At 32.9% G+C, this 279,244-nt stretch overlaps 19 protein-coding genes, 2 long non-coding RNA genes and 2 pseudogenes across 28 annotated transcripts; 12 read left to right on the plus strand and 11 right to left on the minus strand.

The window, feature by feature from the left end:
• Positions 1-1,563: 1,563 nt before the first annotated feature.
• On the minus strand, positions 1,564-27,575 carry LOC128193014 (SID1 transmembrane family member 1-like). The gene is made up of 32 exons (XM_052866170.1): positions 27,149-27,575; positions 25,147-25,280; positions 24,602-24,772; positions 24,227-24,371; positions 23,590-23,673; positions 21,935-22,082; positions 21,719-21,812; positions 21,502-21,566; positions 21,121-21,195; positions 20,492-20,664; positions 16,584-16,657; positions 16,335-16,401; positions 15,872-16,020; positions 15,550-15,716; positions 15,192-15,328; positions 13,146-13,248; positions 12,953-13,026; positions 12,120-12,166; positions 11,904-12,009; positions 11,702-11,812; positions 11,373-11,486; positions 11,083-11,136; positions 7,250-7,302; positions 6,881-7,049; positions 6,392-6,466; positions 6,136-6,277; positions 4,983-5,083; positions 4,597-4,664; positions 4,078-4,219; positions 3,485-3,641; positions 2,128-2,197; positions 1,564-1,782 (listed from the first exon to the last, which is right to left on the minus strand). The coding sequence occupies exons 1-32, from the start codon at positions 27,335-27,337 to the stop codon at positions 1,695-1,697; spliced, it is 3,546 nt and encodes a 1,181-aa protein (XP_052722130.1). The 5' UTR covers positions 27,338-27,575; the 3' UTR covers positions 1,564-1,694.
• Positions 27,576-32,160: 4,585 nt separating this feature from the next.
• LOC128193089 (tripartite motif-containing protein 45-like) lies at positions 32,161-34,681 on the plus strand. Its single transcript, XM_052866339.1, has 2 exons — positions 32,161-33,362; positions 33,474-34,681. Exons 1-2 carry the CDS (start codon positions 32,265-32,267, stop codon positions 34,287-34,289), a joined length of 1,914 nt encoding a protein of 637 aa, XP_052722299.1. The 5' UTR covers positions 32,161-32,264; the 3' UTR covers positions 34,290-34,681.
• Positions 34,682-34,814: 133 nt separating this feature from the next.
• Positions 34,815-62,977, minus strand: LOC128193087 (nose resistant to fluoxetine protein 6-like). Its single transcript, XM_052866338.1, has 15 exons — positions 62,598-62,977; positions 57,264-57,451; positions 52,477-52,549; positions 51,822-51,918; positions 49,896-50,101; positions 48,767-48,934; positions 47,965-48,061; positions 47,642-47,746; positions 45,922-46,078; positions 45,541-45,623; positions 45,085-45,210; positions 44,473-44,593; positions 38,132-38,321; positions 36,229-36,371; positions 34,815-36,001 (listed from the first exon to the last, which is right to left on the minus strand). Exons 1-15 carry the CDS (start codon positions 62,899-62,901, stop codon positions 35,840-35,842), a joined length of 2,220 nt encoding a protein of 739 aa, XP_052722298.1. The 5' UTR covers positions 62,902-62,977; the 3' UTR covers positions 34,815-35,839.
• Positions 36,693-37,938, plus strand: LOC128193091 (uncharacterized). Its single transcript, XR_008244592.1, has 3 exons — positions 36,693-36,877; positions 37,058-37,168; positions 37,587-37,938. It is a non-coding gene; the product is annotated as an uncharacterized LOC128193091 (long non-coding RNA).
• LOC128193090 (uncharacterized) lies at positions 41,950-43,253 on the minus strand. 2 transcript variants are annotated; one of them, XR_008244590.1, is made up of 3 exons: positions 42,720-43,253; positions 42,442-42,552; positions 41,950-42,285 (listed from the first exon to the last, which is right to left on the minus strand). It is a non-coding gene; the product is annotated as an uncharacterized LOC128193090 (long non-coding RNA). The 2 variants fall into 2 exon arrangements; XR_008244591.1 differs by having other exon boundaries at positions 42,442-42,561.
• Positions 62,978-65,055: 2,078 nt separating the features above from the next.
• LOC128156048 (uncharacterized) lies at positions 65,056-70,806 on the minus strand. 3 transcript variants are annotated; one of them, XM_052818014.1, is made up of 6 exons: positions 70,673-70,806; positions 69,592-69,867; positions 69,176-69,317; positions 68,252-68,646; positions 67,719-67,860; positions 65,056-67,453 (listed from the first exon to the last, which is right to left on the minus strand). In XM_052818014.1, exons 2-6 carry the CDS (start codon positions 69,849-69,851, stop codon positions 67,415-67,417), a joined length of 978 nt encoding a protein of 325 aa, XP_052673974.1. In that variant the 5' UTR covers positions 69,852-69,867; positions 70,673-70,806; the 3' UTR covers positions 65,056-67,414. The 3 variants fall into 3 exon arrangements, with proteins under 3 accessions (XP_052673974.1, XP_052673973.1, XP_052673975.1); XM_052818013.1 differs by lacking the exon at positions 70,673-70,806 and adding an exon at positions 70,506-70,654; XM_052818015.1 differs by lacking the exon at positions 70,673-70,806 and adding an exon at positions 70,004-70,116.
• Positions 70,807-72,725: 1,919 nt separating this feature from the next.
• On the plus strand, positions 72,726-84,951 carry LOC128193250 (calcium-binding mitochondrial carrier protein SCaMC-2-like). Its single transcript, XM_052866596.1, has 10 exons — positions 72,726-72,963; positions 75,375-75,501; positions 76,349-76,436; positions 76,729-76,840; positions 78,857-79,015; positions 79,576-79,728; positions 80,077-80,187; positions 80,395-80,562; positions 81,813-81,957; positions 82,138-84,951. The coding sequence occupies exons 1-10, from the start codon at positions 72,802-72,804 to the stop codon at positions 82,305-82,307; spliced, it is 1,395 nt and encodes a 464-aa protein (XP_052722556.1). The 5' UTR covers positions 72,726-72,801; the 3' UTR covers positions 82,308-84,951.
• A 1,099-nt stretch (positions 84,952-86,050) lies between these two features.
• Positions 86,051-94,824, minus strand: LOC128157109 (uncharacterized). The gene is made up of 14 exons (XM_052819485.1): positions 94,741-94,824; positions 94,453-94,531; positions 94,108-94,322; positions 93,088-93,289; positions 92,307-92,456; positions 91,743-91,885; positions 90,802-91,027; positions 90,233-90,370; positions 89,870-90,019; positions 89,575-89,684; positions 89,287-89,485; positions 89,059-89,169; positions 88,314-88,484; positions 86,051-86,574 (listed from the first exon to the last, which is right to left on the minus strand). Exons 1-14 carry the CDS (start codon positions 94,813-94,815, stop codon positions 86,297-86,299), a joined length of 2,247 nt encoding a protein of 748 aa, XP_052675445.1. The 5' UTR covers positions 94,816-94,824; the 3' UTR covers positions 86,051-86,296.
• Positions 94,825-101,580: 6,756 nt separating this feature from the next.
• LOC128192449 (uridine-cytidine kinase 2-like) lies at positions 101,581-116,585 on the plus strand. 3 transcript variants are annotated; one of them, XM_052865122.1, is made up of 8 exons: positions 101,581-101,721; positions 109,518-109,640; positions 110,307-110,466; positions 112,391-112,487; positions 112,861-113,003; positions 113,499-113,596; positions 113,812-113,860; positions 114,284-116,585. In XM_052865122.1, the coding sequence occupies exons 1-8, from the start codon at positions 101,668-101,670 to the stop codon at positions 114,397-114,399; spliced, it is 840 nt and encodes a 279-aa protein (XP_052721082.1). In that variant the 5' UTR covers positions 101,581-101,667; the 3' UTR covers positions 114,400-116,585. The 3 variants fall into 3 exon arrangements, with proteins under 3 accessions (XP_052721082.1, XP_052721083.1, XP_052721081.1); XM_052865123.1 differs by lacking the exon at positions 101,581-101,721 and adding an exon at positions 109,348-109,366; XM_052865121.1 differs by lacking the exon at positions 101,581-101,721 and having other exon boundaries at positions 109,353-109,640.
• LOC128192451 (uncharacterized) lies at positions 101,715-103,293 on the minus strand. Its single transcript, XM_052865124.1, has 2 exons — positions 102,840-103,293; positions 101,715-102,136 (listed from the first exon to the last, which is right to left on the minus strand). Exons 1-2 carry the CDS (start codon positions 103,009-103,011, stop codon positions 101,742-101,744), a joined length of 567 nt encoding a protein of 188 aa, XP_052721084.1. The 5' UTR covers positions 103,012-103,293; the 3' UTR covers positions 101,715-101,741.
• On the minus strand, positions 104,109-106,706 carry LOC128192447 (protein PML-like). Its single transcript, XM_052865119.1, has one exon. The coding sequence runs from the start codon at positions 106,418-106,420 to the stop codon at positions 104,405-104,407; it is 2,016 nt and encodes a 671-aa protein (XP_052721079.1). The 5' UTR covers positions 106,421-106,706; the 3' UTR covers positions 104,109-104,404.
• A 4,559-nt stretch (positions 116,586-121,144) lies between the features above and the next one.
• LOC128192448 (surfeit locus protein 1-like) lies at positions 121,145-128,570 on the minus strand. Its single transcript, XM_052865120.1, has 8 exons — positions 128,423-128,570; positions 127,200-127,397; positions 124,338-124,471; positions 122,878-123,060; positions 122,518-122,638; positions 122,024-122,141; positions 121,834-121,915; positions 121,145-121,271 (listed from the first exon to the last, which is right to left on the minus strand). The coding sequence occupies exons 1-8, from the start codon at positions 128,555-128,557 to the stop codon at positions 121,154-121,156; spliced, it is 1,089 nt and encodes a 362-aa protein (XP_052721080.1). The 5' UTR covers positions 128,558-128,570; the 3' UTR covers positions 121,145-121,153.
• On the plus strand, positions 128,515-131,288 carry LOC128192452 (prefoldin subunit 6-like). Its single transcript, XM_052865125.1, has 4 exons — positions 128,515-128,653; positions 129,564-129,634; positions 130,493-130,617; positions 130,752-131,288. The coding sequence occupies exons 1-4, from the start codon at positions 128,593-128,595 to the stop codon at positions 130,870-130,872; spliced, it is 378 nt and encodes a 125-aa protein (XP_052721085.1). The 5' UTR covers positions 128,515-128,592; the 3' UTR covers positions 130,873-131,288.
• A 1,473-nt stretch (positions 131,289-132,761) lies between these two features.
• Positions 132,762-136,654, minus strand: LOC128157249 (uncharacterized). The gene is made up of 4 exons (XM_052819708.1): positions 136,532-136,654; positions 134,056-134,124; positions 132,961-133,067; positions 132,762-132,838 (listed from the first exon to the last, which is right to left on the minus strand). Exons 1-4 carry the CDS (start codon positions 136,652-136,654, stop codon positions 132,826-132,828), a joined length of 312 nt encoding a protein of 103 aa, XP_052675668.1. The 3' UTR covers positions 132,762-132,825.
• A 2,042-nt stretch (positions 136,655-138,696) lies between these two features.
• LOC128156789 (uncharacterized) lies at positions 138,697-140,672 on the minus strand (annotated as a pseudogene).
• An 11,298-nt stretch (positions 140,673-151,970) lies between these two features.
• LOC128156121 (histone-lysine N-methyltransferase EHMT1-like) lies at positions 151,971-154,994 on the plus strand. The gene is made up of 4 exons (XM_052818139.1): positions 151,971-152,237; positions 152,421-152,522; positions 153,838-154,044; positions 154,462-154,994. The coding sequence occupies exons 1-4, from the start codon at positions 152,051-152,053 to the stop codon at positions 154,623-154,625; spliced, it is 660 nt and encodes a 219-aa protein (XP_052674099.1). The 5' UTR covers positions 151,971-152,050; the 3' UTR covers positions 154,626-154,994.
• Positions 154,995-173,040: 18,046 nt separating this feature from the next.
• On the plus strand, positions 173,041-176,980 carry LOC128191583 (uncharacterized). 2 transcript variants are annotated; one of them, XM_052863716.1, is made up of 3 exons: positions 173,041-173,462; positions 173,607-174,049; positions 176,595-176,980. In XM_052863716.1, exons 1-2 carry the CDS (start codon positions 173,210-173,212, stop codon positions 174,035-174,037), a joined length of 684 nt encoding a protein of 227 aa, XP_052719676.1. In that variant the 5' UTR covers positions 173,041-173,209; the 3' UTR covers positions 174,038-174,049; positions 176,595-176,980. The 2 variants fall into 2 exon arrangements, with proteins under 2 accessions (XP_052719676.1, XP_052719675.1); XM_052863715.1 differs by having other exon boundaries at positions 173,041-174,049.
• An 8,142-nt stretch (positions 176,981-185,122) lies between these two features.
• LOC128156307 (uncharacterized) lies at positions 185,123-204,109 on the plus strand. 2 transcript variants are annotated; one of them, XM_052818391.1, is made up of 10 exons: positions 185,123-185,419; positions 185,517-185,625; positions 186,115-186,214; positions 186,420-186,535; positions 186,632-186,728; positions 187,613-187,737; positions 188,043-188,166; positions 188,644-188,750; positions 188,863-188,998; positions 204,098-204,109. In XM_052818391.1, exons 2-9 carry the CDS (start codon positions 185,550-185,552, stop codon positions 188,955-188,957), a joined length of 840 nt encoding a protein of 279 aa, XP_052674351.1. In that variant the 5' UTR covers positions 185,123-185,419; positions 185,517-185,549; the 3' UTR covers positions 188,958-188,998; positions 204,098-204,109. The 2 variants fall into 2 exon arrangements, with proteins under 2 accessions (XP_052674351.1, XP_052674350.1); XM_052818390.1 differs by lacking the exon at positions 204,098-204,109 and having other exon boundaries at positions 185,124-185,419; positions 188,863-190,276.
• LOC128156679 (uncharacterized) lies at positions 196,248-197,169 on the plus strand (annotated as a pseudogene).
• Positions 204,110-209,986: 5,877 nt separating the features above from the next.
• LOC128155928 (uncharacterized) lies at positions 209,987-211,516 on the plus strand. The gene is made up of 5 exons (XM_052817817.1): positions 209,987-210,060; positions 210,186-210,463; positions 210,627-210,728; positions 210,861-211,070; positions 211,197-211,516. Exons 2-5 carry the CDS (start codon positions 210,205-210,207, stop codon positions 211,367-211,369), a joined length of 744 nt encoding a protein of 247 aa, XP_052673777.1. The 5' UTR covers positions 209,987-210,060; positions 210,186-210,204; the 3' UTR covers positions 211,370-211,516.
• A 4,711-nt stretch (positions 211,517-216,227) lies between these two features.
• Positions 216,228-219,069, plus strand: LOC128155392 (putative ankyrin repeat protein RBE_0997). Its single transcript, XM_052817083.1, has 4 exons — positions 216,228-216,557; positions 218,005-218,106; positions 218,208-218,414; positions 218,539-219,069. Exons 1-4 carry the CDS (start codon positions 216,248-216,250, stop codon positions 218,739-218,741), a joined length of 822 nt encoding a protein of 273 aa, XP_052673043.1. The 5' UTR covers positions 216,228-216,247; the 3' UTR covers positions 218,742-219,069.
• A 27,665-nt stretch (positions 219,070-246,734) lies between these two features.
• LOC128156063 (putative ankyrin repeat protein PA3287) lies at positions 246,735-249,015 on the plus strand. Its single transcript, XM_052818053.1, has 4 exons — positions 246,735-247,156; positions 247,526-247,627; positions 247,932-248,138; positions 248,586-249,015. The coding sequence occupies exons 1-4, from the start codon at positions 246,856-246,858 to the stop codon at positions 248,795-248,797; spliced, it is 822 nt and encodes a 273-aa protein (XP_052674013.1). The 5' UTR covers positions 246,735-246,855; the 3' UTR covers positions 248,798-249,015.
• A 20,674-nt stretch (positions 249,016-269,689) lies between these two features.
• On the minus strand, positions 269,690-271,981 carry LOC128156417 (growth hormone secretagogue receptor type 1-like). The gene is made up of 2 exons (XM_052818567.1): positions 271,513-271,981; positions 269,690-271,381 (listed from the first exon to the last, which is right to left on the minus strand). The coding sequence occupies exons 1-2, from the start codon at positions 271,880-271,882 to the stop codon at positions 270,510-270,512; spliced, it is 1,242 nt and encodes a 413-aa protein (XP_052674527.1). The 5' UTR covers positions 271,883-271,981; the 3' UTR covers positions 269,690-270,509.
• Positions 271,982-279,244: the final 7,263 nt, after the last annotated feature.

Genomic DNA, 279,244 nt, shown 5'->3' on the forward strand with positions numbered 1-279,244 from the left:
AGAGTAAATACAATCATTGTGTTATACATATTCAAATACATGTAAATAAAATCCCATCAGTAGTTTAACTACTTAAACTTTTTTCAGCTGAGGAATCAAATGAGAGATGTCCACTCATTCTCCAATCAATCACACTCAGCTAACGATATTTTCCAAGTGACATTGTCATTGAATTACCCGCTAATCAAAATAACACCCTAATCAGAAACAATTAGCAAAATTGCACATTGTTTTCTTAACATATAAGAGTAAATATTTTCAACATTCACATCCTGTTCACTTAGAGTACTTGAAAAATTCTAGATATGCAAACATGTACCTGTATATAAAATTCTGCAATAATTTTTAAAAATGTTTATTTGCAAAAAGATAAGGAATCGGCAAAAAGAATAAAACTGTTTTTAGTCATAAAAATACAACCAAGTCAATAAATTATATTCTGATCTACAGAGCAAGGTTAGTCATCAGAATTCATTCAAAACTAATTAATGTCGAGATATCTGGCAATATAAATACCGTATTTCACGGAATTTAGGTCGATACGGTTTATTGGGCGAAGGAGGCCGTTTTTAGCCATAAAATAAAAAAAAGTATAAATAGGTCGACTTCGAAGAATTGGTCGAAAAATTACCGCTAGTTTTAATGAATAAATGGTTTAAACCAATAACGTTATCATATAGTAGCCTTTAATCTTATTTCACAGTTTTAAACAAAAGGGAAATAAAATGTATTTCTTGAAAACATCGTAAGAAAATGTCTGAAATTGCGTCAAAATTTTCAAACCAAATAATTCAGTACGGCCGGTTTTAATTTAAGATCGTTTTTTATTACTTCCCTGCCATGTGTACAAACTGGTGTTAACCAGGGGATAGTTACCTAGCCTGGAGGCATGACTACGGTAGCACATGCCACCCTGTGTCTCTATGTGACTTTTTACTGTGTATATACACACGAGTCAACCTCTGATCTTATTGAAGCCTGCAGGCATGAGTAGCACGTGCCGAGAGTTCAACTGTGTATAAATAAAGTCAGCGCTACCCAGACTGATTTCAGAGACACCTGGCTAAAATTTCATCGAAAGTTTTATGTTGAATATACAGAAAAAGATTTGTTCATGTATTCTATTATGAAAACAATTTTTTTTTTATTTCTACCCGACGATATTCCCCCCCGTATTTACCCTTTGTACGGTTCTCATTTTACTTTTACCGCGCGAAATCGATTTCCTGTTTATCGTAAGCACACGATCAAAATGCATGACAGCATTTAATGATTCAGTCAGTGATCTAAGTAAGAAATGTAAGAAGAAATAAATCTATTTACATTTAATTTTGTTTAAATGATAAATTACTACAGTATATTGATTAAAATCCATACGATTTTTACACAGAAATTCAAGCAGTATTACAGTAAACACTCATGATTTTATTGGAGGGTTGCATAAATTTTTGCAAAATTCCAACCAAAAAAAAAAACATAAATTGGGCGAAGCGATGAATAGGGCGAGGTCCACATGTCAGGGAAAAAAAGTATCGACCTAAATTCCGTGAAATACGGTATACATAATAGTACATTGTATTAATAAATAAACAAATTTGTTGAATTCCCAATGGAAGCTGTTGGACGGATCAAGTCATTATTCAAGAAGAAATACAAATGCAGCAGTCTGCAGTTATCAATCTCAGAATTTGGCATTAGAACTGGCCTGTTTGGTGAAGGGAGTAATCTGAGGGAGACAACTGGAGGGAGATAATCCCCTGGTTAAAGCTCGACACACATAAACTGAAATTCAAAAAATCATGCAAAACATCAAATTGCATGTACATGTGCAATGTAAAAGGCACATAAAGCCTTATATAAAAATTATCATAATTATTTTGTCAATTTATTAAAAGTGATATGATTCATTAAAATTCTCATTCATCAGTCAAAAATTAATTTTTCTATTTTGACAGACCCTTGGACCCCCTCCCTCCTCCCCCTGAAAATAAAGTCATCCCTTGTAATGGAACCCAACCCCCAATCCCCCTTAGAAATAATTGTCTGGATCCATGCAAAACAATAAGAGGGAAAAAATTCATTAAAACACCGGCATAATTTATTTGAGTATGAATACAGGTCACTCACCTCAGATCATCATAGCAGATAATGGAAGTGAGGGGTCCAGATCCAGGTACTGGGAAACATGAAAGGCACTCTGCAAATAAAAATATACATATCAATGTACTTTAATAAATTGTTAATTGTCAATGCTTTCAGCCATGTTAGCTCTTCAGATTGAAAGTTAAACAACATTTTGTACAACAGTCTGGAGAGCAGCACTCTATACTACTAGATATCTAAGAGCTGTATTCTATACTTTCAAAATACAAAAGATGGATAGCAGTGCATGTACACTGCGGCAGAGCTCCTGACTTTAAAATGCAGAGGTTCCAAGTTCGAATCTAGGTCAGCTCTATGCTACCCATGAATACCAGTAGCCTTTGCGTAATAATTAGAATTTGTGGAGCCTCAATTTTTGTTGATTTTGTGGATTCCTTCCTTCACTAATGAATTTACTTTCCCCCAAAATATGAAACACAATAATCTATTTATTCATTAATCAGTCGTCCTGAAAATTATGTCCCATTCTACTACAGTTATTGCCGAAGATCAATGAGATGCTGCGTACATTATCCTCCAATATACCACGAACGTCATCAGTAAATTATCAGATCAGAAATACTTATTTGTTTCGCACTGATCATGAAAGTACAACTTTAAACCGTAAAAAAGTTTTAAAACCATGTCAATATCACATGTTAGTTCCAGTCAAAACGATGTGTATTGCCTCAATTAAATGTTTATTTTTAAGAGATCAATGCGTCTGTTCATAGGACCTCCCTAGCACTGCGTGTTTTTTCATAAAATATATAACATGTAGTAGTAATAATCATATTAAATTGCCCTTAAAATATAAGGAATATAACTCAAAGATATCTTATAATCAAGTGAAGAGTATTAAAAATCCAAAGAAAAATTCTGTCGTCTGCATGTGATTCCTTTGATTGATACACGTGTAAACATTCCTAACACCGTTGGGGTTACATGGAACAGCCATCAAAATGACCTTAATCGTCTCTCTATACGAGAAACGATCTGTAGAAATACTGGGCTGTTAGTAGAATAGAAATAAAGTTCTTGTTTTTGTGAATGATGCAAAATAACCTCCTCGGTCTCAAAATGTTGTCTGAAATATAAAAGCCTCGGCCAACCCTTGGCTTTTATATTTCCAAACAACATTTCTCAACCTCAGAGCTTATTCTGCAACATTCACGATAAGTCATACTTTATTTCTTAAATAAATAAGAGAACAGTTTACTTTCCATGAAATTTGTCCTCTTGAACTTTAATGATTTCACACTACTTGGTATTTGCTAATTTTGCATCTTCATTTGTTGAGAAATAGCCTGAAATGTTTAGTATGCAATAACATTTTACAAACCCCTTGTGTTCATATCCCAAAGTCTGATTGTGGTATCGCGAGAAGTTGTGGCAATGATCTGTTTTTCAGTGATGGCTGGCAAGAAAATGCAAGACTCCACAGCTTCTCCATGGTCACTGTATTCATGGACTAGTTTTCTCCCACGTAAGTCCCATAACTACATGTACAATCAAAACATTTTTTTAAAATAGTACATGACACAACAGATTTATATTAATACATGTAGATATACTTTCTAGTTATAGTCAAAGATGATGAAAATCACTTTTTTTCAGAACCAATAGGGGGATTTTAAGGCAGCTAGGATATCCAGCTACTTGAAAAAGCAAAGATATTTCATCTATTTTTCTATCTCATTCTTAAATCATATAGCATCAGTTATCATATGTACCTGGATTTGATTTATATAAATAGATTTAATGTAATATAAAAAAAAAATTCCAGTATTGCATGCAAAGTCCAAGTTATGATCATCTTCTCAACCTAAGTGTCCAATTCGTTTTTCTCATCTGGAGATGAGAATAATAGACACTTGGCTAGAGAAGATGCGTTATGATATGAATGTTTAGAGACATTAGTGTGATTAAACTAACCGTTGCTTCACAGCCTTTGCCACCGAATCCATTGCTGCAAGTGACACAGAACAAGCCGTCCGGACTGACATCGCATGCCATTTGGATGTAGTGCTTTCGAGGGAAACTATGAATGACCTGCATTGTCCTTGTGTCAAATAATCTGAAATAACAGTGCATTAATTGAAAGAAAGAATTAAGATATAGATAAGATACCACTTTTTTGTGTTCTAAGCCCAATTAACTTCAAAAAACCCAAGTTTTTACTTTTGTTATATGAATTCAAAACTTCTGGTAGATGACATAAATAATACATTAGTGTTCCATGTCAATTCACTTAAAGATAGTTGGATATTATGATGATTCTTTATCTATCCACAGAGCACACTATAACACTGATATATGTAATGTTGTTTATCATTTGTGACATCCAAATGTAATTTACGGGTAAATTACTGAAGTCAATCAACTTTGGTATGTGTAACAATAAAATTTAAATTTCATGCATATTCATCAGTATTGTTGGATAATAAATGATACCTGACTTCCTTGTCTTCTCCAGTCTGTACCAGTAAATGAGAATGAGGAACAAACTTCACATCTGTCACCTAGTAATAGAAATATAATATGTAATCACTTGACTTCATTGGCTTCTAAGAATGATGAAAAGACGGTTCATTCATCAAATACTAACAGATATTACCAGGTATGTGAAATAATCATATGGTAGGTATACCCTTATAAGAAATAAAATATGCATTGGTTGACACGATTGCAGGGATTTTTTTTTTTACATTTTTAAACTTTTCATACAGATGATGAATAGCACAAGCTCCCAATATTTCAAGTGTTTGTACCTCAAAACTTACTGACACATTCTCTTTTCTGAAGGATTCATTAATCTTTAATGATGTAAGTTTTCTTACCAGGTTCCTGTGGATGCTACTCTCCATGATACACTGGGCTGTGTTGACATCCCAAAGCTTGACATGGTTGTCCCTGGAGCCACTGCACAGCCAGCTATCATCTAAAAGGTAATGGCAACCATTAAATATCTAAATCTACTTTCCAAAATAATTCAGCAATAATGATTAATCGATTGAAAATCAAAATATCAAACCTTTTATTAAATAATATACATTTACTATTATTCTTGACATGCGATCATGTGCTCGTTTTAAACAGTTCCTAGCACTTACCGTAACTCTCTTATTTATTTTTATTGACTGTAAATATCTGAGAACTCTGGTGTAGCCTGATATATACCAGTGTTGATCTGGGTTTTTTTTCTATTTATATATACATACACAATTATATTTTCAGGTTCTATGTTCATGAAAACACTAAAAATCAAGTTTCATGCTATTTCTTTAGACAGGGTTTGTATAATTTTACAGTGTATAATTAATATATATACATGTATATAGATTCCTGATTTTACACGTCAAGTACTTAATTCGGTGATTCAACAGTTTTTCATCAAATCTCAAGAATATTCATATATAAACAATAAAATACTTTCTTTGGTGATTCATGCAGAATATGAAGGTGGCAACATTGCTGAAAACTACATAACCTGTGTTATGTAATCACCAGTTTAGAATTTTCATATTTTTTAATAGCAGCTAGGCCCTATTTGATAAAAAAAAATATGCTTTAAAATTTTGGGAGAGCGATCAGTGCAGAAAAAATATACATAACCTGCTAACACAGGTTATGTAGTTTTCATCAAATAGGGCCTATTAAAAAATATGAAAATTCTAAACTAGTGATTAGAAAGCATTTTGATTATAAAGCACTTTTATAATCAACAGTAATCAGTAATACTATCAACAAATATCCCATAACACATTAATTTCATTTAAAACACCAAAATGTTCATTCATATGATAACTGGAAAATATGAAGGTTGAACTTCCTTAAAATCAAATATTTGATTAACATGAATAAACTGACAAGAAGCAGCATGAAAGGTAATAAAATTAAATTGAAATATGATGACCAACAATTTCAATTCAATAATACAATAATAAAAATACAATTGTATACATGTAAACAGTGCTGTCATTTTCTTCTTACCATGGTTGAGATCAATGGCGGTCACTACTAGATCATGGCCATTAAATTCCTGCAAGCAATTAGGATTTCCACGCTTCCACATCTTAACAGATTTATCCCTTGATGCGCTGAATATATTGTCGCAAGTTTTACCATGTTGAATCTGAATTAAAACATGTAATTGCAGTACTAATGTATTTAATGATTAAAGTACACATAATTCTTTGCAGTAATTATTTCTTTAGTGTGATCAAACAAGACCCGATTGCTACTGTACCTTAGTCAATTCCCTTTCATGTCCTGTCCATCTGTCAACTAACCTGTGATTTTCAAAGTCATACAATGCTGCAGACTAAAAGAAAAAGAAAACACATGTAGATTGTAGATGAATTCACTTATCTGAGTGATGACGTATACTGGTAGCTTACTTTTTTGTTATTTCAATCTTATTTTATAATACAGAGAGTTAGATATATGCCAATATATGCCAATATATGCCTTTTAACTGTTAGACTGTTGTATGCAAAATCCAATGCTGGTGAAAGATTTAATTGAAAAGAATGAACAATTTGTTTATCAATGAATTATCTCATGTTCATCAAAACTGTACTCTATAGAGTATCTAAGTTTATATAAACACAAAAATCTTATTTTTGTGGTACACAGAATCACCAAAATGCCTGAGATTTACCAAAATGCCCATTAGAAACATTGAATAGTAAGAAACAAATCTTAATATTATGTTATTTGCTAATATCACACATACTTTGTCTTTACTGCATGACAAACACAGTCCTGGTTCGACAGCTGATAGATGTACAACAGCATCTTCGTGCACAGGAGATTTTGCAATACGACAGGCTCTAGCGCCAGGTCTATTTTTAACACCTGCTTCATCGTTGTCATCGTCTGCTGTGTCTACCGCACCCTTCCTCCTATTCATGAAAATTATAAAAACACTTTAAATAAAAATCCCTTCTTGTTGCTCCCTTCTTGTTGTTGTCTTAATCTTTCATGTTACGAAATTCCACTATATTTGCTAAAGTAGCCAACCGAAAGAAAAAGAAGGATCCATGATAGTGGAGACAAATCGAATTATTCATACAGCCAATTTACAAATAATTAAATGAGTTACCCTTTTTTGCTCGAACGCTTCCTTCCAAACAACTTCCCAAAGGATTTTAACATCTGTACAAGGTTGTCAACATTTATCAATCGCGTGAAAACAAATAATTTACGTTTTCAATATTCTTTTCAATTTTTTTTGTTTACGTTGGCGTTGTTCAAATCAATTAACTCGGTCGAAGTTGGGATTCAGTACAGTAAGACGTACAAGTTTTATTCGTGTAAACAAGAGCATAAATAAACAGCGGAAAACGGTATACATAAATGCATGTACATAGGGGGATTGTTTCCCAGATATTGAAGCTAATGTTTGCAACTCCATAATTGATTAATAGATCGGTTTCAAAATGTGTAAAATACCTAAGATCAAAGTTCTTGCACGAGTTCCCATTATATAAAAACCATTAAAGCTTATGAATATATGTGTTCTCTGCTTTATTTCAATTAAATTAGTTTCTCTGGATGAGTATGTTGTACTGCATGCTTCATAATTATGCACATCAAAATACTTTTTTCTACTTCTATGATAATTGCTAATTTTTCTTCCATTGCCAATCTTTATTATTAAAACAAACTGAATAGAGACACTTGTATATAAATAATTTAATATAGACATCTCACAAAATCAACAATACCCTAAAACATTTTTCTCAATTTTATTTTCAGCAAAATAAAAACAATCAAGAACTTTTAATTCAATTACAAATGTGCACCAATATGATATATCATTAACATAAGAAATGAATTACAGTACATTTATACATGTACTACAAAATATCATGATACCATAATTGACAATGGTGTAACTATCTTTAAAAAAAAAAGAGCAATCAAGCATTATTGTACTCTTGAGTATTTATGTATTGACATTTTTACAAATGAATACTTAACTCTCTTTCTCAACAATCACTGTCTTTTTTAAATTTGACATTTTTACACATGCAGACCTAGAATTATAACTGGGTTAAAAAATCAAGAAGCAATGTCCTCAAAAGTACTCTACTTTCTAATAAGAAATGGTAATAATCCAACAAACATCAACAGTTAATTTTATTGATTTCAAAAAACACAAATTTTGAGTACCAGGTAGCCAATCTATACAGTGCTTTTTAAGGTCAGACGACACGTTCCTTGAGCATCTTTTTTGTATCTCCTTGTATAAAAGAGTTCCAATAAAAAATATTAATTTTATAATTAATTTTAAAATGATAAAAATTTACTTGTATATAGCTATATGTCTAGATGGCCGAGTGTTTAGTACCGTGGCTGCTCACTGCCAGAAGCGTATAGGTTCTAGAGGTCGTGAGTTCAAAGCCCTACCCCGGCCGAGATAGAGTTCCAACATAGTGAATTTCGCTGTGCTGTATATTTATTTCTTTCTAATATCAGCAATTCAAGTGTATTTTCAAGAAGATTATATAGGAAATTGCATACTCTAGTATTTTGCAGAAATGCCTGGTAAAGTACCTTAATTTTTTGCAAGAAAGCTTGTCAAAGTAGTAGTAAACCATTAACAAATTCCTGGAAAAAGTTATATAAAATTAAGGAACGTGTCGTCTGACCTTAATAAAGCAAACTAAATTATCATACACATGTAGTATTCAAACATAATTAACTAGCTTTTGCCAATAAGCACGCATATTACAATAAGAATTATTTATTTTGAGGTAAATAAACAAGATATCTGTGAGTCAATGCTCACTAGTGATACCCCCGCTCTGATGTGAATATGCAAAATAAGCAAAGTCGACATTTAACAGAAAGCTGGCATCCGATTGGTACAGAAATATATCCCACAATATGGCATGCCTAAACAAATAGTGTGTTAAAATTTCAAGCATCTGCGATAAATAGCTGCTGAGAAATCTTTGACGAAAATTTGTTTGAAAATTTTAGCTAAAATAAACAAAGTACTCATTAAACAGGAAGTTGACGTCCGATTGGTACAAAAATAAATCCCACGATATAGCATGCCTTAACAAACACTGTGTAAAAATTTCAAGCATCTGCGATTAATAGCTGCTGAGAAATCTTTGACGAAAATTTGTTTGAAAATTTTGGCTAAAAATAAACAGTCATTATTTAACAGGAAGTTGACGTCCGATTGATACAAAAATAAATCTCACAATATGGCATGCCAAAACAAAAAGTGCGTTAAAATTTCAAGAATCTGCGATTAAAAGTTGCTGAGAAATCTTTGACGGAAATTTGTTTGAAAATTTTGGCTAAAAATAAACAAAGTCGTCATTTAACAGGAAGTTGACGTCTGATTGGTACAAAAATATATCCCACAATATGGCATGCCTATACAGATATTGTGTAAAAATTTCAAGCATCTGCGAAAAATAGTTGCTGAAAAATCTTTGACGGAAATTTGTTTGAAAAATTTTGGCTAAAAATAAACAAAGTCGTCATTTAACAGGAAGTTAACGTCTGATTGGTACAAAAATATATCCCACGATATGGCATGCCTTAACAAACACTGTGTAAAAATTTCAAGCATCTGCGATAAATAGCTGCTGAGAAATCTTTGACGAAAATTTGTTTGAAAATTTTGGCTAAAAATAAACAGTCATTATTTAACAGGAAGTTGACGTCCGATTGATACAAAAATAAATCTCACAATATGGCATGCCAAAACAAAAAGTGCGTTAAAATTTCAAGAATCTGCGATTAAAAGTTGCTGAGAAATCTTTGACGGAAATTTGTTTGAAAATTTTGGCTAAAAATAAACAAAGTCGTCATTTAACAGGAAGTTGACGTCTGATTGGTACAAAAAAATATCCCACAATATGGCATGCCTATACAAATATTGTGTAAAAATTTCAAGCATCTGCGAAAAATAGTTGCTGAAAAATCTTTGACGGAAATTTGTTTGAAAAATTTTGGCTAAAAATAAACAAAGTCGTCATTTAACAGGAAGTTAACGTCTGATTGGTACAAAAATATATCCCACGATATGGCATGCCTTAACAAACACTGTGTAAAAAGTTCAAGCATCTGCGATAAATAGTTGCTGAGATAAATGCGACAGAAATTTTTGTTACGGACGGACAGACAGACACACAAGGGTAAAACAGTATACCCCCACTCCTTCGGAGCAGGGGTATAATAATACAAGTGAAACAGAAAAATCTTTGCCATTTGATAAAATGATTATATTATAAATATCACATAAGGTGTATATTCATGTAATAAACAATTCTGATTTTTGTTTGGCACACATGAGTACAAAAACATTAAATATTGCTTCAATAAATTACACCAGTTTTTCATTGGAAAATTTCAACTTTTGGGTGGCTAGCTGGACAGTCTGGTTAACACCATCAATGTTTAATTGTTACAGTTTTGCAACAGACTTGCTGGGAGGATATCTTAAATTGCAGTGTTTTTGGTTGACAAACAGAAAAGCTTGCTTTTGCAAAAATGAAATACGTGTTATATATATATAACTCAACATCATATGTTAATATCTTATGGATATAAGTAAGGTAATGATTTATTATTGTGACATATATGTGCTAAATATATATAAATTCATCAATATCAGATATAATCATCAATTGGGAGAAGGCAACAAGTAGATTTCATAAAGACAACCTTAATTTGTGTATAGACTTCTCCTATATAGCTTGTATATACATGTACACTGTAACAGTATTTTTAAGAGCGATGGGAACTGTCCCCCCCCCCTTTTAAAAAAAACAAACAAGAAAAGCCTGATATCTGATGAAACAACAGAATAATGATCCATTGATCCCATTATAAAGTAATGCAAATCACTTAACGAGGCCGAGTACAGAACGAGTAAAGAAGAAATTAGACCCGGCCTTGTTAAAACACATGGATTTGGTCCCTTCTTGTAGAAAATCTGTCGTCATCCAATGTCAGGAGTATCTAAAGCAAAAATACATGTAATATACATTAGCATATCATACATGTACAAGTAAACATGTATTGAACAAAGAATCGGATTCCAGAATTTTAAAAATGATTAAGCTAAATTTTACGCTGGCAAGCAATACAGTTTTATTGCTAGGAATTGGTTTTGCAACATATATTATGACCTTCTGATTATATACTTTAGTATAGGCATGTACCAGCTAGTGTATGTTATTTTTATAATTTCTTACCAGGAAAGAGAAGAACAAAGCAATGGATGAAAGAAAATGCCAAATGTCATGAGCATCATAGAACTCTAGCAGTACACAGTCCTTATTTCCTTCTCTGGATTTGGAAGGAGTCAGCTATAACAAAAATGTATAACAAATTAGGTTCATCTAGTTGTGAATGAACACCAACAAATAATCACAGTCGGACCTTGAACAGTGCAAAATATTTTCATGTGATAATAATGAAATTTACAAATGCACTGAAATTGATTAAATGTATATAGAATAGTTAAGGGAAAATTTCGAATAAATATATGTGAATTATAATCTAAGAAAATATATCTTCTTACCTGCCAGGAAGTCAGATTAGAGAAGAAGAAATAGAGAGCAACAGCCCACACTACAACGGCCCCCAAAATGATGAACATGACCAGAGAATGGATTTTTTCACCATACCTCAACTGTGAAGGAATATAATTATGTACATTTAGATGTATGTATTGAACATCATAACAGATAAAAGCATAATTTTGAAAGTGCCACAGAACATACCTTCATTATGATGTAGAATGTACAATAGATCATAAGGTTTCCTATAAAGATCCCCAACAGGTAAGTAGCAAAGTCTGAGGAATGGTACACAGCTCCATATACTGCACTGCAAGGCAAAAATTAAAGGATTAACAAGACTAGTGTATTTTATTTACTACATAGTAACAGTCACCAGATTATTAAATAGATAATATATATTTATGCAAGAATACTTACATTAGCCAGTTGATTAAATTTCCAACCACAAGTAGAAGCATTCTGTCCTAGAGAAAATAGAAGGTCAAACCTTTATTGTTTATATGATGTGGCATAACATATTTCTACCTGCATACAGGCATATAAAAAATATAGAATACTAGACTTTGACCCGTGCATGCACGAGTTGACATTGCATATGGTATCGGGGATGTACAAAATAGATACATCGAAATACTAAATATTGTTAACATTTGCATAACCAAACTTCAAGCCTACAATAATGCTATTAATTTCACTACACTCTGCTGAGTTGGAAAAATCTAACTGTGTCTCGGGAAAGGCCATTACCACAGTTGAAATGCCTCCCATATACCCGTAATGTAGCAGAAAATTGCAGAATCACTCCAAAACAATTTTGGAGAAAATTAATAAAGTTGCATTGAAAATATAGTAAATGCACTGTGTTAGAGTTATCTCCCGTATTTTCTTAGATGAACAGAAAAATTTTCAATGGAAATTAACATGCATTTGTTTTATCGTTTCCAAGTTTATCCATGCAAATGTGATATTGTGGAAACATAAAATAAAGAGCCTCCCGTGATTTAGTGTGAATGTAATGCGCATGCGCAAGACTGTAAAATCCAAAAAAATTCAGATGATTTTTTTTGAGGAATTTTCGTTGATTATTAATTAACAAAGCTTGATTGAGAAAAAAACAAAACAAATTGGTAATCTTCAAGTACCAATGATATTTAAAATATATAGAACAAAAGAATATAAATAAATGTACCTTTCAATTATTTGGCTCAATATTCATGCAATGATGACAACCAGTGAACCTATTTACTTACTGGATACATTGGTCTCCTACACCTACACATGTCATATCTTACAGCAACACATATTCTTCTACATATTCCTCTATCTACAAAAACAATGCAGGAAACTCAATTGCATGCTTAAGCATAATACATCTACATCTACACGTAACTCATATACAGGTAGAAACAATGAAAACTTGTGTTCTGATGACAAGTATTGTACCTATACTCCATCTTCCCATGAAGTATATGTGGACACTCAGAATTAAGTAGAAAAACATGTAGACACAGGCAAAGAAGATCCAGAAAACATTGGTCCCATAAATCTGCAATTAAAAATCATATGCAATCAGAAGAGAGAACAAAGATAATTTGAGGAAATACATATTTTTACATGGCAACATTTTGTGACATCCAGTTTGAAACAAAGCAGTCTTTGAGACTTACTTTAGTAGAAATTAAGAAGTCACAAAATGTGTCATTCATTGTGTATTATTACCATAATATACACATCAGGTACCTCTTTTCAAAACAAGCATATGGCAAGATGATCAATTTTACCAAAATTCAGTTAACGTAAAATTCCCAAAACATTTCTTAAAACATTTTCCATTTTAAAATAGGGGTAGGAGAGTTTATACTGCAAAGGCTTTAAGGAGAGGAAATCTGGAAGGGTTAGTGTATATTAAAGCTTAGTTTAAACTTTATTTCATTTTGAATTGTACATCAATATAAACAATAAATAATGCAAACAGGATTCGGAAACAAGTTGTTACAACTTATATTAATCCGTTTCCTTAAATTGACTTTCAACTATTAAAAACGATAGTTGCCCTTGCTGAATGGCAAGTATATTAGGAACAACAAATGAAAAAAAGATGGAATTGATGGAAAAAAAATGAAAAGGGAAAAATATAATAGAAAATATACAGAGAGAGATATCATAACTTGAATTAACATTAAAAGTGACCGAGTAATAAACAGTCGTACGATGCAAAAATAACAAAATCGACAATACGGTAGCAAGTGGAATTAAGTTACAAATCGTTTAGTAGCAGAAATAAAATGATGTACATGTTTGAAAATGTTTGTATTATAGGAATAGTTTCTGTCTGGGTCTCCAAATAACAGAATGTTTAAAGTGACCGGTCTTAATGGGTCAATGAATTTTTTCCTTGCATCAGTGTATAGAGGACATTCTAATAAAAAGTGTAGTGTTGTTTCAATTTGTCCACAGGCACAATTAGGATTATCTATTATATGTTTTTTGGATAAATGCGAATTAAGTATACTACAATTGAGTCTAAGTCGTGTGTGTAAGATCTGTTCTGTGCGCTTACCAAATAGAAAGTGTCTTGGGGTTTTACAACAGTTTGAGTTAAGCACACGTTTCAAATTGGATACTGAAGGATTTTCTTGGACACTTATCGGAAGATCGTTCCAAAGCTTTGTAGTGGACGGTAGAAAAGATTGTGAATAGTGGTTTGTATTAGATTTTCGTTGAGTAATGCAGTGCGATCTTCTTGTGGGATAATGATGTGTTTCACTGATTCTTAAGGGGATTAGAGAAGATAGATAATCTGGAGCACTTCTATGGACCATGGTGTGGAATTTGATTAGTTTATGTTTTTGTCTACGATTGTGTAGAGTGTCCCATCCAACCTCTCGATACAGATCATTTAAACTTACGAGTTTTGTCGCACCTGAGACTATGCGAGCTGCCTCAATATTGATTTTTTCGAGTTTATCGGCTAAATCGTTTGAGATATTGTCCCAGACAACATCTGCGTATTCAATGACTGGTCTTACAAATGAAATGTAAAGTTTTTCTAAGGATTTTCTATCTAATAAAAATTTGAGTCGTCGTAGAATGTGTAACCTAGACGATGCCTTCGCCACGACAATATTAACGTGATATGACCATTGTCCGTTGTCGGAAAAATGTAATCCTAAGTGTTTATGATGTGACACTTCACTTATCTTTTGCCCATTCAAGTACAAGTCTGGATGTAGAGTTCGGTTTCGTTTGGTACTAATTGTTATGCTTTCAGTTTTCTGAGGATTAAAGGTAACTAACCATTGATTAGACCATTTGTGGATTTTGTCAAGGTCGCTATTTAATGTCTTACTTGCGATGACCGGGTTATCGACAATAATGTATAAGGTGGTGTCATCCGCAAATAATTTGATAGAGGATCTTATGTCAAGCACTATATCGTTTATATATACAAAGCTTGAAGATAGACTTGTAGGTGACAGAGATACGCACCACTCCAATGACTGCAATGAATATAACACAGGCCATTAGAAGATAGGAGGTGTGTGCTTTGGCGCTGATGTCTGGATGCCTGGTCTGGTAGATCTTTAACATACACAAACAGGCAATGATGTACATGAAAGACGTATCTACAAAAGACAGTAAAAAAATGTTCAGTGTTCATTTATACAGTAACATGTCAAATTATCACAACACTTCCATAAAGGTGTTCAAATCACGTTTAAGAAGGGTTTAAGAATATAAAACCTTGCTATGAAAATTTACATATAATTTCATTTCGAGATCCTCATTTCCGTAAAAATTTTTCGTAATGTAACAAATTAAAGAAAACAACTAATATACAGCATACCAAACTGAAAGTTTGAGTAATTTGGGCAGACATGATAGCAGGCACTCATGATGCCCTCCATGATCAGAGCCAGCCCCATAGCGAAGAAGAGTCCAAAGTGCTGGGGGATCCCCATCTCCTTCTTCATCATCTTCTCTCGTTGTACAGCCATGTTGTATATCAGCTGTCTACAAATCATTTCAAAAAATTAAAAGACATTGGACTGCAGGATCCATTCTCCATGAACAACAACACAGAAACACAGACTAATTAGAACTGTAAAGTAATGCATATCAGCATTATCTATACAAGTATTCGTGAAAATCCTTATGACTGCTCTTACCTTCTGTAGACCAGCAACAAGAACAGAATTCCGAGAGACACATATCCAATGTTGCTGAAGATGTTGTTGAACGAGCTGACGAGACCCCAGGGGTGAGCACAGTTGAAGTTGTAGTAGCAGATGTCCAAGTTTCCAGTTACATTCAATACCTATAATGAAAATCAACTTTTACATTCAAATGTGAAGAATTTTAACTACCAGTAGTTAATAGGTCATTCATTTTTTTTTTTATTTGTATGAGTTAACAGGATCAAATCAAAGATCCCAGGATATACTTTGTCTGCAAATGGTATCATAAATCACAACATAGCATTACAAATGTACTCCTATGTTGTAAATCGATGCTTTTCATGGCATACACTGAACAAGATTTTATTGAACGTACATCTTGAACATACCTTTACCAGCTAGTACCTACTAGTACATTTTACATTACATACCGGTATATATGTAGAGCACTTACTTTCTGATAAGTGAAGACTAGCTGCAGTACTGGCAGTCCATAAAATATCGATATTGCTAACAAGTTTCTGAAATCAAGAATTTAATTAATATACACATGAAAAATATATATATTGGTAGTCATATTTTCAGTTCTAACTATTCAGTTGTAATTATTGGACGTTTTCCTGTGAAGCAACAAAAGCACACAAAAAAACTTTACCATATATTTTATATATATTAAGTTACACAAAAGATCCAGTTGACTCACCTCCAGTAAATAGTGTAATTTCTCGCTTGTTTCTTGTATTTTTTTCTTGATAAGTCATACACAAAAAGTTCTGTCTGAAAATAAAAAAAAATACATGTATGTTACCACTTTATCTACATGAATCGCTAAGCCATACCTTAATTTAATTAATCAAAAATTCATCTAGGAGATAACTAATAAGTCATGAACTAGTTTAACTATTGGTCACCTGGGCTGCGTTCAAGATCGTAGCAGCTAGCCTAGCCGCTAGGTCGTAGATATCTAGGTCTATTAAATGGACCGCTAGGTTAGCCGCTAGGTCTCAGATTTGAAGATGAAAATATTCAACTAGAGACTTATTACATCGACATAATTTGTTTATTTCCAGAGGAAACATACATGTGAAAATTCACACGTAAATTAAAGGACGAACAAAATATCACTAAATATCACTATTTGTTACAAAGAGGTAAGTAAGGTGGCCATCTTGAATTTGATGCCTAGCATAAAATATTTCGGCTACTAATATCTACATAGCAGCGAGGCTAGCTTACCGGTCAACTATGAAGCCCTACATGTACATAGCAGCCCAGCTATATTCATTACAGGGCAAGGTCACCATCTGATCATTAAAGGGCAAGGTCACAGTTTGAAATCTCATTTTTCCATTTTTAATCTTCACACATTGCTTTACTAGGATTTATCTAATGATCCAAAATGTGAATGTCAGTTGTTGAGTTTGCAAGTAAGATACAGAGCTCACAATTCTTTGGTCAATAAACAAATTCATTATAATCAAAATACTTTCATCGGTTTAGAATTTTGAAATTTTATAATATTTGGCCAAAAATATGTTTTAAAATTTTTTGAAAAGATAAAAATTATAGAGGACCTAGTGGGATTTGAACTTATGACTTGCAGATTCCTTGTTAAAACCCTCTAATCGATTGTGCTATGCTGTTAGGTAATAATTTCCAGAAAGAAAAAATTATCAAAGTATATTTGATTTTATTGTTCATTTTGATAGGAAGTATGTTGATCACAATATGGATGTGTCCCATACCAAAAATAAATCAATGAATATAAAATTGTGCAAAAAATATCAGTAATGTATGCAAAAGGAGAAATTTTTCTTCTCACCTTTTTTGTAATTATGGTCTATTCATTTATGTACTACATGCATTACCACTATATATATATTACATATATAAGGATTAGGGTATAGATAATATATCTTTGGTTTTCTATTTGATGGTCAGTCAAATTTTCTACAGTACTGGTCAATTAGCAGTATAGGTAATGTCCCATAAATAAATGTACCCATTTGTCATACATTTGTGAAATTAGGTTAGCGCTGGTAGTTTAAAGTTGCGTGTTTTGTTTGCTGTGAAATAAAAATATAAAAAGAGACGACAAAAATAAGAGACATTTAAATAGGACTATCCATTTAAAAAATCATAGAATGGAGTATTGTTTTACAAAAAAGATCCTGTCTTATCTCTCTACAGCAGTTTAATTTTCCAAAATAATTGAAAGAAAGACACAAGGAACAGAAAATCAATAGCTGTAGCTATCTTAAAGGTCCTCATTCACAAAAGATATATTATTATGCAGAACCTTTGAAGTGATTTGCACAATTGCACTACACATCAAGATATTCTGTTCGGTTCTGATTTTTATTAATACGTGTCTAATTTAGTGCGCAATATATATATGACGAAAACATGGCTAGCACACAGCGCAAAAACTTGTCACGATCGATGTCAACTGGCCAAATCAACAAAGGTTATGCAACAGAAACAAGAGGGACCAAACAATCTGTGAAGAATGCTGTAAGTCCTACCAAAAAGAGAGACATTTCAGTGAAAGCCACCAGCAATTCTGTTGAAACGCAACTGAAGCAATTATACAGAGTGGTGATGGGAAAGGAATTAGCCAGCTCTTCATTGTTGACTTGTGCTAGGGAAACTCTGAAGACAGTGCAAGATTGTGTGGTACTGATGAAGTTGACTATCCCTGAATTCACTGATACCTTTTCTTTTACAAAGATTTTGGAAAATGTCCTTCAAGAATATGAAAAAATTAAAAATGAGCTACAAGAGAAAGAAGCTTATTTAGAGACAAGTAAATCTTTCTATACTGAAAAGTTAAAGGAAGCAAAAAATGAAGTCCAGATTAAAATTCTGGACTTGGAATCTAGCAAGCAGGACAATGAGGAACTCAGGAAAAGGATGTTGACTTTCCAAACAAAGATCACAGATTATGAGAGCAGGATGAGTCAAAACCAGCGAGATCTCAGAGCCTTGCAAGAAGAGAAACAGACTGTGAGTGAGGAAATGCAAAGATGTTTGAAAAACATTCAAAAACATGACGAAGAAAAAAAAGAACAAACTGAAAAGTTAACAATTCTGGAAAATGAGAATCAAAAATTGAAGGAGGAGCTCAAATCACTGAAAATCAGGATCCATAATAAAAATCTGAATCTGCCAGAAGAAAAAGGAAGATGTCATTGTAAAGTCCAAAGCTGGATCTTAACTCATCCACCAGAAGATACTGACAATGATCATGATGGGATTTCAAGACCATTGTCAGGAATCTCTGCAGGAGCCATTACATCCATCTCTCACGCAGCTACAGACTATTCACATAGACCTGTCAGTAGTCGAAGCGTTAGATTCAGTTGTGCAAACAGTGACACTTTGACAAACAATTCTCAACTAAGACCCAAAAGCTGTGGAAGTACTGGTACATATTTCAGTTGTGCTAACAGTGAGTCCACAATACTGACTGAAAACTCAAAACCAAGTGAAAAAAACATGCTCAGGAGACTCAGTAAAGATACTGATATCAGCTTTGCAAACAGTAATCTTTCAAAGAAAAAATAAAAACTTAAAAATCATTAATGTGCTCTCTCTCTCTCTCTCTCTCTCCTAACATTTTACTGGTATATCAATTTTGTTACTTTCAAATAATGGGCAGTTCCATCAATTCACAAAATCAAATGTTTGGTTAATATTAGTTTAATTTTTTCAGGTTAAATTATGAATCTTATTTAATATGTTTAACATACATTTTAAAATTATAAATGTTCTATTTTTTGTATGTCACTTATAATTCATATATTATGAATTTTTACAATTAAATTATATTTTTCAAATTTAAAACGACAACAAAACTTAAGACAAATAAATGTTTCATATTGTTTTCTGAACTGGGGGTCATTTTCTGAATTAATGCAACATGATCATTGAACTGACTTCTTCTCCATAGACACTTACAAAATAATTAATGACATTTTTCACTAGGTAATGTGTGATCCACCTTAAACCTGTTTATGAAGTACTGGGTATTAGGATGCACAGTGACTACAACATAAGAAAATACACACACCCCTTTTTTTTTGGGGGGGGGGGGTATAATGTAATACAATTAATCCTCTGATATTATGAGAAGAAAGTGATACATCTTGCCATTCTTGTATATCTTACCTAACAGCTTTTATCCCCAAGTTACATGTATTATATATCTATGGTTTATTTGGAATGACAGCAGCCATGTTTTTCACCAATCAAAATGAGATTCGCATCATTTGCAAAAGACATAAATCACATCATACTTAAAAGGTTTTGTAAAAATCAACCCAGCAGATCTGAAGAAGACACCTCTTTCTGAAAGGTTTACCATGATATCAAATTATGGCAAAAAGCAATCAGGGTCTTAAGGGCAAACTAAGCTATATTGTCATTTCTTAGTGTCATTCCATCTAAAAACCAAGAACCAAGTTTTTGTTTCTTAATATGTCTCTTTTATTCAGGAACAATTTTGCTTCATGCATGGTATCTAAATTTGTGAAATTAACCTTTTTGAGTTTGTTAACCGTTTCATTTCTATCCACTACCTCCAACAACTGTATAAGGCTAGGTACCCACCTTTGTCCTAAACACATCCTTTTCTTGATCAGCGTCTTTGAGGAAGTCGATATCGTCGGAGTCAATAGAACTGACTGAGTTTCCATCCATTCCCCTGGAAGCACTGCTGGCTCCTGTTGATGCATTATCTCTGATCATTGTGTTCAGCAAGTCATTCTGATCATCATCATTAGCTACAGGATAAAATCATTCCAATAAACTTATGGTGCAATCTTTGTAATATTATACATGTATTTTAAAACAATAAACAAAACAATACTGACATACAGGTACTTGATACATGTACTAAATCTAGTACAAGTTAACAGAATGAAATTTTGTATGAGGTTTTCATATCAGGAGAGCAGTTTTTAATGCCAAGAATATACTTGAAATAAATTTTAAATTATTAAATAAAATTAACAAACTATTAACGTTTATTGGACTGCTGAGAAAGATGCAAAATTAAAGCTGTAACTCGATCTAGACTAAATCAGAGATGGAATATTAAAATTATTTTGCTAAGAACATGACAGTACTTGATATACAAAAAATAAACTTAACATTTTCTTTTTGAGATGTACATTTATAGGAAACTAATTCAATTTTCTAAAAACCAGTGCCTTGTTTTCTTAGTCTATTATCTGTACCTTGTCGTTGGAATGAGCCATAGGACTGTGTTCTTGGGTTAGAGTGTAATGGTCTCACAGGACTATCCATATCATCTACAATGTCGGTCAAAATTTGGAATTACATGGGCACACAATATGCAAGTGAAGTATAATTTGAATGGCATACCCAGTACTGTAGTTCTTTCATGAAAAAAAATGGAACAAAATATTAATTAAGCCTTCTTTGTAAATTATAAAATGGCAAGTAACTCTATTAGTATAAAAATTATCACAAAAAAATATAAAATAACATAGAAGCTGAGCATGCAATGTGGCATTTCTGATTATAAGAGGTTTTTCATGTAAAAATGCACTAATTTAAAAGGTGCATGTCAATGTATAATTTCAATTATATTATACCTGAGATTTGGTCCAAGTTTGCTTCTGGAGGGTCTGGGATCATCCATATTCCTCGATGTTTTGAGCTGTAATGTATAATACTAAAGTTATATCAAAATTAAAAATTTTGAAATGCCCTACTGTACACCAACTATTATGTACTGGTAGATAATGTTAAGCAAATACAGGAAACAGTCAAAGACCAGTGAATGTGAATATTTCATTACTATTGCCTTACCATCCATGGTAAATCACTCCGATCAAGAAAGCTATTAAGTAAAATGATCCAAAAACAGCTACTGCAAACACCATTCCCCAATAGTACTTGTCACCTGTAAAATCAAATGCCAAGTGACACAGGTGTGATTCAACAGTAAAACTGCAAAAACATTTCAAAGACAGAATTAGGGAAGAGGGGTTGTCACATAGTGGTAGGTAACTATTCTGTACTTACTGCTAATGGTTGTCTTAATTTCTAGGGTTACAGTCTTTGATCGTGTGATTCCTGGCAAGGAAATGGTCTCAATTTCTGAGGAACATGTTTTGTCCAAAGGTTTCAGAACAAACACAACATAGAATGCTCCATTTGGATAATCTTCCCTCTAACAATGCAATCCAAAACAAATCTTATCATATTTTCAATCAAACTAGAAAACTGACCAGTCAGGAAGGGCCCTGCTATGACAATTAATATAGAGAAGTGAAAAAAACTTTGAATTCCATCCTCTTTATATTAACAATGATGAAAAATAAATGCCCGGCATAAGATGTAAAGAACTGCAATATATGGGATCTCATGATTTTCATCCAACAATTAAAGTGTTAAACTGAGGGGTAAAAATATAAAGGTGCAGCTCATGGAATGAGAGTTTAACTTGATTACATTTAAAAAAAAATATGAAAATTATAAGTAACAACTGTATTTTTAAAATTTCAAGATAATTCCTGAATGTCCAAAAACTCTAAATAGTAACCTTGTATCTGCATAAAACAGGGATAACCTCATGTCTTATAAAAAAACTAAATTAAATGTGTATTTAAAAAATATTTAAACAGGTGTTTTATAAAATGCCAGCCTTCAGTGGTATCACCCATGGTTGACCTCAACTTCAAAACAAACATCAAAGACAAAGGTCTTCATTAATCTTCATACGACAGAGAGAGATAAGCCTCTAAATTTTCTGCAGCAGGCAAGGTAATTAATCCCAGGGGGTTAATTGTTCTGCTCTCTCATCCTTTTCTTCTAAATTTACAATAAGATTTTTTTTTTCAGAAATGAGAGAATGGGGTTATTATATCTGATTACCTGTTAAAATTAACAGCATTAAGGCAGAAAAAAATAAAATAAATAATAAAAAAATAAAATAGTGAAAAAGGATATCTTAATATATATCTTGATTTTAGAATAAAATAAAATTTTAACCAAAATAAAGTATGAATATTATATTTTAAATCCATATTTCAAAGAATGTACACAATACTACACATCATTCAAAATTGACCTTAACTTCAAAACAAAGTTCATTTGCAGACACAGGCAGTGCAGTAATTAATCTCAATGTGACAGATAAAGATAAAGCTTAGGATTTTCTTCCTGTGGAAGGTTAATTAAGCCCAAAGGCAGCCTTCCAAGTATACAATATGGTAACATTCTCAGCAGTTATCTCTCTTTGCCCATTCATTCTTAAGCAAAGTTAAGGAATCTACCCCACCACCTCAGCTCCAAACCAGACAACATAGAGAACCAAACTTAGCATCAAAATATGTATTTCTGCCTACTGAACTACCATACCAAATTTGAACTTGATTGGGCAACCATAAAAAAAGTTATTAGAAAAAAACAGAAAATTTGTGGACAGAAGAGTGACAGACGGACAGACAGATGGACGGACAGACAGTGATTACTATAGGACACCCGCAAATCCTTGCGGGGGCCCTAATAATTATAAGTATCATTTCTTCTTAACTATTTGACAATTTTAACTTCTCATGCAAATGACTTTTAAGAAACACGTTACATGTAATATAAATACTGGTAGGTAACTACCCGCGGTATTGAAATGTTTGATAATTTTGAATCTGTCTATTCAACAATTTCAACTAGTATACCTGTATCTGTATAGCAGCCTGTTTGGTCATAGTTTGGTACTTTCCTTCAAACTCCACATCAACATTCATATCATACACCGGGCACTGAAAAGTTTAAAATCATCAGTCAAACAACAGGGAACGACAATGAACATTCAGACTAGAACATTCAGACAACAGAACTGTATTGATTATTTGAGTCAATGACCAATGGCTATCATGATTGACTGAGAGATTAATTAATAGGTGACACATAAGCTATTAATTAGAATATGTACTTTTTTTATCACAGACTTTTGGATGTTCTTGCAAAATTTTCTTGCTCATGAATAATAGTTGGTTTCAACACCAATTGACAATTGCATCATTTAGGCAATATTTTCCTAATTACCATACTCAATATTTTTGGGGGATCAATATCACATGGACTTTCAACTTTCAATTATTATTTCATTCATGAAAAAGTCCACAAGTCAATATGAATAAAGAGAGGTACCGGTACATATATACAGTATATGTATTATCTACAATGCCAGAATACTGGACTTCAGTCAGGAAATAGGGAAGTTTTTTTTCTTTCTCACAGTAAAATCAGTATTCCTGTCACATGGTAAATACAAAAGAGTAAATTGGCAATTTAGTCATAGATGTACGTTACCTGTATTGTTTGTATGGACATTACAGCACACTTTTCATCCTCCGATGAGGCATGGACCAATACAGAGTCTACGCCCGCTGGGAAGGTGTACATGTAAAACTGTGGCTCAGAGGGAGTGAAAGATATCTCTCTTGGAATTCCGGTACTGATAAATCAAAACCAGAAGTAAAACTTGTACTAGATGCTCAATGTAGAAACCATCATAAAAATCATATTTTAATAAAAAACTTCTTCACATATAGATTCTAAGAATTCCAGTGCATGTTGTTCATATTTTAGTTATTAAACACAATTATTCTAGTAGTACTTTTTAGTATAACAAAAAGTTAAACATAAAATAATTTGCAACAATAATATATTAATCATATAAAATACCTGATTTGAAAATTTTCCATTTTTGCTGCTTTGAGTGTAAAATTAAGAGGTTCCTTGTTGAATGTTGACACATCTACGAAGAAGCTCTGTTCTGCTGGTATCTCTGGTCGATGACTTGCATCAAGGGGACATAAATTACGACTGATTGTCTCATATGGTGTTGAAGTATTACTACAAGTAATTTCAATGGCCTGTTAATCTTCCATAGAGATCACATTGTATTGTATTCACAAAATTTCTTAGAAAATTGATATTATTATACTTCAATTTCTTTTCTACAACATACTTTACTTATGTTTATTAACATACATAATAATAAATAATATGTGTCTTTTGGCTTTTCAGGGTAGTTAAACTCAACCTCTAAAATATTATGTTTAATTATTCTAATGGCTGGTGTTTCATTTTATGAAACAATCTCCTTGACGTCCTTTTTTAAGAATGTAAAACATCTAAAAAATCTTCTATTCACAATATCTTCACTGTTTGAATTACATTTTACATGTACGTAAGTATGTGAACAATTTTTATTGTGTATACGGTACCTATATTCAAGAAACAATGGCATTGTCCATGACAGAGTTCTTTGCTGCTGTCGTATCACCACAATCACAGGGAAGGACCTGGCATCCCGTTTCGGGTCTGCATGTAGTTCTGTTGTGATTCTGACAGCCGTAGTCTGTTAAAAACACGGAAAGTCAGAACTGCTGAGTATCAAACAAAAGTCAATCTAAGAACAATTTGTAATTTTTTCTCCATCATATTAATATCATAGACAGGTGCAGTTTTGTTCAAATACTTTCTCCTCTTTTATTCAAATATTTTCTCATCTTGGCGTATTTTTTTTAAATCATCTCCACCCAGAAAGATTATTTGTATGTTTTAGGGTATAAACCCCCCCCCCCCATACAAAACATTAGCAATATACTTTCTTTCAATTCAATAAAGAAAATACAATTGAAAATTTTAACTATAAATGATTTTTTTCAGAGATGCTTGACTTTCTGATAAAATCATTTAGAAATTGATCCAACATACAAGTGACTGACATCAATGACATATATGTCCTGGAGCAATCAAAGGATAATTTTTTTAAACCAATAGAGAAGTGCTTTTTAATCAAAACTTTAATTAAATTTTACTTCATAATTCAAATACACCCAAAACTAGAGTGGACTTTGACAATATATGATAAATATATCTCTTGACTTAAAATTATTTGTTTCCTTCCTTTTTCTAAGGGAGTAGAAAGTTAAAGTTTTGGAACATATATTGCCTTTGATATGACACACACAAAAAGAATAATCCTAATGTACAACACCATCAGCAAAGGCCCTATAAATGTTTGCAGTAATTTTCCATTCAACATGTCACAAAATACGAATTAAAGAGCAAAACTACATTCTGAGTCCCTTAGGGTCTAACAAGATGAAAAGCACAAGAAATATAATATTTCCTGGTAATTTTGTAAATGAAAAGTCTAAACTTCACAGGTGTTCAAACTTATAAAGAAAGAAAAAACACTATTACTTCTAGTGCATATTTGGGCACTGATAACATCAAATTCTACTCAATGAGCACCGAGACAGAAGAATCAAACTCCCAACAAAAAGATTCACTATACTCATCTCTCCAAGAGGTGTGTCCTCTTACTCATAGTTACAAGCTTTACTGGTGTCTCAAGCATAGTTATTTTATCTATCTAGATTTTTATTAGTTTTAAATTTAAAGGCCTTTAGCTTCGCATGAGCTCTCGCATACGTTGCACGATGTCTCACATTCATTGCATGCAATTTTAAATTAGTGGTCGCATCAAATATCCTCAAAATAGTGGACATGCACACTATTCAGACACCACCATTTGAAAACATCAAATTCTAGTCAATGAGGATTCAAACTCCCAACAAAAAGATTCACTATATATATACTCATCTCTCCGAGAGGTGTGTCCTAACTCATAGTTACAAGTTTTACTGGTGTCTCAAGCATAGTTATTTTATCTATCTAGATTTTTATTAGTTTTAAATCTAGAGGCATTTAGCTTCAAATGAGCTCTCGCATACGTTGCACAATGTCTCATGTACATTCATAGCATGCAATATAATGGTCGCATTAAGTATCCTCAAAATAGTGGACATGCACACTATTCAGACACCACCAAATGTGATTCAAATTATCGCAATGCAACGCACAAACATTAATACAAATGTCTTACAACATTTTTTGTGTACTCGCAAAAGTGTTGTACGAAATTTTAATGGACATAATTAACTGACCTAAAAAATTGAAATTATGGTATACCCTGAATCAGCTAACCCTCGACTAATATCAGCCCTTAAGCCTCTGGCTGATTATGGTATCTCAGGCAGAAACAGGGTGTACTATGGAAAAGGGGATCCAATGTATTAAATTATTCTCTATAAACATCTGGAAAAAGCTCAATAAATTATTACAAATTTCAAAAATATTCTTCTCCTGATTAAAGGCATGAAAGATCAGATACATGTTTATGTTTGTTCCTGCAAAACGTTTACAACAAAGATTTACCTTATTCTTCATTTCTCTGTACGTAAATTTATAAATGGCCTCATTTGTTGTGTTAATGATGGCAGAGTAAGTTTTGTTGAAATCAGCATTGATGACATCTGTGACAGCATCATTCGAACTCGCTGCCGGTAATATTCCAATCAAGGTAAATAAACTTAAAACAGAATACATTACAAACGCAGACCGCATTGTTTCTCCTAGATGCAGGCGCTAGAAGACGGTGTCATTGTCACATGTTGTAAAACGTTCTATGGAAAACGATTATTTCGATCTCGTGAGGTGAAAAAAGAAAAGGTAGAGAAAATATATGCCAAACCATTTAGGTGCGATTTCTTGTTACTTCATTACTTGTTAGGGGTAAATTGTTTGATGTTGCGTTTAATTTTTCGGTTTTTGTATGCTGAGCATTCAGCTAACTAATAATAAACCTTTCAAACAAACATCTGTGTAACTTCGATGTAAACAAACCAAATACTCGTCCTTTTCCGTAACCGATTTTTTTTCGTACTTACGGAAATGGCCGAGTAGACAAGGTAACCCCCCCCCCCCCCCCCCTCCTAGATTTTTCACAAAAATAAAAAATCTAATATATGCCTCGGATATATATACGAAAGACGAATAGGGCCAATTTTATAAAACAGATTTTTATCTCGTTATAACGAGAAAAGATCTCAAGTAATTATACGCGTTTATTATCTCGTTATTACGAGAAAAGATCTCGTAATAACGAGAAAAAAATCTCGTCATTACGAGTTAATTATCTCGTTATTACGAGAAAGGATCTCGTAATTACGAGAAAATATCTCGTTATTACACCTTAATTATCTCGATATTACGAGAAAAGATCTCGTAATAACGAGAGAAAATCTCGTTATTACGAGAAAAGATTTCGAAATTACGAAAAAAATCTCGTTATTACGAGATAATTTTCTCGTTATTAGGAGTTAATTATATCATGTTTACGAGAAAAGATCTCGTAATTACGAGAAAAGATCACGAGATATGTTCTCGTTATTAGGAGTTAATTATATCGTGTTTACGAGAAAAGATCTCGTAAATACGAGAAAAGATCTCGTTATTGCTAGATAATTTTCTCGTTATTGCGAGAACAGATCTCGTTAATACGAGTTAATTGTCTCGTTATTACGAGATAAGATCTCGTTATTACGAGAAAAGATCTACATATAATGGTGCGATTCTGAAAAGAATTCCAAGTCGACTGGATCACCCTTTCAGTCTATCTTTTTCATTCCAGAAACGTTGATTCAATTTTGATTAATATCTAAATAACAACGATCATTAATCAGTTATTTCTTATATCAAAATGATCAGATTTGACATTTTATCTTATATGAATAAAAGGAAAGAACTTCATGTAATTTTACTACTCAAATTATATATATATATATATTATAATCCCACTCCGAAGTTAATACCAGGTAATCCTATATTCGTAAAAACACAATTCTGTTAGTTACAGATAACTTTAATGACTCTATAGTTTCAGTCATGGATATACAGGATTTATCCAAATTGTGTTTTATATGTTCATACACAACCTACATGTATATTGAAAATAATCAATTTTGTATATTAACATTTTGGAGTCTGAAAGCAAATTACACGCATCATTCTTAATCATTAATAAATAGTGCAATGAATTTATTGATCAATCTGCTTTGCTACTTCTTCTAAAATTTCTTTAAAACTGCTTGGCCTGATTTCATATCAAATTACGCTTTTAAACGAAGATTATGCTAAGTATGTGTATATTAATAATAAACATTGCAGTAGTTCATACACTTTACATGAAAAGAATAGAATAATGAAACGCACCATTTTGAATAGACCTTTTCTCGTAATGACGATATAATTAACTCGTAATAACGAGATCTTTTCTCGTAATAACGAGATCTTTTCTTGTTATAACGAGATCTTCTCTCGTAATTACGAGATCTTTTCTCATAATAACGAGATAATTAACTCGCAATAACGAGATAATCAATTCGTTATTACGAGATTTTTTCTCGTAATAACGAAATAATTAACTTAGTTTTACTCCTTGTGACCTTTGACCTCATCCACTTGTCAACAAGTTTGATATTTATATAATGTCTTATACACGTACCAACTTTGAAGACTAAAGCCTTAAAAGGCTTTGGACACTTATTGACATAACCTATTGACCTATATCAAGCCTTATAAGGTGAGGACAAAGAGGCCATGCCTGCTGTCCGATCCTATTTTATTTTGAAATAAAATATTTTTTAAATTTAATCAACCCTTTGAACAGGAGATCTACAGGGGTAATGCTAAAACATTGGGCAACCTGTATGCAGGGTTTGATGACATCATACCATCTACACACCTACCCACAATCTAAAGGTGCGGTCAGACGAAACGATTTTCCATCAGATTTTCTCATCCGATTTGCTTTCCACTAAAATCGTATCGTGTGATCACCAAAGTGGAAAATCGAAAGCAAAGTCTGAACTCGATTGAAAATCAGAAGTGCGTCCGATTTTCAATCGAATCTTTGGCGAGAATCGTGACGTCACAAAGACTTTTTCCCGTACGACAAAAATATCTAATCGAAAAGCAAAGTCTGAACTCGATTGAAAATCAGAAGTGCGTCCGATTTTCAATCAAATCTTTGGCGAGAATCGTGACGTCACAAAGATTAGGATAACTATATATATGGCAGATAATGGGCATGTATCCGTTTTTGTTTTTAAAACTTTAGCTAGACACGTAAATAATAGCAAGTCGACATCAATATCTGACAAGACAGTATTATTATTTTTTGACAAGCAAAGTGATAAAATAATACGATTGGTCACGAAAATTAGACTCCGCGAACCAGTCTATCGCCATAAATCGCGAAGTAAAGTCATCGCGAATGAAAGTTGGTTTTCAGTATGCACCAGACCAAACGACGTTATATATACAACATCGATCTCTAAGCTAGGTTAATGACGAAGTGTACCACAGTACGTGTCTGTACATACATATATATAATATAGTTGTGTACATGTACGTAGTTCTGAGTTTTGTTCTTGTTTAGAACTATATTTTACGCCCCAATGTGTGAGGGAAAACCCTCTCATTATTTGTTTTCTTTTTTAAACGTGAATCTTTTAACATATAATATATCGTAATTTATCTTTAATGTTTTTATATTTCCGAGGGTTGTCCCAAAATAGCGTAGACAGAACATATAACTTAAAATCTGTTCTTTGCAATTTCCTTAGATTTCTATGCTTTCTTCAACGGCCCATTTGACAAACAATACTGAAAAATTCAAATCTGTACTTTATCAATTTCTTGAGAAAATGAATAATTAGTAACAACAAGTTTTGTATGGCGGCGCAACGTGCGACGTCAAAAATTTCCAGTCTTGATGTTCCTCCACATCATTTACGAAAACATCTAGGTTTTATTTCCAAAAATATCTTGAAAAAATATTTTCTTTGAACATGTACCCTGAGTGCACATTCAACATACATTTCTAGTTTTGTTTTGTTTTAAATACTTACTAATTACAAACAATATTCCTACTCCAAACGTGCCTTGTATTACTTGTTGTCTAACGTTCGTCCTACCGAAATGTGTTGTTCAGCATTTTCACATCCAATTCTATCGGTCTGGATTTCTTTTTTCTTTAACCGTCATCATACTCATCCAAATATGTTCAATGTTGTTGGACTGCTAAATCACAAAATGCATTTCTAAGCAATTTTGTTAATTTCATTTACTTCAAAAGCCGCTTAGGATTTGTTTCAAAAAATTTTCCCTTACCACTGCGCTGCCTTAAACGTTGACGTCGTCATTTTATTACAAGTCAACAATTCAATTTGTCACAGAATGCGCTATAAAATCTTTAAAAGCTTTGTTATAGCCAAAAAAAATTCTGGGTATATAATTGAATTATTAACAAATATAAATGTAAATTTTTTTTGAAGTTTTTAATTCTAAAACATAATTTAAATGCAAATTACTTACTCTTTGTGGCACAAGTTTTATCTTTCTGTGTCTTCGATAAACTGAATAACGCCACTTGTCTACGCTATTTTGGGACAACCCTTGTATTAGCTATATAGGTTATTTAATTAATTTACATTATATAAGAAAAAACGCACTCTTTAACTTCCATCAATCTCTTCGGTTCTGGAAACGGACATAGCCTTGCTTTACTTAGCACCGCGATTCCGCCAAAATTAAAAAAAAAGAACATACTACAAATACAGAATTGTTGTAAATAGTATCCACAGATAGTGAGATACACGTATTAAAAAATTGTTGGGTATTTACATTTACATGTGTATAAATGTACAAGGAATGGAATGCGAAACTTAATACATAATGCAATGTAAACCCATTCAGTAATTTGATTTTTTCTCCTACAACCATGTAAGTTTTCCTTAAACCTTTTGTTTAAACCTTTAAAATAAAATAAATTTTGATTGATTTACTATCGCTTCTAAAATCAAAAATTTCGAAATTTCTATTTGTTTCAATGTCTTTGCTCAAACAATTCTTTTGTCATTCTTTTCTTAAAAATCAGAATGCATTTGTTTAATCATATAAAATCGCACACTATATGCATTTAAACTCTAAACAATTAACAAGTTGCCATTTCAGTAATTGATTAATTGTGTATTGTATAGCTTCAAGTACAAATACCATATAAAGGAAGTAATTAGTAATTAAACTTTAAAACAGCTGTTAACTGATGCATCGTTCTAAAGTCCATATTTCGCACAGCCCCATGCACCACTTTTTTGTCATGGAACTTTCTCTTATGAAAGCAAGGCAGTCAATTTTCACTATTATAAGCAAAATATTCACACTTAAACTTTGTTTCATTATCTCTTATATACTTAAACTGGCATTTACTAAATTTGAAATGAAGGGAGATCTTTTAAACTATTGTTTCAAAGTAAATAGCTATATCAACCCTCTTTGCACCTCATGCATTTTCTACATGGGTGATTTTCAATGGTTTTTCACACCGTAATATTTCATTGTATTGTTTCACGAAACCAACTCTTTAAAACTGATTACACGTCAAGAATAAGAGTAGACATACAAAATAAATTGAATTCCTTGTTTCAAAATGGTGAGCAGAGAAACGAGCAATATTGAAATCGGTGTCGATCTTGACAAATGCGGCATTTGTCTTGGAGATTTCAAAAAGCCAAAAATACTGCCCTGTTTCCACACATTTTGTTTGGATTGTTTGAGGTCGTACGTTGGGAAGACTGGAAGACGTGAAACATTTACATGTCCACTTTGTCTGGTTGAGACAGAAATACCCCGTGGCGGCGTTGAGCATTTCCAGACAAATTTCTACATCAAAGCAGAGCAAACAAAATCCCTCTCTAAATTGGATGCAAAATGTGAAGTATGTGACACAGATGGAAAGCGCCAGGTCGAAACCCGATGTCTTGAGTGTGACCAGAATCTTTGTGAAAATTGCAGCAAGACCCATCTTAAAATGACTTCATCAAAAGAGCATCACTTGATGGCAGTAAACTTTCCAGACATCCATCTTTCGCCTGAGGTCACAACCAAAGTCTTCTGCGACAAGCACAAGTCGGAAGAACTTACACTCTATTGCAAACCGTGCGACGACCCAATATGTCTAAGGTGTAAAGTTACTTCCCACGAGAATCACTCTACAATGGATCTTTCTGATGTTGCCAAAGAAGCAAGAGAATTGCTAGGATCGAAGTTGTCAGAGGCAAAAGGCTTTTTTCCTCTTCTGCACGAGCATCTCAGCGACGTCAATCAATACGAAGAACAGTTGACTCAAACAAAGCAAGACATTTCAAAATCCATCTCTGAGAGGGCATCAGACTTGATTGCAAGAGTCGATAAAATATCTAGTTCTATGCTAAGCGACGTTGAAGTAGAATTTCGTGTGGAGGTGTCTCGAATAGACTTCCAAAGACGGGCAATTGGGAAGGCTGGTAAAGTGCTCGCTTCTCAAGTTCATGCCGCAAACCAAGTTGTCAATTTTGGATCAGATGCAGAAATCACAAGAAATAAAGAATCACTCTCTAAACGTCTTGAAAAATTGACCAAAAAATCCGAAGACAGTGACGTCCCAAAGCTATCCCTTTCTTTCTCGCCGTCTAGGGACTCTGGTACAAAGATAGAAGACTTATTTGGAAGTTTAACGATTAAAAGACCCTCTGTGGTGGATATCAAAGTAAGTTTTTATCGATAGTAACATAGACATATTTTTGTATTACTACTGAATAAAAAAAATAATTTGTCAATTAAGTCAAATAATTGTGTATCAATAACCTTTTCCCTTTAGGTGGCAGAAGTTTCTATATTTCAAGTCGATGATACGTTTAAGGTGGTGAGCTCTATATGCCCGCGGGAGGAAGGAGAAGCTTGGATAACATCAGGTTGGAAACCAGAAATTCATCTATTTAAAGTCAATGGTACAAAACTGAAAACCCAAAATGCACATCGTAATATCGACACCATTGTCTTCAGCAACGATGGATCCATGATTGTTTCCAGTAGTGATCAGCGCCAAATTTTAAAGGGCAGGAACGGTCTAGACTTTTCCGAAATAGCCTCACTTTCCGTGCACCCGCGAGGAATAGCGATGAACACAAACAACGAAATCCTGGTCTGTGCCGGACAGTCGCTAGCCTTTCAGGATTACAAAGAGGGACACAAGAACAAGGTTCTTCGCTATTCATTAGACGGGAAGCTTCTGCAAGATTTCAACGATCCATCCATTGAATTTTTGTACCCTCTCCGCATAGTTTGCAACATGACCGGCGATATAATCGTCTCCGATTGCCAACAACGAAGAATAACCATTCATCGCGAAGATGGAAGCCTCAAATTTTCTTACTCTGGGGATGACTCGGCAAATCTTCGTCGTCCGTTCGAACCTAGGGGTGTTGCCTGCGACTCCCGTGGGTATATTTACGTCACAGACAACGCGAACGATGCTGTGCATCTTCTTGACCATACTGGGAAATTCGTGAGATTACTACTGACTACCGCTCACGAAATATACGGTCCTTACTCGATTGCCATGGATTCCCAAAACAATTTGTGGATTGGATGTAGAGACGCAACTGTCAAAGTCTTCCACTGCACATACTTTTGACGTTAACTTGTAGATTTTAAACTATACTGTTGTGAATCTTTTTTAAACATATTTTATTAGATGAAAGGAGACATGTTTTTAATTTTATTTACATAATTAAATACTTTACATTTAATTAATGCTTGACAAAGTTTTCGACATGAACCATTTAAATTTACCGGGTATTTGAAAGTAATGTATGGGCTTTGGGTACTCTTTATGAAAAATATTTTAAAAAGCAGAGCCAACTACCTTAACCGATCTTTAGGTGATACGTAATACATACATTTGAGAACGGTTCTTTTTCTTCTTTAAGAGTTCAGGTGACATTTAATGGCTCGAACATTGATCTGTAAAAATTTCTGATCTCTCGGAATGAAATCATGGCCCCCATCATCTTTGCTAACAAGGGTTTCCAATCCGCACCCATCCTCAACAACCTTTGGCCTTTCCTATCCATTTTCGTAAACCAAGGGTTTTTGATCCATAACGACCAGAAACCTTTGGCTAGTAAATATGAGTCCCAATTAGAAAATGAAAGACTCCTATGTTTTGGCATATTTAATTCTGATATCATATGACAATTAAGATATACATGTACATGTACCAGCATATAACAAGATGAAACAAAAAATATCTAGGTATCACAGACATCGAAGTCATTAGACAATACTTTTTAGTTTAAGATAAATTTCAGCCTTATAGTATATAAAACGAATACTTCAATACAGAATAATTTAATGGGGAATAAATTTTGGTTTCTTGATGGTAAACATTTATTAAAATTAAATTCAAAATGAAATAATTTCCTACATGGACATTTTAGATGAATTTAATCCCTACAAAACTTTTTTGGGCCAAAACTTATGAAAAATATATATCCCATTAAACATTTCTGCTTCTACGGCACTAGTATACAAAACATCATGAATGTACACTTGGTCAAAATGCAGATCTTTGAAAGAGAGAAGGCTTTTGGCAAAATGCCGTTGGTCATAGATAGATTGCAAAATATAAAAATGTATAAAATGTAAAATACTAACTAATCGAGAAATATTCAATCAGGATTTTCCTTATTCATAATACTTATTGTAAAATGCAGATCTTAAAAAAAATGCTTCCTGCTTGAAGACAAATTGCCTTTGTTCACAGAGCTTAATATCAAACACAAGCTTTTAAATTGATGATTGTCAAATATATAGAGATATGTAAAGAAATGATGTAAATTGCAAATAACCAAGATGTGATCTGTTTTTCAATAAAAAAAAAACATGATGTGAATAATAATTAAAATGCCTACTAGTATACACAAGTTAAAAAGCACAAACAGTACAGAAGCATAAAAATTATTTCTCTTTCTTGTGTACATCTAAATTAATGATAAATCAAATAAAAGGGTTATGCTAAACGCCCAGTGTCAATAAGTGAAATGCACGGGTATCTAAAAGCACCTGCTAATTGAAGCTTTGAATCAAAGATCGATCAGTACAATTTTAACCAGTATCATATACCTGGATTTTTGTAAACGAAAAAAAAAAAAATAGCAAAACAGCAACCACTGTTCCATGCTTTCACTCGTAATGCTTCGCCTCTGATGGTCCTCTTTTCTCCTCCTCGAATGAGCCTCGGTTAAAGATAAGTTTTTCCAATGATAGCATTGGAGCCTCAAAGGCCAGAGACAGGACAAATGCAAACATGTAGGTCAACACCATTATACCCGAGAAGACGACTGCCTGGAAAGTTCAGAAAAAGGATTACCATTATTTATAGACTAGTACATAAAGATGTATCAGTGAAAGTTGCAAAAAGCTTTAAAAAAATATCTAACTTTTTCGTTCAAAAATTTTCACCATCAACCATATCTAAAATTGTTTATTTATTAAAATGCATGTGGATTTCAAATATTTAAGAATCAGTTGTCTAGTTGATTTAATAAGTAGTGTATATTCATGTTGCTTACCAGTGTGGAATCATCCATATATAATGGAGTCCTGAGGCTGCTGTAGTAGGCATAGATAAGGATTGGATGTATCAGATATGCACAATATGTCAGACGAGCCAGAGGAGTGAAGAAACTCCATGAGAGCAGGGTGTTAATAAATCCTAAATTTGAAAATAATAACAAATCTAGTCAAATTGTAGATTAATACAATGTAAACATTTAATACATTCAGTAATCATTGAATGCACATACAGTCAAACTTCATTATCTCAAACTAGATGGAACTGTTTAAAACTATTGGAAATATTGAGGGTAAAACACTTAAGGTGGAAGGCTACATCGTCACAACATGTCTGACTTCCGTTCGAAACGCCATTGTGTTCCGGATTGATAGCATTATGTCGTGGTACAAAATAGCTATACACCGTTTAATTGAACTCTTCTAACTAAGGAGATAAGATAGGAAATCACCAAAACGCTTAGAAAATATATCAATTTTCTTCCTGTTTAAAGCTTTTAACTAACATTGATTATCAGCTGTTTTGTACGGAAAACGTGGAATCTAAATAATATACAGTTTCACTGCTCTGCTGCTATATTGGCAATACATTTTTGTCATGTCATCTGCAACAGACGATCATACATATGTGACGGATTATCGATATAGGTAAGCAGATGTCAAATTTTCATTTAAACTATATATGTATGATGAATATAAAACGAAAGTACCGTAGTATGATCTCTTGAATTGATTCTAACTTTCCAAATTAAAAAAAAAACATTTGCAGTAAAAGACTTTCATTGAAACTGACATTAAACTAATGTATTTTGATTAACATAAATACAGCTAGGTAGCAATAGCAGTGGAAGCCCGGATTTGCAAGCCAAATGAGGGAAAGACAGAAGTCTGAAAAGGAGCATTTCCACACATGCATGTGTATCACTATGGACATCTAATGTATGTATTAATATGCGTATGGTTGTTGTTTATAATTGCTATTGTATATAAAAAAGTAAAAGGCAATTTATAATATAATTAACTACTAATATTTTGTTTTAAAGAGTTAAACATATATAATGCATTCATCAAAAGTATAATTTTTCAGCTTCAAACATTATCAGAAGCACTACTAATCTTATATCTACATATTTAGCATAGACTTGTTCCTTTTTTTTAATTTTTCTTCGTGATTTTTATTAATTAAAAATTTGATCCCAAGATATTTGAGACCATGTAAAATAAAGAAAGACAACTCTTAAACAGGATCTTTCATACCAAGATTTTTGCAATAATTAAGTATTTCCTTTAATTTTTCAATTTCATTCAATTTCCTTTCTTCATCCCATTGACCGACGAATATTGTTTATATTTTCAGGCTTTTGTGGGATTTTGTCCAGCAGTTTGCCTTAAAAGAATTTTTTTATATTTTAGTTTCATATTTATGTGGATTCCAATAAAAATCATACAAACTTTATTCATGATTTTTTTGTTTTTCATTTCTAAACTTAATAACATTTCACTTTCATAAGAATTTTAAAACAGAAATGTTTAAAATTTTGATAAATAAGGGGTTATCTGGAACCAGACTGATATTTTAAAAATTCTCTAGAAAATAGTGTATTGTATTTTGAGGTCTATTATTGTTGAATACTGTGCCTAGTATTGGTAACAAATGCATGCAACAAAAATCTCCTACACTTATTTGGTGTAGAGATCCACCTTAAAATACAAGTGGTTTGGACTGACAAATCACTTCGATATTTTCATTGTATTCGAGATATCAGTATTTGAGATATTCAAGTTCAACTGTTCATGTACTGGTATGTAAACTTTTATGACTTCCATTCAAATTAAAATTGAAATACATGTAATCATAACCTGCATCAGACCAACAGTCTCAAACTATGTACAGGAACTCACCCCCATTTCCAGTGGCACAAGCAAAGACCACCCAGCCCACACAGGCTCCCCATACAGTTCTGTGGGTTGTGTTGTATAGATCTTTTACACTTTGAGAAAGATGAACATATCCATTGACATCATCATACAAGCCATACACTATCAAACAGGCTAGAGTGGCAGCCACCATCCATATAAATATGTTCAGCACCTGTCATCAAACAAACATCTGATTATTTCAGAGAAATGCACAAAGAGAAGAAAGACAAGAGGCCAATTGGACTTAACGGTCACCTGAGTAGCATATATCCCATACACAAACTTGTCACAGAGTCTCATATATGCATCTAATTAATTAGGTTTCATAATGGAGTAGAAAAATTATAAATTTGTAATGACGACCACAGTTCAAAAAGAACTGTGAAACCTATAATTTTGGTGAAAAACTAAAAGATCTGGTCTACAAAATCATGAATTCAGTTTTCCTTTCAGGTGTGTGGGAGTAAAGAAGATAATTTTTTAACATTATATGCATTAACATCTATACATCCATTTTGGCCCTGCCCTAGAGTCAAAACCCATCCTTCAGGGAACATAAAAATTAAAATTTCAGTAGAGGACTTCCTGGTAAACATAATTATTGGTCAGGTTTTTTTAATACAGATGTGTGAGAATACAGAAGAAAATTTTTAAACATTATATGCATTAATACTATATTGCCATATTGCCCCCCCCCTTCATGTCCTGAACCCCTGACCAAGGGGCCATGAATTTCACAATTTAGGTAAAGGAGATTGTGGATATCTTAACCATATATTCAGTTTTTTGCCCACATGTGTGGGAGAAGAGAAGAAGATTTTTTAAGATTTAAAACAGGTTTACTATATGGCCATATTAGCCCCACCCTAGAGCCTGAAAACCTAACAAAGGGGTCATGAATTTCACAATTTTATAGAGGCCCTCATGGACATCATAACCATGTATTCAGTTTTTTGCTCACATGTGTGGGAGTAGAAAAGAAGATTTTTTAAGATTTAAAACAGTTTTACTATATGGCCATATTGGCCCCACCCTAGAGCCTGAACACCTAACAAAGGGGTCATGAATTTCACAATTTTATAGAGGCCCTCATGGACATCATAACCATGTATTCAGTTTTTTGCTCACATGTGTGGGAGTAGAAAAGAAGATTTTTTAAGATTTAAAACAGTTTTACTATATGGCCATATTGGCCCCACCCAAGAGCCTGAACACCTAACAAAGGGGTCATGAATTTCACAATTTTGATAGAAGGCCTCATGGACATCATAATCATGCATTTAGTTTTTAACAAATATATATGGGAGTAGAGAAGAAGATTTTCTAGGATTAAATACATTTTTACTATATGGCCATATTGGCCCCACCGTAGAGCCTGAACCCCTGACCAAGGGGCCATGAATTTCACAATTTAGGTTGAGGGCCTCATGGACATCATAATCATGCATTTAGTTTTTAAAAAATATATATGGTAGTAAAGAGGAAGATTTTCTAAGATTTAATACATTTTGAATATATGGCCATATTGGCCCCACCCTAGAGCCAGAACCCCTGACCCTGGGGCCATAAATTTCACAATTTTGGTAGAGGGCTTCATGGACATCATAACCATGCAACCGGTTTTTTCCTCACATGCGTGGGAGTAGAGAAGAAGATTTTTGAAAATTTGGCTTTTTTTGCATATTTGGCCCCACCCGTGGCACCCCAGGGGTGGTAGAGCCATGAAATTCACAATTTAGATTCTTCTTACCATAGAGATGCTTCACACCAAAAATGGTAACGATTGGCCTGGTAGTTTTCAAGAAGAAGTTAACAAGAGGCCCATGTGCCACAAATCGCTCACCTGAACAATAGTCCTTGTATCATTTTATTTCGAAAGCGTTTATTTTGAAGTGGATTCTGAATAAATATTGTAAAACTCATATATTTCAAGATTTTGCCATATATTAAACAATACATAAAAAGAAGAAACAATTTTATCTTTGGCATGTTTTTATTCATAGTTATTTTACACATCAAATGAGACTGAATTTTAAGCTCTAAAATACCCATTTGCAGTAAAAAAGAATCCCAATTTCACTGAAAAAATTGAAAAATATTCGTTAAATAATTAAAAGATGATATTGGCATCTGTTTTGTATTTTAATCATTAAAAGCTTCTTTATCAATTCATCAAATAAAAATATTGCAGGTGTGATGAGGACATTAGGCATGTAAGATTTTGCATTCTCAACGATCATGTGTCCTATAGACTAAACTCAAAAACATGGAAAGTCTATATATAGTTGATAAAGTCTATCAATGATTCCTAATTTTTTTCCATAACCATTTTTTATCTTTTGTTCCTTTATCTTTCCTAACTGTGTGTTTGTGAATCAAAACTTCGTAAAAACTAAGATCCACACCTTTTTGAAGTTGTTGAATTTATGATCTTTGATCCCGATCACTTGGATCCCGATATGTGAGTAATTGCTGTCGGGATCGAAATTCCAAAAAACAAAAAACTAGTCTATAAACATACACATATATTTCCAGATAATTTAACTATGATAAACTTATCATGGATATGTCTTTTTCTTTTTTTTGGAATACTTCTTTTAATAAAAAATGATTTAAACAATTTAGAATCTGCACTATCTTAGAATGATTGCATAGTAATCTCACAAACTGTAGCATTGTAATTCTTAAAAAGAAGAGTTTAAAAACATTTTCCCATTACATAAGTCTAGGTGGCAGGGGACAGTTTTTTTGATACAATTCATTGTAGCCAAGGGATGCATGTCTTCGGAACTCTGTAACTAGAATTTCCTCAGTTCCCATTCAGCACAAATACCTTTAATTCACTCTTTATAAGGCCAATTACCAATTTCTGAAGAAAATTACTAATCAAAACCTGTAAAATTCTCTACATACTGGTTTTTATGAGATTTTGACCCTTTCATATTTTGCTAATTTTTCATGATTTTTCAACTTTTTAGACCTCCCCCAGCTAATTCCCTGCAGAGGGTTGACCTTCCGTACCGCGTGCATGTTGCACTATCACATGTCAGAAACTTACTGGTGTATAGTTTACAATGTCCCATCCACCTACTTTTCGTGTTATTTGACCTCACGTCTGTAACTTTCACTGTGTAAAGTCAGCACAACAGTCATAGCCGCAGGTTTCGCATTTTACTTCTGATTCTCATGTACCTAACATAAGGGGCCTACATATTGCATATCAATTTCAACAACAGACACCCCTCTAACTAATGATAATCATTAAAAATCATTTCATGAATTTTAGCAACACTCATAAGCTTTCAAGTACAGCAACTCTCAATTTTACAAAAATATTGACGAGTACTTTATTCGAAACTGTCCCTTGCTACCCTATGTTAAACTTTGAACATATTTTGGAGCCGTACGTAGTATTAGTTCGGGGATCACGGTTTTCACAATTTAGAATCTACACTATCTTAGGGTACTTGTATAGTAATCTCACTAATTTTAGCACTGTAGTCCTTGAGAATACATTTTTAAAAACATTTTCCCCCATATATTTGTCAATGTTAAATTTGTCATTTTTTATCAACTTTGAACCCCTCTTGGGACCCCAGTATTGGTCCGGGGATCACGATTTTTACAATTTAGAATCTTCACTATATATACAAGCTTTGGTGTAAATATTGGCATATCTGGTGCAGTGGTTCTTAAGAAGAAGATTTTTTAAGACACCCACCCAATTTTCTCAGTTTCGCAATTATCTCCCTTTTAAAAAGGGTTGTTACTTTTATTTTAACAATTTAGAATCCCCATACATGCCAACTTTTGAAAATCTCCATGGGGGATTTTACGCGCGACGACATTTTCCTAGAAGGAAATTTCGCGGCATTTTGTCGTGTAATTGCTTTGTATACTTAGAAATTCATCTGTTTCTTCATATATTTATCACTATCCTAATGTGTTTTTCAAACAATCTCCTCTTTCAAATGAAAACATAAATAAAGTACATAACTTTATTTTCATATATTAAATCAATCTTTATTAAATCAATTTTAAAATCTCAACAAACAATAAATAGTATGGTATAGCAGTTCAAAAAGCACTAAATTCTGCAACGCAGTTGGCAAACAGGACCTCTGCTCTTGTGACATCTACAAAATAAAATGAGTAATTAATTAAATTAGATATCAAAAAGCATTTATGGGTCAACTTGCTATAAAAAGTGAAAGAAAGTATTTATAATTGTTTCCTAGCTTAAAATTCTTTAGAGATATTATATACTAGCTTATTAAAAAAAAATTAGTTACCTTCATCTTCCTCCAATTTTGATTTCACAAAGAAGTTGGTAGCAGCATGTGGCTTGATGGATGGCTGTTTTCGTGTTCTTTGTAACATCATTCATTCCACCATGGTCTACCCTAAAATCCCTCAAAATAAAAAAAATTGTTACTCATAAAGTTTAACATATCTATTCTTCTTGTAGATAATATATTAGCTGTCAATCTCTCCTTGTGTCATGTGTACACAATACAATGTACCCTGTCAATAAATATATTCAGTTGTACTATATATAAGCTAAACGTACCTATTGCACGGCGATATACATGGTTGTCATCCAATTACGATCCCGATAGTCATCCCGAAAATCGGGAATCTACCTCCTGATATCAGGATGAAAGTTTCGTTTTCTTTGGTAGTGTAACCCCATTCTTGTCGAAGTTTGTGTAAAAAGTGTGGCATTTTGCTATCCATCCCGATATTTCCCGATTAATTACTATCAAAACATGCTCCTCATTAGGTTTGCAAACACCCAGACACAGGTAGCGTACAGGTAATTACACCAATTCACACATCCCGATATACACACACGCGATACAGGTAAACAGCAATGGCGGTCATAATCCCGCTTTTTGATTGGTTAGCGTAGACAAGCAGCGCGGGATTTGAAATTTTTGATGGAAATCGGGACTTACAAGACCGTATTGTCGTAAAACGGGTTGGATTTTTTGAGAATCGGGATTTCGGGGTATTTTGACAATCCCGATCGGGATATCGGGATTTGTATTTTTGACGACGTGAAATCGGGAGAATCCCGCAAAAATCGGGATAGTTGGCATGTATGAATCCCCTTCCCATAAGAATGCTTTGTACCAAGTTGGTTAAATTTGGCTCAGTGGTTCTAGAGAAGTCAAAAATGTGAAAAGTTTACAGACTGACGGACAGACGGACGGACCGACGACGGACAACAGGTGATCAGAAAAGCTCACTTGAACCTTCGGTTCAGGTGAGCTAAAAATGTAAAATTGTTAACGCACGACGCACAGATGCACGACGACGGACGAAGACCAATTGCAATAGGTCACCTGAGTGACTCGGGTGACCTAAAAACTCAATCAAATTTACTAGGAAAAGAGTGATAAAATAAAGATCATATTACCAATGCCATGAACACCCATGATTTAACTACTAGTACAAGTAACTAGTACTGTTACTTTTGAAATCTGATCATGAATTATTGAAATAATTTGAATAGGTGTTTAGTGGCATTCTAAAAACTTGAAAACATGGATCAATACTCAATTCTATGGATGATATCATATATCAGGTTTCTTCCACGTGTATCCAATATCCACATTGTTCGTGTTGATTTCCGAATCGCGGAAAATAAATCAGCATAAATTTGATACAAAATTTTGTTTTTGTAATAGAGTTCACTCTTTCCTGATAAAGTAAACAGGTAAGTAAAAGTATGGTGAACTATGTTCAGTTAGTTTAGTTAGAGGTACAAATTGCAGGATCGGAAGACAAGCGCCAGTTAATATATTTGTAAGCCTCATTGTTTATTTAATAACCCATTGACAAGCTAATTAGAACGGTCACTTTCCTTGCGTAAACCGATCATATCTAATAATACATGAGCTACTGGTATATGTAACATTACATGATCTATTTATTTATGACTGTTTGCGTCTCTGAAAATAATTATCGGTAATTATTTCACATTAAGGAAATCGTGTAAATGGTTTCATTGTCCGAATTTTCATTACAAAGAGCGCCAATTTAGATACTTTTCCCCTCTTATCTCACAGGTTTAACTTGAACAATCGTGAATTACATTTTCAATATGACTTTGAAATAGTGAAAATTTGATTCGCGTAAATTTTATATACTGTTTGGAAAACACATGACTCGGAAAAAAGCCTGATATACGGTATTTTATTTTATTATACTACTTGTGGGGATTGAATTGTAATGATTCTTTAATTAGGAGTTATCCTATGAAGAATACAACTACATGCTTATTTACAAGCAAATTCCTAGACAATATTAAGTGTTACCTTGTTTATTTTCAGTTTGCAGTCAGTCTTATACAGGAAGTAACCACAAAATATCCCAACAATGTAAGGGCCTACTCTGCAGTACGGCTTTATGTAGTAATCATCAAAATAATGCAGTTGCCTGAAACAAGAAAAACACTGCAAAGCTGGATTCACAGAAATGACAGTAAGATTATTGGTAACTAGAAAATATGTCTAGAAAGGAATAATCTTTTCTTGTATCTTTTCTTACCAAATTTCATGTATAAATGAAGTTTGGTAAAAATATGTGTATCTTAAACAATTCATACTATTCAAAACTGAGCTAAATGTAAAGTGTGATACATGTATATGGAGTACAGATAGAAAAGGACGGAAGATGGAAATGATCGACAGACGCAGTCAGCAAAATATACAATACTCTACCGGTATATGAGAGAGGATAAAAATTCTACAATTGACTTTTCTCTGTACTCCTAATATCCAAAATACTGTATACAGGCAAAAATTCTCACTGTAGTCTCAAATTATCTTTCTTTTGACACAACTAAACACAGCAAGGCAAAAATAACCTTATACAATGTATACAGTATTTCAAATGGTTCGGGAGATTTTGATGGTACATGTTCTTACATTGATGAGGATGTCAGTTGCTCTAGTTGGGAGGCTGGTAGTTGATATTTGTTAGATATAATCCCTGTAGCAATCCAGCTACCTAACAGAATCACGCCTCCAATAATCCAACCAAGGAATTTAGAGCTGCAATAAAAGGCAAAAAATATTGAATAATTTATAACTTGATATTTGCTTCATTTATCATTTTTGTGCTTGTTTTCCTCAAATATTTTATATATGGCATTAATATTTATACCAGTGAATTAAATATTTTGTTCAGTTATTCCTTTGCATCCCCTTCCCATTCTCTCCCTAAACTGTTAAATTTGCATGTTCAAAAATTTGATGTCAGAACCTTTGGTACTTCTTTAATTCTTTGATTAATTAAAATAAAATGAAACAAGAAAATATTCATTTCCTAATCAAAAAACAATTGCTAACAAGCAGAAATACATGACAAATACTTTCTCTTACTAGTACAACGGAATGATGATAAATGGACTAAGTATGAAAAACTGCATATCATTGGCCAAATACCAGGTCCATGCCATGCACTCCTGAATAGAAAATAAATATTTAATCTGAAATGTTTTGATGCAAACTGACTGCCATTTCATGTACATTTATGTATGATGATAAATATACAGTTATGAATCCATTCATACAAATCACAATGGTTAATCAATGCAAAATGCAGTATAGAGCAAACAATCTTGTATTAAACCTAGCTAGCTTGTACATGACTGTTTGTAAATCATGATGTCAAGAAAGTATATGTAAGCAAATAAAATAGCTGTAAAAGAGGAAAAATTGAGCATTTTTTTCAATACTTAGAATATCAACATTAAAGCTCACCTCATTAAAAAAATTATTAATGTAGAGCATGTTGTACCACCAAGTTTTATTGCACTGTCCTTGTTCCAAGCCTTTCTGGGGCCAGAAGGGACCATCAGAGATGTAAGGGAACAGTGGCACATACACAAACATTAGGAGCATCAGAGACGGTGTCAATCTGAAAAAACAGAAACATCAGTTTTAGGACTATGTGCGGTATGGTCTAATATCTGCCCCCCATTTTTAACCAATTTTTAAATAGTGTCGTATAAAAATCAAATCTTCATAAATCATTGTACAGTGGACGCCTATCACTTTAATCTTGATTTTAACCACCATTGCTCATTGGCTATTTATCTATGACGTCAACTTTATGACCTTATTCCCGCAAAGGACTATTATATGATAAGGGCCTAAAATGGCCCCCTAAAATGAACATCATCATTTTACTATCATTCTTTGTTTTCTTAGTACAGATATGTATGTGATGTGTTTACATAATATTCATTTTGGTTCAAGTGCCCACAATTTAGAAATATGACATTGTAAAGACAACCTTTTCCTGCCATTTTTGCATTTCTAGCGTAAAACAGCTTGTTTTCAAGCAGTTTTTCCTTCTGAAAACATAGAGCGCATTCTTGAACAAATAAAATATTTTAATCAGAGATGTATCTAGCCAAGACTAATAAGTGACAAAAATTTTTTTCCTTGTTCAAGCATGTGCTCTATATTTCCCATTCGTAAATAGATAAGAAAAATGTCTATTTTTGGCCGATTTTGATTGAATTATAGAAATGGTGTCACTTTTAACGTCATTTACTACTAGTGAGTGCAAATAAATCAAATAAATAGATGAAAAATATATTTTATATCAACTCTTCTAAAAAATTAGTTAACATTTTATTGTACCCGAAACACTTAAAAAATGGCGAATTATGGGGGCAAAATTTAACTCTTATCATATATAGTTCTTGTAAACGGATGAAAATATTCTCATTTTTGCTTTATATTTTGCATTCGGAAGTATTGAGCGCAGGTCTGCTCAAGTAAGATTTTAAGATATGTTTTTTTTCAGATAATTATACACATTATACTAAAAAATGGTACTTGAGCAAGCCTGCGCTCAATGTTTCCCAGTCGAAAAATCATCGGAAAACACCCATATTTTGCCTCAAAACATCAATTTATCAAAATTAGGCAATCTTCATGATGTCATTTCTACACTATGACGTCACTGTGGTGATAACCTTTTGCACCCTTATTTTTAATATGATTCTATTTTCACCCTTATTTTTAAAGCGCTTCATAAAACTTTAATTTTGGGGGCAAAAAATGCATTAAACCACACATAGTCCTTTCATGTAGAAAAACATTCAATACTACAGTTTCTTTCATTACCAAATACAGAATATACATGTGAGACTATCATGCATGCAATTAAGAACACATATTGGTGTATATATGTATTACACAACTTATTTTATGCAAGACACTTTCAATCAAGTACTTTTAATTAAAAAGTCAACATTAATTTGTGATGACAGGCAACAAAGGAAACAAGCTCTGACTCAATGCTTTGATATAGTTACTGCATGGAGCACTGTAACACGTTTTTTCAATGACAAATTTAATCAGAAATCAAACTTTTTTTTTTCTAACAACAGTTAAAAGTTTGTTAAGCATGAAAAATTTCACAAATACTGGTACAACCACAAATGATATGAATCAATGTAACACATACCTCCAGTATCTGTGGAAATAAAACTTGGGAATAAATTGAAGCCACTTTATGTTTCCTTCCTTCCTTCTGAGTTCCTTTAGAAGTAAATAGGACACCAGAAGTCCACTGAAAAATTAATTAATACCCATGCTGTAGCATAATGTGAACAGCAAAATTAACCAGTAAAATTTCTGATTACAATAGAAACAGAACTCTGGATTGTATAATAAAAATGGGCAACTTTAATGAAAATTAAAAACTGCTTATTTATAAAACTAACAATTACCATTTAATTAATTAATTTAATACTATAATTTTCTTTATTAAACTGATTGAACCTGTACCTCAGTAGGAAGAATGAATCAACAGACACAAAGGCATTCAGGATGGCTTGATATGACCTTCTCTTTAGGTCTACTGTATAGAAATATCCAACATTTGCTGAAAAAAAAATATGATCATGAAATGATTAGCCTATAAAAATAACTTTGCATATAGACAACAACATTGTCCATCTGTATTGCAAACCCATTTGTGACCAAACAGTGTATGTCATTTGACACATATTAATTTTCAAAGTATGTCAATCATGTTTTACTACTGGTATGTAAAAAAAAAGAATAAGAACTATCTTTGTGACAAAATTACCACATAATTCTTCTTTTATGGCATAAAAAACACAGTCTACAATACTGTGGCATCATCATTGGCTTTTGAGGGTAACCCTTGCCCACTTTACATCCCAAAAAATATATATACAAGCATTTGTTTATAATATTTATTTAAGAAATAGAACTTGCTACCAAGGAACAATGTGCCAATGATGAACATATTGAAAAATAAAAACAAAATTTGATATGAAGTTTTATCACTGACAAAAGACACCTGAAAAAACAAATACCGCTATTTCAAAATAAATAACAAATTGTGTAAAAACTGTATTTTTGAAATATAGATACATGAATGTCACAAGCAATCTGTAACACTTCCCCAAAACAATGCTTCCCATTACGAAATGTGAATTTAAATTAATTGACCTAGCTGATTTATCATTTGTAAACATTGATAATAATTATTTCATAACATAATAAGCATATATATTTCCATGCTCATACTTTCTTTAAAATTATCATCACGTAGACTTACAAACAACTCCAATTATAAAGGCAAATATATGGCCCAGTATGACCCAGGAAATGCTGAGGACCCGGACCCCATTGACAGCCCCCAGGGTGCCTGCAGTCTTCTTCGTGCTCAGAATCTTCTTGCCATTGGAATACACAGAAAAGGCCAAGAAAAACTTCATAAGGCATCCTGTAAATATATAATAAAGAGAATTCTGTGAAGAAATTAATGCATCACAATGGAAGTTGTTTTCTGATTAAGCAGGTTCTCAGATTTATCAATTTCTAAACTTTCTATATATATAGTCATTAATCTTGGTATTTAAGCTCAACCTATGATCTTTATATAATTGGGATAGATAAATTAAACCACAATCAAGAGATAAATCAAACCACATTCAAGTAATAAAAACTACAATAGAATAATGGTAAAAATACTGCTGAGCAATGTGTACTGTGCTAAATTAGATTATTGAGATGCTCTGGTACTGGGCACAATGTCATATAATTCTAAGAATCAATTATTTGTACCCACCAGAATCCTTTACAAATGTCACAATAGGATATAATACTGAACAGCTTCTTACTCCATTTCAGAAACATTTTCATTTCTAACTACTCTAAGCCATCTTTTTACCTGTGCAAGAATTTGTCGCAAATATTTTTGCCACAGATTAGTATCTCCCATATACCGGTCGTTGTAATAAAAAAAAACAGGTGTGGCTAATGCTTGGTCAAGAAAATTAGTTACAGCGAACCAGTTCATCTCAGGTAAATTGCAAAATAAAGTTGTTGCAAATACTAGTAATTTGTTGGTTTACAATCAATCTGATTAAAACAGATCCTTGATCCACTCTTTGTTTTTCTATTGTCGATACATAAGGATCTGAAGAAACCCCTCTTGAGGTCACCTCCTTATGAACTTTGTTTTGACTAATGATATCATCGATTCTATTCTTCTGTTACATGTTTCAAAAGTTATTTTAGCCAATCAGAGCAAGTGTTAGAAACTATATTTTACGGTTACAAAGAAAGATGGAGTTGTATGTCTGAGCGGATTGAGGATCTGATTTAAATCAGACTGGGTTAACTATGTACAAAATTGACAAATCAAGGATTCAGAATTTAATTGAAAAGTAAAGTACATGTACCTGAAGCTGGATTCTTTTGAGCCACAGAGGTTGTTGGTGATCCTAGGAGAGGGGTTTCCTCAGAGTTGATCTTGTGTGCATAATGAAGTACTTCTACATTGGTGCTAGTTGTCTTCTGAAAGATGTCATTCTTTGCCATCCATGTTGACAAAACATCCAAAATGGTAGATATGGTGACTAACAATGCAAAGACTCCGGCAAACAACCTGTTTATATAAATACAAAATGTATTTACGACACGTAACAGGACCAGTACCGGTAAATAGAACCATTTTAACAAGAGCTTGGACTTTGGGTAGTTGTGCCAGACAGCAATGTGAAGTAGGCCAGTTTATTTCATTGCTGGCCACTCAGCCATGGTTCTTTGAAATCAACAAGATTTGTCTGGCTTTTGAGCTAAGACTATGCAATCGTTGCATATTTCGCTTGAAACCCCATCATTTTTTAGTAACTTGTTTTGATGCAAGGAATAGATAGCTAAGCCCCACTGAAAGTTCATGGTCTTGTTAAAATGGTTCTATAATGATACAGCACATACATAGTACTTCAATGAAAATAGAAATGAACACAGCTACAGGTAAATTCATTAATATTATGGAGCTGATTTTCATACACAGTGATTTGCACTACCAGTATCTGTTATGAGCAGATGATTTTATTTCAAGTTGAAACAATTTTGCTTTGGAATTTAAATAATCCTCAGTAAAGATTTTATGTTACTTCATGAATTTGATACAAAGCCGCATGATTCACTTAAGGTAGTCCTATACGCGGCACTAAATGGGCTCAATCATTAAAAGCTTAGCTTTAAATGATAAATATACATTCTAGCGATACATATACAAAAGAAAATATGTATGTTTACATGCTAGTTTGTTTGTTATCACCTCTCAGACGGGTGTACCCCCTTGCGAAAATTATTGACAATTATGAAATTTGCCAGACGTCCGTTTTTCCTAAAAATAATTACCAATTTTGGGAAAATTAGAACTGAACATACAAAATAGAGTATAAATATTTATTTAAGCCATATCTCATTAATAATTTTGCGCAAATTTTTGTAAGTGAGTACGCTTTATGGACCTGATGTATCAAAATAGAATACAAAAAATGCAATGCTAGTATCGCGTTTTGTATTTTTTTTACTATTTTATGGACTCAAACTTAAATTCATGGTGTTTATTCTATAGATTGACATCTTAGAAAAAAGATTTGGTAAAATAAATTATATGTTGACGGATTACTTTTCACGCTATAAGCTTTAAACCAAGTAGACCCTGACGAAAAAATCCGTAAAAATCGCATTTTGCTACTGTTTTCTGCCTAGATCTGTCAACAATGTTAGACATCATTTAAACATCAATTAATTGACGATTGATTAAACACGTAATAGCTTCTGTTTCTAAATTTAAACCGCTTTTAGTAAAAGAAAAAGATAAATTCGGGGGGGGGGGGGGGGGGGGGGGGGGGGGGGGGGGGGTCAAAACGAAGAAGATATAAGCATACCTGAGATCCTGGTTAATCAGAAACTTTGTTTTTCATTTTACATTAACAGAATCGAGTTTCTCAACATTAATCATTTCTATCTCTCATAGAATATATATAATACCGTTTTAATTGTTATTATTGCCATTGTTTACAACAGCGATGTAGAGCAAAATCAATACCGGGTATCAAAAACGCTTTGTAAAAGTCGAACCAATATTGTAAAATCTGTATTATGACGTAGTGCGATACTCGGACTACCTTAATAGTTGAAAATCCAAATAGTTTCATAAAAAAAAAAAAAGCAAAGAATATAAACAATATTAAATAACATTATGTTGTTCCACATTAAGTACGCTGTTATATATACTTTAACACTGCAATGCTATAAATAACATAATGTTGTTCCACATTAAGTACGCTGTCATATATATTACTTACAATGCTGCAACAGCTTTGCCATCAAACTCTAAATGGTTTTTCTGACAGGTTGCATGTGGTTTTATGGAGGTTGTGTTTATGAGCAACATGCTCATTGCTGTAAAATAGAATCAGTAAATGATTGAATTTCTTTCATCAATGTGCTTGGTTGTACTGTAATATGCTAGTAAACTAGATCTTAGATTGTACCACTGCTTAATTAATACATGTAAAGACACTTTATTTACAGTAAACATATCATATTAAGCATGCACAATTTTTTTGCAGAAAACAATTTTTTGAATGTGCCTAACCTTACACATATATGAATGGCATACAATAATGTACTTCATTTAGCACTGTCTACCAAAAGTTTTACAGTATTTAAGGCATCAATACTTAAATTTGAAATTACAAAGCCAATTCAATATCTTATTTATAGTACAGGTTTGAAGGAATGGAAAAGGGTAAATGATTTGCAATACATGTATATACATCGGTGCAGCTGAAGTTGAATAATTCTAACATTACCTGAGTCATGCATGGTTACTAAACTAGAAACAGCATACCAGTGTATACATTGTATATATATCTCAGTTCATTATTTTACATGTAATAGTTTTGTTTCATTCTATTTCACACTTTACATAATTAATAGTCCAAAACATGCTAGTACCTTGATCGATAATTTTGTTCAGAACTTTTTCAGAACAATTCTCCGACACACACATCCCAAAGGAAAATGGAAGCTGTTGAATTAGATGCAGTGCAGATAAGCATATATCAATTAAATATAAAAATCAAAATATATAATTGATATAAATAAATTTACATGAACCAATGATTGTCAAAAATATAAATACTATATTGATATACCAAAATCAATTTCTTTGTTTTAAAATCAAATCAAAATATTGCAATATAATATATAATTATGACAATGTGCTATATTGCACACATGATTAACAATGTCCAACTAAGACACAAATCTGTAACAGTAGTTTTTATGAAAACAAACATAATACAAAATCAAGAGGCCCATGGGCCATATTGCTCACCTGACCAATAATAGACATGATAAAATCAGCTTTATGGAGCCAAATACAAAGCATCAGGACAATGTATAGTAGAACATATCCTTTATTAAAAAAATTTGATTTGTTCCCCTAGATTTTCTGTTTATCATTGAGTCCCTTTTGTCACAGGGTGATTTTATAGTCATATCATGTATTGGGCAATGTAGTTCTCAAGAAGATCTAAAATAAATGGGATATAAACCTGCATTATATGTGTGAATCCTAACAATGGTCCAGGGGCCAAAGTCTCAGCAATTTTAAAGAATCAATATGTTAAAATTCCCTTCACCCAATGATGCTTTGTACCAAATTTGGTTGAAATTGGATCAGTAGTTCTGGAGAAGAAGTCAAAAATGTGAGAAGTTTACAGACAGACAGACGGGTGCCAGACAAAAAATGATCAGAAAAGATCACTTGAGCTAAAGTCTGACTAAAGCCAGCCCCTACTAATTCACTTGTAAGCAATTTAGTGAATTAGTAGGGTCTGGCTTTAGTCAGACTGCTTGAGCTCTCAGCTCAGGTGAGCAATAAATTGGCATATTAAATGCATAAATTTCTTAAGTTTGTATAATACAAGTCTACATAACATGAGAATCATGCCAGCAACATCCCTCATAGAACTATCAAAGTCAAACTGATTCAAGAAGCCAAAATTCTTATCAACCCACACAAATTACATGACATGATCTCCTTCTCTCTCTCTCTCTCTCTCTCTCTCTCTCTCTCTCTCTCTCTCTCTCTCTCTCTCTCTCTCTCTGTTTCTTTTATTTTAGCTCTATCCTCTAACATTTTTAAGACCTACCTTGCCTATTTTCCATCTAAAGATACTGTTCTAAGTTTGGATAAAATTAGTCAAAAGATTTTAGAGTTTAAATTCAAAGAGGAAGTTGAAAGTGAAAAAAGTTTACAGACAACAGACAGACAGAGGTCACTCACTCTTCAATTTAAGAAACCCTCTTAAGCCTTGGTCCTGTTAAAAGGGCATAAAAAAATAGATGCCGGACAAATTATATATAGGTAATCACAGATTACAAAGCTCACCGAGACGAGCCAATCACTCTTGTGAGACATCACCTTTATGAGACCACCTTTATCATATTATATGAAAATCATACTTTATGATCTTGGATATTCATGGATTCTGTTTTGACACTATATCATATATCATCTGTTAAAAAATTGTATGATAATCATATGTTCATTTCATACGGTATTATAAGGTCATTATGATATTTAAAATACAATATTGCATCCTATCATACCTACAATATATATATCATATAATACAATAAGATACTGTAATAAACAATGATGAGATATGATATTGTAACATATGATATGACATTGTATTGTGTTTTTAATATTACATTATGATATTAGATCACATAAAACAATATCATAACAAATAATACAATATAGTATTATATGATACAATATTATATTACATATTGCATCATAATATTGTAACATATGATATTATATTGTATAATATAGTATGATATTGTATTGTATGATACTGTATCATATTTGATATGTCATAAATGATATTTTATCATATGATACAATATAATTTGATATAACATTGTATCATTTCAAATGATACAATATCATGTGATAAAGTAAAAAATTATATAATACAATATTATAATAAATTTAAAACACATTGTATCATATGATACAATAATATATATTACAATATCATATAATACAATTTCATGTGATATGATAATATATAAATAGTGCCTTTTTGGGATGGTAACAGTTGAAATTGACACCCTGAGAAAACCATTGTCAACCGACGCGAAGCGGAGGTTGACAATGGTTATCGAGGGGTGTCAATTTCAACTGCTATCCTCCCAAGCAGGCTTTATTTAATGTATTATACCGAATGTCTTAATTTAAAGAATTTTTTACTGCTTTTATAAAGAAATGGCATGAATTTTGATGCGAACCGTACGCACATAATTTATGTGCATTTAACAATTCGTTGTGTTACCCGTTGCCAAGTGTGTTGCTAACGTTCAGGGTAATAGAACAGATTATCAACTGTGTCTAAACCAATCTAAACCAATCAGATTTCAGTATTTAACATGAAAGTAAAATAATATATCATATAAACCAATATCATATTATACAATATCATATGATACAATATTTATATAATAGTGTTTTGTTGTGCATGTTCTATGCCTAAATAAGAGGCGAGTGCACTATGTATCAAACCCTGACTATTTTTTAGGCAAAGTACATGCACAATACAACACTATTGTAATTATTATGCCGACTGTTGTATATACTGATGTGCTGTCTATAAGTAGCTGTGACATTTGAGTGTTGTCTAGTCCCCAAAAATAATTACCGGAAAAGCAAGTGTTTCTTCTTTCAAATTAATCAGTTGATTAGATTAATTATTTAATCAACAAGTTGTTGTACAATAAAAAAATCAACGAAGGTTTAATATGTTATTTTCAAGAAATGAAAGACGTTTGACCTTACAAAGAAAACTCGAAATGTTTAGAAATGTTAAGCAGACGTAATGTCATTGAATTTTTTTCTTTTACAATCTTTATCAAGTGTCATTTTAAAAAGCGTTTTTGTGATCATCATGTAGAACTTTTTTAAAAATGTTTAATCAAAAGTTTATCAGAAACTTTACTTTCGAAATTACCGTTAATAATGAGGTGTTTTGGAAAGATTAATAATTTAAATTGCTTTATGTCAATCGTATGTATCTACGTTTTATATATAAAATTTGGTCAAGTACATCATCGGCTAATGTAGCTAGCTGTAATGCATTGGGCTTCAAGATGTAATGGTTTTAACATCGTGAGTTCAGAACTCACAATCGGGGCTTGAAGGATTTTCGTTGAAACAATTGCCGTGCTCTATTTCGGCATAGTATGCTTACACTATATAAACCCTTTGTATACTATACAAAAATAGATGAGCATTGAATATATATATATAGCCACAGACTGACAGGAGGCATAATAATATAGAATATATACAACATTAAATCATAGGATACAATATTATATATTGCAATATCAAATGTAACAGTATCATGTGATAAAATAATAAATTAATAATACAATATAATATTATACAATATTGTATCACAATATACAATACTATACATAACAATATCATGATACAATATCATATCATAAAATATCAATAAAATTGATACAATACCATATCACATCATATAACTTTTTACAATATATAACATATGATATTATATTGTATCATATTAAACAATAGTGTTTCATATCATACAATACAGGAATCATGTTATATCATTTAACAACAACCACATCTATCTATCAAGCAGGTTTGAGTGGGGTAGGAGATTTCTTTAGCATCCTTGATAATGGAGATCAGGCTCTGCATCTGAAGCAACCTCTGCGGTTCACTTATAATATAGGTAAATCAACTATGCAAGCTATCATCTATAAAACATGTGACCTGTTCAAAAAAAATTAAACCTCATCCAGCATCCAAAACCCATGGCTCAGATTCAGCACTCAAGCTTGTCAGGTGCATCAGTATCATAAGACACACCATTCATGCAAGTTTGATGAAGTTTGGACCAGTAGTAACTAAGATATAATCATCAGAGGGCACCTGCTCAAAAAACTTTAACCAGCTCTAAAATCCTTAACATCATCCAGCATCCATAACCTATGGCTCAGATTCAGCAATCAAGCCTGTCAGATGCATCAGTATCAAAAGACGCACCATCCATACAAGTTTGGTGAAGATAGGACTAGTACCGGTAGTAACTAAGATATAATCATCAGAGGGCACCTGCAACAAAATCTTTAACAAGCTCTGATAACCTTAACCTCCTCCAGCATCCGAAACCTATAGCTCAGATTCAGCACTAAAGCCTGTCTGGTGCATTAGTATCATAAGACACACCATCTATGCAAGTTTGGTAAAGTACGGACCAGCAGTAACTTAGATATTGTTATCAAAGGGCACCTGCAACAAAAACTTTAACCTGCTCCAAAAACCTTAACCTCCTCCAGCATCTGAAATTTAGGACCCAGATTCAGTAACCTGCTCCAAAAACCTTAACCTCCTCCAGCATCTGAAATTTTGGATCCAGACTCAGCATCCAAGTCTTTCAAGTCCATTAGCAGGTCCAGATGCAACATCCATGCAAGTTTGGTGAAGATAGGACAAGTAATAGCTTAGATACAGGACCTGCAACAAAAACTTAAACCACGTCCAGACGCCGAAGCCGACGCCAGGGTAATAGCATAAGCTCCCCTTGACTTCGTCTCAGTGAGCTAAAAAGGTACATAAAATATTCTTCAGACTTTCATAAGTGACTAGTGAGAGTTTCTGGTTTGATTAGTACATGTAATACTATACTTACAGGCATAGGCATACCAGTTAACTGAGCCTTTATGTTCAACGAACAATATTGACTGTTAAATGTAACATTTTCAGGAATCATTCCAAAAGAACTGTCTCGTCCAACACTTTTGCATTCATCAAAAAATCCTGGACTGTGAAAATTAGCCAATAAGATTCCAGGTTGTATCTTTCCAAATGAATCAAGTACTACAAAAAATAGATAAAATTATATAACAAATAAATCATATACCAGGTACCAGTTCATGGCATGAAGTACTTATATCGCATAGCCCCCTAACTCCGTCACTTTTGGAAACTCCTCGCCGTTTGAAATCAAGTGCGATTATGACGTCCTTTTTTGCATATCAAAAATCTTCAAGCAAATGTCAACAATTTACAACGGTTGAATTTAAGAATGTGTTCAAACATAACAAAATTACACCTTGTTCATTTTATGCAACAATAATTGTGTGAAATCAGCTAATACTTTTTCACGGGTGGACTAAAATAACGATATTTCTGACATGCAGGCCCATTCGATGATTTATGGTGGTCAGTCAATTTATGAGAGGTCAAGATGAAACATTTCACATGTAGGCCTATTTTATTTTTTATTAAGGTTATTAATACATTTTTTCAGTCGCAATAGTGTTTATGGACTACACTTCATGATATAAACGTCAAATTGCTCATGCCGTAATTTTTGCCTTATACAGGGTTACTAATATATTTACGATATGTTGGTATTTAGAATATGCTACATTTATTGAAAATGTAATAAATAAACAATATAATCATTAATATATTCATTATTGATATGATATATTTGAAATATGTAAGGACAGAAATCAAACAGCATCAATACATTCTGAAAAGGTCATTGTGATTGTTGTCACAGACCCATTTTATATTCTGGCGATCATTTCACTTTGATGAAACAAGTTATGATAAAGGTCGTATTTAGAGGGCTTATTTGAATAATAATAAAAATAGTTTTGTTTATAATTTTATAAATTATAACGTTTCAGGTAAAATTTATTGATTGCAAATGATAAACAAGAGGCCCATGGGCCACATCGCTCACCTGAGGAACAATGGGTATGATCAAATCAGCTTAATGAAGTCATAATACAAACAATCTGGACAATGTACAATAATACATGTAGATCCTGTAAAAATAAAATCCATTCCCCCCCCCCCCCCCCCCCCCCCCTGGATATTCTTATGTTTATAATCATTAGTCCCTTTTCTAACAGGATGATTTTATAGTCATATCACATGTTGAGTATTGCAGTCCTCAAAAAGATCCTTTACAATTGTTTATATATGGGATATTAAGCTACATCAAACTCTGAACCTTCTTGTGAGGCCGAAGAATTGTCCTGGAGCCAAAGTCTTAACAATTAAAAAGAATCATCTGGCTGATTAGTTTCTGAGAAGAAGATTTTAAAAGATTTACTCTATATATTCCTTTGTAAAACTTTAACACCCCCCCCCCAATGTGGCCTCATCCTACCCCAAGGGATCATGTTTTCACAACTTTGAATTTACACTACCTGAGGATACTTCAACACAAGTTTCAGCTTTCCTGGCTGTTTAGTTTCTGAGAAGAAGATTTTTAAAGATTTACTCTATATATTCCTATGTACAACTTCGACCCCCCATTGTGCCTCACCCTACCCCCGGGGGTCATGAATTTCACAACTTTGAATCTACACTGCCTGAGGATGCTTCCACACAAGTTTCAGCTTTCCTGGCTGATTAGTTTCTGAGAAGAAGATTTTAAAAGATTTACTCTATATATTCCTATGTAAAACTTCGACCCCCCAATTGTGGCCCCACCCTACCCCTGGGGGTCATGATTTTCACAACTTTGAATCTACACTGCCTGAGGATGCTTCCACACAAGTTTCAGCTTTCCTGGCTGATTAGTTTCTGAGAAGAAGAATTTTAAAGATTTACTCTATATATTCCTTTGTAAAACTTCGACCCTCCATTGTGCCCCACCCTACCCCCAGGGATCATGATTTTCACAACTTTGAATCTGCACTACCTGAGGATGCTTCCACATAAGTTTCAGCTTTCCTGGCTGATTAGTTTCTGAGAAGAAGATTTTTAAAGATTTACTCTATATATTCCTATGTAAAACTTCGACCCCCCATTGTGGCCCCATCCTACATCCAGGGGTCATGAATTTCACAACTTTTAATCTACACTACCTGAGGATGCTTCCAAACAAGTTTCAGCTTTCCTGGCTGATTAGTTTCTGAGAAGAAGATTTTTAAAGATTTACTCTATATATTCCTATGTAAAACTTCAACCCCCCATTGTGCCCCGCCCTACCCCTGGGGGTCATGAGTTTCACAACTTTGAATCTACACTACCTGAGGATGCTTCCACACGAGTTTCAGCTTTCCTGGCTGATTAGTTTCTGAGGAGAAGATTTTTAAAGATTTACTATATATATTCCTATGTAAAACTTCGACCCCCCATTGTGGCCCCACCCTACCCCCGGGGGTCATGAATTTCACAACTTTGAATCTACACTACCTGAGGATGCTTCCACACAAGTTTCAGCTTTCCTGGCTTTCTGGTTCTTGAGAAGAAGATTTTTGAAAATTTCTCGAAAATTTTCATTAATTTCTAGTTATCTCCCCTTGAAAACGAGTGTGGCCCTTAATTTTCACAACTTTGAATCCCCTTTGCCTAAGGATGATTTGTACCAAGTTTGGTTGAAATTGGCCCAGTAGTTCTTGAGAAGATGTTGAAAATGTGAAAAGTTTACGGACAGACAGACAGACAGACGGACAGACGGACGACAGACAAAATGTGATCAGAATAGCTCACTTGAGCTTTCAGCTCAGGTGAGCTAAAAACCGCAAAAAACGATTTACAGAGAAACGCGGAATGTTTTCTGCTTATGGTGACAGAGTTTGAGTACTCAAGGATATTATTGATATATTTACTAGTATATGATTCCTATTATATATACATGTAGCTTTGTAAAGATCTTCAAATCTGCCATTAGTCAAGTCAACTGTTTGTGAAGGTAAACATTATCATGAATTTGCATTTTTATATCAAATTTCAAGTGATAAATGTAACATGTGATATGAATGTATTCCAGAACGTTTATAATTTTGGCTGTATAAGGGTATTCCTGCATTGAGTTCCTGCAAGACATTTCATAAAAACGGGCTTGGAGTCAGAGTAAAAAACAAGAGGCCCATGGGCCACATCGCTCACCTGAGGAACAATAGGTATGATAAAATCAGCTTAATGGAGTCACAATACAAACTATCTGGACAATGTACAATAATACATGCAGACCCTGTATAATTAAAATCCATTTTTCCCCTGGATATTCTTATGTTTATAATCATTAGTCCCTTTTCTAACAGGATGATTTTATAGTCATATCATATGTTGAGTATTGCAGTTCTCAAAAAAATCCTTAACAATAGTTTATATATGGTATATAAACCTAAATCAAACTCTGAACCTTCCTGTGAGGCCAAAGAATTGTCCTGGGGCCAAAGTCTTAACAATTATAAAGAATCACCTGGCTGATTAGTTTCTGAGAAGCAGATTTTTAAAGATTTACTCTATATATTCATTTGTTAAACTTTGATCCCCCATTGTGGCCCCACCCTACCCCTGGGGATCATGATTTTCACAACTTTGAATCTACATTACCTGAGGATGCTTCCACACAAGTTTCAGCTTTCCTGGCTGATTAGTTTCTGAGAATAAGATTTTCAAAGATTTACTCTATATATTCCTATGTTAAACTTTGACCCCCCATTGTGGCCCAAACCTACCCCCAGGGTTCATGATTTTCACAACTTTGTATCTACACTACCTGAGGATGCTTCCACACAAGTTTCAGCTTTCCTGGCTGACTAGTTTCTGAGAAGAAGATTTTTAAAGATTTACTCTATATATTCCTATGTAAAACTTTGACCCCCCATTGTGGCCCCATCCTACCCCCGGGGTCATGATTTTCACAACTTTGAATCTACACTACCTGAAGATGCTTTCACACAAGTTTCAGCTTTCCTGGCTGATTAGTTTCTGAGGAGAAGATTTTTAAAGATTTACTCTATATATTCCTATGTAAAACTTCGACCCCCCATTGTGGCCCCATCCTACCCCAGGGGGTTATGATTTTCACAACATTGAATCTACACTACCTGAGGATGATTCCACACAAGTTTCAGCTTTCCTGGTCTTATGGTTCATGAGAAGAAGATTTTTAAAGATTTACTCTGTATATTCCTATGTTAAATTTCGACCCCCCATTGTGGCCCCACCCTACCCCCGGGGGTCATGATTCTCACAACTTAGAATCTACACTACCTGAGGATGTTTTCACACAATTTTAAGCTTTCCTGGATGATTAGTTTCTGAGTAGAAGATTTTTAAAGATTTACCCTATAGTCTAGATATATTCCTATGTTAAACTTCGACCCCCCATTGTGGTCCCACCCTACCCCCAGGGGTCATGATTTTCACAACTTTGAATTTACACTACCTGAGATTGCTTCCACACAAGTTTCAGCTTTGCTGGCTGATTAGTTTCTGAGAAGAAGATTTTTAAAGATTTACTCTATATATTCATATGTTAAACTTTGACCCCCATTGTGGCCCCACCCTACCCCCGGGGGTCATGATTTTCACAACATCGAATCTACACTACCTGAGGATGATTCCACACAAGTTTCAGCTTTCCTGGCTGTTTAGTTTCTGAGAAGAAGATTTTTAAAGATTAACTCTATATATTCCTATGTAGATGTAAAACTTTGACCCCCCATTGTGGCCCCACCCTACCCCCAGGGGTCATGATTTTCACAACTTTGAATTTACACTACCTGAGGATGCTTCCACACAAGTGTCAGTTTTCTTGGTCTTATGGTTCATGAGAAGAAGATTTTTGAAAATTTCTCGAAAATTTTCATAAATTCCTAATTATCTCCCTTTGCAAAAGGGTGTGGTCCTTAATTTTCACAACTTCAAATCCCCTTAGGCTAAGGATGCTTTGTGCCAAGTTTGGTTGAAATTGGCCCAGTGTTTCTTGAGAAGATGTTGAAAATGTGAAAAGTTTACAGACAGACGGACAGACAGACGGACGACAGACAAAATGTCATCAGAATAGCTCACTTGAGCTTTCAGCTCAGGCTCCACCGTCACCAAAATTTTCAAATCCCTCAACTCATTCCTCAACGAAAATCCTCAACAGAAACATGCATAAATTTGAGGTCAAACCTCAGATTTGAGGCTGAGTATTGACTTGAGGAAAGTTGGTGATGGCGGGGCCAGGTGAGCTAAAAACCACTGATAAATACGCTCTCACCTTCCAGTCCCCATCTTTCGCCTTTCACTACAGATTGAAACAAATTTTTCAAATCAGAAAGGCAAAGCGTGAAGTTGTCTTTAGGTCCATTGTTTTCAATTTCATTCAAGAGATTTTCGAAAAAATCTCTTGTAAGTGCATTTTCGACCTGGGTGAATATCTGGGACACTTCTCTGTTCACATTCGGTATTTTCGGTGCGATGGATAATTTATGCTGCGCCTCTTTCAAAATTGAAAAATATGATGTTTCTCTTGCATACACGAAACACAAACAGAGCAAAAACACAAAAGTTTTGGAATACATATCAACGGAATGATCACTGTTGCACTGTTGCAAAATGAAATAATATTGCTCAACTCATATGTAAACAATCACATGATAAATATCGGAAGTTACTATATGCCGACTAAATGTAAACCCGGATAATGTAATTCTTTCCGGCAATTGTGGATTTAATTAACGGTATTACGTTTTGCAGTTATTCTGTATATATTTATCAATGGTTTGTTTTATACTAATGAATTTAAAGAAGGCTTAGCGTGGTATTAAAATTTGTACTTACGAATTAAAACGAAAAGATTTGGTAATATATTATCAATTCGTTGTAAAAAAAAAAAAATGATAAGAAACAGGCAAAATCCAATCCGTGAGCAATATGAGCGTGGAGATTCTGTGTCAAAACACATACTGAAATCGATACACATACGACAGTAATTAAAGAAGAATTTGATTATCTAATTCAATTCAACTTTCAGCGACTGATAGAATAAAGATTTTACCTTTTAGGTTTTTAAATTACTTGTACTTGCCATGAAAAATACATGCATTTCTTTAAACGTTCTCAAAGAGGTAAACAAGGCTCTTGTCATGTTTTTGTTTACATTGGTTCAATTAACCGGTGAAAGTTATTTTTAAGATGATTTTTTTTCATCTGCTATAATTCGTGTTAAACAGAATAAAAAAATCAGTTCCTTGCGTTTGTCCATTCATTTTAAATGGTCTGTACAATAAATCTCATAAACTTTCTTTTCAACGTTCAAAATGTTGACAAAATATCACCTGCCCCACCCTCACCAAAGTTTTCAAATCACTCAACTCAGTCATCAACTCAAATCCTTACAGGAAAAGTGCATGAATTGTGGTCAAAACTCAGAATTACCATGCTTACAATAAGGCAGTTGACTTGGTCAGTTGGAGACGGTGAAGTCCGAGCTCTGTATCAAACTCATACCGCGACGACCGACACTCAAAGATTGGTTGACTAATAGAAATGCCTTACCGAAGACATTTTATTAGTTTTGCGCGTTTTCTACACAACAACTAGTGGAACTTTACATATACATTGAATAAATTTCTTAGCTAAATGATGAGGTTTTTATTTTACTTGCACAGAGACGTCTTATTAAAAAATCTTTCTCGGCATGTTATTTTCAACTTGTTGACCTGTATTGTGGATATCAAGTTGGTTTCAGTAACAGTAAATTGTAATCTTTGAATTTTTATCATTATTTTGTAATTTTTTTTAACAAATAAAAATCATATTCATTAGAACACCTTCATTGTTTACGACTAGCTGTTAAACTTCACGACTTGAGTTAATAAACGTAACTAATAATCTGCGTATGTGAATCTTTAATTATTATCGACCAAATCTTTTATTCTCGGACAAATAAGTTCATCAACACATCTTTAAGATACATGTAGAGCCATTTTAACAAGGCCTTGGACTTTCAGTAGGACGTCACTATCTATTTCTTGCGTCAAAACAAGCTGAAGTGTCGCTGGTTTCAAGTGATATGTACACCATATTGCTAGTCCAGACAAATCTTCTTAATTTCAAAGAGCATTTGTTGAGTGGGCGGCAATGAAATAGACAGGCCCACGTCACATTGTTGTTTGACACCAACTACCCAAAGACCAAAGTCCAAGCTCCTGTTAAATTGGTTCTAATCTATATAGTTTACAATCGTTAAGTTTAGTTTACAGATGAAAACTATACTTGAACGACCCATTATTCATAGATGATAGTTTGCAAATAATAGTACATTTTACTTTTGATTTGATACGCAGAAGTGGACTTTCGAAGTTTGCCGTGTTTCATTTTCACTGCATGTTTGCAAATAAACAATTTTCAGCGAAAATAATACAATCGTACGTGGATGTTGTGCATTAATATAACTACATGTATAATTATTTTTTCTAGTAGCAATTATTTGGGTTTAAATTGGAAATTTACTAGCCTTCTTTGCGATACAGAAACTTCGCCATTGCAAATAAAATAAGACGCAAGGGAGTGAAAAACAAGATGAATTTTCATTTACACTTATAAAAGTATGATAGAATTTTCATTATTTGAAAATAAAAAAATTAATTCTCCATTAAATTAAAACCATCATGAAAGGTATACCAACACAGAAAAAATTCATCATGACCACAAAAATTGATGTAGAACAGTTGTTACTGGGGTAATGTTATTTATTTAATACACACTGAACAACACATCATTTCTTCAGTATTACAATAAATCCAGTCCTTGGTTTTCATCATGTAACATGCAGATAGATCAGATCATATCATTATGCCAGTACAGTCCTAAGTACTCAGTCTTTAAAAGACTTGTCAATCTACGTTAATTGAAGTGAAGTACATGGTGTGACTCAGTTCAAGTCAATTATAAACACAAGGTGTTACTACATTGTTAATAACTTTGTGCCACTATAAATTTAAAGGTGGAACATATGGCACTGAAAATAAAATATTTTTATTTTAAAGTTCAGTTATGAATGTGAATGCACGTGTTACTAGATAAATAACATAATGTTACTGACAATAAAAGCATGTCATAATGATATAACTAAATTAAGTACATGATGTAACTGATATTTAAACCATGTTGTCATGGTATTACTAAATTAAGTACATGATGTTACTGAAATTAAACCATGTTGTCATGGTATTACTAAATTAAGTACATGATGTTACTGAAATTTAAACCATGTCATCATAATGAGCATGGTACTACTAGATAAAGTACATGAATATTACTGACATTTTCCTGATATGAAGTCTATGATGTTACTGAATAAGTATAATACATGATGCTAAAGGTGTGATTTAATAAGCATGTTATTAAAAGACATAAAACACAGATACTGTAGACGCAATGTTAACATTGGCCCAAAATACGATCAACATCAAATCATAGAAATTTTTTTTATATCTTATTAATGCTAACTAGTAATCATATTTGCTGAAAGTGACTAAATTGGCCTGTCCACAAAATTCCTTAATAATATTATACATGTATTAGCTGACTAGATTGAAGGATTGTTGCAGAATTTGCCATTTCTGTGTGGCACTGATTTAAAATCTATTTTCAAATTTATGCATTCATGAATAAAAAATCTACCATTTAATAGCTCACAGCATAGAAATTTAATTTAGCCACCAGCAAATAGTGGGTATATGTAATCTTTTTTAAAGCCAAGTACTTCCAATATAACAGTAAACCCTTTTTACCCTGTTCAGCTGACCCTTGTAACATTATGCCATTACAATTTCTCGAGGGCTGCAGTAGCCAATCCACCTACATCATATCGTACTGTATTTGATCAGCTACTTTCTCTCAATGGTCAAGAAACATGTTTGTAAACATGAAACTGAGTGTAGTGTTTTGAAATGACATCTGTAGGATTTACCATGTTCATCAATAGTGTCAAACTTAAAATGACCACATGGTGCATGATGGTTACTTCATTAAAACATACATAATTTCATGTACAAAAATAAAAAGTAAAGTGAAAAATCCTGCTAAATGATTTTTGTTTATACCTGTATAAATTGTATAGAGGAATATGTTTTATATACAATTATATAAACAGTATAAAAATCTAGGACTATATGTTATGTAAGGTAGATTGATATGGAAGAGCAAATAATACAATGTATATCAATTACAAAAAAGAAAGTACATTAAAAAGAGATTCTAAATATAATTATGTATCTTGCATATATTCAGGTAATAATTTTAAAAGAGCTATATAAAACTGGCTTAAATCTAGATAAAAGCAAAATTGTCATTAAATTAGATTTCAGATCTCAGAAAGACATAAATATAGTCAGTGATATATACAAGCAAGTATATAAAATTCAAAAAGGAATCAAATTGCACAATACCTAATGATGATGATTAATTGGTTTTAATTAAATCAAATCCAACTGAATTAATGCAAAGTAATATCAAATAATGCAAAAACAATATGAGTAGTAGATATATGGCATTTTTAAATTGGTTAAAAATAAACATTTTAAATTGTTGAGAAATTTACTAATAATTTTCTTCAAGAAAGCTTCTTTTTGGCTCTGTGAGACACATTAAAAGCTAATTTTCAAACTAAGTATTACTTTTTAGCATTTTATACATGTATTAATTCCAGACATTTATATTGATATTCTGAATCAGACAGAGTAATTAAACTAATCAATTTGTGATTAAATGAATGACATTCCTTTTTTTAATATCTATAAAGCATAATACAGAACTGTAAAACATAGTTGAACCATGGATACGTAGTGGTTGATTTCATAGCACCCAATTCAGATCTCACAGACAAACCAAAGTAACTGTCATGACAATTACAACACACTACATGTACAGCACTAGAAAGGATACAAAATATAAGGTAGGAATAATGTTTTTGTTCTTAATGCTCGCAGAATATTCTGTTTCCAATGCTTGCGGAATGTTTGAGTAATACTGCTGACTACATCAAATACACATGAATGTTAATTGTAACTGTCTGCTGACTTGGACTTCTCACTTCACATGTGACATAGTTCCCGATGCAGCCGTAACCTGAATAACGGGGCAAAAATTAGAGATAAGATTCTTAAGACACAATGAATATTTATTTATTGTAGAAAATAATAACATTGAAGTTAATTGATAAACTTGAAGTAGGTTGTGGATGCTTCTTACAGGTACATTTTCAGAAACTGTATACATGATAACAATTAAAAGAGTGATTCATTAATCTTCAGCCTATTGTAAACTGATGACATCATTTATACCAGATTGTTTTATTCCATTCCCACTGGTGAGTGATGACAATGTTACATACCTTATCCATAACGATTTTCTCTGACAGATCAGATAGCTCAGTGGCAAATATGTTGACATGGAATGGAGCAAAGGCCTCTTCTACGATGCCCTTATTGGTTGATATTTTGGCCCTCATCATTGGTTTAACATTGCAACCAACCCTGAATTACAATTCATAAAGAATATAGCACACAAATTTAAGAGCTCAGTTTCAAAAAGAAGTTTAAAGCACACACACACCATTTACATGTGTATGTGTAATTAAGGTCACAAGCATGCTTACTCCGTAAAGCATAGTAGCTTTGAAACAATTAAATCTTGGATCAATATCATTTACATTTACCTTATTTTCCATTAGAAATTAACCATAAGTTTACAATAAATGAGTAACTAAGGTACATGGATAGAACAAAGATAAAGCAATAAAGATTTATCACTATTACTAATTTGCTAATGCATCAAGAATATAAAAGAATCAAGTGCTTTAATGGAGATCATGCTGTAGTGATTAAAAAAAACAAATAAAAATCAATTAAATTTTTGGGTCCTTACCATTGAATGTAAACGAATTTGACTGTGGTGATGTCATCCACAGTGTCTGTCACTCTATACAAGCCGTACATGACTTTGGTATCATCAAGACTCTCTTTCAGCTCGGATAGGTCACCTGACCCTTTGCCGGTACATGTAACTGGTCCTTTTGCAGTTTCGTACTCAGCTAGCATCCATCGAGTGTCATCATCATCCTTACGAACCTCTCCTAACGCACACATGACATCAGAAGTAATGTCGATTCTTCCACCGATTTTGGACACCCCTGGGGTAGCTACAGAGGACTGCTGGGGAGCCCTCTTTTGTGGGAGTTGGTTATTTGTAAACCCTCTTTCTTGCATTCCTGGAGTCTTTGTTTCTAAAACTTTTGATTTCTTCCCTGTGTTTTCTTCTAGCTAAAATTCATCACCAAAGAAGGAAATGAGTGGATTGAAATATACAGTATATATTAGCTATTTAATCATCATATAGCATTATATAAAAAATATCAAAATATAAAAAAAATTAAGCAAATTGAATTTGTTTTGAAAATTATAGTACTTATACAATGTATGTCACATTCTTGCAGTTTTGATCATGCTGACTTTTTCAATACAAACTTTACAATTGTTTATGGTGGGGTTTTTTAAGGCGGTTTATGTTAGCCAGTTTGCAAGACAAACCAAACACTGCATCCCTTTTCAGCCCTCTTGTCATTATCAAAATAGTTCCATTATCTTTTAAAGATATAAATGAAGAGACATTTTGTTTGACCTTATAACTGTTAATGTGAACACTGCTTATTTGCTATCACATGTAAATCAACATTTAAATCAAGTTAATGGATAAAATAGTAAACCCTGAAATGATTGCAAGACCTTAAAACAAAGCTTGTTTAGGTTTTCTTCAAATTTTCCATGGTGAAACAAAATTGTGAGCGCTTACCTGCTGTAAAATTTTGACTGTATCGAAATCATCCCTGGAGTTTGTTTCTATCATCAGGTGAAATGGGGTAAACTTCTCTTCTATGCTGCCATGTACCACTCCATAGCGACCCTTTTTGCCAAAAGGAATTTGGTCTCCCATCCTTAAATCAATACGTATTAGGCTTAGACTTTATTTTTCCTAAAATAATTGCTCACATATGGATGACTTGATTTGATAAACATTGTTCAAAATGAAACTGGTTGCTGATTATTAATAATAACAGAACATGTGAAGTGTGTCCATATCAAATCAGTTTAAGATATTACAATCAACTTTACATGCATAAAAAATAAGAAAATTTATTCTAATTAGCTGTCCATTGTTAGTTTTTGTTTCAGTACATGTACCGGGGTATACATGAATATATAACTTACCATCTGAAGTAAACAAACTTGATGGTGTTGGACATATCAAAAGTAGACTCATATCTGGCGAGGGCATACATGGCCTGAGTGTCGTCTAAATAACTGGCTATTTCGGCTGGGTCCTGCCCTGTTCGGAGGACGGTCAGTTTGTTGGGGTTACCATCTACATGCTGGACAATGACATACTTATCACCAGTGCTGTCATCTCGCACAGAATGGATGGCCTCCACAAATTTAGCACCGTCAACAAATTCTGTTGATGTACTCATGGTTATTTAAAAGAAACTGTAAAGGAAATAAAAGCTAAGTAAATCACACTTAACTCAAGTACCAGATCATTGTTCAAAATAAAACACAACAATTAAGTCAAATGTGTTGTTAGTTAAAGCAAGGAAGGAATGCATAGCTAATTAATACATACCCTATCAGACTTATGTCTATCTAATGTAAAACTGACTGCAGACAATAACAGCTTTAAAACACCAGATAAGTTTAATTTCCTTATCTAAAGTTGTTACAAAATGCCTAGCTTGCTCTCTAGCTATAAATAGACACACATATCTTGACTGCTGTTTTGGTCTTAGCCCAGGAAATAACCTTTTAACAGTGTGCTTTTTGTGGTCGGGGGGGGGGGGGGGGGGGGGGGGATGTAATAATTTTCAAGAAAATCTCAAGGGGGAGAGGGAGCTTTAAACTAATTAACTTGTCAAAATCTAATATTCTAATTAAATAAACACATGTTCACTTCATTGAAGACAAAATAAAATACTTGTATTATTGTCTTATCACGGATCGTGATGAGACACTATCGTAATTAACACCGATTAATTAGTATACACACGTATATTTGCTGATTCCACGTAGTTTCTTGAGAAAAGGCATTTAAATAACATTTTACTTTAAAGAAATATAATATTACTTACATCAATAAAAAAAATCCTTGAGCTCTGTACTTCAGATTAACACATGCACTAAACTATCCCAGTGGAACAGAAATATCTGTCATTCTTTTACATCCGTGTACATTACTGAGTTCACAAGTATGCGGGGAATTTAAAGAATGTCTGGACAACAAAAGTGCGTGTCATACCTGGTTAAAAAGTAGATCCTCTGTTGTCACTGCCGACAGAATCCTAGGCTCTGCAATATGCTCTTACCCACGAGATACCACACCCAACCGGTCAATCCATCATTTCCTGATTCTCGAATTGGAGTGGTCTCCCGTTTATATGGAACATCTCAAAGTTGTATATAATGCAAGCTTCTCTTGATAGTGAATGAATGACGATGAATGAACTTTATTCTCGTTACTGAATTTACAGTGTAGAGAAAATACTTTTTTTTCAAGTTCAAGTTCTTTATTCCAAGAGACAAATGTTTCATAGGTTATACATATGAATATATACAGATTAAATAGTAAGAAACAGTAACAGTAAGAAAAAACAAAGTGTACATAATCAATTTGGATAATTCACATGGAGAGTTCGTTGCTTGTTTGCATAATATAAATATTTACCTTTATTACACATTTCTTTAGTATTAGAGGTAGATAATAACTGTATAACTTTATAGACACTTGGTTTTCGGGAGTAGTATTTTTTAATATACTTATCTCTTAAACTACGAAGTGATGGACAAATAAGTTAAAAATAGAACTGATCTTCAATTACATTTAAGTTGCAAGATTCACATTTTCATCAAAAACATTTAATTGAGTTTCAACATTAAAATTCAAATCTTTCATTTTACTAGATACTTATGTACAGTATGTACATACTACAATATAATAGATGAAAGAGTAATACTTTAAATCAGGGACATATACACTATATAGTATATTCATCCCTTAATTAAATCAAACTAAATAAGTACCGTGATGATTTAGCAGTACATAGAGCTTATTTTTTCCCGAAGCATATGAATTGGGTCGCGCATAAAGTGGCGGGGTAGGGGAGCAAAACAATCAAGAGACGACTTTAAAATATTATAAATACCAAACTTAATTAGACATACTACTATTATAAATGTATACTTCTATCTCTTCAGCAAAAATATTATTGAATGCACCAACTGTCGATCGATGTGGATTACCGGAAAAATCCTACAACATTCGGGGTTTTCTATTTTTTTTTAATTTTTGATGTACATGTAAGAAATATACCAATGCACGAAAGAACTGTTTTCAGACCTTTAAACTTAAACCAAATAAATACATTGTTTTAGAATTGTCATTTACTTTTATGGGGATTAATTTAAACCAACGTATTTTTTTTTAAAGATGTTCAGATATTGTGGTAGAATCTCTTAATTTTAGTGTTTTACTGCCTAGACCAATAAATGCATGTAGTTTGTTCAATAATCTAACCATTTCAGTAACCATTTTTATAAATGATACATGTAATATACATTTCTATGCACTTTCAGTTCCAAACAATTATACAGAATATTGTTCAAACAAATTATATAAACTTTCATTCGGTTGATAAGATTAATTTAAGTCAAATAGTCATTAACAGTAATAGTGAATTTTATTTACTTTTATTAATTTGTAAAAAGAAAGATGTAGGCATATAAACAATAAAATATGCTTCTTTGAAGATTCATGTGGGTCATGAAGGTAGCGATCATATTGCAGAAAAAATTGACATAACCCGCATGAATCACCGACAAAAGCCTTTCTGAACTACTTACTTACTTATTCTTTCCGTGCCTAATGTTTTGTTTTTTTTCAAATTTTTATATGAATTTTTCATTAAAATTCAGGATTAATTGAAATATATGGCTTAACCCAGCTTATACCACAGGCACTTGCGAAAGGAATTGACAGACCCAACGTCTACTTAGAAATTACATCTTTTTTCATGACTTCGTGATTTTGTTTGCTTGTTTGTTTGTTTTTTTAATCTTAATATTGTAATACAAGGTACTTTCAATTAAGCCCAAGTAAAACGTTAAGGTACTAGTATAAGTTTAGATTGTTTATTAGTTTTTAAAGGTCTATATTTTTGCAAAACCTTGCCCCCCCCTCCCCCCCCCCACTCACATTTTCCAACTTTTTATACGATCCCTTTATTAGAAAAAATCCAAGTTTACCTCCCTTTATAATCGTAATATAACCAATGAAAAGTGCGTGTATGATTCAGTGCTCGTCTACCACGAGGAAAGAGGGGGAATGGATGAAAAAATGTTAACGAGAAGGTAGATGTTTAAATAGCCACGATGTCTGCGGAAGAAACAACTGTTATTTCACAGGAAGAGGAAGAGAAACTGAAAGAACTATTTAACAAATTGGATATTAACAAAGACGGGAGGATTGACATCAATGACCTGACTCAGGCCCTGTCCACCTTGCAAGTTCCACAAACACCGGGTCATGCAAAGGTTACCTTTTTACTGTCAATTTGTCAATGTTGTTATCTTATTGATTATTGTTAATGTGATTATATTATGATATATTCATCTACTGCTATTGTTCATGTGTTTGCTGGTCATCAACCATTTCTCTGACATGACGTGATCAGCTGGGGGAACGAACGAGCATGCAGAACAGGTTTAGTCCGATATTTAATGAATTTTAAATGCGCAGTTCTGAGTGGATATGGTCTTATATGTCATGAGTATAAATTTAACAACTAATCTCTCTCTCTCTTTCTCTCTCTCTCTCTCTCTCTCTCTCTCTCTCTCTCTCTCTCTCTCTCTCTCTCTCTCTCTCTCTCTCTCTCTCGTTTAGGTCTTGTAAGCCCTATGTTGAAATTTAAAATTCCTTGCATTTACTAAATGTGTAGCCGTGTTTTAAAGATACAAACATGATCAGTTTTGGGTTTACACAATTACACATTTATTTGCCTGTCGCAGCCCAGGCCTAAGGGATCAGGCCTACAATAATCAATAGACAATATAATAGTATTCAATATACATGTAATAAATAACAATTTCATTTGCACGCTCACATGTACACATGTATTTGATATATCAATAAAATGCAGTCCTTCAGCTTTAACATTTGTATTAGAATAATTACATTATTATATAATTAAATAATTCAAAATGATATCAGCAACTTCATAGATTCAGTTACTCGTTATAGTTAACTATAAAATAATAAAATTAGAATTACATATGATATAAATGTAAAAATATGCATATCTCAGTATATCTATTTATGAAATTGAGCTGAGCTTAATAATATAGTGATGAAAACATCTGTGGGCAATGTAGCACTGTAACACTGTGTGTGCGGTATATACGTGGCTAGCTAGAATCCCTTGTCTATGCCCTGTCCTTGGTCTGGTCACTCTCAGAACTGATTTTTTAATTCTAGTTTTTTCTATAAAACCCTCCGACCCACCATAGTGGCTTGGTCAACCTTTATATTTTAAAAATTTAGCTTGTCCCTTTTATAGATGAAAATACTTGACTCCTCAATTTCATTTAGGTCAATCTAAATCTACCAGGGTTTTTTTTTTACATTGACAATTTATTTTATTGTGTAATTATTTTTTAGAAAAACCAATCATGCTGAACGACTATATAGATATAGATGTTTTCTTGTTAACTTCGGCTTTCTTGGACATTTAATTTCAAATTAGCATTTCTCCACAATTTGTGATGTGTGTTAAGTATATTTTCTCTTTGTAGTCACTGCTGTATAGACAAAGGAAACTATTAGTTGATAAAAGCAAGGCTTTAATAATCAACTGATCAAGAGACCAATTTAATGACTAACTTTCCAACTTTAAAGTTAGTTAAGAGCATTTAAACGTTATTGAATCCATGAAACTTTTATTTCACTTTTCACTTGAACTATGCTGAAATGGATGTGTACAGTCACTACAGATTCTCTCGTTTAGTTTATATAAAGGTTTTATATTTTTTTTTGTGCGAAGGAACATCTCAAACACGTTAAAGAGTTTAAGGTTGCGGTAAAGTGAAACATTTATTGTTACTGTTAGTAAAATTGTACAATATACGAGTAGAATTCATGATGGTCACTCATTAGACGGAATATCCACTTGCCTAATACCTGTGTATTCCTTGTGTTCAAGCGAAGAGTGATTTCCTGTCAGTGTGACAGTTTCACACCTTTCTGTAAAGCAATTGGGACTAAAGTCAAATACAGTTTACTTTGACAGTCATAAAACGTTGTCTGGGTGGGGGTGGGATGGGGAAGGTTGGTACGAAAAAACATTATTCGCAACTGATACTACATATGTGTAGTAGTTTTATATTCAACATACATAAAATGATATCATTTAGTATTTTAAGGATAAAAATAAGCACGGTTAAATATGGGATCCGTGTTGACGGTACTGTTGGTAGTGGTTATCAATTCAGGGTTTACAAATGGTCAAATGAATTATAGATACTGTTCACACAAATGAAAACCCAGTTTGCTGTCACATTGACAGCTTTTCTCTCTCCTTTTTAAATACATTCAAGTTGATAAAAGAAAATTAAAAGTGGCATATAAGATTGGTCCACATATTGTATTTTTTGTTTTACTTCACCTTAGTCATGAATAAGTGCAATGGCATCAGTGACAAACCAGCTTATTATGAGTATGAACCACTACACATACAGCATCAAGAGTTTCTATTTCACATGCATTATTAAACTGCTACACCATGTCTAGATTTGATCAATAAATGGAACTAATGTTGAAAATGATTATCTTAGCTAGTACATGTACTAGCAGTTTTCTCTGGAGATTCAGTTGAGCTCTTCTTTTATTACCAGTTGTGCAAAGGTTAATATTTTGACAGTGATTCTGTACAACCTTTTTTTGTTTTCAGAAATTCTTTGACAAGCATGACAAGGACAAAGACGGTTTGATTGACTTTGCAGAATTTGTCAAGTATGTCACAGATCATGAGCGAAAACTGCGGTTGTACTTTAAGAAAATTGACACCAATGATGATGGTGAGTAATCAGTTATTGAGAAGGATAGACAACCATGAGATATTGACGACCAGTGTTATCCTCCCTGCTGTAAGACACTCAGGGATATCCTATACGGCTCAGTGATCAACAATAACTATTGAAATATTTCAATTTAAGTAGAAAAAGATTAAAATGAATTAATAAACTTTAGCTAAACAGAGATTGGAATACACTAGGGTTTTCTACAGAAATTTTGCTAACCATCATGCAAGGACTTTAAAAATATTTCAAGTAGAAAGAGATTAAAATAATGAAATCAATAATTAACTTAACAAAAATTTGAATACACTGGGGTTTTCTAAAGAAAATTTTGCTCTTTTTTAGATCAATATGTAGATGTGCATATTACCAGGATATTTTGATTCCATTATTTTTCTGTTAATTATGGCCCCTTTAACTTAAAAATTTGACCATATATTAAATATACAGTACTTATTTATAGTTTATATTCATGAACATCAGTTTCTAAGTGCAACTCCCCATGCATAAACCACAACATGGATTTTATTTTAAACTTTGTTCTAGGTATTTGGGACACAATGTGTAGATTTCATTATTTTTCTGCAAATATTGACACTTTTGTCATATTTGAAAACAAAAATGTAGATGTGCATACTTGCAGGAAGTTTTTAGGATTTATGCTTGTGTTAAAATCAAATTGTGTATTTATTGCCTATTTTGGCATTCATTATGTAGTATTGTCAAGTAATGGGGGAGTGTGGTATATGAACTTGCTCACTTTTTCTTTCATTATAGATGAGAGTCAAAGAAAGACATTTCATTTTCTTAGAGAAATTTTATTAATTTTAGTTATTAAATTTTTCAGGTTCAATTGACAAAGAAGAGATTATTGAGTCCTTCAAAAGACTCGGTGTTGCTATTGATCCAAATGAAGCAGACAAGTTATTGTCCAAGTAAGTCATCAGAGGTTAGGAAATTGTTAACATCTAGCTTTCTATCCTTCATACATACCTGTATACTATAAAGTGAAAAGTTACAAGATGCAGAATTTGTAAAAGGTATTTCTGGGAAGAATATTGAAGTGTTTGGTTATCAAAAACCATGTTAAATACCTATATAAGCTGTGAATCGTTAATTGTTATTGATTTCTTTTCAATAGTGACAATTTGTATAATTATTGCTCATTACTATACATGTGTTTTACAAGTGTCATTTGGACTGTATCAATGCATCTTTGTTGGACAGAATGGACAAAGACAACACCTTAAAAATAGAATGGTCAGAATGGAGAGACTACTTGCTCCTGTCCCCATCCCAGAATATAGACGAAATCCTCCAACACTGGCGACACGCCTCTGTAAGTCAATCTTCTGAAGAATCCTTTGCGCATTAAGTTCTTTATATGAATGATTCAAACAGAAAAAACACATTAACAATATCTTACCTCACCATAATACTGTTGGTACCAGATATACTATTGTTCATATTCATTACACCATGTTTGTAAATAATAGTCTATCATGCTTGACTTCCTAATAAAACCAGTTTTATGGTATCCTGGAATGAGTTTTTTTGGTTTAAGCAATGAAGATTAACAGATGCTGCCATTTATGCTCTGCTCTCTGCTTTCATTATTTTTTTCCTAGTTATTCTAATACATTTTTTTTACTGTGTATTTTTAAATAGAGAAACTGTGTAAGTATAAACTAGGTGAGTATTGATGGTTACCTTAAAAACATTTGCTTTGAATTTCCATTAACCTTACATTACACTCCATTACAACCCAATCTTCACATTATGATAGCTGTGTTAAGATTAATTTGTTATATACATGTATATTACCTAAATGGTACAGATCAAAGCACTCTGTTATGTGCCGTAATGAAAAGTACTTGTATTTGTGTGGTTCAGTTGGAAAATTGAAATTAATGAAAATGCTGATTTATGATAAGGATCAAGAATTATTAGTATTGAAAATAAATGACCAATTAATGAAATACAGAGAGATGTACTGCATCAGGACATGTATAAAGAAAATTGACTACCTTATAGATTTACAACCAGTGGCACTCTGGAAGTATTGTTCATTTTCTTAGATTTGATGAGTAAGATAAAGGCCTCATAAATTTAGAATCTTTCTCATTGAGTTATTGAATCAAGGTCTTTGAAGAATATTAAGAACATGACTAGTGAAATGGATGGTTCATGGAACTTGTGCTTGTTGCTGATATGCAAATGGAAGAATAATTTCACAGCATGTTTACTTTTGTCTTTTTGATAAAAAAAATTCTAATAAAGAAAAAGAGTCAGATAATAAATGTAAGAATAAATCTACTCAGGAAAGTCAAAACCCAGTAATCACCATTTACTGATATTGACAGTGAATGTGATCTTGGTTCATCTGCTGTCATGCATGAGATTTGATGATTAATCTAAGGGAATAAATTTCATGTGATTTTTTAGAGTGATTATATGATCTAGGGTAAACAATGCCAGCTGGCTCTGGCACTGACAACTACTCAAGTTCATCTTCTTTTTATGTGGAGAGGAACAGATTTTAACTATAATGAAGATAAATATTCTTTATACCAGCTGGTTGTCTGTTTCACTTCAGCATTTATTAGGTACAACTTTTTGTTTAAAAGTTTAACATTTAAATGTTGGATTACATAATGAGCAAGATTGCCACTGATTATGAGTATAGAATTACCAAAGTTTCTAAAGGATTTATTAGTACAGATTGGTTGAATCATAATCTGTTGTCTTTTACATGTTGTAGAGATTACTTCTTTATTGGAAGGGAAAACCCCATTTGTCTAGTATTTAAATCATTTAGGCGTCAAGTTTGCTCAATCAGTTGGGTTATGTTGACTATGAGTGCATGGTTTGTTTGCTTATATGTGTGTCCTATTATTTACTGTTACTAGTGAATTCAGTGATTTGCTATTAACCAGAAAACATGTAAAACCTTTGTAAATAGATTCCATAATTTCCAGAAAACGCAACTTTAAAAGAGGAGAAAATGATAGCAGATTGTAATATTGTGTAAATGAATTGTGAGGAAAGAAACAGTTATAGATGATGTCATATAAACATCCAGCAACATTTTCAATGTGAATGAATTATCTAATCTTTATTATCAAATACTATCTAGCAAAGTTTCATATATATTTAAGCTCTTTTTGTTACATTATTGAAATATTTTTCACCCCTGGCCTCATTTTTTCCTGTGGATCATTAAATTATAGAAATAAAGGAAAACAGATTTTGCATCCCAGCGTGAGGTGATAGATTGCTGTAGAGAAGTATAATGAGTGGTCATTATAATTTCTTGATAATAATGAATGGAATTTTTTCTTTTGAATTCCTCTAGATGATAGATGTTGGTGAAAATATCATCATACCTGATGACTTCACAGAAAAAGAAATGAAGATGGGAATCTGGAAGATTAACCTGATGGCTGGAGCAATGGCGGGGGCAGTGTCAAGGTCGTGTACCGCTCCACTGGATAGGATCAAGGTCATGCTGCAGGTACACCTCTATCTCATGTTATTCAGAAAATCTGTTTCATTTTTAGCAGACATGTTGAATGTTCATGACTTTAATTCATGAGATCAGATTATGGTAGAGTTTGCAAATACATGTATACAAAAAATATACATTTGGTGGCTCAATGAATTTGGGATTTCAGTGTCTTCAGATAGAAAAATAATTCAATTTGAACTGATTCTGGGTTATTTTACATTACTAGAAGAAGTATTTTACTTGGTATACCAGTAATATGATAATTGCCAACATATATTAGACTTTTGCCTAGGTATGTACTGGGGGGGGGGGGTTGTGCCTTTGTATGTACATGATTGTACTTTTACATGTAAAGCCTTAATTTGTATGTACATGTACTTTGACTTAGAAAATCCATTCTTAATTCCAATTTCTCTATGAGCTAATGCCACATATGGTTGTCCTACCAGCTACATTTACATTAGTTTGAATGATGAATGTCAAATATTAAAGTAAAACAGTATTGTAACACATTCAACATTTTTTTGTTTGATTATGTAGATGTACATGCATGATTTTCTGCATAGGTACATGGAACCAGCAAGAACAAATATGGAGTGATCAATGGTTTCAAACACATGCTGGAGGAGGGGGGAGTGAAGTCCTTGTGGAGAGGGAATGGTGTGAATGTCATTAAGATAGCCCCAGAGTCAGCCATCAAATTCATGGCTTATGAACAGGTATTAATGGAATTTTTTTTATTGCTGAACAATGAATTTTTTACATAAATTTATGCTGCAAGTTTTTGACATGCATTTGAGAAAAAGATATAACACAACAAATACAAACTTATTTGTTTTAAAACTTCATTGTTTCAAAAAAATCTACAAAAGGTACAAATAGCTATCTTGGTGAAAAAAAAAATGTATATTTAGTCTTAAAAAGCAATAATCATACAGATACATGTACTTTAAGATTGATAAAAATCTATTAAAGTAGCTTCTCAGATCTTTGTTCCAGAATGAAGTGATGTGTTACCAAAAGTAAAAAATAACATATTTATCAACAACATCACTATGCTTTTTCAGTATAAGAAAATGATTCATGGTGACACCAAAGGGGAGCTGTTAGTTTGGGAAAGACTATTGGCTGGTTCATTAGCAGGAGCTACAGCTCAAACCATTATCTATCCAATGGAGGTGAGAGAAAAGTGAATGTTCTCAACTAACGGGGAACTCGGAGGTTGTAAATGTACATGTAGATAAGAAATATTGACTTGAGCATGCATCAAGATTGTACTGTAGAAACCATCCCGATGTAGTCCTTGTCTTCTCACACTCTAAGAGAAAATATTGTACCTGTTGCATGAAAGTTTTAGTATAGTAGAATTTTAAACTATTACACAGGTGCTGAAAACCAGGCTTGCTATTAGAAAGACTGGCCAGTATAAAGGAATTCTTGACTGTGCAATGAAAATCTATAAACATGAAGGTGCATCAGTGTTTTACAGAGGATATGTACCAAACTTATTAGGAATTATTCCATATGCTGGTATTGATTTAGCTGTATATGAGGTAAGTTTATAACTTTCTGTAGATAAATGAACAAGATCAAATGACTTTGGCAAATCAAATGGATGCTTCATTTTTTCCATTACTGTGGAGAGGAGAGGAAAGATAGTCAAGTTTTGTGGAAAGTGACCAAAATCAAAGACACCTGTAGTGACCCATGCTTGGATCATGCATGTTACCTTTATTTGTGTATGTCCTAGATAGTTGTATTATTACTGAAAAGAAATTTTGGTCCTGACCTTTACCTACAAATCTGTCATCAATATTTTGTGGTTAATTGTTGTTTGGAATATTTGAAAAAGAATGCTTTTCCTTTATAAAAAGTTAAATTAAGTTTGAAATTTTTAGTCAATTATAATTGATTATGACACATTCCTTGTCTTTTTCACTTCCAATGTCTGGTTCATAATTTTGTAAAGAAAAAAAAAACATCAGACGCTCATACTTGGCATAAGGAGCTCAATTTATCAAGACAAAGGTCACAATATCATTAATCCCAACTTCTTTTTGCTTGTCCATCTCTTTCCCAGAACCAATTTCAGCCAAACTTGACACAAACATCTTTTTAGTAAAGGGCTTTCAAGTGTCTGAAGATACTGATCTTTCTTGGAAACCAGGAAGAGGCAAATTTAATTTTGGGGACGGGGGTTAAAATTTATAATGAAAATTAATTGGAGAAAATCTTCAAAGCTCTTGTGATATAATGTGATAGTGAGCGTATGTGTTAAAATTTCATGTTTAATTAAAGCATTGTTCTGGAAATAAAGTGGGACTGGTTTAAATACCTATTGTCCAAAATGGACATTGTTAGATGTAGTTGGTTTCTTAGATGTGTTTTAGAAATAGTGGTTGATATGCAAGTAATATACTTCAAGAACTTACTATTCATCAACAAGCCCATTAACATAAACTGTAGATTTCTTGTTTCACGCTATATTGTAGTACTTAATTGAAGTTAATTCCCTGATCCTGCTGTTTTGTATCAAAACACGAGAATTTAAAATTGCGAGTGCAGAACTTTTATCCTAACATCTTATAATTCTCAACTCTCATAAATATATGCGAGAGTTTCAAATCCACAAAGGGTGCTTCACACGATTTTTCGCGGATATTAATTCCTCGCGTTTAATTAGGAATCTACAGTAGGACCTTTATTGCTTTTTAACTAAACTTACTCTTGATAAATATATTGCTACATTGTAGATAATGGTTTATACAAAATATTTCTCTTAATGTTTGTAGTATTTTTGTAGACTATGAAGAAATTGTATATGAAAACATATGAAAATAAAGATCCAGGAATATTTGTGTTACTGGGCTGTGGTACCATCAGCTGTACTGCCGGACAGCTTGCCAGCTATCCCTTAGCACTTGTCAGAACCAAACTGCAGGCTCAAGGTAAGAAAGTATACTACAACACTAGACTGAAATCGGCCAACTTTGGCCATTTTTGAGTACCACCATTAGTTGACAGAAAAAAAGTTTGATAGTTGATTACTTGTTAATTAAAGAATACCAATACATATTTTTCAAGTTTGATATCACCTTGTAGTTATTGGAAGCATTTCTTTGTTACAGGTGCAAAAGCTGATTCAATGGTGGGACTTTTCCAGAAAATTATAAAACAAGATGGATTAACAGGACTGTACAGAGGCATTGTACCAAATTTTATGAAAGTAGTTCCTGCAGTTGGAATAAGTTATGTAGTGTATGAAAAGTCACGAAACGCACTTCTAAATCCATCTTAGGAATAGAAAATTTTGTTATTTATAGATTACACTTTATGACCTATACATTTACAATATAGATGTTGTGCTGTATGTACATGTATTTCAGCGGAATGTTACTGTTTTATTTATGTACCTTTGTATCGTGTACATTCTACATGTGAATACATTAACTAAGTACATGCATTCTATGATTTTTCCTTCAATGTATATTTTGAATATGTATTGTACATGTTTTGAAGATACATTATGAACGATTTTTAAAGAGAAACACCTGTAGTAACTAAAAAAAAAAATCACTAAAAAGAAGGGGATAAGGTCAGACTGTTGTTTTCCAGCATAAACCAGAAGTCTAAAGTTCTAACATGCTTTGTCTTATATACATAGATATGTTTTCTTGATTTTTTTGTCAACATGTAAAATGTGTATTTAAACTTTAACAAGTAACTATTACATAACACGGGTCCTCAATATTATATAAATAATTTTTATATGTATCAACAATTGCTCTTCAGTTGGTGTCCCCATACATGTACATGTAAATATATTGTGAAATATAATGTGGGATTTTTTTTCATTTATTTAATAAGATGACCTATAAAGCAGATTCTCAGCTTTATGTGTACATGTATCTATAAGTGTTCGGTGTTCTTCATTTTTCATTATTTTTTTTCTCACAACTCTATTCCCTTTTATTGTCTTTCAAAAAACTTTACGCTGATTCTGTGAGAAATGATTCACGTGTAGCATAATTAATCTTGCCTATTTGTTCACATTGATCAGTAAACAAGTACTATTACCTTATTTTCATGTATAAATCCATACTTGCATGCAATTTACTTTGTGTGTTATTACAATAATGATAGGACAGCTCAAAAGTGCTAAATTTGGCTGTCTCATAAGTAGCGTAATTGGCTGTCTCATAAGTAGCGTAATTATCAATTTCTTTCAAATTCTGTGAATGACAGATACTGTTAAGATTAGTACATGTTATGTAAGATGTAAAATGGTGTTTATATTTTCATCAATGTTATTTCATTGCTGTTATATTCAATAGAGTTCTCTCTTTGTTATAGGATTTATAGTCTGTCCCAACTATTGCTCTATCACTTTTTGATGATTTTTAATTAAAATACACATACCTGTGAAAGAAATACACTTTAAAATCGATAAAAATGAAAATATCCACGATATCTTTATTGATGTATTATCATTTTTCATTCATGAAAGTTCAGAGGAACGAAGACACTTAAATTTCTTATGAAGATTATAATGGGAAATAGTTACATCTTTTTACCATTCAGAACTAGCTTGGAATATCTTGCACAATACCTGTATTTAAAAGTTATCATTTGGGCTATTGCATGGCTGATTCAATGCAAAATCCCTGCAGACTTTCTCTTTTGGGTTGTTATTGAAACCTGAAGCAGTAGAGGGGGGCGTTTCAAAACAAATAATCTGGACATTTTTCATATTAGTGGATGAACATAGTTTGAACACAAAGGTATTTATGATTATCAAAATATCGAGCGAAAAGGGGTGGAAGCAATATCTCGGGACAGCTAGAGTATGATAATTCCAATAAACTTCCATGACACCTGGTTAGACATATTTCAAACATTTTTCATCTAATGTTGATAATACAGTAAATCTTTGTTACTGGATTTTTTATTTCATTTAGATGTAAGGTCTCTTTTAGATTGAATATTGAGTTCATATCTCTTATGGGAACAATGATTCAATCACATTTTCTTACTTTTATACCTTTATCCAATTTGAATAATGTAGATCATAATGCACATGAATTTAATATTCATGGGAGGAAAGTCTCTTCAGGTATGTCACATAAATGATAAAATGTTGAAATTATTTTTGCATTACATTGTGGTATTGCACATATAAAAATAAAAGTACTTTTAACAATATATGAAGACATACATGATTGTAATACATGTACTTTATCTTTGGTACATGTGTAACAACAAAACACATAATGATTTTGCTAGAAACTTATCAATTGTAACTGTATTGGTAAGTTTTAAACATAGATTATCAATTAAAATTTTAGATTAAAATTTCTTGTTAAAGAAAATTTAGCACATCCTGAAATGATGTGAATTTCACTGGTATGTGTATACATATACCGGTACATGTATATGTATACTTCAGCATAAAGTACACAATTTCAAATCTGATGACTTGATATCCTTATGGATTAATTTGAAATCCATTGGATTTTTCTTCTCTCATGCAAGGTAAATAAGAGCTACTTTGCCTTTTATTACAATTTCTTTTGTTATTTGGTTTTGAATTTGCAATGTTATGTTTTTAATTATTTTTTGTTTAAACTGGAAGTTGTTTACGCTGCATTCCATGAATAGAATTTAAATGTTATTTTATAGTCTGTCCTCTTTTTTATTTGTGCAAACTTTATTTTTTTTTTACGTGATCCCTTGGTAGACGTGTAAGTAAAAAGATACCCATCTACGAGTTCATTGAAAGCTTTTGTAATTAGTGTTGCAATGTTCTACTGAAGCAGTCAAAGAGAGCACTCATGGAGACTTCTGGAAAGCTGTTATATTTTGTTCAATGTACATGTATTACTTTTTATACTTGAAATAGTGAGCATAAAAAATAATTATGAATAAATTATAAATTAATACAACTTATGTGTTTATATTTTTACTCAGGGGACCCATTGCTGATGATTTTCATTCATTGTTGTCTGTTGAAATATTAATAAATTTTATTTCTTTATTTGGCTAAGATTCAAATTATGGTTAGACGCTTCTCTCGAATGAAGATTGTATTGACGCTATATTTTGTTCAGTGTTTCTGTCAAACAATATCTCTCATCTTGAGCGTATTTTCTCTAATCTTTGCCTTATTTGGCTCGTACTTCATCTACAGAGTGCCTTTGGGGATAAGGTGTGCAGTGACTGAACCAATATCAAATGTACCAGGTAAATATAAGATCGTAAAACTGTGCTAAAAGATACCAGAATGAGGCGCTAATGCAAATATGCTCTGTGTAGGCTTTATTACTGTAAACGTACTACATTTGACTGTGAATTCTATTTAGCACTTTTGGCGGAATACGGCTTCCGCTAAATCAAGTTCATCGCTAAATGCTATGCGTATATGTATAAGAAAATGCACATTAAGGAATACGCTAATTCAAATCCACGCCAACTTGTTCAAAAACTTATTTCCGCCAAATATCGTACACGCCAAATATAATACGTTTACAGTATATTGTGGTCAATTAATGCAGGAGCATGTATCGAAAAAATTATGAGCTTGCTCATTTCTTCTTTCACTACAATTCCCTTTTTTGTGCAAAATAGAAATAAGTTGAGGTTTATGGCACTATACATGCATGTACTGGGTAGGTATTGTATATCTTGGGGGGAAAAATACTCTCAAAAGTAAAAGCATACAAATCAACCAAATAAAAACCTTTTAGTCCCCTTGACCCTCACATTAAAGGGGAGAACATAGCTATAAATTGCTAGCTGTCTAGAAAGATACATGTATATACCGGTATGAATGAGTGAATCTACAGTAGTAGATTTAATAAAAAAAATTCTTAAAATGTATTTGTTTTCCTATTAGTCTGTGTATAAAGTGAAGATGCCTGCAATATACTAAAAAAATCTGTAAATGCTCACACAGATTATGTCCAAAAATGAGCCTTGCCATTGAGCTATAATGTGGAACAAACACAAGATCTTTGCATGGTACATGTATCATGAAAATAAAACTTATTGAAAGGAAAAAATATATTTATTTTCAAAAATTTATATAAATATACAAAAGTTATCACAGGTTATATTTAAGATTTTAAAAAAATTAAATTTACTCAAAATTGTAATCTCAGATCTAGCTCATTCACCGAGCTTCTTTATGAATTGACACTTACATTGTAAGATGAAAATTTTTTCAGTCTTCTCTTTGAGTTTTATACATATGAGTATTGAAGACAATATGTCATCACAGCCATTGACTATCTATGGAACATAAAATTTAATTTGAAATCTGGCTTTAAAATCACTTGAGTTAAGTCCATCGTGATATGGATACCACAAGATATAATTTGTGTCCCATATGTTATTATATAGATTAAAAGCCACGCCGCTGATATCATTTTGTGAGATGGGTTTTAATGGTACAGGAAACGGTGATGGTGGTCTCTGTTTTGTTGCTATGGAAACCAGTGGCACATCCCGAGTAAGAAGTTGTAGCCCTTGTCCAAAATTGTTAATGTAGTAGACACCATAATCAACTCCTGAAATTGAGATTAATATGGGCGTTCAATTTAAAAGCAAGCTCTGAACAAGAGGCCCAAGGGCCACTTCGCTCACCTGAGGAACAATAGGTATGATAAACTCAGCTTAATGGAGTCATAATACAAACTATCTGGACAATGTACAATAATACATGTAGATCCTGTATAAATTAAATCCATTTTTCACCCTGGGTATTCTTATGTTTATAATCATTAGTCCCTTTTCCAACAGAATGATTTTATAGTCATATCACATGTTGAGTATTGCAGTTCTCAAAAAGATCCCTAACAATTGTTTATATATGGGATATAAAGCTACATCAAACTCTGAACCTTCTTGTGAGGCCAAAGAATTGTCCTGGAGCCAAAGTCTTAAGAATTATAAAGAATCATCTGGCTGATTAGTTTCTGAGAAGAAGATTTTTAAAGATTTATTCTACCGTATATATTCCTATGTAAAAACTTTAACATCCCCCCAATGTGGCCCCACCCTACCCCCAGGGATCATGATTTTCACAAGTTTGAATCTACACTACCTGAGGATACATGTTTCAGTTTCCTGGCTGATTAGTTTCTGAGAAGAAGATTTTTAAAGATTTACTCTATATATTCCTATGTAAAACTTCGACCCTCCATTGTGCCCCTGCCTAACCCCAGGGGTCATGATTTTCACAACTTTGAATCTACACTACCTGAGGGTACTTCCACACAAGTTTCAGTTTCCTGGCTGATTAGTTTCTGAGAAGAAGATTTTTAAAGATTTACTCTATATATTCCTATGTAAAACTTTGACCCCCCATTGTGGCCCCACCCTACCTCTGGGGGTCATGATTTTCACAACTTAGAATCTACACTACCTGAGGATGCTCTACACAAGTTTCATCTTTCCTGGCTGATTAATTTTTGAAAAGAAGATTTTAAAAGATTTACTCTATATATTCCTATGTAAAACTTCGACCCCCCATTGTGGCCCCACCCTACCCCCAGGGATCATGATTTTCACAACTTTGAATCAACACTACCTGAGGATGCTTCCACACAAGTGTCAGCTTTCCTGGCTGATAAGTTTCTGAGAAGAAGATTTTAAAAGATTTATTCTATATATTCCTCTGTAAAACTTCGACCCCCCATTGTGGCCCCACCCTACCTCCGGGGATTCATGATTTTCACAACTTTGAATCTATATTACCTGAGAATGCTTCCATCCAAATTGCAGCTTTCTGGCTGATTAGTTTCTGAGAAGAAGATTTTTAAAGATTTATTCTACCGTATATATTCCTATGTAAAAACTTTAACATCCTCCCAATGTGGCCCCACCCTACCCCCTGGGATCATGATTTTCACAAGTTTGATCTACACTACCTGAGAATGCTTCCACACAAGTTTCAGCTTTCCTGGCATTATGGTTCTTGAGAAGAAGATTTTTGAAAATTTCTCAAAATTTTTCATTAATTTCTAATTATCTCCCCTTGGAAAAGGGTGTGGCCCTTAATTTTCATAACTTTGAATCCCCTTTGCCTAAGGATGATTTGTGCCAAGTTTGGTTGAAATTGGCCCAGTAGTTCTTGAGAAGATGTTGAAAATGTGAAAAGTTTACGGACAGAGACGGACGACAGACAAAATGGGATCAGAAAAGCTTACTTGAGCTTTCAGCTCAGGTGAGCTAAAAACCCTTGTTTTACTTAATTGACCATTCAATCCATATATAACCTATGAATTTAACCACATAGTTGACTTGCCGTGAACATATTGGCTCCCATTTAGAATAACATTTCCTGGGTCAACAAGGTGGCCAACTTTGGATAATCTCCATTCCAGTCCCTTCTTTTGAGCAGGACTAAAGTAATACATAATGGATTCTGGGAGTCGTGTTGGTGTCTTGTTCATCCATTGCAGAGTGACATCAAAACCTAACAAATACAAATAAAGGACGATAATCAATGTTACATGCTATATGATTGATGCAATTCATCTAAGACTTAAAGCTGGAATTTTTTCTATCTTGCATATAGCTTACAGGTACAACATGGCAAAGGACTATATTTGGTATGGTCAAATATCTGCCCTCAATTAAAAAAAAATTTTTGAATAGTCCTTTTGCTCCATAACATTGATTTAATAAGGAAATCTTCATGTCGTCATTTCTACATTATGATGTCACTGTGGTAATAACCTTTTATACACTTTCAATATGATTACAACTATCTTCAACCCTTTTTTTTAAAGCTCTTTATAAAATTTTAATATTTGGGGCGAGTTTTGCCCCATCTTGAATTTGTCCTGACACAGTTGTGTTTACAAAAGGATAATATAAAACATTGGGATATGCCATGTTTAAAATTCCTCTGTTGACCTTAAAGGCAAAAGAGGTGAAATAGTATGGGGCGAATATTTCCCTGTATACAGTATGCATTTAAACATGGCAAAGTAGGATTAAATTTATACACAGTTTTCAAAAGATTATTCAATTCACAGATCCTTTACCTTTTGCCCTTGACTTGTAGTTTATCCACACAGATTCAGGGGCTCCATACCAGCTGTGACTTTTGGGTTCAGCCATGACCAGCTTAAGCAAAATGTCACAGGTTCCTGGTCCTGAAAAAGATATATTGTAATACATGTATACATGTAACTATAAACAAAATTTCAATCTGCTATCCCCGAAGAAACTTCTGTAGTGAGCTCTCATCTGTTTTGTTAAGGAAAGTTCACCTGATGTTTTGGCCTGGTACATTTTGCTGACTACTGCAAACCATGGTCTGGACTCTGGGTGGGCATTCTTGGTGGAGTTTTTCTTGTTATACCCTGCTCCTCCATAGTAGTTATATTGCTTAGCCATGTCCAAAAAGTTTGTCTCATTGTATGTCACATAGAGGAACTGTCCTAAAGGGGCACCTGTTGCCCATTCCATCTAAACATAGTAGAAATGTACAGTGAAATTTTAATTTTGGCAAAATCCACCCAAAAATGACAAAAGCATGTTTATAGAAAACACTGTACCTTATTGTGAGGATCATACAGAGATTGTAGAGAACCATCTTTTCCAAATCTGATTGCCATTCCATCTTCACATTTAAAAGTTTTGGACATGTCACTTACAATTTCATATTCTACAGAAAAAATAAAAGTAAAATATAGAGAAAAAATGTTATAGTATAGTGTTGATTTCTTAATTGACAGTTAAAATCGTCTTTAAATCAGGCGTACAAACTACATATGTATGAATTCATCTTTCCCACATAAATGTAAATACAATTTAAGTGCGTTTTAAGGGGAAGTAACTGTAATAACTGACCACGGAGATTTGGTTCCCGTGGAAGCAGTTTAGACAGAGCTTGTTGTATCATCTGATACAGTGGCTCCATATCTCTCAGTTGATCTATGGCCATCCATATGAACTCCCTCTGTTCTTGCCATGCTTTTTCACAGTTTACATAATGATCACCTAGTGAACACAGGACAGTTGAAATTTCAAAAAAATGTTCATCTAACAGAGCAATGAACAGAGAGAGAGAGAGAGAGAGAGAGAGAGAGAGCTACACAAACAGACATATTTTCATACATAGAAGATTACACATTCTTATATGTAAACTATACACGACAGTACAGTACTTATTATTTTTCTGTCAATAGTACCGGTAACTTCCAGACAGCTTACCTAGCCTTGCCTTATTGAATTGTGGGTTGCTCCAATTAACATTGTCTGACACTGAAGGAAGTCCCCACGTGTGCTCGGGTAACTTCACCAGTAGTCTAGATGCACTCACAATTCTTGGGTCAGAAGCCTTGCAAAGCCCTAAAGTCAAAATATGATTTCTAAAATTTTTATAAATATAACAAGAACAAGTTCACATATATATAGCTATTATTACATGTATAGGAAGTTAAACACTGATTGTGAATTTATCTAATCATTACCAGTAAGTTATTAAAATAACATTTATAAGGGATGATAAAAAAAAGTTTGGAGATTTGTGCAAGAACACTTCCAACTTCCACAAAGCTACATGAATAAAATAAACCATAGAAATATCTAAATATAGTAACGATAACTATTACTTAACATTATCATCATTACATTCGATGTTTATTATAGATTTTATTACAGTGTAATAACTCACAATACCAAAATGTATAACCAAACCAAGTTCCCTTCAAAATTGGTTCCCTAGCTCACACAAAAGTATTACATGTACAACCATATTTATGCATGCAATGTTCATGTACCTGCCATGACACATTCAGTGATTGCCTCACTGACCGCCCTGTAGTTGGCCATTTTGTATGGATCAGAAGCTATTCCCTGTATCCAGGTGTCCCCCACTTCCTGTCTAATGACTGGCAAGCTATCCCTGATCTTGTTCACTTCAGCGAAGTACTCCTCAAATGTTGACCCTTTTATTTTGGCGTTTGGGAACTCTTTTCTGAGTATCTCATAGTTGCTCAAAATCTCCTGCAAAAAGTAACCCAATTCATTCACAGGCATTATTAAGTCATTTATTGTAGAATATTTTGTAGTTGAGAAAAAAAACCCTGGTTCTGTTTCAAGTCCGTTTCGTCATGAATTCTTAAAGTGACATATCTATAAGTATTTGATTCAATGTACCATATACATGTACATGTATATCACATAATAATTACATTTGTTAATATATTTCCTATAAAATAGCAAAAACATTCAATTCTATGTGAACTTTTTTCGTGACGTCACATTGATCATAGCATGCGTTTATCACTTGTCATCTGGATTATTGTAAACATAAAATTTCTGTAAATTGTCTGAACAGTCTGCCTTTTTCAAATGTAAATTAAAGTAATAAAGAGCAGTGTTAAAAAGTTCACCAGGATATGAACTTGGTTGGTAGGAGATCAAATCTTCTGGAAAGCCTTTTGGGCTTCACAGGATTTGATCACATGACCAACCAAGTTCATATCCCGGTGAACTTTTGAACTTGCTGTTTATTTCACTAAGTGCAATCAAACTGGAAGTGCAATGTACTTCTTGTGTAATAAGACAGTAAGATATATCATATGCAACAAGTCTCAGAATGGACTTCTGCCTTTACAAGAACTTAAGTTAGTTAATAAATTTGAAATGCATGTAACATAACAAATTGCAGATTGTGCAAAAAATGTGCCGTATGGCTGCAGATGTGAAAGAAATTTACCAATACATCAATTGGTGGACCCCCGTTATCCTGAATGAAAGCATAACAAAGAGCATGTTCAAAGCCTGGTATTACAACACAGTCTTTGGTGGAGAGTCCACCGGGTCGAGCTGGATTTGGGCCTGGTCCTAGTGGATACCCTCCTATTAGAGAAAATACATGTATAATAACATCACAAAATGTGGTCAGGTACCTGTTAATCCAAAGAAATAACTACTTTCTATCTCATGTTTCATTATACATTGATAAAGTTTTTTTTTAAAATTCAAGTACATATGGACATTTTCCCTGATTTGACCTTATTGAGAAAGTTGGGAGTTTAAAAACTATGAGTTTCTTCTTATTTATTTCAACCATGTAAGTGTTTGGGCAAAATTAAAACTGGTCAAAATCGTTTACAACTGCAATCATTAGAAAATAATATAGAGCAAAATAACCAGTATACACAATGACAAAATATCTCTTCACTAATAAAACATTTTCTTCATTGCCTGTAAGCGCATGAAAAGAAAATTGAAAATACAAGTGTTGAACATTGAAATAGGTTTAAAGTTTTAATCATACCTGGGTGCCAAGTTGCCATTACTTCCTTGCCTTCAAAGTTCCACCTGAACAACGGGGGCACAGCTGGGGGGCTAGTGCCAGGATTGACTCCAACAGAAACAGCAGCTATTCCTCTCTGTACAAGGCTTGGAATGACAGCCTGGGTCAGACCTGTTTTGAATTAGCTTTAATTATACACCATCATACGTAATATTGGCTTTATACTTATACATGATTTTCATACATTTTACTGTTTCTAATCTTTTCCATAAAGTAATATTTCATTCTTTTAAAATTGCCTTATGTAGAGTGCATGACATATATATGCATGAATACATTACGGTATCTCAATTTGACTGTATTTTAAATGATGTAAACCAAACATATTGAACACAACATATATGATAAAATGTTCAATACAGGTAAATATATACATATCAATGCACTGCTTATGAAATAAAGTAGTTTGTGCTTGTTACAGATAAAAACAGATGTTTCTCCATTTAGGGTTTGAACCCAGGTCTTGGCTTCTGAATTTGGTATTCTTATCAGTAAGTTTAACCCACTAGCCAAAGTATACCTAACACAAACAAACTAAAAGTAAATATATGTACCGGTATATGAAGATACGTTTTGAAATGTCAATGTTTGCCTTGGTTAGTACATGTATTACTTTCTATCACTTAATAAAAGATCTAATTCATTAGTAGATAAGTCTATATTTTGTAACGGTAACACCTGCATATTTCTAATAGGATTTATATTCTTAATAGTGCATGTAATAGAATTCATAAGCACTTACCAGGTACATCTCTCTGGCTAAGAGTTGGAAAGGATCTTTGGAAATTAAATTTTTTATCTAACTCAAAACTCATGTTCAAACTCATCTGGAATAGAATTTCATTCATGTTTTCTGGCTGCATGTTCATGGGGCCAGCGTGCCATGTGATGTCCCCTCTTCTAATGGCTGCTTCAAAATACTCTTTCTCAGTTTGATTTGGACACTTAGAAAAATCCAACATAAATATCAATTAATCATTAGAGAAATGACATATGGTTGATGTTGAGCAGGAAAACCATGGACATAAATTTCTTTGTGAAAAACATATAAAAATATCATCTTTTATCCATGTTTTGTAGATTTTTAATAAAATAAATATTTGTTAACATTGCTATATGTTGTATTTAAATGTGCAAAAGAGAGTGCAGCTTGACAGCGCAAAGCATTGGCAAACACTCCAAGCTCTAACGACAAACCCTAAACTGGGGGAAGAGAAAACTCAATTATAAACTATACTGCTCCCTAGCTTTGACAGACTGAATTTCTGTAAATTGCATATGGCTACCAATTTTACATTCTCTAAGAACATAAGAAAATGCATTTTAAGAAATTCATGCACTAAAGAGATAACATTCTGCTGATTCTAAAAATTGGTTTGCAACTAATTATTTTAATCTATTCTCTTGGAAAATTGTTAGGAGCAGTTAATTATCTGCTTCTGCTAACATGATGTAACAATGTCTAGACTAACCAAACGACCTTAAGCATAAAGAATATGCCAACTCCACTGTTTTTCTAATGAATCTGACAGTGATATTTAAATTTGCAATTGGCTTAATTCTCCTTCTGTATGTCCACACCATAAAATATATCAATGTTTATATAATTGAGTGTTTTTCAATTAAGTTATCAATTTGGTAAACCACACTATTTTTACATCCTTATAAAACATATGTATATGCCTATGGCTGTGTGTATTTATTCAAATTTATGCCCAGAGCTCGGCCCAATGGTCGCACAGTAATAGATTAATAAACTTACCAAAAGTGGAATGTCTGAAAGTCTGAAATGTTCTGGACAATCCAAATACAAACTGACAAGCCATGGATGTGTTGTATAAATAAAATTTTCTACATATTCCCCAGCACGTAACTGCTCAGACAAATTAACAGCTCTTGGGAAATATTCATTAAAATATCTATTCAAAATATTATTGATGAACCCAATTTCTGGAGAGATCCCATCATATCCCACATCTGAAACAGAAGTTTTCATATAACACTACCATATACTGGGAGAATGCATATTTTATTTTTCATGTTATCAGATATTTTTAATAAAAATCTTATTAACCGTCAATCTTTGTATCAATGGTAAAAACTGTACCTAAATGGTTCATAAAAATAACGTGGACGTATTTGACATTGTCTGCATCAGTGTTGAATTTCAATCCTTGTATGAATAGCTGAAAGGGTAAAATATAAAACGTTTATATTATACATGTATTATCGCATACATTCTTTAATAACATGTAATATTGAACTTTCGGCATGTTCAGAGGTATATCGTTATATAATATATATTACAATGATTGTTAATTATTTTTTGCCTTAGCGTCTCTTAGAGAAGACATACTATTTCTGTTAATATATAAGGATATAAAAGTGAATTTACGATAAGTGACAGGACAATAAAACAAACGGCAATATTTTTCTGTGTATTGCAGGATACATCCATTTTGAATATCATGTGACTTTTGATCACATGATGTAGCTCACATGATCATAAGCAAATTAGATAACTTGTACTATGAAATGTGAGATAGTAGTCAAATGTGAACAAAAGAAATTTAAATGCTTTTAAATATATATTACTGTCTAATTGTTTATTGGATTCTCAAAACTTTAAATGCAAGAGAATAATTAAAGAAATCGTCATGGTCAGTCGGCGATCAAGTACGTTAATTATGTTTTCCAATAAAGCCGGGGAGGGGGGGGGGGCGTGGAAGTCGCTAAAAATATCCAACAAGAAAAAGAAACACAAAAATGCAATATCTACATTTGCAAATATGCTTCCTGATATGAACCTATAGAATAGCGGAAACGTGTAATTCTGTGTGAACTTTTTCATGACTTCACAATGCATGACAACCATGCACACGCACAGGGGCTTGGTTGTTGGATAGTGAATTTCCTAATTATTTGTTCCCGAAGAAAAAAATGATTAAAATTGGTAATCGTATGTGTATTTCTGTGTATTGCAATAAATAAATTCACTGAAATCCCCCGTTTCAGTCATGTTAAAAAAGTGTATTCATTGTACATTAAAAAAAGTAATACACTTTTTTAACATGACTGAAACGGGGGATTTCAGTGAATTTATTTATTGCAATACACAAAAATACACATAAGATTACCAATTTTAATCTTTTTTTTCTTCGGGAACAAATAATTAGGAAATTCACTATCCAACAACCAAGCCCCTGTGTGCACACGTACGTACACGCTTTTCGCAGTTAACGGTTGCAATTGTAAACGTAAAAACACCGTTATGTTAATGATTCTGAACTATTTGCCATTCTAACGTAAATATAAGAAATAAACGGCAATTTAAAAAGTTCACTGAGATATGAACTTGGTTGGTCACGTGATCAAATTCTGAACATTGATCACAATCTCTCACCAGAGGGCGTATTACGCTGCGTGGAGCGAAGCAGGAACGATCACTCTGGGTAGAGATTGCATTGATCATAGCACGCGCTTATTGTAAACATAAAATCTCGGTACTTGAACAATTCTTAACGGCCCAGATAGCAAGCTTACGTTGGCCCAACGTTGGCTTATGGTTGTAAGGTTGGCTACATATCGCTGTTGGTAGAACGACGTTGGACCAACATTGGACCAACCTTGTATTTATCACTGTTGGTGCATTGGCATCGTTCCAATATTGGATCAACTTAGTTCATCCAACGTTGGTACATAAACATTGTACCAACGTTGGGCCAATATCAAATTGATCTCGGTGGGCGCGTATACACTGCACCGATGTCGGGCCGACAGACTAAAACGTGTGTTTTGAATTTTTATATAAATGATTATTTTACAGATAAACAAAGTATATGATTTTAAAACTGGCGTGTCTTTGAAAAAACTATTGACTATTTTAAGTCTTTTATAATTAAAAATCTTTAGATTAATTTAGATTTATATTATATTGAATACATTTAAAATAAATATATAATGGTTACTATAAATATAAATGTATTTAAATTAATTTCAGATTTAGAATTTTAGTTGTTTATTTTTTTTAAATGTACATGACTATACAGTATTATGTCTGCCCATCATGAAGCATTTTACTTGTCTACATTTTGAATGAAATGCAGTATCAATGCATGCATAGTAACTTTTCTGCACTCGTGAATGAAACATTACCGCCAATAGAACTGTGATGTCATTTTTGACAAATCCATCAGAGTAAATTGATCTTATGCTATCATCATGGCTGGCAGTGTCTGCAGGAATAAGTAATATATAGAGTACTTTTTAACGAGTGTATCTTCAGATAACAGACGAGGGGGCTTGTCCCCCGAGTCTGATATCTGAAGATGCACAAGTTAAAAAGTTACTCTATATGTTTTGTATCGTTGTTTTCAATGCACTGAGTTCCCCATGATCTATCAAAATTTCATTATGTTCCATTTTATATGACCAATGAAAAAAGAGCACGTGATTCTAGAAGTTAATGGTAATACATTTTATGAAAGTTCCATCTACCTTGCCCTTTTAAGCAATACTGCCGTGGATGATGGGTGTGATTGTATGCTCTCGCAATTCTTAGGATATAGTTGAAACCGAATTCCTTAAATAAATTTGAAAACCTGAACATTCACAATCTGTTGATATGCATCTCCGGGACGAAGATCCTAAACAGAATCACTGGTTACGGCGCTTTGTGTTAGAGGTACATAAACAGAATGGCAGTGATTACCCCCGCGTCCTCTATTCGTTGTATGCGGATTACTGCGTCATTTGCGAGAGGAAAACATTCAATTTGAATTTTCTTGATGAACATGACGACCTTATTGCCGTTTTCCGCAAAATTTTAGATGTTTGCATGAGGGAATTATTATCAAAGGGTTCAGGTAGCAAAGTGCGACAAGTTGATTCGATAATGCCGGAAGATGAGGAAAAAATCTGGACTCGTGGAGTACACCGGATTTAGATAATTGTGTATTTCATTTCGAGCCATAATTAAGTGGCTGTTTAAGCAGTAAAAAATGAAGTTTTCTTGTAATAATTTTTATAGCTGCTTAAAACATTTCACAGAAACTGGTATGTTCTTTGAACTTCATAAAGCACATGAATTTGTAAATGATAAATACAATTTTCTTATTTTTTGCTACTCTTTTTTTTTTTAAAGGAATAAAAAGTGTGATCTATCACAGATACACCACAGAAAACTGTTGTGTATCAAGAAAAAATGAATTGCTGACATCAAAGGAAAAGCTCACAAACAATGATACAATGTAAGTATGCAGATGTTCTTTTACAGGCTGTTATTAAATATGTGTGATTATTATACAACTTTGAAATGAAAATTTGAAAGCAAATTAATGGCAATTTCCTTGTACTACAGACATCCTCCTGCTAATGTTCAAACTCGGTAATATGGCTGTCTCCTATATTATTTGTGAAGATGAATAGAACCATGCAGTTTATCGGCTCAAGTTAAGGAACATCAAAGGTGACTGAATTTGATATTATGATAGGCCTTATATTCAATATTTAGGGTAGGAATTAAAGACACAATTTTTTATCATTGATGTGAGATGATCAGAATATGTTTATAGGGCAAACTGATATAATTGTCCTCAATGCAGCTTTAATAAATATGTACTTCTGTCGTTTGTTTTTATGATAAATCATCGGCATGATATAGATCAGAATCTGTGGGTCTTGCACGGATCTAAAGAAGGTCGGATATAAACAGACCCCCCCCCCCCCCCCCCATCAGTAAAAAAGCAGTAACATTGCAAAAAAATTCTGATACACATATTAAAACTTTGCACAGTAAAATAGGCCCCCTTCCCGCAAACAAATTTATTGTTGGATTGAAAACTAATAAGACACAATAATGTATTACACTTTTTTTAAATCGTTATATATTGAGGATTTTTTCTGCATTATTATTTTTAATGTAAATGCAATTCTATTTATGTAAATTTCAATTTAATATGTCAGTATCAATTTATTTTTTCCATTTTATATGATTATTTTTTTAATTTACAGCAGCATTTTGCGAAAACGGGCTTTTGAAGTTATCAACGAGGTCAGAACTAGAGAACTAAACTGGAACTGAACTAAAGATAGTGACCAAACGCATTTATTGTGATTCGTTCTTCATCTGATTGGGAAAGGGGATGAATATAGGAGTAAAGAAAACAAATCAAGAAGATTGAAGGGATGTGGAAGTATAAAGATCGGACTATTAAAAAAAATTGAAAATTTGAATATTAATTATATTTCTGTGAGAAAACAATAAAGATTAGACTTACTGTTAATCTTTGTGAGATTGTTTTATGAGGAAAAAGTTTGGGGAATATTGGTTGGATTAAATCGTTGCCCCAACATTGGACCAACATTAAAACTGTCAATCTACTGACAATGGGCCAACGTCACGCCAGCGTGTTGGTGCAATGCTGCGCCGATGAGCAAAATTACATTGGACCAATGTTATTATCCGACATTGGGCCCACATAAATGATAACATCGGGCCAACACTGGGCCAATATAAGCTTGCTATCTGGGGGTTTGCCTTTTTCAAATGTAAATATAAGTAATAAACAGCAATGTTAAAAAGTTCACCGGGATATGAACTTGTTTGGTACATGATCAAATCTTCTGAGAAGCCCACCTTCGGGCTTCACTGGATTTGATCATGATCACTCGGCCAACCAAGTTCATATCCCGTGATCTTTTTAACTTGTTTATTTCTTAGTTATAGTCACTGCAGACTTGGAAATCTCAGGTGTCACTGTACTTGACCATTTCCGTATGATTTTTCATATATTCAAGTCTGTAGAAACGTGTAAACTATTGTCGACCCCTTTCTTCCCTTGCGAGATCCGCGCTGCCGCTAGCTATAGCTAAATATAATTTACATGCTAAAACTACTACTAATTACCTAAAAGGAATTTTTAACTGAATACTGATTTTATTAACAGCGTATCGTTGCTGCTTCCAAGCAGATTCATCAGGCACAAGAACAAAAAATGGTAAGGGTGTTTTGACGGCCAAATTCTGGTTGAACATTAGAAATACCTTAGTGAATCTTTCTAAGCATTTAAAATATCCAAAATAAATTTTAAGTTTTAAGCCCATATTGTGATTATCCGAAATCCCCTTATATACTTTTATTTTTTTCTGTTTTTAAGAGGAAAATATTTTCTTTAAAATGATGTAAAATTCTACTTGAGATAAAACTGTTTCGAGGAATTAAAGTGCATACGCATATATATATATATATATATATATATATATATATATATATATATATATATATATATATATATATATATATATATATATATATATATATATATATATATATATATATTCGTATGAAGGAGTAGAGTTGTTGGATGTATTGTTAATTTGAGCGACAAATGTTTTCTTGGGTCGAAACAAGTAAAAAAGAAAAAAAAGAAAACAAGAGGCCCACATGCCTCGATGGTCACCTGAGTACCATAGCCTGATGTGAAATTGTTAACGGAAAATGCACGACCAACGACAATAGGTGACACAAGTGACTCAAGTGACCTAAAAACATACATGTTCACTATATGACCATAGTTGCCCCCCTCCCCCAATAAAAAGTCTGAACCCTCCGCCCTGTGGGCAGTGAATTTCACAATTTAAGAAGACAAGGAGGCTGGATGGTCAACAAATAAACCATAAGATCTGCTTAAATTGTTTAAATATGAATTACTTAGCTATAAAGTATTATTTGGTAAAGGAAAAAATCCATATATTTCACCTTTTGAATGAGGAACATTCTTATATTTTATATAGAGCTCTCCTTCTTAAGGAGATTAATACAGTCTAGAAATGGCCAGGGCCATCAAACTCTCTTAAAAACTAGTAAAAATGCATTTATTTATTCTCCCTAGACTGTGAAAGGACAGATAAATACCGGGTCTATGATAAAACTTTATTTATTTCTCTATATGTGACATTGGTCCCGCCCTTTGGACTAAGCCCATGATCCAGGGACCATGAATTTTTCAATTTAAGTAGAGGGCTTCATAGACGTCATTATCATGCATTTGTTTTGTTTCCCAAATATATAATTATATATATAGTATCATTAAAGTTAGTTTTCATCTAAGACTCACTTTATTTTCTCAGTAGGGCTCCTCCCTAGCCAGTAAAGCCTGAATCCTTTGACTCAGAGGTCATGAATTTTACAATGTAGGTAGATAGCTTCGTGGACATCGTAATCATGCATTCTATTTATCTTTCACTACTGTGGAAGTAAAAAAAAAGATTTTCTGAGTTCAATACATTTTCACTACACTAGTATGGCCTAATGGCCTCGCCCTAGCGTCTGAACCCCTGACCGAGAGACTTTGAATTTCGCAATTTAGGTAGAGGCTAATGGACATCATAATCTAGTATATGGGAGTAAAGCAAAATATTTTCCAAGATAAGATTCAATACATTTTCACTAAATGTCTATATTGACCCCGCCCTTGGGCCATAACCACTGACCCAATGGCCATGATTTTTTTTACAATTTTGATGCAGGGTATCATGGGCATCATTATCATTTATTTATTTTTTTAAAATATATTTGGAAGAAGAGCCGAAGTTTTTCCAAGATGTCATACATGTATATTTTCACCATATATGTCTACATTAGCTAGGGCCTAAACCCCTGACCTAAGGGCCATGAATTTTACAATTTTGGACGGTAGAGAGTGTCATGGGCATCATAATCATGCTTTTAGTTTTCACCAATTATAGAACAGGAGTAGACGGAAAATTTTTCAAGATTTTAAAATTAATACATATTTGCTTTATGGCCATAATGATATTGACCGTTCTTCAGTATCGTAATTACTGTACGGTAGACCTCAAATAAAACACATCGGGTCGTGTCAAGCACGGAGGAAATTTTTTTTTACTGCGTGAATGCAGTGCACTATTTTAACTCTCCGAATGGCGTTCTGTACTTTGATATCTATTTGCCTTTTTAAGAGTAAGTTTATTCTGGATAAAAAAGAAGGTCCTCAAGAATATCATATATATGTCCTTGTAGTTCATATCATATTTCATACAAGGAATTTTTCTTCATTAAAAAGGCTTCGGCTACATGTCTGCCTTTATTTAAAAAGAAACAGCCAACACAGAAGAACGCGGACATTATAGTTCTATCTCACGTAATATTTGCACATGTACAAACAAGTATATCAAGCTATCAATGTATTTTATTTCGATAGAGAAACTACATACACATATAGATGTGAATCGGGCGTTTCCCTTTAAATTAATGCGAAAGTGAAAGCCTCGGGCTTAAACATTAATTTAATCATAAACGATGTTAAATCTTTCTCCAGAAAGCATCTACATCCTGAAACCATGCCATGGCGAGGTAAGTTGATGTGTGTGTTTTCACTGACACAGCCTCTTTTCACAGGTTGTTTTTTCCTCTTCTGTCGCCAGCTCTGTACAAGTTGCACAGAGAGCTTCAGCAACCTGGGCCGCCATTGTTAACCATTCTGTCACGCCTCTTGTCTTGTGGGCAAGGGAGCAAAGTCGACCCAAGTTAGTCCTGTTTTTAAGAGCGCCCATGCTTCTTGGGCCTTCGCCAACGAGTCTGCATGCGGCGTCGATATTTTGGAAGCATTTCTTGACCACGTTTGTGCGCATTTTTCGGGGTTTGCAGAATCCATAGTAATTGATGAAGTGGAACAGAATCGCCGTTTTTAAGGAGAGCACCTCGCGTACATGTAGGGAACCTGGCACCAGAGTTTGAGGCGCATTGTCTTTTTTAAGCGCTTTGTGACCTAAAACAAAACGTGTTTAAAATATTGGTTAATCATGGACATGTTCTAAATTTTGAATCAAGTAGTTATGATATTAAAAACCATGACATGAAACGAAACGCCTTTGTTTATATCTGTCAATGTTACTATGATTCATTAATGTACAGTTCTGTTAAGATCCTTTACCAATAAATGATTCAACCAAATGCTTTGAAATACTGTAACGAAAATTAACAACGGTAACAATTCATTCCCATGTAACTTGTTTTAGGTCTTGGTATTTATCAAAGAATAAGTATATACATGTACTGTATAAAGCAGACTAGAATATATACATCGATCTAATATTGATTTTAGTGACTAAAAAATACAAGTATGGTATGTTTAAGATATAACAATAAATAAATTTTTGTTCATGCATGGAAAACTAATTCGCAATTCGTTGCTGACATTTCTTTAAATCCCGAATACGAATGACTTAATTTATTCTAGAAATGTATCTATTTTATTACTAAAAGAATAGTTTTATTAAAAGAAATAGTTTTTATAAAAGAATATGTCTAATATCCACTTAGCTTGTGTTATTGCAAAGAAATGCAGTCGAAGTAAAATTAAAGTTTACTAAGTGTACAATTAACATATATTTTTCAATGAATCTATAAACGTTTAGATTTATCTATACATACATATATTATCTACATATATTTGATGATTTTAAACTCACCAGTTGCCAGATAACATTGTCCTACTGAGAGGAAAAGTGCGCAGGTCATCAAATAGACATTCATGTTGCGAAGTTTGTCTGATAATGTTTGTGGCTCTCTTTTGGTTAATTTAACTGAACAGAAGAAATGTTTTATGACGGGTTTACAAAGTGTTGCACCTTGATGAAACATCACATTACCTAACTCACCTGACTAAGACCGAGAATATACGCACATCCTATTCACTATCACATCAGTATATTAAATACATGTACTTTCTCCTGCTAAATTTGTTTTTAAACATTTACAAAAGTAATGTCGGAACTGATTTGTATGCATCATATTAATGTATTAATTAATGATCATTTGAAATAAAAATCCCCCTATTTTTTATGGATTCGTCGTCATCGTCTTGCGTAACATTTCAAACGTTTTACTTCTTCCACAGAACCTCTGGGGCATTGAAATATCCTGCTCAGTATGTGAACATAACGCACTGTTTAAAAAAACTTCTTTTAAAAATTTGTTCAGTTGAAATGTAACGTAATTATATATACAAGTATATATATTTGCAAAATGAAAAAGGGTCTCAAAATTATATATTTCCTATAGAACCAATTAAAAAATGTTCAAAATGTAATTTATATATAGATTATATTGAACTTTGTTCAATACTTATTCAAATACTATAGTATTGTCCTTAGAGGTCACTAAAAAACCATACTATATATGATACAGAGTTTTGCATATAGTAATGGTGAACAGAAATACAATGTATTCAATGGAAAACTATTTTAAAGAATAACGTTAAATTATTTGTATCAGATTGAATTCATCAGTTTACGCCATGCTGATCACAAGGAATGAATAATGGTATTGAGTGTTATAAATACATAGATCACTCTTTTGAAAAAGTCCACATAGTATTACAAATGAATAACGCGTTTGTATTTCTGAGATCTTGAAAGGCGCCATGATGAGAGCCAATGTTTTCCTTAAAAATATTTGAGGATATTTTAAAGCTCATATTGCTCGGAATAAGAAAAAAGGGCTTTGTAGTGCCGGAAAAATCAATTTGTACGCATAGAATTTCGGAGACAAAACACACAAGATCTCAATTATTTTTCAAACTCTTTGAAATACGTGTTCCGCAATACCGGGTATGAAATTACACATTGTGGGAATAAAACACACAATGGAAGAAATTAACAAAACAAGACTAGTAAAAACGGAAGAATAAGAAATTAAAAACCATACAACAGGGCGATCAATTTTAAAAACATGAAATATTTTCATAGGCAATATTAATTTATTATTCTGACATAAAACTATTGATTGTTTGAAAAACAAATATTTTGATTGTTTGTACACAGTGTTTTCAGATTCATCTGTCTATATACAAATCAACTTTGTGATTTTTCAGAAAAACGTATATTGAAATTTATGAATTGAAACTAAGAATCACACACACAAAACCATCATACGTGTGCTTTGAATCCTGAGTTTTACACGATTTTTCTTGCAGTCAATTGATCGAAACTCAAGGTTTAAAGACAGTCTTTTTAAAGAAGAAAAACAGACTGCTCTAAGAAGGATACATATAGGTAATGGTGTGACTCTCATAGCTCAAGAAGATCTTTTCCCCATTGGATATCATCATAATTGGTTTCTTAAACCCGTCATCCTCCGGAGCAATGATCTGAATAAGCCCGCCTTCTGGAGAAACCTGGTGGATGTTGTTGGAGTAATGTCCAGCCACGTAAACATTTCCGCGCTGATCAACGGCCATTCCCATGGGAACTCGCAAATTTTTGTGTGAATATCGGAAAATACTTCCCCCGTCCGTAGTAATGCAGTACAGCCCTCCCCGGAAGTCGGAGTCTGTGTAGTAAACGCGATTGTGGTCAGCGGCGCAGATGTACTTGACTCGCTCACCTTCGACTTTCATGGATGTTACCAAAGTCAGGCGATTTTCGGCATCAAGTTCCCACATATCTATAGACTTCATGCAAGCGACGAGGAGTTTGCCGTCCACAAAGGTAATGCCAAAACATTGATCCACTGACTTAAAGTGGAAACGATCCATGATACTCAAGGACCTAGGTCCCACTTCCAGCAGCTGAATAGTTTTCATTACTGGTAGGGTGACAGCAATCATATAGTTACCCTTTCTGTCCGGAAGAAGGGTGGCATCAAAGGGGTTTCCATACATGGGACATACTTGAGTATCAATCCTGTGTCCGGACTCGGAATACCCTCGGACTTCTCGGCCTTTATTGTCTACCAAGACTAGGTTTTTGTTCATCGCAAAGCCGCCTGATATGAAGCTACTTTGGTATTTGAGCGCCAAGAAGTTGTGTCTTTTTTCTGACATTCGAATTGGTAACCTAGGAGACAACTGCAAGTGGTCGATTGTTCTGTCAGAGTGTAATGTCGTGTGTTTCGCATCAACTATCCCCAGATTTGGCATTTTTGAAACAAGGTCTGTCTCTTTGATCTCATATTGTGTTCTCACGATTTTTCCAGCTCTGTGTTGCATGTTTTCCTCCAATAATTGGCACTGCTGTCTAATTTTTGCCCCTTCAGTAAGGACTGCGAGTGGCGGAATGTTCTTTGTAGCAGCATCCAGTAGATCTTTATAATAGTTAATGTTCTGAAGTTTCTGTTCGAACACCTCAATATCCTGTTGAATATGATTGATCTCTCTTTCATGAAGTTCGTCAAATTCTTCTTTGAGTGCCTTTTCTAGATTGTCCACGTGCTCGATCACTTTTGTTCGAAATGTTTGGATTACCTTTTCTTCTTCAACTTTGTGGGAAGCAAGATCGGCGACAGCCTTCTTCCTTTCTGTGACTATTTTCTCGGCGTTGCTGCTCATGGTTTCCAGTTGAGACACAAGCACAGTTAGCTCTTGCTTTTTTCTCATGACCTCGATAGCTCTGTCAATCGGTAGAAACGAAGTGCATTGAGAATGGGTACCCGTCTTGCATTTACCACAGCAGGCCGTTTGATGCTCCATACAGAATTTCGTCACCTCCTCGCGTGGATGGTCAATGCAAAGAATCTTTCTTTGCATTGTAAACGGGTTATTCTCAGCTTCAGTAATTGGGATAACAAGATGTCGATTCGAAGATTGTATTGAGGCGTGATTTTCGACACATTCGTCACAAAGAGCTTCGGCGCATTCCGAGCACCATGACTTTGCCGTGGACGTTTTCTTTCGACGCTTACATGGCTTGCATGTCTTGGTCTTCAGTTGGCGCTTCATAACATGCGACAGAAGCAGGTTGTTGATCGGAAGTTTGGCCACAATTTTCTCTGGATCCGTGTCGGCAGATTCCGGGGCAGGGACGGAACATGTCGGACACTTGACCTGGGCACTCTCGTCTGACTGCTTGGACGCTTTGGCGTGGATATTCAAACATGCTTCACAGAAAGTATGGAGACACGGAAAATGTTTTGGAGTCGTCAGTTCCCTGTTACAAATTTTACAGATCACGAGATCTTCACTTACTTCATCGTCACCACCAAGTGAAGTGGTTGGGCGTGTTCGAGCAGATAACTGGGTCCCCTGACGTGTAGTGGCGGATATTCCTGCCATGTTCAAAGTTTTAGTCTTCGCAAAGTTTAACGTTGAAAAATATCCGTTATGAACTCCTAGTTTATAAATCCATCTGCTTTCGTCCTGTACTCTTGTTGAATATCCTGCCAGCTATAAGCTCACACTCCATGCAAATGTTTTATTTAAAAATTTGCATGATTAACTTCATTAATCTGTAATGAATCTACCGCATTTCTGAATACCTAAAATATCACATAGCCCTCCCATGATCAGATATCTTGCCTCCTAAGTGCCCGTGCTTTAAACCTTATCTTAAGATGTATCCCCTGTCTTATACTCTGACAATCTCAATTGTTTTTTAAACAATTTATCTCAAATGTTACAATGAAGTTTAAAAGTCGGTACATTTAAATTGTTCAATAAATTAGAATCAAACGTATAACGGACGTGATGTCGCTTTGGGATTGCGATAAACGTTGACAACAGTAACAGTCTAACATGCAAACACGAAACGAAAAAATAACGTTGAGAATGACCAAATTCTGAATTTGGTCATTTACATCATCGACCATAGCAAAGCATATTTATCATTACCATAGGCGTCGGAACCGGGAGGGGGGGGGGGGGGGGCTAGGGGGGCTTAGCCCCCCACTTTTATTTGCAAAGTTAGACCAAACCATTAGGCACATAGCATCATAGAGGGTTCAGCCCCCCCCCCCCTTTTTTCTCGCAGGAAACATAATTGTTCCTAAATTTACTTTGAAAAAATTGAAATATTGAGAAGTTAGAGTCATAGGCATACTAGCCCCCCCCCCTCCCCCCGGATTAGGAATTTCATGATTTGGGGGGGGGGGAACATTTTGGGGAAGGTAAGAAATTTTTTTTTTGGAACTATAAGAATACTCCCCCCCCCCCTCCCCCCCCCCCCCCCCCGGATTAGGATTTAGGATTTTAATGATTTTGGGAATAAGGGTTTTTGGGGTGTTCTTTTTTTTGCTTGTCAATATTTCTGAGGATTAGTCTATAGCCCCCCCCCCCCCCCCCACTTTCAATTTGCTTCCGACGCCAGTGACTACACTGGTAGCAGGGTATTCTACAATAGAATCAAAAACTTGTATGTTAGTCTTTTTAAAGATTTTGTATGCATGTACATATCTTTACATGTGTCAATCTTCTTTTAATTTCCCATTTTTTGATAGTTTAAAAACTGCCAATTCTAAATGGAAGGAGATTTAATAATATTTATTTTAGAAAACTATTTTGCATTTCATGTACATTAATACAGATAAATCGTTTATGTGGGAGTTATTATCATTGATATCTAATGATAGTATATGTACATATGATTAAATTATTTAACACATTATTAAATGTGCATGTACTTATGTCTTCTTAACATCACTTACGGTAGATTTGATGTGATAACAAGTGAGGATGTGTTGAAAAACAACAAACCTTTTGTAATTTACTGCATCAACTGAGTGATTCCAAAAACTGTAATCTTACATGTGTCTTCTTTTTTTACATGCCAATACTCACATCTGTATTTATGATTGTTTTCTATTGTTTTAATTGATTTGTACTTCTTAACCCAAATGGATGATAATAGAACCATTTTAACGAGACCTTGGACTTTCGGTTGGACGTAGCTATATATCTATTTCTTGCGTCAATACAAGTTAAAAATGACGCGGTTTCAAGCGAAATATACACCGATTGCGTAGTCTTAGCTCAAAAGCAAGACAAATCTTGTTAATTTCAAAGAGCCATGGCTGAGTGCCCAGCAATGAAATAGACAGGCCTACGTCACGTTGTTGTTTGACACAACTACCCAAATTCCAAGCTCTTGTTAGAACCATTTTAACAAGACCTTGGACTTTCAACAGGACGTGACTATCTATTTCTTGCGTCAAAACAAGTAAACAATGACACTGATTTCAAACGATTTTTACACCGACTTCGTAGTCTTAGCTCAAAAGACAGATGAATCTTGTTGATTTCAAAGAGCCATGGCTGTATGGCCAGAAATGAAATAAACAGGCCTAAGTCACAATGCTGTTTGACACAACTACCCAAAGTCCAAGCTCTTGTTAAAATGGTTCTAATATGGTTCTATAATATTTCGTCATAATTAAGGACACGCTTTTTAAAACGTGATATATACGATAAATCATAAATCTACAGTAGATATAAGCCTACTCTCCAGAATTTGAAAACGATTTTTTCCACTTAAAATAAAGAAACCATGTGTTGATAATGCAAGGTCAATCTAATCAAAATTAGACTTGTAATTCCGCTCCTCTACGATACGCTATACAAGTATAGCGTATCGTAGAGGAGCGGAATTACAAGTCTAATTTTAATTAGATTGATGCAAGGTTGAATGGCAGTTCAATTTGTACAGTACATGTACGTTTATTGTTCTTCAAAAGAATTCATTATGCTATATTTATGATCCTAGTGCTCGGGCAAAATCCTCATAATTAGTATTAAAACAAACTGCCCGACAGGTACATGTACCTTTTATCCTATTATATAATATAATTCTTCAAGTGAAGTTAAAGTTGGAAAATCTGCTCATTTATAATACTCGTTTTATAAATTATCAAAGCTTTTAATTTAGACTTGTTACAAAAAAATCCAGGTGTAATCTTATTTGTTCACCTACAGACTGCAAGTTCAGTCCTATAACGGTAAGATCATATCATGAAGTGATTCTGATAGGGTAACTATAGCTATCGCTTTCGGTAGCGATAGCTTATCAGAACAGCTGAATTATCAGGTTGGGGTTAATTCGCATATTTGTGTTTATAAGTATATAGTTTTACTGATTATGAAGAGCTTTTTGGTGGTTCCGCTATCACAGAACATAAAAGGTAAAGAATAGAAAAAAATTACATACGAATGCATGTGCCATAAGAATGCGACTAATTTTATGTACGACTTATCATTTACTTTGGAGATGGATAAAAACAACAAAACCATGTGGGTGCAAGTTTAGATCCTTTTTCATTGCGTCATGAGTCTTTTTCATTACTTCGTGTTTCTTGATTGATAATTAAGAGAGTTGGCTATGTTATTTCGCCAGAAAATATTGAAGTGTTGTAGATATTTTGCAACAAACTCAAATTTTCAGATGATGGCTGCAACAAACAGATCAGGATCTACCAACAGTTGGCAAAGAAAAAACGGATTCGAGAGGGAAAGGGTTCCTAGGCCTTTTGTTATTGGTGTTGCAGGGGGAACTGCCTCAGGAAAAGTAAAAAATCATACATGTAAACGTTGGAAACTTCTTCTTAGAAATAATTCTATCAGTCAACAAACAAAACATTGGAAACAAATAAGGACAATATTGTTAAGGTTATTGCATCCTAGTTCAAAATGGTTCTTATCTGGAGACAATTTTCAAAATATTTTATGTTGTTATTGAGCTCTCATTTAGGTGGGCCCTATAGAAAATGCTCATCTTCATATGAATATCATTAAAAATATCAAATCAAATGTTGAAGATTGAATTTGCACTGAAATAGCAAAGTATCGTTTAACCCCTTGACTCTGTTACTAACCTAACTCGGTAACTTTCATGAAACTGTGTCTGCACCATTTGTAAATGAATAAATGCAATTGTGACACCGGTTTCTACTTGCAATATTTATTTTATTTATTTTATAATATGAGAAATCAGATAGAGCCTTTTCACTGGTGCTCTAGATTATTGATATCTCCAACATCTAAGGATGCATTAAAAAATTAAGTTTAAATCAGCTTTTACCCCTACATCTGCATTCTTCAGAGCTCCATGTAATTGTACTAATGTGCTTTGTGCCGCACATTTTTTCTCTGTATGTCTTTCTCTGTCTGTCTGTCTGTCTGTTTGTCTATTTGTCTCTCTCTCTCTCTCTCAAGCTTGTTTACTTTTATTTAGTCATCAGTATGTGCCAAAATAATGCAGCAGCTTGGCCAGGATGATGTTGATCACAAACAGCGACAAGTGGTCATCATCAACCAAGACACGTTTTACCGCCCCCTCTCAGAGGAAGAGAACGCAAAGGCCCTAAAGGGGGAGTTCAACTTTGATCATCCAGGTACATACGCACATAACTATGGGACATTTGTGATATATTTATTGTGTTGTACTAGTTACTAAACCAGTACATGTATTGCCATATTTAGTTCTTTATAACTTTAATTAATACTGTGGGTCCCAATAAATGTAATCCAACTGATTTGATTACTTATCTAATATTAGAACTAAGATGTGAAAGCACTTATCAACAGGACTTAGTGTACACTTAGAAAGGTTTGATTCTTTCTGTATTGAAAACAGTAACATGTACTGCTTAAGAACTACTGCTCCTGCCCAAATGTTGGTAAATATGATTTTATGCCTATTTAATATGCATGTACTTCTGCTTTTTTTTTTTTAAATTCAGAACATATTAAGTACAAAAATTTACATACAACTTACTTATGTTAATAGAGAAATATAGGCTTAATTCCCCTGGGAAAGTCCAGACACTGACAGATTTTGTTCTGTTGATGATATATATCATATGGTGAGCTAGATAATGCCTTGTATAACTTTTAGCATTAAACTAACAAGAAAATCAGGATGCATCCTGTCTGCATAATCCTCATTATTTGGTTGATTCATTTCATTTGGTATTTACGAGGGTCAATCAAAAAATACGAAGACTTTTGTCATAGCTGTGTTACTTAACGTCATATCATTACTAAATTTGGTAGACATAATTTAGCAATAGTTTCAAACAATTTGCAAGAAAAAAAAAATTAATAAATTCCTTAATTTCTAAGAATTATTTAGAATCTAATCCTGCAAAAATGAGGTCACGGCGCACGGTCAAAATTTGTTTTCTGTCAACAATAAATCATATATAATGTTGAAAGTAATATCTCTATAGATTGGGCTTAAAATCAAAAAATATTGAAATCTCAAATTAAGTATAGTCATGGTATTTTATGTTCCAAATAATGACGAGATATATTGTTTTGTCAAACAGATATGAGTAACTAAAGACAGAAAGTCCTCTTTAAAATTGACTAAAAACATCAACGTCGCCGGACGTCACGGCGCAACGAGAAGTACAAACAAAATGGATTTAACTCAGGAAAAAGCCGATACAAGCTATGAAAATGCTCAATGGTGCAAAAAATAAGTCAACAATTATTTGCAAGTTTGTGTTTATTTGTAATGAATTTTGTGGGGGTGGTGGTAATTGTATTTTGATTATAAAACAGTCTGAAAGAGAGTAGAATATCTGTAAATATTTGGTAAAAAAAAGTAACGTCAACCAACGTTCAGGGTTATCCTTACTGTAAACTAATAGATACACGGTTAGAAAATGAATACTTTGAAGAACTAACTTATGATTCTCAAACAGATGTGTGCAAATAAGATGTTAAGTGGTTCAGTGCCATTTTAAATTATCAGGAGAAAGAAACAAGAGACTAAGCCTGTTATAAAGATGGAGTATATCTATAAACTGTGCGTGTTTAATCTTGACGTTATGTTTTGAACGTTACCGTGCGCCGTGGTGACTAAATATGTTGTTTATAAAAAGGGGTAACAAAAATACCGTTTCATCAAATGGACTAAAACTTCGCATATCAATAACATAAGTGTAGGTGCACAGATTAATCTGTTAGGTATGACTTTCATGAAAAATATATGATAGACAGCCACATTGTCTTCGTATTTTTTGATTGACCCTCGTATTTACATATATTTACATAAGTATTAAGGAGGCATGGTGGTCAGCAAATTAGCCATCAGGTTTGTCTTAAACTTTGACATATGCTATTTTTGGGCCATAAACTTACATTTATATAGTAAAGAAAATCCAAATATTTTTAGCTTTAAAATTTGATCATTTTACTATATCTTTAGCTCTTTGTCTTAGGAATACTGAAATACTATAAAAATGGCCATGACCATCACGCCCTCATGAAATTCTCATTTGATTAGCCTTGATTATTTTATATTTTCAGATGCCTTTGATTATGATTTTATGGTGAACACATTAAAAGAGTTGGTTGCTGGAAATGAAGTAAAATTACCACAATATAATTACAAGACGAATGCAAGGTGGGTGTAAAAATTAAATGAAACTTGTTCACGTCTTTGAAAATTTTTGAAAGAAAAATATGAAAAACAAACAGAGAAGAAACTAATATTTCACTGGAATTCTCATTATGTACTTTTTTGATGTATGAATAATACTATGTTCAAAGTCCAAATGAAAAAAATAATTTTTTTATTAAATGATGAAATGATGCACTGGTAAAGATACCAATGATATTGTAATGGTACATGTATATGATTTAATAAAAAATTGATGTGAGAAAATGTTAAACAGTTATTTCTTTAAATGTAAATACTGCAATAATCATTAAAAAAAGTTTATTTTATCAGAAGTTTGACATTTGTTTTAGTTTGAGCAATGATTGGTTTATTGTAGAGAGGAGAAGTGGCACACAGTCTATCCTGCTGATGTTGTTCTGTTTGAGGGCATCTTAGTGTTTTACTTCAAAGAACTCAGAGACATGTACCACATGAAGCTATTTGTTGACACAGATCCAGACACCAGATTGGCCAGGAGAGGTATACCTTTATATGATAAATTTGGGAGATGGGATAGGCATGATAATCTTTATCCTGAGTTTCTTAAAACTTAATCACGAATTTTATTTTGGTTTTGAAAATGAACTGAAATTTTTGGTATGTTATGTACATGTTCATTTATTAACACCCCAATCATGTTCACAATATGCATGTGTACATGCACATTCCTGACAAAAACATCCCAGTAAATGGATAAAACAATTTTTGGTTCATGCCTGTTCAATGAAGAATAAATAGAAATTGTATTTGTAAAGTTTGTCAGGTTTTTCATGTAGTTTTTAATAAAGATGAGAAGATTGAGGTTTCATGTACAAGTAATGTTACAGTAATCAAATTTTTATTGTATAAGCAACTAAGAAAATTTTACTTTTAAACTAACATAGTATTAATTGACATTCAAAAGGATAAGCATTTGATGATTGTGTAACGAATTAGATTTTAAAATGCATAAGCATTTTTCTGACATTTTAATAGTACTGAGGGACACAAAGGAAAGAGGCAGAGATATAGAAAACATTCTACATCAATACACCACTCTAGTCAAACCTGCCTTTGAAGAATTCTGCCTCCCTGTAAGTTGCTCTAGTTTTCCTGAATATCAGACTTACCTGTTAATATATTGGTGTAAAGTTGAAATACATGTAAATGATTTAAATGTAGATCTTAATTATATGAATATCAATTCATACATAATCTATTCTATCCTGGAGAAACATATTGCACAGTATTATTAAGCTTTTTTTCGACCACAAGTTACTTTATACCATATATTTATTTACTTTCACAGACAAAGAAATATGCTGATGTTATTATACCCAGAGGAGCTGATAATACAGGTACATATAGATCTTTTAAACACAAATTTCATAAGTCTTTTTATCAGATCTTGGTTTTAAAATAAAATTTGTTTGTCCTCCTCTGACTGGATGCTGAAACCGTGGGTTAATTTTATTTCTTTCCCAAGTTATATGAATTCAAAGAATAAGAGAGATGATATTTAGAATATTGATGATAAAAATATCAGTCTCAAACTTTTGTCAGTTTGTTGAGAAAAAGTGGATCAATCGTTTTAAGATGGCTTGAGACTTACGGTACTGTGTTATTAATTACAAGTCAACAGATATATTGATAAGGAGCTTAATATTAATTTGTTATTCTATACATTTCTGAATTGAACAGCATTTGTAAAGAAATTAAAGGAATCCAAAAATGCTGCTTGAGGCTTTCAAATATTTTATGATATGATACTCTCTTTACAGTGGCAATTGACTTGATAGTACAACACATTCAAGAACTACTTCGTCCATCAGCAAATAAAATAGGCAACAAAAGACCGCGCTACAATTCAGACTCCTTTGTTGGAAGACCACATTAATATTTGTTAATGCTTACATGTGCATATGTACATAATATGTTTCCATTATAGGTAAATTATGTTGGAATTGATAATTTACTTTTGATTCCTTTTCTTTCTAAAAAAAATTGAAAACACCTCTATCAAAAAATTACAACATTGAACTTTTGGGTCAATAGAATTTTTAGGGGGGTAGTTTTGTAGTCCAAACTTACAAAGTCAAGAAATCAGTAATTTTTGTCTCATAGTTGATTAAAAATTTTGTATAGGAAAGGCTTCATTTATAGAAAGATTTGTCAAGCCTTTTAATGTTAATTTTACAAAATTTCATCTGCAAAATACTCGTACTAACCAACCTAAAAAGTATTAAAGTGGAATAGGACTTTATAATATATGTTTCTAGCTGGGAGATATCGCACTATTGTTTTATCATTATCTTATTGCAATAAAGAAATTATGTTTATATTTTCAACAATTTTGTTAATGCTGTGAATCATAAGAAATAATGTTAACCTATTAATTACATATCTGTAATGTAAGTTTGTGTTCAAGTACCAAGTGAGTACTCTGTTCTATTTCTGGAAAGTGTTCTTTATTATTTCTTTTTATTTCTTTTTAATGAAGTTATACTTCAGCATTTTAGAGATGTTTACTTTATACCCATGCAGAAATTTTAAGATCAGCATGATCTCTTCTCATAAACACTTTGTATTTGCCTTGCTTCGCTATTTTTATGTGTACGTTTGTATTACCGGTTATACAAACGTTCCGTATACTTGACATACATCAGAAAATGAAATACCGGAACATGTACAGTGAAATGTACAGTTTATTGGCATTTTTTGTACTGTATCATCTTTTGATGATTTTGGTTGTTTTTATATTAGTCTAGTATAACTTTGTTGAGGTATACAGGGAAACAATGATTGGGGCTGAGACACATACTGTTAGTTTTACTGTTCATTAAAACATATGTAGATAAGAACATAATTACACACTTAAAATAAATTGTTCATTAAAAGAGACAGAAATGCACCCCCTATAGTTTCCCCAGTCATTTACAAGATTGTCAGTACTTTGTTCTACTCAATAACTTTTGGTAGATCTCCGTACATTATTACAGTAATACTGGTGTGTGACCAGTTCTTGCTGAGTACTATTTCTCACCAGTGCATTGTTATGTCATTTTATCAACACAAAAATTTACATGCAAAAAATGACATAACAATGCACTGGTGAGAAATGGTACTAAGCGAGAACTGTTCGCACGCCAGTATATCTCTATGGCTGCAGTCTACCACTACTCTATCCATATTGATTTTCACATCCTAAAGAAAGTAACTTTTAAATTCTGAACAATGATTTTGGGCAAAATTCTTTTTGACCATTATTTACATTTTAGAAATGAGATCTATCATAGTGTTAAATAATGCCGATAGAAAACTAGTGGCTTAAAGATGGTGCCCCTTCTGCTATGAAAGGAGCAGACTGTAAATATAAATTATAAATACAAATTGAATCCTGCCAATATTTTGGGAGGTATTGTGACAGGTTATTAAAGAATTTTAAACTTTGCAATTGTGTTAAATTATGTTTTTTAATTAAATAGATAAGATTTCAATTTTCATGTATTATCATATTAGTATTAAAGGTTAACATGATTTGATGTATGCAATAATGTTTCATGCATCTAGCATGCATGTTTTGTTCAAAAATAGCAAGATAGGATATAGTTATCACATATACCATACACAGAAACATGCATGTTGATTTCTATTATAGTTTTGTTCAATATATTTATATTTCTTCTTAAATTGTTCATGTATACATGTTTTTTTCCAATGCGTTTTGTATTTTTGACGTATAAATAGAAATCTTTCAAAACAATCTTAGAAAAATCAGCTCATTTAACACGTTGGAATATACATACTTTGTATACAAATTATTTTATTAATAGGAATGTTGAAAATGTGTGCGGAAAATTCCACAATTGTCCCAATTTAAATTGTCTTGGTCAATCTTTCAACTGTTATAAAGTAGAAATATTATTTATATAGTTTTTGTGTGTGTGTCAGTCTAAGGCGATTTTGTATAGTGTTACTGTATTCACCGATATACATGTATTATCTTTTTTTTCTGTTAAAAGTACAATAGGCTCACACTGCATGGTTCATTTTATGTGGTAATAAAAACAAGGATTTTTTCAATTGTTTTGTTTCCTTTTACCTTCCTTCTTTCTACATTCATTGAATTCAGAATGCAGGTAGTGCAGGTGTATATTCAAATAAAGTTGTTAGGATGATAGAAAAGATCAGGGAAGGTGGTTCAACACATTCTTCTCAATTAAAATATTTATGATAACAAAAAAGATACATCTGCTGCTTGTGACCCATTATGTGATGATTTTTTGTGCTTTATAAACTTTATAATACAACAATGATGTATTTTTTAGCTCGCCAATATGAAGGGGGGAGCTTATGCTACACCCCAGCATAGCTAGGCATCCAAACCTGGTTTAAGTTTTGGAGCAGGTCATGTATCTTGGTTATTAAGAGTCCTATCTTCACAAAACTTACATGGGAGGTGCAAACTGGTCCTACTTATGAACTTGATAGACTTGAATACTGAATCTGGGCCATAAATTTCTGATGCTGTCGGAGGTTCATGTTTTTATAAGCTCATAAGAGTTTTTAAAGCTTATGCCCTTTGATGACTATATCTTACTTTCTACAGTTCCTAACTTCACTAAACTTGCACAGATGGTGCTTGTTATGATACTTATGCATTTGACAGTCTTGAAGGCTGAATCCAAGCCATGGGTTTCGGATGCTGAATGAGGTTAAACTTTTTGGAGCAGGTGCTCTTTGATGGCCATTTCTATTAAGTTACTGTTCCTATCATCAACAAACTTGTATGGATAATATACAATTATTTAATGCTTGAGCAGTCAATAGACCAGAAAATTTTCCCGAGGTTCAGGGAACATCTCGGTGTGTTCTACTGACCGGCGGTCCAATAGATCGAAGTCTCTTGAACGGCGGTCCAGTAGACCGGCAGTTCAATAGATCGGTTTCAATAGTTAAGCAAAACTGTATACACAAACAAAATAGACGCAAATATTTAACTGTAATAGAACAACAAAATCCCCTTGATTAGGCAATAATACGTTTTATGATACTTTGCACTTGACAGGCGTGATTGCTTAATTTGAGCCATAGTTGGAATGCCAGATGAGGTTTTAAGGTTTTTGAAGCTGGTAAAAGATTTTGGAGCAGGTGCTCTTGGATAAACAAATTTTAGTTATTAGTTTAATTAACATTTACTAAATTTGGAAAAATGAAGCATTATGAGATACTGATGAACTGGTAGGCTTGCTGAATCTAAGCCATGTTTCAGATGCCGGAGGAGGTTTATGCATGATGGTCCTAACCAATTTACACAGTTCATGAAACTTTAATTTGAAGGTTGATATTCGATAATACATGTATTATATTATATAAATAGTGCCTGTTTGGGAGGGTAACAGTTGAAATTGACACCCTGAGAAAACCAATGTCAACCGACGCGAAGCGGAGGTTGACAATGGTTTTCGAGGGGTGTCAATTTCAACTGTTATCCTCCCAAACAGGCACTATTTATTTTGTTATACTGAATGTCTTTTTTAAAATTTTTAAGAAAATTTTACTGCTTTTATATAGGAATAACGTGAATTCTACAGCGAACCGTACGCGCATAATTTTCGCGCATGTAACATTTTTTAATGTTACCCGTTGCCAAGTGCGTTGCTAACGCTGAGGGTAATAGTAAATATTATTAACTGCGTCTTAACCAATCAGATTTCAGTATTTAACATGAAAGTATAACAAAAAATTATATCATATGACACAATATTGTATTATATGATACAATATTATATTATATAGAAGTATTTTGATAGAGATTGTATCATACGATACAGTGTGAAATTTACCAGTAATATGATAAAAGTGATTTAATAAAGGCGATGCCTCGTCTCATTGAGCTTTATAATCTTTCCTATTCAAAAACATAGGTAATCACAGATTACAAAGCTCACCGAGACGAGGCATCAACTTTATGAGGCATCACCTTTAAAACCACCTTTATCATATGATATGAAAATCATAGTTAATGATCTTGGATATTCATGGATACTGTTTTGACACAATATCGTATATCATATGTAAAAAAATTGTATGATAATCCTATGTTCATTTCATACATTATTATAAGATACAATGTTTATCAATACAATAATATAAAATATGATATTGCATCCAATGATACTTACAATATATATCATTTAATACAATATAATACTGTAATAAATATTGATGCAATATGATTTTGTAACATATAATATGACATTGTATCGTGTTATACATTATTGTATTTAATCACATAATACAATATCATAATATCTAATATAAATACAATATAGCATTATTTGATACTATATCATATCACATAATACATCACAATATTGTAACATATGATATTATATTGTATAATATAGTATAATTTTGTATTGTATGATATTGTATCATATTTGATACACAATATTGTATCATATGATACAATATAATTTGATAAAACATTGTTTCATATCATATGATACAATATCATCTGATACAGTACGATATTATATATTACAATATCATTTTATACAAAATCATATCATATGATACAATATCATATTATACAATATTGTATCATACGAAATGCTTTAATTATAATATACAATATCGTATCATATGATACAATATCATATATTGCAATATAATATGAAACAATATCATTCGATAAAATAATATATTATACAATATCATATTCTACAATATTATATAATAATATACAATACTATACATAACAATATCATAATACAATATCATATAATAATGTACAAAAAAATTGATACAATATCATATCATATCACTTTTTACAATATAATGTATGATATTACATTGTATCATATAAAACAATAGTGTATCATATCATAGAAAACTATATCATAGGAATCATGTTAAATCATTTAACAACAAACACATCTATCAAGCAGGTTTGAGTGAGGTAGGAGAATTTTTAGCATCCTTGATAATGGAGATCAGGCTCTGCATCTGAAGCTACCTCTGCAATTCATTTATATTATAGTTAAATCAATTATGCAAGCTATTATCTATAAAACATGTAACCTGTTCCAAAAAACTAAACCTCATCCAGCATCCGAAACCTATGGCTCAGATTCAGCATTCAAGCCTGTCAGATGCATCAGTATCATGAGATGCATCATCCCTGCAAGTTTGGTGATGTAAGGACCAGTAATAACTAAGATATAATCATCAGAGGGCACCTGCTCTAAAAACTTTAACCAGCTCTTAAAACCTTAACCTCATCCAGCATCCGAAACCTATGGCTCAGATTCAGCATTCATGCCTGTCAGGTGCATCAGTATCGTAAGACGCACCATCCTTGCAAGTTTGGTGAAGTTAGGACCAGAAATAACTAAGATATATTTTTTAGCATCCTTGATAATGGAGATCAGGCTCTGCATCTGAAGCTACCTCTGCCATTCATTTATATTATAGTTAGATCATATATGCAAGTTTGAAATAGTGCTATTACCTACATATATTAAACATGTGACCTGTTCCAAAAAGACTAAACCTCATCCAGCATCCGAAACCTATGGCTCAGATTCAGCATTCAAGCCTGTCAGGTGCATCAGTATCATAAGACACACCATCCATGTAAGTTTGGTAAAGTTAGGACCAGTAATAACTAAGATATGATCATCAGAGGGCACCTGCTCTAAAAACTTTAACCAGCTCTTAAAACCTTAACCTCATCCAGCATCCGAAACCTATGGCTCAGATTCAGCATTCAAGCCTGTCAGGTGCATCAGTATCATAAGACGCACCATCTATGCAAGTTTGGTGAAGTTTGGACCAGTAGTAACTTAGAAATGGCTATCAAAGGGCACCTGCAACAAAAACTTTAACCTGCTCGAAAAACCTAACTTCATCTAGCATCCGAAACCTTTGGCTCAGATTCAGCATTCAAGCCTGTCAGGTGCAAAAGTATCATAAGACACACCATCCATGCAAGTTTGGTGAAGTAAGGACCAGTAGTAAGTAAGATATAATCATCAGAGGGCACCTGCTCCAAAAACTTTAACCAGCTCTAAAAACCTTAACCTCATCCAGCATCCGAAACCTATGGCTCAGATTCAGCATTCAAGCCTGTCAGGTGCATCAGTATCATAAGACACACCATCTATGCAAGTTTGGTGAAGTTTGGACCAGTAGTAACTTAGAAATGGCTATCAAAGGGCACCTGCAACAAAAACTTTAACCTGCTCCAAACACCTTAACCTCCTCCAGCATCTGAAATTCATGGCCCAGATTCAGCATCCAAGTCTCTCAAGTCCATTAGTAGGTCCAGATGCATCATTCATGCAAGTTTGGTGAAGATAGGACAAGTAATAAGTTAGATACAGGACCTGCAACAAAAACTTTAACCAGGTCCGGACGCCGACGCCGACGCCGAGGGTATAGCATAAGCTCCCCCCGACTTCGTCTCGGTGAGCTAAAAATTGGTTGCAATTTATGCAGATTGAAACTTGTAACTTAAGATGACTTAAAGACGAATATACGCAGTCCAGCGTCAACTCAAGATTAGTATATATTGTGTATATTCAGTCTGCCTTACCCATCAATGTTACTTCATTAATTCAAAACAAATACAGATACATTTTTGGTCACATTTTATTGGCTTGATGTTTACTGGAAAAATACATTTTAGCATATCTTGCAGCTGCTCTCTGGGGGTGTATTTTTGTGAACCAAAATAGTGCTATTGATCCAAGAATCAACATACTGAAAATAAAAGGAAACCAAATTAAAAAATGTGACTTAATTCATATCTAAATTCTTAACCGACAAGTAGAAAGGAATATGTACAATATGTACCACTATATACATGTACATGTATAGTACTAGTAAATACACATACAACTATAAAACAATCTTTTTTGATAATTGCTTCTAATGCCGGTACCATACATAGAAATTTTGAAACTTGCTTCAATTTTGAACAACTTTAAAAAATTTCAGTGCTTGTAGGTGAATTAATTATCATTGGCCCAAGTCTAACAGTCACATGGACTATGTACATGTATGTGCATATTCATTGAACCTTCATTTGCCTGTGCAATGTCTCAATGAAAGTAGGACTCTCATTGCTTGGAAATTAAAAATGCGGATAACTAAACCACTTATGATCCATCAATCTTACAAGTTTCAAAATACTAAGCCTTTCTGTAATTTCTTGCACATGACCAAGCAACAAAATTCAACAAGCTATTCTAAACATTTTCATGCAAACATAGCATATGTGATTTATCTAAAAACAACTGGTTAAAGAATTCCCCACACTTACAGCATCAAAATTTCATCCCGTCTTGAGTGGGAATATGCTATTTTTGTTTGTCCACCAATAGGGCCATCTGGGAAAGAACTCACTAGAGAAAGAACCAATTAAACCAATAATAAAAATTATGTATGCATTTGCTGAAAACGGATTTCTTCTTCTTTTTTTTTTTAGAGAAAACTAAATCCTGAATATATACCTGCATCAACAAAAACACACTTTGTTCCAAGATATTTTGCAATATCGTCTACATTCAGATAGCTGAAAAACTTTTCATTAAAAGAATCTTGACTTGGTCGGAAATCAAAAGGATTTTTCTGAAGAAAAAAAAGAAGACAGATATAAGTGTCAGAGAGTAAATATTTAGAATGCATTCACAAGAGAAGCATTGATTACAAAGCTTATCTTGTCCATATTGATTATTGAATCAATGCATTTTCTCTCATGCAGAAGACAAATAAATAGATGTTACATGTATCTATGAATTATTTCTGCTTTATATATACATGTAAGAGGGTGAAGAAAAACTTTAACCTAGTAGAATGCCGACACCAGTGTCAATGCATATCTTCATTGTTGATGTGAGCTTAAAGGCTTACAAGCCTTGTCATGACATAGAACTATTGCATACAAAACCATTTTATGAAAATCGTATATCTTACATATATTGTGAAAACAATAAAAATAGCTGACCTTTTCTGTGCTTCTCAGCAGACCCAATATTTTCAGAGTCCCTGTAACCTGACCTCCCACTCTCGCCTTGGGGTCCGCCAGTTGTAAGGGCACCCACCCACGGTTGACCAGGACTGTATCCCTGTTCAGCAGCATAAAGAAAAAAAACTAATAAAATGACAATCATCTATAGCAAAACGCAATTATCTATGAAAAATTAAACATGGGACATGCTCCTATAACTTCAACCAAAAGCCAGTGATGAGGGTACATGTATACATTGGAAAAGCATGAGCAAACACCAATGGCATACCCCCCACCCCCACCCCTACGGTTAGGGGCCCTAGCTACAAATTCAATTACATGCCTTGACAATCTTACCCAGTTTCCTTCAGTTTAAATGGTGTGACAATGTAGACTCCTTTCTGCCATCTACTTCCTTTAGGTGTTAGATGGGGCTGTTGGTTAGCCCTGTACCCAATCACTACTTCACGGTCATGGTCAAACTCTCCCTCCAGCTCCACTCTGGTGAATTCCAAATCTTTTAAGTCTGCTTCATTTTTTCTGTGAACATATTAATATCATAAATGAAAACCTGTATGCATGCAAATGTATTTATTCTGAAAAAATCATACCTGATCTACTTAATGATACAACAGTACAAAGAGATTTAACCATAAAAATATTTCAAGAACAGTTTTGCAAATACTAGAAGGTGTAATACCTTGGTAAACATATGCATATCTTATATATGGTAATTCATACTTAGATATACATATACCAAATAAATGGTCTTTAGAGATTTGAATATAATTACCTAAGCAAAAAAACATGTTTTCTCTGGAAGCTAACAAAGTTGTTGCTGTGATAATGTTGTCCATTTTTTGTTTTTTGTTGTTGTTGTTGTTTTTTTTTTTTTTGGGGGGGGGGATGAGAAAACGTCAGACAACAAAAATTGGAGAAGGCTACATTATTGCAGCATATAATATAAACTCATAATAAAAACTATTAAATAAAAATAACAGTAATATGTGGAGCTTTTGCTTACCTGCCTGCACATAGCAAAAGCTTACCCAGCAAATTAATTTCCTGCTATACCAGTACAGTAAAACTCGGTTATAGAGAAGTCCTAGGGACCAATTGATTTTCTTCGTTATATCCGTAATTTGTTATATCCATATTACGAATTCGTAATAATAGCTGTAGCGAATTCACTATATAAATGTTTTCTTACACCAGACTATAATTTTTACTAATTGAGGCTTAGAATAAAAATATATGTCTTTGAAACCTATAATGATCGGATTGTGAGTCGAAAAATTTATATGAAAATAAATTTATTCAAAGTATTATGTTAAAAAGTAGTGCAAACTTTATTAAACTGAATGAAATTTGATATAAAAGTGTTAAATTTTGTTATTATTAACTTCTATGGGACTAAAATCAGTTTGCTATATTTGTAAATTCCTTATATTCGAATTAGTTATAACCGAAAATTTTTTGCAAAGGTTTGTTGAGAATTTTAACGGGAACTCAAAATACTTCACAATATCCAAGAATTTGCTATATCTGTATTCATACTAAATGAGTTTTACTGTATACAATAATCATTGTTAATACGTCAGTAAAAATAGTTTATTTTTTATTCAATGTGAGCTCATATTAAAGCTAGCTGTTTATATTGTTTATGACGTTAGATTTTAATTTAAAATACTGAAATTTGGAAGAATAATTTTCATTAAATTAGACAACATAATAGAGAGTATAATTATAAACTTTTTGGAAGAAGGATAAACCATTTCGTTTGTTATACTGTGTGTCTTAACCACAAAAGCACCTACACTTTTGACATCAAGGTAGGCAGAGGAATAGGTTTCTCCTCTTTTTGTAACCTAACTCTGTCTTGAACAGCTTGTGACTTCAGTCTTCTTTTATATTCAACACAAACAAAGGCCACTATCAAGATAGGTAGTGTCTGAAAAAAATCCAGTAAAAAAACCGACAAACATACCATACTTATGAAAATATTTTTAACGTACCGTATATACTCGCCTATAAGTATTGTTCGCCTATAAGTCGGTTGCCATTTTTCAAGTTTATTTTCAAGATTTTGCCATTGACCCTCCTATAAGTCGGTAATATTTTCTGGATAATCAGTCTACAGATTGCCGATCAAATAAGCACATTTTATCAAGCATGACTATATTCTAGTTTAAAAAATATTGGTGTTTGACCCCTCTGTTATCATTTCTAGATGCAATGCATTTTAAAAGTGTTGTGTTCAGTTAACATGGTTAAGACATTTATCCTGGATGAATAACTTTCGATTTGAACACCATTTTTTTTATATTGATACACTGATGAAAACTTGGTCTAAGCTGTAAAAATATTTAAAATACTATTGAAAATAAAATGATAGTGATTTTGATCCCCTGTTGACTGATTAAGATGGTATAGCCCCTTTTAAAAGTGGTGTGTTAGCTAGCTTGTGTTGTGACATGCCACCTACAGCCACCAATATAGCTATTATCACCTCATGTGTAATTAATTATGAATAATTATAAAACGATCTTTAAAATTTTTAAACAGACCAGCATTTATTCTTGTGTTTGATTTTTAAGTATTAAACAGAAATTGCTGTTCTGTAATCCCACTAGATCGCTTTTAGACGCCATGTTTTTTAATAGTTTTCTGTAAAGAGTTATCTTTCTTGAAGTTTGTAACTTACGATTTTGGACGCCATTATGTTTTTTAAACACTCATTACAACTTGATTATAGCTCAAAACTATTTTAAATGCTACTGGAAATAAAATGACAGTGATTTTATCATCTACTGACTGATTAGGGTTGGTAATTAGCCTCCTAAACTCAGAGTTGGCTTGTGTTGTTTTAAGTACAGTTATACCTACAGCTATTATCACCTCAGGCGTAAATAATTGCCTGTTTAAATAAAAAATACTATCAAATAAACCTTGTTCATATTTTAAGAAATACAGTTGAAACTTTCAATGTATTTATTAAGTATTTATCTTTTTAGTAGTTAAAAAATAAAAATGTCAAGTATAGGGATCGCAAGTCAAAAGTTGGAAGCAAAATGGCACCCAAAAACGAAGTTTTACTCAGTGGAAAAATTATCTGATTGTATGTCATGCCTATAAGTCGGACCCCTACTTTTTATTCAAATTTCTACTCCCAAAATACCGACTTATAAGCGAGTATATACGGTACCCTAAACCAAAATGCCATAATATAAAGATATTACTGGTATGTTACCTTTGATTTTTATGATGACAAGAAAAACAATATAATCAAATCTATCTAAATGTTGGGTCCTGTACTATTCAAACTTAAAAATTATCTAATCAATGATTATAGTCAATAAAAGGTTTCAAATACAGCACAAAAGAACACAATATCATCCTTTTTTTTATACATGTACAATATAATTATATATATAAATTGAATGAATATTAAAGAAATCCTATTCTGGGATAAAATGTACGATAACTTTTATTGTTTTCCCTTGGACTGAAATGTCACATTTTCATTGGTTTAAACATAGCACGTGATTGCCTCATATATCTCTATATTTGTTCTGTGAGAAATAATATTAGGCAATATGGCCGTCATTGGTCGACGCTTCGCTTACTCAATTCGACATTTCATAGTATTTAATACATAAACCGCATGCCGTAAGTTCTTTAAGTATTTGGAGTAGTTGCCCTTTGAAATTCTTTAAAATTAGAGTAGTTGCCCTTAGAATATTGACTTCACATTGTTTTGTCTGGAGCAGAACAAAATGGCAGCGTCGAAATTTGCTCAAATCTCTGCAGAGGAAAGGGAGAAAACATTTAAAATTGAATAGCAACAAAACATTGCAAGTAAACATGAGTGAAGCAAGGATTTTTAAAGAATATTTGAAAGGTGAGATTGAAAATTTTGAAGAGTTTAAATGAGTTAAATTGGACGAGACGTTAGGCATCTTGTATACCAGTATACATGGCTTTACGTAGATCATCGCTATTTGTGAATAAATATGTCACTTGATAGTCTTCGGGAAAACAAAACACTTATTAGGTTAGTTACTGACTCACTACGGAAATATATTGGGTTCATCAATCTCATAGACGGCTCGGCTACGCCTCGCCATCTATGAGATTGATGAACCCAATATATTTCCGTAGTGAGTCAGTAACTAACCTAATAAGTAATAATAGATAATATTTTAAGGCCAAACATACTGGTTGAAATATTTTTTCTAGGAACGGATTCTTGAACGTCTTTGTGTGCTATATATAGAAAATATCTATTTAAAGGAGGGCACGTTTATCAAAGAACACTCTGATATGTTGCAGCATATATAAATACCAAATTGTAAAATATTATCTAAAAAGCATATTTCTTATATATTTTAGTTTAACAATCTGTGTTATTTGGAAATTGTTCTCAAATTATAAAAATTATTTAATTATTAAAACAATCTAATTAAAATTAGACTTGTAATTCCGCTCCTCTACGATACGCTATACAAGCTTGTATAGCGTATCGTAGAGGAGCGGAATTACAAGTCTAAATTTAATTAGATTGTTATTAAAATATTTATGTTGAATCCTCTTATATCGAATAGAGTTTTGTATGACTTTAACTATTAACTTTTTGATCATGCTTCATTTATGTATGCATTTGAATGATTGATACTCACAGTGTAAAAGGTATTTAAAACCATAGTTCTTGACCTAACCAAAGGTTTCGTTCTTGGTGCATTTTTCAGATTAATTCCTGTTGCATAATGTCTGTAAGGTATTTTCAATCCATTATTCACTTCTTTCAGATATTTTACCAAGTATCCTTTCCTTAATCCAATAGTCCTTCCACAGTCACACTTATGAAGCAAAATGTCCTATCATAAAAGATGTCAGTTTAAATGGTAAATCAAAACTTTTTAACAAAAAGAATGAATACAGATACATGCTATTCTGAAGACCACTACTCATGAGCGTAGGAAAATCCCAAGCAAAATATATATCCGACATGCTTGACATATTTATGCATGGTGTTTAACATAACTATACAGAAGACACTGTATTGAGTGTATAGAAACATACATATATATATACTATAATTAAATGTTCATGTCTGTCCTAGCTCTTTCAATCATCCAACTTTTTCCCTCTTGTATACATGTATGTTTATTGTGTGTTTATTGAATGTTTAATGTACATTGGATGTTGTATGTATACAATCTTCATGTTGCCCCTTGAGGGCCCTTAATTGGTAAATAAATAAATTGAAATTGAAATTGTTTGCATCCATAACTTTGGCATTTATGCATCAATTTTCCTAGCTGTCATAATCTCTCCCCCTTCATGATTCTACCAAACTGTAGTACTGGTAATTAAGTTACATATACAATTATACATGAATGTACTCCAGTCATTTATGTTATTTATGTCTCTGGTGTTATTTAACCACTCAGGCTCTCCCCACTGTACAGGCACGTAGCATCAGGGGGGGGCCAGGGGGGGGCTGGCCCCCCCCCACTTTTTCTCGCAGCAACAATTTTTTTAAAATTTACATATAAAAAACTTTTTTGGAAGTATGTAAAAAATTGATATGAAAATAAGGAAATGAGAAGTGAAATTGAAGTTATATAGTAAGCCAGCTCCCCCCCCCCCCCCCCCACGGATTAGGATTTTGAAAACATAACATGTTCCTTTTTTTTTTTCTTTTTTTTTTTTTTTTTTTTTTGCTTGTCAAGATTTTTTGGATGAGTCTGGCCCCCCCCCCCCACTTTCAAAAACGATGCTACGTGCCTGCTGTATACGTTCTTTAATTACTTCATTTACTTGCATATTGCTATAGTAATCATGGTTATAATCTAAATTTTAAATACTGTGATTTTTAAAACCATTTAAAATGCCTTACATTAATAATCCTTGATATCACACGACTTGACATTTTGAGGAGCTCTTCTAAATTAGAAATAGCTTTAGTGGTCGTCGCACAAAAAGTTTTTTCAAGACCTCTGAATGGCCAAGCACTTGAGAGAAACCCAATCATAAACGCCGTTAGATAGTAGTTTGTTTATCGACAAGATGGCGGAGCTTCAGAAAAAACTACAAACAGAAGTGGAAAAGTTTCAAGCTGTTCAAAAAGGTATTGGAATGAAGCATTCAAATGATGTTTACTTATAACTAAATCAATGACTTAAAGTTTGTAATTATTTTACTTGATCTGACTGATCTACTTTTAGAACATCCGTGTAATTAGTTGTAGTTAAGTGAAAACCACGAGTGTTCGTTCGAATTTTCTCGACTATTTTTACAGACTTTATCATATTTTTGGGAGTTGATTTTAAATCAACTCTCCTATTCAGTCACGCGGACAAACCGAAAGTGAAACAGTGTTTGGACCTCAGCACAAATCATTGCTCCTGACAAGACTTGGTTCTTGAAAATAATTGATAAATTCGATGTAATGTATGCTAAAGCATTGTTTTTCAAGGAAACTTATTTACAAATACCTTAAAAATAGTCAGATTTTGAATGGGACGAACAATTTAAATATTTTTTGTAGTCGTATGTATTCCTACGCCAGAGTTCAATATAGGCTCGTTCAACTCGACGCTCGGCTGTCTCCGTAAACCCTTGTCGGAGATTTACGGTGTCAGCCGAGCATTTGCAATTGGTTGAACGAGACTAGAGTTCAATATTGCTTGGATCCATACAATTTTCGAGAAATATTTCTACTACCACTGATACATAGTTTGATTGAATTAATTTTATCTTTAAATATTATTTAACATGATTCATATGGAGGTTTCTCGACATTCTAGTCGAAAAAGTTCAAAAATTCATATTATAAAAATATGCGTAATTCAAATTAGAAACTACTTATACATGTACTTGTCATCCAAAATAACATATCATTGATTTTAAAATAAATAAACATCGACAAAATCAACTCCCGCCAGTTCTTCAGTACTTTGATTTTTCATTATGGTTATGTACTGAACTCTTATTTAATAGTCTGTTAAAGAATTACTGTTTACTTTTTTATTTTACAGATTATCAAAAACATGTGAACCTTAGGCAACAGCTTGATGCTCAGTTGAATGAAAATTCTTTGGTGAAAGAGGTAAGGTATTTACAGTGGACAATATTATGGGAAATATTGCATAAAACGCTTAATTTTTTCTCGAAATTTTATATTAATTATGTTAAATAAATGGTATATCCACATTAAAAGAGATTAAATGTGTAATAAAGATGGACGTGACCCGGACTTAAAATTGGGCCCTCTAAATCTCTAGTTAGGTTCTTCTCCAACTGAGCCATCTGGTGCTGGTATTCAAGCCAGTCTGAATATCACATTTCTCTATCTTAAAAATGATTGGGTGCTGGTCACTTTGCCCCAAAACCATTACGCCCCAGGCATGAGTGCCCCAAATTTGTTTAGATCGCTGCAATTACGTTTCACAAGTGCCCCAAGTAGGTTTCAAGAGCGCCTGGAATGTTGGTTTATTCATTAATAATTTTTTTTTTTTTAGGTAAGAGCGCCCCTAATAAAAAATCCATTATCTTAAGAAATAATGTATCAATATCTTAGGGACTTTCCAGTGCTAGTTAAATTATGCCAATGTAAGTGTTTTGTTGAATGTCGAACAATCTAATTTTGGGGCACTCGTGAAAATTATGCAAGATTTAATCTATTGACAATTTTTTAATTTGGGGTACTCATGAAAGATACGTGGAGCGCCCGTGAAAGATCTTTGGGGCGCTCAGGAAACATAATTTAAGTGCTCCATAAAAAATATGGGGCACTCATGCATTGGGTGCTTTGGCTCTAGGGCAAAACGCCAGTAACCCAAAGTGATCTTTCCCCTCAAAGATCTTAAGATTTTATTATTAAAGCTCTAATTAGAAATGAATTGATGAAAAAAACCCACTAAAAGTGTAAGTCTGATAAATCAAATTATAGAAATTGTTCATTTAGGAGCTTGATCGAGTGGAAGATGGTGCCAATGTATTTAAAATGATTGGCCCAGTCTTGGTGAAGCAGGATGTGACAGAAGCCAAACAGAACGTGCAAAAAAGAATAGATTACATTAAAGGAGAAATGTAAGTTTGTCGATAAATTCATGTTGTACCTAATAATAAATGTTGTAATCTAGTAATTTGCTTGTATGAATGCATATGAATGTATATTATGATGGTAAGATGCAGGCACTCATTTCATTTATCTATGATTCCAGAAAAAGACATGAAGGTGCAATTAAGGATTTGGAGAAGAAACAGGAGAGTCAGCGTGAGGCGCTGTCCAAACTTCAGCAGCAGTTACAACAGCAACAGGTCAAAGCTGCAGCCCGCTCCTAGTTCTATTTTAACATAGTTAATCAATTAAACCCTTAAAGACTGCCAGTCATTGGTCATTGTCATGTGATATAAACAGACTTTTGTTCCGTTTTCCATGTCTATTATACTTTGGTTACATGTATGATATGCAATGGCAGTTTCCATTTTTTCATGAACTTACTCTTTTATCATGTGGAATGAACAAAGATATATGATGTTGCTAAATGCTATGTATACTGTTCTTACGCGGGATAGAAATAAAATACAAATTGAAATTATTATACCCACATTTTTCTGAACTGTATTTAGAACATGTCAATTTAAACTTGTTAATCAACATTACCAACAGAATCTCCTATGCCTTATTTGAATTTTGATAATGAAACAATTTATGAGAACGCTTTATTTGTATGTAAATTAAACTAGCAGAAAAATTATATGTTTTTCAATGATTTCTTGATGGGCAACAACAGAATTTAAAAACTGTTGTTTTATGAACAAAAAGGGAACCTTGTACTTATATATTTCCCTTATTGGTGATAACATATTTTGCAAGAACACCAATTTTAAGATTCATGTTTATTTATTAATCACATTTTCATTTAAAAATCAGACCAAAGTTTTGAGTTAAGTTAATGACATCTTTCGTTGCCTAGGGAACAACAACAAGAGAAAACCCTTGGTTGGTGAAGGGTTTTCATTCTTTCCGCTTCCAATCATGGGGGAACAGAACCCTTGGCTAGCGAAGATGAGTTAAATGAGACCGTAAAAGAAATATACAATTTTTTTTTAGCTCACTTGAGCCATAGAGTCTTTAAAAAAACAATTGGTCACATGTTTGAAAGCATCATGAGCTAGTGTATAAAGTTCAAGTACGGGTATGCTCAGTTATTATCCCCAGGGGTAGGGTTGGGCCACAATGATAGATGGGTTAAACTTTTACATAAGTATATAAAGAAAAATCTTTTTATCAAAAACCAATTGGCTTAAAATCTGAAACTTTTGAGGAAGCATTCCCAGGTTAGAAAGATTTAAGATTGTTCAAATCAGGATTTAAAAAAAAACACCTTTTGCCTAGAAAAGTTGAAACTTTAGTGAAAGCCTCCCTAGATAGTCATGTAGATTAAGTTTGTGAAAATAATTATCTTTAGGGATCAGAGGGTGCCAAATTGGGGATAAAATTTTACATAAGAAAACATTTATTTTTATATCATTCTCAAAAACTCAAATGTTATACAATATAATAATATAAGGTATTACTTTTATGCAACAATCTTGACATATTATTGATTCTCAGACTGTGGCCCCTGGACAATTCTTTAACAAGGGGGTTCAAAGTTTAATGTTGTTTTATATATATGGACAAATGCTTAAGATCTTGAGAACTTTAGTAGCTTAATACATGTATGTGATAAGAACATGAAATCATCTTGTTAAAAAAGGGGCTCGATGTTTAACATAAGAATAATTGGAGATAAAAACTGAAAATATTTTTATGCAGGATATATAACCTTTTACCATACCGTGCAAACATTTTGTATTTGAAACCATAAAGCTGATTTTATTTTGGATATTGTTGCTCAAGTGAGTGATGTGGTCCATGGGCCTCTTGTTAATTAAGAGAGAGAGAGAGAGAGCATTAAGCATATACCGGAGTAGTTATGGTCCATATTCAACATCATTTTTTACAAATTTCTAAATTCATGATTGTAAAAAAACCCCAACTAGATTTATATACTTTTAGGCTTATTTAAATTTAAAAGAAATGTTGTGTGAGCTGATGCAATTACTAGCTAGTAAATGACAGCACAATTAATCCAACTCTTGTCAATGCTTAAATTACGATGATCGACAGGTATCCCAAACAAAGAACTTCAATCATACGTTTGAAAAAACAAAACGGAGACCCAAATTTTAAAAAACAAATTTATTATTAATATAATTTGTACAACTCCACCACAGTTATCGTCTGCTTCACCATCCGCCTCTGTCATAAGGAAAAAGAAATGAAATTTCGTTGAGCAAAATTTTTTAGAAATCAAACGACTGAAAACTGATGTGACATAAATTCACACACGATGTGAAGATCGTGCTTGTCTTGTTGTTTACCTTCTTTGCCAGGGATATTCGCATCGAGGTCTGGGAATGCTAGCGTCAAACTGCTGGAAAGCTCTACAAGTCATTCCCTGCCTCTGGCAAAAGTATCGCCATTCGTACTGTAGGAAATAGATAACAATTAAGAGGCTGGATGGTCACCAAGGTACCCATCAGATCAACACAAAAACAATACATGTATATTATTACTAAAAATTGAATGATTTCTTATGTCCTTTTTTCAAATAGTTTTACTAGTATATAGTATAAAAATAGACAGGACCATTGAAACATTTCGATGCAGTTTGTTCAGTATAATTTAAGGTACTCCACAACACCTAGACTTACACTTAAGAAAAATGCGTCACCATGGTCACAAGATGACGATTTAGATATTTTTTGTTAACCTGTATCAATTAATTTGGTTGTATATCGCCATAGCTCAGTGGTTAAGGTATCAAGCTTGTGAACCGCAGATTATGAGTTCGAATTCGACTGGAGCATTTGTTCATGTGTACAGAATTAATTTTTTTTTTATATTTTTGAAATTAAAATGTTCCATTCAAAATTGCAAATATTTTTGCTTCTTTGACATATACTTCTTATCCATCTTGCTATCTACCATAATCAAGTAATTTGCTGCTGATTTGAAAAAAAAAATTATTTCAAGGTGTAGTGATCGAGCCACCTTAAGAGATTGTGGAAGGCAGCTAAGATTTAGAGAAGTAGGCAATACTTTTTACATTTTATCAGGATAAAGTACATGTACATGTAAAAAAAAAAAATCACCATTAACCCAATAATTGTTCTGCTGAGGGACGCAGACATTTCCCCCTGATAGTAATGCGATATGAACTTTCAATTTTTTTTTACCTCGCTAAATTTCAATCATTGAATACATTAACATCTTAACCTTTTTATAATGAATTTTACGCATACATAAACACGATTGGATCATATTCACGAGTCAAATGTTCTTCATGACAGTATCAAAGAGAAACAGTTGTTTCTTTATATTGGCAAATATTGAAAACCCTGCACTATTTGACTACATTTTCTTAACGTATTGTGGACATAACTATGTTAGAATTCCATATTTTATAAACTTACCGTACAAACTTGACGTATAACGTTGGGATCGCTCTGCAAATGAAAAGCAGACGTCACAGCAACCAAAACCTGCAAAATCAAAGAGAATATTTATTAATTGCTTTCTAAATAAGAAAAAGTATAGATTTTTACGAGCAAAAGACCAATGTCCAGATGAGGCTCTTATTATGAAAAGTATCAGGTATTTAACCTTTACGGTCTTATCTATACTCAGTATATATATACATATTTTTTATTTGAATTAAACTCCTTGAACCCCTCCCCCTCCCATCATTCCCTAAACTGAATGTGAATATTAACATCGTTATTCTGTGTCGACAAATAAGTGAACATATATACTCTCATGTGGTTCCATTGCTATCCATTAGACAAACAGGGAAAACACCAATGGTGTAATAAACTTGTTTTCTTTTCTAGAACACAGACCAATGAAAGGCTGGTCGTTGTTCAAGAATCCATCATTACCAGCATTTTTACAGTTACACGGAGTTTCTGGCAATAAAACCATGTACCTCTGCGAGCAGATCTTGTCAACATGAAATAATACCTTGACATGCAATTTATTCTGCCATTATGGCTTGTTAGAAACAACCAAATATCATCATTAGGTGCATCAATACAAACCAATGATTGATGTTAAGGGGAAATACAACAACCCAGACAGAACTTAACTGTAATCCATGTATAATTAAATGTTTGAATGAAATAAAAATTCAATATCGATAAGTCATCGTCCTAACAAAGCAGATTGTTAAATGGTCATGTTTGCAAGATATCATTTTATTTAAGATTTGAAGCTAACCATCGATTCAAATAACATGGGGAAATAAAAAGGCACTAATCTAAATTTTCTGCTTTATAACATAATGAGATCATACATAATCAGAATTTCTAACATTGGTATGTTTGATTATTTTAACAAATTAAAATGTTTTTGTAATAGTTATTCCACGAGAGTTTGGACTTCTATTATTTCCCCGAAAAGTTCAAATGTCACGTTACAAAATGATATTTTTATGTATAGTAGGTCATCACTCAAAGCTTTTGTTTATTGAAACTGGTCATGTTTTATTATACTTTAATGATACCATGACCAAAATATGGAGTGCAGTTCTATACTCTATTGAGAGGGATCAATGGTCGTGGCTTTTTTTTTTAGACTGTATTGATCTCCTTTAGAGAAAGAACTCTCTATAAGGTACATGATAGAAAATACCCAGATTAAAGGGTAAAATACCTGATCTTATATATAAGTACATATAAAAAAAATTTTCTTTATCAAATTATTGTGATAATCTTTGCGAGATATATTTGTTGGTTTCTTTTAGTGTGATATTATAATGTTTGGTTAACACTCTTATTTTGACCAGCTTTTAATAATTGTGTGCGAATACAATTATAATTATTGTGGCATGAAATAAAAATGTAAGGAACTGATTTTCAGTTTTGGTAAGACATTTTTATTTTTACCACATTATATAGTAAAATATAATAATAATGTGAGGGTACTGCACGGCTTCACATGCATACAAGTTTTCCTACTAAACAAATCATATCCTTTAATTTAAGAAGATCTAATGGTTATCCGGTAATCTGTTGACCATCCAGACTCATTAAGTAATAGGCAATAAAGTCCTAAAAGTGAATAGCCGATGCTTTTTGGTTACTCATTCTTCAGTTCGTGATATGTTTCAACTTTTTCTAAGCTTTAGAAATCGATGCTACGATAGTATACTAAATCACAGGGAACGAAGTTTTTGAAAGTTACCAACGTGATTTCCCCATTTTTGCATAAAGGTAAATCATTAAGCCTGATTTTACATACCATGGCCAATATAAAATGCTAAGTACACATATATAAGATTTTCAATTTTCTCAGTTTGACCATTCTTTGTGGTTACACTACTTCACAATTGCAAGTAATACTGTAACAGAACACGATATAATAAGAAATCATATATCATTAAAATAATTTAATTTTCAACTTAACCGAACGAGACTTCATTTTACCCCGTTCACCCACTACTTCCAATTTTTGTACTGTGGTTTATTTTAAACTTTTTTGACAGCTTAAAACAATGTAATTTTCAACTTAACTGAACGAGACTTCATTTTACCCCGTTCATCCACTACTTCCAATTTTTGTACTGTGGTTTATTTTAAACTTTTTTAGCAGCTTTCATTAACTCTGTTTTGATGTAGATACATGTATTCTAACCCTTATATATACGTGTATGTTTACGAGATTTCCTCAGCAGTTAAAACATCAATTCAATAAAACGTTTAATTTAAAAGATGTGGATTGATTAATTTTAAAGAATACAACTACATTGTACAAGTGATCAAAATGCAATTGCTTTTCAAGAACGATCAAAACTAAAAAAAAATCCCTTCATTGCATTTTATATTTCAAAATCATTAATTGACATCAAATCATTATCATGGTTATGTAAATAAAAAACAAAAACAAACTTACCAGAACTAGAGCAAGAGCTTTCGACATGGCTGAATGAAAATGGTTACGGTAGCTTACGTGCGGCTCGTATTTGTACTGAATACACACACCTTCAGGCAAAGCATTTATGACATGATCAAACATTGCAGCGCGACCTTTAGACAAAAGAAATTAGTTCCTCTTTATTAATCAATTATGTATCTGTACAAAAAAATTGTCATTTTTGTTTTGCGGTATATCATCATTCGAATTAACAAAACTACTAATTGTAGTAAAGTGTGTTATAAAGGACTATATACGGTTTGAGCCTAAAATGGCCCCCTAAAATGAACATTGTCATTTTACTGTAATTCTTTATTTTATTTGTACAAATATACATTTGAAGTTTTCTCATAATTTTCATTTTGATTTTAGTGCCCACAATTTAAAATATGACATCATAAAGTTTACCTTTTCCCGCCATTATCTCATTTTTTGCATAAAATGGCTTGTTTTGAAGCAGTTTTTCTTTAAGGAAACATTGAGCGACTGCTTGAACAAACAAAATATTCTCAACAAAGACGTATCTCCCCAGTATTTATAATTGACAAAAAGTTCGTTCTTGTTCAAAGAGTCGCTCTATATTTCCCATTCGAAAAAAGATAAGAAAAATGTCAATTTTTGACTGATTTTGATTGAATTATGAAAATAGCGTCACTTCTGATGTCATATACTGCCAGTGAGTGCATAAAAATCAAATAAATAGGTGAAAAACATATTTAATGTCAACTCTTTTATTAAATAACACAACAAATTAATGTACCTGAATCACTTAAAAAATAGCGAATTATGGGGGCCAAATTTGACTAATATCACACTGCCTTACTGCATGACCACTATTCAATCATTAATTGCTGCCTCGGTTTCATTTGTCAGCGAATACATATACTTTCAACGTCGGATATTGCTTGTAAAAAAAAAAAAAATGTCATGCAGAGAAACAAGGAAAATAAAATATATATTTTATGCAAAATGTTTGTTAATGCTTAGCATTGGATAAATGTGTGTAAATATCCTGCTGTTTGATAACATTGTTTAATATTTAGCTTCTGGTATACAGAACATATTTGTGAAAAATATCGATTATAAACTGGTCAAAATCATCGCGATAATCTGGTTTGAAATCGTCGTTGCATTTTTTGTTAGGATTTATCACATTTTCGAACGAATCTTTTCATCTTTTCATTTTAAGTTTCCTTAGGTCCAGATTATGACATAATGATTAAAATTGTTAAGAAGAATGTACAAATATGTCTCTTTTAATTAAAAAAAAAATGATCACATATCAATTTGATTTATTATGATATTTCGTAAGTTTAAAATAGTTTTACTGGAATACGATTTTCACATTTTACTATTGTAGCGAAAAGGTTTCATTACATACTAGTTTTTCAATGCAAAAAAAAAGAAAAAGGTTTAAATTATTTCCCCTAATTACTAATGTAGGACGTAATAACTCAAACCAATGTTTCTGTGACGTACAACATCAAAGTTGTTTTGAAATTCAACAATAAATAAATAAAACTACTTTTTTGTAAAGTTTGAAAACGAATTTCTGTTCAAATTGTCCAAAATATACGAAATATTCAAGTAACTGATAATGAAATTGCCCAATAGAAGGCGTTTTATCGGAAACCGTCGCCTTTGAATCAAATTGGCTATGACGTCGCGCACGATACTGGTGTTACTTAACGTTACGCTTATAACGTCAAACGACGCACAAACGTAACGTCGCATTTTAAAGAAACTCAACTTCTTAATAGCCGTGAATTTTGAAACTAAAATAAATACAAATGTATTCATATCTCCTGTTTCTCCAGATTTGCACTGCAAGCAAGTTATGAATTAATGCACAAACATTGCCTGTAATATGGTAGTAAATGTACTTAAAATAAGATCACAATTTGCACGCCTGTAACTCAGGCAATATTTAAGAAATATAAGTAATAACTTTAAAAAGTGTATATCTTCATTAAATAACTCAATCATAGTTTAAGAAACCAAAAAAAAATTGGCAGATTGGAATGTGATTTCCTTTTAGAAAATTTCAAGCTGCATGGTATAAACTATAAATTTGATCAGCGAATTCAAAACATTCCACATTCGATATTGCACTTTTACCCAGACAATACAGCTAAATGCACAGATACATGTATTTGGATAATATAATTATACAATCATGAAAAATTATATTCTGGTATATTATTCTATTTACTAGGTTTTACAATCTTTGAAGTTTATGAATTCGATCATGTACAATTCATTTTTAAGACATAATAATGTCGTTTATTGCATGCAATATGTTTAAATGGACACATTCATCCAAAACAATATTGGCCCGAGCATCTATTTCTGAACAGATATAAACTACTGCACTGGCTGGCACTACGGCTCTTCTCCTGGGTATAAGTTTGTATGACAGAAGATTCTTGTTATCAATATTGTCGTAATAAAGTCCTGTGATGACCTTAATACCAGCTGGAAGAGTTGAGCCCCAAGCGTCAGTGCTTTCGCTGTTTAATGTTTGAATTGCTTCCTGAACTTTTAGCAAGAAATAGTCATGGTCTGGGTCATCCGCATATACGGCAATTACCTGTCCTTTGGATACCATTTCGGACAAGGGCACCTCTTCGTCATCTTCTTCAACATCGAATGTGTTGTTTGTCTCCTTGACCATTTCATGGTGTTGAACTTGCCCAATTCTTTGAACATTTACACATTCGTGATAAATTTGTAAACTGCATTTTTCACAAAAGCAGGACAGTTCGCGTATAATGATATGGGGAGACGAGTTATCAACGATGACTTGATGGACAGATCTGATGTTTGAAATTGGTTTGAAACTTAAATTGCCTTCTCTTGGGATGAAATCAAGAAAACGGAAAAGCCGTCTCCGGCAAACAGATTTTGTCCGCGTCAAATTCGAAACAGCAAATTCATACAGATCCCGGGCATTTTGTATATGGGCTTGTCCACGCAAAACTGCCAGATCTGCCTGTCTGTCTTTTTAACAGTCCTCCAGCAGCATCTTGAGGTCCTACACAATCATGTAATAATACAAAAATATTAAATTTTAATTGAAACAAAAATGCTCATATATAGTAAATGCAAAATAAACTTCAACGCGACATGAATGAATTAAATAACGCACGTTTTACTTCTTTATCTTGTCAAAATGAAAGTAGTGATCAACAAGTGGCTTAATTAATGTATAAAACAATTCTGTTTTCATAAGAAAATGCTAATAGAATAGCTACCATTTACAAGTTTAAAGTACTTAGTTCGATCTGATGGACACTGTATTTGTATCCTTAAGAAGAAAGTGTGCAGAAAATATACATGTAAATACCTTTAGCATGTACAGTCTCAAAATAATTTCTGGTAAAATGTTTGAAACCGAAATCCCAACTGGAGTTGCTGATATCCCCAAAGCAATGTCGACTCTTATATTGGGCTGCACATCCATCTGTGAACTCGTGCATGGTGTCAACCGGGTAGGAAATAGATGCCAAGTACTCGGATATTGTTTTACGAACTTCATGGACGAAATACTGGTCATGCTGTTGATCATCACTAATAACAAAAAAACATGGCGATGTATAATCGTAACGTGAACAGAGACTTCAGTTTTTTGAAAGTAAGCACTTTGAAGTTGTTTTAATTCTGTGCAACGGTAATTTTCAGAAAAGTCATGAACACAGATGCAGTGGTTGAGTGGAAGATTAGATGAAAGTTCTTGAAATTGGTTGTTTTGCCAAGTAGCTAGGTGTTGATGGAATGGAAACGATTTTAATAGTTGCAAAAAGTGTGAAAATAAATCACTGACTTTTGATTCCTTTTTAACCAGAACGAGTTTCTTTGTTGTTTTATTGCCCTTCGCTTTGATTTCAACTTTTTCAAATTTTTCCCACTTGACTGTTTCGTCTGTCTACGCGTCTCCAGTTTCTTCTGGTAATAAATATAGTTTGTGGATACCACATTCTGCACACTGTCGCTTCATGCATTGCAAAGTAGGATTTATACATAATGTGACATCCACCACATCGCTTATGGACTCGAATACTTGGACGTCAATTCCAATGTCATTTGCATTTGTTTTGATGATCTTTTTCCGAAAGTCCATACATGATTTGAAGGCACTCTTTATTTCAACATGATATCTACAACAGCATGTGTGTCTGTCCTTTGGACGGGCCTGTCTAACAAAATAGGGCTTGCAATTTTCAAAGGACCTTTGACAAATTTTGATATCAGGATTTTCGCTTATGAAATCCAGGTAAACTTCAGTTTGGGTCTTTTCTAAAATATACACTGCGTGGCTCGTGTATAATTTGGGTCCAATTCTTTCTCGCTTGATATCTGCTTTATTTCCAGTCGGTCGGGAGATACCTTGACGCAGCCAAAAGTCGTACGTAAGTTGTTTAGTTTCCGTTGAAATCGCGTCAGTGCGCGTTTTTCTAAACGTGTAAGTCCAACAAGATCTTTCAGTTTTCAATACAGTGGTGCGAATTGTGTTTCCCTTACTTATTCGTCTAACTGGTAAACCAAGTTTTTTAGCTAGATTTTTTCGACATCTGCTTTGGGTCACTTGTTCACCACTTATTGATGCAACAAGCACGTTCATAGACGTAACCGAGTCTTTCGATCTTTTCATTTTGCAGCTATCAATTGTTGTTTTTAAATCTTGCAGAACCGCTTTTTCCGTTGATTTTTTACTTTGTTCTTCTGGTGATAATACGACATCAGCATCAATTAAAATTTTTGTCGTTGGAGAGTTTGAATTTTTCAAATATGCTGCCAGTGTAGCTGACCGCTTCTTTGGTGATTGGGGTAACGAATCCTTCAATTTTTTTAATGCTCTGTGTTTACTTGTTCTGTTTTTAAAAACATGTCTTATCATTTCATTTGAATTTTTCGTGTTCGCAGAGAGCTCGACGTTTTTATTCCTCGCTAAATTTCTATATTTTCTTTTTCGTTCTGTTTCCATCTGTCTCGTTTCAGCTTGTTTTGCTCTGTACATGCGCTTTCTAGTTGCATCAGATGTTTGTTTATACTCAGTCTGTTTGACAGTTTTGTTTTTATGATACGATGCTAGCTTTTGTTGTCGTCGTTTTTGAAGTTTACAGACCTACACGAAGTGAGTAGGACCATATAGCGATATTTTCATTGTATCATAATCTGTTTTGTTCAGCAAATACCTCATTCATATCCCCCTCTCGGAAGGCAAAGCATTTTAGACACTGGCGATTGTTGCCCCTTCATGTACAGTTGTCATCGGCAAAATCAACAAATTCACAACTTGCCTCCAACTAGGTACTACTCTTAAGGTGCATGACTCTACACACTAATGAATTATTTGATGTCGTTTTTTTTTAAATTATTTCAGAAATAAAATACCGATATAGACTCTTTATTATTTTTTATAAGAATTTTGGTATTTTTCCTGAGAAATTGGAAAAAAACCTCTTGGTTGTCTCTTGAAAGCTGTTCCCAGACCCACTCGAACTGTGTTGCAGTACAACTTGACACTGTCCTTGTACATGCACCTTTTCTTTGGTCGACCCCGATTTCTGCTGCCCATCATCAGTTGGCCATAGATCATATGTCTGGAAATCCCGCACTGTGCACCAATCCATGCGAATCAGGTGCATTGATAAGCATAAACACCAACAAAATAATGCACATCGAATGACAATAATAGTCAAATGTATATGATCCATCCACTAACTTTGATACATACAGCGACCGATGCTTTTACCGGAACTAATTAACAACAGATGCATAACATGTACACGTACTCTTAAAGTCTAACTTTTATATTATTTTTTAATCATGAAAATAAGAATTATGACGCAAATTAACTTGCATCACCACTTTTGGCTCCTTATTTTCATGCTCGAATTATCTATTAAAAACGCACTGCATGCAGAAAATTAAAATCTTGAAATCACAAGTTTTGGCAAATATGTTTTTTTTTAAATTTTCACAATTTTACATACCCCACAAATCCATGTTTTCCACATTTTTGAAGCACACTTTAAAATCTAAAAAAAAAAGTTCAGATACCTAGTATTGTAAAAGATTTAAAATTTCTTTAACTCTTATGACCACACTAATACATTTAAGTCGACAAATAGCTTGTTACTGGTAGTTTCTGAATAGACGAAAATATATGAAAATATAAATGCAAGTCTTTTTCTTAATTAGTCCCATTAGTCAGGGACGAATTTTTAAAAGCTGATTAATTAATTGTAAAAAAAAAATTAATTCGGATGCTTTGTACATTATAATATAAGATGAACCATTAAAAAAGAGCTTATAAAGAAGATGGGGGTATAAGATAGCGCAAATGCCCATTCGGTTTAGTCGTGAAATATAATTTTGAATTGATTTTTTTTCAATTAAATTTATTCAAATATATTTATATTATAATACAAGTTTGCAAAAGTACAATATCTAACTATATTCAATTTTTAATATATTTTAGAAAAGGTAGGATAAAAAAATATTGCCTTATGGTTTGGTGGTGTCGAACCCACAACATAAAAAGCTTTGTGGTATAAGGAGACCTAATGTCTGGTGCTTTAACCACAGAGCCATTTCAGTCACAACACACTGCGCTTTTTAAATGCTACATACGACTTTGGCCACGACTTTACGGACTTGTATTATTTTTTAAAACTTTCAATTGTTGAGATAAAAAATGATATTTTTAATGTATAGTGGGTCATCTCTCCACTTTTTTATTGATTGAAATTGGTTTAATTTCCATTATACCTTATTTTGACAATGAGAAAAATATGGAGCACTGACCCACTCTATAAAAGAAAATGCATCGAAGTTCTAAAAAATGGCACAATTTGGAGGTTTTGATACATATACGCCAGTTTGAATAAACATATCTTGAGTATTGAACACATTTAATGGTTACAAATCGATGATATGTTAAATATATTGTTTTGAATTATCTTTTGAAAATTAATCAGATTAGTTGATATTTTTGTTTTTCAGCATCTTGTCCGTTCTTGTGTGGGCATTTTACACGCCTTATCCAGCCATCTTCTTTTGTTTTTTTGGGAAGGGAGAACAAATAATTGGTAATAATGTATTTTGATATTTACAATGTTTAAATCTGGCACAACACAAACAAACTGAAAAGATCTATCATTGCTGAATGAAAATTGAGCTATGGCTTTATATCAATTGCACTCGAGAAAATTATTGGGCTTATCAATATCACATTGCTTTTGATATTACTAACATGTAGATTCCAATTCGATATATTCAGCTAATATCATTATAAAATATTAATCAAAAATAAAAATAATTCAATTGAATTTATCAAGTTTCAGTAAAAGTAAAAATATCTTGAGACACTTGCAAACTACACACAGAACAACTTTTCTTTTTGAGCCCAAAAGACAATTCTTCTGTTTCCAACATGCGAATGCGTGTTCACTTGTATACCTGCGCAAAGTTTACAAAATATGGGCGTTATATCGTGTTGAGAATCGTGTTCAAACAACACTGTTTTCCAGAAGAACCATTCTAGAAATTACGACTATGAAATAGAAAATTAGAAAACCATTACTTGAAACCTACTGTACTTTAAACATGTAAATGTATGATCAAGGCACAATACAGGAAGTGAGAAAAGCTGAGTGTTGTGTCTGTCTCGGAAGATTGCCGTCGTAAATGTAGAGGTTTCAACCTATACTTAAAATAATTCTTATTCCCTAGTGCTTCTTTATATTATGTCCATATTAGACATTGCTGAATCATCATTTTTGAAAAGCAAGAAGTTAATGTTTCGATGCGGTGTCGCCGGTACGTAAAGGTCAGTAACAGCTGCCTGAAGCAGGGAGGTACATTGTATACGTGTCCAGTGTGACAGTCCTGTCGATCTCTGGGCATAAGTCTGGCTGTCTTACGTATTCTGGAAATTGATAAAAAATTCCCCTGGTCCAACTCGGGGTCATAGGTTGATCACGCACTACAACGCTGGCGTCCGTACAACGGAGACACGGAAATTTGAATATCGCCCAATTACTGCAAAAAATAATGTCTTTTAAGTGCAATATATATTTAATTAATGTTTTGTTTATTCCTCTGAAAAGAATAAAGTAATATTAACGAGATTAAAACAAATATTTCCAAAAATTAATGATATGCCAAATTTTATTACAAATTAAAAATCCGAGACCTAAAAACACTGTGAGATAAAATACATAATACTGACACTAGCCAGAGTCAAGATTGTTCGTTGGGTGCTTTGAGATGTCGTTAAATACGAACTGCATAAATCATTTATTGTTAAACAATGAACAAAACCATATCCTTAAATGTGCATCTGCATCATAGTTATGAGGTATTTTTAAACTAGTCTTTTTGGATGTAATTTTTCTTAAGGAAATGACAGTGAATTAGTCATAGCATATGTACTTGGTATCCTTCTTTTTATTTTCCCAAGTCATGGTACACCATACTAAGGTCTGTAATGACACCATTGTGGTTGCTATACGCGGTGTATTGGTGGTTGGTGTACATCTTGTATTGCTCTACGGTCTGGGAACACCCAGGGACAGGAAATTTATTTCAGTTTGTAGTTCTTTGGTTGAAGAAACATTCATTTCATCTATCAATCTACAGAAAATGCATACATGTACCTATTACATGATATATGATATATGAATTCTTTCGAAGACAATTATAGTTATTTCGTTTGTTTGAAAATCACACATTGTGGTACACAATAAATAACATTGACGATACTAGCATAGTTAAACTATTGTGGATTAATCCGTATATGAAAAAAATTATTTTAACAATAAAACGCTTTCTTTGGTGATTCATGTAGGATATGAAGGTGGCGACATTGAAAAAAAAATTCAACCCGCGTTTTTGTTCATATTTACATTTTTCTTTTAACAAAATCATAAATTGGTCGTAAAAAGAAGTAAGGAAACTTAACAAAGTCATTGTTAATGTACATGTGTGCATCAGTACGTTAGAAGATTAAAAAAACCCCCAGCCAAAATCGTCTTCTGTGGGAAATTGAGTCTGACATCATCATGATTATTTCGTGCAGTCCGTGATTTTTCTTAGGTCGCTGTAGGTTTCGACCAATCGATAAACAGGGCTTGTCCATTTCAGATCTGTCAGTTTCTTGTCAGTTTAAGCCGCTGTAGATTTCGACAAATCGATGAAAAGGGCGTGTAGATTTCAGTCTAGCTGTTTCTATAGAGCTATGAATTAACTATAAGTTTCCGTAAGAAATAGAGGGAATGATACTTGGTAGATGTAAATTTAATATAGAAATATACATGTATATACATTCTATATACAATTTATTTCATTTGAAGTTATATTGTTATTAGTAATAAACAAACAATACTTTATCATATTTGGATTCTTCCTCTCAAATAACCAAATCTAGATGTACAGATAAGATAAGAACAAGTTACCGCTCTGATATCACAACTGCTAAATAGTAATTTCATTTAGCATTTGCATGTCAGTGAATAGCACACTTTCATCCCGATTCTCCATTGTCTTTTTTTTTTTTTTATACAAAAACAAAATTAACAAGTTTGATAAATTGGTAGGTACATGTATGTTGGTTGTACTATTATAGTATTGATATAAAAGACAGTGCAAAGAGAAGATGGGTTCCGATGGAAACGAGAATTACTCCCCTTTCATCGCAAAAACAACAGTTTATAGTACAAACATCACTACACCTGTCGCTGCAGAAAAATCATGCAGCCCAAAATCGAGTCCAGAAATATCAGATTACTTTTCATTGCGTGGACCCTGAGGTCCACGCAGAAAATATATAAGCGAGGTTAAACCGGATGCTATGGGGAAAATTCAGCCTGCGCATGAGCTAGCCTGGTTCCTGTGCGTAATGGGTAGCTCAGGGAACCAGGCTAGCACACGTTTATCTGAATCGGAATCGGAATTCCGTGTCATGTGCACATATAATAAAGTTTAAAGGCGCTGTAATTGTAAAGTTGTCGGTAAACAGTACAAAAACAAAGTATTCCTTTTAAAGAAATGATTGGCATGTGATATGAACTATCAGTATTATGAAATAAGTTAATGTTATGCCGAAATTACAACATGCATCAAATAGCATAATTTTCAATGTTTTGTTGTTTTCCGAATACACAAGTGACTTAACTTTACTTTTATTGTAGGCGAGGCTAGAGAACTTCCCGATTAAATTTTTGTAAGCATTTAAGTATGATTGAATAATTATGTCACTGTATAAAAGTTTAAATCTCAAGAAAAATGCATCAAAATATGAAATTTTTAATTTACGCAAAGCTGTCACTGCATAGTAAAGTATTGCGAATCGTAATGTGTGCGCAAATAGTAGAATTCACCGAATGCCCGATACTATACATGCAAACTTCATTCATAGATAGATCATAATTATTTTAGAAGTATAACCCTTTAAATTCTGAGATAAAACGTCAGGGCTATACATACATGTAGACGTAATACAACGTACAAATTTAGTGCTTAAAAGCAGAGAGCTGGAGTCGGTGGAATATCTGATGATCTTAAGGCTTTCACGTTTTCGTTGGAAACACATGCAAACGGTCCACGTATTGTAGTCCTTTTTTAAAGGATAGCAACTTGTAAAACTTTTTAATGAACACCATCGGACAGGCAAAGGGGCAGGAGAGGGGGGATATAATGTCCTTGTTTTGGCATCAACCTTTTTTGAAACAGATTGAAGATAAGACATTAAAAATATTAGACGAGCAAAGCCAACATCAGCAGTCTTAAGAATATACACATGGTATGTAAAGACATTTAAAAAATAGGACCAAAAACTATCACACAGTTTGTACACAATGTATTGAAATTTGTTTTTGCATATGTATATATGTTGTGCGGAGCAGAAAAATCAGTTTGCACATATCCACATATCGTCTAGTTCTAAGCCAGATCGACGTAATCTTTTCGATACTTAGGAATCTTAGGAATAATAGGAATGAGAGAGAGAGAGAGAGAGAGAGAGAGAGAGAGAGAGAGAGAGAGAGAGAGAGAGAGAGAGATTAATTATATCTGACTAAGGTAGAGAAAAAATAGCTACTGGCTCTTCTTCTATCGGCTCTACTTGGGCTATCTCCAGTCAAAATTGACGGACTGCAGCATGCCTTCACATTGTGGTGATTGACTTGGTGTACGCTGAAACACAGGTGCGAGCATGTCAGTGTAACAGCTAGACAGCCCAGTATGTTGTCAACATCAAAATATAATTACTTCCTCCTTCCCTAAATCTTAGAACAAGTTATATAGTTGTATATTTACCTATATTGTGTCAATCACAATGCACAAAGCTGATCGTTTTCTGAAGACCTTTTGTTTTCAATTTTAATTTTAATTTTTACCACAATGCATTAGTAAACAACAGAAATTGTCGTGATTTATATGATATGGAAATCGGTGAGTGTGCGCTCTGACTTAGATGCATTACAACATTTTATAGATTAATATTATTTCGTTGTGCATACGTTAAGTAATTACAATGTATAAGAAAAAGGATCGTTGATCTAATATTACATGCCCAGATATTATTTGATATCTTGTTTTTGTGAATTATAAAGCTTCCTTACAAATACTAAAACGATATTCATCTTGGTTCTATGATATCACTCCATGTACATGTGCTTCCAATTTGAACATACAAAATCCATTTATAGCTTAATTATTCATCTCATTGTAGACAGAGTAATATAAATAATGATTAATCTAAATAAACGTTAGTTTTCCGTAGAAAAACACCGTTTTCTAGTCATAACAACTCTGTGTACAATACATGCAACTCATAAAACACCTTTCCGCAAGTAAACAGACATAATGTAGACAGATGACGGGACGAGACGTCCACCACAAGGTCCGGGTCTTATAGGTGTTAATTATCAATCAATATGTGTGCACACGGACAAATCGATCAGGGCGGGGTCTACAAGTTGTTCGTCTAGAAAATATCACAATACCAAACGACAAATTGATCTCTCTCTCTCTCTCTCTCTTTCCTATATGTCACAATGCTTTTTATCTTATAAAAAAAAATCAAATTAAAATTTTTGAATCCGGTATCTAAAATTAATTACATGTAATGTATACGTGTTGTATTTCAGACAACTTATTATAAGCAGTAAATACAGGTGAGATATTTGAATACTATCCAATACTAAACCATTCTCTTCATTAGACACCTAACTCTGCTCTGCCTATGTATAATCATTAAACACATGTATACAATGAAATATCCCACAAGTCAGAACAAAAGAAAAGAAAACGATTTCTACAAGTACATTCATACCATTTCATACCACGAAGTCATGATCAGTGGCATCATTAGGTCATGATAGGGTTGTATTGATTTAAGATAAAAAGAATCATTCTTTGAAGACTGATCCCTTATTACTTATATTTATGATTTCAGTAATTTGATGAAATGTATTGGAATATACATTACAAAATCGATTTGTAGTATTATCATAGACAAAGACACTGAAAATGTAAATATTCTAATATGGCTGAAATGATTTAAATCGTCAAATGACCTTTGATTAAATCAGAATCATAAAACTATATGCAATAATTATTCTGCTGGAGTCTCATTTAATTAACTAAATGGTAGAATTATTGTGTTGATAATTTACGGTTTTATTTACGAACATCAACAATGTAGTATTGTCAAAATATCAAATGTCACACGGAGTTTTGACATTAAGACAATTATTTCTGTTCAATAAATGTAATCGTTTTTGTCCTGTTCAAAAAGCTCTCCTCTATTCTTATCCAATGCTGAGGCCAGAATTCGGACAAAACCTGTTATTGCTTTAAAAAATATTCAAATAATTCGGACATGGTAAACAAAGAGATATGAAAAAGAACGGTGTTGTGTGTTATAAGAACAAGGGAGTATTATGACTTCACCGCCAAACTGAGTTTTTTTTCTTCCAAAAATTAGTTGAGACAGTTCAAATTTATTACTTTAAACAAGATAAATTATGACACTCTCTTCAAAATTTAAACAAACTAAATATGTTTAGTTCAAAATAATTAACCCAATTTAACAACGCAAAGAAACATTAAGAAGAAGTCAAGTTGAGCAATAGACTGAACCCTTAACACAAAGTACAAAAAGTCATGCGCGCTTCGCCATTCTTACCACGATATGTTAATGCGCCCCCTGTATCGCACAGCTGACGGAGATTCATGGGCTGTGGTTCTTAGACAAACGATGTAACTGTTTGAAGACGTTGGTACCTAGTCCTAACCAGGGAGAAAGACGAATAATTATATTATAAGAGAGGGGAACTATCATACTGAATATCACACAACGCTTCAAACTCACCCCCCCCCCCCTTACCATATAACTTCGATGTTATGTAGAATGTTAGCAACTTTTTTACCATTATAGCGAGGCTTTTATGAAATACGATAAAATTTCTATCAAAATTTTCAAGTTCTTTTTATTTTCTGTGCAAGTTGATTATTCAGATGTTTATTACATTGTCAATTACACTAAGATTTATTCAGTTAAAAAGTCAATGATTTCAAATAGAAACGCACATGTAGATAATGATTTAAAAAATGTGTCAAGCGGTTCATTAATTTTCTGTGATTGAGTATATTTTTGTATTGACATCGATTTTCCATCATATCGCTCAAAAAACCAACGGTGCCTCTCTCAACTCCACCGCTTAATGCTATATATATATAGTTATCTATCAAAACCACACCCAAAATAAGATACACAATGTACCGGTAAGTAATTTCCAAAACAATATTGGCAGACAATCATGCGTCGTATCACTAAGAATATTGATTGTACCTTTTTTGATTCTGAAAAAGGTGTTGCCTCAAAAGGTGCACCAAAGAACCGGGGTGATAAACAATTATCATATACGGTTATAATAGTTATATTATCCTGATAGTAGGACAATCATAATCGGACGCCAAAAAAACAAACTTAGGGGTGCTAAGCAGCCATCTTTAATCCCATCACTATATGTACAGTCCATGGACAAAAGCAATACCAGCTTAACAAAGTTGACTTTTAAGAGCTGGCTCATCCAGCCTTTGCGGGGAATTTTGCAACTTGATGGCTGTTATTTAGTAACGTAATATTTTTAGTAATGTGTATGTGGTACCGTTGTTATACTTATAAATCTGATACATCCACATCGTGTGCAGTTCATATTTCTAAATATTTTAGTTTTAGATCATGGGAGGTTCCGCTAGTCGCATTATGTTCATAACGTATGCTATCATTACTAAAAGTATTACCCAGACCTCTCCTTTAGCTTGTCATATATTGTTTTTAATTACTTATGATTAAATTTCATGTGTCAGTGAGACCTTTAGGTATGAGTTATATAACATGGTCGGAAATTCCATCGGCTTATTCATTAAAAATAAATGCAGCTCCCAATTTATGGCCATTCCGCTAAATAATTTTTTAAAAACATTAAGTTAATAGTTTTACAAAGCAAACCACAACATATGTTTGACATTCTAAAACACATCTCTATTGTAATTCCTAAACATAAATATTCAACAGAAAAACTATGCTATTAATTCCGTATCCCCACACAAATTGTAAGCCTAAATAATTTCATAAAAACATTTATTTTCCCTGCTAACGTAATGATGTTTCTTTTCAAAAGCATTAACGTAAAATTTATACATGTACATGTATTAACCAAACCACAACATATTAGTTTGAAATACTAAATGCAGTTTCTCTAATACGTAAAAAGTCGACAACATAATGAAAAACATGCTTTTAATTCATATCCCTATAACTTTTATTTGGGATCAAATTACGCTTAAAATTGAACTGGATTTTGAAGGAAAGGCGTATGTAATACAAATTTGAATGAGATGAGTTGAAAATAAAAAAAATATCATATCTAATTAATATCGTATTTCAGCAAGTTACTATGTACGGCTCTTCTTGGGGCAGAATCTTTTACCAAAATCATAGTTAGCATTTAATTTGTTTAAGATCTTATTGCCTTTTTTTTTTTTTTACAATGAATAAACAGTCAAATTACTTTATAATTAACACGCTGCATATACAAGTGTACTGTCTTGTATATTCAAACGGGCACCGAATGCGGAAAAAAAGCTAGTGTGCAATTTTCTAGATAACTCAGGTATAGCATTTGTACTTGCTCGACATATATTCACAGATAATAAAATGAAAAGTTACATCCACGCTCTCTTGTTACATGGAGAAAAAAAATATAAACGTAATTGAAAATAATAAAACAGCAACATTACTGTCAACTGCGCCACAGTAAGGGGCTGGGCAACTCATTATGCGTAACCAGTGCACCTTCTACCTGTGAACATCACCTGGCCTGTATAAATAGGGGACGATGGCCGACCCATCGTGTTAATCTATCTACTTACTCTGTCACGAACTTATCGGTGGTACTTTTTTTTCCATACCTATCGGTTACAATGGAAGTGAACACAATTTCTGACAAAGAGTTTGTGAAATGTGTTAACAATGGGGACTATAGCACTGTGAAAAAGCAACTGAAATTAGGAGCAGATCCCAATATTTACGATGAAGAAGGGAATCCGCTGCTATTTCTTCCAATTATTAATGGAGACGATGAAATGATGGACATTCTTTTGTCCTTTGGTAAGTATTGACCATTACCTATACTTGTACATGCTGATACTACTATTAGAAAAAAGCCCCATCGTATTCCTTGACGATCTGAAGAAAAAACTGGAATTGCCATTGTTGTGACCTGTTTCCAAGTTAAATTCATATATCTATGTTTTTGATATGCAGCTCGTTATTGTTACACCTACATTTCAGACAAATGCAATATAAACATCATAAGCTACGATCTACGAACACCATTGCTGATTGCTGTGGAACTGGATGATCTAGAATTTGTCAAGAGTCTAATTAAATCAGGTGAGTTATTGTTCATACTAGAAACCAAATTTACAGGGGAAACGATGGATTTTCAGACATTTCAGATATCTTAGTCAGTGTTAAATTTAAAGTTTTTGGATTTACTTCACAATCTGTAGATTTCTGAGCCGTCACTAGAGGCCTTTGCGTTCAGACTACTAGTAGTTTCCTACCACTAACCCGAGGTTCAGTGCGTCTAGAGTTTTCGGATTTTACCATTAAACCGGTTCTCCGAGTTAATGTTCTTCAATTTGAGCTCGGAGTCTGAAATTATTAGATTAACCCCCGAGCCGAAATTTACTGAATCTGTGGTATCATAGCAACTACTGATCGAGTACTAGTCTGTAGGGTTTAGTCTGTCCTCGACATTTGTGGTTTCTTAACTTTGTTTTTCAGAATTTGTTTGACAACTGATTCTGTGGTTTTCACACTATGGATCAAGTCTGTGGCTTTAAGAATATGTGGTTTCTAGACAGATTAACTCCAGAGTCTTTGTTTTACCCTAGAGTATGTAACTTTTAAGACTTACGGCAGAGACCATTGAATAAGTTTCAAAATATCTGAGTATCGAGAACAATTGTAAGATAGAAAAGACATTTTGATGCAATTGAATATCGTTTCCTAATTGAATCTAACGTCGATCCATTACCTCAGTTTAATTCAGTGTTACAAGGTCGTTTCTACAGTTTCGTTTCTAAGGTTAAATAAAACATGACAACATAAAAATTACATTTATCCATATATATGATTTTAAAAAGAAACGTCGACAGATCTGGCACGATGTGCGTGGATGTGCGAACATATTTTATTATGCAAATAAATTACGGAATTGGAATAGGCAGCAGACAATGCCTATGTTAGCCTTCTCTTTCGCTCTTCAATGTACGTTCGTAGATGTTTTAAAAAAAGTTAATTGGACCAAGTCCATGAAAACCATTTATCTTGGCATTTTAGTTAGTGAAATAATTAATGATCTTTTTCTACGTCCCTGGGTCAGTATTGTTCATGGTGTCATGACCAGACAGTGCTAATAGGTCAGCTATAGGGCATCACATGGTATCAAAATTGTATGCTTACGAAGGCCATTCAGATTATTAAAACAAATTTCAGAGTCTAGACCTCCATACTTGTACATGCAAATTTTACATTGACAATAAATCGACCACGCCGATGAAGACAAAATACCTAACTTGTATATTTTAACGAATAAAAGTTAGAATAATTATTAATATGCATTTATTTGACATGGTTAATTGTTTTAGGAAAAAACCTGCAAAATGTGAGGATTAATGAGTGTACTATTCTTATTTTACAGGAGCAAACATAGACTGTATAGATGGGTCTGGGAAGACGCCTCTTCTGTTGGCGCTAGAGGAGGGTCGGTTTGAGATCGCCGAGTACCTGATGAAACGGGGATGTAATGTCAATGCCGTGGACGGCCTCGGTCAGAGCGCCCTTCACTTCGTCGCTAACGGCACCCACAGTCACTGTATCAAAATGGTGGACAAGATAATGAAAAACGGTAAGTATAACACAGGACAGCCAAATAGTAATGAGAAGGATTTATACGACTGAAGTGCAACAAAGTAAGACAACATATAGATAACGCACCTTCATAATTGGGGGACGACATTCATAATGGGGGGACGACATTGGCGTTTTTAAAAGGGATATGTAATAGTTTTTTCTTTAAAAAAGAATTGACCAATCTCAAAATCTCTTTCACTAATTCTTTGGATAACAATATCGATTATTAAAAGGTGATGTGATATCACATGCCGACAGTATAGAAATGACAAATATCGCTTAAAAATAGATCTGTATTCTGGTCCAAAACAGATATAGAAGCACTTTTAATGTAAAATTTTTGATAAACAAGTTGAGGTTGAATCAGACAATGAAAATGTATTGCATTAAAGATGGGTAATTTTTTTCACAGGTTTTAAACTAGAGGAAAATAATGAGTGGATACCCGCAGCAAGTGTGAAATCTCGGACGATTGGACGAAAAACCAAACTGCCTAAGGTCATGCGAAGCCTCAGCATGCGTGTGAAGAATTTCCCTAGTTTCAGAAAACCTAACCCCAATACCCCAAAAACATGACTCAATGTATAAACCCAATTTCATCAAGTCAATGAAGATGATGAATTGCAGAAGCACGATCAAATCAGGCAGCGCAACCATCTTAATGCCATAAAACCACATCTAGAGCCCGATTCCTGGAGGCACATTGCAGCGCAAGGCTGCCCATGTTTGACCATTAATTTCATCACATGACAGTCGGTGCTCACTGGCAGTGGTTATGCAGTCGTACATAACTCGTAAAATCACACTGAAGTAAAGACGGAAAGAGGAAATGAATAAAAATTACATTCACCACGGACGAATTCATTTATTGTAGATTGCCTCAGAGATGGAGCAGAGTATGACTACATGTAGTAATTGGAGCGGAATAAAAAACGTCAAGCTAAATTATGTTCGCTTCTTTTTCATTCTCTTGACCACGAGATATGGGTCAGTAGAACATCTCACTGCTTGGAATAAAAATGACACATTTGAGGAAATCAATTTATTTTTCCTCGATTGAGGACATGAAATATATGGTGCTCCCCCAAATCGAATGTCTGAAATGATTAAGCGCAGAATTAAAGAAACCTAAAGAAAATCTGAATTGTTAAAATTTAAACATGATTTCAAACTTTTACTATTTAGAATAAATAACCGATTTGACTAAAAAAATTGATCCTCTATTTTGAAATAAAAGTAGACAAATGTTGATGGTAAATAATTTTTTATAATTTAGATACACATTATTCAACTCAAAAGGAAAGCCACATTAAAGACAATTGAAAAAGATCTAATTCTATATGCGAAAAACCTACACAACAGATTTGAAAACAAAAATATGCAGTAATTTTCAGCAAGTATACACAATTATATATATATAAAAAAATATTTGTGTTTTCTAATCCGCGTCAGTGGGTATTTTATTTCATATATAAAATATTTTATTATTTTATCCCCCCCCCGCAATTGTCTCTACCTTTGTAAAATATCTCAATACCAAAGACATCATTTTACTGTGTATACCTCTCTTTGAATATCCCTTCTACTACCCTTTTTAAATTAATACTAAATTATCGTGATTCTCGATAGTACTTTGAATAAAAGAAAATTAAATAACATTAATATATGGAAGATTCACTTGGATTTCTCGGAACACATCGGTCTTTTTTTGTCTAAGACCCGAGATGTTCCGGATAATGGAAGGTAAACTGTTTGAGGTTCTTGGGTCTGTGCTACTTTTGATTCCTAAAAAGTTCACGAAATAATTCACACATAGTAACAAATAAAAGTATAAAGCTAGACACAATTTAACAATGTAAACACTATTATAGGTATGTAAACTTATTTAGATTAATGTTGTTATTTTACAAGAAATTATATATTTGCACTTCACTGTAATTCTTATACAGTTCTAAAACTGTTTAGCTCTAATTTCGGCTATATATTAGATTTTAAATGCACCAAGGAAAAAATACTTAATAGATATAAATGTTACCTCATAACAATATTGTTTATTAATGGATCAACAACTACTACCATGGAATTTCCCCATTAAAATTTCCATTACTTTTATTCAGAAAAGTAAAGTTGCAATTACTTTGTCTCAGTAATTATAAATGGTTATGGTTTTATTTGAAAATAAACAGTTAATATTTTGAGAGCGAAATTCAATTGTGAATGCATATCTAAGAGTCATGCCATTGACTAATAAATTTACCCAATAAGAAAACAATTATTAAATGTTAAAAAAGATTAAAACACTAGGAAAGTAGCCTACTAGATTGGAATTTTGTCAGCAAAGACCAAAATCTTATTTAAATAATAAAAGTCATAATACGGGTAATTTTATAAAGTAATGCATAGAAAAAAATGACCGATTATAGTTTTTACTTAAATGAAGAATACCAACATTTTCGAACCAGTTGTGAAAAGATTCTAAGCCCTATAGCTATGTTAGCAAATTCAAGATGAATGTAAAAAATAGATTCTCTTCATTAACATAAAAAATTTTAACCTTATTATTTTTCCCTGTTAAATAGAGGCTTGTGTTAGTAAAACATGTTTTCATCGTTGTTGTGATTTTTCTGACTACAATGTCATCAACGATAGCCCCCTAGACCTCTTATTTGCATTTTGCCAGTGAAACAAAAGCAATTCTTGTGCTGTGGACGGCCATTTCTTACCACAGACTGTGTTTTATGGCTGTTATTACAAGTGTTTTCACTGTTTGTGGTCAATTCATATACAGCTACGACTGATAAATACTAACGCAATTACCATAAGAAAAACAGTCATATCACATCAAGTGTTATAGTTGATCTAGTGCCTTCATTGCACACAGTATCAAGTTGTTTTGAAAGAGCCTATGATGAATAAATATGTTGTTAATAAACACCCGGTTTACGAGTTCAAATGTTCAAACTCACAATACGTGAGTAATTTATTCTCATTTAATTAAACGCATAAAAATAAACAAAAGACCACAGCCAACATTGTTCAACGTTATAAATGTCCCAATAAATAAAACCATAATCACTTTGACACTTCCATAAAATGGTAAAAATGACATTTATGGAAAAATCTTATAAAAAGTTACAGTTACACAGGACAGATAGAGTTGGGATTATTATCATTATTTATATTAGAATTGGTTGAAATATTAATAAAACCAGCTGTGTCTTGATTACAGTAAATGCTGTACAGCGATAAAGGAAGCAATATTTTTGCAATTAAACAAGATGCCCTTTATTCTTAAAACTGTGTAAAAAATAGTTTTATTTAAAACATGTAAATGTTGATATATAATACATACTTGTGGATGTAGTAAATGTTTTAACAGAAAAAAAACCCCACTTCTTTTCTTTCAATTTATGTAAGGCTTTGACTTTAGTAATCTTTTTACATATTAGAAAAAAACCCAGTTTCCTGAGAATGTATGATTGATTCATATTATAAAACATGTAACTATAAATGAACATATCATCGATAATGATAAAAAAAAATAATCCTACAACTAAATATTCACGTATAGAAGAATAGAGTTGGCGAACCAATGTCTGAAAAATGAACTAAAACGCGTAAATTTGAAAGGCCTGCAGACTGACAGCCCCCCTCCCAATATATCCATGTAAAGATTCTTGTAGAGGTTGATAGCCAGGGTACACCTAGAAAATAATGCATATGCTTACAAACTGAATGCCCCCAGGTTTGCATTGTAGTTTATCGGTATGTTAAATATTTGAATTCTTCGATAGTTCTGTAATGAATCTATATCATAAAAATGCTAAACTATATCTTCCAAGCCAGGGTTTTATGTTAACATCTAAAGTATAAAACAGAGGTTAAAGAGACATGATTTGAGTTCAATTTTGTCAACATTTGAAAGTCAAATATCGAATTAGAAGCGAGTTACATAGATTAGAATTAAATTGAGAATTAAATTAATAACAGGACTTCAGTCCTGTTATTATTTACACAAGTAGTTTAAATCTGATATTGCTTTTTGTTGTTCATAAAATCATTAATGAACTCATTATATCAGTTTTTCTTGTTTGCCACAAATTATTTTGTCAAAGAAATGGTAATCATAACTTTATATTATTTGAAAATATTTACATGACTCGAGCTTTGTTAACATAACACCGACTTCTTTCCTCTGTATCTCGCTTACAAGTACTTGATATTTTTGGTGAAGCGCACAGAAATCATACCATGGCGTTTATAAAAATGCAATGAATTATTAGACTAATGAAGGATTTTTAATAACTACTGAAATAAGGTTTAGATGATCAATTGATGAAATATTGTTTTTAAATTATTCCCGTCCACTTTCTGCACTGCCGTCTGCAGGCAAATAAATTCAATAACTGACTACACGTAAAAACTTTAAGTGCTCACCCAGATGAAAAGAATAATTTGAAAATTAAATTAAATTAAAACCATGTAACGTGAAATTTCAACATTATAACAATTACAAATTTTACGTTTCCGAAAATTTTTTAAACACATTTTTTGGTCAAACATTGTTCAAAAATTAAAAAAAAAACGAAGAAAAAAACAACCATGTATTACAATTATGATATACCATATTAATATCGACAAATATCCCATACCGAGTTAATTAATATGAATGGCAGATTTTGTGATTGATATTAAACTTCAGTGTCTGCTGTGTGATGCGTACAGTGTGTATGCCTGTCTGTGTCTGAGCTTGCCATTTTTGCTTTCAGCTCCACACCTGGCTAGCAGCTTGCTGTGAAACAGGAGCGGAATTTATTTGTAAGTCTTATCCTCCAGTAAGTCTTATCTCTCCACAGATAGACCATTGTGGCCTATATATTGGATTCTGCCAGAGTTAACAGATGGAAATTGGGTACCTTGCGGTCGCAAGCAGAAGCACAAGGTCTTAGAGAAGACAAGGCCCCTACATGCGCGACATGCATGGCCCACCGGTGAGTGAATATGCCCTGGGCCTGCAATCCTAGTCCCCAGCTATGGTTCAAATAGCTTCCCTGTCTTGTGGAGGTTTTGGAAAAGTAAATGACCATGAAAGAAAATCCAGGCAGAAAATCTGTGTAGATGAGCACGAAAGCAACGAAAAGCAGTCATCTAAGGGATGGAAAACCCCAACAGAAAACCACTGGTTCTCCGATAGATTCCAGGGGGTTATTCTTAGAACCAGTAACGCTATCAATTTTACCAGAGAACAAAATGATGGAAGAAGTATTGATACCATACAAGATACTGAAGGTATGATGTGTGTATTTCTCACCCCAATAGGAGATGCCCTTCGACCGAAAACAACCCGCAGGAAAACTGCTTTTCTATAAAAGCCAACAAAAGATCATAGACAACACACCATCTCACGATGTACTACTGCTCAGGAAAGCAAGACAGAAAGACCAAAGACCACCTCCTATAAATACCCAAAAGCTAAAAGACCCTAAAGTTATGAGAACATTTCAACAAAAAGTCCAAAATAAGTTCTCCCTATTCATGATAAAGTCGAATGAAATTGATTTAGAGACAATTAATGATGTACTGTTAGAAAATGGACAACAAATACTTGGTCCTAAAAAAAAGAGAAATAAAGAAAGGATTTTAGACAACACATGGAAGAAAGTAGAACAGCGAAAAGAAAAGAAAAAAGATTCTTTCAACTAAATCTTTGAGACAAAGAGACCAGCTCCAAGCAGAATGTCGAGCTACTGACAAGGAAGAAAGGAAGAGTTCAAGAGCAGACCGAAAGGCATATACAAAAAATCTTATGAAGCAGAACAAGCCGCTTCTTTGCAGGATATGCAAACCCTCTATAAAATTTCAAAACACTAGTAGGTAAACTCCAGTGACCTTATTTACCAGTAAAAGATAAAAAAAGAAGTCAATGATTTTGTGTATCTAGGAAGCAAATCTCTACAGACGGGGACCCAGCTGATATCCTGCCTCGAAATTTTAAGGCCCAAGGAGTATGGGCTGCATTGCGAAACATTTGGGAATCAGCATAAACACCAAAATCAGGATCTTCAAAAGTAAATGTCTGGGGTCCTCTTATATGGTGCTGAATCTTTGAAAGTGGCGAAAGCTATCTCAGATAAGACTGACACTTTCCAGACCCGATGTCTTCGCAGATTATTGCGCATATTCTGGCCGAACGCCATCTCCAATGAAGATTTATACAGAAAGTGGCAGTGGATTGGACATGTTTGTCGAATACACGCAACTTCCATCCCAAGGGTTGAGGTGGACACCAACTGGAAAGAGAAAGAGAGGAAGACCAAAAAGAGACCTGGAGAAGATCAATAGAGAAAGTCATGAAGGAGAACAACTGAAATGGGGACAAGTTCAGAGATGGTTACAGGACAGACCAACATGGAGATCCCTGGTAACAGCCTTATGTGCTAGCCAGCACGAAGAGCACTAATTAAGTAAGTATTAGACTTTATAGTTGCTTGATAGTTTCGAAAGAATAACAAAATGGCCAAAATGACAGGAAACAAGAGTCTTTGGAATATTGGTTTCTGGATTGTTCTTACGAGAGATTGTACTTACTTTGAATCTGCTCTTTGTTTTTTCCTCGACATTGTTTTAAGTCTTTTAACAATCTGAAAGGAACGTTGTCTCAATACTGTGGTTTCATTAATATTCAAGGGTATCAATTTTCGTGGATAAAGTGAAAGTCACATGTTCAAGGATACGTAAATTCATGGCCAATGATCCTTTCAATACAAATTGATAGTAGAAACTGAACTTCAATGAACATTTAATTTCATGGATAAACTTAAACACGAAATCCACGAAAATTGGTATTCAACGAATATTGATGAAACCACAGTATAATTTTTCATCCTAAACAATCCGAAGCTCTAGATGAAATTCAATCAAAAACTGATAGTGTTCGTAATATTTGGCTAAGGTCAATTCTCGGATCGCAATCAGAGGTTAAGGACAATATATCAATGTTAATTACTTGAAAATTAATTGGAAATCAGTCATCCCGACAGCAAGACAAAGAAATGTGTTATATCATATAGTATAATCACCATACTGAGTGAACACTTCGAACCTTGATTATTAGCATTTGAACCATTAACGGTAAAGAGTCTTAAAATTAACATTTGTCTTACAGGAATTAAGTCCGTTTAATTTTTTTTGAAAAATCAGCTCTTGTGTTTGTCTATTTCCTGATGATCTTTTTAATTCTCTAAGAAACACAGACGATTTTAAAAATATCGCGTTGCTACATGACATCATTTTGAACTTTATCAATCGTTTTATTTCAGAAAGCATATCTTTTCATTTGATTTCTAAACAAAGCTCACCCCTTATCGTTAAAGTATGCCAATTTCGCAACTATAGTTTTCATAAAATTGCATCAGATTGACATTGATTTTATTGCGTCAGCAATATTTGTAAACAAAATGATATCAATTTTTTAAGAAGTACCTTGGATAACACCAATCGCTTTGCAGCAGTTATTGAGATAAAATCGTTTTAGCATAGAGCTAATGTATAAAGTCTGTTAAGTCTTAGAAATCTAACAAATCCGATCCCAACACTGGTAAAGAATAAGGACTGTGTTAGGCGGATTTTGCTTCTTGCTAATAATGATTCATCTCAATATTAATTAAATGTTAACGTAACGAACATTTGTTTTATACACCTTCATGTAATTTACATGCAATGTGCAGGTGTATGTAATTGAGTATGCTTGAATCATATATTTGATATTGCATTGAGTCTTGCGAGAAAAATAAATAATTTGCTAGAGCATATTGGTTAATATATAATTATTTTACTCAATATGCGAGACCACTGATGACGAATACCAATCATGAACCTTTGTTTCGCTTTGTTTATTGCAGTTTGTTTTAATCATTTATTGCACTGGATATTGCATTGACCATGGCAAAATTATATATTTACATTGCTCAAACTTTACGTACTACATAAGTTAATGGTGCGAACTATGGATCACTTCACTTCCGTGACAAAATCAAAGTGACCCAAGCAGCGAACTAGCGTTGACATACCCACTGCAATACATCATCATGGGTTAGTCCATAAAGTATCATTTATATCAAGATATAAACTTAAATGGTTTGTTATTAATTTGTATAATTTTGGCCTTTTCTTGCATTCTTCATAAAATTAAAAGTTGTTGTAATTCCCGTTTAGGCATCTTTCTGATCCATGGGAGTCCCGTTTTCAACAACGTACACTTCTTTTTGAAAGCGTGCTTGCATATCATTTGGCAAGTTATTGTTCTCACAAATCTTACAAGGAAATATCTCTACAAAGTTATTTTTAATGTAAAACGTAGCCTCCTGTTATGCAGCCCTTTCTCACTTCATCAGGATGGAGAACAGAGCACACTTTATCTTCTAAAAAGGTATCTTTTAATGATTTTATAATAATTCTTATAACAAATTTATTTATATTTTTGATGTTTTTCAAAGTAAAATGTTTCTATATTAATGGTAGCCCCGTCATTAAACAATCTTGAATTCTATTTAACAACAAATCAAGAAATCGATCGTTCTTTTTGTGAGGTCAAACATTAATATATACATATTATGAATCAGTGCATTTTGAAACTATTGCCCAACTTTAAAAACTTTTCGCCTGAATATGTTGCGGAAATACTTTCTACATCAAAGATTGAGGAAAGCCTACAACATCAGTTTGAAATGGAAATAGTAAGCTACATTATTCTACAAATAAAGAGTACAAAATGGCACTCCTGTTCACTTTCCAAGCTTTACCAGTTAACCATGATTAAAAGTGCATAATAATGCAGAGGTCTTTCTAAAATGTAGTAGCAATTTACATGTACCACTATTCTTTACTTGATCAAAATATTTATAAATAACGACCGTGCTTTTAGAGCTTGATATCTTGGATTCTTCCTGGAATGCTAGGAAATTGTGACATTAGAATCATGACATCTCTTAATTGTTTCATACTTTTAACAGTATTGATATAAATGTCGGGACGTTTATATCCTGACAATTGATTACTATAGTATCAAAACGGAATTACATCTGTATTTTCGCATACAGTTACACCAGTTCAATAGGATGTTCGAAATGTTTTGCAAATGTTCGTCCGTTCTACTGCCTTCTGACTTCAAACACTTTGGCTGAATCTTCTGAGCTAACCGTAAAGAGTATTAAAGACAAAAAAAACTCCTTTAACCCTCCGTTTGAGTAAACTAAAATACACCAAACACCACAGAATATGAGCGTTGTTTTTGGCTGCTATAATATCAGTTCAGGGGTTGTCTTTCTTCAGTTGTATTCTAAAGAAAGCTCAACACTCTTAAACTGATCTTTAGAAACCGCAAGGAAAAATTCCTACATTAACAAGTGTTATTATATTCATCGGGTCGCTCGAACCATAATTGAAATATAGAAACAATTACAAACATAAAAATAAAATCTATAAATACTTGTTATGGAGGCAGGTTCAACAGATCACCGATCAGATCGACTTTAAATTAACAAACATAATTCTATCAGTTTTACACTGGCATTCCATCTTTTATATATATATATATATATATATATATATATATATATATATATATATATATATATATATATATATATATATATACACCCCGATTTACTTTAAAAATTGATCATTTTTTGTAACTCAATACAAAGTTCTTCTTTTTAAGAGGTTTTAAAATTAACCCCTTGTGCAGATCTTGTAGGGGGTGTTTCAAAATTATTTAATTTCCATTGTAACGTTTCCGAAAACAGGCCTTAGTAACCATTTGGGAGAAAAAATACCTAAATATGTTTAAATAAATAATAACTAAGATTAGGTAAACAGTCATTAAAAAAGTGACTGTAGCACCATAAAATATGTCTAAAAGTTTATTCTAAAATTCTTTTAAAATATATTAAAAATCGACAAAAACTATTTAATAGTTTGAACAATGACGAAGGCATTTTAACCTATAATTTATTCCTTTAACATGTCAGAAGTCCTTTTTATTAGCACTTGTACATAAAAATCTAATTCTTAGCTTTATTTATTGCATGAAATTTTGCGTTGAGTCTGGCTGATAGAGGGAGTGCTTGGTCTTTATTAAAGAGACAATAAGGGCTGTATCGCATTATTTATGATATTGTATAGTTATTGTATTGCAACTAACTTTGATAAGTATTGGTTGCAATACAGCATTCAAAAATGTATAAAACAGTATTCATGTCCAAAATAAACGGTTTTATACGCTTTGTCAAAATTGTGTTCTTCATAAATCCGCTTTATAATATGAAGAGTAAAGAAGGCGTTTCTTTTGTTTTAATTCAATGCAATGGACGCAATGGAATAATTTATATTCAGGTATATGTATTGGGTAAACAGCAGCACCAAAGATCAAAGTTGGGCAACATTAATAAGGTTTTTTCTTAGTTTTTATATATATTATATATAACCACCCGCCAACCCCGGCATTTTCATCGACCTTTTGCTTTATACCCGTTTCATACTTTTTATGCAAATGTATGTTTGTTTTAATAACCTATACTATACTTGTATCTTGATGCGCGTAGATTGTATTAAAATGTATTGAATGTTTATAATAAGTATTCAAGTTTATAACATGGGATTCAAACAGTAAGTAATGTTGAAAAAAATTAAGCACACGTGCAAAAAACTTCATTTTGGTATTTCCAAAATTATCAACATACATTACCTTACCTTGCGGTTAAGAGAAATATTTTATAGAATTACAACTGTTCCGAAATTCGAACCTTCTAACTGGAGACCACTCAACTAATTATTTGAAATAAAATGTATAAGGCGTTCTTAAATTTCAAGCGCATTTATGTTTTCTTCCTAAAGTTAATCAAAAAAAATATGCCTCTTTGAAAGAAAAACGGAAATGCCAATTTTCAAGATATGTTCTGACTCTTAACGTTCACATCAAATATAATGTTGATTCAAGGAGGTCGTTTTTCACAACAATGAGGATTCCAATTTTGAAAAGTCTGCCACATTTTTCTGTGTATTCGTTTTCAAATTTATTCCATGGTCGTATGGAAGTCAGTACAAACTTTCCAGATAAAGTCTACAATGCCTTTTGTACAACGTTGCATGTAAAAAAAAATTGCATCGAAATCTGTAACTTTGTTTTATCCATTTTATCTGTAACACATTAATTTAGGGAACCGCAGTACTTCTTTAGAAAAAAGTACCTCCATAGTTTTACCCTTTGTAACAGTCAAGTCGATAATGGTGTAGCAATTCTAATGTTCAGCCATACACAATGATTTTAGACATTATGGCTTCTAAACAAATCAAATGAATGTCGTCCTATTTCACTAGATCTCCTGTTTTACCCTCTCCTTATCCATATGATTCATGACATCAGTTAACTTGGTTACAATATCATTTATACAAGTCGTCGCCTTCACTTCACTTAGAAAAAAATGGTCCTAGTATATTTATGTACAGCACTAGTCCCCATTGTTATAGAATGTGTCTATTATAAGTCTGTCTGTGATAGAGGTAAAAACAAACCTGAATCTAAATATACAGGTTTACTATTATGACCAACAGAAAATTAAATCATTGGTTTTCTTTTTAAATCGGGATTATTCTGTGTGTTTCTGATAATAATTGAATGATAAATTGTCAGCTTTCTGTGTAATCTCTCTGAATTCTTCTATTTAAGGGTAGCTTGCACTATTATAAACTACGCGTATTTCTGTAATACGCATGCTCAACTTCACGGTCGGGCATTCTTGAGATTAATTTTCATTGTGTGTCCCTTGTGTGTCCCTTAATGGTTTTACATTGTCTGTAAATATTACGTCGAATACTTAGAGTTAAAAAATGGTTCATGCCAGATATGGTGACAATAACTTTGTAAATTTATCCGATGTAAAATTTTTATGGACACAGTTACAAATAAAATGATTTAAAAGTACTCAAGTAATCATTTTATGGAAATTTACCCCTTTGCAGACTAGAATTCTTGTACGTTTTTTTCAACGCAATGCTTAATGAGAAATCCTACAAAAAGTGCACTCGACATTGTAAATAAAAGTTTATTTCAGGCAAAAATAGTATTTGATTCTCAATTACACAAATTTTATTGACGGTTTCTAGGAATAAATCAGGTTTTGGCATGTTTTACGGTATTATGGATTAAAAATGTCTTGTGCCGGGCTTGTTGTTCAAAGATGATTAACAGCTGAGAACAAAAATAGCATGATCGGTCATTACCCGTGATCAAAAAGGTTAAACATTTGATTAAAGATTGATAATCTTTTGAATTTAGACACATTGCTTTGCAAAGTACACATGTCTTTGCTCTAATCAACGCGTCGCGACGAATAAAGATTAGCAAAAATATGTATTTTTGGTAAAAAGGTGTTTATGGTGATGGATTGTACTTATACAGTTTCAGAACTGTTCAAAGAAATTAAATACCGAGGTCAGAAAAATTATAGATTAAACAATATTTTTACCTCGTATACTTATAAAACCAGCTTTTGTCGAAGAAAAGACATCCCTCAAACAAAATAAAAATATCTTTAATCTGGTGGAAAAATAAATAAAAGTGGGAAAATTCCGACAATGTGTTTTACAAAAGTAGGTTTATATTAAATTTTTCGAAACTGTAATGCAAAATATTGCATTATTCAATGCAATCCATGTTTAATTGCATGGCGTGGTGAATTCATTTCCCCTCTAAAAATGTTTCATAAAACCAAAACCTTTATTCATGCGAAATTTATTTTTAATATACATCGCATCCACTAGGAGGAGGTACGAAGACTTGTACACGGCTTGATGTCCGGTGGCTATATTAGTACTAGCTCTCTCTGTTCTATGGCAACATTTGCAAAACTAATGCAGTCTACTTAAAGATTGTCAGAATGACACATGTTCATCATACCGTTATTAACAGATTTAAATTTTTGTTTTGTTTCAATGATACTGAATATTTTGAAGAAAATCTTTGTAGAACGATAACTGCTTATCATCAAGATACATGTATTGGTAAGTTCTACGATTTACACAGATATCGCAACAAAGCAGTTATTTGGTTGTTAATAAAGTTTTGCGATATCGCTAAAAGCAGTGATAATGAATGAAGAAATAATTTCTAGATTTTTTTCCAGAAAAAAGTCCGTTGTAATGGGACCTGCACGTTTATGGTTTGACAATTCATTTTATTTTGAAAAGTGGACACAAATGACTAATGATGGGCGATATTTATTTCGCCCATCACGCAAGGCCGGTCTGTATGTAATCACCACTGCATGTCATAGATAATTAAATGGATGAATCGAATATAATATAAGGAAATGCTTACAGAAAATAACGGTTTATGAATGAAATCTAAACAAATCAAATATAATTAAAACAGCAATGTCACTCATTATGCGAGACTCTTTAAACTTTTTTTTAATTCAAGCGGCATATTACAATGTATATACAATTAATAAACATGGGAGATTTACACACGCAGTCTATGTGTGAAGAAGTCGACATTAATTGAAAAATGATGGCCCATGTACTTTATATTTTGTAGTGGGCGTTAATATCTCCAACGTCATTAACAGATTGCAGGCACAGGAAATTACACTAATTAAGCTGTAGGAAGAAAACTTTCATTTTCACCGAAGTAATAAATGTAGCTTGCAACATGAGATTTGATTAGCTAACAAGCCGAGTGTAAATTTCCGTACACCCGACATGTAAGTAAAATGTGACGTCACAATGCAACTCTTGTTAACTGTACAAGTGCACCTGCGGCCTCAGAGTGTATGGAATACAACCCGGGGTAAATCCCGTACACCCTTGATTAGACCTGGATAACTAATAATATAGAGTTATGAAGAAGAACAAAGAAAAATCGAAAAAAACCAAAAACAAATCAAAGATTGTTCAAATTTCGAATATATTCATGTACTTGTGCATATACCATTAATTTTGGTACATGTACCTGAAACCCCCCCCCCCCCCCCCCCAACAAAACAACTTGCAAAGCAAACATGTTTGTTCCATAAGGCAAAACGCCCAATTAAACGTTCACTTTCGGTCTTCAAGAGAAGAACTTCTTTGAAAATAACATATTCAAACTTGTATATGATATCATTAGCTAAATTAGTTAAGCCATACAATATACTGTTTTTGAAACTATTAATGGAACCAAATGTTATTATGTCTTGAACTTTATTCTTTATTTATATCAGTTGGTAAGTAATGACTTCTTGAGATAAACTACATTTATGTTTTCTCATGCTGCACAACCTCACCGCAGCTCCGTTTTGCTGTCTGATAAATGAACTCAACACTTGTGCATGATGAAATATGTCATTTATTAAAAATGACGAAAGTAAAGAAAAATATAAACAACATAGTAGGGGATCAGACCCAAAACTGTTCACACAAAATGTTAAATAACTTATCAATATGCTGATCCCCTTAAAATACAGAAAAACAATATTTTGTTCAAAATTATATACAATATATACAAAACCAGCAAAAAGATGGCACCTCAAAAATAAAATATGCCATATGCAAATTAATAATACATGTATGCAACTTTCGAATATTGGAGTGGAGAAACGGGGATGGTGGTGGATGTATCAAAACATTACTCGTGCTAACACTCTCATAGATGAAGACAGAATGACCCTACTCTCACTGGTCAGATACTGACCGCATCAAACCACGTGACCGTATCGCTTAATTTGATTGGCTATTAAATTAAATTTGGGGAGAATTACACCATGGAATTTTTAGCAATTACATAATAGGTCACTGGGAGGTTTTTAGACTAGGAATTTGGGCTAAAAATAGACATGGACAGTGACCACTGCAGGGAAATTACATAATATGGCCAACGACCTCAACAAGGCCTGGGAAAGAAATGCAACTTATCTAATCAAACATAAACATGAAAAATACAATAAATCAGCAAATAAAATTATAGCATTCAACACATAAATACAATTATTAACATAATTGTTGTTTTTCGTGTTCATGCACTAGTTGTGCTAGATTAGTATTACAAGAGCGAGAAGTTCATTAAACTTCACAAAGTGAATTGCGCACACCAGAATATAAATAAGCGACGCTTTTAATATATACTGAACTGTATGAATCATTAAATGAATAATAGAATGTTAATTTTTTTCATATCATTATTTGATCAAATATTAACCAATAATTAACTATCATCATTTCTATTCGAAAATGACCTTGTATTTTTAAGAAGACGTCTGCCTACAAAGGTCGTCTCATTCATCTTTGCAGCACAGACTAAATTAAAACTATGTTTTAAAGAAGGAAAAATTTGCATAAAGTTTATGATCAAAAGTAAAACACAAAAGAGGCGATATCTCTATCATGTCCCCTTTTGCTAAATGCAATGATTTATTTGTCAAGTAAGTGACCCTTCAAACCCGGTTTTCTCATATCATTCTGTAAACGTCTTGGGCATTATAATTACCGATATACTTGACAAAGTGCCGTGAATATAATAAAATGTTTATAAATGCAAAATAAATATTTTTCCATTTCTAGTTTCCTGCTGATAAAATAGAAATTAACATAACGGGTTGACAAATATCTACCTTCAAGTTGAAACAGAAGTATTGTTGCAAAGTGGACGACTACAGTGTCTATCAGAAAGATTTGTTAGCAAAAGATACATAGAGAACAATATATGTCTGATATTACAGGGCAGATATACAAATGTAATCTATTATCGCTAGTACATGTATCAACAGAGCTACAACAATGTTACATGTCCACTTGGTTCTACGATTTACATGCAAATAAATGCGCATGTATACAAAGCAGAATAAAGGTTCTAGTCTGGGTTGATTTGTGCATTAAACTCGTTAAAGAATCTTTCAAAATTTGTCTTTCATTGTCTTTCGGCCTTGATTTGAGTTAACAAGGCATGTTGTTAACCATAACAGTGTTTTGGTTTCAAGGCTGATTGATGATTCATATTTGAACGTGTATATTTCATTAAACCAATACAAGGACCATAAAGACTGATTTGCATCTATTTTCTTTTGATTCTATCATATCATACTCATGTCATATAATTTACATTTGGAAACAATTGATAAATGACCAGTCACACTGTTTAATAAATAAATGTGAATGACCTATGAAGCCATCAATAAATCTGTACGGCAGCATAGTATGATTTACATGATTTTCAAGGATTAGAAGAATTCAAATATTACGACGATTTTATTCAAACACGCACCTGCTGCTTTATTAAAAGACCCACCTGCTTTATTATTGAGATGCAAATCATGTAACATATTTACCGCAGAATTGTGCATCATTTTAAAATTCCTCACAAATTACAAAATGTTCATAGTTTACTGCATTGCAGAGTTATAATTTCACTATGAACGTTTTCTTATGTGCTTTAGACACGACAAAGATAATGTGAACATATCAGGCCAAAACAAATATAGTATAGTTAGAAAAGAAATCGCCAGTCTCTGACATCTGAAACATTTTGAAAATGTTTGAGAGAGGTATAGTATAAATATAGATGATTTAAAAAATAATGGTATTAAACCATACTGGTTTCTTTTTTATATTAATGACACTAACATAAGGATATAAATAATTCAGGTATTAATAATTCTTTGATTACAGTTAAACTTTTAATTCTTCTGATATTTTCGAAGGATAAAGAAACGCAGAGCCATATAAAATGGTTTATTAAAATCATAATATATGACATGCATCTGACACAATAAAGGGTTTTTCGACATTAATCATCAATTTTACTACTTAGTATGACAGTCTTGATCGACGCTTCTCAGGTCATGCGAAACGTGAAATTATTAATGGAATATGGTCTGCATGTCAAGGTCAATGAATTACAAAATGAATGTTTTATCATCATCCAGATGCGTAGACAATAAAAGTTCATGGAGAGAGCATACTGATATATCAGATTTGGACCAATCGCCCAAATGGCATATAAATGTGCGAAAAAAGAAAATTTTTATTTTGCTAAAAAATGTGGCAAATCCGCATTAGAATAGATGAAATGTAACAACTCTTTCTGTAACCGTACTATTACGGAGATTGAACCCTTAGTTTATCCAAAATCTTCAAACTGACAAACTAAATGGTTATAGGAAAACTTGTTAACCACAAACTGTTGTATTTGATATACATTTCAACGGATTCAATTAAAAAATTATCAAATCAAAAATTTCTATTCTTGCACTTCAAATTTATATCCCATTTTGGGTATCATATCCCAAATCGGGATATTATATCATATTTGGGGTATTTGTTCCAATTTGTTTATATGCATATTGCCTGTTTAATTGTTTTCAATGTATGATAAATATTATATTAAAAATATTAAAAGGTTATATTGCAGCTGATATTACTATTGATATAAATACTAACAATTTATAATCATTTTGTCATGTATAAAAAATATAAGTGGTTTGTTCAAGTCGTAGATCAATAAGACTTAGTCCTCATGCATCATATCATCGAAACAGTATCTTTCTTATCTAAAAAAAATCTTCAGACGTATTTGAAAGAAACATTGATGTGATTTATTAGTTTAGATTAATTAAATAGTCAAAGTGTGATAACGAGTTGAACTTTTAATCTTTGTGTTCAGGAATTTCTCTCTGAATTCCCTAACGTTTTCTGGTCAGGCGTCATTGATATTCAGAGCTGACACCTCACCTCGTGCATCGAAGTGTGGGTGAACAAACTATTATTAAACACTGTCACAAACATGTTCAAGGTCGAATGATGCTCTAAAGGATTCACGGTTGAAAAAAAATCCCAACTTGAAGTCGATTTTTCCATTAGCACATTTTAAAACAATTAATACCTGCATTTGATGATGGTCAATATACTAGTAGTCCCTTTGTGTGACTATTATGCCTTATACATAGTGTAAATACATAGAGCTTATAAATTTCAACCAAACTTGGCACAAACACCCTTATGCAAAGGAGATTCAAAATTGGGAAAACTACGAACAGTGCCATTTTTCAAGGGTAGATAATAAGGAATTATTGAAATCTCTTAATTTTTAATTTTTTTCCCTCATGAATCAACTGGACAGGAAAGCTGAAACTTGTGTGGAAGTATCCTCAGGTAGGGTAGACTCAAGTTTGTTCAAATCATAATCCACAGGGGTAGGGTGGGGCTACAGCGGGAGGGGCAACCTTTTACATAGCAATATATAGGAAAAAAAATCTTTAAAAATCTTCTTCTAAAAACCATTTGCCTAGAAAAGCTGAAACTTCAAAATCAAAATCTTAATGAGTAGGGTAAGGCCACATTAAGGGTGCAGTTTTACAAAAGAGAGAACATTTTAATTATTCACAAAATCTTAAATGTTATAATATATGGTTTAACTTATATGCAAGCATTTTAACATATTATTGTTACTTTAGATTTGCTTATACTTTCACCGCAGGATTATTCTTGGGGTTTAGAGTTTGATGAAGGTTTATATCTCTTTATATAAACAATTGTTTAGGATCTTTTTAAGAACTACAATGCTCAACATGTAATATGACTATATAATCATCCTGTTAGAAAATGGAATTGATCATAACGAAAGAATATCCAGGGGGAAGTTGATTTTTATCTATAAAGGATCTACATGTATTAAACTACATTATCCAGATATTTTGTATTATGACTCCATTTAGTTGATTTTATATTGCCTATTGTTGCTCAGGTGAGAGATGTAGCCAATGAGCCTCATGTTTTTTTCTTCTTTTTTACTTTTCATTGAATTAATTGTAGGTATTTTATAAAATAAATCATAACTTTCTTACAAAGTTAAAAAACCCTGCAAGATTTAGTGTCAAGAGAAGAAAGATTAATTAGTTCCCGTCAGTTTTTACACACATTATACATGCTAATCTGAACCTTAAATATATATATATTTATAAAAGTTACTGAAAACACGTGTGTTTGTTTTGAATTAAGTGGGCGTGTCGATATTACATATCGATTGGCTGTTTACGGGTGTTTACGGGTGAATAGGGTGAATTATTCCGTGCTACGCATGAATTGTACACATATAAAGTAGGATTCGGGGTTTTTAAGTTATTCGAAGTTCGATGCCACTTTGCAACAGACTACGAGAATCTAACTCTATGTCGTCGAGGCAGACTACAGATTTCCTAGCTGAAATTAGAGACCAGCCTATGGACGACTCTATTCTTGACGAGCCCTCCACTCTTACGGCACCTGGAATTTCAAATACAGCGCCCAGCAGACCAGAGGCCACGTCGGATATTGCTGACACATTTAACCTGTTCAAATCCTATTTGGATTCAAAACTTGAGAACCTGAAGGACCAGCTTTCCACTGGTAATGACTTTGACTCCTTAGCTAAGCAAATAAAGAAAGAAGTATCCGTTAACTTTAATCACGAAGGGAACAAAATTCAGTTCAATTTCAATTCAGAAATATTGAGTGATTTATCAAAATTACAGAAACGTTTGTCTGTTAAAGATTCGTCATCGGCCAGTATTGTTTCTTCTATTATAACAAAGTTGTCTAGGAGAAACAAACTCATTCGCATTGCTGACAAGTCTCCGGCCGGTTGGACAACAGTGCGGGAATATGAAAGTGACGACCTCGCCTCTGACTCGGACGATGAGAAGCGCATGCGACAAGCTGAAAACCGTGCACCCCGCACGCTCAGAGAGAGACGGCGCTATCGTCCTTACAAGAAACCCTCTGCAACTGTCTCTACTCCTTCTGACGATCGCAGTCCTGCTCCTACGTCCTTTCAGCGTTCCTTTCGTCCCTACACAAAGCAACGTAGACAACCCTCGCCGTACGATATCTGCTACAATTGCCGAAAATACGGACACTGGAAATCCCAGTGCACAGCGCCTTCAGTCCAGTCCAGCGCCTCCAGTGTTGGCGTTAACAAATAGATCAGTAGAGAAGTATGTTGATCAAAATCAATCGCTTTTGGATAATCAAATAAACTTGTTTTTGAAGCATATTGCTTACTTTGAAAATAGCTCTGTTTGCAGCAAAGGCGTCAAAGGCAGTCTGGCGAAAAATGTCCAGTATTGGCAGAGTATTGGAGCTAGCGAGTTCGTAATTGATATTATAAAAAATGGATACGTTGTTCCTTTTCAGAGACCTCCTCCTCCTATGAATTTCAAGAACAACAAATCTGCTCTTGACAATGTTGAATTTGTAGAACAATCTATAAAAGATCTTTTGGAAAGCGGTTGTATAGAAAAAGTTCCTTTTCAGCCTTTTGTTGTCAGTCCACTCAGTGTTGCACATAACAAAGGTTCAGGTAAAAGGAGACTAATATTAGATTTGAGTGAATTAAACAAATTTGTAGATAAGAAAAAAGTTAAGTTTGAAGACTGGAATGTTGCTTTAAATTTTTTCAACAAAGATTGTTTTTTATTCAAATTTGACTTAAAATCTGGTTACCATCACATCGATATTTGCAGAAAACAACTTACTTATTTTGCTTTTTATTGGAAGGGTCAGTATTATTGTTTCAACGTTTTAGTTTTTGGCTTGACTTCAGCTCCGTATATTTTTACAAAATGCTTAAGGCCATTGGTTAAACACTGGAGAACCCACGGCATAGATATTGTTTTATATCTAGACGATGGGCTGGGGTTCGGTAAAAATTATGAAATCACACGGAAAGCTTCAAACTTTGTTCACAATTCTCTAATGCAAGCTGGGTTATTGATAAATATAGAAAAGTCAAATTTTCAGCCAGTGCAGTCCATAGAGTGGCTTGGCTTGCTGTGGGACTCAAAGAGTTATTCTTTATTCATTCCGAACAGAAGAGTAGAAGAAGTTCAGTCGACTTTGAATTTCCTGATTAATTCTTTTCCTAATTTTACAGCTCGAGAACTAGCAAAGTTTGCCTGACAGATTATTTCATTATCGCCTGTTTATGGTTGTGTTTGCAGCTTAATGACGAGAAATATTTATTTAGCTGTAGAGAGCCGTGGTCATTGGGATTATGTAATAAATCTTGCATTTCCAGATTTGGTGAAAACAGAGTTAGAATTCTGGACAAATAACTTGGTAAAAATGAATTATAAACGTTTAATTGCAGAATCTTTGCCTTCGATTCTGTGTTAGTGTTTTCAGATGCTAGCAATGTTGCAGCAGGAGCATATACGGTTGAAGTAGACGAAAAAATCGTACACCATACATGGTCAGAATCTGAGTCATTGATGAGTTCTACGTGGAGAGAATTAAAAGCGATTGATTTAGCATTAAATTACTTTGCAGCTTCTTTATCAGGAAAAGCAGTACGATGGCACACAGATAACCAAAACTGTGTCACAATTGTTCAAAAAGGTAGCACAAAGCCTCATTTACAGAGTTTAGCTTTTAATATATTCTCGAAGTGTGTCGAATTTGCTATTTCATTAAGCATAGTTTGGATTCCTAGAGAGGACAATACGAAAGCTGATTATTTATCAAATGTTATTGATTTTGATGATTGGCAAACTACTGATGAGTTTTTTAAATTTATAGACGGCATGTGGGGTCCACATACAGTGGATCGATTCGCTAACGCTCAAAATGCTAAATTACAGAGATTTAATTCATTGTTTTGGTATCCAAATTCTGAAGCTGTCGATGCATTTTCACAGTCTTGGCATTTTGAAAATAATTGGTTAGTTCCTCCAATTAATTTAGTTAGCAGAGTGATCAAGCATATATTACACTGCAGAGCTATTGGAACTCTTATTGTGCCGAAGTGGCCTTCCGCTCCTTTTTGGACACTGCTGTTCGATGCAGATATGAAATGTAGAGAGTATGTTACTGATGTATTAGAATTTGCGCCATACCAAAACGTGTTTTGTCATGGAGTTAATAATAAAAATGGTTTATTCGGTTCAGATAATTTCAACTCTAAAGTTTTGGCAATAAGGCTTTGCGCTGAGCAGTTGTAGACGAGGCCCTTTCAAGATGTCTATCTTGATGAAGCAGGCGCGGTCTATTATGATTGTTTTACATCTGATGCTGTGAAGAAACTGTATTATTTATCATTGTGATTGCTGACATGGTCCTTTCAAGACTTGTGTCTTGATGAAGCTGACATGGTCTAGTATTTTTGTATTTAGACATGGCCTTTTCAAGATATGTATCTTGATGAAGATGGCATGGTCTAGTATGTATTCAGACATGGCCCTTTCAAGATTATTTATATTCTTGATAAAGCTGGCACGGTCTGGTTTTGTTTATGTACAGATGAACTATTTAAGATTTGTAATTGTCTTGTAAAATTATGATTACACAGTCGATCATTCTTTTTTTTTTTTTTATATATCCGATTACATCGTTATTATACTGTAGATGTTACGGAAAACTAAATACACAGTTAAAAACGGACTAGTACTGTTCAATTTATTCAGCGATTTGAATGAAAAATGGGATGTAGAGACCTGACGATTATAATTGAAGCTATCTTATTTGATTGGTTTTATCTTCAAGTTTTTCAGATATCTTTAATCAAGGAAAATGGACTACTTCCTGGGCGTGCGCGGAACCTTCTTTAGAGCCATTGGCTAGCAGACTTCCGGAAACTTGTTTAAAATCAAAAGCTGAGAATACACGCACAAAGTACAGCGGAGCATTCAATAGATTCTGTAAGTGGTGTTCACGTTATAACATCTCTTCACTACCAGCCTCAGACTATAACGTTTCCCTATATTTGATTCATCTCGGCGATACATGTAACTCAGTAGCTACAATAGATGAAGCTTTTTACGCTATAAGTTGGACACATAAATTGTGTGGATTTCCCGATCCTTGTACTTCATTCCTTCCTATTTCAACAAGGGAAGGATGCCACAGATCTATTGGACACCGAGGGAGAAACAAAAGGAACCTATTTCTCCAGACATTCTTAAAAATATTTGTCTATTGTATGGTAACAACAGCTGTAATTTACTTGATCTTAGAATTGCCTGTATGTGCGTTCTTAGTTTTTCCGGATTTTTAAGGTTTTCAGAGCTTGTTAATCTTAGAAGGTCAGACATTCAAATTTTTGATGATTATTTGACTCTTAATGTTCAGAAAAGTAAAACTGATCGATACAAGAAAGGTACTACTGTTTACATTTCCGGTACTGGGCAGATTACATGTCCCATTATGATCACTAAGAGGTATTTGGAAAAAGCTAATATTTGTGAATGTTCAGATGAGTTCATATTCAGATCTGTTTGTTTTTGTAAAAGCTCTCAATCATATATTCTGAAGGGTCACAAAAGTTTGTCTTATACAAGAGCTAGAGAAATTCTTTTGTCTACACTTGAATCTATTGGACTGGATAAACGTCAGTTCGGATTACATAGTCTTCGAGCCGGCGGCGCTACTGCAGCGGCAAATGCTGGTATTTGTGATAGGCTGTTCAAAAAACACGGTCGCTGGCGTTCAGAATCAGCTTAAGATGGCTATGTTAAAGAAAATTTAGAGCAACATTTAATTGTAACTAAACATATTGGGATATAGGGGTGGGTTGTTTATATCATTGACAATTTTTTGCTTTCTTTATTGTCGAAGTCTGTTGCATTCGCGCATGCGAGCTTATCCTATAAATTATGTGTTTGTGTTTTATTTTATAAATAATTTATGTTCGGTTGAACTGGTGAATAAGAACATAAATTGTATTATTTATGGTTATAATCGATCAAATCTTTCAATAATAAATTGTTTTAACAGAATTAACATTTTTTATTCATGGAGAACATAAACATTCTCCTACGCTGTTAGTCAAGGCAATCTTGAAAGACGAAGCCTGGCGATAGTTTAGAACTTGATGGTATAATGACAGATAAGCACTGTTGAAAAGTGCAACCCAGGAAGCAAATCTAGACACTAAAGATTAAATGCATTAACATAATATGCTCATTTTGGCCTCTCCCCGGAGCCTAAACTTCTACCCCTGGGGACATGAAATTTTCAGTTTAAGTTGAGAGCGTCCTGGTTACCATATTAATTAATTCATTATTTCTTTCAGATGAACAGAAGTAGAAAATATTTTTGAAAATGGTCAAAGTTAATTATATATATATAGAAGTGTGATTATATATATATATATATATATATATATATACATATATATATATATATATATATATATATATATATATATATATATATATATATATATATATATATATAATCACACTTCTAATATTGGTTGTCATTAGATATATTGTATATCATGTTCATATTAGAATGCTATACCAAATTTTCATTGATATTTTTAGTTTTGATTTTTAGTCTTAGAACAAGATGAAAATTCTAATTTCAAATTTGTGTGTTTCTGGTGATCATTGTGCATCTTTTACTTAAATAAAATATTCAAATGGTAGTTTCATGAAAAGAAATTAAATATTGCACTTTCAAAGAGTTCTTGAATGGACCTAACTGCATTGTTATTAAATCAATCAAATGTGTTTTAAAAAGTATGTTAATTGGAATAAAAAATGTATCTAGACTCTTTTTGAAAAATCGACAAACGTGCTGGAATTTTATCGAATGAACTATTTGGACAAAGCATACTTCCAACACCTTTTTTCATAATAAATGTTTTTGTTCATATACTGTAACTTTGTAAAAATTGTATGGTTTAAAGGAAAAAATACACCAATCTTGAACGAATTGTAATAATAACAGTATAATTTACAGTTTCACAGTTAAAGGACAAAAGTTTTTCAGCATTTTTCTGAATAAGATGTAAGAAGAATTGCTGGTGAATGGTAGTAAAATAAATAGAAACTCAAATTATACAGAAACCAGACATACTTTAAGTCTTGTGTACGTATGGCATACAATTTTCTTTTCAGAGATAAGTATCATTAAACAAAATGTACAAGTCAGAAATACTACAACAATCAAATAAACGATAAAATCGTATAAGAGGTTAGTTCTAATTAACGCTTACTTAGTCAATCCTTGTAATGAGGATGTTTGAAATATAACAATCGTGTCAAGACGTAAATACCACTGAAAACACTTCTTACAAATAAAGTTTTAAATTAATTGAAAAACGCATGCTTCTCATTCCATACAGCTGTTAATAATTTCTGTTTTATTGATTTTGCTTTTGACGCAAATTAGAAAAGAAAAAATGTGGCCTAAATACGAGGAAACATGATGGTTCCCTTTGCATTTTTTTTTTTTGTTTTTGGATTTTAAAAGTCTTTTAATCTGTTTCCTATCTAACGTATATTTGTACTGCAACTTGGCCAGTAATAGTAGGACGTTTCACGGCGGATGTGACCGGTCAGCAGTGGATGCTACTCCTCTTAGGCACCTGATCCTACCTCTATCTTTTAAGAGGTCCGTGTTCCTCTGCTTTGAATTTGTATTTTGTTTTATGGATTATTGAGATGGTTGAACGTTTGTTATTGTCATTTTTCAGAGTAACATCAAATTTTTGAAATAGTGATTTAGCCACAAAAAGCATTAAAAACAAACCCAGACATTTTCTCTTTTCTTTTTTTATATTAATAATGCTGAATTAGGATATATTTTCTGATGCCGGAATTTACACAGAATTTAGTTAAAAATTAAACACCGAGAATCTTAATGTATCTGGGTTCCTTTAATGAATGCTATCTAACAACTTTTTTTCTTAATTCTATGAAACCATTGCATTCTAAGATGATTGATATTCGTCGCTGACATAAACTGCACACACGCAGGTGATGATTAGTTGTTCTACATTCGTAAAGATATGTCTCTTAATTTTCGTGACAATAACATGAAATGGTCTTTACAACAAAAATTATCTTTAAAAAAAACCACGTTATTATACTCCTTTTGAAGATTCAATACCTCACAATTCTAATTTTGTGTAAACTAGCCTTTAAAAAAATTTCAAAATATTCTCTTGTCATTTTTACATCAACAACATTTTGTTGGACCAGGTACATGTATATATTAAACCACATCTGTCAAAAATATTCTTCATACACGTTCACCAACTATTGTTTATTTCATCTTATCCATGACCATTAAAAAAAGTACTCGAATAAGATTTTACATAGTGTTTCTCTAATACAAAAGCATTTTTGCCTAATATTGAAGTATTTTTTATTAACAATAATATATATCGTAATTTGGTTTGTATTTACGTATGCTATAAAAATAGGGGGCTGTTTTTCAAATTAAGAATACGTTTTATAAAACACAGTTTTATAATATACGATTGATAGTGAAATGTGGTGATAACGAATAGTGCCCAAAATCAAAAGTCCAAAGGAAAAATACAAAACAGGAGCAGAGCATGGAGGAGGTCAGACCCGCCGTAAGGTCTTTGTCGAAATCGGGCATAAGTTTTTAAACCCATATCTCACGTGAAGAAAGTAGGTAATAAAAGGCAAATCAAATAGTATATATATCTTTTAAAACAATACATAGCATTTTAATTAACTCTTAAACCTATTCTACTTATCTTTACAATTTAACACAAATGTACATTTCGGAGGCTGTCATCTCATTATTTTGTTTCATTTACATGTACAAACAAATATATGGTATTCATATTACACTTCAAATATTTAATTATTGTCATAGTAAGATTTATTATCATACGTTGTAGAAATATAAATATGCTCTGTTATATAACTAACCTGATGTATATCTGTTTTCCCCTTTGGATCTTGATTGGCATTTAATTGAATGTCGTGTTAAGTGGTGAACCACAAAAAACATTTAAAGCTCTTTTAAAATATAAGAGAATGTTTAAAATGCCTTCAGCTGGTTAAATATATTTTGATATCTGACACGATTCCTGACCAACACAAATTGGCAATTAGGGTACACAGCAACTTCACAAAGTCGTGAAACTGCTCAAATATATGGATAACAAATAAAACACTGTAAATTACTTATTAAACGCGAGGAATTATTATCCGCGTAATACCATGAGAAACATATGGCATCCGCGATTTGATGGAAAACAGTGATTCGAGGACTAAAGTACTCGCGTTAAATAAGAAATCTATAGCAGAACTCATACATTGTAAAACAGCATAGTAGTCGAACAATCTAAAAAGAGAGAAAAAGACATGCTAAAGAGAAATGTTCATATTTACATCTTAATTCAGTACTCACACCATTTTACAAAGATCTTTAACAAGCCAATTTCCGTTTGAAAATATACACGTAAACACTGCACTAATTTAGCGCAAATGTAAACAAACCTACTACTAATAGAGCCAATTAGAATCCATTTTCTTTTAAAATCACATATTCTAAAACTCGTCGTCCACGCAAAGTCTCTGATTTATTTTACACTTGAGGGCTTTTTACTTTAGACAAAAAGTACCATTTAATCCTAAGGCTGAAGAATTGATATACTGAACATGTGGAATTGTCATTTTGAAATAGCAATACTGTGATCAGAAACAGGCGCAGGCACACACATTCTTTTATTGTCTAATGTATAAAAGTATTTCTGTTTGTGTATTAACTGTTAAAACCGTGTTGATCTATTTTGGGGAGTTGATTTTAGTCAGCTCTATTATGAAGTTACTCTGGCAAACCGGCACTGAAACAGTGTTTGGACCTAAGCACAAATCATCACCGCTGACATGACTTACATGTATTACTTGAAAATAATTGATATATTTGATGTACTGAATTCAGAGGCATCGTTTTTCAAGGAAACTTGTTTATAAATACCTCGAATTAGTAAGATTTTTAATGGTACGAACAATTTCGATATTTTTTAAAGTATCTATTTCATCGCCAGATTTCATTATTGCTTGGATATAATTTTCATTTTTTTAATATTTCGATTACTAATATATAATGTATCTTTGAGTTTGATGGCGTTAATTCTATCTTTAATATTATATCATTATTCATATGGGGTTGACCGTCTATAGCTTGTCTAATTCTATACTTTACAGCAAATTGAAGGGGGAGCTAGACTTATATATGTAATCTTTACAAAAGAAAAAGAAAAAGAAAAAGGATTGTTTATGTCTACTCTCCACCCCCCCCCCCCCCGGTTCCGACGCCTGTTGTAAAAGAAGTGCGATTGAAATCGATGAAAGGGACAATATCCAAGATATCTTCATTGACATACATGTATTCTCATGTTTCGTTCGAAAACACATTTTTACAGAGATTTATGATGGGAAATGTTTACATCTTTTCTCCATTCGTAAGTCATTTGGAATACCTCGCATACTTTTTCAACGTTACATGTATCACCCGTGCACCCGTGCACTTTCATCTACTTTTTATCTTCAGTCGGGTATTGAAACCTGACAAGCTAGAGGGAACGTTTCAAAAAGAGATCATGCGATTTTTTCATACTATTAAATGAACATCGATTGAACTAGAGGTATTTACAAATAAAGAATAATATATGAAAATGTGTAAATACCTTGGGACAGACTGTAACTATGATTTTTGTCAGAAAATCCCTAAATTCAGAATAAAATTAAAATAGAAAAATGTGATTATTTATTTTAGTAGAAATAAGAAACTACTTGCCAGGCAATATTGCATATCGTTATTTTAAAATATATAATATATCAACAAAATCAACTCCCGTCAGTACTTTGATCATAACTGGGATGTATTTTTTTTAAAAATAACTTGTACATGTTTATAAGCTTGACTTTTATGATTCGACCAATGAGTTCATAATTATGTCAGATTACGACGTGGTAGTGTACATCGAAATTCCTCATCTTTAACCTATTAGAAACAGAACACTGGATGTTGAACAAATTACTTGTTATTATCATAATGTATCATTCCAACTAATATAGATTTTCTGATTTCAGAAGGGAAAAAATGATCTCAAATTTGACGTTTTTTTCTGAAATTTTTAGATACGCTGATTAATATAAATTAGTAAAAGTGTACTTTCATTCAAATTTAACTCTAAAATCAAATGCACCAAAATCAAAAGAACATGAAATGGTTTACAGAAAACGAGAATAAAAATCTCGTAACGTATATTGAATAGCAATTACTCTTTGTACATGTCGGGGAGGGCGCTTCCTGTTCCCATATGGTTGCGTAGGAACCACAACATCCTTAAATCCTTCCAGAAAACCATTGTCGTATGATAAGAATCTGTTGTTTGAAAGAATTTCAAAACTCACAAATATTTTCTAAACGAATTCCTCAAAATTTTCGTGATTGTACGTGTATTTTACGAAGTGACACGATTAATTTCTAAGTTGATATTGTTGTGAAAGAACTCTTTTTGAGCAAGATCAATCAAATTGAATATTTCCGGAAATATTATCTATGATAGGTTAATAGATTCGGTTTTAAAATAATATCACCTATGAAAAGATCTTCAGTGTTAAATATACATGTATCAATATTGATAGCATTTTATGTTTCCTCTCTAAGTTATCTAAATGAATAACACCTTGATTATGTAATATAAAAAAGGGAAATTGTTCAGCAGCTTTTATCATTACACGCAGAGCATGCGGATAGAGTAACGTATACATAATGATCTTGAAATAACTCGCTATAGATCATACAAAAAATAAAATGATGAATGGATCACGAGCATAAAATCCATAATTACTAAAGTGTCAAGGTATACAATGGTATGCATTAAATCCTTTGTGACATGCATGTAAAGTATGCGCATTGTCATGAAGGTAAACTTTATTCTATTTAAAAACAGTCATGAAAGTATTCTTCCTAAAACAAAGCACCTTCCTCACCACCTTAATTGATCTTATCGACATAAAATGGAAAGGGGAACATAAGTCTAAATCACAGGAATTTGTGGTTGATATTACTACGACGTCACATCCTATACACAACAAACGCTTTTTCCCAATATATTTACAAAACAAATGAAACCAATGGAAAATTAAACGGCTTCCCCTGTTCGTTGCTGTATTTGTTCGACAAATTAACCTTTTAAGTTTTATGTTAAATGTTTGATTGTATTCATTTTTTATTTGCATTGACTACCCAATATTGTGTTCTATTAAATAACTCTGTTTATTCCATAAACCCAATGGGGCTTTTTTAAGCTACATAAATATTAAATTTGCCGTCCCAATGTACGAAATTCTACAGGTTTACAAATTTTTCATTTTATTTCTAAACAACCATGTCCGATACTGTAAAGTTTCATCCTCTTTCAAAATTTTGAATATCAAACTCAGTGTTCAGGCCTTTCGAAAAAAATACACTTATGACTTTAGAGTTGAGTTCATGGTCGATTATTTCCCGATGTGTTATATATTTATATAGAGTAAACTATGATATCATAATTCTGCGAGGACTTGTCAGTTATGTAACTTGCCAACGATTTTTAAGTCGACTTATCAGATATTAAAACTGCATTTATTGTGAGTTCTATTACATACATGTACGGGAACGTACAATGCATTACCGCCTCGTACTGTTGTTTAAATCTACAATTAAGCCCAACTTGATTTTTTAACCATGCCCCGACCGTATTAATGTTCACCTCATAATCTTCAAAGAATAAATGCTTATTACTTATATTTGTATAATTTTTCAGCAACTAAACAATAAAACGTTAAAATCAAACATTTTTACGTTCATTTCGTGTGATTATACAAACGCCGCTTGCGCACCACCAATACATCATTTGCGTAATTGATAAAATGTATTGAACTATACGTAAAATTTGATTTGCAGCGTTATAACAGTCAAATAGATTAGAAAGTGTAAATTTGAAAAAAGTCATTACGAAATCTCGTTACTAAATGTTTTAATATAAATAATGCACTGGTTATTCACGTGTTGGTTACAAGCGCTGGCTTAGTATAAGTTTTAAATTTAAATAGCTTCTGCGTAAAAACCTGACCTAAAAACCGTAAAGACCAAACTGCTGTAGTGGGTTTAAAATTTTGTAGATTACAATCATCGTATGCCTCACATGCTCTATTGTCGTTTTTGACATCGCATATTTTACCATGTTCTATATTACTATGGTATGGTCACATTTCAATCAGTGTTTAGCCAATGTTTCCATTGCAACAAAAACAGCTATTTAGTGCAAGGTACAACTGCTAGTATTTATTGAAAAAAACTGGTGGCCTCAAAATTGAGAAGTTAGTCTCATTCAACCAGACGCTCGGTTGTCTCCGTAAATCTCCGACGCGCAGAGAGTTGAACGAGACAAAACCTGATGTAACATCACGCGCTGCGAAATCTCAGATGTTTTCATTGGAAAAGAAAATGAAAGTAGAATGGAATTTAGGAGACGCAGATTAGTTGGCTTTATTTATAAACTTTATCTTTAGTACTTCATGTGATTTGGATTGGTTATTATTCAGGTACTTTTGATTTGAAAAAAAAGCCAAAATTATCATTTTCAAATGATGCATTCTGCTTTATGGCTCTTCATAGTGATATCATTGTCTCTTTATTTAGTTCTTGCCTGTTGAGAAACATTTATAGTGTATAATGGCTCAACTCAATGTTAGACGTATTACACAAGGAACGACAAATTTCATCATTCTGAATCTTCTATTAGTCTCAGGTAAGGGTGCTGATAATTTAATAATATTGTTTTATGTTCTTCAGTGATTTCATTTAGATTTATGAGAATTCTTTGATATTAAGTGAGCGATATCAAATGCTAATTAAGATTTAGTAACATTGTGCAAATGACGCAGTTTCAAAAACAATTCAAACACTTTAAACGGACATGAAACAGTTTTCAAAATAAGTGATATAAGGTATATATCTAAGAACTTATAGATAAAATACCCTTTTATTAACAAAAGCATAACATGAAAATGAAAGTAGATGCATTCTGTGAAGTAAGTGATTAAATTGTTTGGTTTCGTTTCAGTTTAAGATATATAATGGTATTTTGAAATAATTAATATCCCTAATAGTTCCTTAATTAAATGACAAGTTTATACCTTTAAGTTTTTGTTGTTCTATTAAAAAAAAAGAAATAATTTGTATATGCTTTATTTGTATTAGTTAGCATGCATTATTAAATGTTCTGACTTTTCTCAAGGTGTGGCCATTGCAGATGAATGTTTTCTACCAAAAGTTCATGAATGTTTTACAAACGTCAACATGACTGTTTTGTCTGAAAATCAAACAGCTTTCTGCAAGTGAGATTCTTTAAATTTGAGACTTACATAACTTTTTTAACTATAAGGTCTAAATAAATAAATTAACGAATACATGAACAATTGATCAAATTATAAAATATTCCACAAGCTTAATAGAACGTTGAATAATTTTAAAAACTAATGTAATCTTGCTCAAGAAAATCCTATACATCGAATAAGCATTTTTGGGAATTGCAATTTACAGCAATGAAATGGGAAAGCTCAAACAGTGCTTAAAACCGTATGACGCAGCTTGTCAAAACGAGTCTATATACAAACTGAATATTGAAGCATTCAAGCCATCAACATTTGGATGTAACGGTAAATTTACCTGAAATCAACATAGAAATAAACTTTGATGAAACATAATATTTTTTATGCTTTGAGGGAAATGAATGCTATATGTTTTATTTATAGATAATGGAAGCTTGCAATGCGACGTAAAAGCTATTCAAAGATGTTACAAAAATTTGGATACCTCAACTATTGTAACAAATGTTACTCAATTTTGCAAGTTTGTATCCCATGTTTAAGAATAAAGCTGCTTTATTTTATATTCATCTATTAGTAATCAACATAAAACATTATCTCATTTATAGATCACAAGATATTGTTACCTGTGTTAGTCTGCCGTCGCCGACTGTTAAACAACTAAACTACCAAGATAATTTATTAAATTTTTATGTATATTTAAATTGGGAGGGAACATAACTAATTCAATTCCTGATACCACTATATGGGCTATAGATGTGACCAGTTACAAAAGTATTTTGAAATCTTTTCTAATCTAATTACGTAGCTTAACGACTGAGTACATGAATATAATGAGCAAAAGGCCTTTACAAATTCCCCTGAAAACCATGACCCATTTAATAGAAATTATGGGTCATAAGATAGAAGATAATTGACAATAAAGTGTTTTTTATTGCATACTCTCCGTCACTATTCTTTTTTTAAGCTACCTTTAAAAATATTTTTGTTTTATCACGCCAATATCGTGATATAAAAAATCCAATGCGATCTCTTAAATTATGAATCACTGCAACAGATAAAAAACAGAAATTAAATTTTGCTAGATTGTTACCTAAAAAATATAGTGTTAGTTCGTCGGGTTCATATAGGTACATGACCTTGAAGGATTCAAATCTGCCGAATGTCAAAGTTGATGGTTATTTTTGAAACAGATAGATAGGTTGCCGAATGTTCTTTTTTTTACAAGGTAATTATAACCTATTCTGTCGTGATCTAAAATATGTCCACCATATACACACTTGTGTTATAACTACGATTGTGCAAAGAAATAATATTGATATTTATCATGTATTAATTTTCATTAACATTAATTTGCAATAAAGGTTAAAATGTTGTAAATTCATTATTTTACAATGGCACCTTCAGCTTTAATTTGAAGGAAGCCCAAGACTGTCTGATGGTCTACAAGAACGTGTGTTTGTCCAGCTCGTACTCAGACTTATACAAGTCCTTGAACGCCTTACTTCAGCCAAATCAATACGGATGCTTAGGTAACTTTTGCTGTGATCATTTTTATAAATTTTAAGATTTTACGAGAATTAATCATTATCAAGATTATAAATGAATGTCACCGGGTTAACAGGTGTGTGACTGTCAGTCGATATTTTGGGCCTCATTAGCAAGAGCGCTGGCACAGTACGCCAAAGGACTAGGGTTAAAATCCCGGTTGATACTTGACTTTTCACCACCTTACATTTGGTCCCAACGACGAATTACGTTTACAAATAAATATTTAACATTATTTACTTACACTGGTAATATGAATGTATTAAAATTCATTTATTTTCTATCGTAGATACCAGTGGGGTACAATGCGAATTATTTACAGCCACTCGTTGTATCTTGGATTTCAATTTCGACCGCATGGAACATCTGCAATCCTCTGGCTGGCCATCGATGAACACGACAGCTCTTTGTGGGTACGTCTGAATGGGCTTTAAGACAGCTGGATGGTCTTCGAAATGTTAAGGCGATATCTACCTCTTATAGTTTAAATTTTAAAGCTGAAATTCGTTGATGTTTCCTTCACTAAATAATAGTTTATGGCACTTAATACTATATTTTTTAAGTTTAAAGCAAATCTGTTGGTTAATTTTTGGACCATCCAATATCCTCAAAAAGCTGGGTTATTGAATAAATTGTTGGATAATGAAATTATACTTTTCAGACATAGTTTTATTTCCAACTCAAAGAAAATGGGTGATCAGTAAATATTGACAACAAATTCTTCAACAATTACTGTACTGTTAACTACTGATTTATCACTCATTTAGTACGAACAATTACTATTTGGTTTCCAAACTCTCAATCTTTATCAGTAATTTTACATGTAGAAACGACTATGGTTATTGTAATTTTGTTTATTAAATCAACATTTTGAGTTTACATTTATTCAGACATCTACAGAAAGCAGAAGCATGCATCGCACCGTATGATAATGCTTGTAAATCCAAACCTTCTTTCAACATTATTAAACAATATTTGAAACCTGACCTTTGTAAAGGTACGTTCTGAAACATAAACTTTTTACTTGAAAATGTAGACAAACACTTATATATGTTTTCAGAAATTAAAAAAAAATGAATCTCAAAACTTTCAATTCGACACTTTTCCAGAACCAGTTACCCCTACATCGTCGGGCTCGTCGGCAACAGTGGCAAATCTTATTTCCAACGCCATATTGCTTTTGTTTTACTTAACCTACCGATGAACAAACTTAAATAAACATTATTATCTGAGTATACTCTGCAAACAAAACCGAAAAAAGCCTGGAAAAGTTTTGGTAAACACAACTCCATGGAAAAAGAAGGACTAACACTTAAAATTTTACACCAGCGTTCGGAATATTTCATTTATTGTACAGTTATGTGTTGTTTTTTCGCTTGATTATAGATTGTATCTTTGCTTTGTTAATATTGTTAGAAATGTCAATTTTTATATTGAAAACGGGCGACATTTGTATTAGCCTATACATATTGTTCTTTCATGAAATAATAATTTTGAAATGCATGTATACATGTATTGTTGTAAAATCTCATTTATGTTAGGTTTTTTGTTAAAATTTGTTTTTCATAAATAAATGAAGACTTTCGCCCTAGCTGAAATATGGTAAATAAGGTACTCTATATATGTCGAAAAAAGAGAGTTTTTTCATGTATATAAAACATGTTTTTTAAGGAGCGTGGTCACGATTTTGGTCAACTTTATTTTTTTTTATTGTTTAAAATGCTTTTTATAGTGCATTTCTAATGATTAACCAAAATATTAGTGTCAGTCGAAGATTAATAAGCAAGATAAAGAGCTTACAAATATTTGTTATGTAAAGAAGGCTAGTGCCAAGTTTTTTGGTAATCTCGCTAATAATTCGACGATCGAGACTCAAATTTTGGTTGACATTTAGAAAACCTACAAAAGCATTGTAAACATTAAAAACAAAATAAATTTTGACCAAAATCGTGACCATGCCCCGTTAATGTTCATTATAGGGCAAATGTTTATTGCAAATAAAACTTAAGTAATTGAATGCGTTTCTACCTCTGCTAATCAATGAACTCTTTTTAAATTATAACTTGATTCAAATATTTTAGTTTGATGTATTATAAGATCGATCGTTTTTGAAAATATTTTTACACTATTGCAATGAACATGTGATATATCTAGTTATACCTCTTAAACCGTGAGGGGTATGTTTATTCTTGATTATACCGTATAAATGACATCCGGGTTATTTTGCTTTCTCCTTGAATCCTTTGCTTGTACATCATGTAAAAAAAATAATTCATTACATTTTCATATACCTGTACAAAAACAAAACCTTTCTATAGATTTTTGAATTTTCAGACATGACCATTTCTATCTTAATTTTTTTAAATGAATTTTAGATTCGAAACATTTATATTGGCATTGAGTTTCTATTTTGTACATATACTTTGATTATGATTATCATCTAAAATACTGTTTATTTATAGATATGTATACCTATTTATGTTGTATGATAAATGTATTATTTTGTTTTTAACATTTAAAAATTGAACTTATTTGACTTTTGATTTTTCAATTAAATCATATTGTTTAAACAAACTTGTTACAGTGGTTTTTACTTCAAATGTTTGAAATGTAAAACCAATTGAAATGAATCGCAATCTAAAGCAAATGAACTAATTTGAAATGCTAGAAAACACATTGAATACAACAGGATGATATCAAATCCCTCGAAAAACCTATTTTCAATATGAAGTAAGATGTGATTGAAAAGCCTGGTTACGAGTTCCAAATCGGACTTCCAGCCTAGAGAGATAACAGGAAGCATTTTAGGAGGTGACAGAATACTTAATGAAAACTCAAAACACGTCCTTAGTTTCGGTTGGCTGTACATAACTTGATCAGTGGTGAGCAGATTTAAAAACATCAGTAATGGCAGAAGAAGATGTGAGTTAATAAGTTGATGGTATGGTCATAGACTGAGATAATAAGTTAACATGGCCTGAAATGGCAAGTAATGATTTAGTCATCTGACTCTTTTTTGGTTTGATGATTAGAATAGGTATGAGTCACTCATGATGGCATATTCTTTAAGGATCTTGTTGAGATGTTTTGGTCCCCTTGTGTGTGTATACATCTCAATAAGTCGGTAGATAATCCTTGTATTATCAAAATAATGGAGAAAAATGAATCTTGCAGAAGAAATATGTCATGCCATTCATATAATACAGTGCATTTGTGCTTGAAATTTTAGTGAAAGGCCATTATAAAAGATAACAGTTAAACACAAGCTGGCGATTTGGTCATGGTTTATTTATTAATTAGCAATAAGTTTAACAACCGACCTGTCACCCACTTGATGAACAGGTATATGGCTGCACAATAAATCAATAAATCAATCAAAATCAACAGTTATTTAATCAATCAATAATCAATAATCAAAGTTCAATAAATCAATCAATAAATCAAAGTTCAAATATGAAAGTCAATATCACTATGGCTTTGCTGAATTTTTCAGGGATGCTATGTGATGGATGGGTAGAGAAGAAAAGGATGTTGAATCCGATATTAATCAGGACAATCTAACCCGATTGATTTGGTAAAGCTAACTCCGTCAAAATATTTTAGTATTAATATAATTAGTTGCTGTTACTTGTATAAATGAATTTATCTGTAGGGATAAATTCCAATATCTAAATTTTTTCTAAAAAGAATATTAATACTAAAGTGCACATAGCTTCTATAACCATTTTAACCGATGCCAGGTTTTGCTTTTACAACAAAAAATATAAATATACACAAGAGACGTAAAAAGAAAAGTTTTTGGAAACGCTTGAATAATGTTTTCATGAAAAAGAACTGGAGAAAAAATCCCAAATGGATATACTTTATTCACAGATTATTAAGGAATTAAAAAACCAATAAATTTATAAATAAGGGTAATATTTTGAAATATAACTGTATCAAACAAAAACTATGATGTATTGATTACAATAGCTGACTTGTCCAGGATGTTTACAACAATTGGCTGATAACATAAGAGCATTGGCCCCTTATTCTGTCCACGACTTGGAGAAACTGCGGAGAAATTAATTAACATGTCGCTTATTTAGTAAACAGGAGAACTTCTTATTGGTAGGCAATTTGTAAAACACATTATTGTTTATTGTGAAACACACCAACAAATGACACTTACATGTTGAAATCTGTCAGAAAGCACTGACTTTTATATCTTTTCATTCAAACAAATTAAAATATACGACATGCAGCTTTTTTTTAATGACCTTCAATACACTTTGCATAATAAAATTTGAAATGTTCCATATATACAAACAAACTACTTAAATTTGTATTCCATATAACCGTTCACATTAAACATACATAAATATTTCAAATTATTTCTGGACAAATAATTTTCATTTTGATGTTGGGCCATTGTGACATTTATAATTTCTTGAATAAAATCCCCTATCCTGTACTTAAACTTAATTAACAATTTAGTAATTACTATTAATGCAAGCATATGGTTATTAATGTCTTAAACATGCATCCTATTAGAGGACAGGTTTTTTCTTGAACAGATATGTTCTATTTTTAATCTATTCGTAAACCGGTGTTAATATTTTTTGGTAAGATTAAATATAGGATTTTAGAAATATGGAAATCGATTCAATTAAAAACGTTATCTCTAATGAATTAAAAAAAATAAGTAAAGTCCTGTATAATGTATATATATGTATATAAGATAACTTACAAGAACTACACTGAAATAGAGCACATTTGAACATTCTCCCCATAATATAGGATATATTCGAGATATCCCATGTTCGAGATACCGATATTTACCTGTATATAAGATAACTTACAAGAACTACACTGAAATAGAGCACATTTGAACATTCTCCCCATAATATAGGATGCAGTTATGCCTTTGACGGACCAGAGTAGTCAAACCTTTGCATTCAGCGTTTTATCTAATTTGTCTAAGTAATTAATGGTATACAACTAATACATTTTCCTTACTTTACAAATTTGCTGATGGTGAAAACATAAAGTTTCCTTTGTATATGCCTCACGTTGTCTTTAGATACAGCATTAATAATCGACTTAATTTTCATTGCAGTCCATGAAAACTGTTTTAAAAAACCAGTTCAATTACACAGACAAGTTTCAATGACGTCAGTACTTTCTTTATTTATGCTATTTATGTTATTCACTAAGACTTAAATAAATAAATGATAAAAAAGTGAAATATAAATTAAATGCACATCTTCGTCCTTGAAGGTAAAATGCTGCGCAGTTTGATTGGTCGCAATTTATTTATTACAGGAACCCAACTGAGAGGGAACCTGACCGCATTCTTGTTTAAACATTTTTTCAGCCAATCGTATCATTTGCCGGCCGATATGCTAAACGAAACATGAAGAAAGAATTCCGTTACTATTTCAATGCAAATAAATATTCTTGAGTCAAGTTATTTTGAGACAATGAGTTCATTATCAAGGCAAAATGTATTTACTTGTGTAACCTCATGTAACTCCAAACTCTTAATAAAGAGGAAATTCAAATATAGAATTTCAAACAACAAAATCACCCCATTTCTATACCACCCCCTTTACACATTAAAAATGAAAAAAGGAAAGATATATATTAGGTTTCAAGTGTTTCAGAATTTTGTCAACCAATATGCGTCATCGAAAAACAAGGTCATAGAAATGGTCAACAATATTAACGCCGAAATATGTCAAACAGTCCTGAAAATCGAGAGAGAATAGTGGGCATCGAACTGTTAATCAAATAAATAGGAAATAAGTTTTCACTTTACTGATTCTATCAGGAGGCATAGTGATAGCAATCTATTGGATGGCAGTGTGTTTCGTTTAAGGCCAGAAATTGTTTAATTGTTTGTAGATCATTTAAGTTTATATTCACGCTATAAAGAAGAACTGCATTTAAATAAAAACAACTTTTATTTTTTGGTTGCAAAGCATGAAAGAGGTATACGACTGGTTAAACGTGAATGATATAAGTACAGTGAAAATGGGGATCGAAAATATCATTTTATCATTATTTCATGGAAATTTGATCTGGATACAGATTTCAGCAACATTAAAATTCATTAAATTTATTAACGTGCTTGAATTATAAATCAAAGTACCGAAGAACTGACGGAAGTTGATTTTAACGATGATTATTTATTTTAAAATCAATGATATGTTATTTTGGATGACAAGTACAGGTAGTTTCTAATCTGTATTTGAATTACGCACATTATAATGATATGAAATTTCGGACTTTTTCGACACAAGAATGTTAATAAAACCCCATATGAATCATGTTTTAAAGTAATATTTAAAGATAGAATAAATTCAATCAAACTATGTATCAGTGATAATTATAAATATTTCTGGAAAATTTATGGATCCAAGCAATATTGAACTCTCGTCTTGTTCAACCAAACGCTCGACTGTCGCCGTTAATCTCCGACAAGCAAGAGAAACTCTCTGCTTGTCGGAGATTTACGGAGACAGCCGAGCGTCGGGTTGAACGAGACTATATTGAACTCTGGCGTAAGAATACATACAACTACAAAAATATCTAAATTGTTCGTACCATTTAAAATCTGACTATTTTTGAGGTATTTATAAATATGTTTCCTTGAAAAACAATGCTTTAGCATACATTATTTCGGATTTAAAAATTATTCTCAAGAACTAATTCTTGTCAGCGGCAATGATTTGTGCTTTGGTCCAAACACTGTTTCACTTTCGGTTTGTCAGAGTAACTGCATAGGAGAGTTGATTAAAATCAACTCCCATAAATCATTTTGAGGTCTTTCTGATTTCATCATTGCATATAAAAAATCTAATGAGTGATCTGATTTTCTATATGCATTTTAATGTACGATCTTAAGAGTGCAAAGTCATCAATGATGTTTCAAAAATGAAGTTATATATCGCAGTCTGTAAAATATGTACTTTTATCGTTATCACGGATATTCCAAGCAACGCGTATTAGAAATAAAACAGGTTTACAGCGGCATCATTTCACCATTATCATCACTATAAATCAATTAACCATCGTGTAAGACAGCAACACTCCTACCAATTTGTTACATATTTTGCAATATACAATACATATAAAACATGATGACCGTCTTAACCAGCGGTTCATCTTAAAATAATTAGGCACTGTAATTAAACAATTAATCACTTGTGTTAATATTTGTAACCAAAGAATCCTTCCCGTTAGAGGTATTGGGTTTTCCTGATACTTTTGGCGATATTTATAATTATCATGAAAGGAGTCTATGCATTATTAAGTACAAGTATTTTTATGTCCCAAATTGAAGTTATAAATAGAGTTTTTGAAGACAAATTAAATCATACAGAATTAAAGGGTTTTATTATAGTGATGACCTGGATGATCAATTCTATAATAGAAATATGTTAAATTGATAAAGTAGAGGAAAGAAAAGGGCAAGAAGGAGTATCAGGTAAAAAAACCCTCACCGAGTGCATGTTTAATCCAACACTAATTGTTTTTAAATAATAAATGCAAACAATCGACATTAATAGAACAATCAAAGTACAGTACTGAAAAGCGTTAACCTAGCTTGGTTCTAAAGGAAATTCACTTTGTGCAAGCTTAGTTAGAAAGAATAAATTTAATTTTTCTATATTTCAGCTTTTTTCCCTTATCACTTCGACAGCCCCTGCAGTGATGTACGTAAGCCCCGCACATTAGATTCACAATAGGAATGAGAGTACCAATGCACCGGATGTTGACATCAGAGAAGTGTTAATACAAGATTGAGCTGAGCAGAAAAAGGCAGGGCTTAGGTGATTAGCTGAATTAATTGCTGAAATAATAATCATTTTAGATTAAAATTAACAATGTTTAAATTTAATGATGGAATGAGGTAGTACTGCAGAGAGTAAAGAAATAAGAGAGGTTAACGTAAGGGTTGGTGATATTTTAGAGACTAGGAAGAATTTGCTGCGGATCGCTGTAGGTTGTAAACAAGTAAAATTTTGACCTATAAACGCAGTGGGAACCTATATATTTCAAGTGATTTTCTGTTAGCACTTGGAATGAACTTTCAGATGTTGTATGGCTGTAAGTATAATAGCAAACTAGCCAGGGGGGTTTAAGTTAGCATTGAGCTCCAAGGGAAATGAATTGGTACTCTTTTCCCAATATCCCGAACAACAATAGCCCGTGAAATTTTGTGCGTAAACCCCTAAAACTAGTTCTCTAACCAGTTTGAATTTCTTCTCCCAATTGGGTGCCTCAGCCTCAAATGAGATGATAAGCTTACCTTGTGATTCATAGATAAAGCAAACGTGGTTCGTACGGAAGCAAAAAATTTACGCTCTTGGATTTTAATTTTATTTTCTTTAGTTTATATTTTAGTGCAATAGTTTTTAGTGTAGTTTGTGTGTTTTTAGTGACTTAGTGATTTTACGTACTTATCATTTATTTTTTGGAACTTTTATTCTTGTTTAAAACTTGAACAATGTCTAGCGGCGATTCGCCCAGAGACAAGAGCTTAGGCTCAAAAACAATGGCCGTAAATGGCAATGATCGTAACGATCAAACTCTTAAAGGTGACGCACCTGAGAAAAATATTGAGTCAATTGTGTTCTCAATGCAAAAAACAAATGACTGAAAATCAAAAAACTATGTTGACACTGACACAAAAAATGCAAGAACACGTGTTATGTGATCCGTTGATGAGGGGAGAAGGGAGAAAAGCGAAAAGCGCAGGACATTCTCCAAACGGCTTCAACAAGCAAAACAAATAGGCAAGATAGTGAATCCGACACTGAGTCCGACACGGACAACGACAGTTTTGAAGAGCTCCTCGTCGAAGGGTCAGAAGAAAAAGAATCTGACGCTGACGATCTCTTGGAAGAGTTAGCGGAGTGCTTTGGTTCGGATGACAAATGTGGCGAACCGATATACGAAAAGCTAGCGAAAGTCGCAAACGACGGCATGAGGACTAAACTTTACAACGAAAAAATCAAGGAAATTTCCGAGAAGTACTGCAGACCAAAAAACGTTACTAATTTGGTCACGCCAAAAGTGAACAGCGAAATCTGGACTCACTTAAACAGAAAAGTTAGGACTCAAGATGTCCGTCTTCAAAAGTCCCAGGCCCTGGTATGTAAAGCCATTGTGTCAACTTCAACAACTTGATCTATTGTTGAAGGCCAAAAAGAAGGGGAAGAATCAGCTCCAATGGGTGATGTTACAGACAAAAACGAGGAGTTTAAAGCATTGTGCTCTAATGATCATCCCGAGACGGATAACTTGTTCCGTGACGACCTCAGAAAGTGGTAGAGGACATCGTGAAAGGAAACAAAGTTGGTTCCAAAATATCGGGCCCTTTCCATAGAGATAATAAACCATACAGCCGAAAATCGTTTGGGCATTGAAATTGTTTATCCATATGGTAAAAAAGGGGAAAAGTTGCGCTATAGAATCACGCAAAATGAATGATGTTCTAGCTAATATATTTCATTAAATAAAATCGATATTTATTTACATTTAGATTCTATACTCATTTCAACTGAAGCCAGGTTTTGCGTATTATTAGAAATGTATAATGATAAATATTTTTTAAAGAGAATCTGCTGTTTTTATACAGAAGAGATAAACATATATCTAGCGGGCATTTTCTAATCCGTAAAATACATAGAGATGCTCCACATTAGGCTTTTTGATGAATTTTGACAAATTGTATCAAGTAATGAGAGAATTTAATAACATCAGTTTGAATATGATGGAATCATGTGGGTGGATCTATACAGCAGTACTATAGTAAATTATAAACTCGATTTTTATGCTTTAGTACCGGTTTATGGGGGTGAAAAGAGTTAATTTTTTGAGGCATCATATCATTAAAATGTAACTATCTTAAATATGCCAATTGGAACTTTTTGTAAGACCTTTGTAATCGCTAAGAGCTGAGCATCCGGTTCACATAGAATAGAGTAAATGGAGCGGATCCTCATTTTACTGTTTTAAAGAAGTAAGGTTCCTCTAGGATCTTGCTGTTCATCGAAGTATTATGTATTTTTTTTACCAGAGATTGGCCGGTTTTTACGAAAGCCTTGGCCTCCCTAATCTTGTATACACAAAAACTGCAGATAAATTGATAAACAAGTCCGTTTCCTTGATGGAGGAGTCCTCGTCTGTTAATTGGTGCATAATGAATACAAGTCATACAAAAAGTCATAAATACATCAAACGTGTATATTTGGTATTCCGTCATCATGCATATAACATTCAAAGTGTACATACTTTGTTCCAAAATTAAATGATTATTATTTCATAGACAAGGTGGTTGAAAAACATAAATATGATATAAGGATAACCCATGAAAGCTCGAAAGCCTTTTCCCGAAGGCGTTCTCTTAATAATATATGAAATATTTTCTTATTTAGTTTAGTTCAAATTTTACAGTTCTACTTTTTTTTATTTTGTTCATTTATACAAATTAAACGATACGACAACATTTAATAAATATAACCTTTTGTGCATAATGTATTATATATTTAGAAAGTTAACATATTCAAAGTACATAAATTTGAATTCCATGCTACCATTCACATTAAAATAGATATAAATTTCTGTTGATTTCTGCTCCAATAGGTTTTGTTTTGATGTTGGGTCATCATGAAAAACATAGGTAAATAAAATCCCCTATCCTGTAATTAATTAAAACATTTTAATTAACGATTTAGTAATTACAAGCATTGTAACTACATAGTTATAAATGTCTGAAACATGCATTTCAATCCATTCAAACACGAATAGTAGTTTTTCCTTATGATTTTGGTAAATTTTATTTGACATTTGGAAAGAAAGAAATTGATTCGATTGAGAGCATTATCAATAATTAATTACAAACAACCACCCAAGTCTCCTAAAAGAAAACTTACATATACTTCACTGAATTAGAGCATATGATATGTTCTTTCTCCCAAGAACATTTATGTTGCATTAATGCATTTAACGGGTTTGTGTCATCCAGATATTGCATTCAGCAATAAACTTATCCTATCTTAGGAATTACAGGTTAACTTTGCTATTTATACATTGTACATCTTTGTAAATCTATAGTATACATGTACAAATTCGGTGACAATCCAAATAGATGTAATTGCTCTATTTTCTGTATGAGCTTTTTGTTGTCTTTAAATTTTAATAGCATTTTTTTTTACTTTGAGTCCATGTAGGCTGTATTAAGAATACAAATTATTCACTCAGAAAAACTTCAATGATGTAAAATTTTAAATTTATGAAAAAATGCAAGAAAAATACGAGTTATGCAACGGATAAACCGTTGTCCTTGAAAAACATAAGCTGCGCAATTTAATTCGTTACAATTTATTTCAATTTTTATTCAAGAAAAGCACCAAAAAGAGGGAACCTGACCGCATTTTTGTTTGAAACCTTTTTTTCATCCAATCGTATAATTTGCCGACCAATATGCTAAACAGGTACATGCAGAAAGAAATTCGTTATTTTTCGATGCAAATATAAACTATTAGATAAACGTTTTTTAAACAATGAGTTCATTGTCAATGCAAAATGTATAAACATAAAATGAGTATATTTTGATCACAAATAACCCCATACTTTTTTATGCAAAGTGATTGAAATTAAAGGAAAACTTAAAATTATTAGTTCAGTAAATAACATTCTGTTGGGTTTAAGTCAAAAAAGAAATCGTGTTAATGGACAAATAGGACTTTCAAAAATCGACCAGTATCTGGCCTTAAACCCAATACATTGCTATCCAATGAAACTTCTGTTACAATGACTTTTAATAAAACCCGTAAAGTGTACACTTGCTTTTGATTTCATTTGTTAACTATTTAAAATTAGTTCAATACACACTTTCAATCTTCCCCTTCAACACAACTGGGGTTGTCATATGATGATTACGTTTAAACTAAAGCACTTAAAATAACATCTATTTTGGTTTTGACCTTAAAGGGAATGAAGTGAAGGGAAAAGGGAATTAAAAATTGAAAGAAAAAAATAACAACAACAAACTGTCAGCCATATCAAAAATCCATATAGCGAAATATACTATCGGAAAAAAGAAACTGTGCATTATTTAATATATGAAAAAACATTTAAAAATTACAATAAACAAATTTTATTTTTTGTAATACTATTAACACATGTATTTGTAACAACATCTCATAACACATTAATGTCAAAGTCGAATAACGTCAATTTCAGAACACTCAAAAGTCACTGTTATTTGAAATTGAATTAACTAAATTAATAACGCGTGTGACCACCATTTGCGTTCACGCATGCTTGACAGCGACGCCTCATTGATGCCACTAAAGTGTTCAGAAATGCTTCAGGGATGTTGTTCCAGATGTTGGTTTAAGCATGGCCTATATCAGCCAATGTCACTGGCTGATTTGGTAACCGGCGTAAACGTCTTTCCATTTCAACCCAGACGTGCTCGATCGGCGACAAATCGGAGGAAACAGCTGGCCAAGGCAAGACATCGACATTCTGTTTAACAAACAAGTCCCTCACTACACGTGCAACGTGTGGCCTTGCGTTGTCTTGCTGCAGAGTGATGTGATTTTGATGTCCCTGTATGAAAGGTATCACAAGACGCTGAATAATTTCATCTTGATAGCGTACGCCGGTGAGATTTCCATTGACAATTTGTAGAGGGGTCCTTCCACGTGCTGATATTCCACCCCACACCATAACGCTACCTCCACCAAATTGTCGACGTTGCACAACACAAGCGTCCTGGTAACGCTCCCCAACGCGACTATACTCCCTACAACGGCCGTTACTGCTATCCAAATGAAATCTGGATTCATCAGTGAACAGAATATTGGCCCAGACATCGACATTCTGTTTAACAAACAAGTCCCTCACTACACGTGCAACGTGTGGCCTTGCGTTGTCTTGCTGCAGAGTGATGTGATTTTGATGTCCCTGTATGAAAGGTATCACAAGACGCTGAATAATTTCATCTTGATAGCGTACGCCGGTGAGATTTCCATTGACAATTTGTAGAGGGGTCCTTCCACGTGCTGATATTCCACCCCACACCATAACGCTACCTCCACCAAATTGTCGACGTTGCACAACACAAGCGTCCTGGTAACGCTCCCCAACGCGACTATACTCCCTACAACGGCCGTTACTGCTATCCAAATGAAATCTGGATTCATCAGTGAACAGAATATTGGCCCAGTCCTGTATTCTGAATCGCAGATGTCGTGTGCACCACGCTAGTCTGGCGATACGATGACGTTGAAGCAGTACTGTGCGCACCGCTGGACGTCTTGGTCTGATGTTTTGCTCGCGCAGACGATTACGAACAGTTCCTGGACTAATTGGTCGAAGCCATGGAATGCTACGGGCAGTCAAACTTGCTGTCTGGAAACGATTTCTCAGATGCACAAGTCTGATGTGGTTGTCCTGTTGACGTGACGTCACACGAGGTCACCCAGAGCGCGGTCGATCCTGAGTGTTGCCAGATTGTTGAAAACGTCTATATAATGACTGGATGGTGTTCCAATGAACTCCAAAGTGTCTTGCTACAGTATTTTGTGCAATTCCAGATTGCATCGATTACGTTGGTTTTCGTTGCGTCGTGGCATGACATAGGGGTAAATTTTGTTGAAACTAAAGTGTGATTTCCTTAAAAAAAAGTTAAAACAAATCCTTTACAGTTCTTATTCCAAACAGTATTGGCCCGTAAAACTCGTGCGTACAAATTCTTCAATAAACAACAGGTGCTCACTAACCATGAAAAAGTCCGTGCACCCGGAGGTTACCTTCCGATATTGTCAAAAACATTACCATTATCGAGTGTTTAAATTTTATAAATACAAACAATAGATATAGAAAATTTTTAGTAAATTTTATAATGCACAGTTTCTTTTTTCCGCTAGTATACAAATTCAAAACGGAGCAGCACGGACCTCTGAAAAGATAGAGGTGGGATCAGGTGCTTAGGAGGAGTAAGCATCCCTTGTTGACCGGTCGGACCGACCGTGTGTCACAACCGGACATATCCGGATCGAGGCAAATGTCAAAATCAGGAAAATGTCACCACAAGGAAAAAACTAAACGCCGATGGCCTGGTTTGTGTGTGATGGTTAAAATTCAAACCTCGAGCACTTCTATTACATTTGAGGTGGGATCAGTGCCTAGGAGGAGTTAGCATCCCCTGCCGATCGGTTGCACACGTCGTGTGCACATTGTCAAGATCATGGGAAACAATGGGCAATTTTTTTCTTTTATTTTCATTTTTTTCTTTTAGGGGGTTGTGAAGTAGGATTTTTGAGAAATACACGACTGGATATACGTGAATGATATACAAATACAGTAGAAACCGGAAACAAACAATAAATGACCATTTTGCATGGAAATGTGACTTTTAAAGATCAACTTTTAAAAATTGAATTATGATTGAATTATGACATGCTTAAACTTATTATGACATCTATCTATTTATCTCAATTTACATTCGTATAAAATAGCAACAGCGAAACCAATTTGTTACAGTGATAGCAATATGCATAAGATACAATAGTCGTCTAAACCAGCAAATCATCATTAAAATACACAAGCATTGCAATTAAACGATAAATCATTATACAACACTGAGGTATAATTGTGTATTAAAAGTGCAACACAATTTATAAAATAAAGAGTGCAAATTATGCATTGAAAGCAGTCATTAAGGATAAGACATCTAACCAAATTGTCTTTACTGTTGAGGATTTCTGGTATTTATAATATATTTTGGTCATACGTATACAACTATGTGCTTTAAAAAAATGTTTATGCCAAAACATTCTAATGTATAAAAAAGGATTTGAACATTTGGTGAAAGATAAAATAACTAATAAACAATTGTTATGACAAGTGTTATGATATACTGCCTGATCGATGATATAATAGATAAAATCTACTTTCACAAAAAGTTACGTATCACAGCAAAAATCGGGTATCTCCTATCACAATTTCCAACAACATTTTTACTTCAACATGCAAAATAATATGAATGGCCATGTAAGAAAACGTTGCTGAAGCAACCTGGTGCTCTTGACTTCCTATTTTTGAATATGTAGAATGTTTATGTTTTTGAGAATGGCCGGGTTGGGACTTAGTCTTTAATTTGTTGTTCAAGAAGCAAGGTGAACGAAGGATGATATCTCACAATTTCAAAATTGCTCCAAAAATTGAACGGTGGAAAAAAAACCCTCATCAAATTCAGTCAAGTGAATTTGTTGCCATTACAAATTAAATCGGCAATTTTGATTGATTGCGTTCTATCAACTTAACCTTCGTTAATTGACAAAATATACAGCTGTGTAATCAGTGCAAAAAGGTCTGAATGAAATTTTAAAAAATCGACTTATCCATACCTTAGAGTGCAAAATAATTCTTATAACGACAAACATCGTGTAAAGCATATTAGTAAGGCTAAATGGCTTATCTTTAAATAATTCAACTTATACCTAAGTTAATCAAGGAAAATAAAAGTAAAGAAATTCATTTCAACTGTATTGGTAAGATGTTCCCCTATTACACAATAAAAGAACAATCTGAATAGAAATGAAGCTTTCTAAATTAACGTAGAGTCAATATTCTGATGAACGAATGAATAGAACAGACAGCTAAGGCGACAACAGCTGCCACGCGCTCCCATTTCTGTGTGTAAACCGTCAAATCAGATGAAATGATGTGGGTCGATTTTTCAAAAACGTTTGACAGTTAGTTTGGCAGCTTCCTTGCCACCCATACCTGTGGCATATGCGTGATCATATAAACTGTAGTAGGGGGTTAAAGACCCGATAAAATTATATAGGGAGAATATTACATTACTTTCAATTCATTATCGATAAGATTTTATCATTTTGGAACTCAATATAAATGATTTTATGAATGAACTGCTACATACAAGTATATGTATTGATGTGAGTTATAAAGTTGTTAAACTTACAATTTAATGATCAAGAAGAGAAAATAAAAACTCTTTAAAAGTTTGATTTTTTTTAGGGAAACGTCTCCAACGTGGAAGTGCACGTGGGTCACCCTTTTACAATTATTGCATGCATTGTATCTTTTATTCCGAGATTCGGTATTTGTAAGATTTAATGTACATGTATTATCGCTTTTATACTTGTTTTATTAGCCAAACAATAAATACATGGAAAGGATAAAAGAATTAAATAAAACAGATTCCTCCCTATGTTCTACGTGCAATAAATAGCAACTATGCCATGTCCATCATATTTGATAAATCATCATAGTGATATTGCCAGCGACGCTTAGAAAATTCACCATCTTTATAACGCAAAGGAAGCTAAAAATTATATTGAACGGCGAAAACTGAAGAGAAATTAATAAGGTTTAAACAAAATATCAAACGTCCTTACAAATAAGATTGATCTGAATTACACTAAACATAACACCCAATGGCCCTCACTAAAGAACAAGTTTTGCTGTACCCAAAAGGTTAAATCATGGTATCTTATTTCACAAATAGTGATAGATTGGACCATAAGACTTCAATCAATAGTATTAAATTCATGTCAGATAAATTATTTTTAACGTACACATTTGTGCAGCAACAAGTTTCATAAGAGGAAAAATGGAAAAAATGTTGTATCATACAGTCACACTCCTTTATATAGTTATCTTAGATTAATACTACACCAACTATCATTTAGCGTTATATTCTTTAATAAGAGATAATTTCTGTACTGAGTGCTGTCTAAAGTCATAACTAATAATGTTTTTGTACATTTCATATTTTCTACGTATTCAATCTTCTTAATTATTATTAACAATTATCAATTATTATAATCCAACTACATTTGTATTCACAAACTTTAACATCTTTCGGCTTTTTTGTCAAAAACATTGCAATCGAATATATGGATGTTTTAAATCAGAGTGTAAAATATTTTGTGTACAGGCATTTCAGGACTGGCCTAAATAGTTCTACATACATTTACATCAATTCAGTAGATGTTTCACTTCGGAAGTCGACTTTTAAAAACTGTACATCTGTATAACTACAACTATAACTATTGGTCTTCTGAATTGTAATAAATCAAGAAAGTGACACCTATAGGTCTTGTCTGCCTTTTTATTACTTTTGTGTGCATTAAAATATTCTTGGCTTCTCACAATGCTTAAAACTGAAAACCTTGAAATGTGGTTTTGATACAAATTGCCGCTTTCTTCAATTAGCCAGTGTACAGTTAACAAAAGAGATCAACATCAAAGCAGAAACAAAAAATTATATTTATGGCCGTCAATATTCTTTACAATATTAATCTAACAAAAAAGCTTTTAAAAATAAACAGAAGTCTAACAGGAGACCATGTCAGTATACACATGAATTATATTAATGGGATGAAACTTGTCATATTATAAGTATGTATATATTACGTTTTTGTTATCTTTGTGAAATCGCTGTACCGGGGGAGGGGATCAGGGGAGATATTTATAGGAAGTGATTTCTTATTAAGGCATTCATAAACAATATTTGTTGTCGCTTAATACTGCAATCGCTGTATAAAGAAGTATCGATATTAAATAAGTATGGTTTTCCCCTCATTATTGCATAATTGATATTTGTCAAGTTTTCATACTCTCAATTTATATAGAAAATTAAATGTACAAGTATTTCTTTTGTATGTTTAAATTCAAAATTACTATATATTCATGTACCTAAAGTTAATCCTAGTACATTGTACACTTACATACGAAAAGAGAAACGACGTTACCTTAATTTTTTAATTCGTAATAAAAAGTTGAATGTTTGACCACACCCTCTTTCTTTTGTCTCCTTATCGCCTGATTGAAGCCCTGACAGTTATTTTCGAGAAACTGTAAAACTTCCCCTTCCATTGATTGATACACAAACAATCGATTACACTGAATTACGACTGACAGAAAAACGATCGATAATTTATGGAATTCTGTGGTGCACTGTTATATGACACGGAGGGCGCCAACTTCCACAGCCTACCGACAGTACGTGGATGTACTAAGTACATTCTCAGTACACAAAAATTCCCCCTTTTTCTCTTTCATCACAATGAAATTTTAAACGTAGTATGATTTTCAAATTTTTTTTTTATACAATACTGCAGTGACAATACCTGGTTGTAATAAGAGCCCACACTATTACGATATTATTGATTTAATGCACATGTCTTCATATAACAGACTCGCTAGCTGGTGGGTCTATTGTAATAAAACAAAATTGTATTATATTATACTTACATGTAACATATTTTTTAGTGTACTCAACTCTGTAATTGGCGTGATTGACTCTCCAGTGGTGTTTGATTATTGAGACTCCTAATTAAACGCGAGGGAATTAACATCCGCGTTAAATCGTGAGAAGGAATCCTCGCGATTTTTCAAATCTTGCTTTTATTTTTTAGACAATAAACTCTCAGCTTTTGGAAATTGTAACAACAAATTGGTGCTTATGATTTTATATTCTCATGATTTGATGCAAAACAGTAGAATCGCGGATTTTAAAAGTACTCGCGTAAAATAAGGAATTTACAGTATTACCGGAACTAAAAAAAAGGAAGAACCTCCCTAATGTTAAACTTTGTAACTGATATACATTATATCTATGTACATAAATTACTGGTATATACTTAAACCAACCAGTATATTTCCTTAAAGGTATTAATGGTATACTTTTGATGACACAGCATATCGATTAAAAACGAATCAAGATGAAATAATCATGGGAGAAGTACCACAACTGTGTAAAAACCACCAAATATTGTGGTATCTTGTGACATGGAATCCTACTAGAAGTGCTCGTGTTTAAGGAAAACATGTATTAAACTTAATGATTTTTAGTTAAACGTGGGCAAAATTTAAAAAAAATTCATATATTTGTAGATTGTCTTTCTCTACCAAAGGCCATTCTGATGTCTGCTCGTCAAAAACAGTTTGAGGAATTATAATTGGAAAAGCAAATATAATGTCTATATACACAGGGTTTTAAGGTCTAGCTTCCTTGATGATGCAGACCTTTGGAACTCGAATGATCTCTACATTTACTAAACGTTTCCATTTGCTAGACAAGATATATCTTAAACCCAGCTTGCGATTCTTAATTAGAAAGTTTGGCTTCTTCAGACAAGCTTGCATTCTTTTGTTATTAGTCCTGACCAATGATGTTACTGTTATACATAATAAATCATTTGCTAAACCTAAAAAAACGAACTCCATCATCAATGGAAAACCTTTACAAAATACGAGAAACCTGGGCTCTATTTCATTCATTTTGCAGCATAAGACCTGTTGGATGCATTGATTTATGAAAATATGGATCTCTACAACATTGTTGTAAAAGGCAAACATCACGATATACTTAATACGTTTGAGCCAAAAAAAGTTTCACACCGGTAAATGTTTTCACAATATAACACTATAGAAGGAAAAAAAATCTTAAAATTCAGTTAGTATGTCTCTCGACAAAAAGGAAATGTTACAATGTATTTGTTACCTATCTCATCAGCTAACGCCATAAAAAGGGCAAGTGATACGGCATTTTTTCAAAATATCTAGCTCAAATCAGGTCTACCCTCAAAACAACGTGTTTCCGTTTGTATGTTAAAAGACTGCTCACTCCCCAGGAAGCTGCTGCATGTGCCTTGAAAGAACTAGTCCCTGTGAAAATAGATCATCATCTAAAAAAATACATGCATTAAATATCCTTCTCAGTGGTACAATTTTTTTAAAAACCAAGTAAAGGAAAATGTACATATGCAGTCAAGAAAAAACAATAATTCTGAAGTATAACATTATGTATATGAAACTACAATTGACTAAGTTCATTTTGATTGGTCGATTATCGATGTGATACCTTTAAATTTTGGTCGTTTACCGGGTGACGTAATGTCAATTTCTCCCATAGAGGTTACCAAAATACTACGGTTAATGTCTGTCACCCAGATCTGAACGGAAAACATGTAATGTGCAGGATAGTTTGATCATTTAGCTTGGGGTCTTAATCATTTAGCTCAAGATGAGCCTATTGCTCTTAAAAATGAAACAAGAGTTTTAAGTTTGTTGTCAGATAAGCAAAGGGTTCTGAAAATGTTATGAAGGCAACATTTGATTGGTGTATCGAGTAACTTGTACAATTTTTATTGGGGGTGTAAGTTTTATCATATGCTCCCAAGCTTTCAGATAACAAATGCATTTATTTAGTCTTTATCTTAACACAAAATGAAGTGACATAATGTTTTAACCACATAAAATATTTATCATATAACAATTGTAAATATTTTGTTTAATGTTGTTGATTAAGTCTACATGAAGTACACACTGTCAAGGCTTTCCATTGTTATGACGTCTGGTAGTTTATATTCATGTGTATTACTTAATTACGAGTAAATATGCCAATCAAACACAAAACATATGCCCTATTTGCAAGGATGCCAGGTGTCTCCACAGGGGCATACATTAGAAATGTTAATGTAATGTTTTCGCATCGGAAGTTTTTTCATTACATACAATTTGTTTCACTCTCTCTTTAAAATGAACATCGAAACGAGGCAAAGCAATTTTGAATAAAATGACACAAGACACATATATACTACTTATAAAATTTATACCTGACTAAATACATATTTAATTGAACCGGTTTACACATCAGTATACACATTTAAAATTGTATGATTGTTTTTTGGTTTTAATTCGTAACATTACGACTAGTATATATAGTGTATCTCTATTTGAGTTTTGAAATGGTCATTACTTCTTCATTGAATCATTGGATTTTCTTACTCTTCTTAAGCACGCACAAAACTGGTGAATACATGTTCTGAAATTATTTTGCGCTTTCTGGGTCATCTGTGTTTCATTAAAAAATAATTTGAGTTTTCATATTAATCAAGGTAAGCATATGAATCACGCTTACCTTTGATGCCAATTATGCAAATAATGGGCAACGAGTTTTTACGATTATAACTTAAAATTTTGAAGCCTAATCTACAATGCAAAGAACCACCTGTGAATTCGTCTAAACCTTGCAGGAATAAAGTCATTAGATTTTCAAATCTGTACTTTTCCATTAACTCGTTATTAAATAGGACTTCATTAAGCTGTTTATTCAATTAATGGAAATACTTAATTTATTTCAAACCTATGACATTAATTTTTCTGTCAGATAATCTTAATTTGAGATGTGATAAAGGTATCAGCCAGAGTCGTTATTTTTCAAACAATGCGATTCTTGGAAAATTCGCTGTTAAACATTAACGATAATGGTTTCAAAGAGGCAAAGTGTAAAATTGGCTGAAGATATCAGTTTTATACATCAACTTATAAATCACACCACTGTATCAGGAATTTTACTTTTGGTATAGAACGCAATGGGATAAATGCTCCTTCCATAACGACCTCCCATATTGCAATATTAGTAAAACATGTACTGGTATAGAAAAAAAAGTACTGTTAGCAGGAAAAAAGTCACACTCGTTTACAGTTAAATTGTACAACTAATTTCAGAAACATATGAAGCACAAAATAAACGTGTTTAGGCTGACAATGTTTGCACTACCGTATACGAGCCTCTATGCCCCAAGGAATAATGCAGCACCCTTACGACATGATGCTTAGACGAGTCATCAGTAGAATAAAGTTGCACATAAACAGTACCCATAGAGAACCCAGTCCGGATAAGACCTAGTGCTTGATTTTTGGATGTAAATGGTGGAGGGGGGTGCAAAAATGTAAAATTTCAAATCAAACATACTGTTTAAAAAGAACCATAATTATATGAGTAGTATATTTTTATCTTTTTTTTTTGCTTAATCATATTATTTACAAATATTTGATTTTTACAAAAGCATATGTCTTTGCTCGACAATAAATGTGTACCTTAATTATAATTTGCACGGGCTAAAAAAACGCCCATGAACAAACAAAGTGCACAGGTTCAGGAAACTACGTGAAATCACAAACGCCAAGTAAACAAAGAAAAAAGGTAAGCATGCAAAAAATCAATTACACGTCACGGCACGAAATAAGCAAAGAAATTACTAGAGCGTGTAATAAATTATAAACAACTACCGGGTTTTCTGGAACCATTAACAGAATAAAGACAAACAGTTATTGAACGTTGAATCAACCAATCTACGTCGACGGAGGGCTGAACAAAGATAATCGTCACGCTTCGCCAGCCGTGGACCGTGGCGCGTGCAACTATAAAACAGACGACAGGTTGGTTAATTGTATATTGCTATCAAACTCCTCTACTGAAAACAGTAAGTATTGTAGCAAAACTACACAGAAAGAACCTTTAATCGAAAGATTATACTTATAGTTATTTTCTGTTTTAACCTTACAACAAGAAAATGTTTTAAATTTATTATGTTGGTTTCCTTTGCAGGAGCGGTAAACCGTCAATCATGCTGGAAGAATTACGCCGAGCTTTGCATTACCATGCATCAACTTCTTCACCAAAAGTGACCAAAGAAAGTGCAATGGATGAAATACGAATGATGCTCAGACTCTTCAGCTCTGTGTATCAAGGTGATCTGGCAGAATTCAAGTGTTTGTTGAAAGCCGGAGTTGACCCAAATTCAACGGATTGTGAAGGAAATTCTCTGATGCATATTGTAATTGAAAATGGACTTTACGATATGGTGGAAATTTTACTTACTCACAGTAAGTACATTTAAGTACTTGATACAATTTTTGTATTTCTTTTATGAATAATACATCTTGATGTATAACTTTTTTTTGTTAAAATGAAATTACATTGTGTGCAATTCGAACACCAAAAGGGGAGTTACTTTGCATTAAGTTTCATTTCAATTTTTGATTTTAGATGCATACGACATCAATCAAGAAGATCGAAATGGACAGACGCCATTAATGCTAGCCGTTATTTTAGGCGAGGAAGAGATCATCCGTCTTTTGGTGCGGGCAGGTAAATATTGCGTTATTTATTTTGACAGATCAGACGTTATGCGGAACCCATGACAATAAAATCATCAATATATACCACGCCTTACGTTGATTTTTTATATATGCATTTACAACAGTTGTTTACTTTTTTCAGGGGCTGATGTGAACGAGATCAACAATGCTGGAAAGTCCGCTCTCCTTATAGCGCTGGAGGATGGGAAATTCGACATAGCAGAGTACCTTATCAAACATGGAGGGGATGTCAACACAGTTGACCATCTGGGTCAAAGTGCGCTGTTTCTAACCATGAATAATAACACAGACCACAAATGCATCAAACTTCTGAAGAAACTCATTAAAGCAGGTAAGGTGTTGGTTAGTTTTTTGTTTTTTTTTTATCAAATTTGATGACAAAGTATTTAATATTCACCTTTAGTGAGCTTTCACTTTTTAAACATTTGCTTTATTTCATATGTATTCACTTTTCTAGGTTACTCATTCGAAAAAGACAGGTTCTGGCTGAAGGACGATGGTTTTGGATATTCACTCTGTTCCTGTGATAAATCTGTGTCAAAACTTTTGAAAAAATTGGATTGTAGTCGCGCCTCTTTGGACAGAAGCCTAAGCACCCACTTCCCATTGGAATTCACAAAAGTTGGATGAACAAAAAACAAGATGAACAAAAACACTTTCGATTATTATTATTTTTGCAAAACTGTGATATATTTATCTGTGATACCATATTTTCATATGAATTATGTACAAATGCTTATTGTGATGCCTTTATGTCAATAAAAGTTTACAAATGAATCATAATATTTTTCTACTTTTGTTGTCGTCCATGGAAGGTATTAACTGTCCTATAGAACAGCGATATACAATGTTTGAAAGAGTGTAGACAAAGGGGAAATCAACTATGAGAGAAAAAAACCCTAATTCATGCTCTTGAAATAGTATGTTGCGTTAAAATTGGGCTAAACGCTTTATGTTACTGTAGCTGGGTCAACTTGGCAGTAATTAATTGATATGACACGTTTTATGATGTACTGTTTGAGATTTTAGCCAGTTTTATCCTGACATCCTCTATCTTAATTAATATAACAGTTATGCTATTGAAAATCAAAGATTTTGCGAAACAAATGGCATTTTTTTTTCATGCATATTAAATCCCCTCATACCCAAGAGAAAATAACACACAATCATTTTTATTTGTAAAGCGTTGCATTTATATTTTAACATAGAATGCTAGCTGAATCCTAAAAACATCATTTATTTAGCTGATCATGGCCATAATAACGCCACGTGCACCTATCGCCCGCATGGACAATTTACTGACTTGTGTACGCGTTGCGTCCTATAGTAGCATCGGTGACCTTGTCCTTAATGTTACAGGTAAACAGTTTCATCTTAATATGTTCAGCCTTGTAAATTCAACCGTTGCTTATAAGGACAATATGTCATGTGTTAGAAATGATATACGAAGTCAACATTAATTTCATTGACCGTCCATCACCTTAGCTTTAAGGAAGCGCCGACCTCTTAAAATTAAGTCTTAAAACCTTGGGTTACTCTATTTTTTCATTTAGTAGTCACCTTAGCTTTAAGGAAGCGCCGACCTCTTAAAATTAAGCCTTAAAACCTTGGGTAACACTATTTTTTTCATTTAGTAGCAGCTCGCTACGTGTGAATTACATGAAATACGTAACCTCAAAGCAGTCAAACAGATGTTTCAACAAGTTTTATCTTGGCGTGGGACAAAACCTTGGACATAGAGCACCTGCAAAATAGGGGTCCTGCCCTATACTTTTATGATGTACTTGCAATAACTACCGATCGGGAGATAGTAGATAGTCTTTATGTGTCTCTGACCATACTAATTAGGTTTAATTGTCATTGTTACTTGACATGTCTTTTTACGCTGGTGTGGGAGGGTCCTCGACCAAGACCTCAGAGTTAGGTCTCGTCTCATGAAAGGGTCGCACCTGGAGAGTCATAACTTGAATAGTAAGTTGAAAGCACAAAAGCAAATAGCAAATTGACAATTTAAGTGTTATGATTTTTCTCCGTCATTCAATAAGTAAATTATCTTATACTTCTGTTACAGAGAGAGAGAGAGAGAGAGAGAGAGAGAGAGAGAGAGAGAGAGAGACATAAAAATTATGTCGGCATAGTACCATAATTATAATAAATGAGTTTCTGGACGTTTTTTTTAAACTGCTGTAAATTTCACAAAAAAGCTTGCGCATTTTAATAAAGACCTTTTACGTCGACCATTCATAATCTGCGTACATTGTCTCAATTTTTTTTTATTTCCCTTCAACGTGCAAATTAATATTATAAACAGATTACGAAAGAACATTTTCCCATCTTTTAGGGGATTTCTTTGAATGTATCCAGTATCACGGACCGGAAACTAACAGATCAGTTCCTTATGGAATTTGAAAAAAACAGCTACATACAAAATACAGTGCACGATAATAAAAAGAAAGTTCTAGTTTTCAATCGGTAAGAATATGATTGGGAAATAATTGAGGATGAAAGGAAAGATAAAATTAAATAAAAACAACCAAAAACCAAAATGTCAAAAAATTGATTAAATTGATTTCTTCCAATTTATTACCAATCGTAATGGTAGTCATCTTTCGTAATTCGGTTAAATTGATCACGGGATTGTCATCAACTAGAAACACAATATTTTACTTTCCATGTTTCCTTTTAGATGACACTTATAAACACAATAAATTTTTCATTCAGTCATGATCAAATCATGTAAACAATGCTTCCTTCAGTCAATGAACACAATCAGCAGTGATCGATTAACTTGTGAACGTGAGTACAGGTAACAGTTAAAAAAACTTCAAACATTTAAGATGGGTGTAGACGCTTGCAGGAAAAAAAGGAATTGTTTGCTGTGTGTGAGTTAACACCTCACCCAAAATAATAGAGACTTCGAGATAATTGTAAACAAACTTTGTAACAGTGGAACATAATTAAAACGAATGCTGTCAGAATGAGTTCACATATATGAATTTTATTGGTTATCAAATCTTAACATACCTGTATTTGTAATATATATTTATTTATAAAATCAAATTGTAATTAATATTATGTTCCTGTAGTAATGTCTAAGCTGAATGAAATACAATCCCCAGAAAATTCTTTTCTTCATGTAACAATGAAGAAATGATCGAGCGATGACGCGTACAGGTGTTAAAATACACAGATCAATTGCTCGCTTCCGATTTATTCAATGCTCAGATTCGTGAAGTTTTTCAATGGTTTATTTCTTTATAAATACTTTGATTTTTAAAATCAAAATTAAATTTAACTCTTTGCAGAAACACAATCTTTCAGAGAATATGATCTTGCAGGTTATATACTAAATAAATCAACTTATATTTAGCATTTGAGAGGCATTCTGCATAGTGGTTCAATGCTGAATTAAGCTGAACGATCCATCAAGATCAAAAACCACACAGTTGTGGAACGGAGTTGACCACATTAGAAAAGTAGAGTACACCACAACTTGAAAAAATAATCTAAAGAAATAAATTTTTGCCAAACTTTTGTGACACACGCGACTGAAATTGTTTGCCGTCTGCCAAATAGTAAATGACGTCGCGCGATTTGTCGCTCTGTGGCATACATTGTCTGAGAGGGTCGCCAGAAAAAAAGATTTAAATATGTACATTATAGACATTTTTTTTCTTAATTCCATAATGCGCATTCTGTATAAGTGCATAACGTCATTATAATGAAACGCCTGTTTTGGAAAATGCAATGTGTCACTCACCTCGCAGTTTGACAGGGGAACAGTGGGAGATATTTGTCTTATTTGACGTGTAGGATTACTGACTTTTCTCGGATATTCGAAATTGGATTTAATCATATCAATAAGCTTTATTTTGGTACAAAAATAACATTTATTTACTATATTTAAATGTAAACTATTAAAACGGTTGAAAAGATAAATTGTCGATACGCGTGCACAATTTCCAATTGTAAAATGTACACAACTATATGCATTTAAATTTATGACCAGTTGATATTGGTGTTAGTTTAAAAATATAAATTTCCGTTATTAAATTGTGCACTTCTTTTGACAACTTTAATAAACGAAGGTTGTAACACCTCAGTATCCGATACTCAAGATTTATTGTCACTTAATAAGAGCACTCAAATTCAGAAGTTCAGTATCAATTTTTCCATAGAATATATTCTATAAAAGATGGATGTAATATAAACCAATCAAGTCAAAGTCTGTTAAGTACATTTTTTCCATCCAATTAAATAACCTAATATATTTAAACATCTCTGAGAGAAAGTGTTTTCTCCTTCTCACGTTCCTCGCAATTGCTTTTTAGAAATCGCAAAAACGTCAATATAAATCATATTTGTTTATAGATTATAATGAAAATAATATTGATTTTAATTGAATATTAATTAAATATTTGTGATATTTATGATCTATTCTATTCACGAATTTAACACGTTAATTAAGTTAATCAGGAGAGAAATGTTGATCATAACTCTTTTTTCTCTGTCATGAGCTTATTCATATGCATAATTTGTTAAATTTTCAGTCTTAAATCTAAAAGTATGTCATATAAACATATCAAAACAATTCTTTTACCTGTTTACAATCGCAAATCATTGACTTTAAAATGTATTGTTTCGTAAACTTCTTGAACTAAAGCAATACAATAGAACGTTTTTGCACTCTTTGTTGCATTAAATTTGCTGCACTATCATTGCTTTTTACAAATTTGTAAAATGTGCAATATATCGGCAAGGCTATAAATTAATATAAATTGTAAATTCTGATTTACGTAAATTTACTATTTGAACAATGTATAATCGTAGAATTCTAATTTTACGAACAGAGATGTTTTTGAACGTACAGAACCTTGAATATCCTTTATAATTACTAAGAAAGATTTAATGTATTGATAATTAAATGTAGGAATTTTGTTAGAAACAACAATTACTCTGTAATCATAATTTCAATTATAAAGAAAAACATGAACCGACCGATAAGACACCCACTCTCTATTTCTTTACACCAGTTAATACAGTTGTTTGAAAATGCAAGACTTATCAATTGTCCGTAATCATTTCCGTTTAATAAAATATTACCGTAACACATTAGAAAGATGTTTGGCTGTAGTAAAGGAAACTGTTTATTATGGGTCCTAAAGAATGTCAGACGAAGTGTACGGTATATAGGAAAACATCGCGTATTTTGTCAATCAAGTAACGCGCTCATCCATCCAATCAATTTCGCCAACGATGGTGCAGAATGTAGGAGGGGCATGTCCCAAATAAATATACCGTGACAAATCACGTGCTTCTCTTCGTATAGTATATCTATACGACAACGCTTGAAAGCTTCATTCAACCTTTGGAAAAGGTAACTAGTCGGCAGAAGTACTTGTAGTAATACTCCTTAACATTTTCAGTCTAAACGATTTGGCCGTTTTTAATTCAAAACAGTCACTCTTATTTTAACTGTCTTTTGCAGATTACATAATACAGATAAAAATGGGCAAAGATTCTGATAGATGCAGAAGATCTGGGGCTCAGTGCCTGAAGCCGGAGAACAATTGGATGAACATTGATTCTGATGCAGACGACGATGTATTCAGCGACGACGAAGTGATGTCGAACCATTCCAGTGTGGCAGAACGCCTTGGTATCCTCCATGCCATCTACCAAAATGATCACAAAACTTTTGTTGACATGCTTGACTCTGGTGTAGACCCTAATATGTGTGATTGCGATGGCAACCCCCTGCTTCACATTGTTATTGAAAACGGAAACAACGAAATGATGGATTACCTATTAAGAGATGGTAAGTAGGATGCAAGACAAGTACTATGATCCCCGTAAAGTTAATTTACTCGTTACAAGGGTGTAGAAACCATTTCAAGGTATTTGTGTACAAAAATATAACAAAAATGATCACATAAATGACTACCAAACTTACATTAGCATTATTTTTTGAGTGATATATTATGCGGGATATTAGGTACAGTGTGACTTGTTTCGTTTCGTGTGTAATTATGCTAATGAGATTTTAATCCTGCTCTGCACTACGCAAATATTCTGTCGTCAACGTCGAAAAGTTTCCAAACATTTACGTAACTCGTCCACACATTCTGGAAACAACGTCACTTAAGGTGCGAAGGAGTGTTTTGGTACAAATAAGTAAACATGTTTTCATTAAGGTGAAATCAATCATAATTTTTGATATACTTATTTATTGACGTGTTGTTATATCTTTGTTTACATATCGTCACTTATGATGTCAGTTGACCCGAATCAAAATCCCTTGGGTCACAGATCTACAAGCTCTATATAAAATAATGGTATTCCATAATCAGATTAATTCTACATCGTAAAAAGTTCAAAACTTGTGAAAGCAGACGTAACATTATTGCATTACTTGTATCTCAGCCGACTAGACAGGTCTTTGTTTCAAGGCGCGAGCGGGCTTCAGTTTAACCTTCTGTTGCCTGTCAATTTATATTCTGTTTTCGTTTAAAAGGTAACAACTGGATTGTGTTGTTTACAATGCTAAGGAATTTAGCTGGCAAATAGTTAACATACTGATACAGTTTGTTCATAATTTCGTGTTATGCCCCAGAAGTTTATATATATATATATATATATATATATATATATATATATATATATATATATATATATATATGTTACATTAAAAGTTTAAAATTTATCAATTTAAACTTAACTATAACAGTTTTAAAACTGTTATAGTTAAGTTTAAATTGATAAATTTTAAACTTTTAATGTAACATATATATATATATATATATATATATATATATATATATATATATATATATATATATATATATATATATATATATAAATTAATTCAACATTTTTCTACTGTTATATTGAAATAACAATCCTTTTGATTACTTCCCTGGTTATTTACTATCTCTTATTATTTGCGGTTTGAATGTTCGTAAGCATTAAGACGGGGACAGTTGTTAGCCTATAGTTGAGCGAAGCAGTGGAAGTACATATAAACATGTACAAGTAAACACGGTCGTTAATATTCGACCTGACTTTATTGTCTATACACACCCCCGAAATAATGCTTTGTCCATAAATCGGTCATTTGTTGTTCTGCAATGTAAATACATTCATGGACGGAAGATTATTGCTGAAGGGCGTCAGAAATAACCTGTTAAGTGTTGTATTAGTGATGTCACTCGTGCCTTATAGAGATATTTCTAGCTTAATTTGATATTTAAATTCTATCTTTGTAGAACACTGTGATGTCAACAGAGAAAATAACTTCCATCAGACTCCCCTTATTATCGCTGTAATCATGGATGATTTTCAGATGGTCAAAGCATTAGTTAAAGCAGGTAATTAAACTCTTGAATTAATCCTAGTATTCTGATTGCATTCTTTTTTTTTTAAATCAAAACGTGTCTGATTTTTTTATATTAAAAAATTACTATTGCAGGTGCAGATGTTAACAGAACAGACTCAACAGGAAAAACAGCTCTTTTAATATCTCTTCAGGAATCGAGATCGGACATCGCACTTTATCTAATAAAACACGGAAGCAACGTCAATGTTGTTGACCGTTTGGGTCAGAGCGCCTTATACATTATCATCGAAAGCATGGACCTCAAATGTGTTAAAACTGTGAAAAAATTGTTAAAAGCAGGTATAAATTGCTACTATTAAGTTAGATTTAGAAAATAAATAAATTTCTTTTTAAAAGATTAATTATTCTTTTGTAAACTCATCTTTTAAGATCTCAATTATATTGTTGTCAATGTCTGTTTTAGGATATGACCTACAGAAAGACGCAGCATGGATGAAAGAAGAGGGTCTTGATGTTGATATTGTGAAAAGTGGAAACTGGATGTCGAAACTTGCTAGAAAACTTGCTAGCAAATTGCACACGCTAAAATCAAGTCAACATGCAACCCAGTCACCGAATACAGGTCTTGCGATGCCAAAATCACGTGTCTTAACTATTTATCAGTGAAACTATGTAGGGCCAATCGACAACGAGAAATACTGAACCCATCTTGAATATAAAGTAAACTGTCTTTCTTCTTTTCGCTGTTACTATTTCGATTCAAAGAAAGGCAGTTTATTCTTTGTTGAATCAGTATGTTTGCTTTTAGTTTGCTATCATCAACAAATTTACAATTGATGTACATTTCAGTTTTTATGAATAATGTCTTCATGCTTGTCCCTTGTTGTTGTATTCATTGAGGTTGCTATTGTGAAATCCTGTTTTTATATAATTGTACTTTTGTATTTTTTTAACTTAATATGTCTTAATTATGAATAAATTCTTCGAAAATTTATGATACGATTTTTAATCTTTATTTCATTCATACAAACAAGTCTCTATTCAAACTTTCGTGATGACCTCTCAGCACCCAAGGAGGTTAGCCTTTTTATCCTCTGACCTGAATTTTGCTCTAAATTTGTACATGATATATTTTCTCTTAATTGCTTGGGTCATGACCCATCACTTTCATTTTCTTCACTCTGCTACCAGCCTCTACCTCTACCAATGTACAATGTAGAAATACATGTACTCTGTGTTCTTGTAAAAGAAAATGAAACTTAGACGATTAATGTACATTACATGTACATACATATTGACAATTAATTAGTATATATACTAGTTAAAAATTATCAAATATGGATACACAAAATTTTAGATTTACAGTAGAAAATATTATCTTTCTCAAATTCAGAAAGTGCAATAATATAAAAATATTATAATACATCCTGTTTATTCTGTTTATAGCATAGTAATTCTTTACTTTTATCTAACTCACTTTGAAGACATTACTAGTATATACTAGTATGGTATAAAATGTAAAACATGTAACTATGTGCACGTGAGAGTTGTGAGAAATTTGGTCATTGCTCAAACTTTTTCTATACGAATCACTAGAGAGAGAAAAATGGTATTAGAGATTATCAATTTAAGAAAGCTATAATCGTATCAATCATTCCAAAAATTTTGGATACACAAATTGAAAATTAGATATTTTTGTTTTAAATTAAATGTGATCTAGATGATTTGTATTTCTTTTGTTCCTGCTCATGAAAGAGTACAATATTTGCGATTACATATTACTTAACACTTACACGTATATGCGAAATTCTTGTCTTCTCGAAGAAACTTTATAACTGTGTGTACGGCAAATTTGTATTTCTTTTTTACCAAAAAAGCCATTATACGTTTTTTTCATTGATGTAAAAAACTATAATGTCAAACAAACACACGTTTTTTCGTTAATTGAAGTGAAAGTAGTTGTGAGAGTGAAGTAATTTTCTGATTAAAAAGTACCACAAGAAAGCACGATTTAGTACAGCGATACATTATGCATCGTACTGTAGTAGCTATTCTGAAATTTTAACATTCCTCCATCAACAGACAGAACTTTTGACCGGTGATTTATACTTTGAGATTTTGATTTGACCCTAACGCATCTGTATGAATGAACGTATCGTAAATCGATGCGTGAACATTTATACGGTCAAAAGGTTACATGCTCGCCAATGCATTGAGATACATGTACATGTAAGTCATCTTGACATGCTTTCATTTTCCCCCAAGGTCCAACTATACCTACATTAATATCTAACCATACGCTTTGGGCGTGCACAGGTACATGTACATGCAAGGTAGGAAGCTATACTTTTTAAAACAATTCGCTATTTATTTTGAAAAGATGCAAGAAAACACATTTTTGATTTTACTCGTTTAATACATTTAAGGATGAAAAAGGTTCAAATTTATTTTAATAGTTCAAACGTTTATGAATTTTAACCATGACCTCCCCGTTTGTGAATGCGCGAAAGTTAATGGCCCTGAGTACCAGAGAGCGTGTAGGTGTTTTCATTTATGTGTAGGTCGTTCCAGTTGGTGAAGGACACCAGATGTTACGATCCGTGACAACTAACGTAGATGAATGGAACAAACACTGTACATCATCAAATACTGCAGGTTGTCCCGATGAACTGATGGTGCACTCAAGTTCACGTGTGATTCACACGTGTCCTCTTGCATGGAGAACACTTTTTTATGTTATAAGCCTTTAACGTTAATATCTAGATTTTGGTCGTACTTAATTAGAAAATGTAAGCAAGACATAAGCTATTAAAGACCCAGTAGCTTTTTTTCTAAAAGAGTTATAAAGTTTGTATATAACCAATGAGAAGTGTTGCCTATATATTTCAAGACAAAAGTCATATGCACTCAACATAACACTCAATATTTTCTGCAAAGAGCCAGTGTTTAAGGAACCCTGTTTCGAAGAACATATATCTTTCAAATTAGCTTTAAGAACAAGAGGCCCATGGGCCACATCGCTCACCTGAGGAACAATAGGTATGATAAAATCAGCTCAATGGAGTCATAATACAAACTATCTGGACAATATACAATAATTCATGTAAATCCTGTATAAATAAAATCCATTTTCCCCTGGATATTCTTATGTTTATAATCATTAGTCCCTTTTCTAACAGGATGATTTTATAGTCATATCATGTGTTGAGTATTCCAGTTCTCAAAAAGATCCCTAACAATAGTTTATATATGGGATATAAACGTACAGTAAACTCTCAACCTTCTCGTGAGGCCAACGAATTGTCCTGGGGCCAAAGTCTTAACAATTATAAAGAATCATCTGGCTGATTAGTTTCTGAGAAGATTTTTAAAGATTTACCCTATAAATTCCTTTGTTAAACTTTGACCCCCCCCCATTGTGGCCCCATCCTACCCCTGGGGATCATTATTTTCACAAATTTGAATCTACACTACCTGAGGATGCTTTCAACAAGTTCCAGCTTTCCTGGCTGATTAGTTTCTGAGAAGAAGATTTTTAAAGATGACTCTGTTTATTCCTATGTAAAACATCGACCTCCCATTGTGGCCCAAACCTACCCCCAGGGGTCATGCTTTTTACAAATTTGAATCTTCACTACATAAGGATGCATCCACACAAGTGTCAGCTTTCCTGGCCAATTAGTTTCTGAGAAGAAGATTTTTAAAGATTTACTTTTTATATTCATATGTTAAACTTCGACCCTCCATTGTGGCCCCACCCTATCCCCAGGGGTCATGATTTTCACATCTTTGAATCTACACTACCTGAGGATGCTTCCACACAAGTTTCAGCTTTCCTGGCCGATTAGTTTCTGAGAAGAGGATTTCTAAAGATTTACTCTATATATTCATTTGTTAAACTTCGACCCCCCATTGTGGCCCCATTCTCAGGTGAGCTAAAAAGGTTAAGTTTACAATTCAATAAGTTGGTTTCTGGAAGAACAGATTTTGAAAATTTTCGTAATAAATATTGACAATTTTTTTTACTTTTTAAAGCGCTAAGCAAAGCTCAGCCCTTTATTGTCGTTAGACTTCAACTTCCGGTGCATCGAATAACCGCCCCCTATAAGCAAAAGTATACATCATTTAAACTGGTTAGGGAACCAGTTTCAGGGGTTTATGCACATAACTGCACGGGCTATTGTGAATCTAATTTACGGGTTATTGTGAAATTAATGTGCGGGGCTTACATACATCATTGCAGGGACTGTCATGCAGTGATGAGGAAATATACATGTAGTGCGTATACAGAAGCTGAAATGCTATATACATATATCTGTTATATACATACAGAAGCTGGGTTAGCGCTTTTCAGTACTATCAGTACTTTGATTTAATCTTTAGCTTTTAAGATCTGTGTACAAACATAGAATTGTTAGCAAATCTCTGTATCTTGCTTATAATTCGAAGCAAACACTCAAAAATGGTTAGTAAATAGAAATTGTTAACAATTAAACACAAGAAACATGCACTACATGTATAACAAATAAAGAACACAATTTATTTTTTCGAAATGAATCATATATATACATGTATATACCTACATATTTCCGTAAGCGATATCAAACTCTATTTAAACTGAATAAACTAGAGAAAATGCCGAGCATCTCAACAAAAACCTATTGCATTAATCTACCATTACGCAAAAAATAATGCCGAATTACCGATAGAATGAATTGTATTTCAGTACTCCTACATCAGAATTTGCTTAATTTGCGCAGGTAAACAGTTAACGTAACTGTTTGATTTACCGAAGTCTCTGTTTGATTTGATACGTAAAAATCACGAAATACAGACGACAGTTTCCAGGTTACAAAGCATAAATAATGAAAACGAAACGAAAATCAGAACAAGCTAACATTAACGTCATGTGTGAAAACTGTCAACGCATTGAAATATTTAGCCTCAATTTACTTCACAAAATCGGCACCAATATATTTTTCATGTTTCAAAAATTTCCCTTCATACGCGAACTGTTGCACAACAAGCAAATTCATCATAGTCAGATCGACCCTTTTTCGTATAATGTCATGGCTGCTTTAAACAAAGAACCTCGTTTTAGAAGTATGGAATACGAGTCTTGGTAAAATGGGTAAGCAAAACCGGGCCGTGGCAAAATAAAAGCCGGGGCAGATCGGCAATCGTCAATTCCAAATACGCATTATTTTGCAGCAATATTTACAGCAAATACAAATATACTGGTCCATCAAATATCCTGAAATTTTAATGAGATTGGCAGATTAATAACTGCTTATCTTTTGTTTTGCCCAGGCCAAGTCTTGTCTACCCATTTTACCGGATGCCGAATCCGAGGCTATTAAACTGATTGAAACACGCCTTTCCTTTATTATTATTTTCGTAATAACTCAGATTTGAAACAGAATTAGACCTTAATTTTTGCAATTTATATTTTCCTTCCCATAAGGATAATTTATGCTAAACTACGTTGAATTGGAATCAGTAGTTCTTGAGAAGAAGATTTTTAAAAATGCACCCCCCTTTTTCTACAGTTTCAAGGTTTTCTCCGCTTTGAATACAGATCGGACTTTTATTTCTGCAATTTATATTCGCCCTCCCATAAGGATGCTTTGTGCCAATTTGGTTGAAATTGGATAAGCGGTTTAAGAGAAGAAGTTCAAAATGTAAAAATTTTACAGACGGACAGACAGACGGACGGACGGACGGACGGACGACGGACAAAAAGTGATCAGAATAGCTCACTTGAGCTTTCAGCTCAGGTGAGCTAAAAAGCAAGACATAGACCTCTTAACTCAGATACATTTAAATATTTTGTTGTAAACTTTATATGTACATGTATGGGTTTATATTATAGTAATATTAAATTCATATTCATGTGTTCCCAACAAAGGCATGTCTTCGAAACAATAGTCTTCGTAATAAAAATTACCGGATCTGCACCTGATACAAGCCCGACGATTTTAATGATAAAAAGCATTTTTACTAAAAGATCAACTTGATAGGAAACAAAGTTACATGAACAATTTGTTTATGAAACTGAATTATGATTTTTTTTTGTGCATCTAGAATGGATTAATATTAAAACATACAATCGAAAAGATTTTCATAGAAACGAAACAATGTACTACGAACCTCAACACAAAAACATCTTGATAATGTGAAGTGAAGGCGTGTACTTAACTTGTTTACACAATATGACTGCCAAGTTACAAATTGTAGTACACAGCTACATAAGTAAGCCTTCAGAGTAATTAAAAATGTGCGGTTTTGGTTGACGTTTGAAGCCGCATTAACACAAAATCTTGCGTTACTTAACTTAATGAGTATCATTAAGGTGTATTGTTATACCAACCAAGCCTAGTTGACTGTTGTAACAGGCATTTGCTTCTTATAAAGTAAATTAACTCTCAATTATTTTTTGATGATTTTGTTATTCTTTAAAAAATCATCTTCATCGGGAATATAAAAGACAAAGTATTTAGTTATATGGGATCCGCTGAAAGGTAGCCAAAGTTAGTTGTAAGACCTCCTTTAATAGGTTATTGTACAACGACGGATTAAAATTGAGCGTAGATTGAAAGTACGTCAATCTCAATATGTTAAAGTTTTGTGTTTTACTTACACAAACTCAATGCATATGTGTATTCACTATTAATAAATGCTTAATACAAGCTAAATTGTCTTAACAATAAAACAATAATGAAATCTTGCACAGTTAGGAATGAACATGTCAGAACTGAAATATTAAGAGTATTAGAATCAATACGTTTGTTTTTACCTTTAAATAATTAATCTATTTTGTCATGTTAAAAGTTTCCTGCGTTCTGTTTAAGTATGAACAGACTAGTTAGAATTATCACTTTCTTGTCTTGTGAGAAAAAATACATTATCCGCTTGTATCAGTGCAAACGATATTATTTGTTCATATTTTATTTCCTATTTTTACGTTTTTATCTGTTTTCTTCATTTTCTAAACCGTATTACATTAAAGTAATAATAACAATGTATCTCAAATATACGCACACCCAGTACAATAGATTCCGAATAGAAGCAAGTTTGCAAAGAATTGAATTTATGCATGGCTGTTTGAATAAGAAATTATTAATCATTGAATAAATTTTGGTTATTAACCTTTATTCATTGATCTTTATCACGTATTAGATTATATGGATTGCATGCTATTTTTATTTATTTCCGAACCTTTTCCAAGTAAACTATTTAGAAATCAAAAACACAACTAATCGACATCATATTTTGTTCACCCTGGTACGCTCAGTATCGCTATCATTTTACTCATGTATTTACATATTCATTGGGATAAATTAATTCAAAGTATAAATAGGCAAGTTCATTTCAAAGTTCACTTTAAAAGTAAGCTTATTATAAATTATTTGACTTTATTGACATATTTTTTTCAGTTGACGGCACTTGTCTGCAACGATCTATTATTTCTGGCGTGTGACTTGATCTTCAAAAACAAAAAAAATCAAAATATGTCAATATATTGCATATTCTAAATGCCATTAAAAAGCCTAGCAAATGGTACACAGCATAAAAAAAGAGTTGTTTTTTCCTTTCATTTATGTGTCAAAACTATAACCCTTACATCAAAAATGTGTTTTAGTGCTCGCATTTTAAAAATGAAAATACCGTATTATCAATTAGTACGTTATCAAATGAAAAAGCTTCTATGTCTTTGGTCTCTGACATGCAAACATTTGCATGATCATAGACGCAATTGTTTAAGAACACCAGAATTTATCTAATACATGTACAAAAAGCCTTTTTCTCCTTGTGCCACAGTCAACCTTCACTAGATATCGTTAACGGACGTTCGACGATTAAAAAACAGAAGGTATTTTTGATGTCCGTTTTTGTAAAGAGTCTCTTGTAGGTTCATGCAATTAGTGTAAATGTATCAAAGTATTAAATTAATAATAAATAAATTTGTATTAAAATGGACAGCAGCTGTCCTATTACTGAAAACAGTTCGTATATGCACAAACAGCGTCACGTCCGAGTTCCAACGACTGATGAGTAACGAACAAGTACATGTCTATCAGGTAAAACAAAGCATGCAAATGCACAATGCATGTGAACACACGAAACAATTATCAGACATTACCTCAACAGCTGTACCGGTCATGCCAAAACAAGTTCGGTTCATGATTTTATTGGTGTCACGCACAAAAGTTTTGTATTTAAAAAACATGACGACGCATATATGTACTTGAACTCTAGACAGGTCCTTTTCAGGTTTCGAACTTTCAAAATCAATTTTTTTCCAAACGACAAAGGAAATTGAAAAATTTCCCAAGGAAAAAACCGAGAAACAATCGAAATTATTATATATCGGTTAGAGCTTTATCAGCTGTATCTAAAACTGTATCTTAAAGGGTGTGAACACTTTTTCATTGAAGTGAATGCCGCTATTTGGATCTTATTGCACTTCAAAACTTGTTATTGCATATAAAGTCATATCTTATAAATGTTTCATTTTCTTTTACCATACATTAACAGAAAGATGAATTTGCACTGCATAAGTTTATTACTACTTTGCATTGATCGTTGTCTAATGAAATTACACGTGCTTTACAGATGTAGTCGATGACTTAAAACAACTATAACTGCCTGTAAAAATGTCTCCAAAAAGCATTTATAATAATTAACGAAAACACGCGTTTCGTATACGACAAAAAGTATAGGCATTACTCAAATTCTTCAAATTTATGATAGTGTACCAGAAAGCTTCAAAATGTTGCCAAACCTATTTTTCATTTTTACCACGAAATTTTTTTAAAGTAAAATAGGACAAGGCTGTATTAACTCCACTCCGTTATGAGGCATCACATATGTTCCGCACAAAAAGGTTAAAACATTTTAACTTCTAAATATAAAAAAATATTACTGTATGTTATTAGGATTTCAAAGAATTTCTTAGCGGCCATTATTCTGTACACAATGCAATACGTTTTTTTCCTTGAACATCAATATAACAATTGTGTATTGAATGAAAACAGAACATTAAATCTAGTCAACTCAGAATGTACTGAATTTTGTTTTTTGGATGTAGCAAAATGCAAGTTTGTATACCAAAACGTGTATAACTCAGTTTAATCTTAAAATCTTGTCAATAACGCTTTCTTGATATATTTTATTGTTTTTGTCTGTGATTTATTATGTATCGTCATATTTTGCTCTAGTTTTGAAGGAGGTCATCCTACCTTATATTCGCAATTACGCACCGAAAAGGTTACACATATGACTATCTCATTTTTCTTTTTTTCCACAGGGATAACACGTGTATGTGGGTGCGCTTGGTTTTACTTACGTATTTTAGATAGGGTTTAAACTGGCACTACTTGCCTTTTTCATTCCTTTCCTACACTAATTTTTTGATCACTACTACTACTACTACTACTACTAAAGCTTTTTGACTGTTTGAAATCAATAAACAAACTCAGAAAGTTTTTTCTAAAAAAGATTTGATACAGATTGAGAATTAACTATTTGGAGGTGGCAATTTCACCACTTACATTTTTTTTTTCTCTCTTATGATATTTTATGATGAAGATGGATTGTATTTTTAATAAATTTTATTGTTGCCGTGTATTTTTTGGTATTTTCACAGATAATTTATATATATCACCAACAACAAGATAACATCAATAAATTTCCATCTTGTCGTTACGAATTGCTTTTAAATCGAAACTGTCAGAAAATTCCATGCCTGATAAATTAATAGTTTAATTGGTTGTTTGGATGAGGTTCTACAAAAGGGGCCACATTATGTAAATCATGTTAAAAATTCGTTGATTAAGTTGCAATATGTCAATTATAAAAAAAGAAGATATAAGAATACGGTTCATAAAACTGTAAAATGAGTTCCATTAATTACATGTAGTAAATAATGCCTTTTTAATTAAATGACATGGTTGACAGAAATAGATTAAAACCGATGAATTAGAAAGCCACGTTTTGTATGAATTAACATATTTAATATGTATTATAGTACACATTACATTTAACACAGAAACGAAATAAATGCTTAAAAAACAATGTCTGCTTTTGAAGACACGTGCATATTCCTCTGAGAAATAAAACTGCAAATTCTCAAATCTGGTTAAAGTTTAGTCTTTCATACCGATCTCTGTTTGTCGCTCACAAGTAACTATCATAATGCGAAAACAAATAACACGAAATAAAGGTCCTGATTGTTTTTTTTAAATTGCACATTCCCTTGCTGATTATTTATTTACTGATTTATGTGCATGTATATGTATACGCATCTTTAGTCACGAATAAAACTAAGTAACATTTATCTAAAAATAAAACTCCTATACTGCATTCCATTTTTCTTAATAACTTAGGAGGATACAATATAAAAATGTCTGTCGTGAAAAGTGCATGGCACTAGTGCACATAAATAAACTTCGAACTTAAAAAACATTTTGAACAATATCATGTTAATGATTATAAATTTCTAGACAGTCGAAAGATTGTACATGTACTTCTAAGAAATTCCTTGCAATGAGATGGTTTTACGACTGCTGTATTTAATCATTTTTGATGTTAACGGTAATGTAACGGGTCTAACCTTTGTGTGGGTCTTGGTGGGTCGTGCCTTTGACACAGTGATGGGTTGTAATCATCCTCGGTGGTATGTCTGACCTTGTTTCGGGCTTTGTATAACAGACAAGTCAAATTTCCTTGTGACTCGTGATAATCGTAGAAACTTTGCACTTTATAAACCTTTACGTAACAGATAAAGTACGATAAATTTAATGTATAAGTCTTATACTATATACATTAATTTATTAATTTTTTAGTCCACACAGCCAATTTTGCAAACCTTTGAAACAATAAGTCCACAATCGTTGTTTCATGTGTGGTCGGACTTGGTGCTTGGTTCAATCAAAAGTTGCGGCAGACCTAAAGCAACACTTAAAAGTTATATTACTTCGCACCCGTTGCTTTGTAAAACGCTTTTAGTGGTTTTGGGATAAGCATGTACATGAATCAAACCCTTCTATTTGTCCAGTTTCCTGGATCGATATTCCTTTCTTATATTTTCAAAATCAAAGGACATTTGAAAAAAGGGGTTGCAAATATATCACACATCGTAGTATTTACATATCTAATGAATCAGGCATTTTAAATTGTCGCAAACAATTCTTGCTTTCATATTAATAAAACAAAATGATAGCAAATCTAAGGGTTTTGTCCATATTAGCCATATTTGCGTTTAAAATTTGAATAGTTTCTCAATGTTTACAATGAGTCGTTTTTGACATTAATAAACTCGTCTGAAAGTATGCTAAAATCAATATTCTTTTTAGACTCTTTAACATAGGTATGCATATAAAGATTGTTTTCATTACTTATGTAAAAACAACCATCTCCTATTTCTAAAATTTAAGGACATGAATATCTTCTACGTAATTTACAATACATTAAAGAAAGAGTTTAGTTTTCAAAAAAATAGCATGGTGGCAAATTTAATCAACATTTAAATATGCTAATGATGATAGCAAAAAGTACATATTTCTTTTTGTTTATTGTGTAAATTCGCGTCGTTTATTGCGTTTGCACAACGGTTACATTGTGTCAAAACAAGTAAGAATGCAATTGAAATCAAAACAGCTGTATTTTAAAAAAAATAATTGCATGTATACAACTGTTACATTAAGAAATTGGTTAAAATGATCTTTGTTATACAATAATATACACTATTTATTATAATTTCATCACATTAAATATATTTTATGCATTATCTATACAGTGTGTACTTTTTAAAAATTAGATATGATGAAAATTATCTTGATGTTTATGAATGGTCCATTTTTAAAGCGCTAAGCATAGCTAAGCGCTTTATTGTCTTTAGACTTCTACTCCCGCTGCATCAAATAACCGCCCCCTATGAGCAGAAATAAACATCAGTTAAACTTATAAAGGAACTAGTTTCAGGGGTTTACGAACAAAGTTGCACAGGTTATTGTTAATATATAAAGTACGGGCTATTGTGAATCTAAGGTGCGGAGCTTATGTACATCATTGCAGGGGCTGCCACGCAGTGATAAGAAAATACAGTGCCTAAACAGAATCTGATATATAGAACTTTCTAATTAAGCTTGCACAAAGTAAATTTCCTTTAGAACCACGTTAGATTAGCACTTTTCAGTACTATCAGTAACTTGATTACATAAGTTCCCTTTTGCAGACTTTTTTAAAGGGGCATGGTCACGATTTTGGTCATATTTTATTTTTCTATTTTTATTATCTAAAATGCTATAGAAATGCATTTCTAATGATCGAATGAAATTTGGGTGCCAGTCGATGAGTTTTAAGTAAGATACAGGGCTCACCATTCTTCGTCATCTAAACAAGGCTCGTGCCCTATTTTTGTTTACATAGGTTCAATATACTAGTACAAAATCTTTTTCAAGCTGATTTGTCTATCTTCTTATTGATTTTAAGCATAAATAAACAGTTCCGAACGATTAACACATTCATTATAGGTCTAAAACGGGAATATTCACTTCAACATTCAAAAAGTAAACAAACAATTTGTTTACATAGCGAAAAATTGTAAGCTCTGTAACTCGCTTATAACTCAACAACTGACACTCAAGTTTTGGTTGCCTATTAAAAATGCCTTACTGAAGCATTGTAAACATTAAAATCGAAAAAATGATTTTTGACCAAAATCGTGACCATGCCCCTTTAAGATGCTTAACAGGGTTTCACAGCATTTAGAACAATGTAATAAGCATACCTTTTGGCTGCTTGTCTATACATGTAGGACTCTCAGAGTCGTTAAACTGAAATCATACACCACAAAAAACCATCCTTAACCCTCTGTTGTGATTTAAAATTACATTGAAGTTAGTCTTGCTAAAAAAGTCAGGTTTGAATAACCAAATTAATATCCGGTGTAGCCTTCTCTGGTCTCTATTTCTTCGATAATGCGATCTCGTCAGACAAGATTTAGTTCATACGACGTATTCCTTGGGCATATTTAGCAGTTGTTCCACATTTTTTGGGATTGAGAAGCCCGAAGAAGATAATAAGGATACATCTATTATTGTTTTTAAAAGAAAATCGTCAGAGAAACATTTATTGCAACATTTAAACTGTTTGGAGATCAGGAATTGCTCCATATATCTCGCTACTCGGATATTTAACATTAAAATTATAAACACATTTGTACACTATACACGATAATAGGTTATATTCAAATTCTATCAATATCTAGCTTTTTTTAATTAATATTCAAAACATGTTTAAAGATACTCCTAAGATTATCATGGACAGAAACTTTACTCATTTCAACGTTAGCAGAGCTTCAAAATCTCATCGTTTAATTAATCTAAAATACTGAAACACATGTATTATTCTCTTTAATGTGCATTTGACAGTCGGTCTAAATTAAAAATATATAATTTATAGCGGTTCAGTGTTAAAAGCGACTTCCTATGCATCAGCATACTTATTTATCCAAGCAATATTGATATTGTCGTTTCGAAAATTTATTATGTTAAAGTTCTAGTCTATTATTTATTAATTGTCATAAATGCAAATGCGATTCTATATTACCAATTGCTGAAGTTTAACACAACATGCAATTATTTCTGCAGTACAATACCTATTTTTACTTTAATCTAAGTGAGAATTAGGTTAAATTAAAATATTTTCTAAAACAAAACACCATGATTGCGTTCTTTTCAAGACATAAAGAATACAAAACATCAACTATCAAAAGTAGTTTTCAAATTTTTGAAAACAATTTACAATTAAGAAGAATTATTCACCGGCAGCATACGATTTCCCTCGTTTTTAATCTCTGAACACCTCTGGTATAATCCACGTATCTAAGTTAATCAAAGTCCAAAAACTCTAGTTTGTTTTCAATTAAGCAAATCTGCATCGTCAACACAAAGTTCTTCGGTATAGTAAAATACCTAACTACTGACTATTTGGACGATTACAAGTTTATTGTCCCCCCTCGAGAACAACTATTTTCCTCTGCTTCACCTCATAAAATGAATATTGTCGAGGGGAACAATAAACTTGCTATCGTCCTCATAGGCAGTAACAGGTATAAATTGAAACAAGGAATACAAACATTAAACTTTCTTTGAAAAACATGATTATGTATTAGTAAAGAAATTATTTGATTACTTCATGTGATTACAGATATATTTATTTACAATACGTGTGAATCTTTACCATTTTACTTTGATATTTAAAGTACGCCAAGACGAAGACTGGTATGTGCATTTGACTACACCAGAAATAATTTGATTCGAAAGATATGTGCTGTAATATTAGCCATTGATCTAAATGTTAGTTCAAGGTCACTGCACACCCTTTGCTTAGAATCGCTATACATATGAAAGATAAGCAAGAAATGAATTTTATGGTAAATACATGTATTATATGATCCAGAAAAGTATTTTTCAAAGAGTTCTGATAAGACATTGACTAAGAAAAATGGTTCAAGGCCACTACATAACCTTTTTCCAAAGGCTTGAAGTATGAAATTTTTTGGGACAACAGGGGAGACTATATGCCAGTGGTCCAAACAAGGATTAACATATGTCTGCTATGACCTTAACCTTGGTTATGTTGGTTTAATGTCAGGGCACATGTTTTACTCAAAGCAAGTGAAGTAGGACGAACATATGATTGGACAGACGCAGATTGGAGCCCTAATAATGTTCATGCAAATCGGTCATATATCAATATGTCGCATATTAGATAACAATTATTGCATTTAACAGTTGCACATCTTCAAATGCATTTGACGCAATTTATCCAACATTATATATCATAATGGTTAAACAGGCAAATAAGCAACAAATAATATTGCATTACATGTACACAAAAAATCGATGCGGTTTATAGAAAAAAAATCATTAAGGAGAACTGACTTTACAAGGTTCAAAATTCTCCAGCATTATTTAAATAATAGTTTGATTCAAGACACAATAATATTCAAGATCGCCATCAAGGTCATCATGTTTTAAATCAGAATGAAAATGTTAATAAATAAGGGAATGTAAGTTGGGATTTGACTGTCTTTTTTAAAGTTATGGTGTTTTTAGGGCTTTCTGTTGTTGAAAACTGGACATACATTTAAAAACAAATACAGGCATTAAAAACCTTTAATAATTTACTGATGTTGAGAATGTCCTTAATTTTTGACTTCGGATTCTTAATGAGTTACATTGCTAGCTTACTATATACAATTTCTATTAAAAACTGCTTTGTTCATTTCAAACCTTTAAATGGTCTTATTTATGTTCAAAACTACGAATTTAAAGAATAAGGATAAGTTTTATAAAATCATTAACACCACATAATCTTCCTTCTCTAAATTTGATAGAGAGCAACTACTATATCGGCTATTAAGCCTTTAGAGTTAACACTGAATGTTTGATAGAGTACAATAATCTTCGATGTACTATATGTAATACTATCTTTTAATGAATGTGCCAGTGTTACAGTAACAGATTAAAGCTGAAATTGTATATTGTCAAAGAACGACCGAGTCTGGAAGATGTATTATCCAATCAAAATTAGACAATGTAGAATATTACGACCAAATGACCTCACTGAATAATTTAGCAATACATTTTCAAACACATCAAACTTCTTATTTTTCTTGTTTAAGATTAGTTAATTAAGGTAACATTACAGATGAGTAATTCTTTTGAAATGCTGAGAATTATACATAGGAGAAATTTACATTAAATAAGGAAAAAAATATTATAGCGCAAACAAAACTACAAGATAAAACGATGTTGAGAAGAGAACTAATTATATGCACGCGTGGGCTGTTATGTCCACTGATGTCTTTATGGCCGATAATTACAATCTGAAAAAATTATCATTTTTCAAAATTGCGGGGGAGGGCGAACCTACTGATAACTCTTTTTAAATGTCGACAGCAGGAAAAAATTTAATTAAATTATTCCAGCAAATCTCAAATCTTTGCCTTTGTCCTTACTTAAAAGGAAAAAAACACGCAAGTTAATTTATCAAACCCTTTTATGCTTTGATTAAATCATAATGGTTTTTCCCTTAATAAAGATGCAAAAAGGGAGATAATGTACAGTATATGCCTTGAATAACAGCATTGTAATTTTTAAGGGATGAGAATTAATTCACAGGATGAACCTCTGCCATTCAGTTTACTGAAATGTGACTGAAAGGTAACTGAAAGGTGACTGAATGGCATAGCTGTACCATTCAGTCACCTTTCCAGACCTTTCAGTTAATATTCAGTTGACTGAATGGCAGAGGTTCATCCAATGATTTTTAACATATATGTAACATATAATTATATGCGACATAAGCTGCAAGAATAGTTTCAATACGAAAATTAAAATGTGTTGACACACGGGATTAAAAAAAATTAGTCTGAGATATTTTCAACCACTCTGTACTTACCAATGTTGTGATGTCATGCCTTGATAAACTCTGCTGAGAAGAGCTGAGAAGACCTGCTAATATATCAAACTAAAAAGTGCTTTCAAAATAACTCATTTTAAATTTGAATTTCAATACAAATTGCTAGTATATATAGTTCGTGTAGAGATGTAATTCAGCTTTTGGTTATATGAAAGAACTTGGATTTATCTGTATTTATCAATTAGTACTTTTATTTGGTTGTTTTCAACACTGAACTTTGCATTTTGTCAACTCGTTTAAAGGAACCATTTTGAATTTTTTTCTCTCGATATTAACGCACTTTGAACAAAAACATGTTCAGAGTTTGGTCGAAATAAATGATACTTTTATATGCAATAAATATTTGTTTTAACCTTTTTTAGCTCAATGGAATACATTTAAAAAAGCATTCTCAGAAAATCAACAACAGGAAGTTTTATTAGCTGGCAGGGTCATTGTTTAGCTACAAACATGACTCTGAAATTGTTCCATGTATATTGGAAGAGGACACTGCAGTAACAACAAATTAGTACAAAACATTATTATTCTGGAAAAAGAAAACTGCTTTGAAATACAGCAAATGTTCATTTAAAACACACCATTTTGATATCATGCAAAATTAACATGAGGCACTCTAAGAGATTAGCATGATACAGGTTAAATTTATATTTCCAGTTCTACGTGGTCAAAGGGAATAAACTCCAATTTTGGTAGAGGAACTCCGAGTTGTTTTTCACAGGAAAACTATTCAGTATACGTATCAAATTCACACCTTGGTTCACACTTTAACAGAGAAAATGATCTTTTGATTAAAACTGGACAAAGCTAGAGCTAATAACATGTCTGTTCACAGACAAATATGTTTTTACAACCATCTCAGTGGGTTTAAGTTGTATACTGTGTATGTATTTTTTCATGTAAAGGGAAAAAAGAGGAACCTTGATGAGTAAACTTTTTTCTACTTCCTGTTTTAAATTTCTTTTTTTCTCTTTTTCTTTTTTCTTCTTTCTCTTTTTATGTTTCTATGAAAATATTGCTTTCTTTTTCACATAAAGATTCAGGAGGATTATATCATTTTTTAATTCAAGATCGACTTGAGCTTGAAAAACGAACACTGATTTATCTAAATAAATGTTACTATTCGCTGAAATTATTCTTGGTCGTAAAAATCGAAAGCAGATAAAAAAAAAGCTGTGTAAATCAAAGTGACTTATTTATTTAAGTACTTCGTTGAGTTTAAATATTTAAGGGGGATGTGTACACCAAAAAGGTTTAGGAAATTTTTGTTGCATGCATTTGTTACTAATAATAGGCAAAGTATTCAAGAATAATAGGCCTCAAAGTACAATACTCTATTTTTCAGAGAATTTTTAAAATATCAGTCTGCTTCCAGATAACCCTTTATATGTCAAATTTTTGAACATTTCTGTTTTAAAACTCTTATGAAAGTGAAATGTTATAAAGTTTGAAAATGAAAAACAAAATAATCAAAATAGAAACAATATTTGTTGGTTAATGAGATGAAAAAAAGGAAATTGAATAAAATTGAAAAATTAAAAGAAATGCTGAATTATTGCAAAAATCTTGGTTTGAAAGATCCTGTTTAAGAGTTGTCTTTCTTGATTTTACTTGGTCTCAAATATCCTGGGACCCATTTTCTAATTAAAAAAAATCACGAAGAACATTTTTAAAAAGGTACAATTATATGCTAGAATGTAGGAATAAGGTTAGTAGTGCTTATGATAATGTTTGAATCTGAAAAAATATAATTATTATGAATGCATTATATATATATTTAAAACAAAAACAAAATGCTTGTAGTTACATTACCTTTTACTTTTTTATATACAATACAAATTATACACAACCATATTGTGGTAATTAAAAACATGCTCTTTTTCAAGATTCTGTCATTCCCTCATTTGACTTGCAAATCCGGACTTCCACTACTATTACTACCTAGCTCTATCTATTTTAATTACAATACATTAGTTAAGTGTCAAACTTTCAATGCAAGTCTTATACTGCAAATGTTTTAAATTTGGGAAGATGGGATCAATTAATACAAGAGATGGTACTACGGAACTTTAGTTTTATATTAATCATGCATATATGGTTCATTTGAAAATATTATATCTGCTCACCTTTACCGATAATCACTCATATATACTCTCCCAAAAAAGAAACGCAACATGTATTATTTTACAAGTTTTTGTCAGATAGAAAAATAAATTTTAAATACTTAATACATTGCGTGAACAGTTCAATAATGTTCATAATGAAAGTCATTTGTGTTAGTTGTAAACATTTAAAAGACAAAATTCAAAACAAAAGGTTTAACGAACGTTTATTTGCACAAATACATCAGTATCTTGTGTGGCCACCGTTTGCTTGCAAAACTGTTGTAACTCGTATTGATTGAATCAAACGTTAAATTTGGCCCTGGGATATTCTTTGCCATTCCTCGTGTAGTGCCTGCTGTAATTGCAGAAGAGTTTGCGGGGCTGGTTGACGCATGCGCACACGTTTATCCAACTGATCCCAGAGGTGTTCAATGAGATTCAAATCCGGGAAACTTGATGGCCAGGGTAACACAGTGACGTTGTGGTCAGCAAGAAAGTCGACAGTAACACGTGCTGTGTGCGGTCTGGCGTTGTCGTGCTGAAAAACCTCTCTCTGCGTGTTTATGACTGGAAGAAGGTGCGGCTGGAGGATATCCTCGCAATACCTTTGCGCCGTTAAATTGCCAGGAACAAGAACCAGTGGCGTCCGTTGATTGTAAGAAATAGCGCCCCACATCATAACACTGCCCCCACCGAATCTGTCAACTTCTACCACACAGTTGTTTGCAAAACGTTCATTTTTTCGCCTGTAAACACGCACTCTGCCATCTCGGAGCTGTAAAATAAATCTGCTTTTATCACTAAACCAGATTCTTCTCCAATTCCTAAGTGTGTTGCACCATCCAACCCGTGCACACCGATGTTGTCTCCCCAAGATAGGACCAAAATAAGGTCGTCTGGCTCGCAGTCCAACTTCTCGTAGGCGATTGCGCACTGTTTGTGCGGATATTCTGCGAAGGCCATGTATGCTTGAAGCAGTCTGTGTTGCTGTGTTGCTGTAACTGTCCTGTTGCGTAGATGGAGAATACGTATATAGCGATCCTGTTGCACAGTTGTAATACGCGGACGACCAGTTCGCGGCCTATTATTTGACGTCCCAGTCTGTAAATATCTCTGCCAGAGACGAGAGATTGTACTCCTGTGAACATTATAATGTTGAGCAACAACATATTGTGACTCCCCAGCTTCGAGACGCCCTATTGCGATATTGCGCGAAACAAAGTCTAATCTAGGCATACGTAAAAATCGTCCTACAGCTAACAAGGGCAAACATTTAATTCATGCGATAGTATTATTTTGTAAACACACACCACACATAAAAATTAACAAAAATGTAGGCGTGTAAAGCGCTTTCCACTTTCTTGAAACACCAATCGAACAATGTTCCTATTTTAATTTCGCAACAGTTACAGTTGATCGCACATCAGATTTGCCATTTAAATTCATTCCTGGTAATATGGAAACCTAAGCATATCATTAAAAAACTTGCTTTCAGTTCTTTTATATACAAACATTTCTTTTGCAAAAATGATACCACATGTTGCGTTTCTTTTTTGGGAGAGTATATTTATGATCGTCTATTGCAGATGACATGACAAATATGTATGGTGGCAGGGGATAGTTTTTTTGGTCGAGGAAATGTGAGGCAGATAGTGCTCATATATGAGATTTAATTTTTCAGTGGATATTTAAATTTGCTAAAATTGGTTTGCATGCAGGGGACACATGGTCCCGACTCTTGAGAATTTTTAAACATTTCAGAATAAAACAAGTACAACTTACATATAGCACTATAAAGAACAGCCAGGGACGGTCTCAAAATTTTCTGAAAAATTGCCCTTTTTTCACATTTTCACGGGTCCAGAACCACGCTCCAGTCCCGAGCAACTGCCATAAACTACCATAGGATTTGTAGCTTAATGTATAACCATGCAAATAATCACCAATTGATGGGGGGTCAATCACCTTCTTTTCGAGTGACATTTCGTGTTCTGAACCCACCCTACTTTTCAAGCACAAAACCGAAAGTGAAAATTTTGGCCTCAGTTTCGCATTTTTATTCCATATCTGATGAAAAGTGCTACCAGTATTAAAGTGTCATATATCAATGAAATTGACATGAGCTCCTCTATCCACAAAATGAATGCAATAAATATTCTAGCAATTTATACCCCTCAAATAACCAGCCAAACCCCAGGTCCTCCATTTATTTCAAAATTTTGACCGGGTCTTTCCTTCGAAACTATCCCCTGCCACCTATTGCCAATAACAGGGAAACAGTACATTATTTCGATTTCACGTTTTCTGTACACAACAGCTGATAATCAATGTTAGTTGAAAGCTTTAATCACGAAAGGAATTGACATATTTTCTAAGCGTTTTTTCGTGATTTCATTCTTATCTCATCTCACTCGTTAGAAGAGTTCAATTGAGCGGTGTATAGCTATTTTGTACCACGATATAATGCTATCAATCCGGAATAAAATGGCGTTTCAAACGGATGTCAGACATATTGTGACGATGTAGCCTTCCACCTTAAACCACGACCAAACCCAAATCAAATAATAAGAAAGGATATACATGTATTCGAAATTAAATTTCTGAATTGAAAGCAAATTAGTTGTTTTACAAAAATATAAATAATTTTCTGTTTTATCGTTGGACAGTTTCACTTAATTCAAAGAGTAGTTTGTATTATTTTACTTGCATGATCGTCACTAAATACAATTCTTTTACCTCAAGGAATCCAAAAGATAAGACAAATACCTACATAAAGCTTATATTAGATAGTTGGTATGACTTAATTGCACCAAAGGAAATAAACAAACCATCTTAATAAGGACATTTTCATTATTTATTTTTTACATTCTATTTATATCTTTTTGCCCAAGTTATGTTTTTGCGTGTTTACAGGGTATATAATTCTTGTAGAAAAGTTTCTGTGAAGAATCTTCATGTATATGATTTTTCTTTCAAAGCAGATTTAGTTTACCTTGTCAAGCAGCTCAGAGATGACCGCTATGGACATGAGCACTAAGATAGAACTCGGGACATTGAATAAAATACTGGAAGGCTGTCGGTGAATAATGAGAAATGTCACATTATAAATTGTAATAAATTTACTTTGTTATACATTTATTATATGACATCCACCTACAACCTTTGTAGGTTAAAAGGGCATGGAGGATGAGATCATATCAGTGGAAACTTTTCATACAGCGGATAATGAAAAATCTGCAATCATTTTGGCTATTTTCAAACGACAGTAAATAAATATCACTTTTTATGCACTATAGACGTAACTTCGATATTAACCATAGGCGTGTTTTTTTCAAGATAAATAAAAAATGTTTGAGCTTAAATACAATTGACTTACCAAATATGAAATTTGGTATATACCAAGGCAAATCCACATGTCCAAGAATGACAGGTATATGTAGAAATGCTTCCTGTAATCTGGACATTGTTGAATGGTTTTTCCTTTAAAAAAAATCGCGTCACGGAAAAAAAAGTTTGGGAAAAAAATTGTCTGCAACTAAAATGTAAACAACAATTAAGTTGAGCATATTTCAAAATGTTTGATCAAACATATTATTGGTCAGAGACAATCCAAGACTTTTCTATAGGGAAGGTCATTTACTGAGACTATCGTATACAATATAAAATAGCAACAAACAGAAGCCAAGTACATTGAAATAAACAGTATTTGAGACCAGAACATTATAATTTTATACGAATTATATTCGTTTCTGCTTGCGTACAACGGACTTGCCCAATTTCACTGGGTAAGGTTCTTTACTTTCCTTCAATGTCACGCAAACGCTGCGCAACGTAAAGGAAAAATTTGTTTTACTCGGAAAACGTACTACTAGGACTACTAGGTAAATCATAAACCTCACTGGGGGTGGAAATAGGTCAAATCATTCAGAGTACATATGATATGATCTACTTTCATTTTTAGCTCACCTAAAATGAAAGCTCAAAAGAGCTTTTCTGATCACTTTTTGTCTTTAAATGGTTTACGTTTTTCACATCTTGAACCACTGGACTAGTTTTAACTAAATGTGGCACAAAATATTCTAACGTAAAGAGAATTCAAGTTTGTTAAAAAAAATGTTCAAACTTTTTTAAGGGAGATCATGAAGATTAAATATTCTAGGGATCAAAAAAAGCTTGCCAAATGTGCTTATATGTAATAGCATGCGAAAAATGTGCATATATGCAATATTACGCGAAAAAACAGCTAATATATATTTTAATATATGATCAAAAATCCCTAAAATAAAATACACAATTAGTTGCCAAGGTTTTGAAGATGAGGGATTCAAATTTCCAAATTTTGAAATTCAAGTGAAGTCACTTCAATTAAATTGGATCAAAAGTTTTTTAGTGCAAATGAAGCAAAGTGAGAAAAGTTAATAAACGCTTTCACAGGAACTATGAATAACACTCATCTCCTCTTAACACGTTCAAGGAAAAAGAAATTGTTTGAATGAAATCAGTCTAAATCCTCCTATTTTTACAGAGTGTCTATAGTTTAACAATTATATATGTATGGAAAAGAAACCAATCTTTTTCTCAGAGTGGTATAAACATGGAATAATGTTTTTAGAGGATATTCTTAACAACAATGGTACTCTCTTAACTTTAGATGAGTTTTATGAACGATTCAGATTCAAACCATCATTTTTGCAATATACTAGCTTTCTTTCTTTAATTCCGAAAACCTGTCAAAACATCTTCGCTAGCCAAGGGTTTTCGGACCGAAAACCTTTGGCTAGCGAAGATGGTCAAAAAGGGAAACACATATTCTCTCAAGTGAACGGGACCAAAACTACACTTTGAATATTCAGGGAAAGCTTGTACCTTTATGTAAGCTAACTTGCAAATATATTTACTGGATTTTGCTCAACAGCTGCAAGGATTTAACCCCCTGTATTACAAATTGTCGGAAATTTTTAGTTTAGAAATTCCTACATCTGATTACAAAAAAATATTCAATTACCTTTTTCAGTGCTGCACAATCTCTTCAGTTAAAATTATTACACATGTACATATCAAGTCTTTATGTAAAATGGAACTCAGACCAAATTCTAATTGTAATATTTGTAATGAAATTGACCCAATACACAACAGATTTTTCCTATGCAGAAGCATGTAAGTATTTTGGAAAGACTTAATACTGTAAACGTTTTATATTTGGCCTATACGATATTTCGCAGAAATTAGTTTTTGAACAAGTTGACGTGGATTTGAATTAGCGTATTCCTGAATGTGAGTATTCTTATACATTTAGTTATGTACTTTAATTTGCGGAAGTCAAATCCTTTGCAGAGAGTGATTTGAAAGAAAAAAAGGAGATGTGGAACAATCACAGTATTCGGCGGCAGAAACTAGGTGATACAATCCCAGGAATTCCAGATGTCCTATTTCACAATCCATAAATTTTTGGAGCATCCAAGTACTTATATACAGTGCCTGAAAATATGTCGATTAGTTTGCTGAGACTAGCTAGGAACGATCATCTTCAAATGAATGGAGACTTTATGAAATTGGCATCATCAATTATTGAAATTTATGGCCTTTCTTCCCCATATGACTTGATAGACTGGACCACTGCCAGGCACTTGTAAAAATTTCTAAGCGAGATAATTTCATATTTATTTTATTTACAGTACAGTATGTATAAACCAAGTGTCATTTTCTGTAACTTAGGGTGTGTTTGTAACCTAGTGTGTGTCATGATACCTTCTTTTGTTTTTATCTTAATATGCATGCTCTGTAACTTTGGCCAAAGGTGGCCCTTTATTTACTTGAAACATTGTTTTGTGAGTAATTTTTGTGGAGTGACCTTTAACGAAGTTGCCTAGTCAGAGGTTGATAGTTTAAGACCAAACTGCAAGTACATGTAATATCTTTTTAAAATGCTTTTCATTCTTTTGATGACCTTTAAGGCCTTTTAGGGTCCATTGTATTGACCATGATGTCTTTAGATGAATTTTGGCATTTTAAAGTCGGTAGAATAGCAAATATGAAAATTATGTCAAATGGACTTTTAAATGTTGACAATTCTATGGTATACTGTTCTAGACCTATCAGTCCTGGATTTAAAAAAAAGTTATTCCATGCAACTCTCATTAAACAAATAAACATAACAATGAAATTGTTAATCTAAATAGAAATTAAACATTGTGAATTTTGATTTCATTTCATGGGAACTGACCCCTTTCCTTTATTAGTAGAATTTATTGCATACATAGGGATTCAATCATTGTGTTCTGAGCTTTTCCAAATGATGTCTGAACAGGATTTCTTTTGTGAATTTGCTTTCTTTTTCATGCATTCCTGTAAAGCTGTTTGATCTATTTTCATGATAAACCTGTATACAAAATTTCATTTCAATATGTTCATCCTCTGCGAAGAAAATGAACGCAAACTGTTGGTGGACCGACCGACCGACTGACAGACCGACCGACAGCAGCAAAGCAATATGCCCTCCCTTCTTCGAAGGGGGGCATAATAATCGAGTGTGCCATTTGATTAATTCATTACCTTGTCTACTTAGAGGAGACGAAAAAAAAACAAAAAAGGAGCAAAATTTATCAGTATATGGTCTAACTTTACGAGACGAAGGCATTGATAAAAACTGATAAAAATGCACAGTCTGGTGACCCAACAATTTCATTTCTTGAAACTTTTCACTTTGAAAGTATCTTGATGCTTTAATAAGTATATTAAATCAAACAAATGTGAAGCAAATTCGATTCCAGTGGCATTAGTTTCACGATTTTGGTAAATGGTTCGATTCTTATCCTTAGGATGTACTCAGTTTGACTACAATATATAATTATGCCCAAAAGCAGAAAGGATTTTAAGATTAAATGTTTGCACATTCACTTTATTACCAAAGATCCCCTACCTACCACTATAGGACCTGATTTTTTAGGCAAGGAATTTCGTTATTTTCATTGATGCTTCCTTGTTTATCGGAATCGTACTTCATTCCTCTTCTAGATTGCTAGTACAGTTCTAAACCAAATTCGTTACTCTCTGGGGTTGTGCAATATTTCCTAAACATTTTAATATATTCCTCTTACTTTACAGATTTCATTCGCCAAATCTTTTAAATTATAGGCTTTTTAGGCTAAGAGAAGTTGAAAAACGTGTAAATTTGTTAACACACGAGACACAATCATAATGACGAATAGCCATATGTCACCCAAGTCACAAAATCTCATAGGACTTCAACTCGTGGTCTAAGGTTTACAAACTAAGCTTATTCGCTTCCTATAAAAGACGTTGATACATGCATGTAAATGCTATAATAAGCTAAAGTAATTTTTATAAAATATGTTGAAAATATCACCATCTTTTATGATTGTTTACATTACTGGACCTCTAAATGTAAAACAGCAAAGTGGGAGCGAGTAGCGGGTTATAATTTTACCGGTATTACAACAATGACAAAATGACATATTTCACCATCTTTTATGATTGTTTACATTACTGGACCTCTAAATGTAAAACAGCAAAGAGTAAGCGGGTAGAGGGTTATGATTTTACCGGTATTACAACAATGACAAAATAACATATTTCATCATCTTTTATGATTGTTTACATTACTGGACCTCTAAATGTAAAACAGCAAAGAGGGAGCGAGAAGAGGGTTATAATTTTACCGGTATTAACATAATGACAAAATAATATATTTCACCATCTTTTATGATTGTTTACATTACTGGACCTCTAAATGTAAAACAGCAAAGAGGGAGCGAGAAGAGGGTTATAATTTTACCGGTATAACAACAATGACAAAATGACATATTTCACCATCTTTTATGATTGTTTACATTACTGGACCTCTAGATGTAAAACAGCAAAGAGGGAGCGAATAGCGGGTTATAATTTTACCGGTATTACAACAATGAAAAAATGATAATAACAAACTTTCAACTATCTCAAAAATCCATAAAACGAAATACAAATTCAAAGCATAGCTAACATGGACCTCTTAAAGGTTGCGATAGGATCAGGTGCCATGGAGGAGTGAGAATCCTCTGCTGACCGGTCACACCCGCCGTGTGCTCTTTGTCGTAATCGAGAAAAAAAGGAAAACTCTGTTGACAATTAGGTGATTAATTATGGTCTAACAATTAGTATGAAAAACGTCAGTCAGCATGCGACCCAGTGGAAGATTGTACTTGCTGATAAGGTCGTTGTATCGACCATAGAACTTACGAAAAGATGACTTCAAACGAAACTGATGATAGTCCTGTTTTATCAACTTGTTTGTCAGTAGCTTGCCTCGCCTAAGAAACTGATCATACGAAGAACATGCCCTTGTCTATCGAATTAACTGAGAGACAAAAACACCATAAGCAGGTGATGAAGGTATATTGCTACATAAGTAAGGAAAGTTGACTATAGAAAAATTGATTCATCTCGTTAATCATAAAGTTTTGTTGTTAGGTTACCATCAACGTCCATTTCCAGTAAAATATTCAAATATGAAACAGATGACGCAGACTCAGTGGTATCTTATTTCAAGTTCACTGGGATTATATCGAGTCGACGTGAGCATGGAAATAACAATTATTAATTGATAATACGTCGTCAATATACCCAAATGTCGAGTTGAAGGCCATAGCGAGTGATTTTTTTTTCCACGTACAAGTTGTTTAATAAATTCTGCTTCATACAAAAATAGGTCTGCTAACAATGGGGCACAATTGGTACCCATGGGAATTCTAACAGATTGTTGGAAGACTGGATTTCCAAAAACTACATAGATGTTGTCTATCAGAAACTCAAGCATGTAAGTAGTTTAAAATTCTTTTTACAGAGATCCAATAGCAATATGTCACCTGAGTCACTAAATCCCATAGGACTACTACTTGAACACATGGTCTTTGGTTTACAAACTAAACTTACTCGCTTCTTATAAAACACGTTCATGTGTACATATAAAATGTTTTTAAAAAATCACTAATTTTTATGCATTGTTTAAATTACTGTGTCTGTAAACGTAAAACAGCAAAGAGGGAGCGAGTAGCTGGTTATAATTTTACCGGTATTACTTCAAGTAGTTTAAAATTCTTTTTACAGAGATCCTTGTTTATGAAGGAAAATCCGTATATTATAAAAATGCTACTACATTTATTACGACCCTTTTTTAAAATCTAACTTTTTATTTAAAAACTAAACGAATTTATCTGTGATGTTTAAACGGCATGTACCCTCGCTGCTTGTTAAATATAATTAAATATTACCGAAAAAAATGAGTACACTCAGATATTTGTGGTTGGTTGTAGACGTTTGTGACACCTTAAAAAATATCTAGCATGTATCGGACGTGACAACAGTATGTCAAGATGAACGAAAAGGAAGTTTATTTCCTCTTGATAATTTGACCTTGACCTTATTTTTATGATGAACCAAGCCGTCAAAAGCCTCTGGACAAGTCACTTGAAACGGACTCCTTGAATGGGGCCTCTGCACTGCATTCACCTTAAATAAGTAAATTAGTAAAGCTAAAGTTCAGAGACCACTTATCATCCGATAAATTAACTCTCAATCTACATGTACATGTATAAAATGAACGAAAATACATTTACATCATCATTTCAATATTGATAAACAAAATTTCTTAATCACATGTTATTTGTAACAAGAATATAGAAAAATGAAGTAAACACGATTTTCGATACAGTGCTTCTTAAAATGGTGCATTTTGACGACCAGCTGCATTTTTGTATACCGGTTTCAAACAGCCTGGCTAAAATAATGAAACTGTATTTCCTAAAGAAAGCCAAGCAGGACCGACGAACATTGATTTGATAACCTTCCATTCACATTTTGTTGTATTGCCATATCATCCATCATATTTTTATATTTTCTTTATCTCAACCGAGCATAATGCGCTTCTGCAACCGTCTGTGAAGTTGTCAGTGTGCATGACCTCGTTGTCAAGATTGGGGTTGAAGCTCTATAAAGCATTGAATGAGGAGGAGTCAACTGTCACTTTTATGAGATGTAAAAGGTTTCAACCTTAGTATCTTTGCTTTTAGTGGAAGTCAGTGATACACGCACTTTGTAAAAATGTATAAACGGCCGTGTAAAGGACAAAAGACGCCGATTTTTTAAGAATATCAATTATTGGTTTTGTTTTACGCTGTGTGAAAACAATGGACAAGATAACCATGAAAACATACCCAAGAAGAAGGTTTTCCCAAAAAGCACCAATATTGATAAGACGAAAAAGATTGGCTTCTAACGGAGAGATTCTCGAAACACAAGATTTTCCTGATACTGTTGCTATAGGAAATGATATATTTCAATGTGTGTTATCAGGCGATGAAGAAACAGTTAAGAATTACTTAAAATTAGGAAAGAACCCAAATCTTCGAAATAAAAACGGAAATTCCCTTATACACTTGGCAGTTGAAGCAGGAGATCCTGACATCGTGGAAATGTTTTTATGTGATGGTAAATACGTGCAGTTGCCCAAAGTATCAAGTTTTTCTCAAAAGAACGATTTAGTTAAAAATTGAAACAATGATTACTCTTAAGTTGTATTTTGTTAGTATTTGTATAGTTTTGTTTATTTATGCAAAAAATTACGAAAATATAAATAACTACAAATTTTCTTCTTTTATAGGCAAAAATTCATAAAAGAACAAAACAGTATATGAAATTATTATTTTTTCTTTTTAGAAAAATGTAAATATTTGGGTTTTAAAAAAATAAAATTATACAATTATGTAAAAAAAAAAAAGTGTAGTCAGGGTATAATGCGCTTTTGGAGTCGAATGAAATGTATGTTACTTTCAAGTAATGCGCTTTTCTCATGAACAGATCGGTGCCAGGTTGACGGTATTAACGACTTGGGTCAAACACCTCTGATGTGTGCAATTACATTGAATGATTTGGAACTCGTCAAACTTTTAATGAAAGCAGGTATATTCTCTAATTTCCCCCTCATGTTTTTAAACGCACAACAAATAAAACACTATTTATCAGTTTAACAAAAAGAAAAAGCAAAAACTAAAAACCATGCTTGTAACTTCTTTTTCCTTTAATTGTCCTAGTAAATGCATCATGCATCTCTTAATTCTCATTTTTTGGTTAAATTTTGTTGACAAAGACAATGTTAATAAAAAAAAAAAAATTATATTTCCTTGAATGCATGTAAATTAAAGTGTCCTAGTATTTTAGTTGAATCAAATGTATGGAAAGTGCATGTTACCTCCATTTTTGACAGGTGCTGATGTAGAAATAAGGGATAAAACTGGGAAAACATCCTTGCTGATCGCCTTACAAGACTGCAACTACGAAATAGCCGATTACTTAATCAAGCATGGATCTGATGTTAACGCCACGGATGCACTGGGGCATAGCGCTTTGTTTATCGCTATCAACACTCTAGATAGCGGATGTGTCAAAATAGCTTCAAAACTTCTGAAAGCAGGTAATATTTCATATATGTAAATGATATCTTTTTGAAGTCTAATGTAATTTTTTTTTTTCAATTCTTCTTGTTTATCCTGATATTTTTATCAAAGAAAAATCCAATACATCCGAGATATTTTCTAACAGAATGATTTAAAAGCTTTGTATCACTAATCAATGATAAACTTCAAGTTAGGTTAGTAGGAAGACCATTGTGTTCATGTCTCTAAAAGCAGACACCCACGTACGAGCGTTTCGTTCTTTCTAAGTTCTGATACAACGACCTATATGCGATCATTTACCTTATTTGCCAATGCATGTTTACGCGTAAAACTAAAGGAAATTACCTCAAGGAGACATGTACGTAAACGGAAACAAACGGGTGCTAATTTGCCACCCAGTAAGGTGTGGGAAGAGATAACATTTGAAGCAATCCTATTTTCATTTGAAATGCTTTATCTTTCAGATTACTCTCTAGAAAAGGACAAGGAGTGGTTGATGAGAGAAGGTCTTGATATTGAAATAAAAAAGTCTCATGGTCGAATGAGCCGCGTTCTTCGGAAAGTGTCATGTGGAATGAACCATAACGAAAACCAAGATTCCCTTATGTCTTACTTCAGTGTTCGGAAAGCTCCTGATGGACATTCTAGTCTCCATGTGATGACAATTAACAGATAACTTAATTCACTTCAACATGTGTTGATTTGTTAATGTGTTTTCGCAGTTATAATTTAATATATATGATTGTTTTTAAAACCCGCGCTATCTTGAAGATGTACGCACAAATTCAGAATAAATTGTACGAGGACAATTTTGTCATGGAATTTAAGCAAATAAAAATAGTGCATGTAATCAGAAGGTGGTAATACCAAAAACACAATAAATTTATGTTGTAAAAGCATCGTTTTTAATATCTTTTCATTTCGCGAGGAAGAGTAAAACATTCGCATATATCATTCAACATGCGTATGTGAGACACTTCATAAATCGGAGAGAAATTACTTTTAAATTTCCTTCATTTTCAAGTATCAGGAAATAAGAGCTTCATAAAAATATAAAGTGTGCTTAGAAAATCTGGTATTTGTATTCGTAATAAACTATGTCATGTTGTAAATTTATGGTTAACAGTAAATACAAAATTTACAACAGTTGTCATGTTGCAAATTTTGTATTTACTGCCACCCGGTAAATTCAAAATTTACAGCATGACAAAAATATAATTAAATCAACAAATATATCAAATTAAGGTGGAATAACACACCTGGAAAAAGTCACTTAACAGTAAATTATTTGATTATGAACGATATAACGATAAATAAACTGTACATATGACAAATGAGCGAAAAATTTGCAGATTGGGGTTAAAAAATGAATATCTAAAAAAATCAATTCAGTAAGTAACAACAAAAGCCCCCGCGGGATTCGAATTCGGGATGTACGGATCACAAGCCCGACGTTTTTTCCACTCGGCTATACAGTAAGTTACATGTTATCGTCGATAAAATCACTTTAATAAAACGAAACATCGCCATTTTGTGTGACGATGTGTTATTCCACCTTAAGCAAAAGTTTTTGAAGGATAACATGAAATAGGATATTTTCTCTTATGGGCCAAAAATATTAATATCTAAAAGGTCCAATGATAAATTTACCTGTCTGTATTTGAAGACGGTTATATGTTCATGCAAGTGTACTGGATTCAAAATGGGTCACACCTGGCATAAATATAAAATGATTAATCTATCGAGTTTTTATTAAAAAAAACCCTGAAGAATTATGTTCAGTAAAATACAATTTGTCCCAGGCCGAATTGACTTTAAACAACCGACATGCTTTGACCTATAAAATGCGAATACTTGTGTTACGCACATATCTTTTTCATGAGTCATCCACTAAATTCCGCTGCTTGAATCCCATTTTTGCAATTTTGAATAACAGAAACGTTTTGTTGAAACTCTGTTTAATGTTTGTCAGTTAACTGTAGTTATGTAAGCTTTCTTTGCTATCGATGTGATATGCATTACTTTCAAAATCTGTTGCCATGCAACAAATCCTTTCTCTTATCTTTTTTTTTTAAAAACATGATGCTAAATTCAATTTAAACTAAATGATTATGAATCGTCATCAAAGAACTAGTATGCTTTTTATCCGAGCTCCAGGTTGACACAGAATGTTATTATCCTGACACCAGTCATTAACATGATTTACAGTTGCACCTGAGACCTAACAATATTGACGCAGCAAGGCTTACGCATGACTGTCCTGTACCAGCCACTGTATGTGTAAGTCATTTATACCGGTAAATAAATGCGAGTGTGATTTCAGAATCGTTCTTTGAATGAAAGTAAACAAGAACTGAGAAACGGACTTGATGTATAAAATGTACGTATATACGTCAATTCAATTTATTGACAAAAACCAGATGTGGCGAAAGTCATACATACAGTATACAAATATAATTAGTACATTTTTATGTTAAATGCATCACGTATGAAATCAAAAGTATTTCTTGTTAACATAACATCTGCTGGTTAAGAATTTTACAAGATATACATGTACATGCGTTATTCAAAAGTAAACGATATTCACTCCGTAGTTGTTTATAAAGAGGACACATAAATAAAAGAACTGCGAACGATAGCATTGTCTAGCTGCCTAACTAAAAGTCATTTTTTGATAAATGTCTAAGTAAATTTATTTTTTATAATAATGTAAACGTTAATGTATATTTTCATTAAATATACTACATGTATTAGATGATTTGGTCAAACAAAGAGAGATAACTTTGTATTTTGGGTTAAAATAGCCCATTTCGTAATAGAAACTAACGGAAAACGGAGTGAAAAAAAACCTCTTTCCCCCAGTGAAACAAAAAATTCTTTTGATGGGTTTTATCATATTTATACGTAAGGGTTTGTTGTTTCACCGGGGGGGGGGGGGGGGGGGGAGGGGGGGGGGAAGGGGCCATATGTCTACAGACCAAAATATATTCCAAAATGTGCATTTAACTTTGTAACGTTTCAACAAACAATTAACAAGTATGAATTAAAAAAAAGATTTAACATCCAATGTAAACATGTGATTATTGTTTTTATGTACATATCGGCCGCTAAATAATATTTTCCTCAGTGAGAAAGACCGATTTCAATGAATTTCTTTTTAGCCCCCCCCCCCCCCCCCGTAACCCCCCGTAAGCAAAGCTTTTGTTTAAGAATTACGTTTACTCAGGGGCGAAAAAAAAAATCCACTATAAGAAACGAGAAATTCTTATTGTTCATTGTAGACCCACTATTGTGGTGCTATTTTTCACTTTCAAATAAAAGTAAAAAACGAATAGCTTAAGTAATTTCATATCTGAATGAATCGTTCTAAGCTCATATTTTAAGTTTAATTTAGTCCGAATTTCCTCTATCAATTTCCAAAAGTGTACCCATTTTTGATTGATTTTTACAAAAAACTGACTAATAGGTGCTCCAAACCATTGATTGCCTAAAACTGTTTAATTGTCTGTATAATGTTGACATTAACATTATATAAGGTCAATGATCAAAATTTCGAGATATTTTATCTTGAATCGATTTTATTTATTTTAAAGATTTTCTCAATCGCGTGCCAGCCAGTGATATAAATTTATAGACGAATAAATACAACCATAAACTATGTAAAATGATATGAAAAAACACATACAAACTTAACTTTTGCAATTACATTGCAACAGAGTGTTTTTAAGAGAATAAATAAGAAAATGAAAACAGTAGTCCGAATTTCCTCTGTTTCAATTTAAATCTTCCTTTGTCGGAGCACATCTTCCTTAAATAAACAAATCATGGATATCAATACCGTTATTTGTTAATTACGTTGATATTTTTTGTTTTTAAAACAAATTTGGACTTCAGATATTGAACTTTGTAAAAATATTTTTTGAAATCTTAAACCCTGAGTAAACGTAATCATTATGCTTAAAAATTAACAATTAGGCTACAAATTTTATTTTGATATAAATTTATTAGAATTTGATAATACCTTTTAGTAGATAACTTTGTTTTTAAATATCTGACAGAAATTCCGAAATAAAATGTAGGTGGGAAACGGGGGTTAGCGTTCACAGTTATTTGATGTTGATCTTCAACAACAGTGTGGCAATAAATAAAATATCTTTCGTCCCTTTGAATAAAAGGGTTATAATATCCGCCAACCTCTATCTGTAATTTGTGAGAATTTATTCTTAATTGAGTAAAAAAAAGAACAAATCTTCTTAGAAATAGAAAAGATTAAGTTTAGTTGAATTTCAAACTTGTTTAGATTTTGTGTACTTATTAATTGGCTGTAGCAATATTTCAATTTACCATTACTTTTTAGGAAATAATATCTTCTTTATACCTCATTTATTTACAACTCAAATCTTTAAGGTTCTTACTAGAAAGTACCATAGCATTAGTTTTTTTTGTATTAACTTCTAAATTCAGTCACTACAATATCTTTCCAATGATTCAATACAATATTGTAACCCTCATTCTGATATAAGTAATACAACATCTGCAAAAGTAAGCTTTTAAAGCAGATGTTTAGTTTAACCGGGCATGTTTTAGAAAAATCCAAATATTTTGTAAAGTCATCAATAAAAATGTCAAAAAGTGTCGGATTCAAAAGTCACTCTAAACATTTGATTGTGTCACAGCATAGAATAGAAGAATATACATGTTCAATAATTCTATAAAAATTACCTCCAATACCTTTATTTAAAAGCTTATGAAAAAAAGCAAATGCTTTTTCAAAATCAACAAAGCAAGCATATTACTCTATGGTTTTTTTTTCAATAAGCATATCTGTTAATTAGATTTTAAAAGACAAAGACATTGTCAGTTGTACCACGTTGTTTACTAACGCCAGATTAGAAAGGACTTAAAAGAGTGTTACTTTTTTTTAGATAATTTGACAATCTTGTCTGCAGTAGTCCACTAAATAACTTTCACTCAAGCCCCTGTAATTGTTACAATTATTTGGATCGCCTGACTTGTAAAGAACAATAATAAATGGTTGATTCCATGCTAGTGGTATCTAACCGGCATTAAACGTTTTATCAAATAATTTCACCAATGTTGGTAAGAGAAAATAAATTCATTTAAAATCAAGTTAAAATCAATTTTTATCGAATTATCTAAGTCAAACTACATGTAAGTTTAAAAGGGTTATTTTCATTGAACGTTAGAAGAGTTGAGAAATGATTCACCCAATTTTCCATGCAAATAGCTGAAGTACTTTCAAACTGTTTAGTTATACCCGCACTTTCTAAAGAAAGTTCGGGTATATTGTTGTTATCCTGTTCCGTCCGTCCGTCCGTCCGTCACTTTTTACTTTCTCAAACTGCTCTTACATCTTATAAACCAGCAAACTGAACTCTTGAAGGTTGGTAAGGGATGTCATGTTGTTTTGTAAAAAGGTTTAAAATATTCTCTGGTAGTCCTGGGGGTCATTTATTGGTAAAAAGATGACTCCCCCCCCAAAAAAAAAAAACCCTTCCTCTAATGGGATATGTTTTTGTTATCCTACAGATGCACAATAAGATTTCAGAAATTTCAGTTTTTGTCTTGGGGGTCTTGTGGTGGCTGAAAAATGACGTGGTTGTTTATTTTTTTTTTTTTTTTGTTTTGTTTTGTTTTTTTTTACGAAAAATCTGGTTTAAAAAACGTCAACATTTTTTGCAGTAGCCAAATGATCTTCTAAAATATGATTGGGGGTGTCATTATGAAGTGTTATCAGTTTTCGGATTTTTTTTATCACGGGGATTGGTGGGCAACAAAAAATTGCAAAAAAAAGTATGGTTCACAGAACTCCTTTTACAACTTTTGGAGTTACTACGTCATCTCTTGGGTTATGATTAGGGCTGTCCTATAGATGTGCGATAAGGTTTTAAAAATTAAGATTTTATCCAGGGAGTCAAATAGTAGAAAATTGACGTTTATCATTAAAAAAAACCTACATTCCAGAACTCCTCTTATGATTTATTAAATAGACACATCATCATATCATGGGATATGATAGAGGCTGTCCTATAGATGTGCAATAAAGTTTTAAAGATTTGAATTTCATCCAGGGAGTCAAATAGTTGCAGAAAATTGATGTTTATCGCTCCAAAAAAAACTACATCCAAGAACTCCTCTTATGAACACGTCAACTTTTTGGATATGATAGGGGATGTCCCATAGCTGTGCAAAAAGGTTTTGAAAAATGATATCTAATTTTGGTTTGTCACTCAAAAAAAACCCTACATCCCAGAACTCCTCTCATGATTTAATGAATAGACACATCATGTCTTGGGATATGATAGGGGCTGTCCTACAGATGCACAATAAGGTTTTAAAGATTTAAATTTCATGCAGGGAGTCTAATAGAAGCAGAAAATTGACGTTTATCACTCCAAAAAAAAAACCCTTTACATCCCAGAATTTCTCTTATGAATCTTGGGAATCTGTGCAAAGAAAACAAAGAATTACCGTAAAATGATGTTCATTTTAAGGGGCCATTTTAGGCCCATATCATTTATAGTCCTTTAGAGAGAGATACACTATATACTCATTTACTAATTTGAAATAAATACAATAAAAATGTGTATTTTTGCTGTCAGCTGCAACAAACAGCATTAAGACCACGTACATGTTATAACATACATGTATGTATATGTTATCCATTTCAGTTTAGATTTTTCATCCCTGCCCGCTCCTCTAAATATCCAACAATGCAGATTGGTTTTTTTATTTCAATTTTAAAGAAAAAGATAATGAAATCTCGGACAAAGTATATACAAAAATGAACAAGAATATGGTTCAACATATTAAGCATTATGTGATAAAAATGTGTAAAGAGTTAATTCCCGCGCCAAGCGCGGGCGCGGGATATCATCGAGTAATGTTTAAAATCTTCTTCTCTCACACATTTGTAAGAAAAACTGACTTCAAACCTGGAAATCCTATGTTAAAATTGTATTGGGGCTGTTAAAATTGTAAATTTTTATGTCCCCTGAAGTATGGTTTTTGACTCTAGGGCGGGGCCAAAATGTATGTATAGTGGTAATGCCTATAATGTTATAAATTACATGTATTTTGGGTTGTAACAGTTAATGGAGTTATCTTCCCTTGCTTCTTCATAATGAGTTATCTTTCCTTGCTTCTTTATAATTGAGTTATCCTCCTTTGCTTCTTCATATTTAGTAATTAATCATTGAATATAATGTAATTAAGAAGTTGTATGATCAAAAGTTCTATGCAATGCAAGTATTCCGACATGATGTCAATAAGTCAACCCGTTTCTGGGCACCCCGTTTTGGAAAATTCTTTCCATTTAACATAGGTAAAGTTAGCTACTAGTAACTGGCTACGAGAAGTAAGAAAACCTAGCCACTAGTAACTTGCTACGAGATAAAATCAAAGTTGGCTACTCGTAACTGGCTACTATTAACTGGCTTCGAGAAGTACGAAAAGCTAGCTACTAGTGACTGGCTACGAGATGAACGAAACATGGCTTCTAGTTACTTGTTACTGTCCATGTGAGAACACATACCTAGGATTTCTATTTGTGTTCTTAAGATGTACATTGCACTATATTACTGTCAATTGTCAATATATCTCAAGTAGCTGTATATGTAAATTGAAGATATATGCCGGACATGCTGATATCAACATTCTGTCAAGTCATCCACATAATATTACGACACAATTACTCAGATATCTTAAGATATCTTAATGTAGTCAGCTACTAGTGCATTTTGTTACAAATATCTTTATATTTTGGCGGTTTTGTCAATATATCTAAAGTAGCTGTATATATAAATTGAAGATATATGCCAGACCTGCTAATATCAACATTCTGTCAAGTCATCCACATAATATTACGACACAATTACTCAGATATCTCTCTTTATGTAGTCAGCTACTAGTACATTTTGTTACAAATATCTTTATTTTTTGAAGGTTTTGTCAATATATCTCAAGAAGCTGTATATAGATTGCTGATATTTACAAGTCATGTTCATTTTCATAATATATTAGGACATCCACTTGATATTACGACATAATTACTCATATACATGTATCTCTCTCAATCTCGTCGGCTACCACTGCATTTTGTAATAAAAACTTCCATTTTTAACAGTTTAGTTGTTGAAAAACCTCAAGTAACTGTGTAAAAGAATGAAGATATCTACTAGTGTGGTTTATTTAAACATTCTATAAGGTCACCAACATGATATTATGACACAATTACGTAGATATCCCTTTAAATCTCGTCAGCTTCTAAAACATTTTGTTAAAAATATTTCTATTTTTTTTTTAGGATTTTGTCAACATTTTTCAAGTAGCTTTATGTATAGATTGCTCATATTAACCAGTCTTGCTTATTTCAACATTCTATTAGTTCATCCACATGATATTACGGCACAACTACTCAGATATCACTCATAATCTCGTCAGCTACTAGTGCATTTCGTTACAAATATCTTCATTTTTAACACTTTCCATGTTACTCAAGTTTATGTACATATAGATTAAAGATTAAAGATATCTCGTTTTTAAATTAAATATTTACAAACAAACAAAAACATTTAAAATCATTAAGGTTGTAAAAATAGTATCTGTAAGGGGATGGGGGAGGGGGGGGGGGGGCAAAGTTTACTTATAATTTCAATTTCACTGGTTATTTTCTTTCATTCACTTCATCTTTTTATGTGCACACGAAAAACGCATGGGGTAAAACGCTTAACGCCGGTAATTATTCAGGTGTTCCTACCAAAGATGTCCTAAATCAAATAAGAGCCGAAGAAAGACAGTACGAGAAAATAAGCGATTGTGGTATTCGAGAAATATATGCAGTAAAAAGAACATTAGAGATTATAGATATAGTCTCTAAACCAGTCAATGGCTTATTCATTTCATCGGTTTTGAACCATTTTTTGTGATAAATTTTTGCGCCGAACAAATAAACATGCCTCGGGACGCTTGCAGACAAGATGATTGCTACTTGTACTTTGATGCAACAGGTTTATCTATGAAAAGACCGATGGACCAACCAAAACGACTTTACATGTATTGTCTTGTTCTCCAAACTAGGCGACACAGGGGAGGAATTCGAGTTGCAGAGATGCTGACAAATGACCATACAACTCCATCAATTACCAATTTTCTTTTGCGCATAAGACATGCAATTACCACAGGCAGTCCTTATCGAGCCCCAAGAAAAACTGAGACTGATTTTAGCTTTGCCATGATTAATGCTGCATACCGGGCTCTTAATTCTTGCAGTTTGGTTAATTATTTAATAGATTGTTGGAACAGCAGAATTTCATCCACGTATATGTCATCAAAATGCACTGTTCTGCACATTTGCGCTGCGCACATGGTAAAAAAATCTTTCAAAATCTAATTGTTCAATCCACAAATATAAAAGATGTAAGAAAATTTTGGTTGTATGTCTTGGCAAGACTGCAGACATCAACTTCATTAGAGATTGCGTCACAATTAGTCGAAGATCTTTCAACAATATCAAAGAGCAAGCTTCAAAGCAAGCTAGCAAACTGCGCATTGAAACGACTAAACAGTGCACTACAAATGCAGGATTCAATTGTTGAGGAATTTTATGATGTTGGCAAAACACGTACCACAGAGGAAATTCTCGGAGATGAAACTGTAAGGTCGCACTCTCCTTTCTACAATCACTTCAACCATATTGTGAAAAATGCTTATGTATCAAATGCATTAGGTGACAAAAATCCGTATTATTTTCCAGAGCTCGCCGAGAAAATACTGAAACAATGCATGCCCTTCTTTCCTCTGTGGTCAGGCGTTTTGCTGCAAGAACCAGACAGAAATGTAACTGAAGGATCAAATCGAGACACCAACGCTGTTGTTTAGCGTAATTTTGCGACCATAAAAAATGAAATATTGCATAGAGAGAAAAACATCATTCCAGCAAAAACATGTCGTCTTCCCTACATCTCAGCAAAAGGCTTGGCAAAGGCATCCCTTGCCTCCACAAAAAAAAAAACCAGAGAGTCAAAGATGACACCCAAGAAGAGGAAAAGTGGCAAACACCAGGCCAGCGTAATGACATTAAGAAAAAGAAATCCAAATATTTTTCAAGCCCCTCCAAACAAATATTTATGAAAGTAAACACTGAAGAAAATGATGAAAAAAACCCCAATCGGAATCGGAAAAATCTTCAAAGAAATTGTTCTTCAAAACTTCAAAACGACCACTTTCAAAATCAAACAAAGTTCAGAAAGAACAAAAGAAAGAGGAAGATTGTACGAGTTCAGGAAAGTCATCATTTGACTTCATGGACGAAAATACCATGAGATGGGGGTGGCTTTGACAAAGATTGCACAGGCATTTCTCTGTCAAACACTTGCACTATTGACAACATTCTTACTGCTCTGCACATAATCATAGTTTCTCGTTCAGATGTTAAGCAAAAGCTTTCACAGTGTAAAGTCACTGCCATCCAGTTAGTGTTGGAGATTTGTCTAAATGACATGCAAAAGCGGCAGTGGACCATGGCAAAAGTAAAGTTTGTGAAAGACCTGCTACGGAAACATGGCTAAAATGTAGATTTGTTTGGCTCTGAATTTGAAATGGCAGTGAAACACTTAGTTAGCTCACAACGACACATTACGCAAAGAAAATGTATTGAGTGTTCTGAGAGAAGGTCCTTCCGACATGACCTTATCGCATTAGGGCTGGGAAGGAGTAACCAAAATACAATCCAAAACCTTTTATTTGATCGGGAACATGGAACATCGTCCTGTTGTCCGGTAAGATGCGGTGGTAATACAGAAACGATTCAACACTTTGAATCGATACCTGTATTATTATTTGTATCAGTTGACTTGGCGTCTGCTGAAGACAGACTGATAAACAGTTCCTTAGAAGATCCCATCAACGTTGTTGACCAACAGAACGATTTGTATGCAGCAACTCTGAATAGACATGGCCACTTCTGTTTGTTGATGAGGTATAAATCCGATGAGCCATGGTATTGTTATGATGGTCTTCGAAATCAAAACAGATTTGTAAAACTTGAACGTTTTAGATGTAGATCAAATGAAACAGTTGTCCATTTAATATATGTCAAAAGTAAGAGCAACTGAGAGAATCAGTTTTCAGGTTTTACCTAAAATGACAGGCATCGACAGAATTGATAGAAAAGAAATGGATTTTTATTTGATGACTTGGAAATTTCTGTAATCAAGTTTTGATCAAATACGTCCATTTATAAATTAAACAGAACCGACAACATGTACGTAAATACATTTTTGTGACTTGTAGCAATATGTCTGTTCTTTTCTTTATTAGGCATATCATATGATCTAGTTTATATAAGTTGGATTAATAGATCACAAGCATTGATTTGTTTTGTTTATCTATTTTGGCTAGGAAGCTCCGATATATATATGTTTGACCAAAGATTTTCGGTACACTGTCAACGTCAATCCATTCTTTATTTGAATGCGTACGTTTTTTGAACTCGTTGTTTATTCATTGTAACTTAGTCTTTGGTTGGCTGGTTGTTTATTATGCTAGTCATTTTATTCATTTGTATGTGCATAATGATTAGTTCTAAGTCCTGTGTATCATAATACTTGCTTTCTCGTTATGAATTTTAGGTCTATTGGCTCTTTTTCTGGACTTCGTACATTATATATGTAATAAACACCACATGATATCCTTATATGATAGAGGTGTATTTCATAGTAGGAACAGGAATTCAAGAAATAAACCAAGTTTTGTCTTTGAAACGAAGTAACTTGAATAAACATCAAAACCCAATGTTGTAAAGTTACACATGTTTTTTTTTAGAAAATGTTGTAAAGATATATATACAATACAGCTAACTTTTCTTTCATTTCCTTGCCAGTTACTAGTAGCTAGCTTTACCTATCTGTTCAGGGCCATACTTTTTATGTTTTGTATGTAGGGGGTCAGATGCTACATTATATGTTGCATAATATTTTGAAAATGTATCAGCGGTGTTTTTGTAGTCCCGTCTGACCCCCTCAATATTTACTGGGGTTTTTTTTTTTTTACATCTTTGCCATTTATTTGAATAAATGGTCTATTTTCATCTTCAAATATGTTATGTGTTTCTATTTTCATCAAAAACCTAGTGCAGTCGTCTTGCCTCTTAAAAACAAAGGATATTTGTAACAAAATGTTTTAGTAGCTGACGAGATTTAAAAGGATATCGGAGTAATTGTGTCATATCATATAGGTGACCTTATAGAATGTTCAAATTAACCAGACTTGTAGATATCTTGAATCTTAGTATACAGGTACCTGAGATATAATGACAAAACCGCCAAAAATAAAGATATTTTAGCAAAATGCTCTAGTAGCTGTCGACATAAAGAGAGATATCTGAGTAATTGTGTCGTAACACATATCGAGGACCTTACACAACGTTTAAATTAACCACAATTGTAGATATCTTCAATCTATATTTACAGCTATTTTAGGTGCATGAATTTAACTGTTAAAAATGGATATATATCACGAAATGCACTAGTAGATGACGCGGTAAGGAGAGATATCTGAGTACTGTTGCCGTGTTATCCTGTGGATGACCTAATAGAATGTTGAAATAAGCAAGACTTGTAATTATCATTAAAATATATATATACAGCTACTTGAGATATGTTGATAGAACCCCCCCCCCCAAATATATTTGTAACAAAATGTACCAGCAGCTGACGAGATTTTAAGAGATATATAAATAATTGTGTCATAAAATCATGTAGGTGACCTTATAGAATGTTCAAATTAAACAGACTTGTAGAAATCTTTGATCTGTATATAAAGTTACTTGAGGTTTATTAACCACCAAAAATAAAGATATTTTTAGCAAAATGCACTAGTAGCTGACGACATAAAGAGATATATCTGAGTAATTGTGTCGTAATATCGATGGGATGACCTTACAAACGTTTAAATTAACCACACTTTAATATCTTCAATCTATAAATACAGCTACTTGAGGTGTATGAACTAACTTGTTAAAAATGGAGATATTTGTAACGAAATGCACTAGTAGCTGACTACATAAAGAGAGATATCTGAGTACCTGTGTCGTAATATTATGTTGATGACTTGAATGAATGTTGATTTAAGCAGGTCTGGCATATATCTTCAATTTATATATACAGCTACTTGAGATATATTGACAAAACCGCCAAAAAATAAAGATATTTGTAAGGAAATGCACAAGTAGCTGACTACAGAAAGAGAGATATCTGAGTAGTTGTGTTGTAATATTATATGGATGACTTGACAGAATGTTGATATTAGCATGTCTGATATATATCTTTAATATATATATTCAGCTACTTGAGATATATTGACAATTGACAGTGATATAGTGCATTGTACATCTTAAGAACATAAATAGAAATCCTAGGTATGTGTTCTCACATGGACAATAACAAGTAACTAGAAGCCAAGTTTCTTTCATCTCGAAGCCAGTTACTAGTAGCTAGCTTTTCGTACTTCTCGAAGCCAGTTACTAGTACATGTAGCCAGTTACGAGTAGCGAACTTTGATTTTATCTCGTAGCCAGTTACTAGTAGCTAGGTTTTCTTACTTCTCGTAGCCAGTTACTAGTAGCTAACTTTACCTATCTTTCCATTTATACTAAAATCGCAATAATTGTTTCATTTTTTAATGCCCCCCTTCAGAGAAGGGAGGGCATATTGCTTTGCTGCTTTCCGTCAGTCTGTCTGTCTGTCGGTCGATCAGTCCCAACACCAATTTCCGTTCATTTTCTTCGCAGAGGTTGCACGTATTGAAATGAAATTTGGTATACACATTTATTATTATAATATCGAGTTCAATTTTGGATACGATCGGGCGATTTTCAACAGAGTTATGCCCCTTGGACCTAATAAATTCCACTTATTTGCGGTTTCCGTTCATTTTCGTTGGACTGATGTTTTCATGGTGTACAGAAATTTTGCGGTCATCACTTGTAGTTTGTTCACTGTACAATAATTCTTGGGAGTTATAACATCACCTGAATTGTTGATTGGTTTCTAACCACTTTTCAGCGGTCCACTTAGGGGAACCATGCAGTCAAACACGCTTGGTTCTATTGACTCCGAACCTTTAATTGGCACATGGCATAACATTTAGGTATCTGGTCTACATGTCTTTTCCACAGCACACCGCAAACACTCCATTGGTAATTAACAGGTCCAGGTATTCTCAAGATGGTACATTTTATCCAAGAGTCTTTGTTCCCACGATAATCACGCAAGGTGACAGTATCACCAACATTGAATTCTCGAGTATTCTTTTCAGTAGAAAGTAATTTACGGTGGATACGGTCAGACAACTAGATTTTACCTTTTGGAGTTTTCGGGGTTTTTTAAATGATGAAATAATTGTCTCAAAATGTTACAATTTCAACATACTGTGTGTGGAAGGGAAATGTTGAATTTAAAAGAATGTGTATATGAAACACGGATGCCCAGCGGAAACCAACTGCACATGACTTTTCTTATATAGCGTTTTGAAACAGCTCTTTTTTGCAAAAATAAAATCTACGAACCTTATATGACAAACTTTTGATCAAATTTATTATTGTGACCGTTTCGTACTTCGTGCATGAAGGACTGATCTCACTTTCTTTTATGATGCCGCGATCGTCTTTGCCTTCGTCGTGTTTTGCTTTCAAAAACGAATTTAGATTGCCTTGTATTGATATACTTACGTAGTTACCTAAAACTAAATGTAGAAAAATAAAGTAAGAATTAATGTTATGTAAAGAAAGACGGTGTTTTCAAGATTTATAGTAATTACAAGGTTTACGATGACAATTTTGTACTTACGCTGATTATTCCGTAAAGTATGAGGCAATTCGATGTGTTTAAAAAAAAATAAAGTCATAAACCTGTGCTCTGCAAAAATTATGTGTTTTTGTTTGGGATTCTGCGTAAAGGGTGCTTCGCCACTGCCATTCTTGTGCGAAGTTTTCTGTTGAAGAACAGCTCGCTTGGTGTCTTATTGATAGTTGTATACGGAAAAAGCGATACGACAACAAAAATACTGCAAATTTATGATTTAAATCTTGTCTTGTCTTGTTTAAAAAGATTTCAAATTCTTGGGACACTTATTGGGATCCGTTGTCTGAAACGATTTCTACAGGTAACCAGTTTGAAGAAAAAAGGTATCTCAAAGCATTGAGAGTACTCTCTCAGGTAGTCATCATCACATCAATCCACTTTGAAGATGCGTGTACTACTGTTAAAACATGCGCTGCATAAAGGGTCCAGCGTAGTCCATGTGTACTCGTTTCCAGGAAGCGTTAGCCCATAAACATGGATTGGCTTGAGCTTTTAAGGTAAGTTGGGCAACTGAGCCCTACGGATTCGCATAAAAATACTTTGTTCTCAATATTAAAGTCCAAACCGAGCCACCATACATGAAGTCTGGCTAATGATTTTATCCTGTCCATTCCTAATATTAATACTGAATACCTTTTTTGCCTGGACCTCGACAAATGATGCAATTAAGGGAACTTAAAATTTTGAAACAAATTATCGCTTTCCAAGAGAGCAAGATCACTTAAAGGAAACAAAATTGACCAAATAGATATTGGATATATTAACACCTTGGTGATTAAATATTTTAATTTGAGGCAAAATGAACTTTAGATATTTTGATGAGCTCATAATATGCGTTGATTTAATTTAAAAAAATATAGACGGTATTATAGGTTTAAGTATTCAGTTTTTACTCTTCATTAGATTTGTGCTGTATTTTAAAATAAATGCTAAGTAACGTTATGTTACTAAAATAAAATTTGTAGATATTTTAAATAGAAAATGAAAGAAAGATTAAGAATATAAATGATATGTTACCTTTTGAACGCTTTTGAGCTGACTTCACTGGGTATAAGATTAAATTCCACCTATTTCAATTGAATGTTCATTTTTTCAAAAGTTTGAAAGCCTGACATGTGAATTTGTCAATGGTATTTTGAAATAAAAAAATATATTTAATCCGCTGTTTCTTTTGAAATTTGAAGGGGATGGCACGTATTTGAATATCGCATATACGGTGTGTGATATGGAATATATCGCCACAGAAAATAAAAAAAACCCCAGCAGATATGCGACAAGAGCTTATACCATCATGTTTTGAACAAGTCTCCTTCATTATGACATTCACGTCTTTCAGATCCGTTTTTATAAATCAAAGTAACGATTATTTGCCAAGTAAAAACTAGACTCTTGTTGCAAAAGCAACAAAAACGTCTTCCGTTCTGATATGTATGTGACTTTAATTGTTGGAAAAAAAATAGTGTATATAATAATTACTGTGAAGGAAATTTCCAGACGTTACTTCCATGTGAAAAAAATGATAATGAAAAAATCAATCTTTGAAGTTCTTCCTGTGACAACCAGAGGATACCATCATTCAAATAAAACATGTTTAACATATCTGCAAACACAAGTATACCTTTCTTCAAAGTTTCATTGTTCTAATCTCTGCCAAATCTGAGATCTTGCTGAGACAAGTATTTTGTCTCAGGACCAGAAAAGGACGAACTGACCTGTTAAACATTTGCCAAGTGCTTATCAGCCAATGAAATCAGTTAAACTCGCTAAAAACATGTTTTGTTTGAAACCTTTCGGTAAGGAACGAAAGTGACGATCGGTAAAATACAACCCATTTAAAAGTAATTATTGCCCAAAAGTATTTGCTAGGGGACATAACTTGAATCTTCATATAAGACATGTCCATACAGAGCCAAGAAATCCTCTGTCCCCAATGTGGACGAGCATACCACACTCCATGTGCATTCTCAAACCATTCAAGGTTTAAGCATAAGGGGTTGGTAATAACTATTGTATATGTGAACGTAAATTCAAAGACAATTACAGTTCAAAATGGCATTTGTCATCTCATGAAGACAAAGTACAACATTGCTCATATTGTAATAAAAGCTTTAAACACTAAAAAAACATTCGAAACACTGCATAAAAAAGATTTCAGAACAGAGGCATTCCTGCCACAATTGCGACAAAAATAGGCAGTGAGAAGATGCCTGAAAGTGTTATTTTCAAAAAGTCACTAAAACCACTCCTGAAACAGTGATGTCGTAGGCAATTGTTTAAATACAGGTTATTTCTCAACAGACATAAGTAGGCGTGTTCAAAGTATGGTATATGAGTATTTTGACTTGATTTGTCCTCATATCATAACCTGTATTTTTGTTGTGTTCTACAACAGAATAAGAACTGGATAATTATTATTTAATGGTAATTTGACGATTTCCTTAAGCAGAAAGCTTAAAAATTAATTAACCTATATTTTCTGATATACTTGTTTTATTTTGAAGAATTTTATGTCGGGTCAGCTATTTCTTTTTCTTGTTATTTTTTATGTTTTTCTTCAATTGTACATGTATATAAGTTTGTCATTTTTTTAAAAAATTTGATTTTATCAATCATAGAGAATTTCAAACAGCTATTGAAAGAGGACTAGAAATACTTGTAAAAGCTTTGAAATTATCATGTTTTCATATGGCTATCAATATAATTAATAAAAAATTGTTTCGTGAATGGTTTTCTGCATATAATTGTCTATTTCTTACAATCATTACACGAACATATGCATGTAATAACAAATGTCATATACATGTCTTTATATCCTAATTTGACGTCTTGATATTCAACAAAATTTATATTTCGATACCAAGACGTTTTGTAGGTTAAATCTTTGATTCGTCTGTTTTGTGTTATTAAGGTACTGGCAGAGCGCAACGGGAGGGAGGTTGCGGACCTGATACTTTTCCAATTAATGATTTGTTTGCAGGTTTTTTCCGCAGAAGGTCAAAAGTATGATCTCGGAAATAATTATTTTTATATTTATACATGTATAATCTGATATATACGAACTGATTAGTTTTATAAAAGGAAGATATTTCATTTGTCATTACATATTAACTAACAAAACCAAAATAATTATATTGACAATTTACAGTAAAATTGAACACCTTGGCACAATTTTCCTCATTTATTGAATCTATTGTTTGACGTTCTGAAGAGTCGGCATCATATGAAGGATGTATCTTATTTTGTGCGACTAGTTTTCATTTGAAAACCCCTGAAATTAGAAGCTAACCCATTAAAACTATATTATTTATTCGACAGTTTGTAGTATTTTACAATGTTTACAAAAAGTAAAAACATTTTTTGAATAATGCTTCGATATTTGGTATTTTCATTCTATATGCAATGAAATATTCGCCCCGTCTTATTTTCGCTCTTTTAGCCCATGATGTCAGAGGACAGGACGACCTCCAGTATCTCAAACTCTTTAAATGTAAATGATGAGCGAAAACTATACGGGTTAAAAATAAACTTGTATACTGTATTTTCTCTGATCAATTAATATATTATGTAGTAAAAGTTCAAGACACCTGTTCGGATTGGTCTTACAGGACAAACCACCAACAACACTAGACATAATTGATGATACATCCCTGGCTTTAATAGAAACTTTAGAATTTGGATGCAATGACTGTAATATACCGTCAGTCGTTTCCCCAACAAGACTGCCAATATATCTTGTATTAAACGAGTTGGTTAAATTGTGCATTTGAATTGCGGTATCAATGTCAATTAACATTCCTTCAAATGTGACTGCTGGTGTACCATTTTAGTAGCGGCCATGTAGTGAAAAACAAGTGAAATCTACATCTTTTTTTTAAAAATTGAAAGAAGTTTTCCAATACGTTCAATCGCAGAGATACCCGGGGTATTGCAGGCGTCATACCATTTTTATCCCCTCGCGCAACTTGTGCGAGGGGGATACAGCATCGCTGTTGTACGTGTGTGTGTATGTATGTATGTATGTATGTATGTGTGTCCATTGTCAACTATTTGGCAAAATTCCAAGAAAACCCTCTCATAAATATTCACCAAACTTTGTACACTTCTTTGGCATGGTAAAAAGACAAACCCTATTTATTTCCAAGTCAATTAATTTAATATGTTTCAAATTATCGTAAAAAAGCCAAGTTAAAACATGAATTTATGTACGACTTGACATTAGACATTTCCGGTAATTTTATGTACAACTTTAAGTAAATCGCTACTGTATGCAGTTCAAATCAACAACTTTATATTTTGGGATTTTAATCTAATAAAGGTAAAACAAAAAAAAACCAAACGTTATAGAGTATTAGAAGGTAAGAAGATTGCCCATAGGTAAAAGTTGAAGCGGGCAAGAAATTAAAGTCATCCGATTGATATCGAAACAAGCAGTCGACTTTCGGACAAATTTTCCCGTATTACTTACAAAAGATCTAGTCCAAAATTCAGAAGAGACTTTAACAGATATCGCACATTTATCACACGAAGATTGTTTCATATTAATAATAGCTGCATATCTACTACTATGGGTTGACATACCACAAGCAACTAGAATTGTCAATCAGATCAGACTTGATCTACAGCTACGTTTCATAATATACACGGATCGTTTATGAATGCTTATATAAAAATGAATGTCACTTAATGAATTTAAATTATTTAATTTTAAAGCATATGTTTACATGTGTTGAGTTTCTGATAGGAATACTAGAAAAACTGTGCAACTAAGTACATGTAACCCCCCCCCCCCTAATTTATACACCACAAAAGCTTGGGGATAAGGATAAAATATATATTATGAATTCAAAGTGTTTTTTAGAAATACTTGTGTCATATTCATTTTGATCTGATTATTTTGGTCTGAAAAATTTACATGTATTTTCCTAAATAATTTCCCCCTACAACAAGTCATGTCGCAAGGTGATGCTCCGCTTTGCGGTGCCCTTGTTTTTATTTTATTTATTTTTTTTGTCAATACAGCAGATTCTCTTAATAGCTGTTGCTTTTGATTTTGCGCATTTTCTCCAGGCTTGCGATGATATTCCACAGAAATGGGCAGGATTATGTGGGTAATCAATGCGTTTGGAAAGTAACCTTCCAGAAGCAATATTATTTTCTGGATATGAAGACCAAATGGAATTGTTTCTTCTATTCCCTCAACTTGCATTGGTTGAAATGGTTTCTCCGATTGCCAATTAAACAAAGCAAAGGGGAATACATACTTTGCATAAGCAGATCTTAGAGCAAGTTATGAAGTTATTAATATCATTTTGATTGATTAACCTTGGTCGAAAGTTGCTTAAGAGCTTGTACTCTTAAGTCAAAATACCCTGGAGTTTTAGGAGGTACAGAGGTCAATCCAAATAGTTAGGTAGATAACTAATTTTGAGATTTTTTCCCCGACTTTTTCGAGTGTTTTTGAAACTGTATGGTCAACTAACTTGTAAATAACATTGATATCTGTATCTTAGAATTCCCAAAGTACTGACATGGAGCAAATACATTTCTTTAAATGATCGGTAGAACGTTGCTCCTATCGTTTTAGAGTACTTTGATCAGTTTTGAGTACTTAAAGGATTAACGAAAATAACCTCTCATCAACCTAAGTTACTTGCATACGATCTTCAAAATATAAAGAATTATCATTCACCGTTTCTTATGTTCTGTATCACATTCCTTATCATTGGAAGCGTTTGAGCTTGTAATACTTGTGTCTGTCTCATTCATTACAAAATTCACATCAATTTCTGTTATGTTAGTTTCATCTAAACCTATGTGGGTTTTTACATATGTGGTCTCAGAACATCTGAATTCATTTGATACTTGTGATGATAGATCGGACAAAGTCATTTTCTTCGGCATTTAGTTCTTTAACAACCGAATCTGGAAGCCAGTTCTGATCGACTGACTTTAACCTTTTTCAGAGTTATTGACGTCCATTGTATTCTTGCGCTTACACCATACCATTCTGTCGACAGGAGTTGCAATGGCAGAAAAAGAATTTGCAGATATACATGTAGACGTTTCAAGGACCCGATCTTGTTTTTTCTTGATATATCTGTCTTTCAGTCTACATTCGATATCACTGAGATTTCTCTGTTTGACTCTCTTCTCAGATGATTTAATCGCTAAAAAGTTCACAACCCGGTAAACTTTAAACTTTTTGTTCATTACTTATATAATATTTGAGAAAGACAAACTGTAAATTAGGGTTGTAATCAATGAGAGACGTCTTAAAAAGGTCCCACAGAATTTAAAGTTTTTACTCTGCTATAAGTTCAATAAGAAAACCTATTTGCAAATGCTAATATACAGAATTGAACGAATTTGCAAACGATTATTTATATAGTTATTCTTACATCGATTCAATGTATTCAAGTTTTACTTTACGATCGAAGAAATAAGTCTAAATAAGACTAATAAAATGAAAAGTGTTCACAGTTTGAAATGCTTTATCCAGTCATTATCTGGATTGTACGTGCATTTAGAAACAGCTTGCTTAAATTTGTTATTACTTGCATTTCAGTAACCCTGTATAGGACTAATTTCATCGATCCATCACTCAATATATTTGTACAAAATTATAGAAGACTCATTTTTCAAGGAGGAAGTAAAAAGTTCTGATCAGGTTTATCAAAAATAAATGAAATTATCAAATACATACATAACGTGAGATTTGCTTTATTTATATATCATATTTATTCGGTGATTGACATTATAAATGCTTATTGATTTAGCAGAAGTCTTTCTACTGACCATTATTCTGTTCTATGGTCTGATATTTTAAAGTTTATTAAATTGTAATTTTAAAAGATGAATAATTAAGTCACATATATGTTTGAAACTTTTATTTGGTAATTGTACATGATCATTTTTTTAATTAAAAAATTGCTGAGTAATTTCAATGATAACTCGCGATTTCTTCTTTTTTAGTTTTTGTATTTTTGCTCAATGTTTTTTTTGCTCGATGTTATAATAGAAAAATATATCGTTATTGGTATTTTCACTAGAAGTTATGTTATATAACATTAAGCGTTATGAATATACATTTTTATTATCCTACACATGTTTCACTACAGATGTAATCAAATGGACTGATGATAAATAAGACAACAAGTACACAGACAAAATAAATTATAACATCTGGCGGTTAAAGAAGGTATAAAGTGAACTAAAACATAAACAAACACAAATCGAGGAAACAGACAACTAACTTCTGACAATTAAAGAAAGTTTCAAGTGACCAATATCTATACATGTGTTTGCTGACTAACGATCATATTAAAATTAAGTTTTATACAACAGTTCCAATTTCTTCTGATCTAGAAAAGGAATGGCATCCTCTTGTAGTGTTAATTGATTAAAATGGGTGCCACAGAACGTGCTAATCTTCATTGAAGAAATAAATATCGCGCTATCGATCGGGTTTCAAAAGAACTAATGGTACAAATGTATATATAATGTACATTAAAATGAAGAAGTTTTCGTTTCGCTCCCTCGAATGATTTTAATTTTGACTGGCAAAATATCATCGCTTTTTGGTGTAGAAAATTTTACTGATCCCTTACCTCGTCTTCTTGCTGGTGACAGCTGAACACTTACAAATGTTACAAGTTTCATAAGTTCAAGAGAGTTTTGTTCGGTTTCTGTATGACACCCACAAGGGATCATTTCTTTTATAGCATGGCGGAATTTTTTGGACATAATATTATATATTATTGGATTTGAAGCACTACTGATGTACAACATTACTCGAGTAAATGTGATCAAGTTCAAGTACCCTTCTAATCCTAGCTCGTATACTTTTGATGGATTAACAAATATTAGCCAAATTCCAAAAATTCTTTGCGGCAACAAACAAAGAAAAAATGTTGTAATAACTAGAATTAACATGTAAATAACCCTGCGTCTTCCTGAGGCCATTTTGTCGGATTCTTTATCAGCTTGTCTCTCCAAAAAGCGGACATGCCAAATTAGTTTTCTGCACATGTGCGTTACAAAAAATAGAAGTATAAAAAGCACAAAAAGGAAAAATACTGAGAAAAGTCCAACGATATAAACTTTCTTCCATAGCGAGTTTATGGGCATTCTACATACTTTGATCGGGGTTCCATCCACAAAATGCGAGTCTTTAAAGTTTGCAATGAATGCCACAGGGATACTTGCTGTAACTGCGAGAGCCCACGAGGCAATGATAACTGATTTGACTTGAAGCTTTGTCCAAAAACATGGTGAATTGAGAGGAAAACAAATCCCACGATACCTGTCATACGTTATAGCCAAAATCGTTAACACTGTTGCAAGAGACACAAGATGTTCCACAAACGGTACCAGTTTACCTGTAAAATGATATATGATGAATCATTATGTGTAGCTTAGTTTATATGATATGCATTAAATTAAACGAGTGTTGGAGGTTTGACGTATTTGATTTCTTTAACTAAGGTTACAGATAATCTAAGATACTTACACATAAATTCTCCAAGATACCAAACCTCTTTTGCGAAAAGATCAATAGCAGCAGATGGCATGCACACGAGTATTACCATCATATCGGCAATGCCCAGGTTTGCAAATAAGGCGCTCATTCGAGAACGAATGCGCTTGGCAAAGACAACTACGACGACAACCGATAAATTTGAGATGATCCCAGCAATGAAGGTGATTGAATAGAAAACACTCGCAATTACCAGAATATAACGAGGAGGTTCTGGTATGCTCGAATTGCGAAGAAAAGTGGTCTCAATGGAGTCATTCAGTTCAACGTGGCTTGCGTTATCCATGTCAGTTGTTGTTCGACTCATCGAGAAATAAAGTTTTAAACGTAAATATGAGACCATCTATTAAATATATGTACATGTATGGCTGATAATTAATAAGAATGATTGTCGTCTGCTCATTGGATGAAAAGATATAATAACCTGGTTGGTAAGCGACGGTTCTATACTTTTTCCGATACATTTCTAAATACCATTATCTTAGGAAGAAAATATTTCATTTTCAATCAATGATATTAATAAAGTTAAAAATAATTTGTTAAGGAATTTAATGAAAGCTATATAGCAAGCGCTTGTATCAATAAAGTTGTATATATTTCGATGGGAGCATTCAATTGATATAAACAATTGTAAAAGGATTTTTATTTACCTGTTTAAACTATACGATGAAATTAATACATGATCTTGAAAGTATCAAACCAAGTTTTATTTTAATATTATCTTAGAAGAGCTTTGTTGATAATGATTATAATAGGAACAAATTAACTAGGTTTATACTAATGATTTAAAGGGGCATGGTCACGATTTTGGTAAACAAACTTATTTCCGTTTTTAATGTTTACGATGCTTAAGTAAGGCATTTCTAATAGTCAACCAAAATTTGGGGGTCATTTCGTCGTGTTAAAAGATACAGAGATCACAATTCTCTGTTATGTAATAAACGTTCACGTTTTGAAAGTTGAAGTAAACATTTAAGTTTTAGACCTTAAATGAATGTGACAATCGCTAGGAACCTTTTGTTTATGTTTAAAATGAATTAGAAGAAAGAGAAATCAGCTTTATAAAGAACCTTAAAAGGTTTATTGAACCAATGTAAACAAAAACAGGACACTAGCCTTGTTTAGAAATTGTGAGCTCTCGATCTTGCTTATAACTTTACGACCGATACTCAAAATTTTTTTTAATCATTACAAACGCATTTTAAAGGCAATCGGTTTTTATAGCGCAGTTCGCAGTTCGTAATTGAATAGTGAACTGCGTTCTATAGAACGCAGTTCGCAATTCAAAATTTAGTGCGATTGAATAGTGAACTGCGTTCTATAGAACGCAGTTCGCAATTCAAAATTTAGAATTCATATTTGGGGCCCGCTTGCCTTCTATGCAATTGAATAGTGAACTGCGTTCTATAGAACGCAGTTCGCAATTCAAAATTTAGAATTCATACTTGGGGCCCGCTTGCCTTCTATGCAATTGAATAGTGAACTGCGTTCTATAGAACGCAGTTCGCAATTCAAAATTTAGAATTCATACTTGGGGCCCGCTTGCCTTATATGCAATTGAATAGTGAACTGCGTTCTATAGAACGCAGTTCGCAATTCAAAATTTAGAATTCATATTTAGGACCCACTTGCCTTATATGCAATTGAATAGTGAACTGCGTTCTATAGAACGCAGTTCGCAATTCAAAATTTAGAATTCATATTTGGGACCCGCTTGCCTTATATGCAATTGAATAGTGAACTGCGTTCTATAGAACGCAGTTCGCAATTCAAAATTTAGAATTCATATTTGGGGCCCGCTTGCCTTATATGCAATTGAATAGTGAACTGCGTTCTATAGAACGCAGTTCGCAATTCAAAATTTAGAATTCATATTTGGGAACCGCTTGCCTTATATGCAATTGAATAGTGAACTGCGTTCTATAGAACGCAGTTCGCAATTCAAAATTTAGAATTCATATTTGGGGCCCGCTTGCCTTATATGCAATTGAATAGTGAACTGCGTTCTATAGAACGCAGTTCGCAATTCAAAATTTAGAATTCATATTTGGGACCCGCTTGCCTTATATGCAATTGAATAGTGAACTGCGTTCTATAGAACGCAGTTCGCAATTCAAAATTTAGTGCGATTGAATAGTGAACTGCGTTCTATCTAGAACGCAGTTCGCAATTCAAAATTTAGAATTCATATTTGAGGCCCGCTTGCCTTATATGCAATTGAATAGTGAACTGCGTTCTATCTAGAACGCAGTTTGCAATTCAAATTTAGAATTTATATTTGGGTAATTTTTAGCTCACCGAAACGAAGTCGGGGGGAGCTTATGCTATACTCTCGGCGTCGGCGTCCGAACCTGGTTAAAGTTTTTGTTGCAGGTCCTGTATCTAAGTTATTACTTGTCCTATCTTCACTAAACTTGCATGGATGATGCATCTTGACCTACTCATGGACTTGAAAGACCTGAATGCTGAATCAGGGCCATGAGTTTCAGATGCTGGAGGAGGTTAAGGTTTTTGGAGCAAGTTAGAGTTTTTGGTGCAGGTGCCCTTTGATAGCAATTTATAGGTTACTACTGGTCATAACTTTACCAAACTTGCATGGATGGTGCATCTTATGATACTGATGCATCAGACATGCTTTAATGCTGAATCTGAGCCTTAGGTTTCAGATGCTGGATGAGGTTAAGGTTTTTAGAGCTGGTTAACGTTTTTGGAGCAGGTGCCCTTTGATGATTATATCTTAGTTATTACTGGTCCTAACTTCACTAAATTTGCATAGATGGTGCGTCTTATGATACTGATATACCTGGCAGGCTTGAATGCTGAATCTGAGCCATAGGTTTCAGATGCTGGATGAGGTTAAGGTTTTTAGAGCTGGTTAACGTTTTTGGAGCAGGTGCCCTTTGATGATTATATCTTAGTTATTACTGGTCCTAACTTCACTAAAATTGCATAGATGGTGCGTCGTATGATACTGATATACCTGGCAGGCTTGAATGCTGAATCTGAGCCATAGGTTTCAGATGCTGAAGGAGGTTAAGGTTTTAAGAGTTTGTTAAAGTTTTTGGAGCAGGTGCCCTCTGATGATTATATCTTAGTTATTACTGGTCCTAACTTCATAAAACTTGCATGGATGATACGTCTTATGATACTGATGCACCTGGCAGGCTCGAATGCTGAATCTTAGGCGTATGTTTCGGATGCTGGATGAGATTGTTTTTTTTGGAACAGGTCACAAATTTTATAGATAATAGCTTGCATAGTTGATTTAACTATAATATTAATGAACTGCAGAGGTAGCTTCAGATGCAGATCTCCATTATCAAAGTTGCTAAAAAAAATTATCCTATCTAAAACCTGCTTGATACATGTAGATGTGTTCGTTGTTAAATGATATAATATGATTCCTATGATATAGTATTGAATGATATGATACACTATTGTTTTATATGATACAATATTATATCATATATTATATTGTAAAAAGTTATATGATACGATATGATATTGTATCAATTTTTTTTGTACATTATGATATGATATTGTATTGTGAAATTGTTATGTATAGTATTGTTTATTATGATACAATATTGTATAATATGATATTGTATAATATCACATATATTATATTTTATCACATGCTATTTCATATGATATTGCAACATAATATAGTATCATATGATATGATATTGTATAATATATATCATATCATATAATACGATATTGTATAAAATTAGATTGGTTTATATAATATATTATTATATCAATATATGAAAATGTATTATATGATATTGTATAATGTGATATTGTATCATATAATACAATAAAGTATACTATGATATTGTATGATATAATATAGTACTATATCACATGATATTGTATCAATTGATATGATACAATGTTGTAGCTAATTTTATTGTATCATATGATACAATATCCTACATTGTATTAAATATGATACAATATCATACAATGCAATATCATGCTATAATATTATACAGTATAATATTGTGATGCATTATGTGATATGATATTGTATCATATATTATTATAATGTATCATATCATATCAATATCATAATATATTATGATATTGTATTATGTGATCAAATACAATAATGTATAACAAGATACAATGTCATATCATATGTTACAATATCATATTTTATCATTATTTATTACAGTATTTTATTGTAATATATGATATATATTGTACTGGTATCATAGGATGCAATAAAGTATTTTATATTATCGTATTGATAAACATTGTATCATATAATACCCTATGAAATGAACATATGATTATTATACAATTTTTATTATATGATATTGTTATACGATATTTTGTCAAAACAGTAGCCATGTATATCCAAGATCATTAACTATGACTTTCAAATAATATGATAAAGGTGGTCTCATAAAGGTGATTCCTCAAAAAGGTGATCCCTCGTCTCGGTGAGCTTTGTAATCTGTTATTACCTATGTTTAAGAATCGGGCTTATATGCAATTGAATAGTGAACTGCGTTCTATCTAGAAAGCAATTCGCAAATCAAAATTTAGAATTCATATTCGGGACCTGAATTTTTCAGGGGCATCTACTAGTGGTATTTCACTACCACTGTGAAAATATGGTGATGCAGTTATCTATAGTTTCTGAGAATCGGGCTTATATGCAATTGAATACTGTAGTTTCATTGATATTCAAGGGCATCAATTTTCGTGGATAAAGTGAAAATCACAATATCAAGTATACGTAAATTAGTGGCCAATGAACCTATCAATACGAAATGTTTATTAAAATTGCACTTCAATGAATATTTAATTTCGTGGATCAACTAAACAATGATCCACGAAATTTATATCCTTATCTAGTGACACACTAGTAACTATATTTTTATTCATATGCACTGATAATAAATGAAAATAATATATATATTTCAAAGTACATTTTATTTATTTTTTATCCATGCTTGCGTGCATGCATAGTTCAGCATGCGCAGTCTAATATTTCCGGACACGACTTCCTACTAGACTGTGAAACTTGCAAAGTTGCGTTAGCGCGACGGCGTGTTAAGCAAAGTTGTGTAAGCGCGACGGCGTGTTGTGCAAAGTTGTGTTAGCGCGACGGCGTGTTGTGCAAAGTTGCGTTAGCGCGACGGTGTGTTGTGTACATGTGTTAGCGCAATGTCTCGTTTATCTGAACGCGATGTCGCGCTAATGCAAATGGCCCTATCCGGACACCATGCAGATCTCAAAAACTATAGATTACTGCATCACCAAATTTCACAGTGGTAGTGAAATACCACTAGTAGATGCCCCTGAAAATTTCGGGCCCCAAAAATGAATTGCGAACTGCGTTCTAAAACGCAGTTCACTATTCAATTGCATATAAGGCAAGCGGGCCCAAAATATAAATTCGAAATTTTGAATCGCGAACTGCATTCTAGATAGAACGCAGTTCACTATTCAATTGCATATAAGGCAATCGGGCCCCAAATATGAATTCTAGATTTTGAATTGCGAACTGCGTTCTATAGAACGCAGTTCACTATTCAATTGCATATAAGGCAAGCGGACCCCAAGTAGGAATTCTAAATTTTGAATTGCGAACTGCGTTCTAGATAGAACGCAGTTCACTATTCAATTGCATATAAGGCAAGCGGGCCCCAAATATGAATTCTAAATTTTGAATTGCGAACTGCGTTCTAGGTAGAACGCAGTTCACTATTCAACAATTTGAATTGCGAACTGCGTTCTAGATAGAACGCAGTTCACTATTCAATTGCATATAAGGCAAGCGGGCCCCAAATATGAATTCTAAATTTTGAATTGCGAACTGCGTTCTATAGAACACAGTTCACTATTCAATTGCATATAAGGCAAGCGGGCCCCAAATATGAATTCTAAATTTTGAATTGCGAACTGCGTTCTATAGAACGCAGTTCACTATTCAATTACATATAAGGCAAGCGGGCCCCAAATATGAATTCTAAATTTTGAATTGCGAACTGCGTTCTATAGAACGCAGTTCACTATTCAATTGCATATAAGGCAAGCGGGCCCCAAGTATGAATTCTAAATTTTGAATTGCGAACTGCGTTCTATAGAACGCAGTTCACTATTCAATTGCATATAAGGCAAGCGGGCCCCAAGTATGAATTCTAAATTTTGAATTGCGAACTGCGTTCTATAGAACGCAGTTCACTATTCAATTGCATATAAGGCAAGCGGGCCCCAAATATGAATTCTAAATTTTGAATTGCGAACTGCGTTCTATAGAACGCAGTTCACTATTCAATTGCATATAAGGCAAGCGGGCCCCAAGTATGAATTCTAAATTTTGAATTGCGAACTGCGTTCTATAGAACGCAGTTCACTATTCAATTGCATTTAAGGCAAGCGGGCCCCAAGTATGAATTCTAAATTTTGAATTGCGAACTGCGTTCTATAGAACGCAGTTCACTATTCAATTGCATATAAGGCAAGCGGGCCCCAAATATGAATTCTAAATTTTGAATTGCGAACTGCGTTCTATAGAACGCAGTTCACTATTCAATCGCACTAAATTTTGAATTGCGAACTGCGTTCTATAGAACGCAGTTCACTATTCAATTGCGAACTGCGAACTGCGTTCTAAAAACCGATTGCATTTAAAAGCATTTTAAGCAATAGAAATAGAAGAATAAAATTTGACCAAAATTGTGGCCTTGCCCCTTTAAGCATGTATAATTAAAATGCTGTATTTCTTCGTAAAATTGGATTATTTATCATTCGAAAATCTGACCGATATGTCCTTCAAATTTTGCTTAATATTTCTACATTCTTGAGTACTTCTGTGGTAAAAAAGCATGTCATAAACTACATGTTTAATGAAAAAAGTCCTGCCATTCTGTTTTGAACCGCCACATCTGGCGCTTTAGTTTTCAAATTAAAAGTCAACGTGTTACATTGCAAACGACATTATAATGTGTTAGAATTATGCAACTTGAATGTGTTTCGAGCACTCTTTAATAGATAAAATACACCAGATTAGTCGATCGATCTGCGTAAAAAAATGAGGGCATATTGAAGAGGAAATTTGATGGAAACAGGAACCTAGGAGGAATAATGAACCCTTAATAATGAGTTCCATAGCTTAGTTACGAATTTGTACTCAACTTGGGGCCATTTGCTTATAAAGTCATTCGTGCTTTATTACATCCGATCGTATAGACCGTAATTGATCATCTTATACATGCAATACTGTGGAATCATTTTTATTCGTGGGGGTCCATATTCGTGGGTAGCCAATATTTACTTAACCTTTCTTTTGTTTTGCCATTTCATCAATTATCTATAAAAGTAACATATAGGCAAACACGTAAGTCAAAATAAAACCTTTAGATTATAAATTATTTGTTACCATTTTTAAGAAAACATATCAGGGAAGAATGCAAAACTATGCGAAATTAACGCATCAAGTTTGACTTACTACGCAGAACTTTGTAGGGAAAAAAACCACGCACAAACCAGAGTTTTATACAATTAATTTTTTATTCTCAAAATTGGTGGGATTCTATGTACTTTTAAAGTGAACATAATATTTCATTTACAGGACTGTAAGTTAGAACATTACTTAAAAAGATATTCATTCTATTATACAAGCGATTACTAATCCCAATTGACCTCATTCAGGTAATAAGGCACAGCCTAACAATTAGCTATCATT

This window comes from Crassostrea angulata, chromosome 7, assembly GCF_025612915.1.
Source record: "Crassostrea angulata isolate pt1a10 chromosome 7, ASM2561291v2, whole genome shotgun sequence".
NCBI lineage: Eukaryota > Metazoa > Mollusca > Bivalvia > Ostreida > Ostreidae > Magallana > Magallana angulata.

Bases quoted from the DNA above. Each gene is read 5' to 3' on its own strand.
- LOC128193014 (XM_052866170.1), bottom strand. From the start codon at position 27,337: ATGCGGTCTGCGTTTGTAATGTATTCTGTTTTAAGTTTATTTACCTTG. The intron at 21,567-21,718 runs GTAAGGCAATAG...TATACATTACAG, and splicing joins GGAGTGATTTACCATGGATG to CTCAAAACATCGAGGAATAT. The intron at 4,665-4,982 runs GTAAGAAAACTT...TTCTATTACTAG, and splicing joins GTAGCATCCACAGGAACCTG to GTGACAGATGTGAAGTTTGT.
- LOC128193089 (XM_052866339.1), top strand. From the start codon at position 32,265: ATGGTGAGCAGAGAAACGAGCAATATTGAAATCGGTGTCGATCTTGAC. The intron at 33,363-33,473 runs GTAAGTTTTTAT...TTTTCCCTTTAG, and splicing joins CCTCTGTGGTGGATATCAAA to GTGGCAGAAGTTTCTATATT.
- LOC128193087 (XM_052866338.1), bottom strand. From the start codon at position 62,901: ATGTATTCCAAAACTTTTGTGTTTTTGCTCTGTTTGTGTTTCGTGTAT. The intron at 44,594-45,084 runs GTAAGAACATGT...TTCTTGTTTCAG, and splicing joins CAACTGACATCCTCATCAAT to GCAACTGCATTATTTTGATG. The intron at 36,372-38,131 runs GTGAGTTCCTGT...TTTCAAATTTAG, and splicing joins TTGTGCCACTGGAAATGGGG to GATTTATTAACACCCTGCTC.
- LOC128156048 (XM_052818014.1), bottom strand. From the start codon at position 69,851: ATGAGTACATCAACAGAATTTGTTGACGGTGCTAAATTTGTGGAGGCC. The intron at 67,861-68,251 runs GTAAGGACCCAA...ATTGTAATTCAG, and splicing joins AAATTCGTTTACATTCAATG to GGTTGGTTGCAATGTTAAAC. The intron at 67,454-67,718 runs GTATGTAACATT...CCCGTTATTCAG, and splicing joins AGAAAATCGTTATGGATAAG to GTTACGGCTGCATCGGGAAC.
- LOC128193250 (XM_052866596.1), top strand. From the start codon at position 72,802: ATGTCTGCGGAAGAAACAACTGTTATTTCACAGGAAGAGGAAGAGAAA. The intron at 75,502-76,348 runs GTGAGTAATCAG...TAAATTTTTCAG, and splicing joins AATTGACACCAATGATGATG to GTTCAATTGACAAAGAAGAG. The intron at 76,437-76,728 runs GTAAGTCATCAG...TTTGTTGGACAG, and splicing joins GCAGACAAGTTATTGTCCAA to AATGGACAAAGACAACACCT.
- LOC128157109 (XM_052819485.1), bottom strand. From the start codon at position 94,815: ATGATATTCAAAATGGATGTATCCTGCAATACACAGAAAAATATTGCC. The intron at 91,028-91,742 runs GTAAATTTCTTT...TACTTTTTGCAG, and splicing joins GTCCACCAATTGATGTATTG to GAGATTTTGAGCAACTATGA. The intron at 88,485-89,058 runs GTAAAGGATCTG...TGTATTTGTTAG, and splicing joins CTACAAGTCAAGGGCAAAAG to GTTTTGATGTCACTCTGCAA.
- LOC128192451 (XM_052865124.1), bottom strand. From the start codon at position 103,011: ATGTTTCATCAAGGTGCAACACTTTGTAAACCCGTCATAAAACATTTC. The intron at 102,137-102,839 runs GTGAGTTTAAAA...GTTTTGTTTTAG, and splicing joins ACAATGTTATCTGGCAACTG to GTCACAAAGCGCTTAAAAAA.
- LOC128192447 (XM_052865119.1), bottom strand. From the start codon at position 106,420: ATGGCAGGAATATCCGCCACTACACGTCAGGGGACCCAGTTATCTGCT.
- LOC128192449 (XM_052865121.1), top strand. From the start codon at position 109,455: ATGTTATTTCGCCAGAAAATATTGAAGTGTTGTAGATATTTTGCAACA. The intron at 110,467-112,390 runs GTACATACGCAC...TTATATTTTCAG, and splicing joins GTTCAACTTTGATCATCCAG to ATGCCTTTGATTATGATTTT. The intron at 113,861-114,283 runs GTACATATAGAT...CTCTCTTTACAG, and splicing joins CAGAGGAGCTGATAATACAG to TGGCAATTGACTTGATAGTA.
- LOC128192448 (XM_052865120.1), bottom strand. From the start codon at position 128,557: ATGATTGGGTTTCTCTCAAGTGCTTGGCCATTCAGAGGTCTTGAAAAA. The intron at 123,061-124,337 runs GTAGGTGCTTTT...ATATGTTCACAG, and splicing joins CCTACCTTGATGTCAAAAGT to AAAAAATGAAGCAGACTTAA. The intron at 122,142-122,517 runs GTCAGCTATTTT...TTTTTTCTTCAG, and splicing joins TGCTGAGAAGCACAGAAAAG to AAAAATCCTTTTGATTTCCG.
- LOC128192452 (XM_052865125.1), top strand. From the start codon at position 128,593: ATGGCGGAGCTTCAGAAAAAACTACAAACAGAAGTGGAAAAGTTTCAA. The intron at 129,635-130,492 runs GTAAGGTATTTA...TTGTTCATTTAG, and splicing joins AAAATTCTTTGGTGAAAGAG to GAGCTTGATCGAGTGGAAGA. The intron at 130,618-130,751 runs GTAAGTTTGTCG...CTATGATTCCAG, and splicing joins GATTACATTAAAGGAGAAAT to AAAAAGACATGAAGGTGCAA.
- LOC128157249 (XM_052819708.1), bottom strand. From the start codon at position 136,654: ATGTTTGATCATGTCATAAATGCTTTGCCTGAAGGTGTGTGTATTCAG. The intron at 134,125-136,531 runs GTAAGTTTGTTT...TTGATTTTGCAG, and splicing joins AAGCTCTTGCTCTAGTTCTG to GTTTTGGTTGCTGTGACGTC. The intron at 133,068-134,055 runs GTAAGTTTATAA...TATTTCCTACAG, and splicing joins TTATACGTCAAGTTTGTACG to TACGAATGGCGATACTTTTG.
- LOC128156121 (XM_052818139.1), top strand. From the start codon at position 152,051: ATGGAAGTGAACACAATTTCTGACAAAGAGTTTGTGAAATGTGTTAAC. The intron at 152,238-152,420 runs GTAAGTATTGAC...CCTACATTTCAG, and splicing joins GGACATTCTTTTGTCCTTTG to ACAAATGCAATATAAACATC. The intron at 154,045-154,461 runs GTAAGTATAACA...TTTTTTTCACAG, and splicing joins GGACAAGATAATGAAAAACG to GTTTTAAACTAGAGGAAAAT.
- LOC128191583 (XM_052863715.1), top strand. From the start codon at position 173,210: ATGCCACTTTGCAACAGACTACGAGAATCTAACTCTATGTCGTCGAGG.
- LOC128156307 (XM_052818391.1), top strand. From the start codon at position 185,550: ATGGCTCAACTCAATGTTAGACGTATTACACAAGGAACGACAAATTTC. The intron at 186,536-186,631 runs GTAAATTTACCT...TTTTATTTATAG, and splicing joins ATCAACATTTGGATGTAACG to ATAATGGAAGCTTGCAATGC. The intron at 186,729-187,612 runs GTTTGTATCCCA...TGGCACCTTCAG, and splicing joins AATGTTACTCAATTTTGCAA to CTTTAATTTGAAGGAAGCCC.
- LOC128155928 (XM_052817817.1), top strand. From the start codon at position 210,205: ATGCTGGAAGAATTACGCCGAGCTTTGCATTACCATGCATCAACTTCT. The intron at 210,464-210,626 runs GTAAGTACATTT...TTTTGATTTTAG, and splicing joins GGAAATTTTACTTACTCACA to ATGCATACGACATCAATCAA. The intron at 211,071-211,196 runs GTAAGGTGTTGG...TCACTTTTCTAG, and splicing joins GAAGAAACTCATTAAAGCAG to GTTACTCATTCGAAAAAGAC.
- LOC128155392 (XM_052817083.1), top strand. From the start codon at position 216,248: ATGGGCAAAGATTCTGATAGATGCAGAAGATCTGGGGCTCAGTGCCTG. The intron at 216,558-218,004 runs GTAAGTAGGATG...CTATCTTTGTAG, and splicing joins GGATTACCTATTAAGAGATG to AACACTGTGATGTCAACAGA. The intron at 218,107-218,207 runs GTAATTAAACTC...TTACTATTGCAG, and splicing joins CAAAGCATTAGTTAAAGCAG to GTGCAGATGTTAACAGAACA.
- LOC128156063 (XM_052818053.1), top strand. From the start codon at position 246,856: ATGGACAAGATAACCATGAAAACATACCCAAGAAGAAGGTTTTCCCAA. The intron at 247,157-247,525 runs GTAAATACGTGC...TCTCATGAACAG, and splicing joins GGAAATGTTTTTATGTGATG to ATCGGTGCCAGGTTGACGGT. The intron at 248,139-248,585 runs GTAATATTTCAT...TTTATCTTTCAG, and splicing joins TTCAAAACTTCTGAAAGCAG to ATTACTCTCTAGAAAAGGAC.
- LOC128156417 (XM_052818567.1), bottom strand. From the start codon at position 271,882: ATGGTCTCATATTTACGTTTAAAACTTTATTTCTCGATGAGTCGAACA. The intron at 271,382-271,512 runs GTAAGTATCTTA...ATCATTTTACAG, and splicing joins GTATCTTGGAGAATTTATGT to GTAAACTGGTACCGTTTGTG.